The sequence below is a fragment of the Magallana gigas genome, chromosome 2 (assembly GCF_963853765.1).
Source record: "Magallana gigas chromosome 2, xbMagGiga1.1, whole genome shotgun sequence".
Classification (NCBI taxonomy): Eukaryota; Metazoa; Mollusca; class Bivalvia; order Ostreida; family Ostreidae; genus Magallana; species Magallana gigas.
This window is the reverse complement of record NC_088854.1, coordinates 10,380,577-10,668,934: the sequence shown is the minus strand read 5'-3', so window position 1 is coordinate 10,668,934 and position 288,358 is coordinate 10,380,577. Positions and strand designations below refer to the sequence as shown.

At 33.8% G+C, this 288,358-nt stretch overlaps 13 protein-coding genes across 53 annotated transcripts in view; 8 read left to right on the top strand and 5 right to left on the bottom strand.

Annotated features, from left to right (window-relative positions):
- Window positions 1-34,604, top strand: part of LOC105327750 (formin-J) — a 52,462-nt gene extending 17,858 nt beyond the window's left edge. For 3 of the 4 annotated variants that reach the window (XM_066074978.1, XM_034444829.2, XM_034444827.2), the window contains exons 2-17: window positions 4,678-5,169; window positions 11,643-11,758; window positions 18,125-18,284; window positions 20,683-20,716; window positions 22,996-23,140; window positions 24,465-25,214; window positions 27,407-27,571; window positions 27,704-27,789; window positions 27,929-28,029; window positions 28,249-28,319; window positions 28,781-28,891; window positions 29,043-29,113; window positions 29,214-29,334; window positions 29,451-29,615; window positions 29,720-29,804; window positions 29,911-34,604. In XM_066074978.1, the coding sequence (XP_065931050.1) occupies window positions 4,678-5,169; window positions 11,643-11,758; window positions 18,125-18,284; window positions 20,683-20,716; window positions 22,996-23,140; window positions 24,465-25,214; window positions 27,407-27,571; window positions 27,704-27,789; window positions 27,929-28,029; window positions 28,249-28,319; window positions 28,781-28,891; window positions 29,043-29,113; window positions 29,214-29,334; window positions 29,451-29,615; window positions 29,720-29,804; window positions 29,911-33,944 (6,707 nt within the window). In that variant the 3' untranslated portion in view covers window positions 33,945-34,604. Of the gene's footprint in view, window positions 1-4,677; window positions 5,170-11,642; window positions 11,759-18,124; window positions 18,285-20,682; window positions 20,717-22,995; window positions 23,141-24,237; window positions 24,375-24,464; window positions 25,215-27,406; window positions 27,572-27,703; window positions 27,790-27,928; window positions 28,030-28,248; window positions 28,320-28,780; window positions 28,892-29,042; window positions 29,114-29,213; window positions 29,335-29,450; window positions 29,616-29,719; window positions 29,805-29,910 lie in introns of those variants that run through there. The other variant, XM_066074979.1, reaches the window with a different exon arrangement.
- Window positions 34,605-40,471: 5,867 nt separating this feature from the next.
- On the bottom strand, window positions 40,472-52,197 carry LOC105327751 (protein cramped-like). Its single transcript, XM_011428369.4, has 20 exons — window positions 51,984-52,197; window positions 51,453-51,691; window positions 51,183-51,286; window positions 50,481-50,634; window positions 49,554-49,625; window positions 49,398-49,446; window positions 49,143-49,178; window positions 48,973-49,022; window positions 48,614-48,810; window positions 48,243-48,390; window positions 47,416-48,041; window positions 47,105-47,269; window positions 46,744-46,869; window positions 46,089-46,287; window positions 45,640-45,716; window positions 45,254-45,413; window positions 44,383-44,451; window positions 41,916-42,028; window positions 41,491-41,643; window positions 40,472-41,224 (listed from the first exon to the last, which is right to left on the bottom strand). The coding sequence occupies exons 1-20, from the start codon at window positions 52,049-52,051 to the stop codon at window positions 41,093-41,095; spliced, it is 2,937 nt and encodes a 978-aa protein (XP_011426671.3). The 5' UTR covers window positions 52,052-52,197; the 3' UTR covers window positions 40,472-41,092.
- Window positions 52,198-54,046: 1,849 nt separating this feature from the next.
- LOC105327752 (jupiter microtubule associated homolog 1) lies at window positions 54,047-60,329 on the top strand. Of its 14 annotated transcripts, none has more exons than XM_011428372.4 (8): window positions 54,047-54,207; window positions 54,591-54,835; window positions 55,651-55,668; window positions 56,645-56,668; window positions 57,404-57,478; window positions 57,652-57,753; window positions 59,092-59,186; window positions 59,525-60,329. In XM_011428372.4, the coding sequence occupies exons 1-8, from the start codon at window positions 54,152-54,154 to the stop codon at window positions 59,630-59,632; spliced, it is 723 nt and encodes a 240-aa protein (XP_011426674.3). In that variant the 5' UTR covers window positions 54,047-54,151; the 3' UTR covers window positions 59,633-60,329. The 14 variants fall into 14 exon arrangements, with proteins under 14 accessions (XP_011426674.3, XP_011426672.3, XP_011426673.3 ...); XM_011428370.4 differs by having other exon boundaries at window positions 57,652-57,771; XM_011428371.4 differs by lacking the exon at window positions 55,651-55,668 and having other exon boundaries at window positions 57,652-57,771.
- Window positions 60,330-62,717: 2,388 nt separating this feature from the next.
- Window positions 62,718-67,159, top strand: LOC105327754 (dentin matrix acidic phosphoprotein 1). Of its 3 annotated transcripts, none has more exons than XM_011428377.4 (9): window positions 62,718-62,864; window positions 63,147-63,966; window positions 64,130-64,223; window positions 64,429-64,570; window positions 64,988-65,065; window positions 65,431-65,567; window positions 66,213-66,259; window positions 66,346-66,463; window positions 66,689-67,159. In XM_011428377.4, exons 2-9 carry the CDS (start codon window positions 63,185-63,187, stop codon window positions 66,824-66,826), a joined length of 1,536 nt encoding a protein of 511 aa, XP_011426679.3. In that variant the 5' UTR covers window positions 62,718-62,864; window positions 63,147-63,184; the 3' UTR covers window positions 66,827-67,159. The 3 variants fall into 3 exon arrangements, with proteins under 3 accessions (XP_011426679.3, XP_065931041.1, XP_065931042.1); XM_066074969.1 differs by having other exon boundaries at window positions 64,130-64,227; window positions 64,433-64,570; XM_066074970.1 differs by lacking the exons at window positions 66,213-66,259; window positions 66,346-66,463.
- A 319-nt stretch (window positions 67,160-67,478) lies between these two features.
- LOC136272706 (syntaxin-binding protein 4-like) lies at window positions 67,479-72,672 on the bottom strand. The gene is made up of 6 exons (XM_066074973.1): window positions 72,515-72,672; window positions 71,261-71,383; window positions 71,126-71,172; window positions 70,561-70,691; window positions 70,324-70,381; window positions 67,479-70,106 (listed from the first exon to the last, which is right to left on the bottom strand). The coding sequence occupies exons 1-6, from the start codon at window positions 72,635-72,637 to the stop codon at window positions 70,001-70,003; spliced, it is 588 nt and encodes a 195-aa protein (XP_065931045.1). The 5' UTR covers window positions 72,638-72,672; the 3' UTR covers window positions 67,479-70,000.
- Window positions 72,673-72,682: 10 nt separating this feature from the next.
- On the bottom strand, window positions 72,683-78,755 carry LOC105327755 (syntaxin-binding protein 4). 2 transcript variants are annotated; one of them, XM_066074972.1, is made up of 14 exons: window positions 78,631-78,755; window positions 77,587-77,667; window positions 77,112-77,170; window positions 76,751-76,846; window positions 75,930-75,999; window positions 75,665-75,739; window positions 75,384-75,460; window positions 74,941-75,059; window positions 74,419-74,563; window positions 74,047-74,237; window positions 73,691-73,787; window positions 73,181-73,308; window positions 72,947-73,033; window positions 72,683-72,820 (listed from the first exon to the last, which is right to left on the bottom strand). In XM_066074972.1, exons 2-14 carry the CDS (start codon window positions 77,646-77,648, stop codon window positions 72,710-72,712), a joined length of 1,317 nt encoding a protein of 438 aa, XP_065931044.1. In that variant the 5' UTR covers window positions 77,649-77,667; window positions 78,631-78,755; the 3' UTR covers window positions 72,683-72,709. The 2 variants fall into 2 exon arrangements, with proteins under 2 accessions (XP_065931044.1, XP_065931043.1); XM_066074971.1 differs by having other exon boundaries at window positions 72,684-72,820; window positions 74,047-74,240.
- A 13-nt stretch (window positions 78,756-78,768) lies between these two features.
- On the top strand, window positions 78,769-94,331 carry LOC105327756 (ubiquitin-like protein 3). The gene is made up of 5 exons (XM_011428380.4): window positions 78,769-79,090; window positions 84,452-84,560; window positions 87,755-87,841; window positions 90,515-90,592; window positions 91,087-94,331. Exons 1-5 carry the CDS (start codon window positions 79,034-79,036, stop codon window positions 91,146-91,148), a joined length of 393 nt encoding a protein of 130 aa, XP_011426682.3. The 5' UTR covers window positions 78,769-79,033; the 3' UTR covers window positions 91,149-94,331.
- A 4,991-nt stretch (window positions 94,332-99,322) lies between these two features.
- LOC105327743 (ELMO domain-containing protein 2) lies at window positions 99,323-104,563 on the bottom strand. Its single transcript, XM_066074968.1, is given in 9 exon segments — window positions 99,323-99,502; window positions 100,250-100,364; window positions 100,366-100,384; window positions 100,752-100,820; window positions 101,401-101,534; window positions 101,932-102,061; window positions 102,209-102,335; window positions 103,905-104,089; window positions 104,443-104,563. Coding segments are annotated over 8 exon segments (909 nt in total). The 5' UTR covers window positions 104,062-104,089; window positions 104,443-104,563; the 3' UTR covers window positions 99,323-99,344.
- Window positions 104,564-104,675: 112 nt separating this feature from the next.
- Window positions 104,676-132,093, top strand: LOC105327758 (transmembrane protein 131). Of its 3 annotated transcripts, XM_034444806.2 has the most exons (39): window positions 104,676-104,833; window positions 107,535-107,605; window positions 108,004-108,029; window positions 108,145-108,210; window positions 109,414-109,537; window positions 109,878-109,991; window positions 110,145-110,267; window positions 110,483-110,563; window positions 110,738-110,888; window positions 112,124-112,242; window positions 112,600-112,708; window positions 112,870-112,975; window positions 114,834-114,984; window positions 115,498-115,668; window positions 116,514-116,624; window positions 116,748-116,870; window positions 118,212-118,403; window positions 119,062-119,214; window positions 119,336-119,411; window positions 119,640-119,757; window positions 120,162-120,297; window positions 120,424-120,533; window positions 120,722-120,806; window positions 121,061-121,233; window positions 121,610-121,749; window positions 122,151-122,349; window positions 122,456-123,375; window positions 123,499-123,626; window positions 124,309-124,511; window positions 124,776-124,861; window positions 125,000-125,017; window positions 125,705-125,782; window positions 127,390-127,602; window positions 128,283-128,376; window positions 128,750-128,898; window positions 129,082-129,198; window positions 129,525-129,643; window positions 129,995-130,144; window positions 130,453-132,093. In XM_034444806.2, the coding sequence occupies exons 1-39, from the start codon at window positions 104,710-104,712 to the stop codon at window positions 130,567-130,569; spliced, it is 5,544 nt and encodes a 1,847-aa protein (XP_034300697.2). In that variant the 5' UTR covers window positions 104,676-104,709; the 3' UTR covers window positions 130,570-132,093. The 3 variants fall into 3 exon arrangements, with proteins under 3 accessions (XP_034300697.2, XP_034300698.2, XP_034300699.2); XM_034444807.2 differs by lacking the exon at window positions 125,000-125,017; XM_034444808.2 differs by lacking the exons at window positions 125,000-125,017; window positions 125,705-125,782.
- A 284-nt stretch (window positions 132,094-132,377) lies between these two features.
- On the top strand, window positions 132,378-199,833 carry LOC105327757 (gem-associated protein 5). 2 transcript variants are annotated; one of them, XM_066074967.1, is made up of 27 exons: window positions 132,378-132,763; window positions 133,358-133,539; window positions 134,985-135,145; window positions 135,655-135,883; window positions 136,052-136,208; window positions 136,650-136,746; window positions 137,151-137,266; window positions 137,435-137,520; window positions 137,695-137,774; window positions 137,882-138,012; window positions 138,181-138,254; window positions 138,713-138,903; window positions 139,494-139,642; window positions 140,027-140,198; window positions 143,605-143,859; window positions 144,151-144,276; window positions 152,805-152,939; window positions 164,864-164,983; window positions 185,126-185,263; window positions 185,968-186,115; window positions 190,672-190,791; window positions 191,042-191,255; window positions 194,373-194,502; window positions 194,803-195,005; window positions 196,434-196,596; window positions 196,911-198,388; window positions 198,551-199,833. In XM_066074967.1, the coding sequence occupies exons 1-27, from the start codon at window positions 132,476-132,478 to the stop codon at window positions 198,731-198,733; spliced, it is 5,526 nt and encodes a 1,841-aa protein (XP_065931039.1). In that variant the 5' UTR covers window positions 132,378-132,475; the 3' UTR covers window positions 198,734-199,833. The 2 variants fall into 2 exon arrangements, with proteins under 2 accessions (XP_065931039.1, XP_065931038.1); XM_066074966.1 differs by having other exon boundaries at window positions 134,985-135,160.
- Window positions 199,834-201,024: 1,191 nt separating this feature from the next.
- LOC105333393 (amidophosphoribosyltransferase) lies at window positions 201,025-207,337 on the bottom strand. 3 transcript variants are annotated; one of them, XM_066074965.1, is made up of 13 exons: window positions 207,269-207,337; window positions 206,849-206,881; window positions 205,863-206,007; window positions 205,623-205,759; window positions 204,666-204,799; window positions 204,466-204,578; window positions 203,896-204,035; window positions 203,681-203,782; window positions 203,266-203,394; window positions 202,997-203,124; window positions 202,549-202,770; window positions 202,151-202,271; window positions 201,025-201,675 (listed from the first exon to the last, which is right to left on the bottom strand). In XM_066074965.1, the coding sequence occupies exons 3-13, from the start codon at window positions 206,003-206,005 to the stop codon at window positions 201,536-201,538; spliced, it is 1,509 nt and encodes a 502-aa protein (XP_065931037.1). In that variant the 5' UTR covers window positions 206,006-206,007; window positions 206,849-206,881; window positions 207,269-207,337; the 3' UTR covers window positions 201,025-201,535. The 3 variants fall into 3 exon arrangements, with proteins under 3 accessions (XP_065931037.1, XP_011434633.3, XP_019924927.3); XM_011436331.4 differs by lacking the exon at window positions 207,269-207,337 and adding an exon at window positions 207,034-207,140; XM_020069368.3 differs by lacking the exons at window positions 206,849-206,881; window positions 207,269-207,337 and adding an exon at window positions 206,703-206,727.
- On the top strand, window positions 207,126-211,524 carry LOC105333392 (multifunctional protein ADE2). The gene is made up of 8 exons (XM_011436330.4): window positions 207,126-207,231; window positions 207,990-208,187; window positions 208,478-208,656; window positions 208,855-209,062; window positions 209,573-209,742; window positions 209,952-210,129; window positions 210,323-210,481; window positions 210,807-211,524. The coding sequence occupies exons 1-8, from the start codon at window positions 207,219-207,221 to the stop codon at window positions 210,968-210,970; spliced, it is 1,269 nt and encodes a 422-aa protein (XP_011434632.2). The 5' UTR covers window positions 207,126-207,218; the 3' UTR covers window positions 210,971-211,524.
- Window positions 211,525-216,383: 4,859 nt separating this feature from the next.
- Window positions 216,384-286,458, top strand: LOC105333397 (transient receptor potential-gamma protein). 17 transcript variants are annotated; one of them, XM_066074953.1, is made up of 14 exons: window positions 216,384-216,439; window positions 218,436-218,514; window positions 264,159-264,644; window positions 268,467-268,484; window positions 271,013-271,552; window positions 275,995-276,229; window positions 276,476-276,622; window positions 278,201-278,340; window positions 278,859-279,211; window positions 280,116-280,311; window positions 281,878-282,072; window positions 282,253-282,294; window positions 282,510-282,699; window positions 285,011-286,458. In XM_066074953.1, exons 2-14 carry the CDS (start codon window positions 218,479-218,481, stop codon window positions 285,466-285,468), a joined length of 3,036 nt encoding a protein of 1,011 aa, XP_065931025.1. In that variant the 5' UTR covers window positions 216,384-216,439; window positions 218,436-218,478; the 3' UTR covers window positions 285,469-286,458. The 17 variants fall into 17 exon arrangements, 15 of the variants coding, with proteins under 15 accessions (XP_065931025.1, XP_065931023.1, XP_065931026.1 ...); XM_066074951.1 differs by lacking the exon at window positions 216,384-216,439 and adding an exon at window positions 216,842-216,901; XM_066074954.1 differs by lacking the exon at window positions 216,384-216,439 and adding an exon at window positions 216,872-216,889.
- Window positions 286,459-288,358: the final 1,900 nt, after the last annotated feature.

Below are 288,358 nucleotides of genomic sequence, written 5' to 3'. Positions count from 1 at the left end.
AAATAATTATAACCAGTGTATTTTGACAGATTACAGTCACCTTTTCGATCTTTTCGTCGACCCGTGCTTCCTGCGTACACACAAGCGTTGCCGGGTGGTGTACTGGCCCAAAGATGCATTGGTGACGCAAGCAGTTCAATTAGGTTATTGTCCACTCACAAAACTATTGGGTGGGAGGGGTAATCAACTTTCATATCCCCATTGTCTCCCTACAGACTCTTCGGCGCAATACAGTTATATGCTTTGTAATTTTGATAATTTCCGGAGGTCATTCGGTTTAGTTGAGCAGCATTGGTCCTTTGTGTTGCACCCTTTGATGCAAGGTTATATCGAAGATAAAAAGCCAAATACTTGTAATATCACATTAAAACGATCGGTATTTTTCAATTGACTTAAAATTACGAATTCTATCTAGTTTATTACAATGTATTTTGAATTATTTTATCAATGTCACACTTTAACAAGGTGTAATATTACAAAGTGAATTTTACTGGCTGGAATTTATATTGTATAATGGGCTCCATACTAAGATATCAATCACAACGCAAGAAGAACATCTTGACCCGCGTGAACTTTCACCGATTGTAATACACCTTTAGAACCATTGTGTATTTCGGAGAGATGATGGAGAAATAATGTCGTGCGATTTCTTGTTTTTGTCCACCCCCGGGGTTGTTAGACAACGCCTACTTATCTAATAAAGGTCATGACCTGTAGTCCGGTGTAGGTTGGAATGTGTTGACAATGCGTTTTAACGATGGTGGACAATATATCCCTGATTTTATCTTTTAATTAAGATACATGTACTAATGAAGACATAATGGTGAATAAATTTAATTATTTAAAATTCGGGGTCAGCCGTACAGTGAGGTAAGATTATCGAAATGCTGTCGTCACGGCCTTCTGTTGTCGTTGTTGAGGTTGTTTTGTTGTTTACTTTTCAACATAACTGTCTAGGTAATTACATACGTATGACGGCATCAGGAATATATTGTTCAGCCAACGTTTAATGACATTAGGACGGGAGGGCTCAAACTGATGATAATGGAAATGGCGACATACTTTTGTTTTATTCATCCACTTTATGAAACATTCGTTTGCTACTAATGGATTGTTAGTTTGTAACGTACATTGTCGATAAACAAAAAGATGAAAAGATCTTACGGTTGATGTTTTTATGTGAATGAATATTGTCCCCGAAATAGGTGTGTCCTTTTAAATAAAAACGTTCGATATACATATGAAATATGATTTCCTTGGCACGGTTTTCAATAATTACATCTTAAATTAAGTTTAAGTTTTTGCAAATGAATGAATTTTTTGGCATCATAATGATTGGTCTATTATTTTAATATTTACGAATCAGCTGAAAAACTAGCAAACTCCCATGTTTCGTTCCTTTCGAAACTTTCAAATGCTGAAGGCAAATTTCAAAAATATTTTCGGAATCCATTCATAAAAACTTAACACATGAATGAAATATCTCGATAATAGGTGTACCGGAATTCACACTTTGCTTACTGAATGCGTAAAATGATTTGTTAGGATTGTTTGTGGTGAGATGGTTTTTAGCTTACGATGTCAAAAGCTATCTTGTCCTGCGACGGAAGGTTGCAGGTTAACAGATTCCCTATGCTTGATTACACATGGATGTTCTGTTTTAACGGAGAGTTGAACATTGTAGTTTACGAGTAGGGTGACAAGACATTAAGTTCTCCTGTCAGGTATTACGATTTGGGGTCAGTCCGTGCTTTTGTAACAATCTTAACTCAAATCATCTTTTTTTCTGCACACAAGCTATGAAAATTATTGTTCTGCAATTTTTTTTTTTGGAATTGCATGGATTCATAGCAGTTACCTACATTGTAGCTATGCAAAATCATTCCCATTACCTATCTATGCAAAATCATTCCCAAATATCTCTTAAACGAATTTCATTAAATCGTTTGATGTTTCTTTTATTTATTATTTTTCTTTGCATTCAGAACAATATAAACGTAGATTCCTAATCTTGCATAAAAGTAGTTTTCATTTACCTCAGAAATTTTTATACACATGAAGTAATATTATTCTAACAATACAGTCTTGTTGACTTTATAACTATGAGTGAAAAATTCTTCAGAAATTTTAATTTGCGCTGCCTTTAAGCTTTCAAATTGACACAGATATTACAATCCATCATTCCAAGCATTGATGCATTAATTACAATTAATATAAAGACATAAAATTAATTAAGACTAAGGATGACAAAAGTGTAAATATATAATTAATCAGAAAAATAATAAGTATACACTTCATTCTACATAATTGGGTAAATATATATATATATATATATATATGTGGGAGGTTTTTGTGGGTAGTGTAACAGTTCACCAACGATTTACAACAGTTAGCTGGAATTAAGCACCGTTATTTGTTAAATAAAAAATGGCCACCTTTACACTCAATGGCACAAAAAGTATAGTAAAGCCCACCTTAGATGTCATCAGATCACTGTTTGAAATAATGATACGTAAAATTACTTTTATTCAAAGATCGTTTCATTATTTCAAAGCAGCGATCTCTTCTCCAAAAAGTGGCCCTCGGTCGCTCTTTAGATCAAATTATAATGCACAAACCGTGTAATTGAAAGGTGTGTACAGCTATTTTTCCATCAAAAAATTCTATTATTGGAGCTATTTCACGTATCTAAACAATGCATAAGAATAGCAGACTTCACGCATTAAGACAGAATGCTTGCATACTGACAATGCTAATGCTTTAATTGGTAGTTTCATTGTGGAAACTGAATTCAATAAACATTATTAAATCAGGGTGAAATTTGTGAGTTGCACTTTTATAAAGGGTATAATTATCCGTATGATTCACGTCTGTTGAGAACTTCTTTTAAATTAAAGGTAACTTCTGATGGAAAGTGCTCAAAACGCGTAGTAACGTCGACAACTGGAAGGTCAAATGTCCATGCGGAAATACTTCCTTTCAAATTTAGAGCACGTAAGTTTCTAATAATTATGTTTATTTAGCCGTTGTAAAGACAGACAAATAATCACAGTCAAACAAAACAGATAAGTCAGATCTTTGTCATTACGAAATAAAAAAAACTACAAACGGTTATTTAATTCAATTTCTGTGCTTTAAAGTTCCAAGGCCTTGCAATGCTCTACCGCAAAGATTGCTCAAAGTGCATATAAATAAAGGGAGGAATATATATTTTGAACATCAGTTTATGTTGTCATCACAAAAAGTTGTTTCCTTATTACAAACTATCGTCTACAACCACAACCTGTTTCAATTTATAGGCTAACTTACGGATAAGAACTACATGATTAAATTTTGTTTTCTAAAAAAACCTAGACTTTTAAACTGTAAAATTACCAAATTAAAACACGATTTGAACACTTTGATTTCACGGGTACCTCGTCAGATATCAAAATAAAATTAGTCTCCAGAAATATACCCCTAATTCGGGTGTGTCTGTTAATCTCTTTGTTTTAAGTGTGTTTATTTTTGTCATGGAAACAGACGTATAAAATTCGATCAGTTTTACCAGTTTCTAGTTTGTCAACGTCCTGTAATCAAAACGTGCTTTATTTCAGTTTATTATTACCTGACTGTTTAAAATACCTTTATGAGTTGGTTTCCAGTAAATAAAATTAACCAAATATACCTTAAAACTTTCACTTTATCTACCCACACGGAAAAGACTTAAACAAAACTGTAATAAATTGTTCTTAAAGTTTTAAATTTCAAATACCCATTTCGGATTTAATCAGATCCACTTTTGAATTTTTCCTGTTACAATTACATAACAAAATGTCTTTCTATAATTAGACTTTCGGAGTCAACGTATTCCTGACAACTGATTGTCATTTGCCGTGTTTAAAATTTTTCTTCTTCTAACGGAAATGTCATTAAATATATAAGATAATGCAAATGATGCATCATTAAACTGTTTATGGTCATCTCTTATAAACCAAATTCTTTATTTGACCCATTTTCGACATTTTTCTTTTTTCTCCATATATATTGGTTTTTGTTATGAGTAAAAATGTATTCACTGTATTAGCATATTATTTTAATAATAAAAATGCAATACTGCATTAATATGACGGCAACGATTTTTTCCAGCTCAATTGCATTATTATGCAGAAAGAAGAAAAACGTGTTCGTAGAGTAAAGCAGAAGATCATTTATTTTTAGCATCAATTCAATGCGTGTTATTCAATAATCACGATAATTAGGGCATAGATGGTCTCACCATCGAATATGGTAATAAGATTACCAGAGCATGGCGGTTCGAGATCGCACCTGTCTTCCAAACCATCTTTATTATTTTTTTAAAATATGCATTGAACTTGAGAAAGCAAAGTCTCTATAACGCATTTCTTGTTACTGAGACGTTTTTTTTTCCGTAGTTTACTTTTTTCATTCTCAAATATAAATTCTCAATCGTCTGTCAATACCCCTTTACTTTGAATGGTCTTTTTTACACACTTTTAAATTTGTTAAAAAGATGGAATGCATGTACTAGCATTAAATTATGACACTGCAATTTGTTGCACGGCACATGTGAACATAAATTCAATTTTTACCTCTAATACCGTTTAAATTTTCAAAAGCATTACGGAAATAAATTTGATACCTTGTAACAATAAAATTTGTTGTCTATTTTGACAGAGGTAGGACCTCGTTTTTCAAGGATGGAGGAAAGTGTGTCGGACAGCGAAGTTGATTTTGGTTCATGTAAAGAAGATCGGTTCCCAAAAGTAGGCAATAAACGATGGCCCTACGCTGTAAGACGAGTTTCCATTGGCTGGTCACCTGTTAGGGAGGCGGGGCTTAGCAGTAACACTGACACCGCGTCCATTCATCCAAAGAGACTAGTTGAACTGTTAAGAATTCCCTCAGTAAATACATATTCTACACTGAAAAGGAAACTTATTAAATCGAAATCCAATCCGGAATGGATTTTGGAATTTTTACAACAATATGGGCTAGAGATTCTGTTCGAAAGTTTGGATCAACTTGCTAATCAGAAATCTTCCACTTTTTTGGACAGCGTTTTATTAATTTCTTGTGCGGAATGTATTAAAACCGTCATGGATTCGTCCCTGGGATTGGATTATATAGTGGAAAATAAGGAACAACTTATACGGAAATTTGCATCAGGTACGTATTTTCTTAGCCAGTTTTCTACTATTACCTTTATTTGCTTCCCTCTGTTAATTTTCAGGTAGAATAGGTCAATATTCTACACAGGTGAATTGGGCCGCGCTCTCCGATACTTTAACCGTCTGCAGGTGTATATATTAACGCAATCATTTTAAATAACAAACCACTACATATCGTATAACACCTGTCCATTTTGTCCCCAAAATCTTTGGAATTATACAATATTTTAATCCATTTCTTTAAAAACCTGTTTCAGATTAACTAATACGTCCGATTTTTGAAAATTTTAAAATGTAGTTAAAAGTCTTGAAAAGGATGATTGGTTAATTAGGACATTCTCCTTGTACTTTGTTACATGTTAAGGACATTTCCAACAAATTGATATAAAGTAGTCATTTCTTAAAATCAGAGAAAGCTTACTGAAATTTTTAAAGTTCTTTTAACTTCTTAACAGTTACTCTCCATTATATGATCATGGTCCCCCCCCCCCCCCCCCCTTCGACCCCCATCTTCCATTTTTGAGATCGTTTAGTCTTGCTCCCCTCTAAAACCATAACCGTGTAATTCCTCTATGGTGACATGACAAGTTGGTTTTGCTTTTAACACATTATGTACCAAAAACATCTTGTAGCAATGCGCGCCCAAAGAGTTGTACTTATCCAGTAATGGCCGATATTAGGGCCCGTTGTTGGACCCTTGTGGGCAAAAGAAGACAGTGAAGATATGCTAGTGTGGAAGAAGGAAAAAAGCAAGCTAGTTGTGTGGCAATCTAGCCAAACCAACGACGGGAACTTGAAAAGTTTTCACACATTCAATTTTTCTTCCCTACGTGAGCAGAATAGGTAGATTTTTCCCGCTTGAATGTATATATGGAAATTATATAATATGCTTTTCTGTGCGGTGTGTGCGACGTCTCAAATGCAGCGAGGCATGTGATGAATTAATAAAAAGAAGAGGGGAACCTGCGTGAAAGCGACTTCCACATAACAGTCAAGATATAGACTGCAAGAAATTCTTAACTTTAAAGAATATCTTTACAGGCGTACGTCGTCAGTGCAAGAAAAGAAAGGTTAATAGCAGCAAGAATCTTCATGTCGTTTTTGAATGACAGATGCATTTAATTTTTTCTCTTTTACAACCTCAGAAGTTTAATATCCTGATAATAGCCAATCCATCTGGTTTGGCTGTAGGCCAGAGAGGTTTGGAGCTAGATACACAGTTTAAAATCTTCTGCCTTATTTCGCCGGACATTGGGTTAGTTTCGCTTTCTCCTATCTCATTCTCTGACGACACAAGGATTACTCGGCCCGGGAATGGTACACATTGACTGTTTACTGTGGTAGCCCTACCCGATATTGAGAACTGCGATATCTAACTTCTCTCTTGGACATTCTCCAGCTCAAAGCTTAGCCAATGGATTCAAAACAACAGAAGAATGACTGCTTTATCAACCAACAACCCTAATTAAAAGTTCACTAATAAACCCTTCATGCATTGACATAATTGCAAGATATATCGTCGTTGGCTTACTATAACGTACATGTCAGCCAAATGGACGGAATACAGTACAATATACTGTGTCAGTTTCACTCAATGCATTGTCTGCTCTGACAATTGATCAGACATTGTCTGCGCTTTCGTCACCTATAATTTATGTCTACTTTGCAGAAATACACTTCTTGCGTAATTCTCAATATGTATTCGGAACAGTCCTCCACAACTCTCCGCCCCTAAATCAAAAACAACATGCATTCAGTTTCAAGGTTTCTAAAGATGGAAGCAATTTCAAATTGTTGCCGAATCAGTAGATCTTTGATATCAAGCTAGACTCTTTTCAGGACACTGTCATTCCCCCTCGCTGCGTGGATATGCTTTGTTGAGATTTTGGCAGATCGCAGATGACACTCTACCAACAGAAACTTATTAGTTTCTTTCCATTTTTTTCCCGCCACCCACTCAGTCGTCTGCTGCTTCGATACACTACGTTCCCGCCACGCTCCTTAGTAAATTAACTTCCGCGTGGCGACGGTATCCACTGATAAAAGTACAATGATAATTGTATATTCATAGTGTCGAACTGTTATTTTTGTGGCCTTTTTGTTACCATTTTCTCTCTCGTCTACGAGAAGCGACGGGTTTATTAAATCTTTGTGCTACTTTACTGTCAGCTCTGACCATTAAGACGCGTTGAGGGCCGTCGTCCATGGAATGAGTAAGACTTGAACCAGTCTTGTATTATGTCCCATTAACTAACACTATTAATGTGTCTATTGGGCGTTAATTCGCTATCAGACCTAGGGTCATTTTTAGAAGAGAAAAAAAATCTTGCATCGTCATGGACCCCTTCTTGTCCGAAATCTTTCTCCGTCAAGCAATTGTCAGTGCGCCACGGGCGTTTTGTCAAACCTATAACTGATAATTGGTTTACCATGGCAAAAAATACAAGCATGAATTACAGTTCCTTGTTCTGTGTATTGAATTCGGTGGTCCCTGGGTACGGTCCGTAGCAAAAGCATGCCAAACACAGCTTGGTGCCCTCTCTCACGTATTGCTAGAGTGGTGTTCTGTGTACCATCATTATGTTTTACCTGAACAGGAACAATCCCGTGTGGTTACAATGAACTTCTGGACTTGATCTATTCATTTATGTGTCCCAACTCCTGACCTTGTCAGTATACATAATAGATCTACACCCCCTCCCCTCTCTCTCACTTCATTCCAAAAAGTACATCTTCTACACATACCCTCTAAACGCTCGCGTACATATAGAAACTGAGTCCATATCGACATTCATTGCTTTCTTAACGAGATCCGTAACGCATAACCCATTGGTAAATCGTTAACGATGTCAAATTGGACAGATATGAAGGAACGAATTTAGGCTGCCAATTCATCAGAAAATCTCGATATTGTCATGTAAACAACTTGTTTAGAAAAAGAGTATGTGTAAAAACATCCATAACCTCCTGGTTTTATTAAATGTTTATGCACTCTTTATTATAAGGTGACAGTCCTGTTCCAATCATGGATGCGTCAATCTAGAAACCCCTGTTCGTCTTCAGAGTTGGTGGTCGAACCTTTGACGATTCACCTCTCTGTTCAGTGCATGTTTGGTCAAAACAGACAAAATGTGTACCGCACATGACTAAATCGTCAGTCAGGGTTTGATTTTTAGAGTTTTGGGCCCATGTCCTCCCTAGCTTGCGTGGAGAGAGGGTAAATTGATACCACCTACAGGTATAAAACTTCTCAGCGGACACCGGACTTGGGGTCAATATGTCACTGGTGTTCGATGTCCTCTTAATACTGTGTGGTGGAAAACACAATATTCATGCATTTCATTTGTTTTATTCAAAATCCTACATGGTATCCCCAAGGGCTTGTTTTCAGTGTGCTGTGGGGCAAACTATTTCTATGTTAAGTGCCCTTACTCTGCCTGCGATGATATTTTTTTCCCTCCGCCTTCTCAATCTTTTTATTTTACATTTTAAACTTTATTGTCGCCTACGCATAAACAAAACAATTAGCATTGTTGTACTGTTCTTTGCAAGCGATCATTGACCAGCTACATAAAAAGACTAATCAGATTCGCTTAGTCCTGCTGTAGATAGAACCTGCTTCCCGGGAATTATACCCCCCTCCAAGGTCGCTCAACTCGTAAATGACAATCGTTCGCACATCAAAGAAGTCAATTTCATTTCTTCAAATGGCTTCCCTTTACACGAAATTGTCTTCTAATTTGAAGCATTTTAATTCAAACCTAACGTATGAGCCAGCTTCGTTTAACGACCAACAGCAATAAGATTAACTTCTCACAAATAACTTTAAATATTCAATTACAGACCTATTGAATTCTATCGGCAAGTGTGACAAAGCAATGGCGATTTATATACATCATTAGAATTCAACGGCATTTGTCCGCAAACTGAAATAATGTTGAACTTTGGCAAAGCGGAGACGGGGGAAAATATCCCGGATGATAGGGACTAAATGCCCGGATAATGATGTCGTCTGGACTTCATTCCAATCAAACCCTCTTGGACATTCCTCAACAGTACCAACATCACCATGAAGAGAAAGTAGGTTGCCATTGATGGGCGTGAGGAGTGTTTGTCTGAAGGCATTAAACAAAGTCCTTAATTGTAGAGCTGATAAGCAGCAAAACAAGCAAACGGATCAACCGTGAGTCACTGGTCTACCGGCAGGTTGGACCTGGAAAACGAGATCTCAAATGCCCGCTCTGCTACTACTGACCAAGGCCCCGGGCAAACTTTGCAGTGTATTGCAGTTCATTTGAATAATGACCGTATCAACATTTCATCTAAGACGCATGAATACTTACTAAACAACGGTCTCTACCCCTGTGGCCCTATGTATATGAATTGTTGTTTCATTTTTCTTGTTTCACCAAAACGTTGCGGCGGAAATTAATCTCACCTTAAGATGACCTTAGTCAAAAAGTTATGAATGAAATACAACTTCAGACAAGTTTACTCAAAATGTTGCAACTTGACGCCTTTTTTGTATAAACAGATGTGGAATCTCTCACATTACAATACAGTTATTCATAAATATCCAGTAACGTCTTCAAACAACCAGACGTCCTTTCCCAAGGTCATTCTCTGTATCGACTTTATTATCCGAGACATATTTTTGCATTCCAATCTATCTTTAAACAATGCACTCAACAATCATGTTAAGGTGCCCATATTAAGCCACGTTCGGATTTATTGAAAACGCTTTATCGAAAAGCTTAGAAATAATGATTTATATGACTAAATCGAAGTTCTGGTAGATAAAAAAGCTAAAACCGTAAATCTTGCAAACTCATAATCTGTCAAAATCAAAAGACGTCTTTCATAGTCGCGGCCATTTTGATTTCGCTTCATTAAAATTAGGAGTCGGAGATCTTCCCCAGCAGCAAATCCGGTCGTCTTCTTAATTCACTTTACAATGACTCACATTCACGTGTGTCTCCATGTCTGAAACAAATATGACAATATTCATATCCAGGATATTTATGAAACAAGGACTAGGTCGAGAGTTTACGTGAACCCATGCGGAATGATGGGGGTACAATTTATAAGGGCAGGTCGCGTGGTCAAACACACAGTTAAGACTCGGGCTAAATATTTTGATGTCGGTCGATCATTTTGTGTGTACATATATAAAGGTAGAGATCATGAGAAGTAATAAAATATCCATTAGTTCACATGTCCGATATAAAAGGATCACGGATTTATTAATCCGTTAATATCAGTAGCCTCGATCAGACATTCCCTCATAAATCTTTTTTCTATTAACATAACCATTTCCGCCATAGTATAGAAATCGAAACTGTTCTCAAGCCTTTAAGGTTGATTTAAACGCTCTTTACTTCATCAACTTTTATGATATTAAGTTGTTTGGATAAGCTTATAAAAGATAAACATGAATAAGAAAAGGCTTAGACCTTCTCCCTGTGTAACCCCATCACACAAAATTATACTGCATTGTTGAAGCATGTAGTCCGAGACACATAAATCTTTTTCCTCTATCACACATATTAACTGTATATCCCCGGGATGTCATTTTTCCGGACCATAAATAACAAGCGAGATTTTGGCCCTTGTTCACCTGCATGCATTCGGCGTGAGGCGGGGGCCAGCTAAAGATCACTGTGTGAATGAATCGTCTGCGTACAGAGGGATGGCCGACACATAGCAACAGTGGCTGGCAAGAGATGCGTAAAGGGGGGCAGTGTTTGCTTTAGTTTTTATCTAAGCCAACTGAAAGAATCATTAAACGTATAATTAGTTAATAGTTAAGTTTACGAACAGTGAGGAGGCTTTGATCATACAAATGAAAGTGTGCCTTGAAGGATTGACCCCATGTCGTCTGCTTGTGGTATACAAGGGAAACAATCCCTGAATATGATTACGTTACCCCGAGTTCCTGAGATATTAAAGGGTCTCTCAGTTTTTTGAACGACTCTGTCCCGACAGTGGCTAAATGATTCACTGATTGTCTTCGTAAACATCAAGAAGCCGAAATTCATGTCCTATTGCTAGTTACTTTTACACCAACACTTTATCATTAGTGTGATTTCTCAATCACATGAAAATACGATGTAAACAAATGAAAGAGATAAAATAAACTAATTTATCACTTAACACCAACAAGGAATGCTTTGTTCTAGAAAAAAAATGTTTTTACATGGATTGAAATGTTTTAATACAGTACGTGATGTACATGTTAAATTAACCTTTGATAGGTATTTAGGCGTCATACACTGAAAAGTTCTTCTTACACACAGAAGAGTTCTTCTTACAGACACGTGATTCATCACCGCAGTAAATTCAGAAACAGAGCAAATATTTATAGTAACTGCTCGAATTAGTTTCGTACATAAGTCTTAAATGATCTCTACACTACAGTTTGTGATATGTTTTTACATGTTGAACATTAATCACTTGTACTCTGTTTTGCAGCATTGGACACCGATAATGTTACCGTCAAGAAACAGATTCTGGAGCTTCTGTCCGCTCTCTGTGTCTACTCCAAAGATGGCTACGCATGCACTCTGGACGCTTTAGAGCATTACAGGGTAAGATCTATATTCAGAAAAGCCTCCCAAGTACAAAGATTTACCAGGCACGCCGCTGTCCTATTGCGCGCCAATGAAATCCACTTAAATCTCTTTTTTGGCGTGAACATATAAAAGGATCGACAATATATTCAGTGACTTTAATTTCAGTTCGTTTGATTCGCGGTATTGAAGATGAACCATTTTTTTTAAACAAGTTTATTTTTCACACCTTAAATGTTGATACATAAAATTTGAGCTTGGCGTTGCCTGTATATAGTGTGCGTCAAATGATTTTATTTATTCAGATTGAATTCGATAGGCATCTATCATGTCTCCTGTTTAATCACTTATATTGGCAAATTTTCAATTGGCATCCTCTGTTTTCCTGTATTCGATAAACTTCTAAGAAGCCATGAAATTTAGAATTCAGTCATACACGTCAACTACTTTCAAAATGTACAAAATTAAAAGAAATGATAAAATGTACGTTTTAATGTCTAGAAATAGTTTTCTATATGTGAGAAAAAATTCAAATAAACCAAGATTGACCTATACAGAAGGAGGTCATTAACTAGGATTCAGACTTGCAGCATAATGCAGCCGAGGGGACAAACACAGATACCCGCTAATATTTCACTTGGGCACGTTTCTGTTGTAAAAAAAATCATTTCAAAATAGCATATTTACCATTCGAATTATTTTCAAATGCCTTGTCGTTTTCGGCCTATTGGAATTGTGGCGGTGTGTACACAAGCTTGTACACAAAGCAAGGGGCTCTTGTTCCGGTTGCTAAAACACTTGTTCGCAACTCTCTGCTGTTTTGTGACGTCAGAGGCCACATCTGCTTGGTGGCTATTCTCAGAAGCTAAATGATGACCGACATGTTTGCTTGGTTTCTCGGTCTACATTTTTGGTTGTGATCGGTAAATACCATTACAACACCGTATACAATATTCAAATAGGGACATTCACTCGATTTGTGTATCTTATCAATTCTCAAAGTGAATATATAAACAAACGTAAACTAGAAGATTAGAAAATCAACAAGAACCAGTGCGTCGGTTTGTATGAGGGCCGAGGATTTCTGTGTAAGCTGGACATAGTGCTAAAAACCACATCAAAGATAGAATAGTCGATCGTTGCAGCAAACGTTTGTAACCAATACACAATGATTATATATGTGTGTCAAATGTTGACCTTCATATAAGACTACCAATACTAATAAACGACGAGACACGAGTCTTAGGCATTTTTTTGGCCTGCATTCCCAAAAGAGGACCGATTGTAACCTTGCATATATCATGTATTTAACATTTATCAACTGGAGATAATATTTTTATCATCTTTGCAGATCAAGTTTCCATTTATTATTTTTCCTTGCCAGGTTTAAATTGTCTTTTGCACAATTTTCGAAACACTTGATATTTATTTGGCTTTGAGGACCTCCTGGCTGGAGATTTGTTTTGTATGAAGAGCCGATAAAGTTAAGATACACAAAATTATCTTTAAAAAAAATCTCGTCCTCTTTGCACGCGAGGTCTGATACGAAGTAACGAAAGACGAACAAGGCTTGTGCTCATTTTTCCTTCAAAAGAGGTTAATATTTTTTGTATCTCCATTGACGTCACAGTTAAGCATAGTTGTCCTCTCGTCTTTATCAATTTATATTCTGTTGTTTACCTAATCAGATTTATTGAAACATTTCTGGCAAATCCCTGTACAAATTAAGAAATCATACATAAGTCGCGTGGTATCTTAATTAAAAACCGAGAAAGCCTTTACGAAAATTGCAACATTCCAGAAGAAAATGTCATAGCCGGTGGCAATGTCTTAAAGTTTTGTTTTAACCCTGCATAAATTGAACGAAGACTAGAAAAATTGCTTTAACATTAGAATTTCAAATGTGGTCCCTCTAACCTGTTTTGTACGGACTATTCGACACACTGTTATGTCAGAAGGTATTCTTCCATATAATTTGAATATCTAATGAGGCGCGGCTGAAAGAAAGTTCTTTCAACCGTTTCCAGTATTTTCCCAAAAATGCAATATGGCGTAAAATTTTGAATATGAACTACCATTCTTAACGCTTTTTAAAACAATTTTATATTCGACAAATTACAATAGATGAAAGGAACGATCTTTTCTTGTCAATTTTGGGGGAACTCTTTGCTCAACAAAATTTTCCAGAAATATTGCTAAATACGAATCATAAGTTTCATTGAAATTGTTAGGAGTAGTTCCACTTCGATGAAAAAAAAAATTTGAATCATCTGTTTGAAATGCAGATACCATGACTTTAGCAGGCTGAATATATGGCAATTTTTTACATTATGCATGGACCGGTTTTTAAATTTATCAACATGTATATTGTAAATATGCGCAACCAAACTGGTTTATGGCTCACAAATACATGCTCTACGGTAGATTAAAAAGCTGGAACATTCCTAATTTGCATACTTATGTATCTCCATAAACGTACACCATGAAAAAAATAAATCTTATATCTTTGAGATGAAAGCTGTATAGAAATAAGTTATAAAACTGCGCGTGCAGAGTGCAATTAGTTACACTACTTGAAAACAGGAAGTTCAAGATGCCAAAAACCCGAAAACAGATTTTTGTTTTCAAATATTCGTGAGCTTAATTTTGAATCTCCCAATAAAGGTAATGATGTAATTACATGTGACATATACTGAGTAGATGTGGCATGGACATACTGTCTTTTCGTTTGCAGACGACAGTCAGTCCCGAATTTGTCCTTTAAAGGGTAAAAAGCCTTCAGGTGGCGTCTAGTTTGGCGTCCCAGAATGCCCCCTTTCGAAGATATCATCATTTAGACTTGGGAGTCTTATAAAACATCATGTGTTTCGCCATTGATCGACAGTCAAAATAAATTGACATGTTCCGAAAAGAGACGACCTTAATTAACGTTAAAATCTAATGTATATATAGATGGATTGAATTACATTACCTTAAAGTATAAAAAACCCTAAATTTTTGCGTTAAAGAAGTCATATGGACCAAATAACCGTTTAAACCACTGCGGATTTTGCAAATACGGGTTCCTTTGTAAACATTTCACTTAAATAAAGCCTCCCTGATCTTCTTTTATCACACAAATTGCTACTAGCAAACCGTGGTCTGCATTCGGCAGATAAACCAAAGCTTAACAACTCTTACGCCCCATTTTATTCACAGTGAAATTTCACAACTTTAAACATAGATTTTTTTTATGTTTTACTTGAAATCGAGTCAAATGGCTGGACTACTCGACCATGTTTTAACACCCATAAAACGAGTTGATATCAACGAGGTTCCCATACATTAATGTGTTAATTGAACCGTAGTAATAGATACACAAACTGCTTATAAGGCGTTGCTATGATTTCATATCGAAATTGTTGTCCTGTTTTCTATTGAAGTCGAATCCACAGGTCGTAGAATACCCCGATATTGCTTGTTTTGGTGCTAACTTTTGGATGTAGAGGCTTATTACTAAATGAGTATCGCCGCACTAGGCTTTGTCCGCGCAAATCCCACGCGTTTTGAGTTTATCTTCGGAAACCGAGGCGATAAGATTTGTACCTCCGCTGAAATTTTAATTTTGTTTGAATTAAAACCCTCTCAAAATTTGGTTATTACCTCTTCCACTGATGTGTTTGCTGATTTGTGTAAATTATTCGCCATGTTATAGAAATGGCTGAGGACCTCAGATATCGGGGTTTACGTCTCGGATAAGGAAATCGTGCTAATACAGCGGTTTGTATTGCGGTAATCGAGGGTTCTTAAAAATTTTAAGCATTAATAGTTATACCCGTTCACAGAACCCGTTTGTAGAAAGTTGTGTTTGACCCTCGCGGTACCAAGAGCACACTTTATCACGATATCTGTGTAATCTCGACCCTTAACACAAAACACACTCTCCTGAGTGGGAAACATGGGGAATTGTCGTTTAGTCCCCATTTCAAATCCGTCGTGGATTTGTGAAAAAGTTCTCGGAATGCTTTGAAATGGTAAACCATCCAATTGATTCCAATTAATCAAATAAAAACTAGGGCACGCCGTCATTTGTTTGTAAAAGATTTGAAGGTTGATAGTTTTTGACTCATTTGACAAACCAATAATTGAATTATGTAAAAAGCCAAAGATTTTCATTTTTCAAACGAATTATTTTCTTATACAATTTAAAAGTGAGAAGGATTTAGTAGTTTAATCTTCGTGGACTGCTGTGAAACCAATCGAAAACAGCTTTATATTTCAAATGGCCCTTTTTAGATCGGAGACACTTTGATATGCGATTACTGAGTAAGTTTTACAAATCGAATTGAAAACAAAGTGAAATTCTGAAGAATCTGTCCCATAACAATCCAAATCAATACATACAACTATAGCTGTTTGTGCCGAGCCTTGGTTTTGGCGTTAAGAGGCGATCCATCACTTGAGGTTATGGTTATTTTGACCTGACACAAAGCGCCATGACGCCTGCATGATACTAAATCTTTTAGCAAACTTCCCCGTGTCATAATATTTAATCCCCGTTACATCTTTCTGATGGAGAAGGGGTAAAAATCTGCAACTAGGATCCAGCAATCGCGAATAACTATCATAGATATTTGATCAACTCAAAGATTTCATTCTGTATTTTATTATAAACAGATAATTTGAAGAATGTTAATTAGTACACATCTTTATGCATGCGTGAAGGTATACAATGCATCAAGGTACGACTCGAGAGATAGATCATTTGTCTCTCTAGCTTTTTTTAACCGCATCACGGGCTCATCAGGTGACAAAAACAAATTCATACAGTATTCCGTCTATTTATGTGTATTGAATTTATCTTCAAGAAAGGCCCTATTTTTAAAATTAGCAATGGTCTTTGTTGCTGGTGTTTGTAAACAGTCATCGTTTCGATCGAGTACCATAATATTTGTGTAACAGACGGATTAATAGATACCGTACTCTCGCAATGGTTCGACTAGGGACCGGCTATATTTACCCTGGTCTTACGTAAAATCATTCCTATTGTACCTTTAACAATTACATATAGTCTTCTTACAGTCATGTAACTGTTTGAGAGAACTTGGATTGGTTTTCCGTCGGTAAGAGTCCTTCTATTCATTTGTCCCGGGTTGCCTTTTTGACCGATGACTCTGTTTGGCAAGCAATTACAAAGGATCAACAATCACTTTCGCAACATCATGCATTTCTTTCAAGCCATTGTATCGAAACACACTCTAATTTCTTAATTAAACAACCGTAAACGAAATAATGAATTCTTGAATTATCAGACATTGGTTCGTCAATTCTTGACTTTTTGATGAAAAAATCCTCTTCATTACGTCGGGTTTTTTTTACTCAGTTTTAGCTGTTACCTAAATTAATTCTGAAGTCTTGATCTTGAAACATTAATACAAGTGAATGTTAGTTTATTTAAACTTGTCTATTGTGAGGTTTTTGAGGACAAATAAGTCATGGAATACAAACGCATGAAAAAGGAGATTGTGAATAAGCAGAGTGATGGCATGGACATGTACGGCCGACGACAATCTGCGGTTAAAACAACCTCGCCCTCCTCGTCTTTGTAACTTCCCCATACATGTCTTTCTGAAATTCGACTCGTAATGGCAATATCAATAGAAACACGAATCGGAATCCTTCCAAAAACCCTTCAAGAATATCATTTTTCAAATATTAAAGGATTAGGTTTTAAGCCGTTGAAGACAATTGGCCCGTACGATCGCGGACAAGTCTACAGTCTTTTATTGTTTCTTAGTCTAACAGATTTCCATGTATATGTGTAGCTGGTCCCAGCTTTAATGGGTAAATGTGTCATAAACAGTACTGAAGTCAAAATTCTTTTAAAAGATATAGAATTCTGTTTTAAACATGTCACATGCCTTTTAAGCAGGTTAAGTGATATCTTTCTTTTTCATAAGATATGAATAAAAGTGTGTTAGCCTTCAGTAAAAGTGCAACTGGCCGGATTGCAAGTCATGCGCAAAGATCTGATTCGATGAAAAACTTGCTCTTTTGAAATAATAGAACCGAGATTATCAGCCATAACACGCGACGGTGGACTTTTGTTATTTTCTCACTTGCATGTTTATAAATGTGTTTTGTGGTAGCATAAACATTCGTTTTGAACAAAACAATTAGCATAAGACATCCATCTGTGCTTGTACTTATCAAATATCCATTGTTTGCTTTTGAAAAAGAAACCATGACTAGTTTTGCTTCATCATTCTTCGACTTTAAAGCAAGATTACGACAAGTTTTAAAATACACAGATGTTTACAACTATCTTTTAAAAAAATTACTCCCATATTTTAACCCCCCATACTTTATGCCGTTTTTAAAGTGTGACATAATTTTACATTGCAGAAGGCAAAGAAACAAAGATATCGATTCGCAACATTGGTGGAGGAACTGCGCAACACAGACAATGTGGAATACACGACGAACCTGCTGGAGCTCATCAACTGCATCATTGTCTACGCGGAGAAAATACAAGATCGTGTTCGAATTAGAAACGAGTTTTTCGGTGAGCCTAGTTTTTAACATTACATTTGTGTGCTTTATTTTTTCATCAAAGAGTCATTAAATAACATTAAATTTGAAAAAAAACCAAAAAATTTAAACACTCAGTATCCAAAGTTAACCAATGCTATCATGTACGGACAAGAAATTCGAGGGACAGACGTTGTACCATAGTAAAATACATATCCTAAGATAAATTTCTTCAAGCCCTAAACGTTTTTTTTTTAATCTAAAACTGGACCTTGTCCCACATTTCCGTTTTGTTGACATCCAGATGACCCGGTTTCTTTGATAAACATTTCAGATTGATACCTTTAACGATAATCGGTTTGGGTATTAGAGGAGTTCCCGCAATATACGATAAGAACCTTTGTTTATTTAGAACACATCCCAATTTTCCATTCAGTAGGAAAAGAAAAAGTAATGTGTGAACTGCATTATTTCTTCTGCTAAATCCTAAAACGAGTTTTCATGTCCTTTTCTCCTTTAAGAGGGATCAGAAATATCGAGTCTCGCCATGGGGCTATGGTATCGGTTGTCTGTAACTGATATGGGTCAAGATTTGAAAAGAAAGAGAAGAAGGATTGGTCTGCGATAATAAAGTACACGTTTAAGTTGCGGAGTCCCTTCCAGCGTGTTTTAATTACCACATATAAATGTTTAGTCGAGAGTGCCTTCAACACAAAGGAGAGTGGATATGTACAATGACAAACATTTTAACAAGAGATACGAATGCAATGCAAATCTGTACCAAATCAATAAGTGAAATTGAATGAAGGTGTGCACCCGGGAAAATTGAACTTTTTTTATAAAGACTTTATGAGTTAAATACATGTACTTGCTTCAGTTTACATATTTTGTTTAGCATAATTAAACAACGAACTCTGATTACACTTGAAGACAAGCAACAAGTTTTAATATGGTAATAGAAGCCCACAAATCCTTCTTTTGTCACTCGTATGTCAAAACAACTCGGGTCAAAGGTACTAATGCTACGCCCAGACCCAATTAAGACAAGGGGCTTATTAGAAAAAAAAGGGAACATGCAAGAGGTACGGTCTTTGGTGCACTTCAAGCATCCTGAGAATGAGCTATAGACAATGGGGCTCTTTTTACATAGATACCCCAAAAATGCATATTGTTACTGGCTGGCATCAAAAGGGTTCCTTGTTCTCGACAAGTGAGTCTGTAAGGGTGCAAACACAGCACTTGGACTGTTCTCCTCAAAGGTCAGGCTGTATACTCGATAGGCTGCTGAATGACTCACGCAGTCCGCTGTGTTTCTGAACAAGGACCCCTCACCTGCAGTTTATATAAACATTTGGGCTGTGTATTCTTTCTCTGCTTCTTCAACTCGGTCCCAGACTTCCAATAGGTCAACAAGCTTCAAGTCTACGCAGCGAACTTCTCGCCCTTCAACCATTTTAACTACATTTCGTGACTTCTCACACCCGTAGCTGGTGTCGGGCTTGTGTTTAGGGTATCGCTCTTCTTTCTTTGTTCGGTTTTAATGAAGTTCTCAACTAAGATAGTTTCCAACATAAATGAAGAAAGGTATCGTTGTACGATATCAATAGAGAACTGCCTAAATTGAGTGGGGAAATCTGTTGTTCGACTTAATACCATTAAACATCTTGAATCTCAACCAGTTTACGTATTCAATTAATTTTGGCGTTTAAAGCTAGTTTAAAGCCAACTTACCACATACCACAAGACGAAAAACATTCCAAAAATGAAATTAACACGATGATATTAATCTACTTATCAGGGGATTAACGATATGTAAACACTTACATGGGATTGTCGTCTGCAAAAACTTTTCAAATATTTAGAAATTCAAAACTTACATGCAAACCAAATGAATTTATACGCCCCCAGAAACTGAAAATACAAATACTCATTTGATTTCATGCTTTTATTGATATCCGATGCAAAATCCAAACAAAAAAATGCATACATCATGCGTATGGTATCATGGGGGCTTACGATGTGCCATAGCTTTATTGTCGAGACAAAATAAAGATGTCAATTTCTCTTCCGTTTTATATTTTCCTCGTTAACACTTTACGTTGACATGCGCAGAAAAAACTCCTAGAGTAAACATGCTCAACGTCAATCAGAAAATGAATCAGGAAATAAGACAGAAATCCCTGGCTTTTGACTTGTTGTTTTCTTGGGATGAATTCATCTTCTCCTCAAAAATCATATTTCTCATTTGGACAGCTTTCATGTTCTAAGATAATTGAGTTTTCTGTACAAAATGAAGCTGTCTGTTCTTGTCCGTTTTACTTCCTTGTTAAAAGAAAGGGTTTATTCTGCAATAATATTATGCTCTTATTTTTCAAATAAAATTTATAGTATATTGTTTTTACTGTATTATGTTTTTTTTTCATCCATTCCAGGTTTAAGACTGCAAGAGATTTTGAACCGATTACGGTAAGTGTTTCTGATTTTTTAAATACATGTGGTCCACATACACGAAACAAATGGGGGAAACAAAATCATGCTAATTATGCAATTCTGAGAACATCTTCGTCTTTACATAATACCACCGCGTTGTTTCTCAAACTCGTCTGCTCACAAGCTAAATGAGCAAATACACCTCCTGCCGACTAATCACCAATGACACAAAATACTGATCGACGTCTGCTACAAGACATTGCTTTTCCTAGAAGCTGCTTTTTGCAAATTTGCTATATTTGCATTTTCGTGTCTTACAAAACTTCTTTTTCGACCATAAGATTTAAGCTTGTTAAAAGTTTGGTAAGGTAGTTCTCAATGACGTCATCAATGGATTTAAGCGACCGGTTACTGTGGTACCGATCCGAGTTGTTCCGAATGTGTCCTTCAAGGTATGCGCTCATTAGTTAGAGATATTTAGGGGGTGACTAAATGTTTATCGTGGGAGGGTTCCGTTCGAGCTGCTTTAAAAAACCTTGTTTGTTTTTCTTGTTGGCCAGTCCTCAAAGGGTCTTGACGGCAATATTGACTTAAATATGGCTAAAATAGAAATATAATTGATCTGTTAAGGGCGAGCGCTGGCCGGTGTGGTATTTCTGTTATGAAGATGATAATCAAGTTCATGTGTTTACCATTGTATTTTATTTTCTCTTGTGGTAACGTGACAAGCCTGGTCCTGTGGTCGTTATTTTAAACTCTTTATCTGCATCACTTATCGTGCTTTAAAAATCAAAACGCAGACAGATTTCTAGGGGAAGAAAGTAACACAAAATTATGAATGGACGAAATTAGATACGGGTAAAAAGGGGTTTGCAACGTGTTCAGTGATTGTCCGTAACAAAACCCGCATGACAGGCCGGGGCATACACAATCCCGTCCCTCTTTGTATTCGGTTCTAGTTTCCTTGTCACGGTTTGCATTTTGTCAAGGCCATAAGCAACCCTAGTAAGGAATGTGGATACATGCTTACTTATGAAAGATTTTTTTTTCTAATGAGTTGTCAATTTCTGCGCGCAAGTTTTGATTTTATTTTTTTTTTGTGTTAATATCTTTTAATACATGCAATTATCTATTCAAATGTTCTCTTTATTATGCATTCATTAGATATTGCTCTGACAAAACCATATATTGTAGCCATCAGTAAAAATAGCTATCATTCCATCTGCATTGTCTTTAATCATCTAGACTTGTTGAAATGAATAAAATATCTATTTCAGTGCAAGAAACTAGCGGCAAGTTTAAAAATAGGATGCATATTTTCAATAAGAAAACCTAGTTAATTTTGTGCTGATTAAACAAATGTGTTAGAAGATAGTTTTTCACCCGGATATTTGAGAAGATAGTCGATCAAACAAATGTAGCGTATGAACAAGCATATAAAAAGATCACGTTAAAACTCGGCGTTATCTCGTGATCTCCGCGAGAATAAAGCGTTTACGTCACATCGACTTTTCACAATGCGCCCCTCATTACATATCTTGTACAGATATTTTACTTCTGTTCAATTTAGTATATTTCCTGTGATCAGTCGAACAAAAGAAAAGGTCTTAGTATGGTTAATTTATTACCTTGGCTCATATTTATAGCAATACTCTAACCTATTGCGTATCGAATAGTTACGTTCCTATTCGACCTTCTCATTGCACCCCTATTATTTTTTTGGGTGGGGGTGGGAGTGGGGGGGGGGGGCTGTCCAGTACAATAAACCAGGGAGAATACTCTCCATCAAATTTAATCACTGCAGACAACAGCTCCTGTTGGGGAATTGATATTGTTTCTTTTGCAAATAAACGGAGTATTAATGCTTGACAACTTGGACAACTGATAGCATTATATTTCAAGACCGACAGCGGACCTCGTTGTTATTTGGTCTACAATTATTACTCAAATAAAAACGCTGTTCTATCTGCCCCCTCAGAAATAGGTATATGTTTTCTTGATTTACATAGTTCAAATCAGATATATGAAAAATCGTGAAGAAAGTATGTACAAGGAAGAATGAAAATTAAAATAGAAGTAACCATAACGCCCGTGTTATGATAAATTGATATAGAGTGCCTGTCGTGGGAGGGGGTGTATTCACACTGTTCTCTGATCTTTGACTGTTTCTGCGTGGTAAACCTGACATTAACATCTATACCGCCTCGTATCAAAAACCCTAACTACTTTATTCCATTAGAGATGTTTTCTTAGAGGTTTTTGTCGAACCTTGACAGCTAACCCGATGACTAATTCTTCTTTCATTCCTCCTGCAGCCGGAAGGACGATGAAAATGACTGCGTGGCAATGCAGCTGGAGGTGTTTGACCGGCACCGTGAGGAGGACGAGGAGACTCTGCCCGGGGCCAAGGGCGTGGACCTCAACAGCCCCCTCGACGTCTTCCACGCCATATTCAACCAGGTGCGACAATTGTCAAAGCAATGTAGCGAATAGCATAATATCGTTTCTTAGCCACTGATTAAGGAGGCTAGATGGTCAACAAATTGCCCAGTAGATCTATCTAAAATTCTTACAAAATGATTTGTTTCACTATAAGCTATTATTTAGTAAAGAAAAATAACATATATTTTATCTTTAGATATATATATTTGTTTAAGTATATCAGTAAGCATGTTACCAGTAATGCTTTACAAGGAATCGAACAAAAAGGTATATTTGCGTGGGATGGTAGAGGGGAGGGGGTACCAATTTTATTTTAATAGAGAATTAAGTATATATATTAGTAAGACTGTTTGTTTGACCCTTGTCTAGCACCTTCCGGAGACCTTTCAATGAAGTTTCTGGGGAGTCAAAAAGGTGTTTGAAAAATTAGCAGGCTTATAACAGTCCTACTGAGACTGGATTACATGACAAATAGGGGGTATCTTTTCTTATAAGTCTAATTATTACAGAATGTTTTAATATCGACACGATCGCAGCACGCTTCATCTCCATTGTTTGTGTTGTTTTGTCTCACGCGCTAGGAAGACAACCATTGGCTGTTTGCGCTGACTTTCGTTGGCGCGAATTGTGTGAACGTCTGCTTGTTTCCCGCTGATAAATATTTGAGGAAGAAATTAGATTTATGACAGTTTTTTTCCCTCCCAAACGATTCAACTTCCTACCTTTTTTACTTTAAAGTGAAGTTTCTCTCACGAAACTCTCGGGAACTTGTGTTTTTTGTTGTTTCATGTTGATAGACACTTGGATTGATGTTGATACGGGGGATGTAAACGTAGACCGAATGAAACGTAGTGTAAACAAAACATAAAACGTGGACACCTGTCCGTGAGGACAGCAAACAAACACAAAGACAGCGTAGATAGTTCGTAATATTGGAGTTATGGCGATAGCTAGTCGGAAAGAAGTTGTCAAACAAAACACCTACTTTGAAATGTGTTTACTATAATCAAATGTTTGCACAAGTAATATATCATCGTTTAATTGGCTTAAGATAGATTTTTCTGCGCACTCCTTTGGACTAATAATGGTCGTAATCTGTGCCAGGTCGGGATTGACAGAAAAATGGGACTGACCACTGGGCTGCGCGTTAATCCACGATTACTGCCAAATGTAGACCACCATATAAGAGTTGTTTTTGGTTAATAAGATTTATTAGTCTACCGATATGCCAACAGCAAGGATTATGGATATGGTAATAAGAAAGAAAATATGCTTAAATTAGAGAGAAAAAAATAGAAAATGCAAGAAATAGTTTATAATGCAATTTTTTGGTTATTTTCAGGTCAGCGATTCTCCACAGGAACTTAGCTTTTTGACATCTCTTCAGCACATGCTAAAGATTGACCCTTCAGATTCCAATAGTGAATTAATATGGCAAACAGTTGAAAAACTTTTGTGCAAAGCCACCTTAATAGAATCCACAGAAGATGCTCAAAAACTACTCATGGCGTCGCAACGGAAGCGGGAAAAATCTGTTGACGGACCGTGCACGTGTTCTTGCCATCACGGAGAGAGAGCACGGGTGTTATCACCAAGACGGACTAATAACACTCCTCTCCCAGAACTTACCTCAAATGAAAGTGTTTCAACCAAAGATGCACCTCCTCCCCCTCCCCCGCCACCCCCACCCCCGGGTATGGCTCCTCCACCCCCGCCTCCCCCTCCCCCGGCTCCTGGTATACCTCCACCCCCTCCCCCACCGGGAGGACCCGCTGGAATACCTCCTCCTCCGCCTCCCCCGGGAGGTGCACGATTTCCTAGTGCTACACCTCAGGTAAAACTACCTCAGCAAAATGTTCCGAAGCCAAAAGCTAAAATGAGAACATTACAGTGGAGCAAAATATCGGCCAGTAAAGTCATGTCAGGAAAACCCAACATCTGGCAGTCCGTCGGAAAACGGTTGAATGGACTAGCTAAAGAAATGGACTTTAATCAAATGGAGGACCTGTTCAGTATCAGTGCACCACCTGACAACTCTGAGAAGGTGATTGGTGGAAACCTATCCGAGCGACGGAAACGAGAAATGACCGAGGTAAAACAAAGATTTTTTGGATCATTTTTACGTTATGAAAGCCAACAATAGCTTTTGTTAAGAGTACAACATATGAGTTGTGAGACGAGTGGGTCACATTGTAGGGTAGTTTCGTTTGAAAAGAATGCAATATATCAATTGTGGGATGGGAGGGTCTTATTGTAGGGAAGTTTCGTTTACAGTCAGGGTTGTCTTAGTTTATATGGTTAACCTTGCACTTGGATGACAAGATCTCTGCCAGAATTTTGTGTGTCATGTTCGGGTGTCGTGCGCACAACTGTGCGCGCATCTTCATTGTATTTGTTAACTTGACAGATTTAACAATTAGTCACCTGCACAAATTGCAACAAAAAATACTCGTGATAAAACTTTGATGCTATCGGAGACAATAGCATTCCTAAATGACAATGCAGCACATGTAGAGCCTTTAATCACAGGCAATATCATAATGTTATCACCACATCATTCTTTATCCACTTATCACAGATCCTGTAGCATTGTTTTGGGGTATTTAGCCCGACCCGAGGGGAGGTCTTGTTGTAGTAAGGTCACCTTTGGGAATAAGGAATTATCCCTTCTTGCTGACGAAGAAAGATGGGTTGACCGAGAAACTCGTGTACCGGCCGACACATCTGTTTCTTACTTGTCTTTTATACTCTATATGAACATACGACCGAGTTGTATTTCAAATTTGTTCGCTGGCATGTTTTTGTTGTCTAAGCCATTAACCCCCAATGAAGACTTGAGAAATCTTATCTACAATCTCCTTGGCCATAAACTTCAGTTAAATATTTTGCTTTAATTTTTAAGGCCATCTATTAGAAAATTGAAATACTTTGCAATGAGGAATACGAAATAGCGGTCAGTGACGTTATTTGCCTTATGATTTATTTGGTCAAATTTGGTTAATAGATTCAGAGCTCGCGTGTTTACAAAACGACAAGGGGCCAAAGATGTTAAAAAGCCGCAGTTATTTTTCTAAAAAATGAGCTGTTTTTGTTCCATTTTATTTACAAAGTACCAAAGTAAATATTAAGTGCGACACTACAAACAAAACCACTGTCGGCCGATTTCCTATGATTAATATAAGAATTAACAAACCAGAAAACCCATATATTTTATAACAATGAATTTTGCATGCCCCCTGTTATCTTGGACGATAGATCCCTCTTTTAAAATTAGAGAAAAATAAAGAAAACTTTCTTTCTCTTTCTCTCTTTCCCTCTCTCTTGTTTAAATATAATTTTAAGGGGGGTTTATTAACACAAACGTAATAACCCCTCCCTTGGAGTGTACGAGACTGACCAAGTGTATACAAACACAGCCAGGGACAGCTGTGAGGATTTGCTATTCACCGTGTTCTTAAACAATCTGTAACATCAACAATCTGCAGGCACAGAAAAGATACACTATTTATAGGTAGACAACCAATCAGTGGTTTAAACAATGTCACAAATTAACACATACTTGACTATATTTCTTATGTATACTAAATGAAGTCAGCAGAATTTTCAAGTGTTTAAAGATCGCTTATGCCGTAAAGGTATGAAAAATATTATCATAAGAATTTACCAGTCAATTTGCTAATTTTATACTTGATTTGTTAATTGTGTCAACCGTCCATTGTCCAAAATGAAGGATCATCGTTGTGGTGGGAAGTGAAGTGATCGGCCGATATCAGTCCCTATTAAAACCGCCCTTAAATGAACCCACAAGAAGACTTTGAAAGTATTATCTAACTGTCATAAATTGGTCAAAATCACTTTTTGCCTTCATGTTTGAAATTCCTGATCTTGAAATTTAGAAATTAATGTTAAACAGCGTTAATTGCCATCATATTCAATTCCAAATAAGAAGAGTTGTCAAAGATTCTAATGCTCATACATTTCCTTGTAGATTAAATTTAAAAAAAAGAAATAAAAACTTGTTTGAGCGTGTTTTATTAATGGATATGGACATGTTGAAACAATATTCTTGTTTGTCTCAGTATGCAAATTATATCAAAATTTCATATTGAACAACTTATATTTCATTGGTACACTTAAGCTGACAACGAAATAAGAAGGTTGATTTTTGTAATCCTTATACTTGAGGCATTAGATATCACTTATCGTTGGTAGATGGAAAATTAAGAAAAAATCTTTGATCTTTTTTTTTGCTATTACTAATATTTTTCTTTGCATATTTATCAGATCAATTTGTTGGAGGGAAAACGGAGTCTGAATATCAACATCTCCTTGAGACAATTCCGAATGTCTAACGAGGAAATCATCCAACTTCTCCGAGAGGGTCCGAGCGAAAAGATAGGTGCAGAAAAACTCCGAGGCCTTCTGAAGATAATGCCATATTCCGACGAGGTGAATGTTAATTATATTCATTAAAGAGGAGTAAACATGAATTGATTGTTTTCCTTTGATATGAATTTCTTTGATCAGTCAAGTTTAATGTTACGCTAAATATTCCATTAATTTTTGTTCCCTGTCATATAGATTGAGTTACTAAGAAGTTACGAGGGCGACAGAGAGAAGCTTGGAAGCGCCGAGAAATTCATGCTATGCTTAATGGATCTTCCCCAGTATGTAAAGCATTTCTCTGTACATGTGTATGATTTCCTTACTGATAAAGAGGGTTTGAGAAACTATAAACTAGTTCAATTTTATTTTTAAATTCCTTATATGTTTTTAATTTTAATTTTATTTGTTGCTGTATGACAGCTATAGGATACGAATTGAAGGAATGTTGATCAAGGAAGAATTCACCAATGATATGGAATGGGTCCGCCCAGCAATTGAAGCAGTTATCACTTCCGCCAAAGGTACAATTTCTGGACAACATTTTCATCCATGAGCACCTGCTATTTTTAAATGTGCATTGTCTATACATGGAGAATAAAAATAGTTAAACCCAACCATGCACTGTCATTTTGCATGGTTATTGTGAAAATTAAAAAAAATATATGTCGGTACGCTAACTAACACTTATGTTTTAATTGTGTAATTTTCATTTTATGTATTGTGTTGGGTTTTTTTTACAGATATTAAAGGAAATACAAATCTCCACGAAGTCCTATACTTAGTGCTTTTGGCAGGGAACTATTTAAACGCGGTAAGCTGCAACACCAATATTTCTGTCGACCATTTCACGGTCAATTCCTCCGCCTCAAAAGTTAAGCCCCCATCTACTAAATGTTTTCATATTTACTCTGGAGAGTTAATCCTATTTTGATAAAAATCAAAGTTTTGTGATTCTTTGATATAAATGCTGGGAAAATTTTCACTCTGTTTTTCCTCTAACAATGAAATGTGCATTTTTGAAGTTACTTATTTTAATTCCTTTCAACAATATATTTTTTAATGTTTAAGCTTAGCAGGAAAATCTCCAACGAAAATTATCTTTAAAAAACCAAGCATTGATATCTTTTGGCATGACATCTATTTGAAATTGTGTTTTAGTTTAAAAAAAAAATAATCAAATACGCCGTGAGGAATTAAATATGTCTTAAAGAAAACCATTTTGCAACTTTTTCTTGCCGCCTCTGATGTTTTACATTTGAATATACTTTACAGGCAAATTCCAGCATAGGCGATGCTGCCGGATTCAAACTTTCCTCTCTGATTAAACTGACAGACACACGGGCAAACAAACCAAGAATGAATCTCATGCATTATGTTGTGATGGTAAATACTAAACTTCGCCGCGCTCATTGTAGTTTAAAGATTTCCAAAAAATATCTTTGTCGCCTCCAAAATCATGTTTGTATTTGAATATTTAGACTTCGATATGAATAAATAGATTCTGTTTATAGACAAATCAATCTTCTGTTCACAGCAAGCTGAGGAAAAGAACCCCAAATGCTTAGAGTTTGCAAATGAGATGAAGTACCTTAAAGACGCCTCTTTGTAAGTAGACTGCTTAAATCCAATCAATCAAAACGTGATCGATACATAATTGTTCAATGGTAATACATGTACATGTTGGAATTTTTCTGAATCTTTTTAGAGCTTCCGTGGACAATTTGACAACTGACATCAATAGTCTCGCCAATAAACTGAAGAATCTGTCTGATCAAATGACGAACGTGAATCAAGAATTCAGGGACCAGATGGCCGAATTCTTGCAGGTAACAGTCAACTAAATTCAATGAAAACAAACAAACAAACAAGCAAATAAACAAACAAAACACTGCTAGAAGCTTTTTCTTATAATGACTTCACATTTGATATCTATTTTTATAAGGATGCGAAATCTGAAATTGAGGACCTTCAAGAAGATTTGAAAGACATTGAAGGCCTTCGGTGCGAACTGGCCGATTTCTTCTGCGAGGATGTCAAAACTTTCAAATTGGAAGAGGCTTTCAGAACCATGCAAACGTTTTGTGAACGATTCAAGAAAGCTATGGAGGTATTGAATATATGAAAAACTTGGTTACTTATTTTATAAGATTCTGCATATTTGATTACAACATTTATAGAACTGTTATATAAATATTGATTTTTTTAATTCAGGAAAATAAACAGAGAAAGAAAAATGAAGAAAAGGCAATTAAACGTGAAAAACAAAAACAAGAAGAACGAAACAGGAAGAATTCCGGTATGTACCCATATTTTACCATCCTCCGGATGGTCTTTTTGATTTGTTATGTTTTGCTACAATTGGCGATAGCTATACTCAAAGTCTATACTGTCTTGAATTACAGCTGAGATGCGTGCTAACCCTGATCAACAAAACCAAGGCAACGGCAGCAGCAATGATGGATCCATTGTCGATATGCTTCTCGCAGACGTTCGTAGTGGATTTGCAAATCGAAAATATGGAGACAGTAACTTTTCCGTGACAAAAGTGAAGAAAGTGAATCTTGATGGAAATGACAATGTTACCGACACAAAGCCTGGTTTTGTTAGAGGCGGATATGGCAGAAGGAGCATGCGCAGCAAAAAGAAACAAGAAGAGGAGGATTTTGCTGATTCAGAAAGTACTTGCAGTAGTCTCGAAGATGCAACGGATTTCAAGAAATCTGAAGGTGTGAATAAAAACGAGTCTTTAATGAACATCCTCACACAGCCCGACGATAAACCAGACCAGCCTCAATTTGAGCGATATGGATCCTTGCGTCGGCGGCGTCAAGAACGGAAAGAGAATAGAAATCTTTTGGATGTTTTTCAACGCGAACGCGCACCTTCTCCAAACGTTGAAACTTCCAAACCACTCAATGAGACTAAACGTGCTGTAACCCCTTCTGCTGAAAAATCTGTGGTAAATGAGTTTGACATGAGTGATACACCGTTCAGAAGGACAAAAAGCATGTATGATCGATCGACTCGAAATTCAGCAAAAGCTTCCAGCGAGTCAAAGGATAGCGAGATTGTAGATAGACTAAGAAGAAAGCTTGGAAAACGGGATTCTTCTGTTTCTCCTACACCGGAAACACCAGCAAATCTTTCTTTAAATACAACAAAAGAAGACAATACAGAAGACCATCGAGCACGTTGGAGGAGTGGCATCACACCAGTAGAGGGGAATCGAAATCTTCCAATCATTGACGAAAAGGTGCGACTTGAGACCCCGACAAAAGAGCTGGAAAAAGCATCGCAACAAGAAGTGACTCAAGAATCAGAAAATGCTGTAGAGCGTACGCGATCACAGATGGCTCGGCGGCTGAGCAAGAGAAATACCATGGATCCGTCTGAAATTAAACATCTCCTAGAAATAGCAGAAAAGAATAACAAAAACGAAGGCACGCCTCAGACTGCTGATGACCAAAAAGTTTCCGTGTCTGTAAAAACACAGTTAAATCGTCGGTGGATGAGTGACTTGGACAGAAAAGACATTGACCAAGTACTGAAAGCTATAGAGGATTCAGAAACAAAGAAAGAGACAATAGATAATAAAAAGGCTACTGATGAAACTGCTCTGGAAAGACAGGTGTCATCAACGAGTAAACAGGAAGAATCAAATACTGGTGGAGAGAGTGAAGCATTAAAAGCAAAACGCAAGATTCGTAAACAGCGGTCCAATTTGTCATTAGAAGATGTGAAACAGGCTTTGCATTCCACTAAAATAACAGAAGTGAATAATATTAAAAACTCGCAAACCCAAGAACATACAAATACCAACCGTGATTCTACACCTCCTCCCGAACTGCCTCCCCGTCGATCAAAACAGAATGAAGTATCGGAGGAGAATAAAGTCGAACATGAAAAGAAACCAAAGAGAGAGTCCTCTAACTTAAGCAAAGCTGCTAAAATGGCTGCTAATCGCAAATTTCGAAGTAAGCGTTTCGGTGATAAAGATCGATCATCTGACGGCCGTTGGAAAAGTGATGTACAAAAGGATAGCGTTGACGAAGCCTTAAAGGAACATGGAATGAGTCGATCGAAATCGTATGATGAATCAGTCGCTCGTAAAGCATTGGGTGAGAAGGGAGGATTTTCACTTGTTAACCTGCAAATCGTTAACGGTGAGAAGATGAAATTCAGACGAAGTGCTGGACGACTTGATTCAGAAAGTAAAAGAGGAGCCAAGTATTTTCCAAGCAGTGATAGCGAAACGGATAACATTCCGGACGGAACATCATCTCCTAGAAGACCTTCCAGCTCCAAAAGTGACAGTCCCAAAAGTTCTAGTCGACTATCGATCAAATCTACAAGCACGTCAACAGAGACACTCAGATGCGATACACCTTATAGTGAAGCAGATGCTTCATCGCCAGAACAGAAGCGCAGAAACTCCTCGCTGCAAGACACGCCTATAGACAATTCAGCAGATGCGCCAGTTCCTCCACAGCGTTCAAAACGAACCATGGCTTTCGAGGAAGACGGTTCCGAGACTGCACCACAATCAGATAAACAAAACCCTTCTGTACCGGTGGATGAATTTGACAATTCTCCAATGGCGATCATGTCAAAATGGAAACAGAGACGCTCAACACAACGTAAAAGTGTATATGACAATCTTTCTGATCACGAAAATCCTATCTCACCCAGATTTACAAAAACAAACGATTCTTTCACATTTGATACCAACACTCATGGTAGCCCCCGTTCGCACCCGGGCATAACTGTAGTACACAAATCGGAGAGTAGTGGAGATTCTACATCAATTCGATACGATGTTGGATCCCGCTGTAGTTATGCCAGCAGTAGTGACAGTGCTCGGGACGAAGGATTTGAAACCATGTCTGGAACTGTGTCTCAAAGAACGTCTTTAAGTAGTACGCTCGAGTCGGAACTGACTCCCACCTTCCCACGAAAACTGTTGAACCTTAAGGCTGCAAAAAGCGTGTCGCATGAGGATATAAGTGTGCCACCTAAACAGGAAATTATAGACCCAACTGTACAGAAGCAATCGGAGCTTGATGCACGTAAACAGAGAACGGAATCATGGACAGAAGCAGTGGTGGCTACTACAACAAACCTAAACAAAGAGTCGTCACTTGACTCCTCTATAGAATATTCAACTTTGTCGCCAGATAGTGGGCACGGTACATCGAAAGAAGACGTCTGGAGTGAGAATATAGACCTTGAAAACACGGTTAAGAGCAAATCGCCTTCAAGCCCTCGTTCATCAACAAAAATGGCACCTTTAGCAACTCCAGAAGATGCTCAACAAATTTCTCCAAGAGAAAAGAGGAACCTTCCTAGTTACATGCGAGGCACCGCAAGCAGCTCCACTAAAAATCGCCCGAGTTCTGCTGGATCAGATTCAAATCGGAGCAAAACAACACGAAAAAGTTTAACAAATCTTAATAAATCTAGGACGAGCGAATCGAATACAAGCATTGCGTCCTCTGTAAGTGGTGTCTCTGAAAGTGGAATTCATTCTAAACCAACTCCAAAGAGGAAGTCAACTTCCAACGTCAGTCAACCTAATTCACGATCCACAACGCCACATCCGCTATCTCGACCGACGACGCCAGCTTCTCATGGAACTTCAAGGCCGACAACTCCTGCAAATAATACTTCCCCATCTAAAACAGCCTCAAAGTTGACGACACGCCACTCTGCCTCATCTTCACCCGGAAAAGGATTTTCTAGAACCCAGTCATTGCGTCTACCAAGATCTTCACGGCCTTCTCTTGGGGATTCGCCAACAGTCGCACAGAAAACAACAACGAAATCGCCATTGCCGACTTACTTGTCTCCGACAGCTTCGTCCAAAGCCCGAAAAGAAAACGAAACGCCTCCACCAGTAGCGCCTCCGAGAACTACGTCTGCAAATAAACCAGCAATTAAGCCCGCTTCAGTGGTAACATCTTTAAAACCAACTCAAAAGAGCACGGATTCTAAACCGAAATCTACGAAAAGTACCGCTGCTCCTAAGACCCCAACTTCTAGAAAACCATCTACGCCTGAAACGGAAAGTACCAAATCAGCTGGTGCGACTAAATCTAAAGTCACATCTCCTCTAACGCGACACGGCAGTCTAAGACTACCACAACGATCAGCAAATAAACTAGTGTATCACGAGGATCCCATTCCCGAAAAGGAAACTTTAAAGGCAGAAAGCAAACCAAAAACTTTAAAAAGTAGACTTGTAGGAAGCAAAGTGAAACCAGAACCAACCGTCAAATCGCCGAATTCTCGAGGTAGCCTTCCTACCGTTGTGGAGCAAACAAGCGAGGAATCGGTCACGACAAACAGCAAAGGGTCAATAATCAAACGCCTCGTTACCAAAACATCGCCAAAAAAATCGACCGAAAAAACTCCTGATAAAAAGACAACAAAAAAGTGAAAACCACAGACTGGGCATGACTTTAAAATCTGTGATAGGTTGTCTTAACGACCGTTAAGTGCCAAACTCGCCGTGAACCTGCCCACGGGTTCACAAAACAGTCGCTGGCCAGAGCGCATGGGCATCGTCTTTCTTCCGGTGGAAATATGAAGACACTTTGGCTGGACCGGAGCGGAATAAATGATAGTGCTACAAAAATCAGTTTTGAAATACATATCAATACAATAAACTGTTGATATTATATTTAATTAGTTGCTACGACACAATATATCTAGAACTACTGACAAACAAAGAATTATTTTCCCAGTATGCTGTAGATCATCTGTAACGATCAACAGCAGCTATTCAGTTCAACATGCGAAGAAATGTTGAGGAGTCTCAAAGTGCATTTACCATGATATTTATTTCCATTTGTGAAGTTCAACTTCATCGACAAAACTTAGTACAATGTGCTTCCATTACTACACAGATTGCTCATTTCCATAGACAATCCATATGCGTCTTATACTTTCATCTCATCCTAGAATAGTGGATGTTTTTGTTATTCGTGTAATACTTATATTAACTCTATTTTGTCAAAAATACTACACATGCATCAATCATAATTTGTTGCCTTTTTGTTACATAATGTTATTATCAATTAAACCTGTACAAAAATTATCGAATGAATTGCTCGTCTTTCCTTATTGATGAGATTGATCAAATGCAAGTAATTGGAAAAACCAAACACATCTGTTTGTTAAATAATTAATTGATAAACATGAAATATTATGCTTTAGATGTCACTTCGAGAGCCTTTAGAAAAAAATTTGCATACAACTTCCTCCAGATCAAGCTCGTATGTATACACCGGAAGAATAAATAGAACTGAGGTGTCGTTTTCAATGTGTCAATAGCACCTGTTAGAAAGAAGATGCCGTCTGTCAAGGTTCTATAATCTGATTACCAAGGTCATGACAAAAAATGCATGTTTGTTTATGAGGAAGAGAAACTTTTGTGTCATTGTGTTTGATGGGAAGCCAAAAACCGGACCGTAGTCATCTGCTGAATGGAGGGTTATTTTTGTGTGAGAAGATGACTCAAGGCTTTCACATGATAATGCGCCTCCTATGGTTCTGATTTCGACAAGTCATCGTTGCTTCAATAGCGGGTCATTAAATTTTTATCGCAGATGTAAACGATGTTAGTTTGATTTCTTTCCTCACTCAGTGAAATTTTTGTCAGGAACAAAGAGATGTATATCCTGTTTATAGATCTTCCTTTACCAAGTTTTGAAGAAGAAAAACTGTGTGCATAAATACCGTCATAATACCATTTAATTGATATCTCAATGGTTTTGAGCGAGTGATTTTCAACACACACATGAATATGATAATTAAATTTAAAAATTGATTCAGAACTAGTACTGACATGAATTAAGACTGTTTATAAAAAGGACACCATTTTCAATCGGAATTGTTTCACAGTCTGAGATCATTGAATATTTTTTAGTACGTTACTGCATAAAACTCAAATTGATAGACTAAAAGTCTACACCAGATTCCATCTTGATTGGTAGCCAGGCGGGATATGTTTGAATACACCTGAATTACAACTGGTACAAATCACAGAACGTTTGCCTCCTGTACATGTGTAATGGTCATTGGCTTCTTCTTAATAAATGGTTATGTACTTTTCTACAATGCACGCTACCTTCATGCAACGTATAAACATCTTATTGTTTAGGTTTTAATTTCATGCTTTGAAAAATTTAAATTGACATGAAAATATGAACAATAATTAATCACACCCCTCCCAGCCTTTCCTAAAGAAAGAAAGTTCGATGCAGGCTTTTATTAAAAGTGGATTGCGGGTTTGTTGACATTCATTTAACACTTTGTAATCTATCAGTATTAATATTATAACTCAGTAGTTTTATCTTCTCTTATGTACTTTAAAATTGTGGGGAAACCGGCATAATTTAGGTCATTAACCCTAACGGCAATAGGAGTAAATAAAAAAAAATCTTAAATTTTAAATTTGGTAATGAAGACGAAAACGAGATTTATCTTTATTAACACTGACCTATAAAATCAAGGCAATAAATGGGAAGTCATTAGTGGGTAGTGATGTACCGGATTTTCTTAAAACGTTTTATAGGAAATAAAACTGACTTCGATACCCTGATAAGCATCGGCTTATTTTTTTAAAATCACTTGCACTATATAGTTTTAAGTCGTTAAATTTGAGTTCAATAGAGGATTGTGATAATATTGTCCTCGGTCATCTTACCATGTACGCTCGCCATTTCCTGATGACGCAGACGATGTTTCATTACATTACTTTTATTATCACTACAATAATTTCCATTCAATAGATGTTATAGCGCTCTCGCTCTCTCTCTCTCTCTCTCTCTCTCTCTCTCTCTCTACCGTCAGTCAGATATATTTGTATTTATCTCAAAATGTCTGTTTTCAAAGCTTATCAATATTCCTTGTAGACTATTGGTAAATGGCATTGGTTACGAACAATGTGTTTACTAGACACTCGAAGTTTTTTTTCAATATCACAGCAAATTGCTCGATCAAACACCCTTTCCATCATATAAATGACTTTTTAATAAATCATGTTATTATTAACTCTTTTTAATAAACCAACGCCCTTGATCATTTTAGGATATGAAATATAGCATATCTGCGATAATCTAGAGGTTGACAACTTCGTATACACATGACGCTCTTGTGTTCAGCACACAAGCAGGTTTACTTATTCCAAATATTTTTAAACAGATTCCGTAGGGTGTTTAAATAAAAAAGAACATGTATACCTTTTGAACAGGTTAAAGGACTTTTTGAAATGTAACTGAAAAATTTGTTTATTTTGGTGGGTGTAAAGTTTAAAGCATCGAACAGATTTAGATAAGCAGGAGTGAGTTGGACATGTTTTAAACGAAATTAGGAGTTCACAAATGGGCGAGGTTAACATTATATTTGAAAATATTGGATACAAAAAATCCAATTTATCAAACCGCTGATTGTCCCCCTTAAATATATTTTACACTACCCCCCTCCTTAACTACCTCAGATCTTCGTTGCAAACCATGCACCGATTCCTTTCAGAGCATTTAAATCGACATAATGGTCGTCGTGAATTTCCTGTATTTCTATGAAATATAAATATACACAAATCACTTTTTATTCATTATCATACTTGATCAGAGCAGTTTTTATGGGCATTTTGTAAAGTAATCCGCGCGTAAGTAACTGTATTAAAACCTTGTTAATACAGTGTCACACAGTATTACATTAATTGCAATTTAATGTGTATAACTGAAATTGACACATCAAAAACAAATTAATTTTCAAATAAAAAGGAATTAATACCATTGCCCATTAAGAGCCTTTCATCCTTTTTAACGGTTGTCGCCAAAGCTCTGCACATAACAAATATTTTTTTAACCAATTATTGACTACAATGTTGCTTACGACTGAACTTTAGGAAAGGAATGGATTTTAAAGTTCCTTACTATTTATTTCTTTAATATTTTGGATGATGGGTATATTTCTATTTAAGTACACAATCTTGATAGATTGCGCGAAATATAATCTTAAACAATATAAGGGGTTCATGTCCCTTTCGTCCAAAAGTCCACCCAAGGGGCAACGAACAGGGCTGAATAAGGGGGTAAGGACATGAAAGAACGAGCTGAAAAGCCAACTAGAAACACATATAATTCTATTACTCTTGTAGGTGTGTAAATATTTCCACAGTTTGTAATGAGATTCGCTTTCAATAAGTTGTCTTCTCACCGTCAAATACTCTACTGGGAAATTATCAGAAGGACAATGTTTTTAATAATTTGGGGTCAAATATCGCAATACTTAGAAACTCCCTTCTTTGAAACAGAAAAAGAGTTCACGGTAATTTACCAGACATTAACCTTCTTTTAAACAAATATTGGAACTAGAGATGAATCGATGGCGATATAGGGGGCTTTATTTTTTTACCTGGACCTCCGTGTTCTGTATTGCACCGAATAGCAAAAGAGCCGTAAAACCCGCGGGGGTCCGCTCATAAATATTCATACATATATTGTGTGGAGGTTTGAGAATTGAGTTTTTATGTTGTAGATAAGCGAAAAATGCCTTTGTAGTTGTTAATCGATCTATCCATAGCCTAAACAACATCCTGTGACAAGACTACAATAATTCTTCTTCCCTTTTTTAACCTAAAAAGACACAATCTGAAAGTGGGGTGTATATGCCAACCCACGGAGAAACATAAGACATTCGTTCTTTTCAAAATTTCTCTCGCCCTCGCCAATCCATTCCTCTTTCTATCTCTGCAACCAAATTCACCCCAAATAGACTATACGGTTGCCGGGTTCAAAACAATGCCTTGCAAGGATCAGTAACACATCATCACATATACATGCAATAAAGGAGTAACCAAGATGAGGGGATCACATAGATGAAGTTTCCCCAACCTTCTCAGAGCAACCAACACAGTGGCCTACGGCGGAGCTAGATATATAGCTCTAAAGAGAGCAAGCTAAAGCTCTGTCATGTTGTAAATTTGTATAAATTTACTGCCACCTGGTAAATTCAAAATTTACAACATGACAGCTCCGACATTGGCTTCTTACAGCGTAATAGACAAACTCGACGTACACAATATTAAAGAAGGACTCCGATTTCACAAAAAAAAAAATCATATCTTTGAGAAAAAACTCAGACTTACTTTTTTTTGTGAAATCGGAGCCAGGAACTGTACATATTTGAAATGACGCCATCATTATCAGCATAAAGAGCTGGTCAGTCTGAGCCATGTTCCCTCTATCATTATACTGCGTCTTGCACGAAACTAGAAACAGTTGACATATTTGGTTCTGTGTATATTTTTTTTTTGGTCTCCATACGCTACCTAAGCGATGTTACGTTTAGGAACGGTTTCATTGTGTGTAAAAAAAAAAGTGTTCCTTGTTGCACTACGTACACCCTAGATTAGGGTATATTCGAAACAGACCCCAGATTTGTTTGAGTCCTTATAATAAAAGTTTACCCTGTAGTATAATTGTACTTTATCACAAAACTTCTAATAGCTTCTGTATATACAGATCTATTATAAGTGGACTAACATCACTTTCTGTGAACAAAAAGCGATCTCTCGATCAGACGCTTTTGCTGTATTTACAGAAATCCCTAAAATAAATTCACAAACAAACCATGTTCAGTGAACGCCCCTTTTCGTTACTTTTTAGATGTTTGAGCAAGACTGTTTACCCATCGCCGGGCAATATAAGGCTAAATACTAACTATTTGTATATTGGTCGCAGCGCCATACTGAAAGTAAAGCAGAACACCCAGACTGTGCAGACAAAAAACATGGTATGTGTACAAAGGATAGAAAGGGGTTTAACCGTGGAGATAAATCCAGCGTTTACAATCTTGTTTGGAAGGGACACACAATGGTAAGAAATGTGTACCATGGACCACCGTATTGGTATGGTCTGCAATTAGACATGGGGTGAGAATTAAGCGCTGGGAACTAACGTCTTACATGTGACTGTGGTTAACTGGCCCAGTGTCAGGAGATTCACACCACTTTTTGTTGTTTTTGTTTTGTAGTAATAGGGCGTACTTCCTTCTTTATATATTTGCACGTGATGGGAGATCGATCAATAGTAATTTATGTACATGTAATTGATTGTATACGCAGCTTTGGTTGGTTTTTCCACAGAGAGAAGGGCAAAGGGGGGGGGGGGCAGAGAGAGAGAGAGAGAGAGATTTGAAAAATGCAAAAAATGTTAATTGCGTCTCTCGGCATCAAAGACCTCCATTTACAGATATCGACCTTATAAATTTAACCACCTTGAGATGCTCATGATGGAGTATAAATCAGTGCGCACGCACCTGGTTCCTCATCTTCAGAAAATTCAGTGACACAGCATTAAATCTGTCAACAAAGATAGTCCTGTAACACATCTTAGTCTTAATTACACTACGTCGTGAAGTATAAAATGCTCTTTGTGCCGGTAAAAAGCTTAATTGATTCCAAAGAATTTTAGGTACGTGTAGATTACTTATATCTAGGACAGTAAAACAGGTGCTTGCAATATCTTACAATAAGTCTTCTTGTGCGAGAAATGATTGATCACATTAAGCAGTATCGTGTCAAACAAAGAAAGCTAACTCTGACAGAATCAACCCTTATAAAATGACTGCTGATATAAACCCATTAAAGGGAAACAAAAATCCATTTACCGAAATCAAATAAATCATCTACTGCGTTATTCTTTTTCATTATTTCCTAATAGCACAGTGTCAATGTGCAAAACACTGAAAAGCAATACCATAAAATTCATTTAACACTGAAGCTCCAGTTAACCACACTGTATCTATCTTCTCCCCAAATAATATGTAAAATTGACAAAGTTCTGTTCAAAAAATTGTTAATAATATTGCCCATATTAAAACAAAATACAAAGGTAAAATTCCTTCTGGTTTTCAATACCAACAATCCCCGTAATGAAGAACTAAACCATCAAATAGGATAAATCCAGCAATTAATATTTTTTAATCACAGTAATAAAAGAAGATTGCTGCTACAAATTCATAACAAATAATAACAAGCTAAGAAGGCAGTAACACATAGGCCTCTCTAATTGGAGAAATGCTTCCAGTAAATAAATAACAACTTGTCTTGTGGCCGTCTGTTTTTTCCATCCAAATGGGATTTCTCAGGAGGAAAACACATGAATAAAATACAAATTGCATCCAAATTATCTGCATAAGTTTTTGACACATCTGTCTGTTCCATCTGTCGATAATGGTATTCTCTGTTGGCAGGCACGAGTTTCCATGGAAATTGGCTTCTTTAAGTTGTGTTTAAAGTAAATGCAACATGTATTTATATATTTTTTTCTTCAATTCCCTAAACATGCAAAATTTTGTGAATTAAAAATGTTCTGCACTCATGAAAATGTACATCCTGAGGCCAGTATGGCTACTCAATGCATCTACATGTTTCAATATAAAACATAGGGTTGTCCTCATTGTCAAATTTAAAGAGAGATGACAGAAGATGAAGAGAGTCCAGAAAAGGCAAATCATTAGACTTGTACATAGAGTTAAACAATGATGTGACATAAAGTGGCATCATGGGATGTCTCAACCACTGGAATCTGTTTTCCGTAGAAGAGAAGAATCCGAATTTCCACTGATGTGAGCTGCAAGATCCTGGAATTTCACTGCATAATCAATACTGTTATCATACAACACACTCTGTATGGTTCCGTCCACCTGGAAAACAAATAAGGAACATATTAAAAAATAATTTTAAAAAATATCAAATTACATTATTCTTCTAAAATTAAACAAAAACCATGTCAAATTTTCTTTCATGATAACAATTAAGTTGCATGATTTTCATTGAGCATTAAAATTGTTTAATACATAACATTCTTAATCTTTCAAAGTTAAAAAAATAAATATCAGTTGCATCTTTAAGTGATGAAATGCCGTTATTTCATGTTTTAATTTCATCAAGATTTGTTACCGGTACTTACGTCTAAACGTCCCATTATGGAGTCTCGTGAACTTTCACTAAACAAAGGTGTGGTTTGTATGGCTGGGTTAGGGGCTGTGGACACATGGTATGTGTGGGGAGGCTTCAGGGGGGAGTCAGTTAAAAGATTCATAAAAGTCAGGTCTCCTCCATCCTACAAAACAACGCCACACATCTTAACATCTTTAGTCATACCCATTAATTTAACAGAATGAATACTCAACAAATCTAAGACAATTTGGATAAACGAATCAGAAAGTAGACACTTTCACTCTAAAAAAATTCCCATCAAACAATAGCATACACAGATTGAATACATTTACTAAAGAGTAAGTTTTGAATCATACATGGATGAAATGTGTATAATGTGTGTGCTTATAGGAAAAATTATTAATATTCCATATCAGACTCATTTGACACACTTACCTCCCCTGAGTTTAGCCATGGGTTGCGGGTGGGGCTGCCAGGAGGTGATGAGTATTTGGAGGGATTCTTTTTGGGGGTATTTAAAACATCACGGTTCTGCGACTCTAATAGTGCTGGTAAGTAAAAAATATACTGTTTAATATCTAAGCTATAATGACAGGTAGCAGGCATGGGGTAATCGTAATCGAGTAATCGTAATCGATTGTAATGATTACTCTTTTTCAAGTAATCGACAGTAATCTGTAATCGAAGATATTTTCGATTACTTGTAATCGTAATTTAATCGATTACAGCTAAAAAGGTCAGTGTAATTATAATTACTTTTTCGATTACTTTCGATTACTCTTTACATAAACATATTGTGAAGCACTTATTGTATGAAAAAATACTCTTCAAGTGTTTATAATACAATTCATTGAATAAAATTGTTTATATTAATTTTTATAATTTTCCACTTTCACTTAAAATATAAATATTCGTTGACATGTCATTGACTACATAATCAGATAATCAGTTTACTCTGTGTTTCACACTTCTTTGCAGAATTTTTTAACATAGTGTGGCTCTGAAAAACAACTAAGCTACTGACAATTATCAGAGAGAGAGAGAAAGAGAGAGAGAGAGAGAGAGAGAGAGAGAGTTATATTTTGTGTCTATTTTGCCAGAGAAAGATACAAAATGGTGTGTAAGTGTCACTAAGTGTGTTTGTCCTTGTCAGGTAAGGAATCCACAAAGCAGTTAATGAGGTGTGACCACCCTAATCATGTTTAGATACATGTAACAATTAAAATAGCCCCATTAAGGATCTATTTTAAAAATCAAAACAATTACAAGCTCCAAACACAATTCATTCAAATCATGAAGCAAGGCTGCCTAAAAGTTCTTTACATATTTCCGATGATATTTTTAAAAATTATAAAATTTCAATCAAATTGAATTCTCGTATTACCAATAAAAATCGAATAATTATGATGGCTAAAGGTGCAAGGTCAAGATTTCATCTAAACTCGTTAACCCCCAAGAAAAAAAAACTTGTTTGTATGACAGAGCTTTATATAATTGCTTATAATTTGACATTTGAATAAGCAGTAGAAATTATAAAATGTTATTTTATGAAGATTGAAATATGAAGTCTCAAATTTTCATATGATTCATAATGAAAATACCCCCTTAACTCTAAAATCAAATTAACTTGAATAGTTTTTATATGATATGTACCATGCACATTTTAATGAAATTTTTTCTAAAGTATTCGATTAATAATCGATTACATGTTATAAAGTAATCGATTACAATCGATTACTGGACAAAAATAAGTGTAATCGATTAATAATCGATTACACAAAATTCCCCTAAGTAATCGATTATTAATTGATTACATTTTTGAGTAATCGTGCCCATGCCTGACAGGTAGATAAACATAGGTAAAGTCATTTTAAATGATAATGTACTGTGTTTTGTTATGTTGATACAAAATATATTGATCTTTCTTTAATTCAAAATTGCTTTTTTCTTTTAAAAAGGAACATTCTCAAGTGGAAGTTAAAAAATCCCCAAAACTAAGTATTTCTGAACTAATGAATAAATGATAACTTTAATCATAATGTATGTACTAATTGTTCATGATAAATCTGCATTTTGAAGTACTTTAGGCTGAAACCTGTTTCTGGTTACTAGTATATTAGCAAGGCTTATCATACAAAGATAAAATATAATGCATTTTGTTGAAATGCTGAACAATCAATAATAAACAAATCAAAAATTTCTGCATACAATTTTTACTCTGCAAGCATTAAACAGGTACAAAAACTACACGTTTAAAGGGGAAAAGTAACGATTTCAGTCAAGATTGTTTTTCTATTTTTATGTTGGAAATTAAATTAGAGTAGTTACAGTTAAACACTGTTATAGCGAACACACTTACAATGAGATGACGCTTACAGCAAAGTGACTTTAATTCACCGCGACTTTCTTTCATGTAAACTTGACGGATATAACAAATCATGCTTATAACAAAGTAAAATCGCACGTCCCTAACACTTTGTTATAAGCATTTTACTGTATAAGCAAGATACAGAGCTCACAATTCTTTGTTATGTAAACAAGGCTTATGGCATGTGTTTGTTTACATTGGTCTAATATATATTTGTTAAAGTTCTTTTTTAAGGTGATTTTTTTATCAGCTAATTTGTTTTAAAATAAAATAACAATTCCTAGCATTAGTCATATTCATTTAGGTCTATTAAAACCTGGAATTTTCTTTTCATCATTCAAAATGTCAACAAAAACATGACCTGACCTTCATTAAGATAACAAAGAATTATTGGCTCTGTATCTTGCTTATAATTCATCAAATGACACTCAAATTTTGGTTCACTTTAAGAAATGCCTAACTGTAGCTTTGTTTATAATAGTGAAAAAATGAAAAAAATTGTGATTATGCCACCTTTAAAAAACTTTAACTTACTTGAAAATGTTGTATTTGAACTGGAGTTGCCAATTGCTAGGTCTATCAGTTTATCACTATTTTCAGCACCTAAAAACAAATACACAATGTCATGATCATCAAGATTATGTACACATAGTTTAAGCCATGTAGTATGATATATGAGTAACATCTGAACTGACCAAAGATGTTGACATAATTTACAATATCTAAGGCTGGAAACATTAGTGGGTGAAATGAAATCTCCGGTGAGCTAATTAATACTTATTAATAGGTTACTTCAGACTCTACCAACTTTTCCACACTATGTTACTATTCCCCAGATGACACCAGTTTGAACACATGGCAGGGAAGTGAACTTGATCATAAATAAACAATCTAAGTTAATTATCAATGAAACAATCCGTACTGGATAAAGGAGGGTTGAAATTATGGTGCAAATATTCAGAAATTTTATTACGATGTGTAAATTTCAGAAATGCATTTCATTTACCTTTTGTTTAAAACTGTAAACCATTCAGATAAAAAGCTACTATGATAACGTTATTTAAACCACTGTTATTTGTATTCATTCAAACTAGCAGTAAATTTCTTTATTAATTCTTAGAAGTCACTCTATTTATACTTTTCTAAAAATGGGCTCTATCACCCTATAAATGGGATCGACCTAAAATCCCCAAAATACTGTTATTTGGATTATTTCCTCAAAATTTTATCAATCAATTTTTTTTTAAATGTGTTCAGATATACATAGTTTGCATAAAATTAAAACCATTATAATTGATTTTTAAAAAAAAAACTAAGAAAAAATATGATAATAAAATTAATAGTATTCCAACCTATTAAGTTTGTGATTATCATGTATACAATAAATCTTTTGAAATATACATACTTCCAGTGGGTAGGTTTGAGAGTGACATATCCAACAGTGTTGAAATATTAGGCGGAGAGAGAGTATTGCGGGAAATTGTTACATCCTTTTGAGTAATATTTTCTGATGATGATGCTGCTGCTGAACTCTGGGAAAGGTCAATGTCAATTCCTCTTAGTAACTGTAACAGTACAATAGCGTTATAACAGCATGCTAATTGAAAACAGAATTTGTAGCACTAGTGGGCACAGAACTCAGGAACCAGATATGAAAAACTGAAAATGTATATCAGCAATTATCTCTGTTTTAGCTTTCAAAATTCTCTTTTTGCCTTCAAATGATGCATTTCAAGCAAAGAAAACAAATTATTTCTGAGAACAAGGCTTCTGTGAACTCCTAGGACTTACATGGGCAATATTATTGTTGTTGTTCCCCGGTGACTGTGGTTGAACATTAAGCTGCACCGGAGTTCCACCAGGTGTACCTAAAAGAAAACAGGTTATATAAGATATTTCAAGGTATAATAATATCTATATAACTTTACAGCCAACATTTCAATTCATTGAATACAAAATATTTATAAAAACAATAGATTTCATCATTGAATACTGTAGATTCCTTATTTTACGCGAGTACTTAATTCCACAATTCAACTAGTTTTTATCAAATTACGAGAATATAAAATTGCGAACACCGAATTGTTAGCATAGTTTCATTTAATTTACACATGTCTGAAAATAAAGCAAGATTTTAAATTCTGCAAGGTGTGCTTCTCTCGATTTTACGCGGATATTAATTCCTCGCGTTTAATTAGGAATATACAGTATTCAAGATAATGACTGGGTAGAGTGCTGACCTGTTGTGGTGATGGTTTTTGGTTGTAGTCGCACATTATTTGGGACACTGACCAGGCCCATCTGCGGACACACAGGAATGGAGAGAGGCTGCTGACCAGAGGGGCGAAGAACTGTCATCATCGGCTGTTTGGGTAAAATATTACGCTGTATCGACAACTGCTTCCGATTTGTTCGAATCTTTTTCATTCCCCTTTGTGGCTAAAAACAAAAATTTAAGAATAATCAATTTTTTCCCAAAAACTTTTTTCTGATGCCTACCAGTGAATTAGTTTGTCAAGTCATGAACCTGAAAAATACTGACCATATACCTTTCATGCACATATATGAATATGCAGCACTTAGCTTCTACATAAGTTAGCATACAGAGATTAAAGTCTTTATCTAGAACTTCAGTCATGCTTTATAATAATGCATTATCATCAATTTCCCCTTGATCTTAAACATAAACATTAAACAGAGTATACATGTACAGTAAAACACGGTTATTGCGAACACGCTTATAATGAATTGACGCTTACAGCGAAGTGAATTTTATTCCCCAAGTCTCGATTTCATGTTGTAAACTTGACGGATATAACGTATTACGCTTATAACGAAGTTAAATTGGCCATCCCTGGGACTTCGTTATAAGCGTGTTTTACAGTAGATACTTACAGGCAAGAAATGTGTGTTTGCAGTGACCTGGCTGGGTTTACTGGTCACTGTACCACTGAGATTTCTTTGTAAGAATGCGGGGCTACACACTGGGACACGGAATACTGCCTCCTTTGGAACCGAGTTCTACATAGTAAAACATGACATACGTTTTAAAGATAAGATATTACAGCAATTTTTTTTCAGATATATATACATTTAATTATAATGTGGTGAGTATTTCCCTTTGTATATCAGTAGTGTGGCATCATTAAAATGTCAAGTTTCAATTATAATACATGTTAGAATAACCAAAATACCATTTAAACACATTCATATCCCGAGTCAAGCCCTCTGTATCAGAATTCTTATCTATACTTACATCAACCTTTTTGTTGGCAGTGGTCTGAGTGCTTGCATCAGAATAACCTTCTCCATACTTGGAGGTCAAAGGACATCTGCTTTTCTGACCACGAGAGTTGCTCACTCGAGATTTACTTTTCACCATTCCACATGCATGACATGGTGAATTAGAAGTATTGGGACTCTGGAATGAAGAAATAAAATTATTACACACCATACTAATCTCTCAACTTGGCCATTCAGCAGAATGCATTCTTGAACAACCAGGACACATATTATATGTAATTTTCTTGATTCACTAACCAAAGCAATGTGAGCACAAGAACAAACCTTAGTATTAATGTCTGTGAATTGAATGGTAGCTAAATTGACCAGTCTTCTCAACATATTACACAAATGTTCAGGAATTACTTCTTCTTTACACCACTCATACTCCATTCGAAGCTTGCCCTCCTTGCCAAACATTAGGTATAGTTCTGCTAAAGTCATATCTGCTTTGTCCACACTTAAACCCCCTTCTAGGGCCTCTTTTAATCGACGAGATTCTATGGCTGCTAGTTCTTCTGCTGTGGGGTCAGCTTTCTTATCACTATCACAACCAATCACTTTATCCTGCAAGACTTCCATTTCCATGGGAACACAACCATCTGTATCTTCCACAGAAGAGAGTTCTATTGTGTTACTAATTCCCTCTTTGTTCAAACCATTGTCTTTCTTCTGGGTAAGTGATAAAAGTGTGTCAGGGAACATGGCATTGTCCCCATCTACAATAGCACCCACATCTACACTATACGAGGAGCCACTGTCAGTTTTACTTGTAGAGTCTTTGCCACTCTTGGTTGACTTTGGCGAGTCAAAGGTCCCAGTAACTAATGATTCTCCAGCGTCAACTGAAGAACTATCACAGGTGGGAGCTACAGCTTCCATCTTCTTACCCTTTGAAACGGTCACCAAGTCTGGATGAATAAAAGTACACATGTACATTAAAAATTTAAAACTTGTTAGAACTTTTGACACAATTGAATCAAAGCTAAAGGCCCATAAAAAGGATTGGTTGATTATAGCAGTACCAGAACCAACCATTTAGTCAAATGTACGGAATATCAAGTCAGAAAATGCTCTTTTAACAATGGCCTAATGTGTGGCAAAGAACTCACTCTTGGTATTCTCTTTGTAGTGATTGAATGCCAAGTTGACTTTAGTCTCCTTGATTGAATGAAGTGACACGGGTGTAACCTCACAGTCACGGTGGGGATACACCATCAATACAGTGTTCATGTCATTCTCCCCATCCAAACTCTCTTTCTGAAGCTAGTCAAGGAAAACGGTTGTTGTTATACTTTTTATAAATTGTGTATATTTGATAATAAGGTGCTCTACCCCTTGAATTTCTGCAATGCAAGAACACGCATCAAATACAATCAAACTCTCAAATTTTGATACCCCCTCCCCAAATAATCCCAATTAAAATTTCATATCAACCACATGTCAGAATTTCAATGACAAGACAGTGACACAGAGAGGATACAAGTTTGACTCTGTGTGGCTTCCACTTGCTGCTCATGTAGTTCATCACAGAGGACAGCTTCCTGTCCCCCTTCAGCAGCATCCTGACCCGGGGATTCGTGGCCAGCTCCTGGACGAAGGACCAAGCGGCGTTAGTCTTGGGGGTCATCTCTACACAGATCTTGTCCGGGACTTTCTCTGAGGACTCAGATTTATTGTCTGGAAGAAATTTCTTTTGTAATAATTGAACACTCATTATGATTTAATGTATTTATTAATATAAAGGTGTGATAATTTGATAAATTAAATCATACATGTATCAAAAATGATATTCTTTTCAAATCACAAATGTGTGTAAGGCAGACTATTAAGTCAACTTACCATCGATATTGTTCAGTTTCTTCAAAGCATTGCACATCGGAGTTTTTATCCTGAAGAGATAAAAAAAAAACCAAATAATTGAAAACTTCTCACTCGTTTTATTTTCCTTCCCATAATATTCATATATCACTTCTTTCTAAACTTTTAAAAAGACAAGATTTTGTCCTTACCGTACATTCTTTCCTCTGACTTTTACAGCTGTACATCTAAGATATTAAAAAAAAAACTATTTTATACATTTTCATAAATGTCATAACACTTTTTTATATACTTTTACTGTTTTCCTTCAGATAAAATATTGTTTTCCATTTAAAAAAATCATTGTGAAGAAATACTTGATAGAAAATACTAATGTTTGTATCAATTGAATTTTTACGACATATCCATGTAATTATTATCGATACAACATACATGTATTTACATACCCTGTATAAACAAGATCATTCAACTTGGCTCCAACTTTTTCATTTAGAACTGGAATATAAAATCAATGGAATTAAAATCTAGGGATATTGCTGCCTATTTGAGAAAGCATGATAACCTTAACAAATTTCAATCATAAATTGTTTCTCTGTATTCACCTCCTTTGATTTTCTTCCTCAGAACTCCATAATTTATGAGACCATATAATTCCTGGATTTCTTTTTTAACCTCTACAAGAATATTTCAACAATTACAATATTTATCTATCTTTAAGATATATATGATTTTTACAATAGTAAGCTAGAACAACAATTTGTATCAATAATTTTTGAAATTCATTTTTTTTTTATAAGTTTTCTTATTTCTGATACAAGGTGAATAAAATATTTTAAAAAAGGAAAACAATCAATTTCTGGGGTCAAATCTTGATTATGTTGTTAATTTTATCAATATAATTATCAACAATCTAGTTAAGGTGGCTCACTTCAACTTGAAAGTTTCTCAAATCCACCTAAAATTACTTACCATAGATAGCACGACACATACGAAGCATGTAAGTCAAATAGGTGAAAACATTTTAACAAAGCAATTAACGATCTCTGATCCTCAGCAATGTTCAATAACTCTAAAATAATCGAAATTTTTTTATCCTTACCATAAATCTGCCTTTTAAAAAGACAAATTTAATTAGTCTTATAATGTTTATATTACGCTAAACCAATCAATGAACTGCTTGGCTAAGTGGCTCCACGGAGACCTACTACCTAGATATAGAGGGGTGGAAGTCACCGATGCATCAGTACTACCTTTTTTTTCTAAGTTGATTTCAACTTGTTTATGCTATTTATTCCATTATATTCATCTAAGCCAAAATTGTAATAACTTCATAAAATGCCTGAATACCATCAAAAAATTTCTTCTTATTTTATTTCATTTATAAAGTTTGAAGGATGAATAACATTTTTGGATGAAGAAAAATAATACTATGATGCTGAAGATCAGATAACCTTAAATTGCCATTTTGTGACGTAGTGTCATAAAAAATATGTTTTGATGTACTGAGGTACCTTGATGCAAGTGTTTACCTGTATCGACATCGATGAACTTTGAAATCTTATGCCAGGTACGATAGTATAAATGTCGCACCTGGTCCTTGTTTTTAATGAGCCCCGGATTTACATTTTTTCTCCTACATTTGGTGGCAATCCAGTTCTGAATGGCATCAAAATCTTTTCCATGCTTTTTAAAGAGAAAGACATTTTGATAATGATAAACATGAAAACATTTTAACGATATTCACTAAGAGAGACAGAACAAACATGTAATTCAGATTATAAAGTTATAGGATCTTCAATAAGTTGTGATAGGATGAAGTCTTTATTCATCTCATTGTGTTTTCCATTCATTAACCATGGTAAGAAAACACAAACGTTGGATAAAAACAATATTCAATTACAAATATTTGAAGATTTCCTTGACTTGTTTTTACCATGTTGTGAGCAATGAATCTTTTTTTGTTTGTCTTTAAAATAAAAAGTAAGTAATTACATATTAACAGTTTTCATTGTGACTTTCAAAAATAATTTTTCCAGGTCAAGATTTGTGAGAAGTACTTGATTACATGGGACAAAGTACAGTCAATATTCTTGCGTCTTCTTGGCAAAATATTGATATAACAATTTCATGATGTTTCCTAGTCAGTGCCAGACACAGTGCCATATTGTTTAAAAATGCCCTCCAATAAAGCATATCATTATAGTATGATGTTAGGATTTTGGAATGCAAACCTCAAACAACGCCTCAAAGAATGCATCCTTATCGTCCGAGCTCCAAAGTTCCCACTGTCTCTTTGTTTTTGTTTCAGGTGTACTGATCTTAGTTTCCTTTGGCGCTGTATAAACAACAACATTAAACACATTTAAGCTAATAAGTTATTGTTAAACTACATCATACATGCATTGTTTTATAAAGCAAGAAAACAGTTTTGTTATTCATTACTGATTTACAAGTAATGTGAAACAAATTCAAATAAATAAAATTTTTTGTTCTACACTGACTTTGTTTTTTCACCGGGGACTCGGGAGGGCTGAAGTCTCTTCGGGGTTTCTTCACGATCCTTGATCGGGTGAAAGCGCCGACGCGAGCTTCCCCGTTGTTTCGGTTGCTACTCGTTGATGGGGTCGATTTGACGTTCGCCGACTTCGATGCCTTTTCTTGTTGGGCGACTGTGTCCTCCTTCCTAACACATGATTTGGACGTTTTATCGTTTGCTATTCCGGTGCTATCAACACCAATACTACAAAAAGAAAAAAATACTGATGTGAGAAAAAAGCAGAAAAATCAAAAACAAATTCAAGATGGCTGACGCTTATCGATACAAATTCCCAATTAATATCTTTATTTTAATCGCACACCAGTACTTATTAAATGGTTTTATTATATCTTTGCAATTCTAACATTTGAGCAGACGTTTCCTCCTATATTTTGCAATTGTATATGCGTACAATAAGCCGTTTTATCATTGCATTATGCTGAAAAAATATACAAAATGGCGGTTAAACTTTTCTGTTTTGTCTGATTTCTCTTACCTATTACTCTTGATTTCTCGATCATTTCCATCACCATGTCCAGAATTTCTTCTTCTTTTAAGAGGCATAGATGTGCAAACAATGTTTACATCATTAATCGGTAAATCTTCCCCAAAATGTCCCCTCCGTAGCAAACTTCTTTCCGCTAAGCGATCTTGCGTTCCATACACAAACAAATCAAGCTGCACGTCAGCCGCTGGGCGCTCTTCTTTCTTTCTATTCCAAAATCCTAAATCTATTTGTAGCCCAAAGGAATAACTTGGGTTGTAATATTTTAATTAGAATTGATCATACAATATTATGATATTTTTTTATCTATTCAATCTTTTAAAAAAATAAATCTATTATCTTATTCAAGAAATTAACAGGACGAAATTGTTCAAGTCATGTGACTTTACACGATCCAGTAAAATCAAGCATAATATAATAAATAACTATTCAACATAAGTTTTGGGAAAATGCTTAAATTTTTAAAAAAATATGTTGTTTCATTGTTCATCATTTATCAAAAATATACAGAATTATTACTGCACAAGATTTTCCTACGAGAATAATCTGCCAAAATAAGCTAGAAATACAGCATTTCAAATATTATATATATATGTATGCCATTATATATACGACTTAATTTTTACTAGCATAAATTTTAACTTTTTAACCGAATAAAAACTTCCAAAAAATGTTAATTAAATGAAACAATTCAACAATTCAATTTAGTTTTTAAAAAGTTTAATTCTTCATTGGTTTTCATATAAATTGATTCCTTTAATTATATCATCGTTTTAAGCAGTAATTTTAAGTCAACCCAAGATAAAAAGGGTTTGACATTTTTAAAGAAATTTTATTTTTGATAGAATTTAAATATAAGTGAAATATAATTCGACACAATGCTTTGCACAACACGCTGTTACTTTTTTGATGTGATTTCTAATTAGATTTAATATATTTTATCTGTTGTGTGCTGCACTATGATAAAACGATTTGGTATTGATTCTTTTCATTCATATTCGGTAATTGACTGATATATGGATCCACTATTAAGAAATTCTTTACAAAACATTAAGCTTTTGTAAAATTGTGCGCTCATGTTGGCATATATACGCAAGTTAAATCATCAAAGCAGAGATATATAGTAGATAAATTAATTCCGGCAGTACTTTTGAAGTCAATGCAATAACGATTTATTTTAGAATGAAAGCTAGCGGGCTATCATTTCAGTCAACTTGAAAGCCTTTAATTAACCCATTGAGGTACCTTATGCCAAGTTTTGTTGGAATCGGCTAGTAATAGGACCGCGCATGTTTAATTGTAAATGTCATGATAATTCGGCATCAGTCGAAACTTAGATTTTGTTCGGTACCGTACGCAGCTTGTCCAACAATGTCACATGCCAGTGTGGCCCAGTAAACATGGGACATTGTTTCTATTGAGAATTTTTAGAAAATGTTCATAATATGATATATATAGATTAATCAAATATTTGTTTTGGTGTCGCAAAAAGCAAATTACATATAATTATGACGCATTAATGATATATACTTTAATTGCAATATAAATATGCAGTTTCAGTGTGTACTTAACCAATTTGATGTTAAGATATTACAGTTAGAAACCTTAATGTTAAATCATATTGAAAAAAAACACGTCTTTTTATTTATAATTTTTTGTTTGAAATGGATATTCAAAACTCCAAAACTCTGAGATATATTTTGAAAAATAGCATATACAAATGTTTTTTTTAAAATAATAACATTGACAACGGTATTTTCCTTATTAAATGTATCTTTTATCTTTCTTTTTAGCCAAGAAACTAATAGATTAGAAAGTCTTTGAAAATGTAAACAAATCCTCGTGTTATTGTTGACAGGAAAAGTCACGGCGGGAATTCGAATCAATTTCATTGGACGCTATTTTTGAACATGAACCGACCCATTAGATTTGAATATCGTTTAATTTTATCAATTTTAGTTCAGCATTTGGTTAAATGTGAAACATATTCTTTTAATGTAATTACAATTATAAATAAATAAATAACACAATACCTGCGAATTTATGCGAATTCTTACGTCATTACCTCTGAAGGCGCATGCCCTTACGTCACTTCCCACAGTTGACTGTTCGAGCGACAACATTTTGCCGGTGCAACATTCCATTCTAGCTGTTCAAAAATGACTACCACAAGTACTTTTTCGGGTATGGAGAAAGACACAAAACCATCCTCAAGGTAAATGCCAGATTTAGAAGAAACTTGAACTCTTACTCTTTATAATTTATGATGTTCTCTTGTCTAACTATAATTTTAAGTAGCTTGCTTGTCTAGACATACATTTTTTTTTAATGCTAACTCATAAACTGTATGTTGTATTTCATTCGAACAACGTTGAATTTTGATAACATTGATATTGTACAAATATGTATTATATGATGATTTCACATCTAAACAGAATTTTGTGCAACTGTTTTATTTGATACAAACAATGCAATGAAACTTCGGTGATAAACTTGTAAGCATGGCAACAACAAACAGAAAAAATGAAAATAATAAAAACACCCCATTATTAAATCAACAGTTTTTCACGAGGAATTTATTTTCATGTGCATTCACAGGGTGCTCAGACCACCTGGAGGAGGATCAAGCAATATATTTGGGGGTGAACCAGTACAAAGAGGCAATGGCAGTAGACCTAAATCTAATGACATCTTTGGTACTGGACCTGTGGAACCAACAGATGAACACAGAGGCAAGAGGAGAGGAGGTCCTTCAGATAATTCCCGTGATAATGTGTTCGGTGGTTCCACTGTTCAGGACAGTGGTTCTAACACAAGAGCTGAAAACAAAAGGCGTGGACAAGGTAATGAATAAATGATAAATGTGTTTCATTGTAGAACTTTTCTCAGATTAGCCTGTGTTCTGTTGAACTGTCGGTAATATTAATTACCTTGCTGTGCAGATTCAATGCTATTATAAAATCCTTTAATTCTCAAAGGTGACTGTTTACTAACTGATTGTAAAGTTAAATTTGACAGCTTTTGGTAGAATTTTTAATTATAAACATGATAGTTTAAAATTAGAGAGAGTTGTGTGTGTTAAGTACCTTTGAGTTTCACAAAGTGAATAATGTTGGGGATTAATATGTTATTCGTGCTCACACATGACTTTAATAAATTGCTCTATTTATTGTTCAATGAGATAATATCAAATACCCTTATCTAAGTTATCTTTAAATCCCCAGTAAAATTTCTTGTTCAATATTATATTAAAAAATATTCAGGTGTTTTAAAATCAACTATTTTTTCATAAAAGTTTCCTTATCACCTAAGACGTTTTAGTGTATTTATTATGAACAATCATGAAATTCAACTCACTAACCCCTTTCAAACATTGGTTTTGTTTATAAAGTTTATGTACTGCTAATTGTTTTACCGTTGTATTCATATGAGGCTATAAAATGTTTTTGCTTTCACAAGATGTGTGCTGACATATGCATTGTTTATTTTATGCACTACATCAACACACTTGCTGAATGAGCACATTAAAATTCATAGATCAACTCAATTACTACTAAACAATGCTGGGGGATGAACATTTTCTGATTCATTACTCTCTTCAAATTCTAAAAAGACTAGGTGTGTTTAGTAGTTAACATAAAATGCTCTTGCATTTCAGACCCAGGTCGAAATAGAAGTAAGATTGCATCCTGTTTTGTTGCATAGACTAGATAAATGTCAAATTAATTGTACATTCAAGACATCTCACATTTAGAAGAACTTTTTATGCACTTGGCAACTTTGGTTTTGTTTAATGTTCATGATAATTGGCAATATACATTAACACTTGATTTCTTTTCAAACAAGCACAATAAAATTCTAAATGTGAGGTTTCCTTCCCACGTACCCAGAACCCTTCTTGACAAATAATCTTCTTTACGGATTTCTTTAGACTTTTTTTGCTAGCTTGCAAATGTTATAATTTATCAGAGTTGGAAACAACGACTAAGCACACACACATTGTATTCAATTTAACATTTCTTTAGTTTTTGTTATAATAACAAGGAAGATTATTTAACTTATTAGCAAGGCTTTGGGATTTATATTTTGTGTTGTAGTCAGTTTTAGAAATATATAAAACTTTTCTACTTTCTATTTCTCTTTATATCCACTCTATAAGATTACAAGGTGTTTTTTTTAATATCTTGATTAGAATAGACACTGCACAGGTTACTGGTATTGGGTTGGTTATACAATGCATAGACCAGAGACGTGATGAACCCTAGCTCTCTGTTCTGAGTTTAAATCTACATGGATTACAGAATGTCATATAGTATTGTGCATGAAAATTATGTTTGTTTGTCTTTCATTCTTTCAAGATTGTAGCGCAGGATTTGAGATGTTTATTTTTGTTTGCAGTCTCTTGCCAGATGGGTTAGAGAGAAAACTTATGTTTTATTTTTTATGAATAGGAAATTTTTTAGAGTTTATCTATTCTGCTGCCTTCTTGCAAGATGTTGCTTAATGCCTGTGTGTATACTGTATAGAAGATTCACAAATAAAAAAAAACAAACAACTAGCAAAGTCCCTACACACTGAGGGAGGTTCAAGGGTATCCTTCAATTTTTGTGTTTTCCTTTATTAGGTCTACACCTTATTTTATTTCATTTAAGGAGTGGTTACCGTTAAAACAAAAGGTAGTATACTTTGTGTAGTCAACTTACAAAGTTGAGTTTACTCTCATTATTATGTTAAGCATCTTTATTTACTTCAAGTTCTTTGTTGTGGCATATTTGAGCTACTTTTAAATGGCTGCTAAAAAGATATTAAGATTGCTATTTACAATCTTGATTTTGGCTAGCATTGTCTGTTTATAATATATTCATAAGGCATTGAATGTTTTGTTTACATCATTTATGGCTTTGAAGTTCATAGTATATGTATTGCTGTATAGCATTTTCATTTTGATTTGTGTTCTTGGGATGACAGGATTTTTGATTGTGTTTGAACACTTGATCCATTTAAACACTTAATCATTTCTAACCTAAACACAACAAAATCTAAGAATGAATACACCAGGCATTAAAGCTATTGATAAAAGTCAATATATATGAATTTCCTTTTTCTCATGTTTAGTTACAATGTTTTTGCCCTAAATGTTAAAAAAACAAAAACCAAAGCAATCTATTTTTATTGACTGTTCATTAATTATGCAATTTATATTCAGGATAGGGTCAATTGACCTTCATTATTTATTCCAAAAACAATGGTGTTCAGTTGCATTGGCTTAGAAATTCTATTTACCTTTATGCAGTTAAATAATGCATGAATTATAGTGAAATGTGTAGATTTGTTGATTGTGCTTTTATTTCTTGTGAATGATTTATTTAGATGCAAGGTTTTAAAAAGCATGTAACATTGTTTTGTATAAGGTGAAGAATTCCCTGAATATGATCCATCTGTCTATGCAGCCCATCGTAATCCCCAGAGAAGGAACATCAAACAAGGTAGCCAAGATGGCTGAAATCCCCACAATCTTTTGTTGATTAAGATTCTGTTGAAAACAAAAATTCAAAAGAAACAAAATCGATACAGATTGATATATCCAAAAAAATACATGTATTTTTTTGGTTAATTTTCTTCAGTGAGTTTTTGCATGTTGAACCCTTGTACAATTCAGTCTCTACCTATAACCCCATCACTGGCCAGATGTATGCTGGCTTTGAAGATACATCCGATGAGATTCCATTCAAAGGAAAGCGTGCCCAACTAACCAGCATGGGTAATGGAGGACAAACAAGTATAATTGATTGACTCAGTGTGGACTGCTTTCTATTGTAGCACCTTTGTAGGTCTGTCTGTTGCTGTTTCAACTTCATGACAAGACAAAAAATAGATCACAGAGGGTTCAGTCAGGGCTTTTTTCTGGAAGGAAAAATACACCTGTAGTCCTGTCGTTGAACAGCTTCAATGACTCACACCTGACCATCTGAACTTGTACAGTCAAGTTTATGAAATCAACACCCATGTTTATATCTGTTTAGATATTTTAAAGGTTAAATTACTAACAGGCATGTGACCATCAAGAAGTGGTGAATCTTTTTATTTCATAAAATGGGAGGCAAGGGAGGGAACTGAATTTTTAATTGGATTTATTTTCTTGACTGTATCTTGTGTCTTGATGTAGTTTTTCAAAAACCTCTAAACAAACTAAACAAGTCACAATACATGTATCCTTGGAGTGTCTATTTTCTGTCTTTTAGTTTGCTAGAAAACCATTAACTTTTAAATATATAGTTTTGTTTTTTATTATAATTTCACATCTTCTTTTTTGTGACTGTATTGCATGAATGACATATTAATGAGTTGTTTTCTATAGTTTGTAGTGTAGTATTTACTGTTTTGATCTTTGGGCAAGAAGAGATTCCATTGTATATTACCACCAGATGCCAGTTTTAAAGAATGTAGAGGGAAAAGCAACTATAGAGAAACCCTCTAAAGTTTTAGAGGGAAAATTCTTGAACAATTGGTATATTGGTAATCTAAAATTTGTCAATAAAGACATTAGTGACTAACATTGATAAATTTAGGATAAAATATGTTATTTTGTTTGGGAATTTTTCCTCGTGTTTTCTGTTGCAAATCCTAGAAAACTGATTAACAAAACTGAGCGAGTTAGACTGAAAGGCTAAGATCACCAATCCAGCTGTTTATATTGCAATATTATGTTGCTTTTTGCTCTCATTTATCATAAACATAGCTGATTATAGCAATCACCAAGCTTGCGTAAAATTATTCATTTTCTATATTAAAAATCGGAGAAGTTTTAATTTGTATTTTAAACCTACAGGGAGTGAGAATATGCACCCTGTAGGTTTGCCATAGCATCATTTAAATCTATAAGTTGCTTTTACAATTATTTATTTTTTAAAAATGGAAATTCTTATCCATTGTATCTTCATTGGTTGTTGCAGAGGTTTTATGGTCGTGGAGTTGAGTTAATTTACCTTCCTTTTTGGCATTTTACTCTGAAATTTTTTATTTTACAAATTATCAAAGTTAATATAAAGTATGGCATTGTTTAATGATTTTCATGAAATAGAATAATGTGTGATTTCAGGTGCCTATAATCCCATTACTGGTGAGCCAATAGAATCTCCTCAGAAGACAATGGAAGAGGAGGAAGAGGAGAGAAGAAGACGCGAAGCACAGAGGGTATATCCACAGAAAATACTCTGTATTTTATTTATTATGCAAATCAGTGGTCAAACAGATTTATTTTTTGGTAAAATGTATGTACATGAATCTACCTTTTTGTAAATCAGGTGGTAGATTGATGATAATTATTCTGTATATAAATATACTTTCTTCTGATATTGCTGTATGAAATTCCAATGCATGTACAGACTTAAAAACTATGTTTGCACAGCTTTAAAGAAATTTGTAATTAAGTTGATTTATAAATGAGCAAATACTCTTTTTTAGTTTATGTGTTTTTATTTAAATGATAGATGTCATATTACTTATATTAATTTCTGGTGAATTGATTGCAGGCACAAGAACGAGGAGATGGGGGTAATCAGCCACCTCAACAAGCTACCCATACTTCCTCCCGAGTGCTAGCACCCCCAGGTGGCAAGTCGAGTGGACCACTGTGGTGAAGAGAGATAGCGAGAAAACTAGTCCGAACCGGCCCAATCCAGTACTCCGAGCAGGGGTCCGGATCGTTGGTTTTACCGTGACTGGGTAACCAGAGCTGGGGAATCTCGTCTCTGAATATTGTCAGAATTTTTTTTTTCAATATATTGTGTATACAAAGAGCTGTAAAAATTTTGTGATAACAATTAATTCTGAAGTATATTTGTCATTTATAACAACCCTAGCATGTATAATTATTATTTTTGAGCGGTTAATGAGATTGTATGTTGGTATCTTGAATTAACACTGCCATACATTGTAAGTTATTAATTTCAAGCAATATAAACTTGTGGAGTGTTGATATTAACCATTAATAAATAGATTTTTACCAGTTATTTTTGCCAGAAATGTTGCATGAACAAAAACCATTTTTTGTGCTTCAAACACAGTGCTTTAATTTTATAGAATTATTTCATGGTCATTAGCTGCTCTTCTCTGCCATGTGGACCAAATATTTTCCTAGATTATATGTTTATTATTTTGCTCCTGATTTGTTTTATTTCTATGGTGATCAGGTGAAAGTTTACTTTTTTTTTTAATGGTAAAAAAGTCACTGGCCCAATGGATTTTGTTTGTATAGTCCATTTAAACACAAAGTTGTAAATTTTAAATAATAAGTTGTATTATATGTGAGCTTGAATAAAGAAATATCTCCATTTATTGGTCTTGATTATCCACCACAGTGCCAAGTGCATATAAAAAGATCTGTTCTACAATATGCAGTTGCAGTGCAATTTCGAGGATGGAAGTTTCATTTGGATTTTGGAGGGCAAATTATAGTTTAATTTGATTATGAAATATTATGCAATATAACAGGATGCTGTATTATTTTCCAGGAAATTGAGTAATTTATGCATGTGAAAAAAAGTTCGAACATGAAAATTACTGAAATAGGAGGAAATCCTGAAACGTTAGTAGATGCTATGATAAAAGCAGATCAAACAAATTTCAAGTGGCAGTTCTTCGGATGTCATATATAATTGTCCATTTTCTTGAATTACACAAGTAACTAAATGTGCGGAACACTTGTGTTTGAACACGGAATTCTGGAAACGGACAATTTATGAATTATTTGCGCTTTGTGTCTGAAAACACAAAGTTGTCGAATAAGTGAAATTTTTAAAACTATTTTTTGTTGACCTTGATGCCTTCAACTGAAGCAGTGAAAATTCGGTATTATATTACGCACATAAACAGTATCCTGGTCATTCATAGTATGCGATTCTGGTATAACACATCAGTTGGTGAACTTCTCTAGCCAAGGGTGATGATAGCTCGCGTGACCAATCATGCCCACACTAACTAACTTTTAAACTTGCTAATTAGTTCATAAATTTTTACGTCTGCCTTGTGTTAGTCTCCCTATTTCTAATGAAACGCAATTTTGTTCATAAAGCTACGATCGATCCATATTAGATCTAAGTTTGTCCACGTCTGATCAAATGCCTTCAAACTGAGGAGACAGCGTTTATTTATTTAAATACCTACAATCAATAATTAATATTTACAGTCTTGTGTATGAATGGAAATAAAAAAAAAGAAACTTAAAAAACGTCCTGACCAGAGTTGGCCACTCTCTCTATCGAATGTACTAATGTAGACTATAACGATTATAAACGCAGTTTTCATTAAAGAAGGGGCCAGTGAGAGGCGTAAATAGAAGCAATGAAAAGCTTTATTTAATATTTTTATTACTACATGTAGTATATTTAGAAATATTATATTCATTGCATACACAAGTTTAAATACAATGAACATTCATCGAACAATAGACATTCCATCATGTACGTATTTGTAGCCTTTCAAAGACCCTATATTTCCAAACTTTACATAACTAAATGTTAGACGAAATTAATCTTGATTAAATCTTCAGCGTTAATATTTTTTTTAAATACAAAATCCGCGTTTGAATGTAATGTATTTTTCCTCCCTGCAATGGTCGCTACCTTCACAGCCCGTTTATATACATAAATCATTTTTTTCCCATTTAATTAATAATAAAAAGTAAGTAAATTTAATTTATTGTTAATGCTTAAATTTTCAGAACGTTGGATAGAAGAACTATTGCCATTTCTTCTTATATAGAGGTAAATGGGAATTTTAGCTTGATATCATCATGATCATATTTCGTGCAATCTGCGATATCTTTTAGGTTTCGGAAGGTTTCGACCAACCAATAAATTGGTTAGAACTGGATCATGTAGATTTTAGCCGTGTCAGTTTATATATGATTACAAATAATTTCAGAAACAGGAGGACATCGGTATTTAATTCATTCTCTTGATCTTTTCTTTTAAATTTTTGGTCACGAAATATATCCTATAAAATGATGTTAAATTCGTATAAACCTAGCTGAACAAAACATTTCCAAGAAATATAGAATTTGTTCAAACGAAATGTCATTTTCATGGATTTGGGTGCTATACATACATGTGTACTATCCTTGAAATATACTCAAGATAATGCACACCATGTTTGTATAGCACCCAAATCCATGAAAATGATATTTCGTTTGAACAAATTCTATATTTCTTGGAAATGTTTTTTTCAGCTAGGTTTATAGCCTACGAATTTAACATCATTTTATATAATTCGTGACCAAAAATTTCAAAGAAAAGATATGAAGTGTTTTGTCATCAGACAATTTGTTTGATGGTACCACAGCTTTATAAAAATAAAAAAAATACAAACTATCGAAGACATCCAAAACATGAGCAATAAACAGACACATACGTAGCGTCGATCGTTTTCAGAAAAGGGTGGGGGGGGGGGGGGGGGAGAGAAAAAAATCAAACCCTACAAAAACAAAAAAACTTTAAAAAAACTTAATTCATGGTTCATTTTTTTTTTAATACAATATTTTTGTTATTTTCTCTTAAAGAGTGGTAGGGGGGTCCTTCGAAATTTAATTTCAATATGAAAAGTGGATGCGTTATGCCACTTATGGCATTTCGTGTCAGACGGATAGACAGTAGAGATATTCACAAAGTTATATATTGCACAATTTTATTGTATATCAATTTTGGCAAATAATTATAGATAAGATATTTTAGGAGTACGGCTGGCGCCGACGCGCTGAACGCCGGGGTCATGTTATTTCGAATTATTCAATGACCGAGTTATTTTATTACTGTGGCGCAGGTGCGTCATAACAACGAAATGGAAAGTATGGGCTTCGTCGCTGGTTGGGGACAGGTACGTGCGTTATTTGGGTATATTTAGGCAGACACAACAACAGGGTGCAATGCGTTTGTTTTAAATTGTCTATCAAAGCACATTGAAAGATAGTGGATGTAGGCTATGCCTGTCCACTTCTCAAAAGAGAATACAGTTCATTTGTGGTTGCGTGACTAGGAAATTCAAATATTTATTTATTTGTGATACACTGTAAACACTGGTAAAAGTTGACCTTTCTTGAACTCACCTTTCTGCATTCAAGTACCTGGTAATCCTATCTAGATCACTCTAATCTTTCAGATTTACAAGGAACCACTGTATTAGTGAAACCATCAACCATGTATCTATCTCACCCAAAAATACCATCAAAGCCTGTAAAGAGTGCTCTGCCAGTTTTTGGGAGCATTAGCAGAAGTCCGAGAACACCTGCCTCCTCCTCGCTATACTCCGAGTCCAGTGATGGGGGCTCACAGGGAGTGCAGTATTCAGACACTTTTGTAAGTGAATCTGGGATTCCAAGTGTGGGTTATCAAAGGAAAAAGACCCCAAGAAAAACCATGATTAGCTTCAAAGAAAATGATGTGACAGAAACAATAGAAACGGAAATTCCTTTTACAGGGCGATCAGTTACGGAAATGCCTTTCACGGAGAGGAATGGCAAGTCCCACACAGAGAGAGCTACGACAGAAATTGAGACTTGCATATCAGAGAACGAAAGCGAGAAGTTTGTTACAGTGACAGAGAGAATTCCTTCCCTGTCGGAGACAAAATCTAGTCAGTCATTGTATTCCAACACGTTTGAAAGTGACCAATCTAATCTGGAGGATGAGAAATCACCAGTCGTATCATCAAAGAGTGACCAAGAACAGACAAAATATGATTATTCAGACACTTTCCATTCCACAGAGAACTCTAGTGGCCAACTTTTCTCTTCCAAGAGGGATAGTAGATCTTTCCAGGCAGAGACAGATGAATCAGATGACAGCCATTACTCTACATTTACGGAGGAATCATTGACTGAGTCCAGTACATTTAGATCGTTGGAGGAGAGTGTTGCCTCGGCTTCTCCAACACCAGAATCCTATACACTCACATTCGAAGAAGAGTCAGAACTGGACAGGTATCGTATCTCAATTAAAGAAACACAAACAAATCTCTTGCATAGTTACCTGGTATTGACAAATTTAGAATGGCTTAGATAATTTACTTGCTCTTTTAAGCTTAGACTCTTGCAAGTTGAACAGTGAAAAAGGTCAATATAAAAGTGTTGGTATATGTTTTAGGGAATACAGTACAGATTTTGAGAAAAGTAGCTCTTTGAAAACAGACTACACTGACACGTTCCTCCCCACAGACAGTCTAGAGGACTCAGAAAAGGTAACTTGTAAAAAAATGTTACGGTAAATAATTTGTTGCACTCTTTTCCATTAATATTTCAAAGATATAACAGTACTGCACATATTAAAGATCAGGCTAAGCAGAGAAAGTCAGATTAACAAATTGCCAGTGTTTGTTTTCACTAAGAGGAAAGTGTGCCAATGATACCTTTGCGCAAATGACAATTTACTGCAATAATTTGTAGATACGGAAAGAAGCAGAGATCAAGAAAATCAGCCAGGAGGCGGAGGAGAACTTTGTGGCTACCATGATTACCCACATAAAACAACAGCCAATGAGAGAGACTGATATATCTGTGCTGATTGACAAAGAGTTGGAGGGACCAGGTACATGTAGTTAACTGTCTTTTTTGCACCATTATTTCTGATGACTCCTTCGTCTATGGCTCTAATGCACATATTCACCTTCTTTGTTTATTAGATTTTCTTGATTTCTTTCTTTTTATTCTTGGTACCAATTTAATTCACCTGTGTCTTTGATTGTACAACTGCATTATCTCCTATCCTTCCTACCGGTTCATATATTTTTACTTATACATACTGTTTTCACCCTCTTGAATCTATTTACAGCAAAACTGTCTGTGCTCTGTCTCTGATTTAGGTTTCCATTCACTACAGCAGCTACTAATTTTCTTTCGCCACTCCTTGCAAAATTTTTGTATGTCTTCTGTTGTTGTTTTCTACAGTATATTCTGTTGTTGAATACCAATACTATATTGATTGTAATAACTTTTTTAAAAACAGAGTATGAAGAACTAGACAAACATGCCAGAAAATATATCCACAAAAAGATGAAGGTACTGAAAAAGAAACTCTACACAGGTATATATTTTTCTCAGTATTTTTTTTTTATGTAAAAAGAACTTCAATTGAATTGTTAGTGTAATTAATATTTGTTATCCCAGTGAACACCCCCACTTATAATTTAATTCCAAATCTTATCAGTGTAAATTTCTGGCACATGATATGTACTATTTTTTGAAAAACATAGAACAGTAAAACATGGTTGGAGCAAACTTGCTTTTAAAGAATTCACAGTTAAAGCGAAGTCTATTTATTTTTCCTAATCTGATAAATGAGTTATAAACTTTTCAGATATACCAAATTACAATTATAACAAATCAAAATATCTTGTACCTGGCACTTTGCTCTGTGTTTTACTGTAAGTGTGCTGTCTTATTTTGCAGGAGACCAAGACACGCCTTCCCCAGAGAATGTTAACCAGTGGGAGAGTAAGAAAACTTGGAGTATCTCAGACTATGGAGTCCATCCCTGTATACTGGACAAACTCAGGCTTCATAACTTCATACAGGATATGGAAAAGGTTAGAAGCTTATTTCAGTTGGCTTGGAATTTCCTAATTACTCGGCATTGAAGTAAAAAAGAGAATGCTTGAATCTCAAGGACCCTCTTAGATAAATGAAAAATAGTTTTTTGACTTTCAGTAAACTTTATAGCATATATATGTGTACATATTGAGTTTATCGTCATCATTTTCAACACAGCATATGTGACATTTTTAAATGTGTAAATTTGGATTGACAACAAAGTACTGATGAAAAATGATCATCTTTGCTTGCTAAAGTAGATGATGTACAAGTATACAAAATATAAATGCTTGATTTTATAGCAAAAAATAATACTAGTATACTAGGTTCTCTTTAGATCTTAATTCTATTCTATTTTGCACCAAATAGTATATCTCGCTCTTAGTACATTAAAGTACCCGTACCCAAGGATTGTGTAAAGAAGGTCTCTATTAAAGTGAAAGAGCATCATTGGAATCCCATTGCCAGTTGTGCAAACGAGACTAACTGTGGGTTTCTGACATTTGTTAAAGATTTCATGCTGATTATTTTGATAATTAAGAAAAAGAGGTGGGAGGAGGGGGCACAAAAACAAATATTTAATGATCATTAACATGTTCAGTATAAATGTACGGTAGACATTTTCTTTCTGTATTTCACAGGCAGCTAATACAGAAATCCATGATCCTAAGAAGTGCAGAGAATGCAGGTATTAATTAGTAAACTTATAATTCCTATCATGATATAATTGACTGGGAGTACCAGTGATAATGAGTTTTATAAATTCAATTTTAGGGCCCATCAATCTTCCTTGGATGCTGCAGCTGCTGAGAGGAACTTCATTCGATTAAAAACACGAGAAGTTAGACAAAGGGAGATGGAGGATGCTTATCATAAACATCTAGTCAAAATGGTAAGTTCTGATTTGAAAAGCAAAATAGTGATCACCTAGTGACTCTTAGTTGGGACATATGAGAAGAATTCTGAAAAAATCTCTTACCAAACTTTAATTTATTTTTGTCAATCCCTGAGAGCCATGTTGCAGCCACAATGTGAATTAAGTTTCATAAGAAAGTATCTGATGGGAGCCTTTTTCTGCTCATGTACCTTTGTAATTTTGTTATGATCAATTTTGTAGGATTCAATCAACTTGATAGCAGACATTGCCCGCTCCCTACCTAGGCCAACTGACGATCCAGAAAATATTGAGGACCAGTTATTCAAGGGACTTAACTTGTCTAAATCAATCTGTAACAACAGACTGTCTGCTACTTGATGGTCTCATAGCGAAATGTTCTATGTTAATCATCCCTGCTAGCCCAGCAGAACAGATTTTCAACAAGAAGACAAGTTGCAACTTCAAGAGAATGCTCTGTATTTATTATATACCTGTAAATAATGTATTGGCAGAAATGACAGGTGTGTACATTTATATCAGATAGCAAATGAGATAGACTGTGAAAGATGGAACCCATTTTAAGATCATCACTTTACAGTGGAAAAGTTGTGGTTTATAGAAAATATGAAATGATGTGATAAAGACTTTGCCAAAATACATTGTTTAGAATCGATGATTTGAAAGTGATATCAATAGATAATGAGTCAAAATGGTTGGTCTTATATTTTTAGCTCATCACAATGAAGGTGGGGGGAACCTTGTGTTGGTTAAAAGATTGCAGTGACCTTGAACAATTGTTTATGTCTAAGGTTAATGTCATATCATACTTGTGTGTAAAATCCTTATCCTGACCATAACATATATAAGTTCAAGGTTACAAAAATTATTGTATTAACATATTCTCTCCCCTTCGCCCTATCTGGTTCATTCTTCATACAATGCACTTTTAATATAGGGTTATAGTGACCTTGAACCTAATGCATTTCTAGGTAAAAGGTAGACATCATAAGAGATATTTTTAAAATCCAGATTTTTGTCATAAATTCTTGCTGATTCTTTACCAAAAGATTATCTATAGGTAGGAGAGTTGCATTGACCTTGCATTATGTATCTATGTCAAGGTCATAGTAGGCCCTTGTTTAAAATCCTTGTCTTGACCCTACTACCCCCCCCCCTTTCATTATTGCAGTATATTACAAAATAAAGTGCTGTTGGATGAAGGATGTGCAATGACCTTGAACTAAAAAGTAAAAGAATCAGAGATCAAAGCAAAGATCTCTTATATGCTTTTGATCCTAATGTCCTTCTGAAAGCAGGGTCATATGATAAGGTCACCTTCTCAAGATGTCTAGTTTTTTTTTAATAAGTTACACAGATCATTTTTAATCAGAACTTGAACAACTCTGGATCTTGAAAATGTGTGCATGCAGATTATATCTCATTTGAAAATATAAAACCTTTCGACATTTTTTCCTGCTCTACTTTGTTCTTCTGACATTGGCCTGCATATCTGTATATAAGTAGATACGGGAAAAAATTAGGTTGACAAGTCAAAGGCGGCCTTCGATCAGTTCTTACATACAAAAACCTTGCAATTTATAGTGCATAAAAACTCCACTAATTTTGAAACAATTATCCTTTCTTATTACTGTAAAAATTTCTTCATAAAAATTTGTAACTGCTCTAAAATTAAATACTTATCCAAGCATGAAGGCGCAAAGGACCTGTGCTTTATCTTGGTGTTTATGGTGCTAAGGCTAAGCAGGTGGGAGTCATTACACCAGTCCATTGCAGGTTAACCCTCAGAGTAAGCCTGTGCCCAATTTCAGCTAAGTGGACCAAGACAATGCAGGTAAAGTTTCTTTTTCAAGGACACGACACACAAGTGATACAACATGAAGTGACCACAGCTGGGCTTGAACCAGCAACCTTTAAATTACTGGCCTAACTGATGAGCCCTTGAGTTACAGATTTGCAGCTTCGCAATTTTCTGCCCTCAAATCCTAAAAGCAATACCATTATACAAAATAAATAAAGGCAACCACTTTAAATATGTGATAAGCATTTATTCTTTTTCAATTTTGAAAATTGAATCCAGTGGGACGGAGGAAAATCTCAGAGACAGGATAAGATCATTATAAAATAGGCATAGTATGTAAACTAACTACTTAGGAATATCACAAGTATCGGTAGATTTGTTGTAATTTAGAGTACACAAGATTGTTAATATACTACCATAATTTACTATCTAACTTCTAATTTGTTTAAACTAAAGTATAAACTCCGATTCAAAGTCCACATATTAATTCACATATTGAAAGGATGCTGCATTCTTGTTTTTAATTTGCAGTTTGCAATCAGTTTTGCATAATCCAAATTTATGGAAACAGGAAGAAAAGTTAATATAAATTTACAAAATTGCTAGCAGTTAAATGTACCAGTCCAACCATTTCATGATTAAATTTGACTTTTACACTTTAACATCCAAATAAGGAAAAGTCCTTTATATCTCATTTCAAATGCATAAATTCCAAGGAACAATCACTTCCAAAAATACTTATTAAAAAAAGAACAACATATTTTTGCATAACTATTTCCACAAATACATTTTCACTGATGAATCAGCATTGTAGCAGGCAAATCAGTTGGGGCAGATATAGTTTAATCTGTCAGAAAAATTGAGGTACAACCTGTTTATGACTAGACTTCGTATCACAACTCTAAAATCTATCAGATCCTTAACAGACTAAGAATTTCTGACTCGGACAATGGTAAAAAAAAAACCAAAAGAAGTAAAAATGATTTCACATCTACATTAAAAGCTGCAACATTTCAATATGTTTACAACATTCCACAACCAATCATTGTTATTCTTTGAAAGTGCTTTTAAAAGTTGTTGGGACATGGGATATATAAAAATATATGCATTAAAAAATCTAATTTGGTCATTTTTAACCAGAAAAATACCCCAAAATAGATGTATATGTTCTGTAGTTAAAAAAATGGATCCATTATACATCTTCTGTATCTGTAATTATGCATTATTTGATATGGAGATTCTTGAAATTTAACTATGTTTCTAATGACTATTAGCAGTTGAAGTCAATTTAGCTGTCTCCACTAAAATATTTTCAACATTTACAAACTTGTAAATTGAACAAATAGAAGTTGAAAAACAGGGATCATAAACATCATTGACTGATGTTACAAAAGTCATTTTTCCAGATCTTTGGACCATCATAATAAATGTATATGCCCTACACACAATAGAAAAAAAAATGGAAGACTTGCAGAAAATTAGAGTAGAAATGTCCATTGTACAAAAACATTGTTATCATTATCAAAAATAAAGCAACCAACTCACCGAGGTGCACAATACACTATTGCATAGTTTAAAGGAGGCTACATACCCCATAAATATATGTAAATATGTTTGTTCAAGTTGACACAGAAATAATGTCATCAGACAGATATGATTAAAAGTAAAACAAGCCAAGGCTTCTATGTTCCTTGATTTGTGGAGACTCATTAGGTAAGAACATAATGGCACAGTTAGGCTGAGAGTTTCCTGGGAGCCGCTGACTTGGGCTCGAGAGAAGACATCATGTGCTGGACGCCTGTTTTGGGATGTGACCAGGTAGTAGTTTTTGTAACATGGCTGCAAAATTTGGAAGAAATTTCAAGTTAAATCTTTTATTTATGGGATATTATGTTGTAAAAAAGCTAAAAATAATTTACAATTTGCAGCAACTTTAACTTCAATAAAGGAAGAAGTCATGGTGTACGTTACTTTTATGTACCATTCTTTTGAAAACTTTAAGTTAAACCAGCACATCTTTATACATACAGTAAAAATGTATGTCTTGGCGACTTACTTTATGTAATATCTCAAGCCATCTGCTGTATATGCCTCTTCCCATCCATATGGTAGAGCTACATTGTATATGAAAAAATATGAATAAACACCATTCAAAAAAATTCTAAAAAATCATCCATCTATTTTTACAGAATAATACCAGGAAATTCATTTATCGTAAGTAAATCTAACATAAACAAACTTTGCCTTTGATCTATGTTCAAACACCATTTCTATCTAAAAGATGACAACTTACGATCTTTCTCAATGATGGCCCTAACAGCAGTCACAACTTCCTTAGCCTTGGCTGCGATGGTTTTAGGGTTGGTTTGTTTGTGTCTGCCCAGGTACGCTGGTGGACGATTCCCTCTAGCTGGGTCTCCTTTCCTGTATTAAAATGTGGGATCACAAATGAGTGTCACTGATCATCAATTTAAGATACGGTACCTTACCAAGTATACGACAATGACCTAACCAAATACTGAAAATTATGAAATTAAGAAATAAACCTTACAAATGCATAATTTTCTATTTCATTACAAAATAAGTACAACTATACCGGTATGATATTTTACAACTTTTCAAATGAAATATTCCAAAGATCGAAAAATAAAGTAAGTTTGTTTTCTGAATGCTTTTCTATCAAAAGACAAGCGATAAGTGCGTGCTATGATCATTGTGACGTTATGAAAAAGTTCATAAAGAATTGAAAGTTTTCGCTATTCTATAGGTTCATATAAGGAAACATATTTGCAAATGTAAATATTTTAGATTGTACAATGAATGTGTGCTTGTACATGAATATTCTAAAAAAAACTTACGTTGCCCCTAAATTGTTCCCTTGTGACACCATGGCTTCATGTACATTCTGAAGAATGAAAAGAAAACGTACCAATTTACTAATTCGAAGATACAATGTAGATACTTGGTCAAAGAAAGTGACGAAACTGTTGTACCTCTGCAAACTGTAACAATTTTTCAGTTGCTACTTCATAAGTCTTCTTTTCTGCTTCTAATTTTTTCAATTGACAGGAAAATACTGCCATTTGTTGTTGAGTCTCTGCATTACTTGGAACATTCTATTAATAGAAAAACAAAGTTTCAATTATGCAACAAAATTACATTTTTTCTCTGTCTGGAAAAAAAATGAAATCCCACATTATTTATAGGACATAAACAGTTAGTGTATTCTTTCAGTTTTGTTGGGTTCTCTACTGTTTCAGTTTACAGTTATATTGGCCCTTTTTCAGTTTACATTACTCACCGTTTTGCTCTTTTCAGTTTAAGTACTTACTGTTTTGTGGTCCTCTTTTAGTTTACAGCGCTTATAGTTTTGCGGTCCTCTTTTAGTTTACAGTGCTTACTGTTTTGTGGTCCTCATTTGAATTACAGTACTTACTGTTTTGTGGTTCTCTTTTAGTTTACAGTGCTTACTGTTTTGTGGTCCTCTTTTAGTTTACAGCGCTTACTGTTTTGTGGTTCTCTTTTAGTTTACAGTACTTACTGTTTTGTGGTCCTCATGTAAATTACAGTATTTACTGTTTTGTGGTCCCCTTTTAGTTTTCAGTGCTTACTGTTTTGCAGTCCTCTTCTTGTTTACAGTGCTAAATGATTTGCAGTCCACTTTCATTTCAAAGTATTTTGTGTTTTGCTGTCCACATTCCATTTTCAGTAATTACCTTTTGACAGTCGTCTTTCGGTTTACAGTACTTACTGTTATGCAGTCTTTTAGTGTTAAAATTCCTACTGATTTAGAGTCCTCTTTTAGTTTACAGTACTTTTTGTTTTGTAGTCTGCTTTCAGTTTCAGTTTCTAATAATTTGCAGTCCTCTTTAATTTTATAATACTTTCTGTCTTGTGGTCCACTTTAAATTTTTAGTACTTCTGTATTGTGGTCCTTTTTCATTTACAGTTATTACCTTTCTGCTGTCCTCTTTCAGTTTAAAGCAATACTTTTTTGCGGACACAGTTCAGTAATTAATGTTTATGGTCCTTTTTTATTTTACAGAACTTACTGTTTTGCAGCATAACAGTACTTACTGGAATGGGGTCCTCTTTAGTTTACAGTACTAACTGTTTTGCTGTCTTCTTTCAGTTTACAGTACTTACTATTTTGCTGTCTTCTTTCAATTTACAGCACTGTTTTGATGTCTCCTTTCAGTTTACAGTACTAACTGTTTTGCTGTCTTCTCTTAGTTTACAGTACTTACTATTTTGCGGTCATCTTTTAACTTGACCACCTCAGCCTCCAGAAGTTGCACCACCTCTTCATAGTCCTTCTCCACATTACTAGCTTCTCTTTGGGCTCGCTCTGCAATCTCCACCTTTTTCATTGCACTCTCAGCTTTCTGCAGAATAAATATGCATAGTCAAAAAGTTGATTTCCAGGTTAGGTATACATGAAATTAACTTTTCAAATTAAGAATTTCAACAAAAATTTTAACACTTGCCAGTCTTATATTGTTAAGCTCCCCTTCTGCTCTACATCTGGCAAATTCACTTTCTTGAAGTTTCAACTGCAATAGATCAATGGTTATGAAAATCTATAGATTTAACCAGGTGATTATATGATATCAATATGAAAAAATAATATTAGTCAATGACCACTGAGCTAGGTACTCTAGATTACAACTCCTGCTTACCCTCAATCTCTGAACTTCTAGCTGTAACCTGTCCCTGTCCTGTCGAATCTCACTGTACTCATCACCAGAACTATGGAAGTGGCTGACCTTCAGGCAAGACACAAAATCATTTTGTTATTATCAATTGAAAAAAATCAAGTTAAATGTCAGATGTTAAATTTCCACAGCGAAGTACATTGTATGGATATTTTAAAATGGATTAAATAAACATATACATGTATTAAATATTTTTACAGAGTGTTTAAAAGATGGTGGCTCCACAAAATCTGTAATATCATTGGCTGCAAACAACATGGCACGAGGATCTATTTTCTTCCTTTGTAGCTCTTCTTTAAACACATCTCGAACTACAGCCACGAAATCTGAAATAAATGATGTAAATTTTCAAGTCCACAAAGACACTTGTCAACTACATGTATATAGTGCAAGTACAAATTCATGTAGCTTAAAATATTAAAGCAAAATGTCATTAACATTGATGAATTGGAAAACAAAGAATTGGATGGAGCCTCTGAAACCAAATTTCTTTTTACCAACAATATACAGTTGAACTTCGATATCTCAAACACTTATATCTCGAATACAATGGATATGTCGGAGTTATTTATGTCCAAACCACCTATTTTTTACCCTGTTATCTTGAATACTTGGATATCTCAATGTTTTTAAACAGTCCCATCTAGTTCAAGATAACAAAGTTTGACTGTATATTAATAATTCAGCTAAGTAATCTAATTGACAAACCTCCGTAATTGACAGTTCCGGCAGAGTCCACTGTCAGCTGATCCTTCAGGCACACTTCCTGTTCCTCAGTTGGCTCCAGGCCAAGATATCGCAGAGCCTGGCAAAAAAGAACATAATCAAAGCAATGTCCATAATACAACAACAGAGGGTCTGAAAATATTCTTTGAACAAATAATATTATGTTAAACAGATCCAAACAAATCTATATCCTTATCTAATCAAACCCCTTTAATCCCCCTCCTCCCTTAAAAAATTTCTTATTTATAAAATTTGTAAATGGAATGAAAAAAGAAAACATTATTTTTATGTTTTGATTACAATCACAACTTAACCCAGGACTTTAATCATCTACATACCACTTGTAATTTTTCAATCTTGAGTCTCACAGTGGGGTCTAGAGACAATTTCCGTGATTTTGACATGTGTCTGTGCCTGGACGATTCATTAGATGTCACAGATGTGAAGGGGTCAGAGGTTGATGTCATGCTTCCATGAACAGGTGATGGATCCACAGAATATAAAGATGATATGTTGCTGCTCATCTTTCCTGCTATTAAAATACATCAGATTTAAATTTAATTAGGTACTGTTAATTAAGTATTACAAGCTTCACTTTTTAAAGTGAATGTCTACATTAAAAATAAATCAACTATGTAGTATGGGCAGTGTTTAGGATGGTTTAGAAATTAAACACTGCAGAGCTAGGGAAGAAAATCTTAGCAGTTTACCGTTGTTATGAGGTGTAGAAGCCATGCTGGGAATCATGTGTCTGCTGTTAGGAACAAAATGGTGGAGAGGCTGGTGTTGTTCCCGCGTGGAAGAGAAGCTATCTGGCACAATGTGGTCCTGGTTGTTCTGGTGGAAATGTAAAATCTAAGAGAGAGAGTGAATTGATCTTGTAATTCTTCATATTCTTGTAATTCTGACCTTAACTCCAACGGCAATGTACTGAGGTATTTGATAGTAACAGTTTCTGTAAAAAAAGCTTGGCAGATGCAGATAGTGTTTGAAATCTCCAAGAAAATTTCAAATCCTGGAGCAATGGATCCATGGTTCCCAATTAAATAGTTTAATTCATTTCAATCCTCATTTTGCCACATGGGTATATTGGTAAAGATCAAATTTACAGTTCAAACACAAAAGGACAGAAAAAACATGGTTATCTGCAACCTTGAAAAATGGATCTGAATGAAAATAATAATAGATGATAGAAGATGAACAAAGAGGGAACCTCAAACCCGATAACTGACCTCTTCTCTCGGTGAGTGTTGAGGACTGCTTTCCATTAGATAGCGCGGAGAACTACAGGAACTTCGGTCATGCTCTGATGTACCATTCATCATGACATTCTTCGAAATTTCTTTCTTTCCTAAAAACATGTACCGGTATTATGATACTCTTATAAAAGTTTTTTTTTTCTTTCCTAAAAGCATGTTCTATGATATATTGTATTTCTTTCTTTTGTTTCCACAAACATACATAGTGATATCCCTATCCTTCCTATACACATGCATTACGATATTCACAGAAACTCTTTATTTCTTAAATTCATGCTTCATGCATTGATATTCTTAGAAATTTCTTTCTTTCAAAAATAAAAACTATCATGAGGAGTAACATCATGAATTAAAATGATAAATAATTTTTTTTAAAATTAATCAAATGAAATTTTCAGATTTTCCAATGTTGTTACCTTGGGTCTCCATTGGAACTGGAGTGCAGGGGAAACTAAGACCATTTTGCTTCTCTAGAATTTCCAAAAATTCAGATCTGCAGGAAAAATAAGTTTGAATAAAATACAATACACATTTTCATCTAGTATTCATAATTCTATCCACGTAAAATATCAAAGCTTGTATTATATGCACAAAATATAAATGCATCTGTATATTAACCCTTTAACCTCCATATAATTAACATATAAGGATAGAAAAAGCACTCATTGAATTTGACCGGAGTCATTGGCACACATACTTTGACTGGTCATCTCGGGCTACGGCCATTTCCACATGGTTAGATGCAGAAGCTTGCCGTAAAATTGCTACTGCTCTGTAAGACAAAATATTTTTAAAAACATTATTAAAAGTTCATGTAGCCTTATATGTGTATTCCTCATATAAGCTTGTAGATAAGCTTAGATAATATCTATGTAAGTAATTTTATTGTTTTTGCTTACATGTAAACCCATTTACACCTCTGATATTCATCTATGATCAATGAACAAAATCAAATATTGCACCTGTCATTTGTAATTCCTTGGAAACTTTCACTATTGACAGATAAGATTTCATCTCCTTGCTGCAGTCTTCCTGATAAACAATATGTATATAATAAATCAGTCAATGTTTCTTGAAATTGAAATCCTAGTAAACTCTGGCAGTGACTATACTTACCGGTAAATCGTGAGTAATAATACATATTCAAGTCATTTGTTTTTTTAGGTTTCTTATCTGTATCATTATAATAACAGATTAAAAACACAAGAAAATATTAAATGGAGACAAAATGTAACATCCAGATAAAAAATATGTATCGATACAAAATCATTCCAATGGCCTATTTCACAAAACCTTCTGGGGTTGGTATGAGGGGGATCCCATTTCCATATCTTGGTGATGGTTTTATGTTAATAATTGTAGATGGTTCTCAACCATGTTCCTCTTGACAAGAAAACTAAGTCAAAAAACTTTGACAATTCAATAATAATTCTTTAATGTGGTGGTATTGTGGGGGTGGGGTTTGGATTCCCATCCTTATATTTTAGAACAAGTCTATTACATCATAGGAATTTTTTTTTCCCTTTTTCTTCTTTTTATATAATAAACTGATAAAACTGGTAAAATTTGTGCGAAAGATGTTTTGGCTCTATTTCCCCTACGATGCCTAACTATCAAAACATGTACTGTACTCAAATTAAGACTGGGCAATTCATATCTACAAAATAACTATTCCTTAAATGTTGAAGGTGACAATGAAATGGATTGCTCAAACAGACAAATAAACATAATATCTACAGTAAACCAAAACTTGATTTGACATTTGGAATTGAAAAAAAGTTACCATCTTGATCTGCAAGTCCTCCAGGTAAAATTCTCTTGATGAAAATACCATTAACCTCTCTACCATCCCGACTACACCCACCACAAATTTTAATGCCTGAAAAAAAAGAAAGAAAATATGTCAAAACATAATCTGCAAGTTTGTATTGCATGTAAGAGAACTCCTGTCCTAATATTTGAAGAGTGTTTGAAAACAAGAATTCATAACTAAGTTGAATTTTGATAACATTTAAAATAAATGTACTGGATGATTCTCACATTTTTGGGGTATGTGTATTAGGAACAAAGGTTATTAAAATTGTAGGTTTTCATATCGTTTGCTAAAATCTAATACCTGTATATATTTGTTTACTAAATTATACCTATTCCTTTAGAGCAGCTATCAAAGACAATTAAATCTGCTTCTCTGTATTCTTCAGACCTAAAAATAAGAAAAGTAATCATTAATGATTGAATCTCCAATGTGATATAATAACCTCTGCCAGAGAACTTTACTCAGTTGGAAAATACAAGCAATTAATTAGCTTTCCTCAAAGATTTCTTAATAATTTCCCAAAATATCAACTTCCTATCAATGTTGCGTTGTACAGTTTACAGTGATTTTTAATATTTGTAACATAAATCAACATTATAGAATTACACATAGCAATTTTTTCTTAAATCTGCATCAATTTGTGTTGTGCAACAACACAATAATTCTGAGTTCTGAAACTGTTTTGTTTTGTTTTTTGCTTGTTTATTGAGATAAATCAAACTATAAGGTTATTAATATTTCCATTAAAGTTAGATGTCACTTTCACTTTTTTTTCTGAAATAATAAATTATTGGAAAACTTACTCATTATCATCAAGGCAATCAGCCTGATGCTCAATTTGAGTTAAAACCACTGTAGACGACATTGAAAAAACCTAGATCATTCTGAAATAAAATAAAAAAGTGATTCATACCAAGTCAGGTGAATTGTTTTAAAACTATGTATAACTTAACAGGGTTTAACTTAGTCTCAGGGTTGTCTCTAAGACCCGGGAGGCGGGGAATTTCCCCGCCTATAATACCTTAATTACCCGACTATAATTGCATTTCAAACACAATGTAGCTATAAGCAAGACCCCCAGACCCCCTGCTACTTTTTCCTTTCCTCCTTCTACTTCAATTTTTAGAGACAACCCTGTAGTCTAGATAATAAACAAATTTCGTGTTTTAAATTGTCTCAGTTAATTTCATCAGATACATTGTGGACTTTTGAACATGCTTTATCTGCGGAAAAATTTTTATTTGTGAGAAAAGTTTTATTTGCCGATATAATTTGACAACCTTCTTTGCACTCATCCTGAAGTTTGTGCATGAACACCTTGTGGAAAATCGCGGAAAAAAATGGGAATCCTATTTTTTGTAACATACCACGATACAACGGAACCAGCGTTATAATGAGAAGAGAGTATACATATGCATGCTCAAAAAGGTTTGTAGTGTATAAAAATGTGTTTTTTCCCTGCAGATTATTTTTAACAGACTTAAAATCGACGCGAAGCAATTCCGCTTTGTGGCTGCTACATTGCAAGTATATGGGACGAATTCTTGCTGTGACCTGAGAGTAGCCTGGAGTGGGGTAAAAGTCAGGACTAATTTCTGGCCATATATGGGAATTGGATTGGCCCCATTTGGGTAAATCGACGCACCTATGCAGATTACAGTCATTAGCAAAATATAACACTACATTGACAGTTCGTATACTTTTGCCTGTTACATTAATGACCATGTTAAAATTTATAGTATATTATTTACCAAAATATAAGTCCTACAAGATAAACATGTTTAAAAATATTATCTTACATTTAAGCAATTCCGTGTAAGTTTGTCAATTTAACACACAATATTTACCTCGTTAAAATTTCATTTAAACACAAAACATTGTTTTCAATTTTCTTCTAACTGCTGTAGTTCATTTGTGTTTATAAAATTTTCTTATCCACAAAACAACCGGAAACGGAAACCAGTTTCACGCATGCACTGAAAAATCAGAAGAAAAAAAATATTACCCAAAATCCCTTGCTTGCACTAAACTTTTTTCTTCGTCGCTTTAGAAGCTAAGATTAAGGATTTTTAATAGTTTGCCAAATGTTTTGATGCTCTTTGTTCGGACGAATACCATATAATGTAAATTAATAATAATCGTTATTGTCCAACTGTTTACTTGACCACCAAAACAAACGGAAGTGATGATGATGGGACCGGGTAATCGAATTTAATGTATATCTTGGTTTCTTGAACTTTTTTCTCTGATATGTCAACAACTAACGGAGTTAATGGTATGGGATCTCGAGGAATACCACATGATAAGGTATGCTTTCTTTTGCATCAGTTATTTCTTTCAAATTTTTGTTTACAATGTATTTTTCTAATCAGCTGATCAGTAGCCATGCAGGTATAGTTGTAAACAAAGCAGTTAGCTAACAAGGGTTTCCTTTATAGTACATGGACCTCAAACATCTTATACATATTTATTTAAAATGTGATTTGTTTGCTGTATGTTGTATGATTATTGATGTTATTCAAACAGATTTTGAATGAAATAAAGATCTGCACATAAAGCCATTGTATTATATGTTGCACTGTTATAATCAAGTACAATACTGTTGCACATTATTAAGTACTGTAGTAAGATGATGAAAGTTAAGTCTCAATCTTGTTTAATGTTGTTGACAGAAAAAATTGTCATGATTTTACAAACCATCCTTTCAGCATACTGGAGATAAAATATTACTTTATTATTAAACCAATCTAAGGAATGTGAGAATGTCCATCAAAATTTAGGTTAATTTTGGAAACAATATACTTGGTTTCATATTGAACTCTTCAGAATACAAAAGAAACATTTAATTTTAAATAGAAATAGCATTTCATTGATATTGTTGTGTTTACATCAAACTTTTCATAATTTTTATTGTTGAAAGTTAGATACTTGAATATATTAAAAGTAGATCAAATGTTGAATATGTAGGGCTATGAACATGTCGATTGACCGATTAAAGTTACATTGTGCAGTTAATTATTGAAATAAACAACATACTACATTCACCATGATTACATGATTTAAGAATGACATTATATATCTATGCTGCAATTTCTAAGACCAGAATACAGCTATAATTGTTTTTTGATGGTTAAAGTTTAGATAGAATTTTGTCTATGAGCTGTATGGCTGTTGACCAAAAAACAATACAGAATTGGAGATTAATCAATGTGTATAAAGAGCATGGATTAGGAAAATAAATTTGCTTAGCTGTCATATCCAAATTGGCCTTTGAATATTTTCAAAGCTGTTGATTTATTTAAAATGGATTAGGAAAAATTCAATGTTTTTTTGTTTTTGCTTGTCTCAACATGTATTTAGATACCATACAACGATACTGCTAATTATGTATGCTGTGAAATTAATTTGTTTAACAATATCATTTGAAAAAACAACACCCAAGCTTGATTCCAAGACAATGACATGTTTAGTGTGACATGACATTGTTACTTGCCTCAGGGATTTTAAAATAAAACTGATGTAATTATGTCAACATCTCTTGGGTGATCTTATGATCATATATTGTTACTTATGAACTGGTATTACTATTGTCAAAACCATGTTATACATGTAGCAAAAAGGAGAGGAGGGTTTTAAAAATTGCATTATTATTGAGATTGATAGTACTAGTTATAAACTAGAATAATCTGGGCAGGTGAAGGTGGGAAAATGAGTTCAGGCTCTTTCTAAAGAACTTCTGGATCTGATGCAGCATCTTGGCACCAGCTTGTTGACAAGTGCTTTGTTGAGATTTGAGAATTGATTAGTTGTGTAACACATGTCAGGACTTGACCACAGTGGGCCCTCTCTGTAAACATTTCTCATCAGGAAGTCTTGCCGTATCCTATTTCCACTGTGTGTTTATGAAAAATTGCATTTATGAACATCATAACTCAATAACATCTGAACCTGCAATGATGTCATGATCAAATCAAGTTTGCCAGAATTGTTGTTATTTATGCCTGTAACCCCCACCCCCAATACCAAGGAAAATTGGCCTGTCATTAAACAGAAATAATTTATTAGTCTTATGATGGTTCATTGAAAATGTTGATTTACTTTGTTGATGAATTGTGCAAAAATTAGATGTTTTCATCAAGCTATATTGGATATAACCAGTGATATCATTACTTTTATATTGAAAAGTGTCTCCTAGAAATCCACTCAAGCTGGACCCATCGTAATTTGTTGAAACCAGATTTCTGTAAAACTAATTGGTTTATAACCATTAATAATCAAGTACCATTATTATTTGCACATTGCACATTTTACTGTGTAATTTACTTATCATATATTGGTTACAAAGCTTCCTTTACAACTGTCAGATAATCTTAATTTGATATTCACTAGGGTAGAACATTTTATTATTAAACCTTTGCTGTAGTTGTACCCTGAAGGGAGTTGTGTAAATGTGAAAGGGTTTTTTTTCCCAACCACCTCTAGGACTGTATTATTTTGTGAAGTGAGGTTACTCATTAGAGAGATTTATAGAGTGTACAGAGAGTGGACCCCCTGCAGCTTGATGGTCTAAGTCTGTAGAACACTGGTGTGTTCCTGATATTAAGCTGAATTAAATTATCACCCTTTATATAAATCTTCATTTCCTAAATTATCATCCCTCATGGTTGAGAGGAGGTGGGGTGGGTGGGTTCAGACCAAGGTGTGGTTAGATGATTTGTATGTTATATCAATTCTAACATCAGAGGTTGATCTTGATGTAACCTTTAGTTACATTGAACACACATTATTGATAGCTGGCGCAATCACACTGTTTAAATGGGTTTTAAGAAAATGTCACAGATCAAATGTGAATTCAATATTTGATTAAGCAGCCATCAGTAGGAGAAAGCTATAAACAGACTCCAGACCATGTTTTGAGATAACAACGTTTCCATGTATAGCCATATTGCCCATAAGCAGTGGTATTTTTAAATTTTGGTTGTTCATAAAGTATTAAGGGTGTTGTTTACTCAGGGTTTGAGTTCTCAAATTCCGATTGTTATAAAGTTCAATGTAATGAGTAAAATTTGTTCTAAACACAAAAAGTATTTATGAAATGAATAATTATTGACAAAACATTCAATAGTTTTACATTATTATGGAATTAGGCTCAAACAAAAATTGACTTTTAGCCAAACAGAGGATATTCGGACTAAATTTTGCAGATTTTGTTTTCTGCTAAAAGTTTTTTGGCACTAGTCTAATATTCAAAGTTAGGATTTTATATTTAAGTCTATGTAATTTTGCATATTTTTCGTTGGTTTTACCTTACTTATTCATTAAAATAATCTTATGGCACGAATAATAAAAATATTGAAAAATTCTTAAAAACAATAAAAGACACCATATCTCAAAATTTTGATCATTGACCTCATATAAATTTTATGGCAACAAAATAAGGTCAATATAAGTAGTTCAATATCATAAATGTGTTTGTATTATCATCATTCAATTTTTTGTAAAATTGGATCAAATATGGGTAGGGATTTGAAAACTGATAGAGAAAATTCGGACTGAATTATTTTTTAAAATTGCCGCTGGAATCTTAATGCTGTGTACTTATTTAGTGCCACTACCATTCATAAACTGTATCTTATTTTTTAAAGTGTTTAATTATTTGTAATATTTTTATAATTAAGAAAATCTCAATCATAGTATAAAATTTTATGGGATTTTTCTTGATTTTTCAATATATATTTAATGGCCATTAACTCAAAAAGTAGGTCATTGACCTACTTTTCTGAAAGTGAAAAATAACAATACAAGCCAAGGTCTATAACACACAATAGATGGTTTTCCATTATCATCAGTGGATTTTTTTTTCATTCTGAGTAAACGTCATCCTTAAGGAATGTATTTAGATATTAGATTTACACTGAGTGATAAACAAGACTTCCCTGTGATGGATCTCGTTAGAAAGTGTTCATGTTTATCTAACATTATGTCACTGATATAGATGAACTGATCAAGGCTTCTAAAACATTTTCTATTGATTTTCTCTGCATCTCCAAGTATCAGCACAATCATCTTAATTACAGTATTGTCAATTTTGAACTAATTATTCATATTTATCCCCTGTCTGTTGGATGCTAAGATGGCCTTGTTTTGACTGTCTTAGTTGTTGGGTGCTGACTTTGATGTAGACGTTCTGTGTGATGTTTAAAAAAAAAAGATAATGAAAAAATGTTAAGCAGGAAGTATTTAACATAAATGTATATATTTTTAACAGATTTTAAGGAAGAAAAAAGCTACAATGTATCCATTTTTTAAAGTGATCCACATAAATCATGAAAGATTTTCTTATTGATGCTGTAATAAAGTAGAAATAAAAATAAATATGAAGTGCAAATAAGAAAAAATGGAAGCCCTATAGATCAGCCACACTTGATAAATGTTTTGCTAGCTGTTGTGTCTGAGTTTATGATATATTATATGCCATAATACTCTCCTATATAAATATGCTAACATTTAAAACTCTTAAGCCTCTCTTCACTCATCTTGCCCTCTTTCTTCCCATATTGTTCAATCCGAGGAACGGTGACCTTGGAAACAAACCCAATTTGTTTTTGAGTGCCAGATCAAGAGTATTCATTTTTTCTCAAAATATTTACTTTCTGTATTGGAAAGATGCAGGGATAAATTTAGAGCAATGCACCAGTGAGGAAAGTAAACACGTTTCTCAACAACATAAAGCCTCAGATCTTGTGTGTCGTGCATATTTGGGAGGCTTGTAAAAATAATCAGCAGATATATTCTAAATGTGTACGGCATACAGCTTTCATTAAGGGTATGTTTGTAATAAATTGCTAACAAGCTAACTATGGTACAGCATTGCAGCTGAACAATTTTACAACTAGCCAAGGGTGACCTTCTGTAAGGAAAAAAGAAATATGTGACATCTTTTTATACCCAGATACAATTTGCTGATCTAGCTATTTTGAAAGCTTTGGGAAGAATGATAATGGTCTGACAAACTGTCCACAAGTACTGAAAAAGTACTTCTGGTTTATTGTTTTATAGTCCTTCAAGTACGAGTTTTATCTTGACACACTTGCTAATTTTCACAAAGTCTGTAAATTTATCAGTTCCAACAATATAGGTGATGTGTTACAAGATGTCACATTTACCTTAAACCTTAATGCCAACTTGTGTGAGGGGCAGGAGTTAAGCACCCTACCTCTCCTCTAAAAAGTTAAAAGATGAACTTCTACCTATCTGTACACTGGAAATATCAAATAGGAATTGGAACAGTTATTGAGTTAATGTTTTCTAGGTTCAGTAGATTCTAATTGAATGAAGCTTGAATCATACAACTAGGTCAGACCATTAAATTTTCTGATTTGAAAACATTATTTTTTTTTCTGCAATTTTAACTCAAGTTCAAAACAATTTGTTAGATGTTAGATATTCTCTCTCAAGGGTAAAGTTATATGTTTCCAATCAAAATACACATATACCGGTATTACTCTTATTCTATTTTGTTTTGTAATGTACTACTTGCAGAACATTGAGAAAATGACAAGATGATACACAGCATATGATTTTTGTATTGCTACATGTTTTTCGTATTTAATGGCACTTTATTGAAGCCATGATTATTCAACATGTGCATGTTGCTTTAATTTACAGGTAAATTTACGCCTGATTCTGGTCAGCGGGAAGACGAAAGAGTTCTTGTTCTACCCCAACGACTCAGTGGCAGATGTAACAGACTTTGTCTATAGAAACTGGCCACGAGGTAACATTAAACCTTTTTTTCCCAGATGTAACTTATTTAAAAGAAGATGTGCTAAATTATGGAAAATGTGTCATGTGACTGAAACACCACCCTTTCCCCCATTAAATTAACCCCCTGCTCCCTTGTAAAAAAAAAAATCAAAACAAAAAAAACAAACATACAGATCAAGCAACATCAAGCCATTTATCAAACATTCTATCAAAACCAATAACATTGCTATGGGTTTCCAATTGACTTTTTGTCATTTATCCATTTTTATACCAAAACTGGCCAGAGCTTGTTGCAAATTTTTAATATGTTTTTGAAAATTTAGAAAATAGCTTTTAATTATAGGCATTAATTATATGTATTAAAATACCAGTACTTAAAATCCTCATGTCCTTTCCTGAAGCTGGGTTAACATCTAATATTGATGTCTAGTTGCTATAACATTGCTTGTACAGAAAATGCAATGAAGTTTATTCACAACATGTAATGGTTTTGCATCCGAATAGAATTAGTCCAGTAGACATAACGGAACACATTTTACAACTTATTTTCATGTATCAGACGTATTGAAGATTTATGGACAACCACAAAGAAATTGAGCATTACTTCTGCCATTTAAAGAACATAAATGTTTCAAAGAGTTGTTCTGCTGCTTTTGATAGAAAGAAACATAAAAATTACATATGTGGATGGTGATCACTCGGGGAAGAAATCACCATTTACAGGGATAATAAGTATTCTATATTCCAACAAGAAAGATAAGGTCGGGTACAGATGAAATATGACTCTGCTTGTCATAATTACATCTCTAAAAACTGCTGATCAAGTGGGTGGGTCTTCTTGTAGTATTTTCTGTGGAGTTGTAGGTAAATTTCTTCTCATCTTTGGAATCTTTTTTCCCTCTCTTGTTAATTTAGGTGCCTTTTGAAAGAAGAAGGATAGATCAAGTAATATGGGGACTTGGAATGATTAAATGCTGGGCAGATTAAAGTAGAAGCTTATATAATTAATTTTCCTGGTATCCTTGGGGTCATATAATGTCAGCACACCACGTACAATTGGTTTACAAGAGGCAATATCCAGCGGAGGCTAGGAAATGTAATATAATATAGACCCCTTTTTGCTTCAACATTTGTTAATGTATTGTGAGGTATTGATCTCAGAGACTATGGCAGTGCCATGCTGCTTCTGCCTTGTCATTCAGCAACCAAGGTTTGTCAAGTGATTGAGAAAGGATTACAGAAGTTCAGACTGGGTTTTGTAAGGGAATAAGATGGATATCAAATCAGATGATGACAGATAAACAGCCAAGAAACATGATCTCCTGGGTTGGGTTTCCCTGGGGAGAAGTGTGAATCTGTGAGCAACATGGCAGTTAATACATTCATCTCAAAATGGTGACAAGTGAAGGATAGAGGGGTGAAGTTACCCAGTACAGTAAAAAAAGCTGTGAAACAAAGAGTATTGTACACAAAGAACAAGATAAGGGTAGTGACCGTAATATTAAACCTAACTACTGCATCTACCAGTACTTATCAGCTTCAATTTTATAGATACAAGTATTTGGTGCAACACCTAAAACTGTTACAATTTTTGCCCTCTAAGTTTTGCCGTACATGTTGAGTGATGAATATAAATGTCACTTATGCAAGCTTGTTTGTTAGAGCAATTTTTACCAGTGCAGAAAGTTTATTGGAACAAACCATAGACAACCACTTTTCCTTGAAAAGTGCTTAGTGTGGAAAAAAGAAAGTATTGAATGTAGACATTGGCACATTCTTTACCCCCCTCTCTTCCTATCTCTTCTCATATTGTGGACAGGACTCTTAGAAAATGGGGGAAAAAGAGGCAATTAGATGGAATTCTTGAGAGATTTATTTTTATGGGGACAAAATGAATTATGGAATTTTGATTAAGATTACAATGCTTCAGTATAAACCAATCTTAGATATCTCTGTTCAATACTTTGATGTAACATTCTCATTCTTTTTCATGAAACCCTTAAGACGCATAATGATGACCAACTTAAATATTAGCATGGAAGAAAATTTCAGCAGAGTCTTGTTATTATGAATGGCTTGTGTAACATTCTTTTCTATAAAAAAAAACTTGAGATCAGATATGAAACCATAAGTTGATTTTTTCAAATACACTATGTTAAACAAGATAAACATAAATAAGATTATGAACGAAAGGCTTTTTTTTTTTTTTTTTAACAAATGAAGATAATCAAGAGATAATTTAAAGAGGTAAAAGCACTAATACAGAAATGCAGTATGTGTTGTATTGTCTTGTGGATCTGAACAGGGAAGGGAGAGTTGGGCAAATCTAAAACCTTTTTCTTATGTATCAAGAATTGTGAATTGTACATTGTAACCAATCATCAATTACTGTGCCATTTCAATTTTTCTTAAACATGACCCTCCTTTGAAATTAAATTTGGAGCATTTTATGAACCTGTTTAGTGACAATGAATTTAATTAATCTAAAATTAATAAACCATTACCAAATGTGAAAAGTGTAACCATTGTAATATCAACAATTAAAGAACTACTCAAGGATCATAAGTTGATTAGATATTTGAAATCTAGAAATCCAAAGATTGAACAGACAAATTTGCAGTAATACATGTACTACTGTATAGAACCATTTTAACAAGACCTTGGACTTTCAGTAGGATGTAAAGATCTATTTCTTGCATCAAAACAAGTAAAAATGACACTGGTTGAAAGCAAAATATACACCGATGCGATTGCGATTGCATGCTCAAAAGCCAGACAAATCCTGTTAATTTCAAAGAGTCGTGACTGAGTGGCCTACAATGAAATAGACAGGCCTACGTCACATTGTTGTTTGACTCAACTACCCAAAGTCCAAGCTCTTGTTAAAATGGTTCTAAAGAGCAAAGATCTGTAAACTGTGGATGTGAAACCTACAAGCCCTCTATAATTGTATAATTCTACACTTTTATTACTAAGAGACATTCATCAGTTCGATTGACAAGTTGAACTTCATTGCTGTGTAACTCATCTAAAATTCATAGTCTGAATTATCAATTTCTATATCTAAATTGTATTTTATAATATGTATGCGAGTTGTTGAATTATGTAAAAGGATACACCAAGTTAACAAATGTTAAGGGTGCATGCTATGTTCTTTTTATCCTGGTGTTTTTTGTGTTACAAAACTGATCCTTTCCTTTGTAGAATGGTCTGATGAAAATCCACCTGCCAGTAATATTTTACGCCTTATATATCAAGGACGTTTTCTACATGGAAATGTAACATTAGGAGGTAACAATTCTCATTATTTATTGCCTTGATGACTGATTTCTTTTCGATATGTTGAAAGAGCCGCTAAGATATTGATGCAGTCTGTACTGTTAAGACGTACTGCCCATTTTTTAGTACTTAGTTGTAAAGAGAGAAATCTGTGAGAGATATAGATAGGTTTAAGAGGATTAGCACATTTTTTCTTTCATTATGTCAATTGTTAATGCAATGTACTTGTGATCTTATTAAAAGTTTAGATGACATAAGATTTCAGAGTGTAAATTTATCTCAGCTAAGTTAAGCCTGTATTTTTTTTCTCAGTTGTTTTTTGCAAGGTTTTGACCGTTATTTTTTGGTAAATGGCAGTAATTCTGTTTCTATGACTTACATAAATACAGCAGTCAAAATAAGAATTCATGAGGACTCTATTTTTCATGGATTAGGTGGGTACATTCCTCACCAAAAATTAGCATCCATAGCAAATGATAAAGCACAGTCATTATTTATTACATGCAAGTGAATCCACAGAATTACATCCCAAAGAACCTCTCAGCATTTGTTAATCCTTGATCATGAATTTTAATGTTAATGATTTCACGGAAAATCAAACACATGAAGTAGACTTTGAGGTTTTAAACTACCTGGTATTCAGTTTTTGAAAAACATATAGGTATATATTTATAGGTTGTTTTTGGAAGTCAATAGTTTGAGGGTGAGACCAAATCATGTGTGAAATTTTGAACTAGTATTAATGATATTCCCAGAGGTCATCTTTCGTGCAAAAAAAGGAAGAGAAAAAATAGTAACTAGCTGGGGCTGTATCCGTGTAAGACTATTGATTGCGTTGTAGTGTGCATTCAACGGGGGTATTGATCTGGTGGTTACAGCAGGGTAATGCTTGCGTCAAGCCAGAGCAGTTTGTAATCACAAAGTAAAATCAGATGTCAGCTTTCACCCAGGGGGCATGTAATGGCAAAGTCACCAGAACTCTTTATAGGTTCCAATAAAAGACAATATCAGAAACAAGCTTCTGTCTTAATGACAGACACTCTCATTCTGTGCCAGAGCCTACTCAATCTTTTGGCTGGTCCCACTGGAAGAAAGTGGTTAGTTGTGGTGCTAAAATGATCTTCAAAGATCTTAATTTGGTTTGCTGAAGATTCATCGAGTCTTTCATCAGATATATTTTTTTTGCCTGTCATTTACTTGTATGATGATAATTAAATTTCTGTATAAATCTATCATAATTTGGACAGTGAAATCAAGCCAGGGATTGATTTAATAAATCTTTGTTGCATATCTGTATTGGAATGTTTTTCGTAAGGGATTTTATAAGTAGTTATTTTTCCATTAAAAAGGCATTGTGACAATGCCTTTTACAGTCATGATTTTGGTCAAATTTCATTTTTCAGGTTTTAGTTTTTACAATGCTTTAATTAGCAATACGTTTCTAATGATCAACCAAAATTTGAGTGGGAGTCGTAGAGTTGTAAGCGAAGATACAGCTCACAATTCTTTGTTATGTAAACAAGGCTCGTGCCATGTTTTTGCTTTCATTGGTTCAATATACCGGTAAATCTTCTCATTTTTCAACCTGATTTTTTCGATTTGCTAAGTCATTTTGAACATATAATTAAACAGTTTCTAGCATTTGTCACATTCATTTGTGGTCTTAAACCTGGAATTTACCTGCCAACATTCAGTATGTAAACAAAAACATGGCATGAGATTTGTATACATATATTTACATTCCACATATTTTTTGCTTGTAAAGTGTGTTGAAAGCTACGGCAATTATAACACTGTAATGCACACAGGGTACTCAAAGGTTAAAATGACGAGTTTTATTATGACGTCACAAACGTTGAACGCTGTTAACTGCAACGTCACAAGCGAAAATCAAAGTTCACGTTTGCGGCTGTTACTTTGGCTCTTCCATTAATATGAACTTACCCTTAGGATAAGATAGGAATTTTAAGGTATAAATTACATTTGCAGACAAGGCATGAAGTTAAAATAATATAAATATAAGCATTAAATCATGATTTTTTGAAGTATACAGTATCATAACTGCAGCGATGTTTGCATACAAATTTTCTAACGTACGTTACTCAATTTGTATGCACACAACGCTGCAGTTATGAGACTGTATACTTCAAAAAATCATGATTCAGTGCTATAAACAAGAAATTGTGAGCCCTGTATCTCACTTGACGACTGACACTCAAATTTTGGTTGAATATTAGAAATGACGTAAATCACGTAATGAGGCATTGTACACATTTAAAACAGAAAAAAAATTTTGACCAAAAACATGACCTTGCTCCTTTAATATAAGGATCTGGTACAAATAAAGTTGAGTCTGTTGTCAATCTATTCTACCATTGCTTTGAGTTGAGTTCATGACATTGAATAAATTGATTTAAATTAAGTCAAAGGCAAGGTCAATCAAGGTCATGACCTTTCATTTTATATTGGATGATGGAATTCTAATGAGGGAACCTGATAACATTTCAGGGGCTTAGTATTTAACTACTGCTACAAAGTCTCCATACAAGACAATCAGCATCAACATCACTCAAATTGCTAGTAATATGTGAAATGTCTCAGTTGAAGGAATATAAATTCAAAATGAGAAAATTATCGCTGAAAATAGGATTTTTTGAAAAATCTGATTTTGGGTTTCGTTTTCAGCTTTACAACTTCCGCAGGGGAAGACAACTGTCATGCACTTGGTGCCCCGAGAAAATTTACCTGAATCAAACAATCAAGGTATAGTGTATATTTTTGATAAAGGTAATCTAAAAGCAGTACATGTACAACATTTCTCACAGAACGGAGCAGCATATAGTATATATTTGATTTCAAACAAGTTAAACAGTTTTGCCATTAAAAAGTGTTTCAAATAAGAAAAGTTTATGTATATAATGTCAAAGTATTGGATCAGGTTGTTTACATTGCAGGTGTCCTTGACATGCTAGAGTTTTTTTAGTGCTTAGTGTTTTTGATAAGATTGATGCTATATCAACTAATGTCCTTGTGCTATTTCTTAAGTATGTCAAGGTATAAAAAGATTGGAATACATGTAATTGCACTCTTTTGGGGATATTCTTTAAATTATAAAACAAGGGTGAAAAACAAGTGAGATTTGTGTATATTTTTAAAAAGAATGCATGATTTGAAATTGTTTGCATCACATTCCCCTCATTGCTTGTAATATTTATTTTATCTTATGCACATTTTAATTCAATCCTCTTGTTTTCCAGGACAGTTAAAAAAGGACAAAAGTGGTGAAAGCAATTGCAGTAATTGCTGTGTCATAGTGTGACATCTCATTCTTCATCATTTCGTATTTTTTATCCAAACGTTGAGGTAGAGGCATGGGCAGTGATTCGGCCCCCACATGGTCGTTTTCACCAGCTGGGCTGTTCTCCGCGGAAAGGACTCTAGCATCTACATATTGACTTTTTACTAAAGCTAGTCTGTGATACCAATATATAGAGGGATTTTAGGGAGGATTTTCAGGGAACATCTGCAGACATTTTTTTTTTTGCAATGCTATAAATTTGCAATTTACAAGGAAGAAAAAGGGAGGGTTTTGACAGATTACAAATATTTGTAAATTTTTCATTAGACTCAAATTTTTGCTATGTTTTATTAAAAAGAAATTCTGGAAATAGCAGTTGCATCATGGTACTTTTAACCCATATTTTTCTTCTGTGCTTTTCTTCAGGTCCTTATCATGCATAGTGTTAGAATTTGTGAATCTTTTGCTTATTAGCTATATTTGACTTAAAAAGGCATTTAAAATGTTTTAGATGAACAGTTTTTGTTCTTGTCTTGTTGATTTTATTAATTCATTTTGACTGAACAGAAACAAATCAAACATACAAACCCAAATTGGTGTGTCCACATAAACTAATTTGTGAAATAGATATATTAATGTTATATTCTGGAGGCAGACACAATTGCATTAATACAGAAAATCTACTAGCTTGAAATTGGCCACATAGACATGGCAGACAGTTATAAGTCAATACAACACTGATTTTCTTAATGTAAGATGATAGTGGAGCCTGGAATTTGTCAGTTGTTCACCGTTATTGGCAAAAGAATTCTCCAATATCAGGCCTCCAAGGTCAGCTACACAAAGATGGATACATCTCAATCTGTCTTATATTTTACATTTTGTTTGAAGGGAAAAAAGCCAGCAGCCAAAGGCCTTATAATCAGTGAAGATTTACAAGAGTTACACATATTATAGCACATTGACTACCATATTTCCCATAATGCACTTTTCTTGTTTTCATACCATTTCTCATGATGCACTTCTATTGTTTTCATATAAATATATATATTGTAAGTGTTATTGTGTGAAATTTTTAAGTTTTAATTAATTTATTCATCTGATTAAAACATTTCAAACTGCTCAAAATTTAGAGCATTTTTTTCATCTTTCATCGTATTTTTTATAGGATGATTATCAACGTCTATTGTTATACACGTATATTGAATAAATATGCTGCCTTGGTAGTTGTGAAATTTAAAAGATGCTTCAATATTTAAACATATGCAATGTTAAAATTATTCATTCTGAATGCAAAATTAACTTGATATCAAAATAACAGTAGGAAAGGTTTGTTATATTTAAATCATTACATGCGCTCAATTGAGTTTTATATAACCAATTCTTAAGGTTTAATCAAAAGATGTTTAGTGCATATAAAGTCTTTGTTTTTATATACAAACATTGATTTTGAAAATTTTCATTTTTCTCTTTAGTAAAACTATATATAATTGTGATTAAATCCTTGATCAATCCATGGAAACATAAACATGAGCTGTCCGTGTTTTAACATAAATCTACATGAAAAATCAACAGGTTATATATAAACACCATGGCAGTGGACATTGTGCTTGTTATTCTAGATAGCATCCTAGTCTGTTTAGAAATGTGATACTCTCATAACTTAGAAATTTAATAATTTTAACATGAAAATTAATTACTTATATATCTTGATATTGTTGTAACAGCTATCTGAATATAAAATGCTTGTTCAAATGAATTTCCTAATGGTTTGAAATTCTGTATATGTTTAATCCAAATTACTGTTTACAATATCCCTTTGTCCCTGTTTTCTTTTTCAGTTTAAATAAATTTGAAATTTTGGCCTTATTTTTCACACAACCTTGGCAGCATTGTTCTATGCAGTTTTATGAAACACAATGTGGAGATGTACACAATACAATCTTCAATCAAGGCATATATCCAGCAACACTTATGTTACCAAAGGAGTACACCATGTTATGAGTTCCAATCAGATGCTGTGATTTAGCTATTTGATGTTATCAAAAATTAAAGACTGTCTCAGAATTTGTTTCAGAGAGTCATTGATTTGGTCTTTGTTTCAATAGACTTACATTACTATCATATATGATAGGACCAAATTATGTTGATTTTTTTTCCTCTTTTTCTAAATGAAGTAAAGTCAGCTTAGTTTAGCTAATCATATTAGTTTGAATACCATGTTTTATACTATGGTATGCTAGATTTACACTTCATTTGATCAAGATTGAGGGCTTATTGTAAACTTTTTGTCATGGCCACTTTACATGTTAAAATTCATGTTTCTCAAAGCTATAGCTGTTCTTGAAATTTAAGAAAAAAATCAATATTTTTTAAATTGGGTTACATGGTATATATATTTACATTAACTTGAAATATTGCCTCTTTTTAGGGGGAATCAGAATCGTTTAACATCCCTTCATGTTTTCTTAAATCAACTATTGGAATTTTTTATATTTAACAGTCTTGTTTTTTGATCGATTCACACCAGTCACCTCTAGTCTTGAAAAATTACTTGTAAGAAAGCATGATTTAAAAATGCACAGTTCATTTCAATAGCTGAATAAATGTTGATATCTTTAATAATTTATAAAAAAAAAAATGTGCTTGTAATATATATCTGGAAAGTTTGACCTGTACATGTGCACAATGACAAAGTCATCATTTGAACAAGCCAACCAGTCATGATGCCGAAGTTGGTGCTTCTCAAATTTTGAATGTAGTACCTTGTTTTATATATATATCTTATGTATATCTGTAAATTTCTGACTCTGTATGTATATCTGGTTAATTTCTCTCTTGACTATTGTGTACTTTATAAATCCAATTTTCTTTCTTACCCCTCTTCCTAAGAATGTTTTATTAATATCTAGCTGTGAAGTGCAATACATGAAAGGCGAACATTTTTCTAAAAAATAGCTGCCATGTATGAGAATGCAGAGTATTATTACTGAGTATATATAGAAGAAAACTGTAAGGTTTGAGTGTTGAGGAAGTGGAGTTTGTGATATCTAGTTATTATGTTACAGACTGAGATGTTCCTGTCACATGGCTGTCCTGGATAGCCTCGTTTTCATCTGCTTAGTAAGGGCAGGTCAGTCAATGATACTTGTTGTGGAATCTGTCAGATTTAAAAAAAACATGAAAATTAAAAACTACAATGAAGATTTTAGTTCCTTATTTTTTAAGACTATTAAATTTATTTAACAGTTTTTAATGCTAGAAACTGGTCATGGAAAAAAAATGTGGTTTTTTTGCAAAACAACCTACCCCTACCAACCCTACATGTCATAGTACCGCTGATTGTCCCCTGTATTGACCCAATAACCTGAATATTTGGAGTCATTGACCCCACTTGATTTACAATCTGAAGTGTGTACAAATGTTTCATAGTCTCGTCATATGATAACAATCTTATCAGAGTAGTTTGAAACCTGGGTAGATGGAAAACGGCAGTCGACCAAAGTTTTTACTGCAAAGTGTACTAGTGATATTATTTAGGACATATGTGAATTGTTCAATTACAGGCTTTGGCAATTCACCAGAAATTAGGTGTAATTCAAAAAACCATATTAATTTTTCTGGTCCATTGTATATTCAGAGTCAAGATTAGAAAGATGCACATAAAGCTCATTTGTACAGTAGTTATAGCTCAGGGTCCTGATCAAACAAAGGAAATAATACAAAAAGCATTTTAGAGGATGTTGCTTTAACCTTAATCTCTGACTTGGAGGTTTAGGTCAAGATCATATCTCATTCTTTATCCAACAAGCACTCTGAGAATCAAGTATGAGGCAATTAGGGCAAGTAAATGCTGTCTGGAAAAAGAGTACAAGTAAAGGTCTGCTTTGACCTTGACATTTGATCTAAAAATTAAAATCCAGTTATGTTCTTGCATCATATTTTCATGCACTCTGGTGGTAAAATCTGATTCAGATTGGTCAAGGAAAGGGAAAATATGGCATGGACAAGGCTTTATCACAATGGTCTGCTATGAACTTGAGTTTTTATTTAGATATTGGTTCAAGGTCACTACACACCCCTTACTCACAAGCCCTCTTATGTGAAGGCATGGCTCAGATGGAACTGGGGAAAAAAATATAGTCTGGACAAGATTATTCATAGATGTCTGCTATGACCTTGATCTTTGACCTAGAAACTTGATTTTAAGGTCACATTACACCCTTAACCCAAAGGTACACTTTGGGTGTTACAAGTACCAGTATGCATATGAATCAAATTTGGTGAAGGGGAAAGATTACATGGTCCTTACAAAGATATTACACATTAATTCATTATGACCTTTACCTTTGACCAAGAAAGTAGGTCAAAGGCCACTGTTCACCATTCACCCAAAGGTACTCATCGGATGAAGTATGAGCCAGACAAAGGGGGAGAATTAATGCTGTTGACAAATGATATGGGGCAGATGAAAGGACAAACAGACTGATCACTATAGCTAGGGCATTTGGAGAACCTGGCTTAGTTACAGTTTATTTTGTTTAGAGAGTCATGTACATTTTTCCACTTGTATTTATACTGAATAAACAATTCAAGTTCAATATACCTATTAAAAGTACTTTGTTAAATTACCAGTATAAATTTCTATTACATTACATTGTCAATTGTTTAATGTGTTGTGATACAATATTTCATTAACAAAAAAGAAAAAGTGAGCAAGCTTACAGAATTCGAGAATTTATGCTCCCCTCTTTCTGGACATGCAATGATACACATAATGATCAAATAGCAAGGTATGCAATAAACACACAAAATAATTTGATAAAGAGCATAACTTGCAAAAGACTTCCTGCAAAAATGCACATCTATACCAATGTCTTTAACAATTAAAAAAATTCTAAGTTCAAAAGGGCTGAAATTTCCAGAAAAATGATGAAATCAGAATTTCCTGGTAATATGCCCATCTACACATTGTGTCCTTAATGCCTACAAAGTTTCACAAAATTCTATGCTGCGGTATAAGAGGATATGCACTTACAAACCATTTATTATTAAATTCAATATATGGCCAAAATTCAAAAGGGCAGAAATTCCCAGAAACATTATAATCGAATCGGAATTTCCTGGTAATATGCATAGCTGCAGATTATTCATAAATACCTACAAAGTTTCACTAAATTCCATGCAGTGGTTTAAGAAGAGTTGTGCTTACAAAAAACCAGACTGACGGACCAGTCAAAAACATTACACCCCAAATTGCAACCTCATTGCGTGGGGTATAATAGGGTAAAATTAGTATGAATTCATCTGGAATATCAGTAGAAAAAAATCAATAACAAGATGTTTGTGAAACACTTATGCCCCCCCTCCCTTGGAAACATCCACAAAGAAAATGAACGTATTTAAACTGCAAATATTTGGAATTTTTCTAAGTCCAAGGGGCATAACTCTGTCGGAAATTGCTCTATCATACCCAAAATCAAACTTGACCTAGATATTATTTAGATAAACCAGCATACCAAATTTCATATTAATATGTGCACCCTCCGCGAAGAAAATGAGCAGAAACTGCAAATAACTCAAATTTTTCTAAGTCCAAGGGCCATAACTCTGTCGAAAATTGCTTGATCGTACCCAATATCGAACTTGACCTAGATATTATCATGATAAACCTGCATACCAAATTTCATTTCAATATGTTAAAATTCATCCTCTGCAAAAAAAATAAGCGGAAACTGCAAATAACTCGAATTTTTCTAAGTCCAAGGGCCATAACTCTGTCGAAAATTGCTTGATCGAACCCAATATCAATCTTGACCTACATATTATCAAGATAAACCTGTATACCAAATTTCATTTAATATGTTTATCCAATGCGAAGAAAATGAGCAGAAACTGCAAATAACTGGAATTTTTTAAGTCCAAGGGATATAACTCTGTTGAAAATTGCTCGATCGTACCCAATATCGAACTTGACCTAGATATTATTATGATTAACCTGTATACCAAATTTCATTTCAATATGAACGGAAACTGTTGGTGGACCGACAGACAGCAGCAAAGCAATATATGCCCTCCCTTCTTCGAAGGGGGGCATAAAAAGAGTGATGATACCATTTTTCAATTTGCCAATGGTTATTATCAAGAGATGGTACATGCATTATGCCAAATTTTGCCTTAATTTGAGTTTCATTGATTGATTTATGCACTGTTATTACTAGATTATCTAATGTGCCACTAAGTAAGGCGAGATAAATAATTTATGAAATCACCAGGATTCTATGAAATCATCATTCCAATAAGTACCATTAATCCTTTATATGCTATTTATATGATGTTAGGGTTTTTCATACCAACTTCATACCACATAGACCTTTATTATCTTGACCCCATGTTCATGATTATGAAAATTCTTTATTCCCTCCCCCTGAAAATAATATGATTTGAATTTGAACATATTTTTATTGTACAAAAATACAATTGGGATTGGGCTCAAGTTCCATAACTAATAGACCGCCCTCTCCCAAGACTAATAAATAATTAGCCATATTGCTTATAAATTACTTATAAAAGTGACCTTGACCTTTGACATAATACATAAAAATCTTCCTCTTGTTGTGATCATCATTCTGAAGGAAGCATATTCACATACCTTAATTGTAAACAATATACAATTGGTCTATCTTTCCTACAAGGTGTAGAGAGGTGTATAAAAATTACAATTCTAGTTTCAGTCTCTTTTCATACTTTATTTCTCAATGCACACATCTTTGAAGAGTGCTGCTAAAACATTCATAAAAAAGAAAACAAAAAACAAAAACAACTTAATTGTTGTCTACTCTAAAATGTTTTGATATTTGGACCTAAATATCTCCACCAAGATATCTTTTTGAATACAATGAATTCAGAGAAAAATTAACACTCCTTGCATGTAAAATTTTAATTATGGTATGGAGTTGGATTTAATGTATACATAAAAAAGTATCAATATATCTTTGCTAAAATTGATTATCAAGGATTCCCTAGAAATCATTAAAGAAATGTGTACAATCCTTAACATGATGTTTTGGACCAGTCTTTGCTGTTTTCAGCAAACAAGCTTGCTGAAGAGAGCAATTAGTTTGTCTTACTTGAAGATTTATGATTTCACTTTGTCACTGAATCACATAAGATCATTGAGATGGTGACCATCTCAAAGGGCCCCCAATTTCAGCCAAAGAGATTAGGAAGAAAGGTAGTTTTAGAAGACCCATGAAGACTCTTTGGATAAAATATGATCCTGACAGGATCAAGGGGAGAGAAAAAAGACTGCTACTGCTGACCTTTTATCTATGTAAAAAAACTTGGTTCAAGGTTACTGTACATTTACCCATGAACACTCTTTTGGTAAATCATGGGCTAAATTGGGCCATTGAAGAGAAGATATGCTTACCAAGATGAAAATTATTCACCAAGATCAACACTGACCTTATACATAGAAACTTATGTTAAGGTCACTGCATTATTTACCAAGTTCAACAACACTAACCCTATACAAAGAAGCTTGTGTAAGGATCATTGCATATCCTTTACATCGGAGCACACTTTGGGTGAAATATGGGCCAAAAGGAGAGAAATTTTGCTGATATCAGTAAACAGACCGACTGATCACTATGGGGGTGTAACTGCAGAGAAGAGCCCTAACAAATATTGCTGTTTTGGTGGTTATGGTGGGTGGAGGTGAGTGGGTTTAAACACAATAATTGAGCTAGCCTTGAAGTACTATATTCACCATGCTCTTCTAAAGATATTGTACCTCTAGCATCACTGAATTACTGAACAAGCTGATCCAAACAAAATCGACTGTTAAAGTATAGATATATAGTAGCTTCTCTTGCTCTGGAATAAGACCCATAGTCCTCTGCGTTTCCAACACACAGAGTTGGTTTGATACAAATAAACTCTGGTGGAAGTATGTTGCTCTTGTCAATTTATATGACATGGATTAGTTGAAATAAAAATACCAATATTGCTGTATTATAAGATTGATTTTCTAATCTTCATGACCTAACTGTAACATAGAGTAATGATGTTGTTCAGATTTTTTATATCAAAAGTAACCTTATTCTTTAAGGTCTATTCAATATAAGGCTTCTTCCTATACTTAAACACAAGGCAGGAACACACGCTTCACATTTGAAACCACAAGCTAAGAATTATGCGCAAATGAACACAATTTTATTCCTTTTTTTGAAATTCAGACTGTAGAATGGTCTGACTTTTGGACAGTTTATGTAACAGTTTTCGGTTAAATTTGTCCCTCATTGGCCCAAACTGCATGATGTCAACTGGCTCTTCGTCAAACCAAAACTTGTCAAATTCCCAGAACACATGACCTGTAAGTAGAAGCATATTAAAAGTTGAATATTATTGAGCATTGTAATCCTTCCTTTTGTCTTGATGTCTGAGTAGGTATGTCAGCTAGTCACAATGAATTTCAAATATTGTATACAGGATCATTTTTGCCCTTCCACTTGCGAACAGTTTCGCCTGGTCTTGAATTCACCCAGACACAGTTGTGTTTAAAGAAAGATAACATTGGCATTTGCCCAGTCTTAAATTTGCCCGCTGGCAATGAGGGTGAAAGGGGCAAAAATAAAATGGAGGCAAATATTTCCATATATAAAATATTCATATCAGCAATATTAAAATTGATAATGTGGAACATTAATAACATGTATTGATTTCAAGTTTGTAGAGAGTCTTAAAATGTGCTTGTAAGTGATGTTATACAAATAAAGGCTTTTATGTTAAAATTTTTGTTTGTTTTGTTCAACTTATCTTTTTATCAAGAAGTTTAAAAATACTTAATATATGGCTTTAATTGATCTCTTACAAATCTGAATCTCGGAAGATTTCAGATTTCATCTAAAAATGTGTGTAAAGTCCAATCAATTGGCCATTCTTTTATGAATGTAAACAATAAAAGTGAAAACTACCATCATCATATTCCTAAATAGCATACACTTTGCCATGCATTTGTTACCTAAATATGAAACACATTATGGTTTCGGTTCATCCATGATATTTTGAATGATATGAAATGACCAAGAATAATTAAAAGTTTAATTTGGTATACTTACAATAAACCTCATGGAAATCTTGGATTCTTGGTGCTTTTTCTGCTATATTGTAGAAGTGAGTGCGTAGCGGTCCATTCACTAATGCTTGGTAAATCATATTGGTTAAATTGATACCCAACAATTGCCAAGGAGTATCTGGGAGAAAAAACCCAAATCATATACAAAAACATATGTATTAACAAATAAGACAGACAATTTATTTAAATTTTATTTCAATATTGTGATGCATAACCCTAACAATAAAGAACAATCCATTTACTTTAAATAAGATATATAAATTTTAAATCTTAATTTGAAACTGTGTAGTTATACTGAAAAATTTTAAATGCTTTAGCTTCAGGGTCAGTGTCTTTGTGTTGAAAGTCAAATAATAACATACACAACAATGATTCCAAGACCTCCATCTGATTAAAATCAGATCCTCGATCCACGCCTTGTTTTTCTATCATTGCTACATGAGGATATAAAGAAACCCCGCAATTTGTCCAAAGCCTATACTTACCCATATTTAGGATGATGAGATCGAGAGAGAAGATGTTTTAACTGATCAGAATATTGTATGGCAAAATACCTGTAATTAAAAAATCTTAATATTAATTTGAGAAACATTTTTTGCATTTCTGCAGCATTTCCTTTATTGAATCATTTAATGGTATAGCACTGCCAGCTATAACTATAGCGCTTTTCAAAGAATATATCTGTCAGTGGTGTATTTTTTTTTTTTTAATTCTAGTTTTTCATTCTAGTGAATGAGTATAGTTTGACACAGAGATTTTTATATAAGATATTTAAACATTTAAGGTTATATTGATGCAGACAACACTTGTGATAGAGCATAAGGAGTTGTTTAATAAACTTTACAATTTTAAAATAGCTTTCTACAAGAACCATGTGGGGCATTTAATGACATGTTCTCAGCTAATCTACATGCAGCTGTCTGTCAGGTAGACAGGGTGAATTTTACACCCCTTCCACCCCAATCCCCAGTTTGATTTTGGGGAAATGCAATGAAAAATAAGATTGTTATTCTAGGAGCATATTAAAACTTGGAATATTTAAATAAGGTTCATGCATATATCCATCAGGTATCAAATTTTATGAGCATTGAATAAGAATACTAGCTTATAATAAAATGTAACATTGACACTTACAAAAGTTGATTGAGGCCTAAAATACCCATGCCTCTGAAATCTGTCATTGGATCCTCCCCTTGAAATCCTATAATAGACCACTGTTTGGATTTTCTGGATTCCAACTTCTCATCTGGCATTAAGATTTCCCAAAGCTGAAACGAAGACATGGATTATATGAGGAACTTGTGAGCCCACATGTTGTGTTCCCAACAAGTCTTATTGTTATACTTTCACGTCAATTAGTGGGTTAGTATATGATTTAATGAATAACACTGTTATCCCACTGCATGCTATATAATGTAGTATAAGTACATGTATTTGAAACATGACTGTTATAATAAAACATTAAATGCATCATCCGTGCAAAGCTGGTCCATTTAGGGCACATTTTGTAGTTAATATTAGACCTGCTTCAAAAACTTCAGCATGGGATTATTTTTACAGACTTATGACTGAGATGACTGAGAATATCACTCAACATCTCATCTGAGGTGAGCTAAATTATAAGGCATTTGATTACATTTACCAGATACTGTTATATACCGTTACCTTCATTAATTTTTCTTCATGTTCTGGATTTTCTTGGGAATATGGTGTCTTCCTCATCATTTCCACTTCTCTTGTTAATCTTTTGTATCCACATATTTGACACAGGCAATTTTGAAAATCTCCCCTAAATCTGAAGTTATTTAAGTTAAATACATTACATGTAAACAAAGCAATGTAATATTTAACAGATTTGTTTGCAGTTATTTCTAGAACATTATCAAACACTGTGCAACTCTTATGTCATGGAAGTAGATTTAACCTTACACTTAAGCCTTACTTCATGTGAACCTCTGGCACAATCTGCTTAATTCTCATAACCTCTTCAGCGGCTACAAGAATATCCACATCCTCTTCCTTGCTGAGCTGATGAAGATATGGAACATTCGAAAGTTTAAGACTTCTCTCTGTAAGACAAGAAAGAAAAACACAGTAGAATGTTACATTTTTATTTGTTGTGACAAAATTATAAACACAACTGAAATTCCATGCACTTGAGGTCTGAAGTGGGCTAGCTGCAGATCTGCATGTAGCTCACTGGTCTGATAAAAAAAATTGGATGGACGACCAGAGAGCTAAAGGGCCACCCACTGAAAAAAGTGTATATTTATTTCATACAAAAATGTGTGCTGTTTCTTGATTTATTTCTCCATATATTCAAACTGCCATTTAAAAATACCACATACTATGTGTTCTTAATATATTCTTTTACTACTTACAAAACAACACATTCCCTACTGTTAATAGCCCTCCTAGCAGTCCTATGCCTGAAATTAAGAACATAAAAATTTTGACCTATCTATACTGTCAGGGCCAAGAAAATTCAGTCCAACGAACTTTGCACATGCATATGACTTGTACAAGCATTTTGTTTTGGAAGTAATATTAAAAAGGTTATGTTTGGAACACATGGTTAGTAATATTTTGAAATACACAGAGAAATAAATCAAGAAACAGCATTTTTTTTTTTTACATGCAAGAAATATACTTTTCTTTAATGGGTAGCATTTGCCATTTTACCTCTCTGGTCATCTATGCATTTTTTTTTTTTATTTTAGATAAGTGAGCTACAAATTGGCAACTAAAAGTGGGCCTGTCCAACAGAGGATGATTAAACAGGCCCTTTAGCCTAAAACCACCACGACAATGTCTGAACTACATAACTATAGTTGAACTTCTGTATCTCAAACACTGATATCTTGAATACAAGGGATATGTCAAAGTGTTAAAGTGTAAGTCTCAACCACTTATACATTAACTATTTTACTCATGATAACTCAAATACTAAGATATCTTAAAGTTTTTTAAACAGTCCCATCTAGCCAAAGATAACGAGGTTTGACTGTATTTGATACTTGTCTGATGATGGATACTATTGGGGTGCTGCAATTGCAACGATTGAAAGACGGACAGGTACACTCCTGCCAGGGGAAAGAATCTGCATAGGGATGTTCACTATCAATGGCAAAGATCAATTTAAGGATGGGAGATATGTGACAGTCAGACCACTTGACCGTTTATGCCATGGTGTCATGGTTTCAACTGCAGATATGCAGCAAAATATGTCAAATAAACCTCGTTTGAGGTGCAAATTGTGATATTATGTTGCAGGATAAACAAAATACATGATAACTGTCTTGAAATATGAGCGATATTTGGGCTCAGGTCGAAAAGGGCTCAACAAGCCTCGATCATCCTCTGTCACGTTTTCTTACCCTCGCCAAAATATAGCTTATATTTCAAGACAGTAACCATGTATTTTATATGTATGGTCCGTCATTATTTCTCCCATCCTGAACATTTCAATATAACTATAAATATTAATAAAGGGTTACCTATAACTTTTAAGGGGGAAATAAATGCAGACTGGTCATGAACATGATCAAATCTCAGAGAGCCTAAAGGTCTCTATAAGGAGAAATAGATCACAGATCAATATACAGAGTCAAGTTGCATGAAAAATCACACTTTTATACCTATTTTGAGAGTTCTTTTAGCCCCCTTTCTTTCTTCATAAGTAATACGCAGAAGTTCACATTTTCCTGTTGCTCTTCGTAGAACCCACTTCCACATGGGACGTATCAGATAGAAGAACAGGGTAGTCCAAGCATTTTGCAACCAATCACTCAACATGGGTACTACTTATATAAATAATGTCTAACTGAAAAGATAATTATAAAATAGAATGAATTCATTTAACCTGCATATATCTGTAATATATGTAACAAGGTTTACATATACTTTGTTTATTAATATTATAACTAACAATTCGAGAAGAAATCCTGTTATTAATCATCGGATACAGTGGCTGATGAAAACATAATGAAATTTGTCACATTTTCATTGGTTGTTAATTACTGCTGTTGTCATAAGCTGCAATTTGACTATGACAGGTGCTCGCATCTATATTTTCTTTAAATCGAAACCAAACAATTCATTTATATTTCAAACAATGGCTGTCATTACGTGTACAAAGTTTACACATTCAGAAATGATGAAAACAACTGTAAATACCGGAAATGAAATAAAAAGGGTAACCAAGTTACATCCAATCATCATTCTTCTATTTTTGCCCACATCAACAAAGCTACCTGCACTGTTTCGTATAATCATAATCTGCATTATCATGCAGATAATATCCCTAAAAAATAAATTGACATGGAGTAAGCAGATAAAAATATTATAAAAATGATGCCCTTAGTTTATTTTATAAAGCTTTAGCCTTAGTAAGATCTCAAATTTAGGTAAATACGAACATCGTATGAATAGTGGAGAAACAATATGGCGCGAGTGAAATGTCATGATCGAAGAAAGATGTCAGGAGAATGTTTACATTTTCTGTTATTAATTCAAAGTTTCACACAATGTTTTCTTCACACGTTAGCTGTTGAAAGCCATAGTCAAGGTGAGACCTGTTTAATAATATGTATAATCGTTTAATCCATGATCAAACTGTGATCTCTTTGGTCTCGTGTTTACTGTCTATTGTACCCCAATGTTTACATGATTTATCAACAAAACTTTTACACCTACAACATCATAGCTTTATTCGTGAGATTTTTAACTTCTTATGCACCACAATAAACTGTGACATATTTTAAAGGAAATCATATTAAGATTTTTTGTTCCAAAAATGTTGAACAGTTACTGTTAAAATAACAAAAGCACATTTTCATGCCTTGAAGATGTCATGGTTTTTTTCCCATGCTGATACATAAATAAAATAATATTGCAAGTATAACAGATTTTAAAAAGTAGTATTTATTTTGTTTGATATTGTGCTGTTGTACATATTAATTTAGGATGTGATCAATCTTTTAATTTAGCTATTTGTTACAGTCTGTGCCAAGACATTTATAATGTACCTTATTTGGACATATTTCACATACCTGTGAAAGATATGTAATTGAAATTGATGAAAGGGAAAATATCCAAGATGTCTTCATTGATACATTATCATTTTTCATTCGTAAAAGTTCACAGTAACTAAAACAGATTTTGTACCGAGATTTATAATGGAAAATGTTGATATCTTTTCTCCATTCCGAAATCCCTTTGAATACCTCACACAATTTTTCAATGCTATCATCTGGGTACTTTCATTCAGCTTAAAATGCAAAATACTCGAAGAATTTTTATTTTTACCTTTGTATCTCGAACCTGACATGCTAGAGGAGGCATTTCAAAGAAGAAATCTTGGGATTTTTTCATACAATTGAATGAGCATCACTTTAACCCTGAAGTATTTATACTGTAAATATCCAATAATGTAAGAAAATGTGCTGCATGTTTATCTTGGACCAGAGTACAAGAAGAGCAGTACGGCTTTACACAGCCCTCTTAAATCATAAACTGTAGTTTCTTAATTATAAGCTTTATGCTTGTTGAGGCAAGCACAGCATCTGATGCAGTCCGTTTATGAAGCATATTCTTCTGAGATCCGTTTTTTTGTGACTTTTCTTTGATTTTTTAATGATTATAAATACGTATCAGTGAAGGATGAGCAAGTAAAATTGTAGCTATACATATTAAAAAAAGGCCAAGATTTTCTCTTTGATAGGTTCTTCTTTTACTTGCTGAAATGGGAAATAATTAAACAAATTTATTGTGGGGGTTATATAATTTAAAAAAAACTGACATTTGGAACATTATGGTAAACATGCAGATACTAACCAACCAATTTATCTTGTTACCATTATCATTTTATGTTGGAACTCTCATAATCAATGTATATTTGTTTATGGTTTCATTAATAATCTTTCTAGAATTATGTTTTTACACTTTTTTTTTCAATGTAGAAGGATGGTGTTCTAGTGCATTTATGTATGAGCCTCCTTGGGGAATATATATTTCTGAAGTCCTTAAATAATATTGATACATCACTATATCAAGCTTTGGGATTTGTGTCCCTTCTACTTCCACAAACTTTTTGGAAGTAGAATGGAGATATAAACCTGTGGCTTTGGGTGAATATAATACACAGAAGATAATTATTTAATCTTTGTCCTCCACATTATACACATGTGGCCACTTAACTGTCAAACTGAAAATGAATTTCATTCTAATTCTATTCTGTATTCACTATGTAAACAATAGATGCAAGATAAAATGATCTGTGTTTTAATCATGTGCATTTTTTATGACATATGCAGCTGAGAAATGTCAATGCATTGTTAGATAAAACAAATGATGAAATAATTAAAGTTAACCACCTTATGCGATGTACAACATGTATTAATATGACTGCCATACTTCTTGACGATCATCACATCAATTTTAAAATGAAGACGAAATTAAAAAATGATGTGAGATTCAAGTTATTATCACAAATACTAGTACATGTATTTTATTTGGCAAAATAGAATTGGTTTAAAAGATTCTTCAAAGTTGGGAACAATTCACTCCCTTCCCTTATATACATATCTATATTTAAATAATATGTACCAGTGCTTAAATTAACACCTCCAACCCCATTCATATCATATATGTCAGATTATATTTTTACCTACTGAGTACTCTTCATGTGCATAAACACAAACTGACGGCCTCATATCACAATCTATTGAAGTGGTTTGATATTCAGTTGATCATTGGCCAAGTCAGTTTTGTTATAGATATTAAGTGTTTGATAGATGCAATTTATACAAGAGTATAATTTCATTTCACCCCCCATATTGAAGATTAACATGCGTAAATTCTGACCATGTACAATCAGTATTCATCTTGCCTTACTGGACATCTTAGTGTAGATAACAATGTTTTTCATACAACTGTACAATTGTAATGTTGTTAAGATTTTCCTACATATTTTTTTTGTCAAAAGAAATTTGATTTCTTAGTAAAATTTACCAAGTAGACCATCATTTGAATTTGAAACACAAAACAGAATTCTCAGCAAATATTGAAATACTGCAGTATTTCAGATGTTTATAAATATCAATTAATACATTTGCATTGCTACTATCTACTACAGCTTAAAAAGAAAATATTCTTTGGCACAATCAACCCTTTTTAATCAATCCATTTTTACTGCTGTTAGCCGACCTTTGATCTTGAGAGTTAGAAAAATACAGATAATGTATTTAATTTTCTCCTTTTTCCTGTAGCCTTTGTACAGACAGATAACCACCTTACGTACATAGGAGATGGAAGAGATATTAATGGAATACCTTTAGAAGTAAGTTAGAAGCTATATATACCTGTAATTCCCTTTGTAAGCTCAAGAAAATCAAATTATTTAGAAATCTCCTCAAAAAGATGAAATCTTAAAAGCAAGGAAAGGTTTGTATTGAAAAAAAGAAACAATGTGTTTGTAATGTTAAAAGAGTTTAAACTCTTTTTTAATTTTTTTTTTTTTTTTAGGTATTTTATATTTATTTTAAATATAGTTGTTGATCATTTTGCTGAACATGATAAATATGTGAACTAGTATGTTATTTCCCTGTTTGCATTTTTGTTGTTTGGAGTATCGATATTTCTGCTTTTCTAGTACATATATAGAAATACAAGTATGTCATGCCTAAATTCATAAATTTGTATTTTTGATTTTCACATTTGTATTTCTCTTTTCAAAAGGTTAACCCAGGTCATACATATACTAGGTAAGTTGAAGAATTAAATAGCATCAATTTTTTTTAAATCATAGAGATATGGAGCTTTAATGAAATTTTTAAAAAATGGACCAGAATGTTAATTTCTTTGTTTTCTCTTTTACAGTGCTGAAAATATTATTTATAAAAATTCTGTAAGACTAGACCCGCCATGGCTAGATTTCCAAGAAAGGTGAGTGTTTTATTTCCTCTTGTCATGGATCCTCAATCAGTTTCCAATTACACATCTCCCTTAATAGAATATCAGTAATCAGACAACCACAAAGAAACACAAATGATTATGCAATCATTTATAAAGAAACACATGTGTCTATCTTTTGGGTATGGATGGAAAGTTACCTATAGTATTGACTGATACAACACAAATGTACAGCGATGCTGGGTTGGAGAGAGAATACATGTGAAGCTTACTAAACGATACATTGATAACATGTTGCAGTGAAATTAGATGCCATTGTTTGGATGGTAGCAGTCTTTCTTTCTGTACAATGTACATATATGATTAACAGTGATGAATTAATAACAATGTTCATTTGTTCATTAAGTAAACTTTGTTTTAAAAATGTCCTGTATGTTAAAAAAAAAAAACCTTAAAAAATTAAATGTTGCTGTACACAATTGTTTTCCATTATGACAGTTGTAAAAAATAAAGAATATGTTATTTTATGTCCCTGGAGGTTTCAATCTAAATTAGTTTAAGCTGAGTAGTATTTAACTGCGAAGGAAGTTAGCTACCAAAGGCTATATCATATCACACTGTGTAGCTAGATCAATGAGATAGATTCACACCTCAGTGACGGCATACATTGTAACTAACCTGAGACTTTATTGGTAATCTGATGTAAGACTAGAACTGTTTGTATTAAAAATTAATGTGAGAGGAGTTGCAGTTTTAGTTAATTGATTAACAGCAATAGATAGCAGTAAAATGTATGAAATGGATTGGATTCTGAGCAGATTAGTGGCTGTCAGCCTCTGTCACATTATGTGTAAACAGAGAGGCCTCAGTGTTTAATGTTATAAGTGTCGGGAAATATGAGGTTGAGTGTTGAAAATAAAAGATGAAGTGAGTTCCCTTTTATAAGGCAGAAAAAAAACATGTCCTTTATCTATTACGATCATAAATTTTTTTAAGTATTTAAATTTTCACAATGTGCACTGGAACATTGAAAAAAGTATCACAGGAAGTCTATTTTGCTTTGAAATGTTATAAATCTTAAAAGTAATTGAATTTGGTCGGATGTTCTTTTTCATGAAAAGATTGTGGCAATATTAAGTGATGACAATTAGAAATTTCTGAAAAGCTGATTTTGCATAGAAATTTCCATTGAGTGTATAGAGTGTTTCAACCATCTATTTGTCATGTTGTTTTCAGACCAGTTGGAATGCCATTCCTGGAACAAGTTGTAGTTCACAATACAGACAGTAGAAATGATTTACATCTGCTATCAATATCAGGCAGCACAGTACATTTCCACTGCTCATTTTTTCAAGAAAAAGTAAGTCCTTTAAATTCAAAGAAGGTTATAAATAGTGTTTGATCTAAAAATAGACTCGGTCACTCAAAGTGGATTTGATCTCAATATAGAATTATTGCATGTACATGTTTAGGGATAAAGAATCTACTTATAAACTCTGTAGCACTGACTGAAACAGATATCGCATGAACCATCTAAAATAATTAAATACTTGTATTCTTGTTTCCTGTATACCGGTAAGGAGTTGACATTGCATTGATATCTAAACAATATTGTAGTTTATGGAATGCTGCATAATTTAATCTTAACCTTAATTCATGTTACACTTTATGTTTCATTGAATCTATTTTTTTCATGACAGGTTGTTCCACCCGGTGGCAATACAACATTTGATGTAGTATTTTTAGCCCGCGAGGAGGGAAATGTAGAAAATACTTTATATATTCATACCTCTGTGGGGTCTTTTTCTTATAATGTAAGTACATTGTAGTAAAGACTAATTAGTGCATTAATTCAAGCTAATCTATTAATTATGATTTATATATGTAATTATGTAATGTCTATTAAGATCAAATGTGAGTGAATGGAATATTGCTATATGCATAGTCACTGATTGTTTATTTCGCAGGTTTTTGGAGTGGGAATACCTAATCCATATAGGTTAAGGCCATATTTAGGAGCTAAAGTTCCACTGAATAGCAGTTTTACTCCCATAATAAAAATACATAATCCCTTCAGCTCAACATTGCAGGTAAGACCATATATTTATACCTACAAGTATGTACAATTAAGACAAAGTTAATTGATATCGTAGGATAAACAGCCTTACAATAAGATTCTTGTACTGTGTTTTTCTGTTGAATTTCAAAGTACTGTTAATATCAGAAAAGTAGGAATGGTTCCCTGGTCTCATTTAAATCATGTATATATAGTTCACAAATGAATTCAGGAACATTATATTTGTAGGTAACTGAAATGTTTTCCAGTGAAGGAGATTTACATTTAGAACTACCATCAGGGGATATAGAAGCCCCGAGGAGTTTATGGGTATGTTGAGGCAATTTCCATTCTGCTGGCTACTGTACACAAATAGTTCACCCATATGTGTGAAGTGTCTTAGAAATGGATTCACATGTAAAATTATGTTAAAAATACTCTTAATTGTTAAAGATGAAAGAGCAATATGGTCTGAAGTCCGCAACATTCTCTTTTCCATTTCAGGAGATCCCTCCCTATGAGACAAAGACTGTTATGAAGGCGAATTTTGTAGGGAGGGTGGAAAATAACCATACTGCCTTCATTCGAATAAAAACAAACCAAGAGCAAATGAACAATGTAGTTATTTTACCTGTCGAAGTGGAAGTTAGTTCAGGTAAGAGAATTGATCATATGTCTTACTGGTGGAAAAGAATTCAGGATGCTTTTTCTGGTGGAAATTGAAAACAAACCGTTTATGAGAATGCCAAAAAGAAAAAAAAACCTATCTTTGCTAAAACTTCTGTAGAATAATGGAATACAATTTACAAATATTTTTTTTTTTATGTTCATAATTTTTCATCAGTTTCTGAAAGCTTAACATATATAATGTAAAGTGGACATCAATGATAACCAGAGCTTCAGAATGCATGTATTGTCTAGTTATTATTTTTTTTATAGTTATGTTAAATGTGTATGTGACATCTTCCTTCATTTCTCCTAATCTGATCCAAAGCAGTATTTGCATTTAAGAAAAAAATGCATCAGCAAGGTTTATCCCAACATTTGAAATTTTTACTGCAAGAATAATTTCTGTATTTGCTTGACAAATATTTAAAAAAAAAACATGATGTAGCTTTTGACCAAAAAAAATGCACCCATATGGTTTATCCCAGCATTTTTCATTTTTGATACAAGAATGATCTCTATATATGCTCGACAAATACAGATACTTTTATGATAGACCTCAAACAGCAGGATAAAAGTGCTTCAAACCCTTGACTCCCAGTGGTATTCACATTTGACATTCTCAGAGCACCTGTTTAAGGTTTTAAATGAATAATATGCAATGGCGGTTTAACGATTTAAGTGAATGTGAATATTTATGGAGGAGTTATTTAAAACAAGTGCAAGAATTTTAACAAAGAATTTAATATTGTATAAAAGAATTGAGAATTGGCCATATGATTGTGGGACACAATAGATGAGTGTTAAGTGTTTTGTCATCAGATAACATGGGATATGCAACATTTCAGAAAAATTTAAACTACAAGTGGCTTTTATAAATTTGCTGTAAAAGTTATTTTTCTCGGAAATTATTATGCAAGCGTTAAAGGATAAGGGTGACCAAAAGAGCATTTTGTTGAGCCTTATGAAAATATGGTGTGCATAGGCCTCCCCGGGGGAGCAGGTATATAACAGATACCCTCTGCTCCCCTCCCCACTTTTCACATTTCTTCTGTTAACTTACTGATTCCCAACAGACAGGAAGTCTAAAGTCTCTCACCTATCGTTTTTACAATTTTAGGAAACAAGTACTTGACATACATGTATGGGAGTTGTCAGAACCTCCAATCTGGTGATCATGTTTGAGTGGATGAACTCAAGACTTTTTTTTTTTTTACTTTTCAGTTCCTGGTCTATATTCCCCGGCAGAGATGATAGATTTTGGTATCATACGAACACTTGACGACCCAGTGACTGTCAGCCTCAATCTTGTCAACACAGGATACAAGCCAGTCCACATTTCAGTAAGACAGCTAGCCTCCTTTATTGGTTCAATGGAAATCTTAGCAAGCACTTGCTTCTCTGGAATAAAAACCTGCAATATTCCATAAACCTGCATGATAAAGAATACCAGTAACCTTGTTGGGACGTTGGTGTTTGAACATGGGTGGTTGGGGAGGGGTGGGGTGGGGAGCATAATTCCATTCATTTGGTCCTTTCTGTGTGATAACTTTTTTCTTAGCCTTTAAGTTAATATACTTGTAAATATCAAAAAGCGTTGTTGTTAAAAGCAAAAGATCGTGTAACATAATAAAAAGAACCTTGTAATATAGTACATAATAACATGAAGTTGAAAATTCAATATTTTAAATCTTTCTCAGGGTGTTTCTGTCTCTCCGCCCAATGAAGCTATAAGCATTGATTTTCGTCCAACCAAACTACAGCCAGATATTTTAAGACACACCTCTGTGGCTAGAATTACTTTCAATGGTAAGGATTTGTCACTAGGATTTCAATGGTTTTACAATGAATTAATGCTGTGAAATAATCTCAGTTTTATTTGTTTATATCTTTACCTATGATTGAAGTTGTTGAAGATTTGCATTGCTTTTAATATTTATGATCTGACAAATGACTTTCATAATATTTAGCTGAGAAAGCCCTGCATAGGAAACAGTGGTCAGGAAAAATCATAGTGAAATCAAAAAATGGCCAGCACAAGATTATAATTCCTTATAAGGCAACAGTACTCCATGGGTAAGTTTTTATTATTCAATAATCAATTTACAAAAGCTGCTTCCATGGGCAGCCCAATATTTACCCCAAGTCCTGACAACTTTCACTTGCATGTGGATAGCTTGACAATGAAACTATTGAAAACAAAATAAGTACCTTTTAAATTTCCATACTGTAAATTCCTTATCTTATGTTAGTACTAAATTCCGCATTTCTGCTGTTTTGCATCTAATCACGAGAATATAAAATCGCGAGCATAATTTTTTTGTTATGATTTCTCATAGCTCAAAACTGAAAAAGAAGAGCGAGATTTTAAAATCCACGAGGACTGCTTATCGCTATTTTACACGGAAATTAATTCCATGCGTTTAATAAGGAATTGACAATATATGCCATTGAAGTTCGGGTTAAAAAATTTTAACTCATAACCCACTGGTACCTATAATGAATAAATACATTTGGGAGGTGGGGTTGTAGTGGAGGAATCTATGGGGGCTATTTCTTGTGAGCTTCTGCAGTCAAACTATAGCATCTACTATACAAAGAGGAGCATTGTATGGGTTATAGCTATTTTAAGTGTTTCTGTAATAATAGGTCAACAAGTAGAAGCGGCAATGATTATGTTTTAAATGCTTGAAAGTGATGTGAGTCAGTGTTTACTTTCATTGGAAATTGAATGCAGGGTTTTCCTGACTTGTCAAACAGGGTACTTGGTTCATAGAAGTAAGAGTTCTGATGCATATAATGTCCCGAGTGGGGAATTCTGAAATTGCAACAAATATCTCTCCACTTCAATTTTAACTCTTTTTAAAAATATACGGTAAGTACAAATACCTGGATATAATTTTGGTCTTTAGGTGCCAGGTATATGTTTGAGACCAGGATGTAAAGTAGTTTGTGATTGAGACCAGGATGTAAAGTAGTTTGTGAGAGACCAGGATGTAAAGTAGTTTGTGATTGAGACCAGGATGTAAAGTAGTTTGTGAGAGACCAGGATGTAAAGTAGTTTGTGAACAAACTGGGCTCTCCTACTGAAACGAAGGACAGTATCTCTCCATAGTATAGTATTATTTGACTAGGAAAAATACTGTTAGTGCTAAAATTGGGCAAATATTAATAGATGATTTTTGATTGGGAATGAGGTCATTTTACCAGGTAAAGAAAGTATGTATCTGTAGAATTAAGCAAATAACAGTTAAAAAATCAATTGAATATTCATTGGTAATGCATCATTTATTGGTGTTGTGAAGAATAGGTGTTGGAAAATATTAGAATTTGATGGCAAATAACATTGATTTAGTTCTGACCAAACAAGAACATAAATTTGTGATGACTGGTAATAAATTTTTGAAGTTATGTAACCATTACAATGAAAGCACAGAAATTGTATAGAACCCATTAAATATGACGTGGAAGATAATGTTGTGTTGAATGACTGGTTGTGTGAAAATTAATAGAAATTATGTATTTTGTCTGAAAAAAAGAATTGAGAAAGAGCTTTTGAGCTGTATATAATTTACATGCATTTATATGAATTGATTAATCCCACGAATTTACCAGCAAAGTAATTTAGACAAGTGGATAAAGCTGTTTCAATGACTAATTAAAATATTTCTGGAAAATGCATCAAACTAGATGACAGTTCTAAAGAATTTCTTGTGGTATCCTATAAACAGCAGCTTATAATTATATGTTAGTTACCATAAATAAAGATCCAGGACATGGATTCAGTCTTGTCCCAGTGGTACAAACGACCCACAGAAGACAGTATTAATTAAAATCTAATGAATTGTGCTGGGAAATATTGATTGGTTTTGTATGAATAAATTTGGTTATGTATGTCATTAATAATTTAACCCTTGTCTTCTCTCTTTGACAGGTCTTTAGTTCACACCTTCAACAACACCTACTTTTTTAGCGCCCGAGAGATCTGGAACATCACTCGAGCGATGACTTTTACCAATACCTTTAACTTCTCTGTTGTTCTTTACAACATTTCTATTCCTTCTCAGTACCGCCATTTCTTCTCAGTAAGTACCCTAAACGCTAAATTTACATGTATTTGTGCCCCTTTTAACAGAATGCTCTTTACTATCTTTACAAGGGGGGGGGGGGGGGGGGGAGAGAAGGGGGAGGGCTGACACTTATCTAAGGCTCGAACCAAACCAAACCAAATTTCAATAATAATTCTTTTAATGTCAATGGAATTTTTTTTTTGGGGGGGGTACCATTTCCAATTTTAAAAAATGCTTTTGGGTAAACAAATGCTTAGTTTGTGGGGATGTACATTTTTTTAAGTAAGAAGTATCCTCAAATTTCATGAACAAAGATTGAGCCAGCCAGTACCAACAATGATGATTTTATGGGAGAACTTTGTTTTTTTTTTTGCAATTTTGATTGAAATCAGCTTTAGAATGTTAAATCATGCAGATTTAATAGATATTACTTCATCTTAAGTTTACATTTATTAAGTAATTTATTTTCTCTGATGGTATGATGAGAGTATGTCTTGCATCAAATAACAACCCTTCATTCTCTTGCAGATTCAAAATTTTACTGTTCCTTTTACTCTGAAGCCAAGGAGGACTTCAACACCTTTTTACCTTCAGTTTCATCCGAATGAAACACAACTTCATTTTACTACATATTTAACTCTGCATACCAACGCCTCAACTTTTACAATTCCAATTGTAGTTTACAATGGTCTTCTAAAGGTACATATAACCATAGTCATAGTTTTTGCTCTTTAGTTTTTATTAGCCATAATTTATTTTAACAATTATCAAACATAAATGAAATGTTCTATAGTGCCTACTTGTTTCAGTATTTGGATTTTAAATGATTTTATTGAATTAATTTGTCATTGTAATTTTTGATTCACATTTCAGAAGTGATAAACACTTAATATGTTTTAATTTTGCGCACAATTTTGCAGAGCAAGCACTTATTTATGTAATTGATGAAGTGTATCAGAATGTCCAATGATTCTACATACAATTTACATGTATATAAATATGCCAAAGCAAAACTCTTGAATTGACAGGAAAAGCAAAATTGAAATGATGATTGTTTCCTTATATTGTATTTGGCACTGAATGCCAAAGTCAGACAAGTTTTAAAGAATTTTAGCTCACCTGGGGCTTGTATTTTTTTTTTTATGCAAAAGCTTTTGATCTAAACAAGAATATTTGAAATAAGTTTTATCAGAATCTTTTATGAAAAAGCAAAAATATTTTTAATGCTGAGCTATCTCTTTTTTTTAATTAAATGATTTCTTTGATATTTTTTTTTGAGAGGGTAAATAAATGACAAAAATGATAATTATAAAAACTTGATTGTATTAAAATAAATTGAAATTCCATCATAAAATGGGGTGCTGATTTTCCCTTTGTCTGTATTAAAGTAAGTAAGAAAATAATTGTTTATTTAAGTGTCACATGTATTAGATGACTGACTGCAAAAATCCCTGACAAATGGTTTGTTGTACCTTAACTGCTTTGTTTATGACATATTTTTCAGTGAGTTCTGTATTTATTCAGAGTTCATGCTTTTATTTCAGGTTATTCCACATAGACCTGAAAAGTTCAAAGGTCAATTTGATTTTGGCACTATGGGGGTGAAAGAAAAAAGAAGTATGATATTTACTTTACGGAATGATAACCCAATAGACGTAAGTCTTCAGTTATGGTTTTCTCAGTTTTGTTAAAGTTGAAGATACCAAGTGTATCATAGATGTGAATGAAAAAAGAGAAAAAAGAATTTCTATAATACTATAATATTGTATTATTTTCAGGTTCATATAGGGGAAGTAACTCCTGATATGAATGGTACTAAGGTGTTTTTTCTGGGTATGGAGAAAGGGAATGGGACTATGTTAACTCAGAAACATAACATCACAGAGGTGGATTACAATTTTGTAAGTAGATCAATAAACCTATCAATAATTGTTTAATGTTCATTTTAAAATTCGAGGAAATGTTGAAAACAACAGTTATAATGGTTTTTTTTTAAAACTGTTTTTGGCAAGTCATGATGTTAATTGCAGTGCATGTTTGAATTGTGTACATCATATTTGTGAATATCAAAAGCTCCTTTGGCAAGTGCATCAAGAACTTTAAATATTGATTACATGATCGACATGAAATGCAATATGAGACATGACAACATTTAATAGGTTACATGTTTCTTGTTGATTTTAATATTTCAGTGATTTTTTTTTTTCACAAGCGCTAGTTCTATTCAATTTTGTATTCATATTAATGGTTCTCAATCCCAGACTTACAGCTGTTCTAAAGATACTGTTGATAAGGATTAATAATGATGCATTGAGCCTGGCATAGTAGTATAATGATCTCTTTGATGAAGGGTTTACATTTTGTCGTTTGAATAATCAAACTTCCCTATTTGTTACACTTGAAATGCTTTTAATTATAGATGTACATTGTATGTTTCCTGCTGGAGAGCAATGTTTTTACTGTTGATTTCGCACTTTTGGAATATTTAGTTTCGTTGACTACATAGATCTATAGTTCTCCAGTGTTCAGCATCATGTATTCTACGACTTTTTTCTGTATCTCTCTGCTTCTCTCTGTGTATGGATATGAATCAATGGAGGATTCTTTTGCCCCAAGTGAAATCTGGGCTGTGCTGTGTCTCAAAATTATGCAGTTCATTTTTAAGGTGGAATATTGTGCTTTATAAATTTATAATGCAGACATTTCTTTTAACAAAAAGTTGATGAGAAACATGTTTATTTATTTATTTATTTTTTGAATATGCATGAAAAGAGAAAATTGCCCTCTCTGGAAATCAGAATTGTCAAAAGGTTTTTTCTATATGAGATAACTTCTAAGACTATGGATTCTGTAATTTGTGAAAGAATTTGTGTTATTGTGTAGACCACAGAAGATGTGGAATTACTCTACATTTACATTCAGATAAGAAAGTTTTACTGCATGTGTTTTTATTATCCAAATTTGCTGTATTTTTTTAAGGTTAGATAAAGTGTTTATTCCGTTAAGTATGTACAAACTGATATGACTGGCTATTCTTTTTGAAATATCGCTATAATTATGCAGTTCTAGAGGCATGAAAAAAAAAGGTTAAGTAGGATATTATTATATCGGCTAAGATTTAAGTCCTTATTAAATTCCTTCCTTCCTCTTCATTCCAAGCCTTACATCCTTACTTTAAGTTTCTTAACATTACATCTTTCCAAATGAATAAACTCTTCATAGTCTGGTCTTTTTCCTTTCAGTTGAAGATCAAGCCATACCATTTTGCAGTGTTTAGATTGAATTTAACAGCGCCGGACCATGAGGGAATGTTTGCGTCAGACATGCTGATAACGACCCAGTTTGAGGACATCTGGATTCCTATAGCTGTCCGTACAGCTGATGGGAGTCTCATAGCCATACCAGAGTCCCTGCACTTTGATAAAATGTATCCTGTAAGTAAAACAAGGAAATAGGGCAGACAAGATTCCAAGGACATTTGGTGCCCCTATTATTGGGCTATAATTTTTAGATTAGATTTTGTAGCTGTAATCAGGAAGTTGTTCTGCCAACAATGTCAGGATATCGGAAACCCAGTTATAGAACACAGATACAAATTAAATGCAATAGTATTATGATTTTATGATATTGACATGGTTTTAATTATAGAAACTAAATACTTTCAAAATGATGTTCTAAAATTGAAACCTGTAATAATCATCATTTAAAATTTATTGAACTCTGTCTTTTTCTACATATTGTTTAATAAAAAAACACCTATTTCATCTCACCCATCTGACACACTTGTGTATTTTGACAGTAGTTGGCAATGCTATCTTTCACACTGTACAATGAAATTTGTCAATTCAGATATATGTGTTCTCTTACACTCATACACACTAGTCTATTCTTACAACTTATGAACTACTGTATAGGAAAATAAACTACTCTGACACTTGTCATCTGACATATTCTACAGTGAAGCTTGTCTATTCTGACACCTGTTTAATCCGATCAACTTGTCTTTTCTGCCATTGTCTTTTTACTCCCAATGAAATGAAATTGATCTATTAAGACCATAAAAAATGTGAATGATTTGATGTTGTATTTCAGGGTATGGTGGATTTCCGAGTTTTACAGATTCATTCCACATTCCGCGATAAGATGGAGGTAATAGGTGTAACATTCCAACCACCAGACAGTAGATTTTATTATCAGCCTCCCAACACAGACAAAATACTCCTGTTTCCAGATAAACACACTAATGTAAGTTCAGGAATCTACCTCCTCTCTTCTTTTGTTAGCACAAATTGTGACAGTACCGGTATATGAAATGCAGTCATTTTTATGCTGAACTAATAGTATTTTTCTCAACTTTAAATTTCAGGTTGGAAAAATATATTTTGATGCCAAAAGAGAGTGTAAAGATGATTGTTATGTTGGCTTAGCAACAAATACACCTGGTAAGTATAGTTTATATTTGCTTCAATATTTCTTCTGTGATGAACAAAGAACCGCTAACTAGCATTTACTTATGAATTTCTGATTTCAAAGATAGCTTAGTTAATTCTGTAAACCATATATTCTAGAGTAGGAAGGTTAAATCACTCCATGAACTTCTGAGAATGAAATCATTTAAAAAATGGGTTAATTCTTTTAAACCTGCTAAAAACATAATTTTTTTTCCATAGCTGGTCAGCAGTGGTTGATAGGCCTAGCATTATTTCAAGATGCCGTAGAAACAGACAGATACTTATACTCCAAGCTGCAACAAAAGTGGCGGACAATTCATAGGTCCAGTTTAAATACGTGAGTATATCTTGGTGATTTGGTATTATAACCAGTACACAAACCTATAGGACTCCTGTATGTAGATAGATGCTGTATTTTGATCTTTTTACCGAAAACGAGTCTCGAAATGGTTTGTACAGATATCACTTATTTGTAACGAATACTGTATTTGGATCTTCCTATAGTGTATGCTTTAGTAGTATTGAAACCTTTTGTAGTGCAGGCTTTATGTATTGACCCTAGATTTGTCAGCTATTCCAATGTTGTGTTCATATCGTTTACTTGTTAAAGAGTTTAAAGGTGGAGATGCATGTTGTAATATTTTGATTTGGATAAAAACATATCAATGATGATATAACTTTTCTTATTTCATACACGAAGTGTAATGTAATGTTGCTGAATTGTGTCTTGTGCTGTTGCAGTGCTAATGTTACCATAGAAATGGATACTGATGAAGTTCGAGGATTTCTCTACTCTGCTCAAGCTCATCTTCATTGGCCATCCCTTGTCAGAAAGTGCCACATTAAGTTTCCACTGACTCAAATAGGCAACATTTCAGTAAGTTTTTCTTTCAACTTATTAATGGGTTAATTTTTTCATTATTAGAAAAGAGGATGAAAAATGATTATATTTGGGACAAACTTTTTACTTGGCAATACACTGGCTTGTTTGTTTTCATTTCAGATATCTGATTTTATTGTTGAAAATCCTGGAGATATTCCTGTTTTAATCCAAATTTTACCATTACCACTTTATCCCAACCCACAGATTATCACAGATCTCTTATACAGAAAGTGAGTGCAAAATTATTGTGTTTCTATATTTTGTTAAATGATTATATGGATTTTTTTTTTATTGAACAGGATATTACCTAATTAAGCTCTAAATAAAATACATGTATTGTAAGTAGGATGTATGGCGAAGCTGTTTTTTTTAGAATTTAGAAACTGACTACAGATAAAACTTTTACAACAAATTGTAGTTTTAGATTTTCTACGGATCCAGGCGATACCATAGAAATGGATGACATGGACATTTTTACTTTACCTGATTTAGAACAATACAATGTAAGAATTATGTTCACAGGGAAAGAAAACTTTAAAAAAAAAAATAAAGAATAATCCACTGCTGTTTTAGAATTTTGGGGGGATAACAATTTTAAAAAAAGAGAGCATTTAATGCTTGTTTTAAAGATTAAAGAGAATCCTATAAAAATTTGGCAACAGACCTTCTCTGTCTTAAAGTTAATTGTATTAACATTATTTTCACACTTATTAGGTATGAAATTGCAATATCTATACGTCTTTCTTGTTAATCACAGCCAAGTCGACAGAACCCTGTTCCAGGTTTTAGGAGACACATAGAAACTTCATTAGGAGTCAAGCCCCACAAACAGAGCATAGCCACCATACTGCAGCCAGGGGTGAAGGTCAAGGTCAGAGTGGGGTTCCAGCCCAGGGACGATATTTCTAGAACTTCTATAATACTCATCAGGTACGTTTATTTATCTCCGAGTTTTGTAAGGGTACTGATATATACTGTACATGTCTATCAGTGGAAAGTTAGCTAGGGAAAGTGGGAGGTCATTCAGGCTTTATAGGTTTAATACTGGATTCTTTATCTCTATTTGGAATGATTTTGTTTGATATCCTTTCTGTCAGCTGTAATGTTATGCTGATGCATTGACTGAAAGAGCACTTTATATTGATAAATGCATACAAACATTTATTGCTTCAAGTTTTTATGGACATTAACAAGTGTATTTCGAGAAAGGAAATGATAGAAGTGTGGGAATTGATTTTGTAATATGTTTGTAATATGTATTTCTGAAAATGAAATATTGAAATGCTTGAATTTTTATTCTTTTTAGGAATAATTTAACAATAATAGATGCAATAGTTGTACAAGGTCAAGGAGGTAGAGGCGAGATGAAGCTCAGCAACAAGAGACCGGGCTCTGCCATTCCATTACAGTTTGATATCACCGAGAAACACCTCAAAAACTGTGATAGTAAGTGGCACAAGTGTCGCACACGTGTACGAGCCCTCCACATGTCTTGTCAGTGGAAGGGATCAAAAATATGGATCAGCATATACGATCCTGAAAAATTGGCATGTGCATCTAGTTTGATCCTAAAAACAGAAAATTTATTGAGATTGTACATGAGAAATGATCTGTAATTCTATCATCATGAAAAAGTGAAGTAACTTAACAGTTGTTTGGTTTGAATGCAATGGATGAATAGAATTTTTCATAATTAGTCAATAAATACATGTATAACAAGATTTAGTGCAAATTTTCATATCAACATCAGAATTTTATTATTCAATGTTAAAAGAATATGAAAACCTGATGTGTCTCTTCCTTTTTGTATGATGTGTTTAAGAATAACATTAATGTTTGCTTTGCAGAAAAGAAGCAAGCAAAGAATACAATGGTACCCAATTTTACAGTCAGAAGATCTTTTACTCTCAAAAACACAGGGGAACTCCCTTTCTTTATACACAGCTATAGCATAAATGGATCGCCCTGTGAGGGTTATGGTTTCCGAGTTTTAGATTGCGAGGGATACGAGATGCTACCCAACACCAGTCGAAAAATAGACATAGCGTAAGTCTGATAGGTGTTTAAAGAACCATGAGTTTGTAGTTAATATTTTGAGTTTAGACTGACATGTCTAGCAGTGAAAAGTCTAATGAATGTTTTTGCTTTTCAGGTTTACCCCCGATTTTACAATGTCAAGAATAAGAAGAATTTTAACAATACACAGCAGCTTAGGACCTGTAGCTAACTATACCTTACAGGCTACTATCCCCCCACACACTCTCTCTCGTTGTTCCTCCGCTCTCCCCCGCCCTAATTGGGAACCAGTTTTATACTACTCAATAACCTGTGTCATGGCTTTTCTACTATTCTGCATTCTTGTGGCAGCATATTTTGAAGCTGATAGAATATTCGTGGCAGATATTATTCGAAGGAAGATCAAGTATAGTAATGCGACACAAACTTTTGACAAAAGTAAAATATTTGATCTCAAACAAGTGGCAGGAATTACATCAACACAAACTCCATCCCTTCCCATGAAAGTTACGCAAGTACCACCCTCTCTCTCTCAAAATAATAATGTGACTACCAAAGCAGTGATCAACTTAAGCAATGGTCATGTGGAACACAGAAGTCAGAAGGAATCCTTTGGTAGTACTCTTCTCAAAATTTTTAAGAGGTTATTTGCTTCTAAACCATCAAGATCCAGCAATAATAAGAAATCTAAGGTAGAGAAGACAGAACCAGTCAAAGAAGAACCAGTTCAGTCCCAGCAGGTGCCGAAGAACAAATCGGCTGATGAGCGAGTATCCGCCAACCAGGAATCCGAGAAATCCAACATTACACAGAAAACTAGGAACAAAAAGGCAGCACGCAGACAACACTCGACCGAGTTTGTAGCCTCTCAAGGTGAAGGTTACAATGGAGGTCACCCCGAGACCAAGCAGAACGATACCAGTCTCTCACAGTACAGTCGTCAGACAAGCAGTGATACCAGTGATAAGGTGTACAAAAACTCCCACAAGACCACCACTTCTTCAGGATTGGACGATTTAATCCTTTTGGAGGATGCAAAATCAGAAATGAATGAAGGTATGTATTGCTTTTCTGCAATTTTTTAAATGAACAGAAATCGTGAAAAGAATAGTGGGTTGGCTCCCAGAAATTGATCATTCATGTTTTTTCCCTAAATTAATGTCTGAACTTATTTTACAGCTAAGATGAAGAATCGTAAGAAGAACAGAAACAGACCAGAACTCCCCCGATACATGACTCAAGCAAGTGTTGATGATGAAACATCGTCCACTTCCACTGAATCTTCTGTTGGAGAAATTGAGGAGAAGGTATCATCTATTTCTAGATTTGGGTATTGCCAGCGAAAACCATATTGTGATATTCTGCAATATATTGCAAATATACAAGAGCACAGCTAAGCGGAGCATCCCCTAGCGAAATAAATTATATTGTGGGAGATGCATTATTTAGTAATAAACAGTCATGTTAATGCAATTGAGGAGACCAAAATGTTTTGTGGTAAGACAGGGCATAAATTAAGCATACATTAAGCATATATGCCTATAACTTAGATTAGAAAAAAAATAAAATGAAATATGACACAAGTATTCTTCTTCTTATAACTGGACTAGTTCCATTTTTAGTAATACAGGAAAAACTGCCCAAAATTCGATGTAAATCGAATGAATTTAATTTCTTGCCACTTAACAAACTGAAGTAGATATAACACACACGCACAGCAGCAATGCTATATCTCCTTTGCAACAAGTTGCGCAATGGGATAAGAACAGAACAATTATTTACTTTTTAGTTAATTTTACTAAAAAAAAACCTGTCGAAATAAACAAATAAAGAAAAATTTCCATGTCATTGAGTATTTGTACACAATTCACATAATTGTTTCAAACATATTTTAATGAATACCTTGTGGTATTAAATTAAACCCTGTTTAGCAATTCTGGATATTTGTGTCAAAGACTGATTCTGTTGAATGTGTTTTTTTTTATTCAGAGCTCCAGTGCACGAGACTCCACTCCCGAACCCCAGCACCAACCCAAACCCAAAAAATCTAAACCACGAGTCGTCAAAACCACCGGACATTATGACAGCACCATAGATGATGCCGACTTTGAGTTGACCTCCAAATCCAAAGGTCACAAACGCATCAAGAGCAAGTCGAAGGATGTTTACGGAGGAGACATATTCCACCCTGAGTAAAATATTTTTACTATTAGGGCAGAGTCTGAAGGAAGCATGGGGGACTTATTATTAAGATAGTCCAACAATGATGTTCTGTGGTGTTTTCTTTTAAATAACAGTAATGTTGTTCTCTAAAAAATAGAAGGAGATTTTATGTTTATTGAGACACTTTGCATAAATAAAATAAATCAGACATAAAGAAATTATATTCTTTTAGTTTCAGCATATATCTCCTAAATGAATTGTACTTATTTTGACACATGCTTTGTTTTACACAGTTCTTTGGAATTGCCGTATGATATGGAAAAACTAGAGAAGAAGGAAAAATCCAAGAAAAAGGCCCTGAAACTTCAGTCCTTGAAAGGTAAATGGACCACTATATCAGCTTACAGAATTAAACATCAATTTTCAGCTTTCTGTCATTGTTGTTTGTTTTTGTTTCTGTCACTCTGATTTTCTACCACAGTGTTTTAATTTTTATCACCTATTTGTTTCCTTTTAGATTCTAGTAGTTATTTTGGTATGAGTTTCCAATGTATGTAGATTTTTCATTGCCCTTAGTACCCATCTCCTGATGATATATATTAAAACTTCTCTGTTTAGACCCCCTCCCCCTTCCAAAACATAATAAACAGAGATCCTTTTCCCAGAAATGTGGATATCATACATACACCATGCATTTCACAGCAGAAATAAATATTAATGTTAATTCTATTGTTGCACATTTCTTTGGAAAATTGTCATATTGTTATTGTATTTTTAATGTCAATTTTAAAAGGGACTTTGACATAATATTTAACATTTTTTTTTAAATAATTTAATGTCACATTGTTTTTTGTTTGTATTGATGCTTGCTTCTATAATAAGGTAAATCAAAAAGGAAATAACAACAGCCACAAAAGTTATGTTAAAGTTCCTTTTTGTCATAGTTTGATATGATCTCTGCCTTTTGCAGAAATAAACAGTATGTGAATTCCAGGGACATCACATTTTTATTTTAACTTTACTGCTGTTTCTGTCTTCAAATTCTTCTGTTTCATGCCATTTTGCGTGATTTGTCATCAGTAGTTTAGTAGCTTTATTTCCATTATAAAAAAATTAACCTCATTTTCACAGATAACTTATTGTGCTGAGTACTCTATTGTTGTTGTCAGTTGTTGTTGCAAGAAGTTGCATGTTGTCACTGCATGTTTTCGTTGTTGTCTAGGTGACTCGGAAAGTTCTGACAGCCGCGGTAGCCAGGATGAGCCGATTCCTAACTGGGACATGCCTGTCAACTCCCCTGGTTAGCTCTCATAGTTGTTTTACTCTAGTGACCTTTCAACTGCACACCCCATATTGCTATCTGAAGTCTCTGTTAATTCCAATACATAAACTTACAGAATTTGATTGATTAAAAATTGGCATGGGCTGGTACATCAATGGAAACACACCCCCACCTCCCCTTCTCCCCTTTTTCTTTCTGTATTATTTTTTCCTTGCTGTAAAAGCATCAATGTAAATGGGGATATTATTGAATTTATTAATTTCTGTTCCCAGGGATTTTCTTTGCCACCACAAATCAGGAATGGCATATTATACTGAAAAATGTTCAAATGATCTAAACCATGAAATCAGAACCTTACCAATTGCTCTGTCCTTTTCTTCTAACATCAAAAAAGCTAGATTAATTATTTTATGGTTTTCAATTACTTTAAATTTTGTTATATGTGATTAAAGATGGTTTAAAGTTGGGATTAATTTTTCCTTCTGAAATATAAGCATCAACAGACATGTTAAAATACATGTATAAAATTTCATAGGGGATTTGGTTGATAAATGTTAAGATAAGAATTAAAAATCAATTGTACATTACCTGGTACAAGTATTAACCCCCCCCCCCTCCCCCAATCAGCTTAAGAGAAAATCAAATGATGAGCCTTTCAAAATTTGTGATTTTAAAAAACAAATGAATATTATTAACCAATTTAATTTCGGTCAGTTTTTAATCTTTTACTTTATTGAAATAAAAGAATTCAGCATAGACTTCAGTGTTAGAATTATTTGAACAGGAGGGTTCTTTTGCTTACTCACTAGCTAGCTTCCTCTCTGAAATATCTTTATTTCTCTGGAATATGAAATAGTCATATGATTGGTAAGTAACCACTTCTAAGCCAGTATTAATCCACTTGTATAAACGCTCTCTGTTTTCCCTCTCTGACGGGGCTTTCATGGCTAGCTGAATGATCTTTTCCCTTCTTTTTCTTGCAGTGAATAATGTACTCATTTTTTTTAGTGTTTTGAATGTATGCTTTTATATTTGAATTGGCTTTGTCAAATTTTTTTTTGCTTTTTAAGGAATCTTTTTGCAGTTGCTCATGTAAATGCATGCGGCAAGCTGCATGTTTTTAAAGCAACATGAAATATTCTATACATTCTTAAAACTTGGTCTAATAAATGATGTTCAAGTATTATGCAGTCAGTTTATCTTTACTTTCACTTTGCATGTAAATTTATGCCTCTGTTTTCATTCTTTACTCCATGTGGTAAAGGGATTGAGTATTTGGTTTCACTGCCCACATATACCTGATACCTACAACATTTAGATGTTGTTTCCACGGTACACACCTGCTTTGGCTAAAGACATTTCCATTGCCCACTGGACTATACCATCTTTTGAATTAGCTTCAGATTTTAAATAAGACTGGTTAATCAAACAAATAGTTGCATAAGAATATCTTTTTTTTTATCTATAGCATTAATCATTAAATTCTGTAAGATGTCTGTGTACTAAATTCTCAATTTATTTTGAGAAAAAATAATTTTGGAAAATAGAAGAATGATAAGGTTTGAAAAAAATCCATAAGAACAAAAGTGACAAGTCCATATTTTCAGTGTAAATTTCTTTTCCAGATGAAGACTTGAGTGAACTTGCCCAACAGACAGCCCGATTTGCCCAGAAACATGGAAAGAACATTACCCCGAACGGAACTGGCCCAGATCTCCTCTCCGGAAGTTCTCGGTCCAGCAGTTACAGCGATATCGTGAATAGCAATGAGAATGGAAAAAGCAAAGAGCCTCGTCGTAGCCATACCTTCCCAGGAGTCACCCCAGAAAATCTTCCAGGTAAAGGCTTATCATTGTGGCCACTTTAAGTTTATTTCATTGTAAGAAAGAGGATTAAAAAAAGTTTCTATTTAAACATTCAATGCTTATTTCCTGATATCAACGGTCTTATAACACACTAGGGTGTGCAGACAAATTGAATACCATACATTAGCATGTCATGATATTTGTCTGCACAGCATGGTGTGTTACAGGACGGATATTGAAAAACAAGTATTCAGTGCTTATATTTATTTCAATGTTTAATTTTATGAATTAATTTTGTATTTTCGCTTTAAAGCCATTATATATGCTCTTTGTGAGGGATATGAATAATAGAAAAAACAGCCAAAAAAACATGATATTTAGCCCACTTTTGTGGGTAAAAATATACCGGTAGTGCCAGAAACTGTGAGGCAAGGAAAACTCTTTTTTGAGATAGAATAGTTATGATTTAATAATTATTTATCAAATGGTGAAGTTAGTTTGTAGGTTTCATTAAATCTATCTATAATGATCTATTCAAAATTTGTGATGACATTTATGTGTGCCCATACACTGTTATCAGGTTTGACTTGTGTTATTAGAACATCACAGATCTTCAAATCAATAATAAGGAGAAATATCCACTGAATGTAAATACATGTATAACCTTTTTCTTCCATGTGAGGAATTAAGTGGTAATGATATTTCTATGACAGGTGCGATTGGAACCAAGGCTAGAGCTGCCCCAGTGGGATCTGGAAAAGGACGCAATGTTTGGAATGCCACCCCACCCACCACCCCAGACTCAGTGTAAGATTGCCGAACAGTAATGAACCATCTGTAAAAATCTCAATGGTGTCAAACACATCCAATTATGAAAATGCATGTATTCTTTGCATAAGGTACAGCACTTTAAGAAATTTTTAGAAATATGATTTTAAATACCTGGTACACTGATTTGATCTGTAAATAGAGATATATTTAAAATGAATATGAGGAGTAATAGTTAAAGTCTCCTGCAATGTAAAATAACAGCATTATAACTCTACGAATGAACAGTTTACCTGTATTTCTAGTCAACAATTGTTTAACCAATCTTTTCATTAGTTTTATTTGATCAGAGTATAAAATTATTATCTGTAACAACCCAGTGATTGAACAAATGATCTTTATTCTTAAACAGGCTTGGAAGCTTTGGACTTCAGACTATTCAGGAAACCAATCGTGTGTCTACATCTGAGACCATCCTGCCCACATCCACCCCGAGCAGCCCCCATGTAGCCCCGGACGTGCCCGCTGATCCATTTGCCCCCGCTGATGGTCCTTTCTCTGGTAACAAGCTTTATTATGCTCTTTATAGATCAGAGTTTTTGTGATTTTTGTTTTGTTAAAGAGTTTGAGGGTTTATTCTTTATTTCTAAGCTTCATTAATTTTCAAAACCAATTTTTAAACTACACAACTAGCCCTGTGTGATGTAGTATAGGGGTTTATTCTTTATTTATCAATTTTTACAGGTAACTTCATGAACTACACAAGTGCCCCTAGTTATGAGGCCCCTCAGACCATGATGCAGAGACTCCAACAAGAGAGAAGAACCAGGCTGCAGGAACACAGACGAAGGGTGATGCAAGGTATGTGGGTGGTACTTCCCTAGATAAAAGTTATTCTAAATCAATTCCAAATTTTAAGAAATTGAGATACGGTTTAAATATGGCAATTCCACTTTTTAGAAAATTTATAAGAGCAATTTAATAGTGTTATGACAGCTTATGTATTCCATTTATCAATAGAAGAACATTACATGTATTGTCAATTTTACTATAAAGAATTTCTGTCTTCACATATGTTTTGGGAGTGAACATTTTAGGATTACTGGTTTGACTGAAATTGTATGCTAATAGGAGAATTGTGTGACATTTCCATAAATACTGAAGTCAGACATGTTGTCTCTTTGTAGGTGAGGAGTGGCCAGGCTTTGACGTCCCCCCAGTGGGCAGTGAGAGTCTGTGGGACAATGAATACAACCCCATGTCAGCTAAATGGCCTGCTGGACCTGATACCCCTGCATCACTACAGGTAAGTTACTTGTACTCAGTATAACATTGGCTAGTTAGGGTGCACTGAAATATAACATATATTGCACTTGTATAATTATCTGTTGTTTTTCTGTTTATAATGATTTTATTATCTCCTTGGGCAAATTGGTCGGGGAGGGATATAACATTGCCTTGTTTATATATCTATGGGTCTGCTAATGTTTTCAAGCTTGTGTGTAAGATTGAAAAAGAACATTAGTACTTAAAATCATTAAATTTTGCATACCTGATACTTCTTTAGTTACCATCATGTAATTAGTCAAACTCTATTTTTTTTTAAAGGCCCCCCTGTATTACATACATTACTGTTTTCTCTCTGTCTGTACCTCAGGGCCCAAACAGTCTGTGGAGCACACTGACCAACAGTGCCAACAACAGCTGGAACTCTCTGATGAGCTTCACCTCTGGCTGGGGAGGACCTCAGGCGAGCACAGGTGCTGAGACCACCACCACAGACTCGGCCCCACCCAGAACTCTGCAGGTACTGGACTCAAGTTTTATACATAATTTGTGAAAAGAAATTGCATGCATACACCATATACATGACAAAATTTCACTTAATGTACCTGTTCATTAATATGCCATCTGAATTATAATGTTGGGTTGTGGGAGAGAAATCTTTGATTTTCTTCTTATCAAATGCATAAGAATAATGCTCAACTGATGTTTCAGTACTGTTACAAATTAGTCATGTCCGACATATGCGTTTTTGAAAGATTGGTACTCTGGTGCATGTCTATATGTCAAGTATATTTGAAATTTCACCTTGGTTACACTGTACTGTTTCAGGAAATGGACGCTGGCCAGGCCTTTAATCCGTTTAACACCATGTCAGACATCTGGGGACCAAACGCCCCCACCACCACTTCTGGTTGGAACATCCCCCCCAAGACTGAAGAACAGTGAATGGCCTGCCCCACAAAGCAACCTTCTCTCTTAACCCCTGTGTTCTCTGTTTTGTTGAAATAATTTCAGAATCTTTTAAAATGAAAATACATAAAGTTAAATTAAATTATTGGGATTTTTTTTATTTCATTATGAGCTAGATATTTCTTGAATCAATGAATATGAAAAGAATTAAACATACATTGTATCTTCAGTTTATTACTGTATGTTGAGTTATATGTTAATAGTAAATATTTACGAGTTTTTCATTATAATCATATTTCCAAGTTTTTTGAAAAAGAAAGCAAATATGTCATAGTTAAAATGTAATAATGTTTGTTAAGTCTGATATATTAATTAAAGGAATTTATTTTAAAATCATTCTCAAAATCTATATGAAAGTTATATCACAATTTTTTTTTTAGTAGTTTGGATTTACGTGTAATTCAGATAATGCAATTTCAAATTTTTAAAAAAATTTGATGATTCAAATATGAATTGCTTTGTATAACCAAATAAGATGAGAAGGTTGCTTAGACATAAAGACCCGGAATGGAAAATGGACTTTGATTTCTGAATGTGATTGTATATTAACAGGAAAATAAACAAAATTTGACGAATTTGGGATGCAAATTAGCATTGCAGCACACCGGATATGACTTTATTAAACCCCGAACCAGACTTGACAGATAACCCCGAGTATTCTGGGGTATTATATTACTGGATTTGACAATTTAAACTCAACAGGGTATCATTATTTGATATTACTGGTCTTGTGAATTTTGGTAGAACTTTGTACCATCCCGTCTACCAAGGAACTGTTAGTGATGATGTATACCTATGGTCTATTACTGCTTGTAATATAAATCTAACACATGTATTAGTGAAATCAGGTACAAACATTAAGATAACAAAAGAAAGAGTACACTTTATAGATATGTATATCTGGCTTCACATTTGACACAATATCTAGAGAGGTGAAACTAAACTTTTTTTCAAAATATATTTTAAAATGTAAGATTGGAGACAGGTTCTCTTTAAAATTGAACTAAAAAGGGTAATGTTAGAGTTGGTATTTTTTTTAAAAAACCTTTTTTCATTTCAATTTGTATATTTCTATGAAAATATATATACATTTTTTTTGGTTTACTCAAAAATATTTTTTTAACGTATTTTTGGTAAATGTGTAATATTTTTCCAACAAGTTAGTAGTTAGAAAATTTTTGTAACGATGCAAAATTTTCAGTCGTGTGTTATTAATTTTTCTTTTTTGTTAATTCTTTGATTTTACTGCTGTTTTTCTTTTTTGTGTCAGATTTCTTGTTATGTTTTAATAATTTCACAATAGTATGTAGTAGTCATCTAATACAGGTATAGACAATACCTTTTTTGTACCAAGTTCTCTGCGAGACAGTCGGAGACTGAGTATCGTTGTTTCTTTATCTCTTGGCGACTTCCAATGTTGAGTCACTTTGAGGAGCTCACTTGAGAAATGTGTGTCTGTTAACAATCATAAAAAGTAAAGCAATTTTATAAAAAGCATCAGTATGGTTTATTGTTTGTTATAGCATCTTGTTTGGGGGGGGGGGCATGAGCCTTGAGGACAAACAGTAAAATGGCTTTTTGTCTATTGGTGTGTAATTTTATTTTTCTGTAGAAGGATATAAAGAAAGATACATTTTTTCCCCTTGAAATTGGGTAGGTTCTGCCAATTTCCACCTCGAAATAGCAAAAAAAAAAAAAAAAGAACGTGCATAGTATTCCGGAAACTATATTTCCTATCATGATAGTTCTCTATTTAGCGTTACTATTATATTTCCAGTTTTAAAAACTTGGAAAACGTGCAATCGACGTGCTGTTTGATATGACTTTTTTCTAATTTGAAAGAGGTTATAAGGAAAAATTATTAATTTTCTTAATTGCCAGAATGTGTGATTTAATTTTGCCTCCCTCGCCTCAATGGTACTGTAGCAAAATCATCGATTTCAACACGAAAGGCGTTGTTGTATTTGGAGCAAGACACGATGTTTTCGTTTTGGATGCATCTATCATCCCACCGATCTATAAAGCACAATGTTGTCTTCACAAAGAGCGTATTTCATCCCTGGCTCTCAATGAGTCGAATGTTTGTTGTAGTGCATCTGAAGACGGGAAAGTGAAAGTATGGAGTATTGACAACCCCATGGAGGCCATCGCTGATCACAATACGCACAGAGTTAGTATTACTGGTATCGTTTAAGGGTTAAAAAAATTTCATTTACTTTGGAGTATTTTTAAAGTTCTAAATAAAAATTTTGAAGGTTCTGTATTAATTTGGCGGATATATGATTTATGACATGATAGTAATTTACTCAGTAGACAGCAATGGGTTATTGAAAATAACACTATTTTATCATATATTGTATCCATCACCCCCAAATGACATTCCCACATTTTTCATCTTGAAATTATATTTCCCTGCTAATGAGAACTTATGATTTTCTCAACCTGAAGCCCAATACTACATTGGATTCAAAATGATGACCATGTCACTGGTTTTCCAGAGTTTTTTTTTCTTAAAGGCTGAAGTATAAATGAATACTATGAGCCACATGCTTCATTGTATATTATACAGTGACAAGTTGTTCATAATTTAAACATATTGTAAATGGTATTGATGCATTTCCTATTCATGAAGTGAAGTTGAGAAATCAGGTTACACGTGTAAAATACTAAAAATAATTAAAGGTTTTTGTAGAATGTTGCAAATAGATTTCATATTATAGTAATGTTATAGATTTTAAATGATGATCACAAATATGTCTTTCAGGGTAAAATTAGTTGTATTACTTGGTCATCTGAGAACTCAGATGTTGTGGTCAGTGGAGATGATGGGGGTCAGATTATTGGATGGCAGTATCATGAAAACAGGACTGTATGTTACTGTCCTGAGTCAGCACCCATAGTCTACCTGGCATGCTCCAACCTCATAGAAACACAGGTGGCTATTGGGTTAGTATGTCAATATATATCAGTGTAGTAGGAAATGCTTTTTTAGCTCACCTGAACTGAAGGTTCAAGTTAGCTTTTCTGATCACCCATTGTCCATCATAATTCTGTAAACTTTTCACAGTTTTTACTTCTTTTCTTTAACCCCTAGGTCAAATTTTACCAAACTTGGAACAAAGCACTCTTATGGAAAGGGAACTCTAAACTATTAATATGGAGGGCAAAACCCTTTTCAAAAGGGAGATATTTGCAAAACAGTAAAAATAGGACATGGGTCTTTAAAAATCTTCTTCATAAGGACCACTGCATCAGAAATGCAAATGTTTACACCAAAGCTTGTATATTTAGTGAAGATTCTAAATTGTTAAAACAGTGACACCAGGACTAATACTGGGGCCCCAATAGGGGTTCAAAGTTTAATGTAGAAATACAAAGGGAAATTGTTTAAAAATCTTCTTCTCAAGAACTGCAATTCTACAGTTTGTGAGATTACTATGCAAGCATCCTCAAATAATGTTGATTCTAAATTGTAAAATTCCTCAAATAAATTCCTGAACCCCCCCCCCTCCCAAACTAATACTGGGATCCAAAAAGGGGGTTCAAAGTTTAACAGAAATATTAGACAAAATGTTTAAAAAAAATTTTCTCAAGAATTGCAATACTACAATTTGTGAGATAACTATGCAAGTATCCTCAAATAATGTAGATTCTAAATTGTTAAAATCATGACCCCCAACTAATACAGGAGATTACTATGCAAGCATCCTCAGAAAACATAAGTTGTAAAAATTGTGACCAATGGACTAATACTAGTGCCATCTTCAAATAATGTAGTTTCTAAATTGTTAAAATGATGACCCCCGAATTGATATGGGAGCCCCAAGAGGGGTTCAAGTTTAACATAGAAATTTATAGGGAAAATGTTTAGAAATCTTCTTAAGAACAACGATGCTACAGTTTGTGAGATTATTATGCAAGCATTCCAAGAAAGGGTAGATTTTAAATTGGTTTTATTGAATCCAGACTATTACTGGGGCCCCAAGAGAGGTTCACATTTCAAGTTAGAAATATATATGTGGAAATATTTAAAAACTGCAATAAAATAACACAAGGAACTGTTGTTCAGGTGAGCAGTGTTGCCAATGGGCCTCTTGCATTGATTAAAAAAAATATGTATTGAATAATGTTTGTCAATTATTTTTGCTTAATGCTGCTTTATTTTCTCTACCAAAGTACATTATGTGAAATTTCTTAAAGATGAAGTACTGGTATTCTTTCATTTCTATGAAGTCATAATTCCTGAAATGACATAAATGTTACAGTATTTCTTATTTATTTATCACCCAATGCATATACAATATAACTAGTTAACACGCAAACACACACACGTGCACACATACATGTATATCTCTATATATAAAGCGAACCATTGCTCCTTTTTTTCACAGATACAAGACTGGAGTTATTTTGATTATAGAGATGAAGGATTGGAGAGAGGGGCGTGTCCTACAGAGACTGAGGGGACACGACGAGGATGTCTTATGTGTGGCCTGGTGTCCCGTTCCTGGGGAAAATTTCAAAACATACCAAGATCTGGATAATCCCAACAGTCAGTCACCCAATGGTAATATATTGTCTGTGGAAAATATTAAAAATTCAGTGCAATATTAATTCATGGAAGCACTCACAAAACAGTAATATCCATTTGCCAATAACTTATGGTTTCATCAATTTTTGTTGAGCACCAATTTTTGTTTGGGTCTTTTGTTAAGATGATCAATAAAATTCAGTGGGCATTGAAGAAAGCAATATGATAACAATTTGTATTTTTAGAGCCATTGTCAAGAAATTGATATATCCTGGAAAAAAATGATGGCCATGAATATTAATGAAAAGTACAGTTTGTGTATTTATTCTAAAAAAATAATGTATGGGGGAAATTGTAACTATATATGATACATGTACTGGTAAATAGATTGTTTTGAAAGAAATCTATTTGTTTCAAATGAATGAAACATATTCATCTACAATGTACAACAATGAATGTACATGTATTTATAAAAATAAAATAACTATTTATTGTAAACATTTTGTTACTCTTATACATGTACTTTTCAGCTGAAGCAGATGCTGTGACACCCATGGATTTTGGATCAGAAGGACATCTGTTGGCCTCCAGCAGTAAAGATAAAACTGTGAGGATTTGGAGCTCGCTCAGAGGGAGACAAATCGCAGTGTTCAAGTCTCCTAAGTCCAATCAGTTTGCCCGTGAGGATAAAACTAAATCGTGGTCAACTTTGTTATGGAATCCAAACAATGCAAACCATGTCTATGTCAGCTCCTCTGGGTAATTACCAAAATTTTAATATGAAATTAGAGTTTTTTGAAAGGTGGAAGGTTAACAAATAGAAACATAAATGATAATGATATGAAGATGGATGAAAATAATTTATATCAAGACAATGAAAACCTTATCATTGTGTATTATAATTCTCAGTTGTTTATCAATTTGAAGGGGTGAGATTTTAAAGTGGAATCTTGATTCGGGTCCCTCACAGAAGCCAGCCTCCATAAGCTCTGCCAAGGTGCTTAGCCACAACCGCCCCGTCTTCTGTATGTGTGCAGGGGGACTCAACAACTCGCTCATGTGTACAGTGTCTATGGACAGACAGGTATGCTTGATTGATGATGGAGTATCAACACTTCACAGCATTTAGATGTATATTTTATATTGATATAGTTTTTTCCCACAAATTTTTAAAAAGAATTGAATTTAATGTAATTTTGCCATATCTAATATTTAAAGGTGATGTGAATATGTGCAAATGAAAGGTACCGTAATAGTAAATTTAGTATAAATAATTTTGTTCATGTATTTAAATTCTCTGATGTTTAATTACATGTACTGTTATCGCAGATCTCGCTTGTATGTATACACTTTGGCCGATATAGCGATGCGTTGAGTGATGGCACTTTTTGATCAGTGTGTATTTCATTTGCGATACGCAACAAAGATTCTGAGTGGTGTATTTTATAGATCCGCCCATTTATCAAATGCATGTTGCAATAAATAAATTCATATTTATTGATATATATTGATGTTTATGTTACAGATGATATTCTGGAATCTGCCCCAGTGTGTGCCAGTTTGTGCAGTGCCCACTTTAGGAGGATTTGTGTATGCTGTCAAGACATCTCCCATTGATCCAGGTAGGTGAAGAACAGCTCTGACCCTCATATAAAAGTTGTATGTGATGGGTTAAAAGCAAGATAATCTGTGTTTGTTGAACATAGTGCCTCTGAAATAGCCAAAGTAAATAGAACTATCATATCAGATAATGTTTACCTTGACTTTAATCACTTTGAACTTTGCCTATTGTTTACCTTTGACCTTGATATTAAAGGTCGTGTCTTCATCTTGAATTGTTGCAAGCAAGCATCAAAATATTTCATCCATTTACCTAAGTTCAAGAGAAGGACAGAATTGGTCAAAGATTTTATGGGTCGAAAATTGATTGTTATATAATGTGTCGCAAATTGACTGCAATTTTATGCAAAATGGTATCTTCAGAAACATTATCTTTCACGGACCTGTTTTCATTGGGTGATTTTAGGGAGACTTGCCATCGGTGTTGGAGACAGTATGATACGGCTGTGGAATATGAACAACTCGGTCAACCCGTTCGATGTCACGGTTCTCTGGCAGGGCATAAAGTCCAAGGTCACAGCAGTAAGTCAGTACACATCATGGCACTTCAATTAAAATGAACTATTGTTTGTGTCTTCCTTTTCTTGCTGTCTGTAACCCTACTTTTGGTATCTGTCAGCGATTGCAGTAGAGAGATCTCATCGGTGTTATGATTGATATGGTCTCCATTATGTTGTTCTTGGTTTACAGCTTGCCTGGCATCCAGTGAAGGAGGGACGTCTAGGATTCGGTACGGATGATGGCAGAGTGGGCGTTTTTGATACCTTGTCTAATAAGTAGGTTGTATAGAGTATTGAATTTCACTTTTCTGTCACTTTTATCTATCCCAACATACTTTATGAGTATGACAAAAAAATTGAACTGTCAATTTTGTTTCTATCAACATCTCAGTTCACATATGATAATTTATATTATAATGTGTACATGAAAACTCTCGTTTGCTTTTACAGACCCCCCAGTATATCTTCCCACTATCACAGAAGAACGGTCTATGTTGTTGCTTGGGGTCCAGCATGTTCAACAGTGTCTGGTACGGTATTTTTCCACTTTTTAATTGTCATCATATTGAAATTACTATTGTAGTGTTTTTATGTTCTTTTATTATTATATATCTATTTGTTTTTTTTATGCTTTCAGAGGAAGAAAATGAGACTTTGTTTGTAATATACAGTGTGGGAGATGGTATCATCCTGTCACATGACCCCAAAAAATTTCAGAATGAGGCCCAGGACATAAATTCAGTCATTTTCAAAATGAATGGGCCAAAGGTTTGAAGTGTAACTGATTCAAGAACGAAGAAATAAACACACTTATGAAAAAGTATTAGAATTGTATGATAGATATTTTTAGGGTTTTTTTTTCACTAGTTAGTGTTTAGAATGATAAATTATAAAAACTTGTTTATATCAAAATTTGATAGCTTGATATTTTTACAGCAAAGAGTTCCAATTCGAAGTGAAGTAAGCTGGAATCCAGACTTTTCCTTGGTTGCCATTGGCAATGATGATGGGTGAGAATTCAAGTTACTTTTTATGAAACACTGGAGACCCACTGGTAGCATATTATGAAGTTTTATGTAGTGTCGCCTGTTTTATGAGGAACAAAGTTTGACACAGATTTTAGAAAAACGTCATTCTTTCTCTATTTTATAGTGTATGGAGCGTAGAAAAAGAAAAAGCAATTATTTGAAATTGTTTTTATTTTTATAAAACAAATTTAGGAACATTAGATCGTACAAACCAATTTCAATTGTCTGTAAAAGTTGTACTCAGATACGGCATATAAAATAAGTAAAGGAATCCCTTGATTTTGACAAATGAAATTAACAATGGGAAGGGGGTGTAAATGGGGCCTGGGGACAGTAACAGGGGATTATGAAAATTATGAAATCATAGTGCCTCTCCAGAGAGATAAATGAACAGAATCAACAAGAACTCTAATATTTTGCTTCTTGTGAATTTTCCACAGCTCTGTTGAAATCTACAAGTCTGGATCCTTCAAACTATTATGTGTGGTTCATATTCATCGAAAACTAGTGAACAGCATTCAGTGGCACCCCATCCACAATGTGGAGACCTCATCCAGTCAGAAATATTACATAGCCACTGGTTCTAATGAGGCCACAATACAGATAGTGGACTTGTCTTCAGTACTAGGTGGTATGTCAAACAATTTTAAATGTCACAGCATTTAATCTGCCACCATAATGAATGTAATTATTTTGCCAAAATTGTCCTGTGGGGAATGCTATTTATTACCAAATGGTTAATGTGGAATAAGATATTTATTATCACAAGGGTTTTGTGGAGTGTTAATTATTACAAAAAGGGTACTGGATTTAGTCTTAGTACTGCTCCTAAGTCTTGTGTATGAACTGAAACTAATATTTTAAGAAAGACAAATTATTGGTATTCATTAATCACTCTTTCAGTACCTTTATTTGTTCAGAATCTGCTTTGTGCAGTAGGCTATCTGATGACAGGCGGACTCTTCCAATTTGTAAATCAAACCAAACCTTTTACATTGACTGTGTGGTTTCTGACCTTTTACATTGACTGTGTGGTTCTTGACCTCTACTTTGACTTTGTGGTTCCTGACATTTTACATTGACTGTTTGGTTCCTGACATTTTATATTTGACTGACGTGTGGTTCCTGAAATTTTACATTGACTGTGTGGTTCCAGACATTTTACATTGACTTTGTGGTTCCAGACATTTTACATTGACTTTGTGGTTCTTGACATTGCAGGGAAGCTGCATGAGGCTGTAGATGAGGTGGTGCTGATTTCGGAGGCTAAGACTACATTGTTTGGACACAATAACAGGATTGTGGGTCTGCAGTGGAGCCCTCATGATGACAACACACTGGCCTCTGTGTCTTTTGATGGCACTGCTCGGGTAAACGACACCTACTTAAACTCCAACCTTTCTAAGAAAATTATTGGTGAACCAGTCATGTGAAGATCTGTAAATTCCATACTGTCAGTACAAAGTTTACTTTTTTCAGTATTTTGATGTCAGCTTTTGTATACCTTTCCAGTTTTATGGCATTTAAACAAAGGTAGGGAGTTAGTCACTCTAACCCCCATTACTGACCTTTATATAAGGTCAACATCAAACATGTAACTAATAGTATCACTTTACTTAAAATAAGATTAAGAGATAAAATGAAAGTTGCTCTGTAGGTTGTAGATTTTCCGATTTTACCTGATATAGACACATATTGTCTATATCATAGACATATATGTCATAGTCTTGACGTGAAGGTATATATAATTGCAGGTTTGGGATGCGAGTAAAGGTCAGACAATTGCCAGTTACCATGGACACCGAGGTCGTCTGCTTTGTGTGCAGTGGAGCGGATCTGATCCAGATGTAGTATTCACAGGTGGTGAAGACTTTACGTTCCATAAGTGGAGAGTTTCAAGGAATCCATACTCTGCAGAAGATGATGGTAAGGTTATTTCATTCTTATAAACTAAGGTTTACTGAGTATTTTTTAATCAAAATGTGTTTTGGTCCTTAAGTGCATCTGTCTGTCCATCAATTATCTCAAGTCCAGATCAAAGCAGATCTATGTAAAAAAAAATCCTTATTATTCCCTTTATTTTTCCCAATTAAGATTGTATATGAATCATATCAGACATCTGTGAAAATTCCTTGTTAGGTCATAGCAGTGAATTTACATTCCACATATTTTTTGCATGTAAAATGTGCGGAAATCTACTGCCAACATAATGTCATAACACAGATAGGGTACCTACAGGTTTACTTATATGTATTATTATGATGTCACAAACGATGAATGCTGTTAAAATATAACATCAGAAGCAATAATTATAGTTCACACTTTTGGCTGTTACAGTGGCTCTTACATAAAATTAAAGGTTCTGTGACCTTGAATCAAGTTTCTAGGTCTAGGGTGAAAATCTTTTTGAAATCCAGATTTAGACCTTATACTCTCTTTCCTTTACCCAATCTTGCTCAGACTTAACAAAAGATTGCAATGAAGTATTTTGTGTGCAATGGCATTGAGCCAAGTTTCTTTGTTCAGTGTCAAGGTCATTGCAAACCTCTGTCTAAAATATTTGTTCTGACCTTATTTTCTGAGCTCTTGGCCTTATTTGCATATACTTTTCTCATGGAGTGGTAGTTAGAGAAAGGATGTTGAAATGATGTATTTATTATCATACTTGCCAGTCAGTTCAGTTTAATTTGTGAGAGTACTAGACATTTGCATGTGATGAATCACATCACGTTTACAAAGCAATTTTTAAATTGAATTTGAATAAAGAAGACATTTGTTATGGCCATGCTTTATTCACTTACTAATTTGCTTTGACACATCTAGTACATCACATCAGTAATTAAAAACAAATTCATATATATTGTCCACCTACACTATCCCAAGTACAGCAGGGTTGTAAACTATTGACATTTCTCTAGACATGTAAATTGGGAAAATTCAATTTTATCAGTCTCTTGGGGTCTCTGCAGCTGTAATTAATTATGACATTGGGATCACCCAAGGCCGGCATTTTTAAATAAATAAGTTAATGACACATAATTCATTAGCAGGAAACCCAATTTTTTGAGGTTTTGTTTTATCAGTGGAATATTCAGTAAAAGTGATCGAGAACAGCACTCATAGAAAATAATACAGATTATTGTACTATTGGCTGGAAGTTAATCAAGAAGGAAAATTGGCAATGGCAAAGAATGTAGTTGGCTGCAATATTCAATTAATTCTAATCATTGCTATAGATTGTCTATAGAGATATTTTAATGTTTAATGAAGAAGACAGATTTGTCTTTTTGATCTTTGTGTTCTTTATATATGTCATTGTTTGCACTTAAGTAGAGAACTTATTGAAATGAGTTGATGTGTCTCTGACCTGATGCATTTCATGAGCTTCATATCACCCATCAATGTCGTCTGCCCAGTCTGCCGTGTTGAAACTAGCACTGAATCCAAGTCCAAAAGAGTCAATGCACTCTCATTGCTTTATTTTTTTTTGCAATAAATTTAGAAGAAAGGTTTAAGTATTTCTAATGATTAAATGCTAAGATACAATGCTCAATGAACTATATATGAAAAGAGTTAAATTTGGCCCCCATTATTCTTCATTTTTTAAAGTGTTTCGGGTACAATAAAGTGTTATGTTATATTTTAGATGAGTTGATGTAAAATATATTTTTCACCTATTTATTTGATTTATTTGCACTCACTGGCAGTATATGACACCAGAAGTGACGCTATTTCTATAATTCAATCAAAATCAGTCAAAAATTGACATTTTTCTTACCTTTTTATGAATAGGAAATATAGAGCGCATGCTTGAACAAGGAAAAAAAATTTGTCACTTATTAGCCTTGGATAGATACATTTCTGATTAAAAATATTTTGTTTGTTCAAACATGCGCTCTATGTTTCAGATAGAAAAACTGCTTGAAAACAAGCTGTTTTGTGCTAAAAATGCAAAAATGGCGGGAAAAGGTTGTCTTTACGATGTCATATTTCTAAATTGTGGGCAGTTGAATCAAAATGAACATAATGTAAAAGCATTACATATATATCTGTACAAAGAAAACAAAGAATTACATAAAAATGACGATGTTCATTTTAGGGGGCCATTTTAGGCCCATATCATATATAGTCCTTTATAATCAATTAGATAATATCTGGAGAATCAATCTTGCTATGTTACAAGGTCCTGTGATTTTATAGAGCATATGTTACTATGATGTTAAAATCTGATGCAAACCTCAGTAACCTTGACCTTCACTGTGACCTTAAATGATTTATTTTGGCTAGAGGTCAAGGTCATGACAAATATCTATTAAAAATCATTGTTCGGAGCTGATTTTCTCTCCCCTTGGTCCCATAGTTTTGTCCGAAAACTAAAAATGTGAAAAAGGGTCAAAGTAAAAGCAGTTCTTTATAAAATCCCACTCGAGGCACTTGAGAGATTGACATCCATGCCCCATTTTGAATTTTTTAAATAAAAACAATCTGAGGCTGACACTCACTTTCTTTCTATGAAAACAATCTAATTTGAATTCTATTATTAGAAAGTGAACACATTTCGACTGAACTATTTAAAAAAAAAATCATAGTTTTTGAGTGACAGTGAAGTTTCCGTGAAGTCTGTCTTCCTTGTATTAATTTCCTGGGATTGTATATTGAAAGCATTACAGAATATGAAACATATCAGCATCAATAAATTTGTTAGATTTTCTCCTTTCCTCCTGTTCTTGTTTTCTTTATTTTTATGAGATACTGACTAGGAAATATATCAATTAAATCACTCACAACTCAGTAAATCTAGTTTCATTGCATCAGTTCGTTTGGAAGTAAAGGAAAGCTAACTCCTGTTAATGTTCTTTGCTCTGTATTTATGCCTTTAATGATGTTTTTTAATCTTAAAATTTGTTAAAAATGATATAGTTATTAATATAAAAGTATGTTTGGGTTGCATGATAATTTTTTTTTTCTGGTGATTTTTTGATGTGTAGGATTTCAATATTTGAATATTAGTGCCAAAAACTTTCTGGGCTGTTGCATACAGGTTGCATGCCTTCTCTCTTTTACCGGTAATTGTAAGTAAAAAAAATGCTCTTTTCAAAAACAAGATTAAAAAAGAGAAATAAGTTACAATATCAATAAAGTATTGTGCATATAAAACTATATATACACAAAATGATACTTAATTTGAAGATACCAAAATCTTGTACAACTAAAGGGAAATAATAAATTGAATGAAATCTACCTTGGTAACTTATTTTTTTCTTTTAAATGAAAGCAAAACATTATTTAATCACATTTTTTATCTGATCAAAATATGTATGTTATATTAAAGCTCAAAGAAAGAAAAAGACAAAATCCAGAGGAAGAAAGAAAACTCTAAAAGATGCAGATGACAAAAACACTTCCAGAGAGGTCAAGGGGTCAAAGACGGATCATCCAGAAGAGGATAAAGGGTCAACTCAGCATAACGAGGTGAAGGTTACAGAGCCATCAGTTACCTTGGATACCAGAACTCAGGCCAGTTTGGATGAGTTGCTACTGAAGAAAAAGGCGGAGCTGGAAGGAACAGAATATATGCCTAGTGAAGGTTATAGTTCTTGTTTGGTTTGTGAATTGAGGAATTGATAAATCTCAAAAAGTGGGGTTTTGTTCCATGTTTATTTTTATGAAAAAGTAACCTTACCTAAGACATAGTGTAATTATATTAAAATTCTGAAAGAAATGTTAAAGATGGTAAACAGAGAATGTTAATATTTTTCTAGATCTCTGATCTAAAAAAAAAAAAGATGAGATGTAGACTTTTGATTCAATAAGAATGAAGATAGAAGATAGGATTGGTTGATACATTGACTTTTAAATGGCATCTTGTTTTTCATAGACATTGAAGCACTACAGGTTCCTAGGGAGACTACCATAGAAAAACAACAGCAGAATGCAGCTATTGTGCAGCCTTCAAAGAATCTGATGGACACTGATTCATCCACAAAGAGCAACGAAAATAAAAGTAAGAGAATCTTTGTATCATTGAGATTGCAGAATGAATAAGTTCATCTCAAAAAATTGATTGCTTTGTAAGCAGAACAGTCATATTCGATATTGAATAATGTGATCAACACTACAATTAAGGAACAAGAGTTATGCAGGTTATCGGAGAAAAGGGAGCATGAAGTTCATCAATGTTGCTGAGCAAGCAAAAAAGTCATAAAAAAGATGGAGTCTTGACAATAACTCCAGCATGAATCCATCGGGGAAATTAACTTTTATAGTCTATAGCCCGGTTGCTTCTGACCCTATCTGGGAGTTGGAAACTGGACTCCCAGTCGGAATGTTATAATGGGAGCACTTGAGGCTGCGTAAATAGAAGTGGAGGTTCTTTTGTTGTAATTTTAGCGCCCTAAGAGGTCTATCACAGTTGCACAAGACCTTTTTGAACTGATTGGGTTACCATACTTTTCTTTGCACACTGAATTGCTTGTGCAAATTACAGAAATGATGAAGCATCATTTGGGGCCATAAAGAATCATTAAGGGGGATAGAATATCTTTGATTACAATCTAATGGATGCAGTAAATTATCAAGTGTGTATAAGAAACCTCGATAAAATATAAGTGTTTCAAATTACAGGTATGGTGCAGAGATGAATAAGATATTGCTATTTTAATAAAAACGGTATATTGAATCTGTTGGCAGAGATAAATTGGATCTTTGATAAGTTGAGGGCATAAGTACCAGGTTCTAGTAAGTACTGACATACAGGATACTGAGTGACACTTATCCATCATATATGTGATGACAGTCAATACTGATATCAGCACATAGTTGGTGTGCATCTAATATTTCATGATTCCTGTTTCCAACACATTTTAGCTGTATGCAAAGTTATATCTTACATAAGGGGTTAAATCTAGGGTGTGAAGATCTTTAACCCAATATTTGCTCTTAATTTACTTTTTCACAAAAATGTGGTGGCTGGTTAGTAGATAAAGATTTTTGAACTTCAGGGTTTTTGTTCTTGCTAATTAAAGGAAAAGGTGTGTTCATCTAAAAAATTCTTATGTGAATTTTCTTGGTGTGACTGCAGATGCCAAGTAAAGCTTATTTCATTTTTTTTTCCTTTTATTCCTCTGTTGAGGATAAATGCCAGAATTTGATTTATAAAAACAGTGAAGATTTTTACATGTAGTAACAATCAAAATACCATAATTGTATCCACAATTTTTTTTTTTTTTTAAATGAATACTTGTGTGTCAAATGCATTAAGCTTTAGTTTAGAGTCTAGGGTTGTAAAGAAAATTTTTTTTTAATTAGTCTCCTACTTTCTCTGTCGTGTTGCAGACCCTCCCCCATCCCCCCCCCCCCCCCCTTCAAGCTCAGTGAGGTGACTGACAATATCAATAAAACGCATCTTATGGTACTGAGTTTTTCATTTACTCTAGATTCCTAATTAAACAAGAAGAAATAATTAACATCGATGTGAATTTGTGAGAAGCTCCCCTTGCTGATTTTAAAATGAGGGCAGTCTTGCACTTTTGTGTCCTTAGAAACTTTTCCTTTGACATTCTCTTCACAACCATGTCAAGAAAACAAAAGCAGCACTATGATAACACTGTATTCTGTTTGTATTTCAGTTTGTCCTAGTATTTTCTGAACTCACCCTTTGATTTTTAGATACTTCAGTTTTGAATGTCTGTGGAGCATTGATATTGTCATGCTGATCAATGCATCTTGTTTTAAGAATCAAACAGAGATAACTGATTGGTTATAGTGTCAGAGAGATCACTTCAGTGTCATTTACAAAATAAATTCATCTGTTATTCAGTATACGATAAATTTTTTCAAATTTTATCATTGTTTTTTAAAGAAAGATTTATGCTAGAATCTACCATTTATTAGCTTCCTGAGACGTCTCCAGGCATGACTCTATCATTAGTTTGCTGAAATTCCCAGGACTCTGCTTAATCTTATCCAAAAAACATTATCAAATGTTAAGGAGACAACTTGTCTTGCTGCTTTAGCCGTAAGTCACGTGGATTTTTCTCTGTATTCACATTGTGCAGAAAGTTAAAAAAAAATCATACCATTTCTTTGAACAGTAAAATGTTTTCCTTGATTATTTAATGCTGCTAAGAAGGTGGGTTTATAATAGGCCTAAAGTTTGTAAATAAGAAATATCGTTAGCAAATTGTACATATGTATGAGCTAGAGATTCACTTCATAAACAGAACACGTCTAAGTGTTATAAGGAACATTTTAAAAGTTCAGAGAATGTGTATATATACTTTTGTTTTAGATTTGGAAGTGAAAATATGAGTAATGATACACTTTAAGTATAATATAATTAGCTTGATTCTGATTCCCCGTAATTTTTACCAAGAGAGAACAGGGATTGGATCTCATGACTTTATGCTCGGCAAAATGGGTACTTGGTATTTTTCCTTTCACAGCAAATTCAAGGGAAAGCAATACCTCTTTAAAATCTAATGTTATGTTGAGAAAAATGAATAGATGTTTAAATACTCATGTATAAAAAATTGTTACTTCTAAGGTTTAACTTTTAAAGCATTTGCATGGTGACAAATTTGCAAATCTTTGCATTGCCTTTAAAGTTTGCATATATTTCTACCATGCAAACATACAATGTATCCATTGCAGGCTTTCTGTTGGATTAGGGTATACTTTCCTATCATCAGGCCCCTAGCTGTAGTAATTAACTTTTATTAACAATATCCAGTAATAAGAAATTCAGCAATATTTGAAAGTTGTATGTTTTAGGAAATGTCCATTTATTTAAAGTCAAATTAACATAAAAACGTATGTGTACATATTATATATGTACTAAGTACAAAATACATATTACAGACCATTCAACCCTATTCGCACTGTTTGTTACTATTTTATTTTGTAATCATCAAGTAATTTAAAAGTTTCACAAAAGTGCAGAAAACCTTGTAAGATTTGTGTGACCTGGTTTCACATAGTTCATAATTGATTCAGGAAGACAATTTCTAACAACGCACTAGATGCAAAACCCAAATCCAACTACTGAATGCCCTAATCAATAGATACTGCTTAGGACTAGCAGCCTCTAATATCCTGCCTTTACATTTTTTTCTATCATGACCTACATCATTTTCTTGGTTTTAGTGGCTAGAATTCGCTTAGATCAGCATTTTTTCTCTTTGATATCTGTTGACCTTGGATGCCATGGCAACAGAGTTGACTGTCTGTTGGTTCAGTTGTTGGCTGCGGAAGTCAAGAGTTCAATTTCTGTTTTATATAAAATCAATGAAGACCTCATCTATGATTTATTGGAACCATAAGTGGCCTAACTACTGACCAGGAAAGCTATTTTTTTTCCTAATTCAGAACTGGGGCTGTGTTATCACATCTATTATAATCTCAATTGACGTTCATTTGGCAATTTGTGCTGGTCCTCCACAAGAAAGAAGGAATAATTTGTTCAGTTTCCTCAGAAAAGTAAAAGTACAAAGCCTCCTGAGTAATGGTCCAAAAAGTGAATGTTGTTTACGAATGGATGATTAAAGTTGGTTTACTTATGATTTAAAAGGACTTCTGCAGGGCTTCATCATTAACCTGGATAGACTCAATTTCCTCTAGCCCATAAACTTGGATTATTGAATGAATTTTTACAATGAGAACTCAGTATATATATATTGCAGGTTAAATTACCAGTCTGAGATATTGTATTTAGGTCTGATGATTCATTTGTAGCTCACTGTTAAAAACATAGTTAAATCACAGAGATTTTGTTGTTAAACAATGTAACTTTCAGCTATTACAATCAGACTTAAATTTTAATAGCATTACTAAAAACAGTGGTTGCAATATACAGCAAAACTCGAATATAACAAACACAGATATAACGAATTTACATATATAACGAAATCATTTCCTGGCACAGTTCTTATATAAACCTGTAGAAGAATGCAGTATATAATGAACACTGCTATAATTAATTTACAACTGTACCGAAGTAATTTCAAGACCCTTGCTTGCAAAATTTTAAAGTATTTCATCGTTTATTTATTCCAGTATTTTCCATTACAAATTTTTTCGAGGATTCATGAAATTTTAAGATGCATATACAAAATGCTCAAATTCAAATATTCAAAAAAAAATTTTTTTGGATTGAAGTGAAAGTGCTATATTGACTTTTTTGTAAATGACGGTAATATTGATTTTATAACTTACAATAGATTGAAGTTGACAGTCAGCGGAGTATTTTATAATGAATTTGCTCTAAGATGTAGATCTAATGAATTTGTTATAAGTGTATATTAATAAAATACAGCTTTTTTCTATGGTCTCCTGAAATTGTCTCTAAATGAGTTTTGCAGTACAACTTTTAAGTCTATTGATAGAAATTTTTGTATCTATAGTAAAAGCTAATATAAAAACAAGATGAACTATAAAAATACAGACATGTAAGCATAATTTAACTTTACTCTTTTGAAGCTCTTTATCAAGTATAGCTTGGGTTAAGATCAAACACCAAAGATATTAGAAACTGATATTCAAATGCTAAAAACATAAATCGGTCAGTAAAAGATCATTTGAACCTAGTCACTCATATTCAGGTTAGCTAAATTCAGATGCACCTTTGCACACCGTAGTAAAACAAAGTGGTGTACTTTTACTCTAACAGAGGTTTCCATGTCAATCAATGTGATGTTAAGAGTTCTGAAACATAAAAATCGTGGAGACGTTAAATGAATTTTGTTTGAGTTGCTCGGTGCAGTTTGAATTTGACAGCAGATTGTTGATGCGATGATAACAGAGCTACGTCTATCCTGGTCCGCTTCAATGGTGATCAGAATAAGTAATGATAGTCAAAATACCTCTCAATAATGCAGAGGCTTGTGACCATAAACTTCAGGGTAAAAAAATGAAACGACCAATAAAAAAGACATAGGTATTAATCTTTAATAAGGAGTATTTTTCCATCAGCGTTTTTTAATGGTTTGTATATCGTGGAACACTGGTTATCATAATTAGTATTTATGCATTTTTGTAAAGGATTTAATTCTGTCTTCAGAATTTTGTGCATTTTTTCCCTTCAAAACAAGTAAATAGAAAGCTGCAGGTTGCACTACAGTATTAAATTTTACTATATATTCTTACCAAAATTGCACAACTTTAGATACAGATTATAAATTCAAACCGAACTTCTGGAAAAAATCCTCTTGACATCTTTTTAAACAACGCTTCATTTACAATTTTCTAGCAAAATACACACGTGCATCCAGCAAGGCGTGAGACTTTGTTTACCTCGAAGTTACACATGTGCTTGAAAATCAAGCCCGGGCCTTTTCACCCCCCTCCGGAAACAACACGCATCAAAAATTCAAATGACCTCGCATTATTACAAAAATGGGATAGTTAGGCCTCTTACACATTGTTTTTCAGCTCATAAAAAAAATCAGCTCCTGTCGCGTGCGGAAACGCCCCGAATTCAAAGGAAAATTCGGGAATTATTTTGGCTCAGCCATGTTTTGACGTGAACCTTCAGTGAAATACTGTTATGACACCTGCAATATAACTCATTTTTTGTTATCGCAAAATCAACATTAATAAATTGATTAATACTTATTGTGTTGTGTGACTAAAAAAAAATTATGAAGATATCTACTCATTTCAGAAAGTTATGAGCGATTTTTTAACACCACAGTATACACGGTGGCCACTGATTTATGAAAATATGATCAAAGTTATACTGTATGCATTTACACGGTGTTTTGATATTCAGTGATTTTTTGGTTTTAACTTGACAAGTGATGTATGAAAATGTATAAAATGACGCAAATTAATTAATATCATGTGGACCCTAGAAATTATGTCAGCAAAAAATTCAATGACCCTGCCTCTGGGGGGTGGGGTAGAGAAAACGTCATTATTTCAAACAATTTATGAAAATGGTGAGAACCTTTGTCCAAAATAGCATGGTCTTGTTCTAATCTAACTAACATGAGTGATACATCTCAGCTGTTTACCGCTTTCGTACCAATATTTCTCAATTTTGGACATAAATTGAGCATTTCTTACTGTAACACAAGGGCCTAAACAACCGATTTTATTTGAAATTCACACCCCGTAGAAGATTTTGTTGTTTACGACGATGAATACTACATCGTATTTGATCTGCTGAAAATTTTCCGGGCAGTTCAGACGGTCCGATCTATTATAAATGGGTCATTGTTTTGAGGCAGTAGAACATTTCAGAGGAAATGTGGGCTAATTTTGTATGCATCATTAAAAACAAAATAAGCGTGCTGCTGGCTACAAAACCCCTTTGTTTGTCATTTTTCGTCTAAACACGCTGATTTAATACCTAAAACACAGGTATAACATTTTTTAACATAGCAAACCCGTTTTCCTGCAGGTTGCACTACAGTATTAAATTTTACTATATATTCTTACCAAAATTGCACAACTTTAGATACAGATTATAAATTCAAACCGAACTTCTGGAAAAAATCCTCTTGACATCTTTTTAAACAACGCTTCATTTACAATTTTCTAGCAAAATACACACGTGCATCCAGCAAGGCGTGAGACTTTGTTTACCTCGAAGTTACACATGTGCTTGAAAATCAAGCCCGGGCCTTTTCACCCCCCTCCGGAAACAACACGCATCAAAAATTCAAATGACCTCGCATTATTACAAAAATGGGATAGTTAGGCCTCTTACACATTGTTTTTCAGCTCATAAAAAAAATCAGCTCCTGTCGCGTGCGGAAACGCCCCGAATTCAAAGGAAAATTCGGGAATTATTTTGGCTCAGCCATGTTTTGACGTGAACCTTCAGTGAAATACTGTTATGACACCTGCAATATAACTCATTTTTTGTTATCGCAAAATCAACATTAATAAATTGATTAATACTTATTGTGTTGTGTGACTAAAAAAAAATTATGAAGATATCTACTCATTTCAGAAAGTTATGAGCGATTTTTTAACACCACAGTATACACGGTGGCCACTGGTTTATGAAAATATGATCAAAGTTATACTGTATGCATTTACACGGTGTTTTGATATTCAGTGATTTTTTGGTTTTAACTTGACAAGTGATGTATGAAAATGTATAAAATGACGCAAATTAATTAATATCATGTGGACCCTAGAAATTATGTCAGCAAAAAATTCAATGACCCTGCCTCTGGGGGGTGGGGTAGAGAAAACGTCATTATTTCAAACAATTTATGAAAATGGTGAGAACCTTTGTCCAAAATAGCATGGTCTTGTTCTAATCTAACTAACATGAGTGATACATCTCAGCTGTTTACCGCTTTCGTACCAATATTTCTCAATTTTGGACATAAATTGAGCATTTCTTACTGTAACACAAGGGCCTAAACAACCGATTTTATTTGAAATTCACACCCCGTAGAAGATTTTGTTGTTTACGACGATGAATACTACATCGTATTTGATCTGCTGAAAATTTTCCGGGCAGTTCAGACGGTCCGATCTATTATAAATGGGTCATTGTTTTGAGGCAGTAGAACATTTCAGAGGAAATGTGGGCTAATTTTGTATGCATCATTAAAAACAAAATAAGCGTGCTGCTGGCTACAAAACCCCTTTGTTTGTCATTTTTCGTCTAAACACGCTGATTTAATACCTAAAACACAGGTATAACATTTTTTAACATAGCAAACCCGTTTTCCTGCAGGTTGCACTACAGTATTAAATTTTACTATATATTCTTACCAAAATTGCACAACTTTAGATACAGATTATAAATTCAAACCGAACTTCTGGAAAAAATCCTCTTGACATCTTTTTAAACAACGCTTCATTTACAATTTTCTAGCAAAATACACACGTGCATCCAGCAAGGCGTGAGACTTTGTTTACCTCGAAGTTACACATGTGCTTGAAAATCAAGCCCGGGCCTTTTCACCCCCCTCCGGAAACAACACGCATCAAAAATTCAAATGACCTCGCATTATTACAAAAATGGGATAGTTAGGCCTCTTACACATTGTTTTTCAGCTCATAAAAAAAATCAGCTCCTGTCGCGTGCGGAAACGCCCCGAATTCAAAGGAAAATTCGGGAATTATTTTGGCTCAGCCATGTTTTGACGTGAACCTTCAGTGAAATACTGTTATGACACCTGCAGGTAGACTTCTGATGAATAACTTTTCTTATTCAAAATGTTGGTGTTGAATTTTCAATTTTGTCAGTACTACCAGGGTTTCAGCTATGAATGCATGAATAATCAATGTATCATGGATGCCATTGCTAAAACCATTATTTTGAAGATAACATCTTAATTATAGGATAAAAGAATTGGGTTCATGACCAGTATTGATAAGTTATACATGTATGTTGTATTCCACCCGCTAACTTGAAATTTATGGTTTTATATGCAAAGGACTTAACCATCATATTGAACAACAATTGGAACAGGAAAGTTAGAGCTTGTTTGGAATAAATACACAGTTGGTTTATGGCTCAGCCATTTGAATAAGATACATTTTTATTCGTAATACATTCAATTTTAGATCATTTGACAAAGGATGCAAAGAAACGAAGATTATCCAAGCCAAAATCTCTATTTCCCTTGTGTGGTCGTCACGAAAATCGTGGAAGGGAATTGGTTTTGGAAGACATAGTTGTACTGGCCCAAATCATTTATGGTAAGTTGTATGAGATGTATTAAAAATGTAGAAAAAAAATTGAATTAATTCTCTTTATTTATTTATCTGATCTGTCCCTTTTGAATGTATCAATTAAGTTAGATTTGCAAAACTTATTTCCCTAGGAATCCATAGAATAGAAATATATTTGATTACAATTCAACCTAATACTCTAGAGTTTAAAAAAAAGAAAAAAAGAAATAGACGCTTCTGTATATTTTCAGGAAATAGATTAGCAGATTTGAACGCTTCAAATTTTTTAATATTGCGGGATACTGTGAACCAAGAAAATTTCGCAAGATTTGCAAGAGCCTCATTGTAACAAAAGTTTATCACCGCTAACCAGCTTTTTTTGTATATTTGTTATAACAACAAGAAATTTAATTGCAAAATCAGTTTATCGCCTGAAAAATTGCAAAATAATGTCGCGAATAAAAGTTTGTTTACAGTAATTGATTTTTCAAGAAATAACTGATTTATGAGCAACACAAATGATTAATCTTGTTTTTTTAAAATCCTTTTTATTCTAAACCATTGTTTGGGGTTATATTTTGGTTTTTGTCAATTACTGAGTTCTCGTTTGTTTAAGCTATCATCAGTGGTGATTTACCTCAGCTGTTGTTTAATTGATTGGATTTTATCAGATCTGTTTTGAAGGTTGTTAAAAAGAAATTTCCTGCATTTAAGAACACTTTTATAACAATCAACACTGGTACACAACACATGCAGATTGTAATTTGATTTAGATAAAGAGTTTTTTTTTATGTGCCATGCAAATTGTCAAAAAAGTGTCACATTTACTAGTTACACTATTCATTACACAAACTGTATGTAGGGTGTCTGCAACACTTATAAATGTGATTACAGTTGTAAAAATAATGTCAGTTTCGTATTATTTACAGTTATATCATTAATAAGGACCAACACACAATTTGTCAGACAGTGTCAGCCAATGTAAATACAATTAATATCAATAAGTAATCAGCATTATTGATTACTGTAATCACTGCTTTAGCATAAGTGTATAAGAGGATTTAATCAATGCTGGTAAATAAGTTGTCACTGTCATTAGCAATATTGTCAGTATTCAGGTGGATAATGTGTAGAGTAAGTGTGTTGTCACTGTTGTTTTCAAAATTGTCAGATAGTTGTCAGCAACATAAGTAATTGTAATCTGAGTCATTACACACATTGTCAGTAGTTGTCAGCAACATAAGTAATTGTGTCCTGAGTCATTACACACATTGTCAGTAGATGTCACCAACATAAGTAATTGTAATCTGAGTCATTACACACATTCTCAGTAGAGGTCAGCAACATTGGCTCCTGACATCACTGTCATTTTGTAACTAGGATGTATCCTACACTGAATACTGCAGTCATTTTGTCATTAGACATCTTGTCAGTGGTGACACTTACACTGTTGAGCATTGAATCCTTATTTTTTTTAAGATATGGTCTCATAATGCAATAATGGTGTGTGCATACAAAGTGAGGTGTTAGTGCATAATGAAATTTTGTGATTTTAAATTAATGCTTATATTTACATTTTTTAAATTAACATTTCTTGCCTTGTCTACAAATAGGAGTTATACCTTGAAATTACTGTATTATCCTATGGGAAAGCTGAAACTATTAATGCAGAAACTACTGTAGCAGCCACAAGTGTGTTCTTTGGTTTTTGCCTGTGAATTTGCCCTTTAACAGCATTCAATGTTTGTGACATCACAATAAATCTTATCATTTAACCTTTAAGAACACTGGTTGTGATATGGGGTTATATCTGTATCTGCGGTAACTTTCCAAACACTTTACATGCCAAAAAATAAGGAATGTAAATATTAATACTTGTCTCCAATGCAACCCATCAGTGGTGAAACCAACACTAATATTTGTAATCCTTGTCTTAATACACAATTTACTTGTGGTGAACTAACACTAGTCAATGTATTCCTTGTCTCTAGTGTACCTGTCAGTGTTGACACCAACACTAGGTAATTGTAATCCTTGTCAGGAGTACACAACCTATCTGTGGTGGCATCAACACTAGTAACTGCAATCTTTGTATCATTACACATGTCAGTGGTGGCACCAACACTAGTAAATGTAATCATTGTATCATTACACAACATGTCTATGGTGGCACCAACACCAGTAACTGTAATCTTTGTATCATTACACAACATGTCTGTGGTGGCATTAACACTAGTAAATGTAATCTTTGTATCATTACACAACATGTCTGTGGTGACACCAACTCTAGTAACTCTAATCTTTGTCAGGAGTATACAAACTGGCTGTGGTGGCTCCAATACTAGTAACTGTAATCTTTGTGTCATTACACAACCTGTCTATGGTGGCATTAACACTAGTAAATGTAATCTTTGTATCATTACACAACATGTCTGTGGTGACACCAACTCTAGTAACTGTAATCTTTGTATCATTACACAACATGTCTGTGGTGACATCAACTCTAGTAACTGTAATCTTTGTATCATTACACAACATGTCTGTGGTGACACCAACTCTAGTAACTGTAATCTTTGTATCATTACACAACATGTCTGTGGTGACACCACAGGAGTCAGGAGTATACAAACTGGCTGTGGTGGCTCCAATACTAGTAACTGTAATCTTTGTGTCATTACACAACCTGTCTATGGTGGCATTAACACTAGTAAATGTAATCTTTGTATCATTACACAACATGTTGGTGGTGACACCAACTCTAGTAACTGTAATCTTTGTCAGGAGTACACAACCTGGCTGAAGAGGCATCAACACTAGTAACTACAATCATTGTATCATTACACAACATGTCAGTGGTGACACCACCACTAGTAATTGTAATCGTTCTATCACAACACATTTCAGTGGTGGCACCAGCACTAGTAACTGTAATCTTCGATCATTACACAACATGTCAGTGGTGGCACCAACACTAGTAAGTGTAATCTTTGTATCATTACACAACATGTCAGTGGTGACACCAACACTAGTAACTGTAATCTTTGTTAGGAGTATACAACCTGGCTGTGGTGGCTCCAATACTAGTAACTTTAATCTTTGTATCATTACAGATGTCAGTGGTGGCACCAGCACTTATAACTGTAATCTTTGTAACATTACACAATATGTCAGTGATGACACCAACACCAGTAACTGTAATCTTTGTATCATTACACAACATGAACACTAGTAAGTGTAATCTTTGTCAGGAGTACACAACCTGTCTGTGGTGGCACCAACACCAGTAACTGTAATATTTTTATCATTACACAATATGTCAGTGGTGACACCAACACTAGTAACTGTAATCTTTGTATCAATACACAATATGTCAGTGGTTGCACCAACACTAGTAACTATAATCTTTGTATCAATACACAATATGTCAGAGGTTGCACCAACACTAGTAGCTATAATCTTTGTATCATTACACATGTCAGTGGTGGCACCAACACTAGTAACTGTAATCTTTGGATCATTACACAACCTGTCTATGGTGACACCAACACTAGTAAATGTAATCTTTGTATCATTACACAACATGTTGGTGGTGACACCAACTCTAGTAACTGTAATCTTTGTCAGCAGTACACAACCTGGCTGTAGTGGCATCAACACTAGTAACTACAATCATTGTATCATTACACAACATGTCAGTGGTGACACTGAAACAAGTAACTGTAATTGTTGTATCATAACACATTTCAGTGGTGGCACCGGCACTAGTAACTGTAATCTTTGTATCATTACACAACATGTCAGTGGTGACACCAACACTAGTAAATGTAATTGTTGTATTATAACACATTTCAGTGGTGGCATCAGCACTAGTAACTGTAATCTTTGTATCATTACACAACATGTCAGTGGTGACACCAACACTAGTAACTGTAATCTTTGTTAGGAGAATACAACCTGGCTGTGGTGGCTCCAATACTAGTAACTGTAAACTTTGTGTCATTACAGATGTCAGTGGTGGCACCAGCACTTTTAACTGTAATCTTTGTATCATTACACAACATGTCAGTGGTGACACCAACACTAGTAAGTGTAATCTTTGTCAGGAGTACACAACCTGTCTGTGGTGGCACCAACACCAGTAACTGTAATCTTTTTATCATTACACAATATGTCAGTGGTGACACCAACACTAGAAACTGTAATCTTTGTATCAATACACAATATGTCAGTGGTTGCACCAACACTAGTAACTATAATCTTTGTATCAATACACAATATGTCAGTGGTTGCACCAACACTAGTAGCTATAATCTTCGTATCATTACACATGTCAGTGGTTGCACCAACACTAGTAACTGTAATCTTTGTATAATTACACAACATGTGTATGGTGGCACCAACATTAGGAAATGTAATCTTTGTATCATTACACATGTTGGTGGTGACACCAGCACTAGTAACTGTTATCTTTGTCAGGGGTAAACAACCTGTCTGTGGTTTCACCAACACTAGTAACTGTAATCTTTTTATCATTACACAATATGTCAGTGGTGACACCAACACTAGTAACTGTAATCTATGTATCAATACACAATATGACAGTGGTTGCACCAACACTAGTAACTGTAATCTTTGTATCATTACACAGTATGTCAGTGGTGGCACCAACAATAGTAACTGTAATCTTCGTATCATTGAACAACATGGTGCTGGTGACACCAGCACTAGTAACTGTTATTTTTGTCAGGGGTACACAACCTGTCTGTGGTGGCACAACACCAGTAACTGTTATCTTTTTATCATTACACAATATGTCAGTGGTGACACCAACACTAGTAACTGTAATCTTTGTATCATTACACAACATGTCAGTGGTGACACCAGCACTGATAACTGTAATCTTTGTATCATCACACAACATGTCAGTGGTGGCACCAACACTAGTAACTGTTATCTTTGTCAGGGGTACACAACCTGTCTGTGGCAACACCAACACTAGTAACTATAATCTTTGTATCATCACACAACATGTCAGTGGTGACACCAACACTAGTAACTGTTATTTTTGTCAGGGGTACACAACCTGTCTGTGGTGGCACAACACCAGTAACTGTAATCTTTGTATCATTACACAACATGTCAGTGGTGACACCAGCACTGATAACTGTAATCTTTGTATCATCACACAACATGTCAGTGGTGGCACCAACACTAGTAACTGTTATCTTTGTCAGGGGTACACAACCTGTCTGTGGCAACACCAACACTAGTAACTATAATCTTTGTATCATCACACAACATGTCAGTGGTGACACCAACACTAGTAACTGTTATTTTTGTCAGGGGTACACAACCTGTCTGTGGTGGCACAACACCAGTAACTGTAATCTTTGTATCATTACACAATATGTCAGTGGTGACACCATCAATTGTAACTATAATCTTTGTATCATTACACAATATGTCAGTGGTGACACCAGTACTTGGAACTGTAATCTTTTTCTTATTACACAATATGACAGTGGTGACACCAGCACTTGTAAAAGTAATCTTTGTATCATTGCACAATATGTCATTGGTGACACCAGTACTTGGAACTGTAATCTTTTTCTTATTACACAATATGACAGTGGTGACACCAGCACTTGTAACTGTAAACTTTGTCTTGTTGAAGAACATGTCAGCAGTGGCACCAACACCAGTGGTTTCACCAACACTAGTAACTGTAATCTTTGTATCATTACACAACATGTCAGTGGTGACACCAGCACTTGTAACTGTAAACTTTGTCTTGTTGCACAATATGCCATTGGTGACACCAACACTAGTAACTGTTATCTTTGTCAGGGGTACACAACCTGTCTGTGGTGGCACAAACACATAACTTTAATCCTTGTTTTGGGTCCACAACCAGAGTGTCAGCAGCATTGCTGATTACTTTAATCAATGTTGTTACACAGACTTTAAATAGATTAAGATTCATTGACCCCCTTTTTAGAATAATGTTCTATCAAAATGTTAATAACAATGTATAGTACTATTGTATATATTTTAAACAATCTCAAAGGTGACATCATATCTTTGGTGGGTGTATATATATGTGTTTTGAGTCAATGCTATAAGTATTGGTTTCATAGGAAAATTTGTTCCAGTTTTGTCATGATACTTAATATATAACCTTTACTGTAGATAAAAAGAAAAACCAAGGAAATCTACATATGATAGCATACATGATTATTGCTTTTTAGTCAAACAAAAGATTATGAACCTTGACCCTAGCAATTAACACAAGGTCACTGCTGTTATTGTCAGAAGCCATTCAAGTATGATTGGTACAGATTTTTAAGTAGAATACCAACCAATCATTAAGAACCAGACAAGATTTGAACACAATATTAATGAGAAGCAGTATTTAAGGAGTTTGATATCAAGGATCCTTTGTCTTCTCCGTACAACTATTATGATACAAGTACACATGATCAGCAAGTGTGTCAGAAACCTGATCAAAGATACTCTAATAGGTTCTGTTTTTTATTTTCCAGATATTTGATATAGCTGTAGTAGAAAGTATGTCAACTTGCCCACACACAGTTATAGTTCAAAATTTATGGTCGTGTACTTTAGGTCTCCATTTGTTGGTTTATTATCGTGTAAGTTCTTAGATGTTGAATGGAGTGAGCTGATCTGCTCTGCTCTCTGATTGGCTGGTATTGAGTTCTATAATGTTACTCCTTGGAAATAAAATCATACTGTAGGTGTTCAGTGATATCAAATTATAACAAATTAAAGTAAAAATTCTGCTAGATATACTGATAACTATTCCTCTGAAAGGTTGCAAGGATGACATCTTGTTGGAATGTAGCAGAAAGTATCTGTTGAATGCACTGTGCATTTACTGGAAACGTAGAGGGTTGATATTTTAGTATGTTTTATTACATGTTGAAATCATGCATCATAAAATGTTCATCTGGACACCTTTTAAAATTCATTTAGTGCCACTGATCTCTGGTGATGTAGCATCCAGATAAATGAATTATTTTACATCATTTAAAAGATGGTTCCTAGCATGCTTTACTCTGGGTTCTAAAGTCCAGTTTGTTGGAAGCTGGGTAATTAAGGCCCTACTGTATGTGAATGATACAAGTTAGGAAGTCAAAGATTCAGATTTAGCTAATTTTTGCCCTTGTTTTTAGATAAATATTGAATGTTATAAAAAAAAATATTGACATTGAACAAAAAACTATTCTGGAGAAAAATGATAAACAATGATGTTCGCAAAATATTTACGTATTAATCAAAGCTGTCAGGGTCTGTCAAAAAAAAATAGAAACCACATCTCTTGTAGCTGATTGATAACAGTTCTGAAGAGCAAAGGGGGGTTGCATCCTCGTGCTGGAATAAAGTATTTAGTTAGCCCACACACAGAGTGATTGAGACAATTAACCCTGAATGTCTTCATACAAAGGACTGCAAACCCTTCTCTGGTAGCAGCTTATATAAAAAACCTTTTGAAAAGGAAATCTTTTTATCTTGCACCCAGTGTCATAGGGCATGATCAGCAACACATGATAAATATTGCAGTAGGTTTTCGTTTCATGTGTGTACTGAGAACCATGCTAATAGGTTTAATTGTCCTGTGGCTATTAATTTTTTAAAAGAACTAGCAAATTTACAGATTTTTTTGCATTTATACTGCTCTTTCACTTTTTTTGGTCTCAATTTTTAGTTCCATCATAATATTTTTCTGCATACACTTTGCTGCAGTATTTTTATGATTTAAGTTCCATGTTCCTTTACACAAAAATGTATCAGAAACATGGTTTACGAGTGGTAGTTGCATCCCTAGATATCTCTAATACTGTGGAATCATTGAATTTGATGGGGGCCAATTTTCATGAATTGCTTAAATTTTACCGGTTTGTTGGGACGTGATTTCGTGCATTCTCTTATTCCTACCAAAGGAAATATGACTTAATAACCCTAATTTATTAATTTGTGGAGGGTGTTAATTCGTGGCAAAGAGGTACCCACAAATTCCACGAAAATTGAGCCACCACAATATCTAATGACTCCACAGTATCCTATAATTTAGAAAATATGTCTTACATGTTTTATAGGTTATAGGATTATGTGTGAACAATGACTTCCTGTAAAAGTAATGTCTATAATAAAGTAACCCTGACAATGGTTTAAACTTTACCATCTGCCATCTCATTGCAGAAACAGGTTTCAGTGGCTGCAAAAATAACCGTTTTTCACTTCCTCATTTGATGTGAAGGAGAAATTAACTTATTGGCATGCTAGCTGTATTGAATGGGTGACTGGGCTCAAATAAACACAACTAAAAGACAACAGATGCAAATTGTTTTTAAAAAAAATTGGGGATTAAGTGGGGATGTTTCGGTGGGAGAATTAGATGAGTATTAATTTATTAGACCTTTCTGTCATTTTTTTCTTCCATGAGTTCATTTTCAACCAGTCAAATTTTGTGGTAATTTTTTTTTAGAAACATTTGAAATTGACCCTAGAGAATTGAATATTACTCATGATTTAATCTGTTTTAATATTGTTTGATAAAAAAGAAGAAGGGGTTGGGGTAGGGTCAAATGGGGTAAAAATTGGGGTAAAAAAAATTCTGTATGTTCAAATTAAGTAAAAAGTATTCAGAATAGAACTTTTGATTTTACAAAACCTTTTATGTTTGATTCAGTTTACATCAATATCTATACTTACCTGCATCAACTTTTTTTTGCATTTTCCCCGAGCTGCCTACGATCATGCCTGAACTTTTGAGACCACCCCTGTGGTATCATCTAGTGTTTACCCATAATGCACAAGCATACTTCCGTTTCAGTTTTGTTCGGGCATTCGAGAAGAAAAGCCGCGTGTTTTTCTTCGATTAAAATTTCTTAAGCCTGCGGTCTTAAAATGTCTGATTCATTTAAAATTTGCGTAAAATGTAATAGAGAAATGACCGTTTAGTCGTGTGTTCTTCTCCTCATCGCTCCGTTTTCACCAAGACAGTCATGGTTTCCAGACCTACTACATCTATTGGTCGACATTCCAAGGGAACTTCCAATAATAAGAGACATGTTGACTCAAAGAAGAGGGCAGTTCATTCATCCAAGTCCAGAAAGTCTGCATCTGGCGGTTTGGAAAATTTCAAACAACAAAGAACAGAGAATAGATTTTCTGAGAAAGCTAAGTCATTTATCTTCAACTCACGAAGACAGTCAACAAGAAAAATGTATGATGCTAGAATACGAATCTACAAGGAATGGTGTGCCAAGAACCAAAAGGATTCAGTTGAGGCCACTGTAGCTGATTTAGCAGACTTCTTCATCTATTTGCATGAAGAACGTAGTTGTAAGCCAAATACTTTAATGGGTTATAGGTCAGCGATAGCATCTATGCATAAGGGTTGGAGCAATAGTTCTGTCAGTAACAACACTGATCTGTCAAAGTTAATAAAAGGAATATACAATTCTGAACCTAATGTACGACCATTACTTCCAAATTGGGATTTGCCGACTGTTCTTTGGAAGTTGTGTGACTCCCCATTTGAACCGATGAATTCATGCGATATGAAGTACCTTACATGGAAGACAGTGTTCCTTGTGGCTCTGGCAACAGCATCAAGAGTAAGCGAAATTCAAGCTCTTTCAATTGGAGAGTCACATTTACGTCTTGAGCAGAATGGAATACGTTTATTACCAAATATACAGTTTTTAGCCAAAACTCAGAGATTAGGAAAGCCATGGAAACCAATATTCATACCAGAGTTTAATAGCTTTGCAACAGACAGTAGAGACTTGCTTTTGTGTCCTTGTAGAGCACTTAAAATGTACCTAAAAAGGACAGAGTCTTCTCGTGGTGATGAAAAGTGTTTATTCTTGACTTACAAATCGGACTCGCAAAAACCAGCATCCAAGAATTCAATTTCAAGATGGATTGTGTCACTAGTAAAGTTTGTGTATGAACATAACAGTGAGACCTTATCTCATGTGCGTGCACATGATACAAGACGATTGGCAACTTCATGGGCCCTTTTCAATGGTGCAACTCTAGAAGAAATTCTACAGACAGCTCATTGGGCAACAGAAAACACCTTTACTTCATTCTATATGAGAGATGTTCCTCAAGGAGAAGCTCGCTTTGCCAAGTCATCAGTTCTTGATACATCGAGATGGGCAAAAGAAAAAGAACAAAAATAGAATATCTTTTTGGGTGAGTGTATTCTTTATTTTACTATTATATGATAGTGATTGTAATCCCGCCCAATATTTCTGCTACAAATTCTGCAAAAAGTTGATGCAGGTAAGTATAGATATTGATGTAAACTGGAGGTTTTTAAAGGTAAAACCCCTGTTTACGAGATATCTATACTTACCTGCATCACCCACCCCTGTTAATTGGGTCCTAGTTGTGTAGGCCCTCACAAAACTGAAACGGAAGTATGCTTGTGCATTATGGGTAAACACTAGATGATACCACAGGGGTGGTCTCAAAAGTTCAGGCATGATCGTAGGCAGCTCGGGGAAAATGCAAAAAAAAGTTGATGCAGGTAAGTATAGATATCTCGTAAACAGGGGTTTTACCTTTAAAAACCTCCATATTCTTATTACTGACAGTTGTAGAGAAAGTAAGGGCTTTTGAGAATAGACTGTAGGATTAGATTTAGAGATTTATTTGATTAGATATATTCACAAAGTGCTTTATGGTTCATCATAAAGCTCACTTATGCTTCTACTCAAGGATTTTTTTTCATCTTAAAGTGCATCTAGCTTTGTTACCATGCTTTACTTAGATTTAGGTCATTTATATTGTCAAGATTTTTTATTTCCCCATTTAATCTTTCTCTTCATCATGTGTAATGGGATTTTAATTCAAAAAGGAAATATGTTTATATAATGCACAGTACTTTATAACCGAGAGCATCAAATTAGAAGCGCCCATTTTCTGAAGTCAATAGAACGACTCTGAAGCTCCCCTAATTCTCTTTAAGTTTTGTCATAAAGAGAATAAGATGGCCTATTGTAAATGAATTGGAAGTTTTTTTAATGTTCAAAGTCATTATTTTGGCCTTGTGAGATTTCTAAGGTATCTGCAATTAGAGATTATGATTAGTAACACTGACATCCCAAGTCTGCAGTCCTTTACAAGGAAGGGATTACTAATCTCTCTCTCTCTCTCTCTCTCTCTCTCTCTCTCTCTCTCTCTCTCTCTCTCTCTCTTGTTATTTCTTGTTTGTTTGTTTTTCCTTATATGACATCCTCATTCTCTGAAAATTAATCACCATCACATGAATTATTATGTACAAGGTTATACTTTGCATGGGAGTTCAAAGCCCTGAATACTTACATAAGACACAAGGTATTTGATACATCAGTCATAAATCTAGTGCTTTTCTCCTTTTTTGTATAAAAATAGAGAGATTTCAAATTAATATCAATTGAAATGATTTTAGAAGTTTTTTTTATACAGAATGATTTATTGAAATACATGTATAATGAATTAATTAAATTAAAAAACTTTTGGAAAAGATTGAAAACCTAGCTATCTTTAAAAAAAAAAAACACCCAAAGATTTCTGCTTATTGGAATATTTAGTTTGATTGTAGTCTGCTGTTAAAAAGTAAATGGATATATAAGTAGATTAATGTCGACAGTCAGATGTCAGCCTCAACAGGTAATGGTGAATGGGATTTGTATATGTCAGGGGAGCAGCAGCAGATGATCCCAGATTGTATCTGGTGGCCAGATCCTACCACAAGGTTATCCTGTGTGCTGGAAAGGCATTCTGTGACATGCTTTTGATGGATATGATAAGACTGCATGATTGACAAGTTCTATGTCTTCACAGTGAGCGGGTTTTATGTTTTTGTAGGTGAGATTACGGCGGAAACCAGCCAGGTGTGAAATGTGTATACATTTGTGTACTTTCTATTTCAGAGAGGGCACAGGTTGAGAAATTGACCGCTAATACAGTGGAGTTTGATGCAGAAGAACATATAAGTCTTGGATTTTACCTGCCTGGCAGGAGAGCTATTCTGCAATGCTTGACTCTAGAAGGTAATTTGTTAGTTAGGACCATCAATGTAAATCTTATATTAATTGTAATTGTAAATTTATGTATGACAGCTGAAGGTAAAAGCATGGAAAATTTGAAAATTTCGCATGGGATGAAAAATATTATGTAATGGAATAAGTGAAACTGACTTCCTGACATATGGTTCATCTTGGGAGGAAAACTCAATTTCCACTGTTCTAAAAAAAATTGATTTGATCTCAATCTTAAAAGTGCACATGTGGTTGGTAAGGCAGGTTGCTAGACCCATTCTCCACAATTACCGCATTAAAGCTGCTGCTCCAGAGTCAGCATGTCAAAATCTATATATATACTATTTCTCATTTGATATAATTAAGTTCAGAAAACTTGCCACTAATTTGATAACCAACATGGTGGGAAAAAAAGAAGCTGGCTGTATATAAACTGATGTAGTGTAATCATGTGATCCTGGAGGCGATCACTGGAGTATTGCTATATCCAAGAAATAAATATTGGCTCTACTCCATGACTTCTTTCTTGGGGAAAGAGGGCAATGCAGGTTACTGGCTTGTGCAGATCTTGAATTCAGATCTTGAATAAACTTATGTTTGATTTCTCTCTTACTGACAGACAGGGCTAATAGGACTTCAGTTGTCTCATTCTTATTTGTTTGATTGGGACATTGGCCTTTTTTTCCATTCTTTTTTTTTTTTCGTATGATATTTTCAAGCTGTTATTTTCATGTTGGACTGAAAAAGATATCAAGCTTACAGCTCATTGGTTGACGTCTTTTGACATTTGGCAGAGAAAGAAAAAAAAGTATGATGGTATGGTTTATATTTCACGCATAGATGGCCAGAACGTCGAGGTCTTCACGAGACATGCAACGTACCAATGACATGATTTCGCTCTCCCCCGAAAATTTATTCATTTAGAAGAAACAAGGTCATTGCACATCAAGCACTGCATACAAATTAAATTCCCGTTCCAGTGAAATTGTTGTCAGTGCACACTGCGTTGTATGCAGATTGAGTCCATATTGTGAGATGAAACGAGTGAGTAGCAAATATTGTGTTCAGTTTTGTTAAACATGGCAACTGTTTCTTGTTTCATGAAGATTTTTGAATCGTGAGAAATATTGGAATCCTATTCATGGTGTGTCTTTGAATTTTAATTTATTGCATTTTCTGTTAGATTTAAGATTTGAATTGTGAGCAGGTATTAAGGAAACTTGCATTTATTACAGCTTATGCTATGTTAAAAAACGGTAAAATACTAAATCTTTTGTGTTTTCCAGCATAGAACATCTTGGTAAATTTAATATGGATTTTATTCACTAAAAATATTGCTTATAATAATGAGTACCTGTAATTGGCCAATTCTTTTTAAGAAACTTTATGACAAATTTGTTGATTTGGAAGTATCATTCTAGCAAAGAAAAAGAAATGATAGGAAAAATGTAGCATGTATCTTGTGTTCAAACATTGCATATGTATTGGAGCACTGTCAAACTGCAAATATGTTCAGTAATTCTCTGTGGCATAGTTATTGTTCTCAGATATGTCAATTTATGAGTACTATTTCTAGCTTCTAGTTCTGCTATTAAAGCACAACTGAACGGGGGTGTGTCGCCATATTAAAGATCAGGCAATGTAAATGACCAAGGACCTCTGGTAGACATTGAGCCATTAATTACTGGGCTACCTTTCTAGAACAGTGACATTGTAATCGTAATGCTCAGGCACTTTTACTGTAAGACAGAAACCAATGATAAATGAGACAGTTTAGGTCAGGTCATAATTAGAAGGGAAAATGAAAAGATTTGATGTCTCTCGCACCTTTAACTTGGCTTTAAGTCATATATATATACATATATTGGAGTGATTTATGAGATAGAAAAACGCTCAAGTTGAATATGACATTATGATTTCTAGAGGACTTTCAGTTATTGTAATTTTTTGTATATGACTGATTTGTAATTTCTCTGGGTAAATTGTTTTTGTCATGACCCGTATTAGGGTTCAAAAGATTGCAATTGACAATTCCAAAAGGTGGACTTAAATATTCTTATTGATTTAGACTCAATTTTGGCCATTTTGACTGAATATTTTTAATGTAATCATTTATATTAGAGAGATTAGGTGGAAGGATTTATTCTGCAGGTATTAATGGTTAAAATATAGCAGAGAACATATATAGGCATTGTGCCTGCTGTACGATCCAATTCATGTATTCTTATATACTTGAATAAAATACTTATTAAGTTAGATTAAACTATAGTGTATGTGAGGAAAATCTATAAACAGATAGTTATATCAGAGTATCTGTAGAACTGATGTTTATTGGAATAATTCATCAGAATATATAATCTCTTAACAGTGGGATCTGTTGACTCTTGTTACACAAAGCATTAGATGTCATAGACATATATAGGTGTCATAACCACAGAGAAACCCCGAAAACCCAAGAATAAATGCCAAGTCATGTGAAGATCATATTGATTATCTAACATTCACCATTTTTTGTCTTGATTTCACAAGCTGTATGAACATTAAAAAAAAAAGACCTGTGGAAGATGAAAATATGCTGGAGAAGTATACTGGAGATTTTCACAGATTATGTGCTCTATAGGTGATCTCAAGGAAAATTGGTTTATTTTGAGAACAAATTATCTTGAGATATAATCATATTGTTTTAAGTTTTTAGTGTAAGAGTGAGGAGAAAAGGATAAAGCTTAGAAATTCATTTTATTTAAAAGGCATCATATAAGGTTTGATCTTAAAACAAATACCGGTACACATGTACCGAATGTCAATACCGTGCTGGAGTCTGATTGAAATTTGAATACTCATATACTGTAATACGGAAAACTCTTTATTCATAGACACAATTTGTTATCTACAATAATGTGTAGAAAGAATAATCTGACACTGACAGGCTAAGCCCCTGGGTACTCTAGGGTTGTAGAAAATAATCATTTAACAAAAGAACATTCTTTTTACCAAATTAGATACAGAGACAGCTTAGATCCAACAAAGTAATATGTCTTGTATTTATTGCTGGCTACATATCTTTGTTAGCCAAAACTTTCTGGTCTATGACGGTTCCCAAATACCATTTTATTCTTGTAGAGATTAAGAAGGTTTTAAGGTGTTACACATATATATAGAATTTTTGTACATTACCCAGTGCACCTTTTGTATTGTATTGTATTGTTTGCAATGTAAAAAACAGTTACTATGAAAATTGCAGTCGGCATCAAGTTCTTCAAACAAATAGTGCATAGAATGTGTGACATTGTTTGCTAAAAGTTACACCTGCATTCACTTTGGTTAAAGCTAATATATATCAGAAATATTGCAGTTTTTATAATTTTTCCCCATCAATGCAGGAAATCCACTTGATTTATGACCGACCTATTTGCATTCATTATTTCAGATGTTGATCAGAATTTTATGCTAATAATCCTGAGTATAAAATGTAGAATTGTATTTTAACATGAGGAATTAATATTTGTGTAAAAACAAGAGAAGCATTATTGCAGAAATTTTAGTTTTTGCTACTGTTACTTTTTTGAAGTTCTGAACTACATGCAATTGTGTTTGGTGTGCAAAGTTTTACTTTCTTGGGATTTGATACAAAACAGTGAAATTGCAGAATTTAACACATAAAATAAGAAATCTACAGTACTATCTATAGCCTTGTATAGTCTAGAGCTTGGAGCTTGTCAAAGAAAAACAGGAAGTGTTGTACATAGGAACTATAAATTTCAAATATATTTTTGACCACTCTTCAAACCATGATTCAAATCTTTAACTTGATAATCATCATTAAATAGAGTGTAGTTCATCTAGTCAAATTAGGATTTCTTCAGATCATGACTGCATGTATAAGATATTGATTTCTATGGTAAATCATAGCAAGACAACCCTGCAATATGCTTTGCATGCCATTTTGAGTTTAGCCCCTAGTCCCTTCCAAGTAGTGCATGATTTTGATGAAATAATCCCATCCCGATGTATATATAGATATAACTTTACAAATTTAACCTTCATTAGATATCTAAGGCATGTCTACTGACTCATTTCAATCAATTTCTTTTTCTCCAAAAGCAGTTTGAAAATCTCCCGTTGCATTGCATTGTTAAGGTTTAAGGAGAGGTTTAGATATGTACTTGCTGTATAAAGGGAAATATTCACTCCCATTTTATTTTTGCTCCGTTTGCCCTCATTGTCAGCGGGCAAATTTAAAATTGGGCAAACTCAAGACAATTTTTTAATATTTTAAAGTTAATTTGAAAGATAATCTATTTCAAACTGTGTCTTGGCGAATTCAAGGTGGGGCGAAACTGTTGGCAAGGAGAAAAAAAGCGGGGCCAAAATAACCCGGTATTCAGTATATTTTTACTTTGAAGAAATAGCTTCAAGTGATATTTTGTCTGTTATGGGTACAATGAGTCAAATTTTGTTATCATTTGGGTGCGTAATGCATATGATACAAAGGGACAGTGTTTTTAGCTCACCTGAGCCAAAGGCTCAAGTGAGCTTTTCTGAACACAATTTGTCTGTTGTCTGTCGTTGTTGTCGTCGTCAGCGTTGTAAACTTTTCACATTTTCATCTTCTTCTCAAGAACCACTGGGCAGATTTCAACCAAATTTGGCACAAAGCAAAAACTATTAAATAGGCCAGGAAAGCTCAAATTAAAATGGGAGCATCCTCAGATAGTGTAGATTCAAGTTAGTTCAAATCATACTCCCAGGGGGTAGGGTGGGGCCACAATGGGGGGATCAAGTTTTACATAGGAATTTATAGAGAAAATCTTTAAAAATCTTCTTCTCAAAAACTATTTGGCCAGAAAAGCTCAAATTAAAATGGAAGCATCCTCAGGTAGTGTAGATTCAAGTTTGTTCAAATCATAGTCCCTGGGGGTAGGGTGGGGCCACAATGGGGGAATGGATTTTTACATAGGAATATATAGAGAAAATCTTTAAAAATCTTCTTCCCAAAAACTATTAGGCCAGGAAAGCTCAAATTTGAGTGGAAGCATCCTCAGATAGTGTAGATTCAAGTTTGTTCAAATCATAGTCCCCGGGGGTAGGGTGGGGCCACAACGGGGGGAACAAGTTTTACATAGGAATATATAGAGAAAATCTTTATAAAAATTTCTTTTAAAAACCATTTGGCCAAGAAAGCTCAAATTGGCATGTAACCATCCTCATATAATGTTGATTCAAGTTTGTTCAAATCATGGTCACTGGGGGTAGGGTGGGGCCACAATGGGGGATATATTTTTATATATAGAGAAAAATCTTTAAAATCTTCTTCTCAAAACCATTAGGCCAGGAAAGCCCAAATTTGAGTGGAAGCATTCCCAGATCGTATAGATTCAAGTTTGTTTAAATAATAGTCCAGGGGTAGGGTGAGGCCACAATGGGGAATGAATTTTTACTTAGGAATATATAGAGAAAATCTTTAAAAATCTTCTTTTTAAAGACTATTTGGCCAGAAAAAAGCTTAAAATTGTGTAGAGGCATCCTCGGGTAGTGTAAATTCAAGTTTGCAAGATAGTCCCTAGTGATAGGGCGGGGCCGTGATGGCGGTTTGAATTTTTACATAGGAATATATAGAGAAAATCTTTAAAAATATTCTGTGAAAGTTTTCGGTCCAAAACTCAGTACTTAGTGTGAAAGCATAGGTTATGCAGATTTAAGTTTGATGAAACCATGATTCCCAAGAGAAAAGTGGGGCCACGAAATGGGGGGGGGGGGTATATAGGAATAGAGAAAAATCTTCTTACAGGTACAACAACAAAAAGGGCTTGGTATTTACCAAAAAAGTGGTGGATAAAAATTAGCAGATTTTCAGTTTTTTTTAGCAAGATCTATTGCACTTAGTTGTCAAGATATTTTGATACTGTAATGCTAATTTGATCAGAATTAAGGCAATTGTTGCTCAGGTGAGCGATGTGGCCCCTGGGCCGCTTGTTTATTAAGGACTTAAATTGATTGACCCTTTAGAGATGCATACTCTGACATTATATATGTATTTAATATATACATGTAATCAAAACAAATTGCTTATTACCCAATAGTCCATCTAAGAATATATGAATTGACTTTGATATAAGGTGCTAAAGATGTTGAACCATTGATACACAGACCATATACTTATTATGAGTTCTTAGAGGTGATGTATATTCTTAGATAGTTAATGACCCAAAATATTCACTGAGAGAAGGACTGTATGAAGACATGATAGCATGAACCAGGTTAATATAGGTCATACATTACCATAAGGAGGTCAGATCAACATTTATCTTCTGATTCTCCCTATACAAGTACTTATCAGAGTAAGTGAAGTTATGAATGTTTTTTTAGGCATCAAATGCAAGCAGTACTAATATTTGAAAAAAATGCATCATCTTCAAGATTTTATGATTTGAAAGTTGATCTCGCAAGGCTGCATATGAAATAATACATGTACTATTTTTGATTTATTCTTCAAAAATTGTATAATATCAAAAGTAATATAATTCTGTTTATCTGCATAAATTTCATGCACTACTGTTATATCGTGAATGTGTGTATTATAGGAGGTCATAATGACCTAGTTACATCCTTCGTAGGTATAATCAGTGACCTAGATACCCCTATTGATAGGCTGGTAAATGTGCCCTAGTTGTCAGTTTCATGTCTAAAAATGTCTTTTTGTCATATTTAAATTGTGATTCATGAATGTATTGTGGTTTTGTTCTTTAAATTTCTTCCCGAAAAAAAGGCTGAATTACTTCTTTTTAATAGTTTTTTCTCTTAGATTTGATGTGACGGCAATTAATGTTGAATGTTCTTTAATTTTACAAATGAAACATGCTTCCTGTTTTAATTTTACTTTGCTATTTATGTCCTAAAGGGGAAGGGAATAGAAATATCATATTGGGGACATATTGATCAAGTTGTTGACTGCATCATGATCAATTTGTGTTTTATTTTATAAGCTCAATTTTTTAGAACTCATATGTCTATAATTATCTTTTAAAATATCTGTCTAGTGTTTTATTTGGCTGCAAAAAGTTGTCAATTGTCCAAACTATCCGACTGCTGAGAGTCTGAGAGTACTATTTAATTCAAGTTCTTTGTAATTTTTAAACTCTAAAAACTACAAATGGTTTCAGCCCGCAAAAAATTGCATGCATGTGTGACCTGCGTTCTCCAGTTATAGGTATATATATCTATAATGCGTTTTAATAGTAATAGTTGTATACATGCATTCGTATTTTGTGATCATATTGCATAAGATGTATACCAGGGTACATGTACTTATGTAGTGGTAATTGCAATAAATGTACTGGTATTTATATTGCTTTATGGTATCAGTAGGTATACTCGATATTATGTAATGATACCAATAGGTGTGTATTTATGTTGTAGATTGTAGCAACATGTTGATTAAAAAAATCATGGAGTGATCATTTTAAAGTGATTAATACCAGGGTAACTAGAAATAGAGACTTAACATCTGGTGGTGAATGCTGACTGATTGATCACAATCTGTCATCTTGGATTATGCAAGGTTTTCAGGTTAAAGTTGTAATTCATAGCAGGGAGCCTGTTGCAGGCTAGGAGAGACCTGGCAGTCTGAATCTCTAATTAATTTATTGCTGAGGGTTGGGAATAATTCCTTACATTTTCTTGTCATTATTTTTGAATGTTGGCTATAGTTAAGTTTTTAAGGAGAATTGGTTTGTACTCACTCTTGCTCTGTCACCTGGCATGCATAAGGGTTGCCATGTTCAATTTCAGTAACATTTTTGTGCCAAACGAATTAACCAACATCCTGTAATTTGGAGCTTTTTTTTTTAAAGAATGCATGAAAAAGAAAAGTGTTTATGGCCATGACACACTATTTTGGTGGGTGAAACAATTATCTTCTGCACTCAGAAGAGAAGCATGTATTAGGAGCTAAGCATTTATGTCTGACTACTGACATGATACAAAAAAAAAATTTCAAGATAATTTGAGTGTGTGCCCAGAAATCCCTGATACCTGGCACATCTTTCAGAGATTTCTTTGAATGAATAGGGGGAGTCTTTGCAGATAAGAGATGCATAGGTTATCTGAAAATAAACAAAGGGGGAGTTGTTTGATTGTGATAATCTAGTGAATATACACACATTTTGATGACTCTGCTTTTTTGTTGTTGTGAAAAGTGTTCTGCTCTGAATTCAAGGACGTAATATTCATAGCAACTGACAAGGTAATTTCTCTCCGCCTTTTTATGACAGAAATATTCTGCAAAAGAAATAGATTCTTTGTTAAACTAGGTCATTTAGCTAAATAATGAGCTTTGTTTCATTTTATTTGACCTAGAATTTTTTTTTAATTAAGAGAATCTGGTCAAGATCGTGTTTGCAAAATGTTGGATGATGGAGTTTTTTCTCTTACCCTTTTTTGAGGTAGTTAATTCTGGATAAAGCAAGACTCACATAGGAACTTTTTATTTGTAAATTCTTAATCTTGTAATCTCAATAATGTTCAATTTTTCATTTCCTTCTATAATACAAGTTATGAAGAGTCTAATGATGAATCATTTGCAATTGAATTGCTATATTCAAAATCCATTAGTAAACTGCACAACTCTAGCTAAAATTTAATTTTTATCTGATGCACTGGGAATATGAAAACCCTTTTCATGCTCCAAACAAACAGACATTATGGTATTGATGATTTTATTTCATGATGCCATGACTTGCAAAATTATTAATTTTTAATAAACGCATTGTTAAATATTTGACTTTAAACAATTTATTTGTTTTACACTAAAAAAAATTAATCAACCTATTTAATTCATGTTGCCCTGCATCTCCTGAACAATTAAACTGTTAAAAAACTTCCAAGGAGATTTATTTTTTGCCTCTGAAGTAAAAGTATTGGCTGAAACATGATGTAGTCATTTTTGATGGAATACTTTAAAACTGCTGCTTCAGATTTTCAACTAATCTGTTAATCTTATAAGGTACAAGTAACCATAAATCCAGGTTAAAGGGGTGGGGGGTGGGGGTGTTTAATAAATACAAGATACTAAAGAGTTGCAGAGAATAGTATTGTAGTATTTATCATTAAACCTGTAAAATGATAACAAATGTTTTGTTGTAACTTATTTTTAAAGCATAAAAATTCAAGAATTTCTCCAAAATTCCTGTGTGCTAGAGTGGATTTTCTACTACACAAAGTCAAAAGCATTTTCCTGATTTGATTAGGACCATGTTCTGTGGAGGCCCAAGTGTTCTGTGGAGGCCCTATTGTGATCAGTCTGTCCATGAAATGTCCATCCATCGGTCTGTCCTGATTTCATTTGTTTTGAGTATGCATGTAATTCCTTTTCGTTTCGCCAAATTGGACTAAAGTTGACTATCAGTGATTGAGGATAGAGGGTATGCAGTGACCTTGAATCCAATTGTATGGATCAAAGGTCAAATTAAGTTGAACTCTCTGTAAAATTCCTGTCTGAAACATCAACATCTGTGACCTGTAGAGTGCGTTTGTGTACTTAGGATATGCATTGATCCTGAGCCAGTTTCCTAGACTAAAGGACAGCTTTAAATAACCTCTCTGTGTAAAATCCTTGTCTTCAGCATTCATATTTGATATCTCAATACCAACTTCACATATTCTGTAACCGTGAGTAGTGGGTATGTAATGACCTTGGACCAAACTGGATTAAATGTCAAGGTCAGATACTATTACTTCTCTGTGTATTATCCTTGTCTGGAGCATATCTTCTCTTTGCATACTCTATATCTGAATTACAGGAGTGAACTTTATCAAAGTGTTAGGTATTCAAATTCTTCTTGTTAAATCAAGACAACCTCTTTCAAACTGTCATTTGTATAATTTTCCAAGACAAACTGTTGTTTATTCTGCATTTAAATTGAGAAAATTATCATTTAGTGTTATCTGACTTAAAGGTCCAACGGTGTTTGATTAATATAAATGTATATATTCTTTCTTGTAAATGATACACAGGTCTCTATAACAAATAATTTACTTACTTAGGTACTTACATAAAGCGCCCTTGATTAGAAGGTTTGCGGTGACCTTAAAACAAAGAAAAAGATAACTACATTTATTCCATTACTTTTAGACAAAACTTTCCTTGGAACTAAATGGTCCTCTTCAAAATAAGCCCTTTGATCAAAATTCTCCTTTGAAGATCATAATTTATGAATCATTTAGTATTTCCTTTAAATCATTATTATCATACGATATGGAAATACATCAACAAGCCAGAAAATTTTCTTATATATATTTCTATACCTTCTTCCATTTTTTCACTGGTTGAAACTGTATAACCTTATGCATCCAAAGACCAAAAGGCAGGCCTCCTGATTTTTCTTGCATCGATAATGAAAGACAATGTGTTGTGAATATGGGATATATTTTTTGTTGGGGGAAATTTTAATGAATTTGTTATTACATTTGTACTAGTTCATTAAAACTCAAGAGAAATCAAATATTAGTACATATATTCAGTTACTGGGACAAAGTAGACTTTTACTGGCTTAGCAATCCAGTCATGGCACACAATGTAGGTTAATTAATTAAGGCAGTGATGTAACTGCTAAGATGTATGGCTTGGGGTGTAGAGATCCGTTCATCTGGAGATTTATTGTGGCATTCGGCTTCTAACCTGCAGTTCTCTTAATAGATAAATTGTTCTTTTCTGTGGTTCAAAAGTCAAAGGAGAACCCCGACTAGGTTCAATCAAGGTCAGAGTCGTAACTATTTTGAACACATCTTGAGGGTTTTTATTTTCATGTTGTTCTCTTGATGCTATTTCAGGTGGGGGAAGAAATTGATTAAAAAAAATCAGATGTCATTTGATATAATGACTTATGGAAATAGTTAAATCTTTTATGCTAGATCTCTCGCATCAAATGATAAGAAAAGTCTTCATATAGATTTTGATTTTAGTTATTTATTTGGTTTTCATACAACAATTATTATCATAGAGTTGGATAACTGAGATTAAGCTCTGAGTATTTTGGTAAAATAATCTTACTGCCCAAGGACAGCTTCATTGGTTTTCCAAGGGGCAAAATATCGATGAACTGTTTTCTCAGCATAAATGGATTCTCTGTCCTGTTTAATGCAATTGAGAGGAAATAGGTCATCTGTAAATAACGTGGGTATCTTTTCCCAGCTTCCCCTAGCTCGTTCATGTAGTAGAAAGTTTCAGCAGCAGCTACTAGCAAGCTGCAACAAAATGAACGTGTGATGTTACCAGGTTAAAACATTCTTGTTCTTAAATGGCTAGGCGAGGGATTATAACAGCAACAATCTCTAGTGTCACTTTGTCAATGCTGTTATTGTGTAATGCAAGCTTGAACTCAGTTCTGTGGGTCTTTATAAGTGAGTTAATCAAGCAAAGTTAAAGTAAAGGAAAACTCGGTTAGCTTTACAGATAATTTCTCCGGGAATTTCTGGTGTGTTTATAAGGCATGTATGTGCTGTGGTATTGAACATGAGCGGAGTCTTTTGACTGTGTCATTTTGACGGTGTTGCCACAAAGAACAATCATCCGATGTCGCATTTCATTTACCGGTAGGTGTTTAAATTTGTTTTTCATGTGCTTAATTAAAATGCAGTTGTCATTTGATAATTCATTGACAGTTGTTGGGTCATTTTGATGCAATTTCTTAAAGTGTATGTCGAATGTTCTCTAAATTAGTGTCTGCCTTTCAGAGATATGATCAGTATGGTTGTCAGTGGTTTTGTTAAATTGATTTTATTATCAAAATAATTGTAATGAGTTATTTGTAAATCTTTAATTAGTCAATATTTGTTTTGAATGAAAAAAAGGGGTTTTTTTTGCTACTCTGATATTGATTTATCGTTGTTGAAGATGCATTTTAATTTATTGCCTATTTAATTAGTCTATTTTATTATATTAACTTTTGTGCACATTAAATTACTGTCTGAAATTATATTATGAAAATTTGACATTAACATATTATATATATCATACATTAACATATTGTGCACATATTTACACAAATATTTACCTTAGATGTTGCATACCATATATTTGCATTGAAATGAGGACTTGCATACATGCATTTTTAATATTAAGATAAAGTAAATAATTCAAAAACCTTATCTAACTGAGATATTTGCAGCAGGTTTTATGTGGTCAAAAGAAGGATATTTTTAAAAAATATTATATTCAGCATGAAAGCAAATTGAAAGTCTGATCAAACTGTGCACATCAGTTACGGTAATTTGAAAAATTGTGAGAAAGTGCTGTAGATATAGGGTCTTGACTGTAAAATTTGTAATTTTACAAAGCTGAAAGGCTTTGGAGTTCATGTTTGGAATGAAGTACCTACTCTCTCTCTCTCTCTCTCTCTCTCTCTCTCAAAATAGATGTTTCCTAAAAAAAGATGTTTCCTAAAAAATCATTGTGATATAACAAAAATGCATGCAGATAAAAATGTGCATCCTATAAAATGCCTAGAACTCAAGGAAGCATGTATGATAAAGGTAGCCTAAATTTTTCTGCATAATAGAAGAAATATTCCCTTTTTCAAAATTTATGGTCACTGCACTCAAACTAAATTGAGAATGTTATTATATGGTCTTTGGGTGCTTTAAATCAAAGGTAGAAAATTTGACCATCTGGAAAAGGTCATGAAATGACCTCATAAAGTCAATGGTGCATCATCTTATGTCAATCAGGCATGGTAACATACTTCTTGAGGGAGAAAAGAGCATGAACATGCCCATTTTTCCTGAAAGCTAAACCTGTAAGCTTGCATGGCCCCAGTGCATAAATCACATTAACCTCTAGAGCTATAGCCAGTCATCCAGTCCTATTATGTTCAAAGCAGCTAACACAAATCCTCCTGAGGTTTTCTTCTGTTTTCATTGGGACACTGAAATAGGTCATTAGATGAAACCATTGAGTTCAACAGAAAAAAGCTGGGTTAATTTTGGTTACTGCTGCCTGATTGCTTTACTTTGTGTGTGTAGTATGCTGTCTCTGGAACAGGAAGGCTTTAAAATCCCTGATTATGAACGCTATAGTTAACCCTAACTACATGCTCATTATTCCAGTTGTTTGCAAAGATATTTGAAATATTGTACTGCTTTTTTTTTTTTAAATACATGTACTGATATTCAAACCCAATTTTACGCCATGAATATTCATTGATTTTTCTTTAGGGTAGAGTTAGTACATAATATTAAGAATGACCTGTTAGTAAGTCCTGGGGAACCTACCTCTGACAGTAGGTTACAATGACGGGGCCAGACGACCGCCGTCTTATCAGAGGCCCACGGTGTTTGTACAGGAAATGGTCAGGTACACTGTGACACAGCTATCGACTGTATGGACACTGGTGACAAGATTCCTAGCGCTGGGACGCAATATATTTTTTTTCTAGGGCAGGTTAATTTAATGGGCATCAAGTTCAGATTCAGGAATTTTTTACATGTACCGGTACATTATAGCTTTTGAATAGCACATCTCACATGGATTTTTAAAATTTGATATACCAGTTAAGTGGTGTAAATAGCTCTGATGCTGTGTTTTATAATTTAAGCTAACATGCAATTTTAGAAAAAAAATATAATGATCTGTAGTTTTAACACTTAGCATTCTGTAGTGTTTATACCGGTCAAGAGAGAACAACTTTCATTGGTTTTCAATTTTTCAATTTTTTTGTTATGTTGTTGTGTTTGTGAAATTTTATGGATTTCATAAAATTAAAGTTCAGTTAGTTCAAAGGATTGAAATAATATATTCATTGTCATGATAAATCTTTCCAGTGATATGCAGATTGAAAAGTGATTTTCAAATATGTTGGTAAAGGGTATTGTAGACTCCGTATTTTTGCGAGTACTTCTTTCTGTAATTCAACAACTTGTTATATTGTTTTGTGTCATATCGTTTCAAATATAAAACAGCGAATGCCAAACTTTCATTTTAAATTTTTGTAGATCACAATTGTCAGAAAAATAATACAGTAAAACTCGTTTAGTACGAACACGGATATAGCAAATTTTCAGATATAGTGAAGTTTTCGTGAGTCCCCGGTAAAATTCTTAACAAATCTTTTCAAATCTGACGGTTTTAACAAAATTGGATGTAACGAATTTACGGATATAGCGAACTGATTTTGAGTCCCGTAGAGGTGAATAATAACGAAATTTGACACTACCATTTAACATAATAGTATGAATGAATTTAATTTCATACAAATTATTCAATTCACAATCCGATTATTAATGTTATCAAAGTAATGTATTTTTATTTTAAGCCTAATATAATAATTATCAAAAAAATATACTCTTGTAAAAGATGAAATGTATATAATGAATTCGTTATAGTTATTATTGCGAATTCGTTTCAACGGATATAATGAATAACGGATATAATGAAGTAAATCCACTGGTCCCTAGGATTTTGCTATAACCGAGTTTTACTGTAACAAGATTTTAAAATCTGTGAAGGATGTTTCTCAGGATTTTATGCAGATATTAATTCCTTGCATTTGATTAGTAATCCGAAGAATCCATGAGATCTACAAAAATTGAGCACAATTATTTATGGTGATTCTACAGTGCTCAACAATAAATCACAATGTATTTTATAATGAAATTCACACCTTTGCAATTGAGTCAATTTTCCTTTTCATAAATCATTATACATGTCATTGGTTTCCGCAGGATCTGGTCCTGAGTGAACTTTTCCATAAAACTGGTATTTTCATATTGCTTCAGTTGTATTTTAATTTGATCCATGTTGTTTTAAAATGTTAAACTTGTGTAAAATGTTCAGTTTGATTTATAACAGAATGAATCAACTAGATAGTAGTCAGATTATCTTTCTGTATTGGAAAGCAACCTGGTTATTATTAGGCTTGTATAAAAATGATTTGTTTTCTGTTTCAATTTTGGGATAAAAATATTTTTCTATAGTTTCTATTTCAGTTTCAGCATTTCTTTTTTAATGCTTAATAGAGAACTCAGATAATTGTACAATCAGGGCATTCCGCTCATCTTAAATCTATACAACTATTACAGTAAAGTTTGATAACAATGAAAGTCTCAACTTTTTATCAGTTGAATCAATTGTTTCTTTTTTAAAGTTTTAACATTCTTTGTCCATTTTGGATAAAAATATTCCATTTTTCTTGGCAGAACTACAGTTTGTAAATTTGATATACATACATTTACAAGATGTATATTTAACTTTGTTGAAAAGGTTATTTAAATAGCAGCCATGTAAAATTTGTCTATGCTCTCGCAAAGGGACGATCAGCTGATAAGTATTAAAGGTACGATCCAGTGACCTTGCTTAGGTGATATTTAATGCGTTTTATGCCGGGACTAATCCTGGTCTTGACCTAATTCGCTGTCTCGGACACATGCCACTTGATTTGGATTACCAGTGTAATATGGAACTTGGAGTTCAATTAACGTGCCGATCACGTAATGAGTTTTTGATTCAAGCAGTGCCAGGCAGAATTAGCTAGTGTATCAGAAATAGTGTAAACTGTTTGAAATTGTGGAGGGTCTGCTTCTTGTGGTCTTGGACATTTTATTTATTGACTTAATTCAAGGTCTTCAGCTGTTTCTGTGGGAGCTTGTTCATGGAATGAGGTAACCACTGTTGTGTAACATTATCTTTATATACATATATTGTGCAATCATTTTTATTCGTGGGGGTCAGTGTTCGGGGATAGCCAAAATTTTCCAGGTTCTATGGGACATAATTTCGTTGGTTGAAAGTTTGGGTTAATTTTAATAGATATTAAACAAATTCTTGTATGTATGTCCGTGGGGATGTAAATTCATGGGCAAAGGTTACCCACAAAAGCCACGAACATTGGTCCCTCACGAACAGTGATGATTCCACAGTAGTTTACAAATAAGAAATTTTTTGCTGTAACCAACACATTTACTCAGAAGAATAACAAACTGTCAATTTATATTTAAAAAACTAATTTTGAGTATTCAAGCTTCCAAATGTCATGTCATTTTCATACCTTGATTTGACAGTTTTATGTTCCATAAGACATGTTATTAATCCCTGCTTTTAGAATGATTGTGGTTTGATTAACCAGGAAATTATCATGCAGGAAATGTATGCAGTATATGAAATATGACAATTTAGCTAACACAATGGCCACACTTTGGGAAGCAGTAAAGAAGATGGCAGACTACCATTAGTCCAAGGTTTACAAGTTCAAACCATTACCAGTAATATCTGACTTCAAATGGCTGCATGTATATCTGAAGTTGTTCAGGATAGATCTCTGATATGATCTTTCTTGAACTTTATTGTGGGACTATATTTATCCATGCACACGTCTGCAGATCTTTTATGATTATGTTCGTATTTCTGTGTTCGGGAAGTGTCTCTTTAAATTGAATGCCATTATTGCTATTGGCGTTAAGGAAAACCTGAGGCTTTAAGACTGAAAGCTTTTATGGGACCATTTCTTGTGAATTAAATTGCTGAGTAAAGACTTTTTTTGTATTTTGGCATTTTAGCGTTAAACTGCAAGTTATTTGAAGTTCATGAATGCTAATTGAAGATGTGTTAATAGGTTCAACAACACCAATATCCACCAAAGGTCATTTTCTGATGGATTGTTACACTCAATTTCTCCACTTTTATTGACAAGTAAGAATTAAGACCAGCAACCTTAAAATGATAATCAGGCCAATCTAGGGAATGACCTTTTTGCTATACTGATGACCAATTTTTTTCTGTGTACTTGCGTATTTAGAACACCTAGGTTTTGCTATAACTAAATCATCACTTACTTGCTGCTTTTAATGATATATGTAATGTGCTCTCTGCAGTTCTTATTGTATATCAAGACTCCTTTGGTCCATCTTTTAACATTAAAATTGAGTAGATGAGTGTAGACTGTGTTATGGTGCTAGAGTTGGACCAACATATATGTATAAGAGAGGGGTTTTACCTCGACAATGTGACATTTTTTTTCTTTCTATCTTCCCTAGTGTACTGCATTATGTTTGTAGGCTAATATGTTGTAAATATTGTACTGTTTCATTCTACCGATTACTGTATATCCATTTTTTTTCGTGTGTCACAAAATTTACAAAAATGGGGAAAATCTGTAACATTTTTAATTTGCGTCAGTCATTTTTTGCGATTTAAAAAGTTTTTTTTTTTTATAGAAATTGATACAGGATATAGTATCTGTGTATTCAACTATTTGCGATTTAAAAGAGATCGCCAAAAAAGCGAAAATTAGGTCATCACAAAAATTACTGGATATACGGTATTTTTTTCTGTCTTCCTTCTTGTGTCCCATATGTTTGCAAATCAGATAAATTCTGTTCCATACCAGATAATAAGCTAGGAGTTTTCTGAATGAAGAAGACGCCATCCCAGTGCTAGAAATATGATATTGCAAAACATTGGTCTTTGGTATGACTGTCTTCCCTTCCTTTTAAAACCTGTCAGAGGGACAGGATATTGCAGCCTTAACTTCTGCTGATTCCTCTCTCTCGCCGTTCACACGTCCATGATGAATCGCTCCAGGATTGCCTGTTTGTTCTTTTTCTACATTCATTTTGCTCTTGTCTGTTTTTATATGGTTTCTGCATCCTGTCTTCCTTCTAAAGACTCAGACATTTTGAACAACTGTGGGGTCTGATAAACCTCCTTGAACTTTCTGACCTTCAGTGTCATAGAAAGTGCACGAAGGTGCTAAATATTATTTTTCACAACATTCACAGCTTCATATTTCACCATCATAATATTTATCTCCATTGTGATTTGATTAAGGGTCTTGAGGAAACTATATTTTAGTTTCTGAAATTACAAGGATATTTTTCCTCCTTTTAGAGCTGATGTTTGCTGTGCAAACTTGTGTCAGTTGAATCTACTTTCTTATTTGTTTTTTGTATGACCCTTGAGTTCGTGAATCAATAAGAACAATAAGTCCATTATGCAATGTAAAAATGTTAACAAGACAAGATTTACTCTTGATTAGATCAGATTGACCATCTAGCTTCAATCACAATAGAAATGCAGTAAAAGTAACAAGTAAGCCATGGCAAATTGGTATCTAGTATTTAAAAGACTCTTTTCTATTGGTCATTGTCCAGCACAAAAGTTATATGTAACATTAGTTAATTGAATTATCATACAATAAAATGATCTGCAAGCCATTACAAAAGTAAAATCTATCAAGTAAGTTATATGACTCATTGTATAAGTCACAACAATAATGATAAAACAAGTCATTGCAATAGTGATATGTAACAAGTTACATGTATATGACTCATTCTACAAGTCATTGCAATAGTGATAGGTAACAAGTTAATGTGACTCATTCTACAAGTCATTACTATAGTGATAGGTAACAAGTTAATGTGACTCATTCTACAAGTCATTGCAATAGTGATATGCAACAAGTCAGTTATATGACTCATTCTGCAATGCAATACAATGGACAAATAGATAAAGTTCTTCAAGTTCTTTATTCCAAGAGACAAATGTCTCATAGGTTATACATATGAACATATACATATTAAATAAACAGTAAGAAAAACAAAGTGCACATAATCAATTTGGATAATTCACATGGAGAGTTCGTTGCTTGTTTGCATAATATAAATATTTATCTAAATTACACAGTTCTTTAGTATTAGATGTAGATAATAACTGAATAACTTTATAGACACTTGGTTTTCGGGAGTAGTATTTTTTAATATACTTATCTCTTAAACTACGAAGTGATGGACAAATAAGTAAAAAATGGAACTCATCTTCAATTACATTTAAGTTGTAAGATTCACATTTTCGACAATCACCTGTTAAATTATCATACCTCCCTGTTTCAATCTTTAAGTCATGTGAGGACAACCGTAAGCGTGTAATTAATTTACAATATTTTACATGAATTGGTTTCTTAAGATAAACTTGTAAACAAAAATGATCAACAACATGTTTATATAATATACATTTTGATGCATTGCTTATATTGTTAACGACTTTTTGTTTAAAGACATCACACATTCTATTAAATATAATATCTAAAATAACAGATTCTTTCATAGTACTTTGATACAAATCGGCTAAGCCTAAGGTGGACAATTCTTTCCTAATATTTGAAATCCATATGTCATTATTTTTCACCATGTCTTCGTAGCATGCTTTTAAAATACAGTTTTTACTGTTTCTTAATTTAAACCAGTATTTAAAAATTTTTTGTTTCCTGAAAATCTCTAATGGAAATCTACCTACTTCATAATAAACTGCACTGTTGCAAGTATTTTTTCTGACACCCAAAACCTTCTTACAAAAATTTATATGGACTTTTTCTACATCATGACCTTTATGGAATCCCCAAATTTCAGCACCATAACTAAGTACACTTTTTACATAAGTATCAAAAACATTAAATTGAATTTCAACATTAAAATTCAAATCTTTCATTTTACTAGATATGCTGCACAGTGCTTTTGTGTAGATAAAAATTTACCATTGTAGTTAAACAACATACCAAGATAGTTAAATTGATTCACTACTTCTACGTATTTGCTATTGTATTCCCATTTTTCACTATCTTTAACACATTTTTCTTATATGACTGGTCAATAAAATGGGTAAATGTATGAACAAGTAATTGTAATGACTTATTAATACAATTAAGTCATTTCAACATGTATTTAAAACAAGTACGCTAATATGACTTTCTCTTGCAGGTCACTTACACTTTTTTGGTAATGCTGGCCATTTTCTTGGCTTGACCTTAAGAATCTTTTGACAATTTTTATGTCCAGTGAAGATGGCCAATGGCTACTTCCACTAGGTGTTATTTGTTCAAGTGGTTTCATAAGCTTCTTGAACTCCATAAAGATAAAAAGATTTGTGTATCACCTTGAGATCCCACTTATAATATTTTATTATACATGTATCTACACCTGTCATATACATTCTCTTTTTGGACTTTGTACAAATGCTAATGTCTCAGTATTGGATGATTTACTATAACATGTTATGTAAATCACCAGGGTTTTTTTGTGGTGAAGTTGAGGAGGTGGGCTAACGTTCTGTTATATTCAGCTATAGTGTTGGACCATTGCTTTTGAACATGTCTATATTTTTGTCTTTGACAGGTTTGAGCCACAAAGACAATGACAACATGGATTACTACTACCAACTGGAGATTTGGAAAGGAAATATAAATGGAGTCCTCCGGCAGGCCCGCGAGAGGGAGGAGCTCTCCGACTGGCTGGTTGCTATGGCACCAATGGGTAAAAGCAGTTCTCGATTTCTTTTTTAATTTTAACAAATTAGCAAAATACAAATGTGTTAGTAAAACAGGTGTTCGGCTATACAGTGCCCAAAAATGACAATTTTTTTTTTTAATAAAAGGAAAGAAGTGCATATATATAAAATTACAATTAAATTGTACTTATTTATTTACATTTCCCTTAAGATCTATCAATTGAGGGGCATATTTGTTCACCTTGATTAAAAATTCAAAGTTAGAGTTGCACATGTCTAGATGCATAAAATGATACATTAAGGATTCTTGAGAATACATTGCATCAACCCTTAAAACTTAAACCCTTAGGGAAAATATGCACAGAATCTTCCAAACGCTGATCAGTTTTGACATAGAATTGTTCCCCAGGAATACCATTTGATAAATAATAGCTCTTCAAACTTGAGCAGGCTCTTCCAAAGCTTGTGTAACACATTAAGAATAAGAAAGGTATGCAGAGAAGAGATAGCAATAAAAGAGGAGAAAAACTTGAATGTGGAAATTGGGAACATACAGATTAACAAAGGTTGTGTTTGGCAACATGGGGTTTTCTGCCGGGGCCCTTGTGCAAAACTACACAAAAGATTCCAAAATACTTTGTCAAGAATCATTCTCATGGGTGTTCTATTTCTTCCTTTCCATGCTTGTCAAAGCTCTTAACACCTTTTTTTTCCCTTGTAAATGTTGCAGCTGCCTTTGATACCTGGACGACCGTGTGTGAGGATTACGCCACCCAGCTAGAGCAGGAGGGACAGTACCACAAAGCTGCCACCTACCTGCTGGCGGCCCACAAAGTCTACAGTGCCATCGACCTCTTCAAAAGGCACCGCCTCTTTAAGTAGGTGCAGTTAACAGATAGGGGTTTTTTTCTTGCGGTGGTCATTAGAGTTAATAGATAATGGCCCTTAATTTCAAGAACCAGAGGTCATTGACTGTAGCTGTTAGGTAAATGGAGAGAGAAAAATCAATGGCAGATTTGGATGTGACCGGGCTAGTGTCCTATTTTTCAAGATGGTTCTTTTTTTGGTGTCATAAAGATATGATACAAATTGTCGCGGGTCATCATTGTTCAAGTTGTGTAAAGCACCATTATAGATAAGGTTTTAAAGATAGGCTTGATTTTATTTTTAGAATTTCATTGTTATGGAGATTTTAATTACCAGTAGAGTTTTTTTATTCTGGATCTGACAGAGATGTGTCCCTCTTGATAAACGATCCTTCATTGTCTGGTATACATACTAACATCATGTGCACTTCTGTACAAAACTTAATTGTTTTAGAAAATAAGGACAAGGGCGATGTCATATAAGGATCATAACTTGCATGCATGTAAATTGTATGGCAAGTTTGAAATAAAATATGTGTCGCATATCTCATTTGGCGTAAACTTTTGATGAACTTTAATAACATAGACCCATTGATTTTCTCCTTTTTTCTGACATCCTGTCGTGAACTCAAATGAGACTTGAGCACAATGGGTGCGGCTCTGAATTGAATGCCATGAAAAAATAAACAATAGCTTTGACATTTTATCATTACTTTAAAGGACTATATGATCAATAATATAGTCCTTGTATGGGAACTATAAGCATTCGTGCCTATTGCCAGTATTGAGAAAAAATAAGTGTGGTAATTGTTTCTTTGGTCATGTTTTGTATTGAGGTGTCCTGTTTCAAGGTCCTGAACTTTGACCTCTTTTGTGAGGAAACCAAACCTCTGTATATACCAACACAGTCCTGGTGTAATTTCTCTCCTTCATTAAGTATTTATTGGTCATAATACTTGGTGTTTTGGGGGTTTCCCTTCAATGATTTGTGAGGCTATACCTATCTTTGCAAGGTCCTTCACTTCAAGTTCATGGACCTTTTATCCCAAGTATAACTGTTATAAATGTTGACAGGTTTATTCAATATCATCTGAGCTCACAGGAATAAAGCAATAATTGAGCTTCCCCCCAAAGTTGTTGAAGAAATTTTCACTTTCCCTTGAACTCGATTTTAACCGATTGTCTTTCTTAAGAATTGACAAGCCCATTTGTTACTCCAGTACCTAAGTTACATTATATCTCCTTAAGTTTCTCTTTACTGCTGAAATGGGAATTTATTTTTACAGAGGAAATAATGACATGAGAGCAAATTTCAATTTTTTTCATTTAATTGAAGCTTTTAAGAGATATCATGAGTGCATTGAACTCTACTCTCAAAAGTTGTATAGGTATTCATCTTCGAAGTTTTTTTTTTCCCCCAGATTTATTTTTTGTGTCATGAAGGGGGGGGGGGATAATTAATTTGAAAATATTGAAGATATGAAATTACTCTTATTTTATCATAGTTATTATAACATCTTTCCTTTAAAAAAATTTAATTCTTCAGTTAATCTGGTTGGCATTTATAAGAGTAGCTCAGAGTCCGACACAGGGTGATATATATTTCTAATCCTTTCCATTTATTGTTTGATTTTGCAAAGTAAAGGTACATTTAACCAAAGACTGGATTGTCATAAAAAATCAAAAATAGGTTTGTTATTGATTGATTGTATGGCAGAATGACCTAATTCCTTGTCTTGAACAGTGCATTACATTTGTCATTACACAACCTCTACAAAAGATTGTTGAACAACTCTCATGTCGTGTGTCATTTATTCTGATTGTCGAGGAAAACCAGACCAATCTATATAAATGAGTTGAAGAGATTTACTCCTCCATTTTATTGTAAGACTTAGGAGAATGTACTGGTAATCCTTTTATAAAACTTTGTTCAAGACAAGGAGAATAAAGCTGCAATTAGGACAGATTACAGCGAATCTTCATAGACACATGAAGACATATGTTCCACTTCTCCTGAAGCTGTCTGAAACTGGTATACATTAATATAGGGATAATATCAATTGTTCCATAATTTTTTTTTTTGCAGTTCACTTTCTTGTCAAAATTACGGTACTTTAATTATTTGGCTAGCCAAAGTGTTATCATACGATAATATATTTTGATAGAAATTCTTTTCATATCAACCATTCGCTGAACACTTGTTAAAAAATTTACACGACACTTTATAACATTACATTACATTACACTTTATTCCAAGGCAAACACGCTATGATCAACTTAGTGATTCTGCTCAGTTTCAAATTTTCAACTGCATGTAATTTCTTTCATTTTCGTGTGGAGGCTGTATTAAGATTGATGGGAGGAAATTCAATATCCTATGCTATTACTATTTCCAGTTTGTTTGATAATATCCAGAAATATGCAATCTTTTTGAGAGTATTTTCCATCTGAATGTTAAAGAGATAAATTGACTATTATAGTGGGAGGAAAAGATGCGACTTGCTCAACCAAATGCTGCACAGGTGCAGCAACTGATGCATTGATCATTTTATACCATTAAATGAAGTCTGAGGAAGATTTGCTACTGAATGCTTGGCTTGTTATGATATGTTGTAATGAATATGAAAGTAGGGAATATTTTATTACATATATATATATATACATACATGTAATACTTAAACTAGTGGAGTGGAATAATTGAATTAATCTTGATGATGATCTGACCAGCATTAACACAAGGCATACACCTTCTCCCACAAATAACACTAGAGAATGTTGAAGTCTCCACAATGCAATCATTTCTTTAAAAATGACAAAATAAATTACTTGTTTTCTGAGTGGAGCAGTCAGTTTTACTTTTGTACTTGTCTTGAAATGCAGTGAGCGTCATTTGTTATTTAACTAAAATTGACAGTGCGAATCACTATTCATACAATTGGTATGCATGATTTCGGAGAATTGATTGCATATTTTGACATTGATATTTTCTCAGTTTTGACAACCAATGTGTTGGTTGATTTCTTTTGTCTGCACCCCTATATGAGTGAAATTAAACCAGACATGCTCACTTCATGAAAACTGAAGTGATAGGACAGAATACTGCCGGTACTCTAGATTTTTGGGTATCTTTTTCTTTAAAAGGTTAGGTGGTCAACAACTTTACCATCAGATTTATCGTAAAATGATTTGTTTAGCTACGAACTGTTATTTAGAAAAAAGAAAAAAAAATCTGTTGCTTTTGATTTTAAATTTTTAATGTTTTCATACATCTTCATTCAGAGCCCTTCTTCTGAAGGAGATTTATAAAGTCTTAAAAATGGCCATGACTATCCAGCTCTCTTAAAGAAAATAGTACTGTGGCTCAGAATTTAGATACTGTACTTGCTTAGACAGCTTGGTGAGCTTGCCATGGTATGATGCAACATAATACAGTGTATTTTCATGTCATCACATGGATCAAAGAAAAACTCTATCAGAGAGGACTGAGAGAGAGGGTACTGTATACAGGGTTATTTTTGACAGCTGTGTTTTGATTTTTGGGCCCTCCTAGACTTGCAAACGCTTTCACCACATTTTGTAATTCGTTCAGACACAGTTAAACATGATACTCTTTCTAATCAACACAGTTCTGAAAAAAATGTTTTGAATTCGCCAAGGCGAAAAGGCGAAAATAAAATGGGAGTGAATATTTCCCTTTACACAGTATTTATATTCAGTCAGCCCAAAATAACTGACATTTAAGTGGGATTTTGTTTTAATTCCCCTCATTATTGCACTCGCCACTATCTGAAGAACAATATGTACCAGTTTAATCATTTAGACAATTATGAATTTGACTACAACTTTGATGGTTTTTTAATGAGATAAACCAGTAAATCGTCTTTCAGGAAACTGATTATGTTTGAAAGAACACCTTTATGCATATTAGGAGACTAACTCAGGCATACACATGTACCTGTATTATTCAAAGTTAACCTAGATTTACAACCGATTTATGTCCTGTTTTAAAACCTTTTATGGATATAAAGCAAGCTACATTGCTCCAGGTGCCAACAGAAATCTAGGTTATTGTGCCAAAAAAATGCAACAACATAAAACGATTTTTGGTAGGAATATATGCTAAGTTCATATGGCATGGTGTGCTAAAGAGCCAAGATTGCCTTTGATCACAATAACCGATTCAGCGGAACTTCCCTGAATGTTATAGGTTCCATATTTCTTTGTTTATTATGCATTGTGAGTCACAAATTAAGTTTTTTGTTTAAAAATATGTCATATCTGTCAATCTCTTTAACATACAAGGTAATCAGACTTTTGAAGCCAGAAAATGCCAAAGTTTATGATTTTGCATACATCAAAAGGCCTTTTTTTGGAGTTTATTAATCATACATTACTGCTGATAATGACGTTTATCCTGCGTATTGATGCCACTACATCTTTTTTATTTCTATTATGCATCCTAATTGCCCGAGGCTGGAGTGCGGATTTTTCTGATTGCATTTTCAGCCTGATTTTCCTTTGATTGCGCAGTTACTTGTGATATTGACTAATGACATTTTCTGCATCAGGGAAGCCATTGCTCTAGCCAAGGTCCGTCTATCTCCGATTGACCCAGTTCTGGAGGATCTATATACATTGTGGGCGCACCAACTTACAAAAGACGGAAACTTTGAGCAAGCAGCTAAATGGTTGGTGTGATTCCAAGGAATACAGATCTCTTAAGCCTTATCAAATATTAACTTTGAATCTTTGGAATAAAAAACAGCTTTTATAATCAAAGTCTACATCTTTTTTTTTCAACAATAAAAAAATGTTTTCATTTATATCTAAAAATACTGCTACATGTTTTTTGCATCATATTAAAAGTGCATGCAAACTTGCCATTTGAATACTGTTGCATGGATATTTCAATTTTATCTTATTACTTTTCACTTCCAGCCATCTTGCCATGCAGCAGGTTCAGAATGCGGCAGTCCTGTTGGCGCGGCGATACAACTGCACTACAAGCCTTCAGACCGCTGCCCGAGTTTCCATGATCGGCAATGAAAAGCAGTCAGGAATGGCATATGCCCACAAGTTGCTGCAACAGTTTTTGCTAAAATGGGAATGGAGTCAGGCCTATGCATATCTGAAAGAGCAAAAAGCATTTCAGGTGGGATATTTGCTGTCATTTACGGTCCTTTTATGAATATTTGATTAAAAGGCTTCATCTATTCTTAGTGAGTAGTCATTAGCCATACAAAAAAACACATGCTATATCAATTTGCATGTGGTGATGGAAAAGTAAGACTATAGAAATTCAGTTGAACATCGTTAACTCAAATGTCATGCATATATTAAGCCCGATTTTGTAGTCCATATTGCTGTTTCATTAAGTATGTAAAATACCTATATATATCAAGGTTTTACTTGGTGCCCTATTGAGTTCAAGATAAACAAGGTTTGACTGTACCCAGTGATAAATAAAAAAATGCAAGCATTTTTCCATTTTAAGTAAAATGATACTATAGATTCCTTATTTTACATGAGTACTCAATTCTGCAACTTATCTTTTATCAAATGGCAAGAATATAGAATCGCAAACACGGAAGTTTTATTCTAATTTTTTATAGTTCTCGACTCTCAGAAAATATTAGTAAGATTTTAAAAACCACGAGATGCTTTTCATGATTTTACACCAATATTAATTCCTTGCGTTTTATTAGGAACTTTTCTTTTTGTAAAATTAAGTGTGACATTATCAAGAAAAATTTTCTCCTTTTAAGTTTCATAAACTAGTAGAATAGATTAAGATAAAACAGGGATAAAGTAACATAATCTGTCACATTTTGTAAGGAGCTGTGATAAATGTTCTAAGGTATTTGTAATTGGAAACCTCAGTATATCTATATTTTATGTGCTAAAACACATTATTTTTAATGATGTTGAACCTGGAATTCAATTTGATGCAATAGGTTGTAATTTTGTGTGTAATTTCAAACACTATAATATATATGCACTACATAAATATTTAAACTGATATGTATTATTTATGAGAAGAGCCCCCTGAGTTGAAGGAAAATTAGGGCGCTGAGGCAACAATAGCGTGAAGGTTACCTGCATGTTTATTGGATTAAAATGATAAGTTTTCCCCCAGTCTGATTGAGAATAAGGATAAATGACAGATTGCAGGAAGAGGAATCTTAAAAAAAATTATGGTAATGCTGAATTTTCCTGTTTCAATTTATCTTCTTGCAGTAACAATGAAGGATGGGCTATACCATAATACAAAAAGCTTCAGAAATTTGTCATTTATGGTTAAATGTTGCTATTCATTTTGGGTTCAACATTGAACCTGCACCTAATACTCTGATTTTGCATTTTATCTATTAACAAAAAAAAATAAAATCCTTGTAACTGTTATGGAACTATTGTAAAGAATTTATTTGTTTGAATTGATGGTCGATCCATTCTATTCAGAATTAGCATAAAGAAAGAATCCCACCATCTCAGCCTGCCTTTGATTGACAGACGGGGTAACACAATAGATTTAAGCCCTCCCCTGGGTACAATACTTAGTCAGGGTGCAGTAGTCCTTGTAAGGTATCCATGGTATCATTCACATTAGATTACTCATATTAATAGACGAGGCCAATGAAAAAGTGGTTTTAAAATGGAGAAATATGACAACAAAGGGATTTGTGGTACCCATTTTGAATGGTTTCAACTGGTTCTTGTTTGATTTTTGTAGCTGCATTTTGCATCAGATGGTTTAAATTCTTTCTGCATCTTTTGCCCCCTCACTCTAACCTTTTTTATTTGCAATTCTATTTTTAAAGTTAAGGTGATCTAATGGTTAGACAGAATGTTGCCTTCTTTCATACATTAAAACTTACCCACTCTGATTTAAAAGTTGGCATAGTTTGTATGCCAGGAGCAAACACTACAGATGTAAACTGAGACACCATTTTTTCCCCAAGTCTTCTTGTCAGGGAATGTACACTATGATATAACAATAGGGCTCTGAACTCTGAACCTCTTCTGCTACCTATACGAGTATAGGTAATGGGGGAATGCAAATATTCATCTTCTGTGCATTATATTGGAACGCAATTAGGTATTCAAGGAAAGGAATTGCTTGAGAACTTGAGATGACATATACAGTGTTTGTACTATGTAGTGACAGATATCATATTGGGTTCAAATTTGGGTCTTTGGGTCAAGTTGAAGAAATGACAATTAGATACTATTGTGAATTCACTCTTGGGTCAGCAAAATTAAGTTGCTTCATTCACTTCAATAAAAAAAAACCTTTGTTCGGAGTTTATACATTTTATTATTGAACATGTTTTAAAAGAAAGGCAGGTAAAAATAATGTTTTTCTTATTCTATCTAAAATGTTGTAATATACTTTGAAAATTTGCTTCTTTGCATATTTACTACCAGAATTAGGTAATTTTCTGTTGTTTCTTCAGTATGAAGCAATCTACCAGTAAATACTTTGAGTGTCTGTAAAATTATTTTTTTAAAATATGAAATACATGCATGCGCGGATCTAGAGGGGGGGTCGGGGGGGTCCCGACCCCCCCTGGAAAATGAAAATTTATTAAATTTACATAGTAAAATATGCCTCGGACCCCCCCTGGCAAACACAATTATCCTTCGGACCCCCCCTGGAAAAATTTTCTGGATCCGCGCATGACATGTGATATTAAAAAGGCTCGATCAGACTCTAGGCTCTGGGGCCATATACCGTTAACTGAAATGAGCTCACTGCATGGATCTCAAACTACCAGTACATCAAGGAATATATTGTGATACTGAGTACTTTTGATCTCAGTCTCACTTTCTGAAAGGAATAAGAAGTTAGCTAGTCCACCAAGGAAAGTTGTATGGCCACAGGAACCAGATGAATTTTTAAGTTTAGAGAAAAAATTCAAATCATTACATGAATTGAAAATTTGATACATGTATCATGAAAAAATCATTGTGAAGTTTAGAGTCTTTGATGAGACATGAAATAGTCATGCATGGTACTGTATGTGCTATACTCATGTGTAAGTAGCGCAAGAACTATAAGGAAGGTTACCTTTATGAATAACAAATTAAACTTTTTTGTGAACTTTTACAACATCCCCATTGACATTGAACAACTTGGATTATCTTTGTATAAGGATATTTTTGAATTTAATGTGAAAAATTAATTGCTTTTGGAAGCAGTAAAGAGAATATATTGCCCTAAAGCATTGAAACATTGTGTCATATTCTTTCTTCCTGGTTTTTTCAATAGGCAATGATTGCAGTTAGCGGAATGCATGAATTGGTAGTCAAGGAGATTCAAAATCACAACCCAGAAATCTTAGCTGTGGAGGGCGATAAATTCTCAAAATGGCAGAGCAATTCCAAATTGTTCCTACCAGGTATTGAAAAAGAAAACTGGATAAAAAAATATTTAAGCTTGTAATGAAATATGGATGGATAACATGATAGATTTTGTAGCATTTGATACATGAAATATGAAACAATAAATCTGTGTTATGTGTATTTAAAAATAGGATGTCAACTCCAATTTATGGACATCAAATATTGTTAATTAATTTTAAGGTTCTGTTAATATTTTGCATGTACACATAAAATTTAGTAAGAATTAATTGAATAATTCTTTAATGTTAAATTTTAAATATTGGGTTTTAGAAGTACATTTATTATTTTCATTTCAGATTTCATCCTTGACAACAAGGATAGAGATACTTTATCACCATGGAAACCCTGGTTGATTGATGGTTTGACCTTTCCTCATCATGCTTTGAGAATATTCTACAGTAACCTAGGAATTGTCATGGATACGGAAAGTTTGGAGGAGATGTACAAATCCCTCAGTATCCTACAGGCTGGGAAACAAAGCCAAGAGGAAATTCATCAGGTACCCAAGGAAGTCAAAGAAAAGCTATTTTATTGATCAGATATAGTCCATGTATCACTTTTTTTTGCAATGATATTTTATTCATTTATATTATGCCCAAAAAAAATGCAAATGTTAAATGTTTTTATGTACTTTGATTTTTTTTAGTAGCATATATTTAGCAATGCAGGGTGTATATATACATGTATGCAGATCTAGGTCTCTATGCAAGAAATACCGGTAATACAAATTTAATCTATAGTAGTAATTTGTGGATCTTAATTGACATAAATCTAGGACTATATAGATATAAGAATTGCAGAGGGATTAAAGATAATTGGATTCTTTAATCAGATGAATTAGATGATGTAGCCTTGACCTCAATTTGGACCTTCTGATAAGTGTGATTTTACACAAAAACTCAGATTGATTTTCAAAAAGTTAGTTTCATACACACAACATATATGAATCTTACACTGAACAAGCATATATCATTTTTGGGAAAAATTGGTTAATACAAAAATTTGTTTTGATTTGCATGACTTAATATCCTATTTGCAGATAACCTAATTTTTCCCATTTTGAGATAGATATAATATTTATGGCTTATAATTTCCTATTTCTAAGATACCTCATTAGCTGGATTTCAATAATCTGAACAAAAAATGTAACAATTTCAATTTGTGATTAAGATACATGTAAGTGGTAGTTGTTTACGAAGCGAATGTGTGATATTTAAACTGATAGCCAGCCATGGAGGATTATGGGATTACCGTATGTGACAGTGGTGACAGACCCAATGACTAGGTAGATTACAATCTCTGGCTCGATCAAGTATACGTAATTCAGCATCAATTTTTTGTAGACACTAGCTATTAAAGAAAATGACATGGCATACAGGGATTATAATTTCCTCTTTGTATTTTTATGAATATTTGTTTTATTGCGATGAAAATTTTTGATAGTGACATGAATTGCAACAGGAACTTCTTGGGAGGTTGGAATCCACTCGAAATATAACTATGCTCGTTCATTTATACACCTAAAACAGGCACCATTTATTAAGTTCTTATTTTGATGAGAAATATGGAAAACAATATCTAGTACACAAGTACTAAAACCTTAGTGTGGTTGACAGCAGAATTAAGACATGGGGTTCTGACAGTTGTTGAAAGGATTTGCTCTAGAGAGCAATTAAAAACTTTCTGAAATTGAGTCTTTCTTGTCAAGGACAGATTTAGTCTTTTAATTAATGATCATCTTGCAAGTTCAAATGCTGAAATTAAAATTAAGCATTACTGCATACACATAGAAGAAATGTGAATTGATCTATAAAGAATTTTAAGGAGGATAGTATGAATGCCAGTCCATCTTGATACAGTGTCTCAAATACCCCTGCGCACTCCCAGTTTTGAATATCTATGTACAACATTTTGTCTTTCCTTTTAGCTATTGATTCAGATTAGTGTGGACTTGGTTCTTTGCATGCTGTCGTTCTTGATGTCCGAGACTCCAACCGCTATATCTCATCTCATCCATGCCATCAGCAGTCTCCAAGAGGCCGGACATTATGTTGTCATGGAAACTATCATCAGATTGTTTCTGCCATTAGGTATCATATTTTAATTTCAATGTTGTTTTTCCATTCCAATGTAAATCACTTTTAATAGTTACAAATGTTTCATCTGTGCTTAATCCTTGACTTGAATGATGGCCATTTTTTCTATGTAATGATGTTATATAGGATTTTTGAATGTTAATGGCAGAAGTGATCCAAAATAATTCTTTAGTACTCTAATAAATTGAAGAAAAGTGAAAGAGTTAAGGTTTTTTAAGACATCATATGACTGCCAGAGGTCAGGATTGATTTGTGCTGACTGGAAATAGAGCCGGATATTAAGTACAGATTGATGCTTTTTATTGCAGGACCTAAGTACATGTTGAAGCTCCAACAAGAAATCACCGCCGTAAGAGTTGTTATCAGTATGGAACGCAAAAGTAATTATGACGGGGCTGCAAAAGTGCATACCATCAAACGCTACTTGACAGAGATCAAGGACGAGGACTCTGTGTCGTGCGGAGGCTTGAGGTGTCGGGAGCTGGATTGTCTAAGGGCCTACTATTATCTGGCAATCCTGAACTCTCTGAATCATCAGCCAACTGCTGAAACAATGGAAAAATCCAGCAGCAGGGAACAAACTGTAGGTAAAGCTGTTAATCCTTCAGTACCAGAAGGAACATCAGTTGATTCCACAGAAACTGTGAAGCTTGAGGCAAGTGGGAAGGAATCAGAAAGTGAATGTACAGTACAGAAAAATGATAATGATTCCAAAGAAACTGCGAGTGAAAATAAAGAAGAGGCATCTCCAACCACTGTGTCTGAGCAGAAAACCTCTCCCATTGAAAATGAGGAGTATTCTGCTGCTGGCTCTGAGAGCAATGTAGTTGTAGATAGTGACATCAAAACAGAGCCTACAGCTGCCTCAGCCTCAAACGACCAATACAAAGCAAGTGAAACATCTACAAACAATGACAAAGAAGAGAATAAGATAAAAAAGACTGATCTACCAAGTGGACCAGAAGTGGAGAGCCCAAGAAGTGTGAGAGCGAGTGACTTTCAGAGACAGTGTAGTGACAGCGAAAGGACAGATCTATCTCAGCTAACTTTATCCCAGCTCTGCCATTTATCCAGGGGTCTTCTGTGGGATGTTCAAGGAAAACGATACGCATTGATGGAAACACTGGGCTACATTCACAAGGCCATATCTCAACTTCTCTTGGCTCAGAAGCCCAACTCTCTTTCCTCTAGTCAAACAGATATTCACAGTGAGACAAAAGCTGAGAGAGACTATGGGCATGGACATGTATCTTTGCTGGAGGAAGAGAGGGACGGGTTGCCGGGAATATTCCCAAGACAGCCTCACTTTCATAGTGCTGTGATGAAAAAGAGACACAACAGTGAACCTCTCTATGATCTTCCAGGAGTCTCGGAGGACATTCTATCTCATTTTCACCATCATAATCACCATCAGCCCCATTTCTCCAGGTCTTTTTCATCAGATTCCCAGGCCTTGGAGTCTAACACTAGAGAGCACCTTTGCCCAACTCATAGTGCCCAGGACATGAACTCTGAAAACTCTTTTGACATCTGTGTATCGTGTGAGATGTTGAACAAATCTCGCAGGGTATTGTGGGAAGATGAGCCCCATCTCGGAACAGAACATTCTGGGAAAGCCAACCTTACCAACCTCATCAATCCTGCCAAATACATAAATGTACCGGACGAGTGGTACAATATGTCAGCTGATCAAAAATACTCAATGCCTTACGTTACCATGGCGATTCTCAAGGACGAGCAGGAGTACATGATGCATGAGCTTAGAAGGGGCCCAGACAATTTACAGGTATGAAAACGTGTATCACTGCATTATTAGTCTGCATTAATCTTGTGATCATCTTTCAACTCTTTGATCAAGAACAGAGAGCCTCTTGCAACTTAAATGAGTATTTGAAATCTTGTGTACTACACACAATAACTGCATGTTCTGGTTTTTTTCTTGTTGCAGGTTCCTTTTCCAAACCCTTTGGACTCGGTGAAACTTCTGCTGAACATTTGTCACTCACAGCTGAAGCAGGAGGATGCCAACTGGTTTGCTGAACGGGTGGTGGCCTGGTCTCTCAAGTTCTCTGTGTCCGCCCAACAGAAAGAGACAGTAATGGAGCTTCTCCACAGAACACTCACTCACTGAGTAAGTGGCCCAAAGGAAACTCACTGAGTATGTGGTCCAAAAGGAAACTCACTGAGTATGTGATCAATAAGACACCCATCGAGTATGTGATCCATAGGACACTCACTGAGTCTGTGACCCAGAGGAAACTTACTCACCGAGTCTTTGGCCCATACTCACTGAGTTTGCAACCCATAGGATGCTCACTCATGGAGTCCGTGACCAGTCAAGGATCATCATGAAGGGATACGCATCTGTAGGGGGTTTTCTTGGAAATGTTATATGTACATTGCCCTGATTGTGATACATTAGGTTGTCTGTTTGTTAATCAGTGATTAACAGTTTGAAAGTTTGTTCATTTTCTTAAAAAATGGTCAAAAATTGTTGTCATGAGTCAGGTTTAGAAAAACCTGATTTTTATCAAAATAACCTGTATTGATCAGTTATTAGAGTAAGCCCAAGACCCTTGAATTTCGAGATCAAATTACGAAATCCTGTGGAATAATGAGAATTTCTGGAGTACCAAGTAATATTGAAAGAGAATAGCAGGTTTCACCTAGACCATTGTTAATGTATTGAGTTCCTGGTTAAAGCACAAAATTCCCTTGGCACTGTTAAAATGGCAAGATTAGTTTTAGAAACAGAATTGTGTTAAACATTATTTTTACCCTTGGGCATTACATGTACATTGGTGTTCCATGTTTGTTTTTGTCAGATTTTACTTCTGCAAAAACATTTGCCATGTTCAATATTTTGCCATTTGTAGGAACCCCCCTCCCCCTTCCCTTAAAAACAGATCTACACCTTAATACTTTCAATATTGTCTTAAAATCAAACTTTAACCTTTATATGATATTGAATGCTTGATCTATTTGTTTTGCCAGAGAGAGAGAGGGAGAGAGAGAGAGAAATGTGGAAAACATTTGTTCAATCAAACTGTGCATATATTACTTTATTTGTATATAACCAACATGGTAAATGTGCACAACATGCTGCTATCAATGTGCTACATATGCTAGAGCTTGAGATGAAATAACAAGGTACTCAACTGTTTCTGTTGCTCAACTGTTTACTGCATATAGTTGTGGTTTTCATCCTGAATAAATGGAGAAATAACTGAACTTAGTGTCTTTTTTAATCATTCTTGTGAGAGATTGTGCTTATTATTTTTTTTGTACATCTGGAATGTATGTGAAGTTATCTTGTGACATTTTGACTTACAGGTACATCTCAATCTTAATTATGAAAATTTTTGTTCGTGTACATGTTTATGTGACCATATAATGGTGGGTTATGGAATATGGTATTTCCTTCTAATGATTTACCATTCCATCAAATGTTAACATGAAACCACTCTGAGCTTATAGAATAACACACAACTGTCACTGTCTCAAATGTTAGTTTGTGATGTTAACATAGCATCATAGCTTCTAGCTACCTAAATTTTTATTCATCAGCAAGGGACTCCTTGAATGAAAGCTCATTAAAATCTCTTCCCCCTGTGAAAATCCTGTTGTGGGACGTTGCAATCATTTTAGCAAATGTCTGAATGCGTAGAGCATGTCATGAAGTGTATAAACTATTTTGATAAGCTATCAACCATAGAGGCTATATATTGGTCAGCCTTGCACTGTGAAGCTGTTCTATTGTACAACTTTTATATATTAAACTTTCTCAAAATTTTATTCATTATGGTAGATATTTTATATAATTTCCCCTATGCTAGATATTATCAAGATGGAAACAGTGAGCACATCATTATTATTGAGCATATTTCTCTACTGATCTGTATATTTCATAGATATTTTAAATGGCAGAAACTATAACTAATAACCACCCCCCCCCCCTCCCCCAAAAAAAGGAAAAAAAAAAACCAATGCATAACAAGTGTGCAGGTAAAGAGGATTCCTACTTAATGTCTGAAAAATTGAAATGGATCAATCCAATGTCATTTTGAAACCCCAAAAATACACAAGCTTTTGAATTTGAATTTATTGAAACTTTAAAAATTATTTTACAAATGTAGTCCAGTAAATTTAACATAAAAATTGGAAAATGCAAACAAATTTTGAGCACTTTTCCAATATAAATAATATTGTATCCACATGACCATCATTAAAATTTATGTACATAAAGTGAGTATTTATTTACAGAGATTCATAAGTCTCCCTAGCAAACAATTATACAGTTTGGAATTGATCTGTGCTTTAAATTAACACGTATGAAGATGTTGATTTAATCACAGAAGATTTAATTACGGAAAGTGGATCAAATTCAATGAGCTTAATTATATTAAACTGTCAATTTTGTAAAAAAAATTGTGAACATCAAATTATGGTTTCATGGGAGATTATTAAAATATGAAGCATGAAATATGAAGTTGAGTTTTGCATCTCAACCATACACACTAATGAAACTTGTACATTGCAATTGTTTTCAACACAATTTAAAGAAAATTCAAATGAGAACATAGCTAAACACAAATGTACACTATACATACAAACACGTACCAGTAATAAATTTGGTGTCATGCATTTCAACTTTGTTCTGATAGTAAGAAAGCCCTGAATCTTTGAGCTGGATATTGTAATATCATTCAAGGGACCTCGGACTAAGTGTCCACAATACATGTACATGAATGGAATTCACTACATAAATAAGATTGGCACAATTATGTGTGTTCATAGCAGATATTTTGAGACAACTGTTCAGAAATTGGCACCCCATTTCATCAGCACTTAATTTTTTTTAAATCACAGCCACAAAAAAAAAAAATGAATATTTCGTCTTCAATCCACCTCCACAAATGGTTGGATCCACTCCTCACCAGTCTAGATCTGTTGGGTAGTTTCCAGTGAGACAGGCCACACAGTGCCCGGTGTTTTCCAGCCCGTCCCCTTTGATCCCCTCCACTACTGCTTGTTGGAGCCCCTCTACCGTCAGATAGTGCAGACTGTCTGCTCCTGTACAAACAAGGGAAAGTAAAATTCATCAGGCACATTAAAGATTGATTACCAGGGTAATCATTTCATTCCATCGAAAATGGTGAACTATAACATTTGAATAAAATATTATATGTAAAAGGATGCTGCTTTTTAAATTCACTCTGTAGGAGCCTGAGTTTCTTTGATTTTATACAAAGCTAAATGGGCATGGCTACTCTTATTATATGTGCATGTATTTAGTTCCATGAAGATTCAGGAGTGCATGCCAATGTACAATGCAAATTTTGGTGAAGAGATAAAGGAAATAAAACATTTCTCCTTGCATAACCCCCACCCCCCCCCCCCCCCAAAAAAAAACCACCCCATACAGTCCATATACATGTATTTCGATTTGATATTTTCAATTTTGAGACAAAAGATAACCCTTTTGAACAGCAAACATAGGCAGCAGAGCAATAAATATATATTTTTTACATTTGACCTGCCTACCTACCAAAGTATTCGGCAAATTTGTCCTGTTGAATGTTGTTGGCCACCAGCTCCTTTCGTGTTGGGATGTTGATCCCCATGTAGCAAGGGTATTTGATAGGGGGAGAGGCTATTCTAATATGCACCTACAAACAGGGAAAATACTAATTATTAGACTATAGCTAAAAATAATACAATTTTTTCTTTAAAAATCCTATAACACATTTCAGTGACTGAACATGTGTGTACAATTTTTGATTTGGAAGAAAACACATTAGATCTATGATATTATACCAAAAAATGCACAATTATATTGACAAGAGATATATTCTTGTAGTAACTAGAGAAATGGCTGATGAGGTTGGCAACACAAGGGAAATAATTGGAGTACAACTACTGTAGTCAATGACAAAGGTATCTTACCTCCTTAGCACCTTCTGCCCTCAGTAGATTGACAATAGGGGTCATGGTTACCCCCCTGACGATGGAGTCATCAACCAGAACAATCCTTCGCCCTCTGATATTCTCACTCAAGGGCCCAAACTTTTTGGTGACTCCCATTTTCCTTAGTCTCATGTTTGGTTGGATGAAGGTTCTCCCAACATAACGGTTCTTGCAAAAAACCTCTCCATATGGAATTCCCAGCTATTAAATGTATTCCAGAAAATATAAACTCACAAAGTATATCTAAATGATATTGTACTCTTTTTTCTCTCAAATAATTAAATCCATATCACAAATATCTTTTCTCTGATAAAGTTTATGATATCTTATTTAAAAATAGATACATGAAGTCTTGAAAAACAAAATAAAACTTCAATAAATACATATGGGTATTTTCTTCGTGTTTTTGTTAATTAAGTCTCGTTACCTGAGCAGCGTATGCAAGGGCAGCGGGTGTGGCTGAATCTGGTACGGTACTGACCAGATCCACATCCACAGGGGCCTCCTTGGCTAACTGTCGCCCACACCTCTGTCGGACACTGTACACCATCTGACCTAGATACAAAATACAAATGTTACCCACAATTCAATGTCAGTAGAACATTGTTCATTTTCAAGCAGATTTGTATTAAACGTAAAATGTAGAACTTTGATTTGTTTTTAAAATGCATGTAATTTTAACAGAAGATTTCCCACCTTCCATGATACTATCTGGCCTGGCAAAGTACACATATTCAAATATACATGTGGCTGGAGGCTTGTTGTTCGGTCGCGGAGCGATGTAGACCGATTTTATGCCTGTCTTACTTAGTTCAACTACTTCACCTGAAAAAAAATCAACATAGGCCAAGTTACTGAATGCTCTAAATAATAATTCTTAGTATATATGAGATAGCTGGAATAGTGACAATATTTGTTTATAAATATGTAGTCTTCAATTGTTAGTATGAGATGTCTTGTAGGGCTTTTGGTGATATCACAGTATTTTTTATCAACATTCTGCTCTACATGTCTTTACGTCACAAAAATTTCATCTCTCAAAATCAACCAAACTATGTGGTGATGATTTAAAGCACAACATGACCTCATGAGTATTGGTATGAAAAGTTACCTGGTAACACCTCGCGGTAGTATTTAGCACCGATGCTGTTAAAGGAGCAGGACTCTGAGGACACCACCCATCCATCAACCACCTGATCTTTCACAGAATTGTCTACAAAAACAAATCAAAAGGTTGTTATATATAGTTCTGTGTCACATTGCATTTCCATTCTTCTGAAACTTAATTCTTATTCTGGATTTTAATCAGAGTCATCCTTTACCTACCTTTGATTGAGCCCACAGACAGAAGTTTCCCAAGACAGAGAGGTCTGTTTCCAAACGGGTCCCTGAGAGCGTAGATCTTGTCGTCATGCATGATGACAAGCGAGTATGAAATAACAGTCTCGTTCATTATGCGCTTGATTCTGTATCAAAAATAAAAATTTCATTAATATTTGAACATGGATGGTAGAGTTGCTATTTCCCAGTAAGTTCATACAGCACATTACCCATAAATTTTGTTTTATTATGTAATCATGTCAGTCTTTTACAACTACATGTATATACACTCAAACTTTGTTATCTCGAAATAGATGGGACTGTTTAAATAGTTTGAGATATCCGAGTATTCGAGATATCGAGGGTGAAATACTTAAAAAATAAGTGGTTGGGACTTACAAATCACTTGGACATATCCATTGTATTCGAGATATCAGTGTTCGGGATATCGAAGTTTAAGTGTAAAAATATGATTTTGCATAAAATCTTCATACAATGTGTCAACAAAAATCATAGAGTGCATTACCAAACTTTTTGACACATTAATCATATACAGCAAAGTCCATTTTCTGTTACCTTCCAATCCAATTAGCCCCATGGGGCTCCCCGCACTCTGGGGTATGTGTCAAAAGCTGCGTTATCAACTCACTGTCGGTTCCTGTTGACAGTCCAACCCCATGTTTGAGTAACTGAAACAATGAAAAAACATTATTTTAAACATACCCATGTCTCATTAAAAAATTTAGGACTGCAAAGGATTATTAGTCTTAACATACCTTTTGCTTCAGTTTCTTGGCATTCACAAGTTCTCCATTATGAGCCACAGCAATAAGTCCGTGGATGGTTTCCACCACGAATGGCTGCACATTGATGGTGTCCGAATCGCCCTGGGTGGAGTAGCGAGTGTGACCTATCAAATGAAATTAACAATTTCAAGCCTGGACATTAATTCATATTTCTAAACACAAGAAGTCATTGTAAACTTTCTACATGACTCTTGATTTCAATACTTGATTGTCTCTGTGTATTAAGTGTGCACTTGAGTTCTATAAAATGTCAAATTGTTGGAGGTTTAAATTTGTCCTCGAGTTTTACTTCTTTCTAATTCCCCAACAAACTCGAAGTTCTTTATTGCGGTAGTGTAAACAATTAGTGTTTTCTGTATCTCTGGGGGATATTGCATGATGTTATAATTGTATGAATTTTGTCCTCCTTATCTTAATTCTTTATAAATATAAACCAAAAATTCCATATCCTAACTTGCCTCTCTCATGTCTGGTCCTAGCAAGACTTACCTATGCCAATGCTTCCTTTAAGTTTATGGAGGTCCTAGAAAGACTTACCTATGCCAATATTTCCTTTGAGTTTATGAAAATTCCTGCATGACTTGCCTGTGCTTATGTTTCCTTTGAGTTTATGGAAGTCCTAGCATGACTGAACTATGCCAATGTTTTCTTTGAGTTTATAAAGATTCTTGCATGAATTACCTATGCCAATGTTTCCTTTGAGTTTATGGAGGTCCTTAATTAAGCAAGACTTATCTATGCCAATGTTTCCCTTAAGTTTATAAAGATTCTTGCATGACTTGCCTATGCCAATGTTTCCCTTGAGTTAATGAAGATTCTTGCATGACTTGCCTATACCAATGTTTCCTTTGAGTTTATGGACATTCTAGCAAAACTTACCTATGCCGATGTTTCCTTTGAGTTTATGGAGGTCCTAGCAAGACTTACCTATGCCAATATTTCCCTTGAGTTTATGGAGATCCTCCTCTGAAAACACATTGCTGACCAGCCCCATGCCTTTCTTGACCCGGTACCTACAATCGTTGGTCCCCATACTGGTCACTATACCTGCACTCTCTTGTCCTCTGTAAAATCAAATCAAATATAAAGTATTTTTGACCTGACATACATTCAAATTTAACATCTACAAATCTATGCTGCCTGGTTGGCCTTGTGACACCCTCTTACCTGTGCTGTAGTCCAACCAACCCTAGGTAGATTGTATGGGCTATATCCAGCTGGGTGGGCCATTCCCCCTGGGCTACACACCCAAACACCCCACATGCCTCCCTAAGCCCAACGTCCTCTTGACTGCCAACAGAATCAACCATACCTGTGAAAGAGAAAACTAAAGGCTGCATGGACAAACATTTTAAATGTGGACAAGAGCATGGAATAATGAATAACTAAACAGCTGTGACTGCCTTTTTCCATAGGTGGTTAGATTTGTATATACAGTGAAACACACTTATAATGAATTGCCAAAGACGGGCTTAATAATTTGCTTTGTTATAAGCATAATTCAAGTTTACAACATGAAATAAAGTCACAGATAATAAAAATCAATTTTGTTCAATTCATTACAAGCATGTTTGCTGTAACCCTGTTTACTTGCATGCATTTACCTTAAATGAAAACTTGTTCAATTTGTCCATGTGACTTGACTTTATACAGGTAATAATTATTTTATTTTTACCAGTTATCATTAACAGAATAAAGTAGAGCTAATATAAACAAACTAATGTCAAATTTTTATTTTAGTGACCTTGACCTTGGTTGCAGAACAACCGTGACCTCTGAAATAGGCTATAATATGCAACACCGATGATGAAATAAATATTGATACAAGTGATAAAAGACGATAAATTCTCAATTGTTTATATTTTTTAAATGAAATATGCAAAAAGGTAGATTTTCAAGGTTCTGTGCCAAAAAATCATTTTGGGCTTTTCTTCATTTGTAAAAATAAACAAATTCATAACGGCCATGGGTATGTCAAAACTATAAGTAATAATATAAGGTCCGCACCTGATTTCATCACAACAGTTCCACGTGGTTATCATGCGTGACAGATTCTGAGGATAATTTCTCATTCATTTTTACAACGTCATTTATAAAAGTACGTATACATGGTTGAACCAATGTTTGTTTATTAAAACAAATTTTAAACTTACCTGTTTTTAATCGATTTCAGTGATGCTTTGTGTCTGAAAGCAGACCAAAAAAAAATCATCAAGTCAACAACACAACTGAACCATGAAGTTCAAATTCATAAAGCGAATAAAAGAATTTGAAAGAAAAAAATAAAGATGAATAGAAAGCTCAAAGTTTCTTAAGAACATAAGCAGGCAGAGAAAACCTTGATTTTAAAGTAATGCAGATCTATTATCGAAATCACAAATCATTTCCACCGAAAACAAGTTCATTTTTTCCAATCGAATCTAAAAATAGGTAAACACGTGTTCATCAGCAGTGAAAAAAGTAGCCTGCCGGAGTCATACAGCACGTGGGGTTTGAAGCGATAAAGACCGAACCTAAACTATCATGGCAGAAACAGGTAGGGGTTTGGAATATTAGGTATACTTTAAACTTACCTTTTGTAAATGAAAAAAAGTTTGGGGTGTTGCATTTTATAAGGTGTTTAATTAACCTAATTAGTGAAGCGGTAAGTTCATTCAGTGTCATATCTCTAGAGTTACATGTTCATGAGTTTCTCATAATTGCATGCTGAGCGTTTCATTGTGTAAATTTATGTCATTATAATTAAATAATTGTGTTAAGGTTTCAAGTTGAACAATAGTTCATGCTGACACAACACAGCATGCCCTTGACCTACGGTCCCAGGTTATATTATTTCCAGAGAGGGTGTGCCCCTGGACATTAAAAAAAATTGTTTGTTTGAAAAAATACTCACTCAAGATACTATAGCTGAGCATAATTTCTGTTTTAAGAATTCAGATTTATTTCTATTTTTGCACCATGTTGAAAAAAAAAATATAATTTCCCTTTTTACCAACCCTAAACTTAACTTAATCACTGGGTAAGCAGATGGTAGTTAAACTAAACAATTTTTAAAAGCTTGCCAAAAGTTTCAGATGCTGACACAACACAGTATGTCCTTGACCCAGGTCATCCTGGAAGGTCGCAGTTTTTTTATGGGAAAGAGTTACAATAGATTCTCATATTTATGTGACGTATAGATGTTCTTTCATTCAATTTGCATTGATCAAAATCACTTGTGATTGAGGTAAATGTTATAATGACATAGTTTCTAGTGAGACATTTGAGGTTTGTTGAATATATATATACCTACAGAGGTAAAGTTGGGGCCAGTGATTATCGAGGGCAAGACAAAAGTTGTGTACCAGGTAGCAGACGATCCAGAACTTGTCTTGTTGAAATCAAAGGACCGCATTACTGCAGGAGATGGGGACCGCTCACACGAACTGAAAGGGAAGGCAGCAATCTCCACGGATACCACAACAGCCATTTTCCAGTTACTCAACAGTGCAGGTATTATCATGTTTTCTTATCAACTATTCAAATAGGCTAAGGTCAAACAAGATAAATGTATTGGTTCTTGGGCACTGTCACATCAGGTAAAAAGATTTTTATTGCCATTTTGAAAAGGGCCATAATTCAATTTTCAATCTGAAGTTATAGTCTGAAAAATAAGTTATTCCCCTTCTTTCCCTTCACAAATCTTGAAATAAAAATAAAATACCTGCCCGCTACATGATATTTTGAAGTTTGTTTGTCAAAATAATTATTACAATTTGCACTTATATTTATCATTTTTCAAGGGATAAAAACACACTTTGTGAGGCGATGTGATGATACATCTTTCATTGGCTACAAGTGTGACATGATTCCCATTGAGTGGGTCACAAGGAGGGTTGCCACGGGGTCATTTTTGAAGAGGAACCCAGGGGTTAAGGAAGGCTACAGGTTCTGTCCCCCCAAGCAGGAGACATTCTTCAAGGTGAACAACCAAATAATATCTAAGTTTGTGAGCCGTGGGTTTTAGAGCTTTTTGTATTTAAATAAATGCGTTCTTTCTTTATTTCCTTGGTAAGTGGTTTTCTGATTAGCGGTGTTGATGTTGTGCGGGATTTGTTTTGATGCACCATTGATATTTCGTTTTTTTCAGTTTTAATGTGCAATATTTTTGTCCATGTAGGATGATGCGAACCATGATCCCCAGTGGTCCTATGAGCAGTGCCTGGCCGCTAACATAACTGTAGGGGGAGTTCTGATTGGACGAGATGAACTGGACATCATGAGCAGAACAACGGTCACAGTGTTTGAAATCCTGGAGAGAAGCTGGGCCTCCCTTGACTGTAGCCTCATTGACATGAAGATCGAGTTTGGAGTCAAGCCCAGCACAGGTTGTAACAGTGTCCCGTTGATATCTGCTTTTCCATTCAAATTCATTTCAAGGTGAACAATATGTCTAAATTAAGGTGAAGATACTTGGGAGATTGTATTATCTTTATTTCAAAATCCAGGCTTAAATCATATATTAGTAGTGAGACAAAGAAGCACTTCTTAATAATTCTCAAGCTCACAGTCTAGATCCCTAATGTGATATATCTACTTCTCTGCAAAAGGGGAAAAAAAGCAAAAAGCAGCATCCACCCCCAGCTAATAATTTTTCAGTAAAGATAATACAATTTTCATCATCATCTTTTTAAAATACATGCAGGCTTAAAACTAGTTCAGTGGCATGTTACATTAAAAAGACCAGACATCTGCTTTTAGAGGTGCCTTGTTTTATTTTACATGGTGCAATACACTTTGGGTGGCATACATAAAGCTGCAGCTACTCAGAATGGGTCAGTAATAACAATTAATGAAATATTTTGCATGGCTAATTTCCTCTTTTGCTCCTGATACAGGAGAGATTGTGCTGGCTGATGTGATAGACAGCGACTCCTGGAGACTGTGGCCATCAGGGGACAAGCGACTCATGAAGGACAAGCAGGTGTACCGGGAGCTAAGGGAGGTAACTCAGGAAGCACTGGACACTGTCAAAAGGAACTTTGAATGGGTGGCAGAAAGAGTCAAGGTAAAAGTTTGATGTACATATAGCAATTATGAAGGAGTGAGCTAAGATGACGAAACAGCTAATGATTGCCTATAAATTCTAATTTTATTGATGAAAATACAAAGGAAAGAAAGGGTCAATGTCCTACACAAATGTATATTAGATGCCTTACAATAAATGGTTTTTGGTGGTGTTTTTTTTTTTCCAATTTCTTTGATTAACCATTGCAGCTGCTTATCCCTAAGCCAAATGCTCGAGCTGTGGTATTCATGGGGTCTGCTTCAGACATGCCGCATTGTGAGAAAATCCGAACAAGCTGTCAACAACTGGGTGTGCCTTGTGAGCTACGGGTGTCGTCTGCTCATAAAGGGACTGAGGAAACCATGAAAATCTTAGCAGAGTATGAAGGTACATAATAAGATAAATCTCAGATAAAGAGTACACTCTAGTTAATGTCAGAAAATTAAAAACCCTATGAAATTTTGCAATGACTCCACATCACTCAAGTTATAATAACAACAAATAATTGTAGTTGCATGGCTTTGAAACTCTTTGCAAGCACATACCCTGTACATGTTGAAGCATTCGTTTGATTTTTCAGGTGAGGGAATACCCACTGTGTTTATAGCAGTAGCTGGCAGAAGCAATGGCCTGGGCCCAGTTCTCTCAGGAAACGCCACTTGGCCCGTTATCAACTGTCCACCTCTGTCCGGAGACTGGGGGTCACATGACATCTGGTCATCCATGAGACTGCCTTCAGGTAAGACTTGGAGAATTTTATTCCATAAACTAAATGTTGCTTTTTTGAGCAGACAAGGACCTCACCAGTCTCTCATCATACTAGGCATGATGGACCACCCACTGAAAAACTAGGATCTTCAATATCTATAATGAAATATATCAGTCAATAAATCCTATTTCATTTCTGCATGTGGTAATTGCTTTTCAGCAAAAGCGCAGACTGATACATTCCACATACACTGTACAGTTTAGAATACTTAACACTACAAACAAATACCATTTATTATCTGTAGTTTACACTCTTCCCCACTTCCCATGTATTAAAGATGACCTTGATTTAACAGGTCTGGGCTGTGCCACAGTCATGTTCCCAGAGGCGGCAGCATTGTGTGCTGCCCAGATCCTGGCCCTCAATGACCACGTTATCTGGGGCAACGTCCGGGCCAAACAACTCAACACTTGGATAGGCCTGAAAGAAGCTGACAAGAAATCAAGAAATGACAAGTGATTGTTCATTGGAAATTTGATTTTCATCATCTTTGTGTTACATTTGTTTTGTTTCAACCTGTTGTTGAACTACATTTATGACATAGGAGTCATTGAATCTGAATCATGGTTTTACTGTAAAACACGTCATTAATCATACAGTTACATCTGAATACTCATACTTATTGGTTACGACAATGTATTAAATATTTTGAGAGTGATTATGCATGTTTCTGGCTTTTTATTCACTAAAACTACTCTTCTTAATTCATTGAATTTATTTCACTTTTACCATCCTCATGTTCAAATGGGAAAAATACCATTTAATGTGTTCTCAGCTAAATAGTGACTTTAGATTATAAAGATACAGTGGAGCCTCTTTCATCAGACCCGTTCTTGAATTTTCATCAGTCAGAACGATGTGGATGTATAAATATGCTTTCATATTTTATAGCATATACTTCTTTAAATTATTACACTTCCAAAAAATTTGGGAACATGGGGTAAATATGTACCCTTTTGTATTTGTGTCAGTCTTTTTTTTCAATTTTATTATAAACATTTTCTAATAGCAAACATAGTGAAAGTGATCGCGAAAAAATAAGATCATAGGGAAAATAAATGGATCTTTTATATGATTGATTAATTCCTAGCTCTCTGATTGGCTGATATCCAACAATCAAGAAAAAATAGAACGTTGTATTCAGCTGCACTTGACCTCCTACATTTGATTTTCTTTACATTTGACTAAAAACTAGTTTGTCAAATGAAAAATCGTGTTTTTCAATTTGTTCGACTATAGCTTCAAACTAAAACCTTCTCTTGATTACACTCAATTTGATATGTCTGTATCAATTTAGCGCTGAATCATTTAATAAAACTATTATTGCTGTTTTTTTGATGAACATGTTGATTTGAATTACCTGAGAAGTACATGTACAATATTCACCAAGCCAAAGTGAATATTGTACTTCGAGGATAGCTAAAATCATTGTATTGACCTCAAAAACAGCAATAATTGATATATTATACATGTTATTTCGTATTAATCCCAAGAATATGATTGTTTGATTTCTGTCGCATGATCATTCTAAAAATTGTTATAAACCTTACTATACTAAAAATAGAAAATTTATAAACCTCACCATACTAAAAATGGTTTTCAAGACAAAATGCTGGTTTTGACATTTGTGACGTCACAATAGCGAAATCAACGCCTACACATTATGAACAAAATATTTCATATTCTTGAGGAGACTGAAGAGAATTAGTTTTTGATTTATTTTAATAAAGCCCTCTGGGCTGCGTTCAAGATCGTAGCAGCTAGCCTAGCTGCTAGGTCATAGATATCTAGGTCTATTGAACGGACTGCTAGGTTAGCCCCTAGGTCTCAGATTTGAAGTGGGAAATATTCAACAAAAGACTATTACATCGACATAATTTGTGTTAATTTCAAACGGAAATATACATGTTTAAATTCATTACAACTGAAAAAATGAACAAAATATCATTAAGTAAATATATTTCATGTCTTTTACAAAGTGGTAACTAAGGTGGCCATTTTAGATTTGATGCTTAGCATAAAATATTTAGCTACGAATATCTACGTAGCGGTTAGGCTAGCTTATCGTTCAACTATGTAGCCGTACGTAGCAGCTACGATCTTGAACGCAGCCCTGGTATCGGTCAAAGACCTGATGAGAGTACATTAACCCAAGACTTCATACTCGGTTGATATACTCTCATTAGGTCTATAAACCATGTATTGACCTCATCAAAAGAATCATAATTGTTTACAGGTAATACGTCATTATTGAATAACTTTTGTTCAGTTTTCTGTTTAAAATATTTCCAAGTGGAGTATAGTGTCAATAGATTGTAAAATAATTTCCTATGCTTATGCATAAAAAGTAAATAGCTATTCTTGCAATCCCAAATTATACATGCACAAAATAAAATTTCAGTTTTATAGTGGCACACTAGCTAGATCGTAGAAAAATAACATATGGCTTAAAAATATGGTTCAAGAAATACCACCCAACCAACAGCTCAAGACTTGCAACTCCTGATTAATATTTATTCATATGCTACTTATTTGCAACTGTTTTGCCTGATGATGGTTTTTATATAATATAAGACTGTTAAATACATGTAGGAACCAATGTTTTGTATGGTATTAAAGATTCAAACTTGACATGGTAAAATTCCTTAGACATCTAGATATTCATCCCCAATAAAAGAGTATTTCAATATATTATAGAACCTAAAAAGGATAAATCTCGCTTGGTTCTTGGCTGCTGTCAACCCTCAGCATCCCTCAGTGACAATTTTTTTCGAATTATCATATTAGGAACACTAATTTGACTAATAAATGGCCACCCGAATATTTCAACTTATTTGATCCTAACAGTTTATATTTGTAAACCAAAGTATTTACATTTTCCAGTGTCATTGCCTGTGATAACACTACATATTGATTTTGTACCATACAACCCGTAACTTCAAATGACGCCAAATTGAGGCGCCAGCGACGTTTGCTTATTTATATTTGAAAATTTAATCGTACGATGGCTTAAAATTATATAAATATAAGTACCGTAATAAGGAATCATTTTTTGAATATTATAAGGTCGGGCGTGATCAAATCTATCATAAAGCCCTTTGGGCTTTATTGGATTTGATCACGCCTCAACCAAAATCATCACCTCATAATACTCAAAGAATGATTCCTAAATAAATAAGTCAATTAATTAATAAATAATGACATATATATCATAGCAAGCCAAGGAACAGAGCCTTACAGAGGAGAGATTGTTTCCCATGGCTTTCAAAGTCTGGAGCTAATTCAATATTCCACCAGACAAAAAAAGGATAAAACTACAGGATAAAAGCCTTGTTTTGATGTAATAAATTCACAAATTACATACTGTACATTTTTGACTGAGTAAGGGAGCAACATTTGATTTGTTTGACCCAAATACAGAAATATTGCTGAAGGCCAAGGACCAAATTTGGCAAAAATTCTTAACAAATTATTTGTTGCCCAGATCCCAGTCAACAACTGCTTTGTTATGTACCCTCTATACTTTAGATGCAAGTATAATTTCAAGTAGCAACCCACCATGCAAACGACCTTTTGCAATTGGCTATTTATGTTCCGCCAAAATGAAATGAATATTATGACATGGCATCCAAACAATGTTTATATTCAACGAGCATATGGATTAACATCAAATTTGTTAAACTGGTTGAATTAACATTCATTGTTTGAACTTTTTGTATGTAAGAACTATTAAAAAGGAATATCTATACAGGTATAACATTATGGATACAGTATTGATGTAAAAAATAATAAGAAAATGTGTGTTTTATACATTACTTATAATTTAATACATGTACAAATGTTCTGTAAAATACAATGTACATATGTACCATGTTAAGACATTTTCAAGAAAAAGTTTAGTTTAAGAATAGAATGTTGTATAATATGGCTTAAAAAGAAGAAAACTAAACAATCAAAATAGCTAAATGAGAGCCTTGAACAAAACAAAATATTCCGTAAATAATTATCTAAATAATTTTCAAACTAAAATAACTAAAAGAGAGAGAGAAAGCAAGAAAAGATATATATAATATAAACAAATACAGTAAATGAATACAGTTCAAAGTATACACTTGTATACAATACAATATGGTTAACATTAAAACAAATGTAAAAACTTCAATTGAAATAATCAAATGTCTTTTGAAGAAGAAAAAATAAAGCTTTAGTAATGAAATAACAAACAAAATATATGTACATACTTTAAAGTGGTCTTTGGAAGCAGAACATTCAGAGCATGCAATGAACTAGTTACTCTTGTTATTTTTAATTTTGGTAAGAGCATATTTGTTCACAGTATTAAGTTTCAATATTTCACTATTGACTACTTTTTATCACAAAAATGTAGTTCAAGTTGTGATCTTTTTCGACAATTTAAATGCATATTATGACTTCTGCGATAGTGACGATTAAGATCCTTCCTCATACCAAACATAGAACCACACACTGAGCATTTGAATTGCTTACAATGCACACGTTTAGTGTGATCTTCCACTTGTTGCTTTTTGGAGGAAACAAACTTGCAAGCCAGACACTGAAATTGCACCCCATCTTTTGTTTTCACTTGTTCAAAGAGACCTGAACTTGATTCCACAGGCTCAAACTTTATCTTTGCAAAATGCAGCGGTTTATCTGTTACCTGCGCTGCCGTTGAAGAAGGTATTTTAGATGTTGCAGTGGCCATGTCATCACTAGCACTCCTTAAACTAGCATCTTTGCTTTTTTCATGGGAAGTTTGCTCCTGTTCTGAATGGACATTAGATTCCGATTGATCTTGAGAGGCTGAAGGTTTAGATTGTTTAATTCTAGAAACTAACATTTCATTTTCTTGAACATTTGAAGACTGATCAGCTTCCATTAAAGTTGACTGATTTTGTTGATTTGTGTTATTTTCTTTTCCATTTGCAATACCAATGCTATCTTTGTTTACACTGTCTTTCAAATGAACTGTGTCTGGTTGACTTGTTTCTTCTATTTTCAGTAAGTGGAAATCGGACAATCTTGATCTCCCTTCACAATGTTGTTTGTATTCTCTGCCATAAGTCACGCAATTTCGTTTGTTTTTATGGTGTCGTCGGAGATCTTTGCGCAATCCAAAACCTCTGCTGCATTTTCTGCATTTGTATGGACGTATGTGTGATCGTATCTTGTGTACAACAAGATTGTGTCTTTTATGTCCTACATAGCTACATATGTCACAAACATAGACAGTGCGGCCATCTAAATCTAATTGAGGTTTCACTTTGCAGAGTTCTGACTTGTAATGAAAGTCCAAGTCAAATGATTCATCATCGTCCTCAATAATACCGTGGACAACAATGTCAGTGTCCATTGCCAAAGATGGAGTTTCTCTTAAGTTTCTTTCGATATTTGTACTTGAACTGCTTTCATTCATAGGAGAAAAAATCTGCTCTTTCGCCTCACTAGTTCCTTCTATAAATGGTACATCACTAGGGCCTCCAGCAGACCCATTAGTTCCCGGCATCGGTGTGTTTAATGATCTAAAAAAGAGAAAGGCTGTCAGCATGTCATGCGCTTTTTTCACGGATTCCCAGGAACCGAGCAATTTATCGCTGCCCCCGTCGTGAACGTGCACCACACCGACGCAATCACAAATTTTTTGAAACATGGCATTTTTTCGAAAATCGTGAAACTCCTCCATAAACTGAGAAGAGAATACTGCGTATGTTTGATCGAATATTGTCATATTTTGACCGTATCAGTCCGTATCTGTAAAATGAACTTCGAAGGGAGTGAAAGGTGCTGGACAAGTCGTACTCGGTTTAGTTGATGAATAAAAGCAAGTCGAACTGATAATATTCGGAGCTGAGAGAAGTTTCATCACTTCAAGATTTATTTCCAGACAGTGGCACATGTTTTCATTCGACGGTATGTTGTGTCACTTTAAAAATTTAAAACATTATCATCAGGTTTATCAAAAACAACATATTGATTTTACAATAGATTAATTCTATTCTCGGACAGGCATAACCTATGTATAGACTATAGCTATGCATGTCCACCTCTTAAAAGAGAATACTGTTGAGAAACATGCATATATATTATCTTGAACATGTGCATGATTGTTTCCCCCCCGCAATAATGGTGATAATCTTAAATTTAATATAAAAACTGTTTAACATATATATATATATATATATATATATATATATATATATATATATATATATATATATATATATATATATATATATATATATATATATAAAATATATATATATATATGTATAGCTTTATCATGATGAGACTATAATTAATTTAGTTTTACAGCTAGACCTGACAAGAGGGAGTAAATCGACCAAGGATGAAGTGCTAATGGTACCATTCTGGGTACAGATGATGAGATCGGAGTTTTACAATCATGCCAACTGTATTTCCTTTGGGAATTTGCCTTTAATTAGTTTGAAATCAATTTTAATGAGTTTATATATGTAGTAATTAACATGCAACTGAACAGATACATACTAAATAAAGCATTCATTATAACCCTAACTTTAAATGAAAAAATCCCAGAGTTCTCCAGGGTTCTCTAGAGTTCTCTGTTTAGTAGGACCAGGGTATGTATACTATATATAAGGGGGAAAAACCATTCAAAGGGATGGAATAATTGTGATGATCAGAAAGGTTTAATTGCTGGTGTCATATCTTTATGCAGATTGGAATAGCACCTAGTGACTTAGATTCAGGGGGTCAAGGTTCGAAGCACGGTCTGCTTGATCTGTCATATTATATCTCCAACCTGTTACACATTCAAGTTTGGCAGTTAACAATTAATTAGATGTAACCAAAAAAAATATCCACAGAGTTGTTCTCAGTGGCAAATCTTTGCTCTTAAAATTGAGTTGATATTTGTCTATTATATTAAGTCCCTAGTTATTGTTTTTGTTACATTTAGACAATTTCAATAAAATCACACCTGTGAAAGGGGTGATACAATTTTCAGGATCAACACACTAATGAAATGATTAACTCATAAAGAATACCATTTCTTTATTAAATACACTTGTAATGTAAAATGTCGAGATAAGTATAGACAAAGCTTTGTCCATTTTGCCAAAATAAATTCTTACTAGTAGGACATAGAAATATATCTGGCAGTCATGTGCGATGTTTAAACCAATGAAAGTATAATATGTCAGTCAGAAGGAAAACAATTGAAAATGTATGTAATATATTGGCTTATAAATCTAATTATAGGCTATAGAAGATATATATGCATTGCCACAGAATTAAAATTTAATGGAATGAACTTTTAACCTTTGATTTACTTCTACTATTCTAAATGGTGACCATTTATTAATGTCAATTTAGTGGATGCAAATTTCCGCGGTCCTGATTTTTATCAGTGTGTTGATCATGTTGCGAGATCATTCCTCGTTGGTTATTGATCCCAAGAAATGTCCATGTTTCTTTTGACAGTAATGATGCACTTATTTAAATAAGTCGATCTATCACTGTTAAAGTGGTTACAATATAAAACGATACATTTCCTAGATTGTGTAGCCAATTTCTCAACATACTTGATCTTTGTATTTTGTGTCGTAGGCTATTCCCTTTGGAAGAATCAACCTTTGGCTAAGTGTGATTGAAACAGGGACCTTGGGATTTTTTTTCTCTATGAAACTCTCAGAAAGGCTTATTCCTCTTGCAAGAATCTTAAACCAAATTTATACTCCTCCTGTCAGATATTCATGGACTCTGAGATTGTTGAGGTTGAGTTTATTTGTTTCTGATATTGGTGATGATAAAGATATCAATCTCTGACTCCCTCTGATTGAAACATTTAAATGCCTTCATATGATTCTCTACCCATTAAAATCTAATTTTTGATGACTGTTGCCTCGCTGCTGTTTTATTGCTACAGGTTTTAATCAGACTGATGGAGTGATCGCAAACAACGGGATCGAATGAAGCGTCGCAACCAGATTTTTTCCTCGGCCATGGTGAGTACTTTCATATTCATATTTCTGGTCATCAACAAATGTAATTATTAATATAATCAATTGTTCTTGATTTTTCACTCACTTTAATGCTGATAAATTGAATTTACATGCATCCCTATTATTTGATTAGTATATTGATTAAAACTCATCAAAACAAGTTAACAAACTGGCAGATTTTGAGAATATGACCAGCCCCCTGTAAAATTATGCATTCATCTTAAAAAAAAATTAAGTCCAGATTTTACAGTTTCTAAAAAAAGAACAGTTACAGTATTTTGCTTATCAGTATAACAGATATCTCATATAATACTAAGATTTAATATGATATACAACATATTAATGTATTTTCCCCAAATGGTCAATTTAAGGGAAAAAATATGCGTGGTTTTATTGATCTCAATTTGAATTCAAAATGACTCTTTTATACATGGGTGTAATTAAAGCTGAGGTCATGCATGCAACCATCAAAATGGGCAGAATCTTTGGTCACCTTTTGCCTTTTGAAATTTTTCCTTGTTAATATAATTATTTCATTTAAATATATGTGCAAATAAACAGATTCTTGCATATAAGGTCCATTTTGGCATTTTTTTGCTATATTTCGTAATTAGCTGTAAATTGATATTAAATTACATTGTAATTTTGTATTGATTGATGACTTCATTCCTGCATGGGCATAGCATCCAAATATTCTGGCTGGTAATTACAATTCAGCTCTTGATAAAGTGATATAGTGAAATCTTTTTTGAGTTGGTGTACGTGGGCCAAACCCGTTTTAACATTGATTTCAATGTAACCATAAATAAAGAAAGGTCTTTATTTATGGTTGCATTAAAATTAATGTTAAAACGGGCTTGGCCCCTGTGGTACTATCTTTAAAGTTGGCTGACTTTAGTTTTCATTGTGCACACTTTTGCAAATTCCTGTTAAATATCATGTATTTACACTTTTTTGAAATTGCCTTTAAATTAACATTGTTTTTTGAAATTGAACACTATAAAGCAATATACAGATAAAAAAAATTTTTTAGATTTTTTAAAGATTTTTTTTTCTAAACTTGATTTTTCTATCATTTGGTGAATGAAAGTTGCCATTGTGCTGCTTTTATGATGTCATGATAAAATGAAGCTTTGTACGAGTACATTTATTTATAAGAATTAATGACATAAAAGAAAATGTTTTGGTTTCATTCTTAACTTTGGTATCTGCCATTTAATTTTTTCATGTAGTAAGAATGTAAATAAATATTATTCATCTTATGAGCAAGTCCCCCAAATGAACTTTTGAGACCAATAGTTGTATGCAATAAGTAAGATTTTAGAAATTCTTGAAGTTCTTTCTCACAGACCATCTCTTATTTTAAGCCCATTGATTGATATGATGTAACAATTAAAATTTGCCAAAAAGTGTATTGAAATAAGAAGATAAGATATCATATCTTGTTTTGCACCTAGCTTTCATTTTTGCATTGGATGCTGTGAACATTTCTTTCATTTCAATAGACAGTGAAAATGGCTTAAAAATGGTCATAGAGCTTTGATATTGGATCTTCAGAAACTCATACCTTTGGTACCACGTGTTTGTGGTACATTAAACTGGACGTCACCCCTGGGGTCATGCTCATCATTTTTAGCTCACCCGAGCTAAAAGCTTAAGTGAGCTTTTCAATCACTCTTTGTCCAGCATCCATCTGTCTCTCAGTCCATTTGTTTGTCATCTGGGCCACAACTTTTACGTAAGAATAAGTAGAGAAAAATCTAATGAGGTGCTCACTCAATGTGTATAACAATAAACAGGTGAGTAAATGAGGTCTTTATAAAAAAAAAAAAGACAGGTTAATCTGATGTAAGTTATTAAGTTCCTTAACCAATGTATAACAAAGTGAAAAGGGAAAGCAGATAAAATGAGATCCTAATTAAAAAAAAGTTAAATTTTAGTCATTGACGTGAGTGGCAGTATGTTTAAGCTGATACAATGGGGGGGGGGGGGCTTTTGAAAATGACAATATTTTTCTTCAAAATGAAATTAGTTTACAATAAGTCTTTCGGAGAGTCAACGTTTTAATCCACAGAATTACCAGAAATGTTGATAATTGATTACATTCATCCATAGTTTTCATTCTCTGATGATATGCATGTATTCATCAATGTATGTCAAGTTATGCGCATTATTTATAAATGCTCTTAGAGATGGCTTTGATAACAGAAATCAAAAGAAAGAACAGAATAAATTGCAGATATTTGTAAGAATATCTGGGGACAAGCTCGGATTAGGGTCTTTTGAACGAGTTACAAGATACCTAGCACTTTTTGTTCTTGAGCGTGAGATCTGAACATTTCCTAAATGTGCCTCAAATATAAATTTGCATGCAGACAAAATCTCAGACACTGAGAATTATACAGGTTAGTGTTGCAAATAGATTTCAATCAGGAAAAAATGTAGTTCCAACAATATTCTGTTTCTATTGGAGAACAAACTAAGTTGAAATTCCATGCAAACTTTATGGAATGTATTTTTAATTCAAAGCAAGGTACAGGTATTTAATATTAATTTCACAAAAGAAATGCATTATAGAAATCAGACAAAAATTCTAAAATGCAAAATTTGATATATTTTCTTGTGATACCAGATATAAAATGAACAAACACAATTAATGATGTGGATATTTCCACATGTTGATTAATACGGGGAAAACCAATACAATTATTATTTCCACATTATAGATAAGTTTCTCTTGGAAATGGTACAAGGTAATTTAGTGTGCAGGTAAATGTTAATGACACAAAATCTTTCTTCATTCATATTTGATGTAGATATAAATGTAGATTACTCCTTTTGTGAGAAGATGTTTTGTTAAAACTTTTTACATATATGGTGGAAATTAGTAAAATGTGCTCAGTTTTTCCATTTTCCTTATAACTACAATGTTATAAGTGTACCATCTCCTAAAGCCTGATCCGGACCATAAAGCTCTCTCATTATGCTTTTGAAGGGCAGTCTGACATGCCCTACCCTACCCACCCTCCCCCATAGATCTGCACATGCAACTATTGAGTTAATGCCAGATGCCAGGTTTGACAAATGACCTCTCGGCATTCTAGGTGTTGGTCTGTGAAGTTTATCTGTAGTTATTGGGAGACTGACAACAGTTACCTCTCTTCTTCTAGAGTCATTGATCAAAATAAAGAGGAACTGTCCAGTTGTGTATTGACTTTCTATGACTGTAACAATTGCTATAGATCTTGAATCCAGAACATAGATGGAAGCAATGGATGCCGGAGCTGTCAATATTTGACATAAACTGATTCCCTTGTGAATGGTCTCATTATCTCCTTACAGTTTGATAGTTTTAACTTGATTGCCTTTTGTGGCGACCTGAGAGTGGTGGTCATTTGCCGTCAAAGTGTGCCAATAAATTCAGATTAATCGATACTGCACACATCCAAATTAAAGCTTTTTGTCAAGTGTGCAATAAATGTAGTCTTAAATACTTTATCTCTTTACAAGCTTTCAGAAGTAAGAACAATTCTAATTTTGTCTATATATAGAGACGCTTTTCATGTTAGACAAGAGTTTCTGCACTAATATGCCTATTTCAGCTTAAATTTATATGTGCTGTACATACCATATAGGATATATATTTTATGTTTTCTTTATGCTCCTAACCATTTCAGAAAGTCTTTTCTTTAAGTACCAGTAATCAGATGCTAAAGAGGGGTTCAAATACTGGTACTGTGGTTTCATTATTATTCAAGGGTATCAATTTTCGTGGATAAAGTAAAAATCGCAGTTTCAAGGATATGTAAATTTGTGGCCAAATGACCCTACCAATACAAAATGTTAATAGAAATTGCACTTCAGTGAACACGTAATTTCGTTGATCAGCTCAAAAACGAAATCAACAAAAATTGGTATTCAACAAATATTGATGAAACCACAGTACTCAAAAGGTGTTTCAGTTATTGAGATCTTTAATTAGAGGGGTGAAAACCACTGGCTATTGAAAATGATAAGACATTGGATCCTGATTGACCAGTTAAGGGAAAACTGTTAACTTGGTGATTTTAATGTTTATTTTTAAAGTACTGGAACATTGAAATATGACTGAGGCAGATTAAATTTGTGGGGAAAATATCATAATTACTTCCCTGTAACCATCTGTTCCTAATATCTTCTAAATGAATTATTTTTTGTTGTGTGTTAATTACACAATGTATTAATATATAAAGATAAAGTTGACAAATTAATGATTAAAGCTACCAATAAATTCATGGTTTTATCTGTAAAGAGTAAAAAAAAAACATCAATTTTGTTATCACCAGAACATTTGAGATTAAGATTATCATGACCTAAATTTAACCCCAAAGTAAATTTTTTTCTCAAATGATAATCAATGCAGTTAGTTGCCTGGCTATCTTTGCTGTCAGAGAGGAAGTTGTAACACATGATTAAGGAATTTGTCTGAGAACGAAATCAATTTGTTGTTGTGAATTTGACAGATTTTGATATCATTTGGCAGTTTTCCTTATTTGGGGCGAGCTCTTTGTTTGATCAAACTAGATCATCCATAGGAAAAAAAACCATATACATTTACCAGTAGTTACAGATGAAAGATGACATGTGTCTGCATTTTTGTCAAGGGAGTAAAAAAAAGGATAATGTTAAACAACCACTTATGCAGGAAAATTTCCAAGAAAAGCAAGAATTTTTTTTTCTTTATCAAATACTTGATCTAAATCAATTGTTCTTTTAAAGATGAGGGTTTTGAGAACAGATCCTGTACATAGTTCGATCAGTATGGCTCTGTAATCCTATTTAAATTGATACTTCCTTGAAGATCCTTTCATCATCATATAGCTGCATGATGCTGATTTATAGAAAAGAAATAAAAAAAATGAAAATTACTGCTGGTTGTTATAGACTTACAGCTCAAATATCAGGGAATAATTGGTGGGGATCATTATATTTTAAGCTCACCTAGAAGACTGTTTGTCCTTGTGTCTTCCTGTCCTCTGTAAACTTTTTATATTTTCCAATTCTCCTTAATCATGTAACTGAACCAATTTAAACTAAACTTGACATAAAGCATCTTTGGATGAGAAGGATAAATTCATCCCTATGAAGGATTACTCTCTTTTCAAAGGATAGTCAAAATGGGGGAGGCATTTGAAAATGCTTCTAGAAGGATGAAAGATAAGGTTCTTAAACTCAATCAGTGTATTTTTTATTCTGATACACAATTCTGATAAAAGAAAATTGAAGAAAGGAGGATATGAACTGACAGTGTACAAAGCTGTCAACATCTTTGCACATTTGTTTAGAACGTGCATGAAAAATATAGTGAACTTGCTGTTTTCCATCACCCAGGATATATTACGCAGTAGGTCGTATGAAAACTGATTAATCAGGGTAAGATTTTATAGCCCTTCTGGTTTATAAAATCCTGTTTGATCCCAGGTCCCCTGGAGTTTTAACAAAGGGAAATTTGCCATCCTTAATTTCATAGGAAGTGAGCTCAACCAAGTGCTTTGTTCAGGATAAAATATGATCATCTCTACTTGCATTTTATTTATATTAGGAAAGCCAGACAGTGGTATAAAGGAAAGGATGCTATCACCATGGATAGATGCTAATGTAGAATTGATAAATAAAAATCATTAATCAGGCATGGAAATAGTGGACAGACGACCGCAATAATCAAGGGACGACTGTCAAATGATTTCAGTCCAAGGAATCAAATCCCAAATAAAGCCAAGTTTAAATAACCCCAAATCTCATTTCAGAGGATGTATCTTCTCGGTAAAATGGCTTCTGAATGGAAGTGTTTTCCCATCTCTGTCTTTCCTGTCACACAATATCAGGGTGTCTGACAGCCGGAGAAAATGAAATTGTACTAGCCTGAGAGTCTACTAAAATGACTTGGAAAATCTCTCTCTCTCTCTCTCTCCCTCTCTCCTGTATTTTCAAATCTATACTACTATATTAATTAAAATAATAGACTTGAATTTTTGGGCTTTAATACCGATAAATCGGAAGAGTACTGTCGTCTTTTGTTTTATTTATTTTTAACATCATTGGTACTTGAAGATTACCAATTTGTTTTCTTTTTTTCTCAATTAAGCTTCGCTAATTAATAATCAACAAAAATTCCTCAAAAGATCCTGGAATTCCTCTGGATTTGTCGGATTTTACAATCTTGCGCGTGCGCAATACATTCATGCTAACAGGATCTTTAGTTTATGTTTCCACAATACAATATTTCCATGAATGAACTCAGAAACAATACACAAATGTGTACAGTTTCATCGGAAATTTGCTTTATATTCTGTTCATATATATTTATGATTTCTTATGAGAGAAATTATAAGATAACAATTATACATATCAGCTTAGTACTTACTTTTGTCTTCGTGATGGCGAAAAAAATATTTGATATCATGCAAAAAAATTCACATTGTATTTCTTAGGAGAGTGAAGAAAGAATTTTTATCGTTAAAATGATAAATGTCCAACGGACCTGGTTTTACGATAGAATGTGTTCCGTGTATTGTGTCTGTAGCAAAGAAAATATGTGTATGTTGGTGAAAAGGTGTTGAATTCATCAATTATATAGATTAAATTTTAGATGAAAGGCATTTACAGTCTCAAAAAGGTTTATTAGGATAAATTTGACTGCTATTTTCAATGCAACTTCAATTTTCTGTTACATTACGGGTATATGGGAACAGAGACATGTTTATGTCTCTGATTGGAGGCATTCTAACTATGGCGAGGGCCTTTTTCGAGACAAAGTAAGATTATTCTTACTAAAAAAAGTGTAGTGAAATTAATAGCATTATTGTAGGTTTATAGCTTTGTTATGTAGATGTCAATAATACGGTGTGTCAATGTATCTATTTCATAATTGTCCGATATGCATTGTCAACCCGTGCACGCACGGGTCAAAGTCTAGTATATTATAAAATGAAAGATAAATTTGTTCATTTGTTTTAAACAATCTTTTGATGGTTGACTTTGCTTAAGGTATGGTTTGTTTCACTCATGCCACAGCCAAACTCCAGGAGGAGTTGGATCTAGGCTTATATAATCTTACTCTCCTCCCTCCCTCAATAGCTACGTCAAACTACTGTATACTTAAGGTGGTGTGGGACATCTGTCGATATTAATGTGGATTAAAGTACATTATGATTAAAATACTTTCACCAGTTTAGAACTTTAAAATTTTACAATATTTAACCCAAAAATGTGTTTTAAAAATTTTTGGAAAGTTAAAAACTTTAAAATCCTCAACAAGATTCAAACTCATGACTTCGAGATTCTTAGCGAACCCACTGGGCTATGCTGTTGTGTTCGTGACAATTATGGGAAAGAAACTATTTATAAAATTACATTTGATTTTATTGTTAATTTAAATAAATAGTACGCCACAACATGGATTCTAGGTTTCCGAACCACCTTAACTCGTATATGCCTGTCTTAATTCTTACAAAATTATCAATGTATCAGTCAGGTTCATGTTTCACAAGGAAGGTACAAAGTAATTTGTTTCTCAAAATTTTATTTCTAAAGTAATAACTTTTATTACTTTACTATGTTCATGGCTTTTTTTTACGAACTCTGCAAATTCCAGATAGGGGGGGGGGGGGGGGGAGGGGGCTCTGGACCCACCTCTAGAGCCATGCATGCACCACTGTATAATTAAGAAATATTCTCAATATACTACTGTAGTAATGGTTGCCCAATGCAACCATTAAGTTTTTCAGAAGAATTGAAAAAGCAGCTTTCCCTGAGGGATTGAATTCTACTTGATTGCTCGCTTTAATTATAATGTAACGTAATACATATGAGGAATTCATATCCAGTAATCCAGATTTACTCAAGCTTGATTGATGTGATTATATCACCAAGAAATTGTTTACAGATCTTAGTGTTTCTGTATAACAATGGCACAGACATTGATTTTATTTCCCTCTGTTGTCTCCCAAAAGATTTATTGTAATGAAGTTTGATCAAATGTCCTTGTTGAATTTGGATACCTGTGAGTATGGAAAAGCAATTACTGTTCAAATGAATCCAATCCCAAGTGAAGTATACAGCAGGTTCTTTAAGCTAATGTTTTGCAGTTGTCATTTAAAACCAAAAAAAATGTAAAAAAATCTCTTAATGAGAATGAGATTGATCGCCGAGTTCCATCTTGCATCAAACTCTCTCTCTGGTGCTATTAATGGAAGAATTATCCCTAAGCTTATGCAAAAATGTTCCCATTTGACATCAAGAAATCACTTCAATGGGACGGAATATTTTCCATTAGTCAAGATTCTTTTAACCGATCTGATGTCTTGTTCAAGCAAAAATCAGCTGCATTCTGCTCTGTGTGCTGGTTTACCATTCCTGGTTTTAATTTCTCCGATGTTGTGGTGTACACAGAAAATGATGTGTTTTTTGCCTGACAATGGCGCTTTATCCCAAAAAGCAACACTTTACTAAACAGTCATGCAATTCTACAATACACTTTACATGTGTCTAAACATGACAATGTTGGAAATGGAACATGTTAACATGTTCTCTTTCAAACAGAGAAACATTGTTACGGAAAAAGTAACCATTGAATTTGGAAGTGTCAAAAAAGGAAAATATCGGAAAAAAATAATATTGAATCAGCTAAGCCTTGTGATCTCTAACCCATTTAGACCAATTTAAGTAAAAATTTAGAGAAATCCAAGAATTAAAATAAAGAGATTAAAATTTATGAAGAATCAGGGATTGTAGGAACTGCCTATTCACTTTGAAATATCAATGGTATTCGAGAAATGAATGACTGAGAAACTAAAGTTCAACTGTTTCACTGAAACTATATTCTGTCTCATAATACATAAATTTGAACATTCAAGTGATATTTTTAAAAAATTACTGTGTAAATCTACTGGTACTCATTTTCTCTGCCTCTTATAGGTTACACATGTGCAATAAAGACATTATAGGATTGCATTGGGTTTGGGCAAGTGACTTTTTAGTAGATGCCGATTACTGTTACCAATTTCAAACTACCATCGCAAATCAAGTTTCATTTCTTTTACAGATTAGTCAAATTTTTACCATTTTTAGACCTAAATTGCATTAATATGGTACAAATATACTATGAAATCCATTAAATATCAAATAGGACACAATGAATATAATTCATGTGACATTTGACACCTGATTAACTATGTTGATTGTGTAAATTCTCTCAGGACAGCTGTAGATACTTGCATGTATAAATGGAGGTAAAGCACAAAAACACTCGAACAGGAACAAAATGACACATATACTGTGCAATGTATTAGTCAATTCTCCATGCAATTTTATGGAAGTCATCACAATTTTATGTGCAAAACTATTAAGAATATCCAAATGTAAATTGTGGATTCCAGTATATATATAAGATTGAGACAAATCTGATTAACTCGAGATTCAAGAATACTGGTAATTAGCAGCGCCAATTTGAAAACATAAATCTATTCATCTATAGGTGTTGCAATGTAACAAGGAGATACACAGCAAATCTTTTCACATCCAATTTTCACAATTTGATTAAAAATTTAATCCCCAAAAAATCATTCCTTTCATCTCCCTTTGTTTTTATGAAAAAATATAGATTATTCTTGGGGATTTGAACCAATTATAACAGTCGTTGCTAATTTTGATCACTGCAAAGCAGTCCTCAAATGTCTCCATTATATTATTTTGTGGTAAACTGCATCTTGATCATGAAAATTAGTCTTCATGAACCAGTTTATCTCTGGTAATTCACGAAATGAAGTCTTTGCAAGTAAAATTTGGTTGACAGTTTATTCCAATCCACACTTTACAAAAGTTGTTTCCCTTTGCAGGGTCAACCCAAAGGTCAAAAGGAAAAAAACAATTTTCCCTTCTTTATGCTACCAAATATTTGGGCGTCCTGTGATGAAATCTCTCTTAATTAAATTTATTCCTTCGGTGTGTGGGTTGCTCCATCCTTAGCTGCAGGTCTGTAGCTCCCGGTCTGAAAAATTTGGATGGACGACCTGGGAGCTACAGTGCCTCCCATAGTAAAAATCTGCAATTTACGGCGCATAAAAAATTCAGCTGGTTTTGGACTGATTAACCTAATTTCCGAACACATTCTATACAAATATTTGATTCCAAAAAATTCTTAAGACATTTTACTACAGACATCATCACTTTACTTGCCTCTGATATTCTTTTAAACTCCATCACCAGCCCTGTAAAGTGAAGCGGTGCAGTTTGCTTACATTTAAAAATGGCGACTCTCGAGCTCGACGTGAATTTAACATACTTCAATTTCCGAGGTCGGTTTGCGTGTTAAAGAGAAAGTTTGAGGCAAGTAAAGTATCAATATCAACAGTAAATTGAATGAAGAATTTAATGGTGTTAATTGTTTTCAAAGAATAAGTTCGGAAATAAGGTTAATCAGTCCAAAACTAGTGCAAATTTTTTTTTACTATGGGGGGCACTGTAGCTCCCAGGTCGTCCATCCGAATTTTTCAGACCGGTGTCATATAATATTTTGAACCCCGCGATATATTGAACCCGGGTTCAAAATATCGCTGCGATATATTGAACCCCCCCATAAAATATTGAACCCAGGTTCAATATTTTATGGCCGCGATATTTTGAACCCCCCTCTATTTTTCATTGGTATTGGAGAGGGGGTTCAAAATATTATGGCTGCGATATATTGAACCCCCTACCTTTTTCCCATTCCCATTGGATAGGGGGTTCAAAATATTATGGCCGCGATATTTTGAACCCCCCTCTATTTTTCATTGCTATTGGAGAGGGGGTTCAAAATATTATGGCCGCGATATATTGAACCCCCTACCTTTTTCCAATTCTCATTGGAGAGGGGGTTCAAAATATTATGGCCGCGATATTTTGAACCCCCCTCTATTTTTCATTGGTATTGGAGAGGGGGTTTAAAATATTATGGCCGCGATATATTGAACCCCCTACCTTTTTCCAATTCCTATTGGAGAGGGGGTTCAAAATATTATGGCCGCGATATATTGAACCTCCTACCTTTTTCCAATTTCTATTGGAGAGGGGGTTCAAAATATTATGGCCGCGATATTTTGAACCCCCCTCTATTTTTCATTGGTATTGGAGAGGGGGTTCAAAATATTATGGCTGCGATATATTGAACCCCCTACCTTTTTCAAATTCCTATTGGAGAGGGGGTTCAAAATATTATGGCTGCGATATATTGAACCCCCTACCTATTTCCAATTCCCATTGGAGAGGGGGTTCAAAATATTATGGCTGCGATATATTGAACCCCCTACTGTTTCCAATTTCCTTTGGAGAGGGGGTTCAAAATATTATGGCTGTGATATTTTGAACCCCCCTCAATGTTTCATTGCTATTGGAGAAGGGGTTCAAATATTCCCTTTGGAGAGGGGTTCAAAATATTATGGCTGCAATATATTGAACCCCATACCTATTTCCAATTCCTATTGGAGAGGGGGTTCAAAATATTATGGCCGCGATATATTGAATCCCCTACCTATTTCCAATTCCCATTGGAGAGGGGGTTCATAATATTATAGCTGCGATATATTGAAAACCCTTCTTATCATGGTACTCTTCCAAGTCCATGGCAGATGCGGTCACAAATGAATTGATCAGTAGAAACTCACAATTCCCAAATTGTATTACATAACAGGGATATTATACAGGCTGATGTCAGCTATGAAGGGAGCTACTGTTTACCTAGCTACTACCAGTGTGTATACACAGTACACAGGCGTTAGCCCCCTTTTCTCCCACCTGGGGACTACCATTTAGAGTAACCTCCAAGGATACCCTATTTTCTAGGGGGTTCAATATATCACAGCCATAATATTTTGAACCCCCTTTCCAAAACCAATGAAAAATAGAGGGGGGTTCAAAATATCGCTGCCATAATATTTTGAACCCCCTCTCCAATGGGAATTGGAACAAGAGGCCAATTGGCCTTAACGGTCACCTGAGTAGCATATATCCCATACACAAACTTGTCATGGAGTCTCATATATGCATCTAATTAATTAGGTTTCATACTGGAGTAGAAAAATTGTAAATTTGTAATGACAACCACATTTAATTAAAAAAGAACTGTGAAACCTATAATTTTTGTGAAAAACTAAAAGATACGGGCTGCGTTTTACAAAAGAACTTACGACCAAATTAATGAATGTTTATTAATCACAAACTAATCAATATTTTATTGTAATAGTTGTAAAATATAATTATGAAAATCAAAATAGGTGTAAATAAATGGTTTGATATAAATTTTGTTCATCAAAGACCGTTCCATGAGACTGAAAATATTTACGACTCTGTCGTAAGTTCTTTTGTGAAACGCAGCCCTGGTCTACAAAATTTCCTTTCAGGTGTGTGGGAGTAAAGAAGTTAATTTTTTAACTTTATATGCATTAACATCTATACATCCATTTTGGCCCTGCCCTAGAGTCAAAACCCATACCCCAGGGGACATGAAAATTAAAATTTCAGTAGAGGACTTCCTGGTAAACATAATTATTAGTCGTTTTTTTTTTATATAGATGTGTGAGAATATAGAAAAAGATTTTTAAACATTATATGCATTAACACTGTATTGCCATATTGCCCCCCCCCCCCTCATGTCCTGAACCCCTGACCCAGAGGCCATGAATTTCACAATTTAGGTAAAGGAGATAGTGGATATCATAACCATGTATTCAGTTTTTTGCCCACATGTGTGGGAGTAAAGAAGAAGATTTTTTAAGATTTAAAACATTTTACTATATGGCCATATTGGCCCCACCCTAGAGCCTAAACACCTAACAAAGGGGTCATGAATTTCACAATTTTAGTAGAGGGCCTCATGGACATCATAATCATGCATTTAGTTTTTAACAAATATATATGGGAGTAGAGAAGAAGATTTTCTAAGATTTAATTCATTTTTACTATTTGGACATATTGGCCCCACCCTAGAGCCTGAACCCCTGACCCAGGGGTCATGAATTTCACAATTTAGGTAGAGGGCTTCATGGACAACATAATCATGCATTTAGTATTTAACAAATATATATGAGAGTAGAGAAGAAGATTTTCTAAGATTTAATACATTTTTACTATATGGCCATATGGGCCCCACCCAAGAGCCTGAACCCCTGACCCAGGGTTCATGAATTTCACAATTTAGGTAGAGGGCTTCATGGGCATCATAATCATGCATTTAGTTTTTAACAAATATATGTGATAGTAGAGAAGAAGATTTTCTAAGATTTAATACATTTTTACTATTTGGCCATATTGGCCCCACCCTAGAGCCTGAACCCCTGACCGAGGGGTCATGAATTTCACAATTAAGGTAGAGGGCTTCATGGACATCATAACCATGCATTTAGTTTTTAACAAATATATATGGTAGTAGAGAAGAAGATTTTCTAAGATTTAATACATTTTTACTATTTGGCCATATTGGCCCCACCCTAGAGCCTGAACCCCTCACCGAGGGGTCATGAATTTCACAATTAAGGTAGAGGGCTTCATTGACATCATAACCATGCATTTAGTTTTTAACAAATATATATGGTAGTAGAGAAGAAGATTTTCTAAGATTTAATACATTTTTACTATATGGCCATATTGGCCCCACCCTAGAGCCAGAACCCCTGACCCAGGGGCCATAAATTTCACAATTTTGGTAGAGGGCCTCATGGACATCATAACCATGCAACCAGTTTTTTCCTCACAGGGGGAGTAGAGAAGAAGATTTTTGAAAATTTGGCTTTTTTTGCATATTTGGCCCCGCCCGTGGCACCCCAGGGGTGGTAGAGCCATAAATTTCACAATTTAGACTCTTCTTACCATAGAGATGCTTCACACCAAAAATGGTAACAATTGGCCTAGTAGTTTTCAAGAAGAAGTTAAAAATGTAAAATTGTTAACGCACGACGCACAACGCACGACGACGGACGAAGACCAATTGCAATAGGTCACCTGAGTGACTCAGGTGACCTAAAAAGGTAGGGGGTTCAACATATCGCAGCCATAATATTTTGAACCCCCTCTCCAATACCAATAAAAAATAGAGGGGGGTTCAAAATATCGCGACCATAAGATTTTGAACCCCCTCTCAAATGGGAATTGTAAAAAAAATAGGGGGTTCAATATATCACAGCCATAATATTTTGAACCCCCTCTCCAATACCAATGAAAAATAGAGGGGGGTTCAAAATATCTCAGCCATAATATTTTGAACCCCCTCTGCAAAGGGAATTGGAAACAATAATATTTTGAACCCAGACCGGCCCTCTCCAATAGCAAAAAAAATAGAGGGGGATTCAAAATATCGCGGCCATAATATTTTGAACCCCCTCTCCAATGGGAATTGGAAACAGTAGGGGGTTCAAAATGTCGCAGCCATAATATTTTGAACCCCCTCTCCAAAGGGAATATTTGAACCCCCTCTCCAATAGCAATAGAAAATGGAGGGGGGTTCAAAATATCGCAGCCATAATATTTTGAACCCCCTCTCCAAAGGAAATTGGAAACAGTAGGGGGTTCAATATATCGCGGCCATAATATTTTGAACCCCCTCGCCAATGGGAATTGGAAATAGGTAGGGGGTTCAATATATCGCAACCATAATATTTTGAACCCCCTCTCCAATAGCAATAAAAAATGGAGGGGGGTTCAAAATATCGCAGCCATAATATTTTGAACCCCCTCTCCAATGGGAATTGGAAATAGGTAGGAGGTTCAATATATCGCAGCCATAATATTTTGAACCCCCTCTCCAAAGGGAATTGGAAGCAATAATATTTTTAACCCCCTCTCCAATAGCAAAAAAAATAGAGGGGGATTCAAAATATCGCGGCCATAATATTTTGAACCCCCTCTCCAATGGGAATTGGAAACAGTAGGGGGTTCAAAATGTCGCAGCCATAATATTTTGAACCCCCTCTCCAAAGGGAATTGGAAATAGGTAGGGGGTTCAATATATCGCGGCCATAATATTTTGAACCCCTCTCCAAGAGCAATGAAAATTCGAGAGGGTTTCAAAATATCGCGGCCATAATATTTTGAACCCGGGGTTCAATATTTTATGGGGGGGTTCAATATATCGCAGCGATATTTTGAACCTGGGTTCATAATATCGCATAATATATTGAACCCGGGTTCAATATTTCACGGTATCAAAATATTATATGACACCGGGAGCTACAGACCTGCAGCTACTCCATCCTCAGGGGCAATTATAATATATGAAGGAAACTGACTTTTAACTTCTAGATTACAAATGCTAATGTGAAAAATGGTTTTTCCCAAAAGATGGTGGCCAAGGGACATAACTTTTGGAAAGTGTAGATTGGTCTATATCCCCCAAACTGCCGTACATGTAAAATAGTGTACAGTCCTCGACACAAACACACTCCAGTCTCTCTAATATCTGACATAATGGACAGATTTCAGCTTATAACCATAATAACTCACAAATGTTCTCACGTGTCAATTTGGTTTGTATAAATTAATACTGTATTTATAAGCCAAATCTGTAGATTGATCATAATCATACAGCCATATACATCATTGACTGTTTCTAGGAATTATTTATTCATTAATATTCAATCCTACTAATAATGTATCGTTCCCCAAAAGAGGCTAGAGTTATCTTTAGATATATCATCCAAATTATCTTTTCTTAAACTGAACTTTTTTTTAACGATAAGCGAAAGATTTAATGTTCATCCAGCTCTAAATTTTATTAACTTTTTGTTCTTTTCCATAAGTGTTTTAGTTACTGGTCACAGACCTCACACATTGAGTATCAACATCTGGTAGGGCTTGGTGATTAACAACAATAAACATGAAATTGTCTGTCTAAATAGATCCAATAGACAATCTTGGGTCCTTGTTGCCTATATGCTCCATCATGGACCAAACCTCTTGACTTGTTCAGGAGTTAATGTGAACGCTGTCTTTTAATTAAAAGCCCTTTCTTATTGCATCACAATCCAACAGCCTCAGCAGTGAATATTGACAGTTAATGGATTTTAACTCAACCGGAAGGCTGGTGATCTTTTTTCTAACATTGGAAAAAGCTTTTTCTGTTTTGTCAATTTGAAGGAAAAAATGGAGTTTTTTGACCCTCTGAAGATCTGATCAAGTGAGCAATGTTTTTTTATGCCTTCCTCTTTGACATTTCGTTGATTGCATCTATTTCATCTTCAGTTCGGACCCTAGCCTGTTGATTGAGGGTCGGTGCTCAATGTTGTTTGCTGGCAAAGGGTTGCTGTTCCCTGCAATTGCTGTACGGCTTTGGAATGATTTGTACCCAACATCAACCTGTGTTGATAATAGCTCTATTTTTTGTCAATAATAGACTGTGATTGACAGGTGTTAAACACTCCACACTCACAAAGAGCACTCAAATAGCAGATTAAAAGCCAAAAGGCTCAATCAATAGCCACTATCCTCGAATCTTGAAGGTTTAGAACTCGACCTATCATAGACACTTTGCAAGTGCATGGTCAAGGAAATTGTGCAATTTTGTCTAGTAAGCAATTTCCAGACCTAGAAAAGTAGTAGTTATTTATAGTCTGAGGATGCACGACAGCCACCATTTACAGTCGAGCATTAAAGAATTTTATTGTTGGCTGTAATAGAACTTTAAGGACAATGTTTCTTCTATGTTTGTAATGGCAGGAAGATGTAGAAGATTCTTAAATTTTGCATGTCTTGTCTATCGAAAAAATTTTGAAAGCAATTTTGTTGTAAACAGTATATGTAGTTACAGGTTGATATTAAAATCACCATAATTGAAAAACATGTACTTGTATATGTTCTAACCATTCAGATTATATCACAGTTGAAATTATGAAGTTTTTCACACTTTGCAAATGAAGATGGATGGGAGGGGAACTATATATCGGAATCTCCATGTTCGGCCGTCTGTAGATGTGATTTAAAGTAAGATTAAGTTTTGAAAAAGAGAAAAATGGAATCATTAAGTCCATCTGTCTATCTCTGAGTCTGTCCATCCATCTGTTTACCCTCCAACAGTTCCTCTGAGTTTTATGTCTGGTCTTTAACTTTTATGAGAAGAAAAATTAGATGCTAATATTTGGCAGGAAGGTTGCCTGTGACCAGAGGATATGTTATATGATCCTGATCGGAGATCGTATGCAAAGGTCAAAGTCATATCTTCATCATCATTATTATAAGCATTCAATTAAAAAAGAGGACCTTCCCCCAAACCAGGGGATCTGTTCTTTTGTGACAGTATGAACCCCCCCCCCACACACACACACACACACACACACACACACATTGGAATCTGTTCTTTTGTGGCATGTCTAGGAAAGTTTCAATCTTTTCTATGGTGAACTAGGAGAGATGGAAAACTGATTGCAATTAATTGGCTTAACCTGAGCAAAGATATGTCTGTGTCTTTCTGTCTGTCTATCTGTCTGTTGTTCTACTTTTGTCTTAAATAAAACGGGTATAAAGATGAAAAGGAGTCAGAGGATAGGCCCTTTTTTTGTTCATTTTTAAAATGTGTAAATGTTAAATGAAAACAGTTTTATTTACTTGCTCTTACGTATTATTTTAATCAATAATTGTACGATTGTAAAAGAGCTTGAGATGAACTTTGCTGATGTTTATTGTGAACTATGAATCACTTTGAGCTGTGTGGGTAACTGTTTCAGCCGTCATCAAAGGGAGGATGTGGTAAGTGTATTTGTTCTCGGTGGTCACCGGTTTAACAACTACAAACTGAATCTTTATAAGTACAAGTATTTTTATGTGAATTACACATAGGTGGTAGAGCATTGGTTCAAAAAGTGAGTACATTCTGTCATATTTATCAATGTAGTTGTGCATGATGTAAAAGGATGCCCAGAGGGGTTTTTCTGTACTAATACTTCAGTCATAATTTATCTACACAATTTGTGTTATCTATGGGAGCCAAGCCTTCCAATTATCTACACAGTATGCAGATTTTGGTACATTATGATCCTCATGCACTGGAGTTCAAAGCTCATTGAAAAGAAAAAGTGCATAAAAATAGTGCATAATGTTACTTTTTTGTTGTGTGTGTGGGGGGGGGGGGGTATCGTTTTGGCAAATGGGGTTATAAAACAGATAAATTAATGTTATTTTTGCAGGAAACGAAGATTTAATGCTAGTATGTGTGTTGGTATCCAGGACTATTGCATCCTACCGTCCCATTCTTCTGTTTCATTCATCCCCCCAAAGATAAAGTTGATGTTAATACCATATGATGCCTTAATAGATTTCATCTCCGCATTCATTAAACAATCTTTATAGTTTATACGTGTTCATTCATTTAAATGCAAATTCAACAACTGAACAGTCCCAGAATAAGACAGTAGGATAGAATGATCAAAGATTTTTATGAAGGCTTACCAAAGAATAAATTATAATCTCTGAAGACAGAGTGAGAGATAAACGTCTATATTTATTGATATCCAGACTATAAGGACAATTTGCCTGATGCATCACTGCTTAATTTACACATATATAACTGATGTATTCGAAGCTGTCACATTCAAGTTGTCAATATATAAGATATATATATGATAAGCAATTCAACCAGGTCTACAGTGGATTAAAAGGGTTTAAGTGGGGACATATTTTTTTGGAGGATATATAGTACATCTGAATCACTGGATGACATTCTCCTATTGCTACTTTAAACATATAATTAATGTGTACAAAGTTTGGCGGATATTTTGCCGAAGCTGATTTTTCAACAAGTGTAAGTCTGGATTTGAGTTGGGAGTATTTCTGAATGTGCCTATTCTAATACGTATGCGAATGGCATATGATGTTGTACTTGATTTAGGGAAAGCTGCAGCTTATCGCCAAAAATGTCAAAAAGAATACACAGCCAAATGAAATACATTATCTAAATCTGAATTTTTCTACATAATCAAAAAAGGAGGTAGCATTTGAATGGTGAAGAAGAAACAGAGATGGTTAACTTCATGACTCCCAACAACATAACACAACTCTGATCTGACCTCCACAAGAACCATAAAACTAGAGAATTTTTGGGGTATCTACATCAGACAACCAAATACTATGTAGTAATTATCAAGGGTACCTCTACCAAAGTGAAATTCATTTCTTATGGGGGGGGGGGGGGGATTGCATGTTTATTAATGACTGGACAGTGACCCTGGGTCATAGACTCTAAAATTACCCCCAAGAAATAGATTTAACTCTTTAATAGAAAGAATTAAACAGTTTAAAGTTCATCAAATCCAGTTTTCTTTTACTTCTATTTTCTTGACAGTTTGTCTACCTGTCCCTTTTTTGAGCAATAAATCACTTTCTTATAGGTCTGTTTTAATCATACTGATTTCGACTAGCCATAGTATTAGTATATTATTTTCGGGTGATCCTTAAGGTCCATGGGTATCTTGTATTTTTTCATAGACTTGCATCATAGGCACACAACATTGAAAATATTAGATGATTCCCTGTACTATAATAGCAGCATACATGTAGTAGAGGAAATTATCTTACTAAAAAAAAAATTCTTAACACCATGTGCATGTAATGTACATAGCATTATTTTGTTTAATTCAAGTACTAGTAATTCTGCCCACTCATTCTGAAAAATAATGTTATCTTATCGTTATATAATAAGATAAAAAGCTGTTGTCATGGTCAAAATAAGACTGTACATGTTCACTTTTTCTCAAGAAATTATGTACTAAGAGTTCAAATGTTTTATACAGAATTTGGTACCATAATGTTTACAGATAGTGGTCAGTGTATAGGGAATCATGTATATCAGGTCACCCTGATCAATGCTGACCTAAAATATTAGTAACTGTGAATACAACACAGGAGACGAGAGCTTATTGCTGCTTAATTGTCATGAAGTAATTTCACTGATATGGAATACATCAGTGTATTAACTTTTTCAGTTATGTAGGGATCTATATTTTATTTTTTTCCTCACATTTTTAGCTCACTTGATCCACTAGTTCTGATTATGTATTACTATATTCTATCTAAAATGGGTACATGTACGTACATACATGTAGAACTAATAGAAGTTACAAATTGAAAAGAGGCCACTTGGGTCCTTATTGACATTGTTGCCCAGGTGAGTGTTGTGGTCCATGGATCCCTTGACCATGAATAAGTTCCTAATGACTCTAAAGGATGACCGTTTTTGTTTCTTGGTTGATGGAAGGTGTAGGAAATGGTATCCTGGCAACATTTATGTATATAGTTAATGGAACATTTGTGTCCAAACAATATGTAAAGATATTGAGGCAAATTACTCATGATTTAAGAATGACCAAATATATTGATTTTTAGTTCAAAAGTTGAAAGGTTATGGTCTAATTATTTCTAATTAGAGTATCTGCAATCATCAAGGTAATGCTGGTGCCTTTTATGCAATTTTTTTCCAGCTGATCCAATTTTTGCTTTAAACTTTGCTGGAACTTTCCTCATAACAAATATTGCTATGGGCATGTTCCAGAATGGTTTCCTAACAAAATGTCAAGCAGCCTTTGAGGTCAGGGCCCTCTTGTTTTTTTGTTGTTTTTTGTTGTTATTTTTTTTTCTTGTTGGGGGGGGGGGAGAGAGAGAGAGAGGAGACAAGCATATGGGTTAAACAGGGTCATACTTTCATTTTAATGGTTATGAATACACACAATTTTCCAGTAATAGTCTAATTTTTTTTATCATTTATCATGAACTTCATGATAGGCAAGGTTTTTGTGTAAACTCCCCTTTTTTTCATATGCCATAAAACTTAATACTATAAAATTTATATGCTCTGAAGATACTTTAACATAAGAAGACTTTCATACAAACAAAGAAATAAATAAACAAGCAATTTGTTATGAATAATGTTGTCATTATAGAATTTGTCATCTTTCTTAGTTCATGTCTTTATGAGAGAATATGGCAATTCACTTGCACAACCATTCATCTACATATCAAGCCATATTCTTATATCCCAGAACTACGTGGTCCCCGCGTACTGCAGACCTAATTACTTAGATAAGCAAAGAACACAGCTGTGGCATCCTTGAGTCTAGATTTTGATGGAACATTTGCATGATCTGGAGAAATTAGAGGATATCTTTTGGTTTGTTCAGATTTTTGTTGTGTAAGCTAACATTGTAGGAAATTATATAATTACATTAAAAGGAATAGCAGTTTTCTGAGTCAGATTTTCTTCCATATATATCTATTAAAATTTGTTTACTGTTTTCAACTTTTATTTTCAAAGAGGAGGTATTTTATTTCAATTTGATTATAAGCTGAGTTTGTTCATCTTTGAGTATTAACCATTTGTGGTAAAGTTGGGGTGTTGAAGGGGTGGTCTTGTACCTAGTTCCTGCTTGGTTGGTGGGTGAGGAAGTTTAAGAAGCATTTGCAGGTAATCAGCTATTGACTGATGTGAACTGACATGTAATTACTGTTTATCTAAATAACTAATTAGCTTCTTTTTTCAGAATCAGGCAAAATTTACTGTGTAAAATTAAGGTGGTAATTGGGACACCTGTTGATATTAATGAGGATAAAAGAACCTTGCAATCATAATATACATTTATAGGTAAGAATTTTGAAATTTTACAATATTTGACCAAAAACTATGTTTTAAAATTTTTTGGAAAGGTAAAAATGATAAAAGCCCCATGCAGCAGTTAGGATTTGAACTCATGACTTACAGATTTGTAGTTAACACCTTAATTTATTGCACTGTTCTGTTAGGTAACAATTTTGGGAAAGAAAAGATTAATTTTATAAAATAATTTTTGATTTTGTTGTTCATTTTGGTAGAAAGTACATAACAATATGGGGCGTCCCATAGAACCTTAAGACACATCTTTTAGGGTCTGATTTAATGATACGTACAGCTTCCAAAACTGGAGTTTTCTTAGTACTCTGTAGTATAACTGCTGACATAAATTTGGGAAACCAATTCATTACTGTGACTTTTTTATGAACTTGCACATAGAATATTAGAAGTTTGGATTGCATTCAATTCTATTTCAAGATGCATTTAATGGGTATGGGGGTGGCAAATGGAGACATTTCAAAGTTAATTAGATTGTTTCAAAATCGAAGCCCTTTGAATAGGAGTTTATTGTCTTGAATTTTTGGTTATTGTTGTCCTCCATTGATTTGAACCTCAGTTGTGTGATATCAATAAGGCTTTAGATTTTGTAGTGTTCAGTTTTCAGAGCATTATTTAGGTGATGCTTTTAGTCGTAGCCCCAGACACCCATAGTGATTTGGATCATAATCTGGTATTCACGGCAGACACACACCTGAGAGTTTGGTTAACTACTTGGTTCTCTCATTCCGGCAGCGAGAGCACCATAGAGTGGAAGTCGTCAATAGCTACAGGTAGCATCCCGACATTGTGTCCTGGGTTTTCTTAATGAAGGGGAATATTGATCAGATCTAATGAACTACTGCCAGGTTTTAAACTATCTGCATCACAGTTCTAGATGAACCATACCAGAGCATCGCATATCAGACTGAGGGATTAAACAATTTTTTTTTACACTTGCTAGCATCACATGGACAAGTTTTCACAGGGAGTAAAAAATCTCTTTTGATTGCATGGATAAAATATGGAAGATTTGACTGACAGTTATTATAGTACGGTACTAAGTTTTTACTAAACATGTTCATGTACAACTTGATTAACAAACAGATTTTATTTTGCATCTGTTGCTTAAATTCTCAAATAATGGAGGAAAAAACTTTACTGTGTCTGGGAGACAACAATTACTGTTATTTCGAGATCAATTGGATTTGCTGACAAGTTGACAAATTGAATGCTGGGAGTTGCAATCAGATGGATATTTTAGGAGAGTGTTGGGAATTTTAAGTTCAGTATTCACAGGTAAGGGATTAAGAGACTTGGTATTAACAATTCCTTTTAATGAATACTAAATGTTGGTATAGCACTAAAGTTGAAATACGAGTATTGTAATCTGTTAATTAAGAAATGAATTTTTAGTTTGGTTTTGGTTTGACAATATTTTAAAACAATCTTTTTATTTTCCTTTGTTAATCACACGCAGTATTATTTTTCTCTTCAAAAAGCTTTATTTGGGTTCATTTTTACTTCAATTAGATATTTACCATTAACTTATATCTTAATATCTTGGTTTTAAAGACCTTTTTTTTTATTACAGAAGGAATATAATTTTATCCAATTTAGCAATTTAATAAATAGTACATGTTTTCAATTCCAAAATATTTTCCATTATCATTTTGACGCCATTGTCAATGCAGATGATCTTACATGCAATATACAGCAATTTTTATGGGGCAACATGATATTATGTTATTCAACTGACCTTTATGAAATAAGATATACCACTAAACATGTACTGTGGAATTATTTAAATTCGTGGGAGCCAATTTTTGTGGATGTTGGTTTTTTACTTATTCGTGGGGATTTAATTTCGTGGGTGCGTCAGTTTTCACTTTTAGTAAAAAAGAATACTCTTTCTAAATTTTTTCGTTGAGGATGTAAATTCGTGGGGAAGGGCTACCCACAAATACCATGAAAATTGAGCCACCACGAATTCTAATGATTCCACAGTATATGTATATTAAAATTTTACCTGTAAAAAAGCAAGGACATTACCAACAAAATAAGAAATTCAGTGCTATAATGCCTACAACAATGAAAAAAATATGATAGCTAGCATAAAATTACTTATTTGTATACTGTGAATGTGGGATATTTCTAAAGGAATACGGTATATAAGGAATCATTCATATTATTAGGTGATCAAATACGGCCGGGATGATCAAATCTAATAAAGCCCGAAGGTCTTTAGGATAGATTTGATCAAGCCCGGCCATATTTGATCAGCTCATAATATTCAAAGAGTGATAACATTCTACTTATAATTATGTTACTTTCAGCTATAATGTCCATTTAATATTTAAATAGTTATTGATGAAATCTGTACTTTACTTTGACTGATTCACAAATTATGTTAGACTTATTATGTTGCTATATAATACCTCTCAATCTTTTCAAATCTTTCACTGATAATTTTACAAAACTTAAGTAAAAGAAAAAAATTGCAGTTATTTCGTATCCCCTTGCATAGACATTTTGCATGGAGCATTTTAGATTATACAAACAGTTTATATTGGTCTCAAAAGATTCTCCCTATATTCCTTAAAAAATGTTGCTTCTTTAAATTGGTTCTGAAGTCTTGAAATATTTATGTTATAACAACTTCAAAATATAAACTGTAACAGAATTTTAAAATGTCAAGGGCTCATTGAAACAACAATTGAACATAATTGATAAGAGTGTTGAAATTTAAATTCTCTCTGTTCATATTGTTTGTTGTACATAACGTAGAAGAAAGGGCTTCATTTCACATAAGATGTTGCTCCATTTTTATGAAATTTTTTAAGATACATGTACATATTTTAACTTAAGCTTGTTCATAGAGTTCTTAATTGATACAGCAAAGATTTATTTGTTATATATTGAATATAGTAAGACTTTACATGATTTCAGATTCCTTTATAATAAATTTAATTTTCTGAATAAATATACAGCTCAGAACACAGGGGCATCGTATCCGCTTATACGTGTATATATATAAACAATACACAAGGTGTATTCTTTATATATATCACAGAGTGTAGAGCGGATACGATGCCCCTGTGCTCAGAACTTAGTTACTGAAGTTCTATAGTAATATGACATTAATTACTGCATATGTAATACCTATATTCATGTAGATATAAAATTCAAGTATTATTTGTCAGATTCAGTTCCATAAAATCATTGCAAATTTATGAGTATGTAACAACTTTATACTGCAGTTTTCTTTTCATTTGATTCAAATCATATTCAAATCTATACATTATTATCCGAAATACCGGAAAATATGGAACATTTCTATAAGTAGGAATGAACAAATTGATTATGATTAAGTCTGCGTGGTTTTTATTGTCCTCGCGTTACACTTTTGCTCGTAACTTTTCCACAATAAGCAGTATACAAGTCGAACGGCAAGTGACATCTGGTGAATATTGATTATACATTCTTTTCTAAACATTGCAGGTTTAACCTGAAGTTACGAACTCAATTGTCTGTGAAATGCAATATTAAGAAGAGAATAGCTTGATATGTATCCACATGGCCTGAGGGATTGTAATTTTAACTAATCGTTCTCTTTTTATTATCCTATTCCCCTTTGCATTTAAAGGTGGATAAATTGTGAGGATTAAAAAAGGATAATGTTTTTAGAATGAAGTGCTTTGATTTTGATGGTTTGAAATAGGAAATTCTTCAGGTTAAAAATCAAAATCATTGTCTCCAGTGACTATCAGAAAATTCAAAATATTTAGAATGTTGTTACCTTGGTCAAATTTTTGTTGTTACAGTAATCTAGTTCAATATGATCCTGCATTTTTACTTGATGTCATACAATTGCTTATATATAAGAAAGAGGTTAATGCAAAAGAAATAACCAAAAATAAAAGATTGGAAAGAGAGTGGGAAGAACATTATGTCATGTAAAGATCTCAACATAAATAACAAGAAAAGCATAAGAACTGATAACCAAGAGATATCAATGTGAAAGGGAAGATTCACAGCAGATAGTCTACCAAGTCAAAGCTAAATGTCAGAAAATGATTTAAAGTGTTGTGATTGCACTTTCAAACAATTTTATGAATAAAGTTCTGAGATACTATTGATGAAAATTGAAGGCTTTTTTATTATGAAATATGTGTCTGAAATATGAATTGCATAAGATTTGGCACTTTTTGTAAAAGCAAACTTTTCTTCAGGAAATTTTTACTGTTGTTCAATCATTCTGAAAAAGTTTTGTTAAGAGAACTTTTAAAATCATTGCAAAACCCAGGCGTTCGCAATATGATATACATGTACCGGTACATAGTACCTCTGAATTTATTGCGCAATAAAATGAAGGAACCAGTAGAGTGCCATTTTTATCACGTGAATCTAATTTCAATAATCGTACACATCAAAGAGCAGGGACACTGGTGTTAAGCCGATATGCGTACCATTTGGTACGCATATCATAAGATGGCGACGACCTCTGCAGGTTCGTAAGTTTACACAACTCTTTTCATTTATTCACATCGTATTTCAGCGGGTAAAACATAAGTGTCTGAAGGGCTACCGAGTCTTCACATGTAGCAACTTGTAAAATAAACCAAAACTGCATATTAATTGATATTTTCTTCATTAATGAAAATCCCGATGATATGCGTACCTACAAAAACAGATATACGTACCATAAAACAAAAAAGAATTTCTGGATATGCGTACCATCGGTAAGATTTCAAATTTTGAAAAATGAGTTTGTTTATAAATATAACATTAGAAATACGAACGAATGAAACAATAAACAAATAAAAGAATACTTTGTTCAGAATTTTACCATTTAATGATGAATTCTGTTCAAATGATAAAGCATGAAACAATTAATACTCGGCGTATTTATCATTTTAAAACAACTGACATTAAATAGATACGATAACTTCTTGACAACTATTTGAATATTATCTACTTACATGAGATTCATCCATTATCGTTTCTGAATTCTCTGATAAAAAGTATTGCCAGAATCGAGGTTCAGTATTAAGCGTATACCGATTGAACCGACCGACCGAAAACAAGAGATCAATTAGTATGATATATTGAAAGTCTGAATGTTTATTCCCCGCTACTATAAAGTAATAATATATGTCCAAGTTCTCAACATAATGACGCTCTGGGGATAACGATAATAAAACAATGCAATACAAATGCATTCAACGTCTCAAAACCGCACAGTTCAAAGAAAATAAGAAAACACAATATATAATAGGAAAGTAGCTGGTACCCATATCATCAAAATATGGTACGCATATCCAAAAACATAAACATGCCGTAGGTACGCATATCATCGGGATTTTCATTAATGAAGAAAATATCAATTAATATGCAGTTTTGGTTTATTTTACAAGTTGCTACATGTGAAGACTCGGTAGCCCTTCAGACACTTATGTTTTACCCGCTGAAATACGATGTGAATAAATGAAAAGAGTTGTGTAAACTTACGAACCTGCAGAGGTCGTCGCCATCTTATGATATGCGTACCAAATGGTACGCATATCGGCTTAACACCAGTGAGGGAGGGATAAAGTTACTGATACTGGTACTAAATACAGGGCAAATTTAGCTGGCAAACAGACGGTTGACCTCTCAATTGAAGGATGGCTGTCACACAAAGATAATATTTGTATTTATATGATGATCAATGATTACCATTGTTAAAGTCTAAATAGTTCAGAAGGGTTTCTGCAGTCTCAGTGTCAGAACCCCCTTGTCCACAAGTAAAGCTGTTGTCCACTTAGATAAAGCTTCAATTCAGTACAATCAATTTTTTCATTATTTCTTTATTAAGGTACCTCACTACACCCAGACTCATACTTATTAAGACACTACGTCACAAGATGGCGATTTAAATATTTTGTAAAACTGTTTATATCATTCAATTCGGTTGTATATCATCGTAGCTCAGTAGCTAAAGTATTGGGCTTCTGAACCGCAGATCATGAGTTCGAATCTGCTTGGAGCTTTTGTTCATGTTTACTAACCTTAAATTTTTGAAAATGTCATTTTCATCTTAACTTGCACATTTTTTGCCTATTTGACTTAAATAATTGTTATCCATTATGATGTTTATCATAATCAAGTAATTTTCTGCTGATTTGAGGAAATATTTCAAGGTGTAGTGAGCCACCTTAAACGTTTTTTTTTCGTAAGTTCTCATTTTATCTGTTTCCATCTAGAGGATAGCCTATTCTTATAGCACAAAATAACCAAAGCAAACCTTTGTTCTTGCTCTTGCATGTTTTTACAGCTAGGTTAAAGAATGATATCCAAACTGTTTGGATTACTGGTACACATTTAAAAAATCCATGTTTTATGAGTGTGTTATATCTGGCCTTTATATGGTGTATATTTGTAATATGAGCAAAACTATTTTCTAAAAAGAAATAAATTTAATATAACAAATACATTCTACTTTCCTTATATACTTATTAATACCTGATCGATATGAACTCCTTTGGTAGAGGATTTAAATAGGCAATGCCTGCTTTCCCATCCCTTTATGTGATATATTGCATAATAAAACATTGTTTAAATAAATTAATTTACCGGTAGTATAAATAGATGAAAGCTTAAATCATAGCCTTTAGCATGCAAGAAAAGAAAATTTCAGGAAAACTATTTTTATCCTTAAAAAATTAAATGTATCGTCATAATAAATACATGTAACAAATTATTAATAATTAAAAATAGAAAGCATAATTCATTGAATATGGAATTCCTATTTAGTAAATGCCTGTTAAAGAGAAAATGTGGAATGTTATGAAGGGATGTTTAGTGTTTATACAATTCTGTGACTGGTTTTCATTAAGATAAGTGCATTTAGAGGCAATTATTTTTGTTATAAGATTCAATATTGATTTACTGTCGGAGTTATGATGGACTTTCTCATTTACGTGTTCTCTGAACTTTGATGGAACGCTCATTTTAGAACCTGTCAGATTTTTACCAAAGATTTCAGCGTACAGAGTTTCTGAAACGTAATAAGCTGTCTTTCATAATTGTACAGCTGATGAAGCAAGGTAATGGAAAGTTGCAGAGGGAGGTTAATATTTCCAAAGAAGAAGTTTTATGTGGTCTCTGAGCTATAAGAAACAGTTGCAGCAGTATTTCTAGTAACATGGTCTTCAGGGAATTTCAGAAAATGTGTTCATCAGGCTTTTCCTTTTAACACCTAATTCCTCTATCTGTTGCACAAACAAGGTTTCATGCTGTCTAGTTAGCTTATATTGGATTCTAGAATTGGCCAACTGATTTTTTTTTTCATAGATGTTGAAAATTACTTGAATTTAAATGGAAATGATGTTAAATTTAGATGCTTACTATACATGCTGTATGTGATATATCTTGATGACAACAATGTATATATCCCAGTTGATATGGAGTTAAAAATTACTTGAGTAACAGCTGAATTTGTTAACATGGATTTAAATTTAACCAACAATGATGAATTGTTCACAAAGGACTGTTGCAATGGTGAAAAAAATGAAGAATTGAAAAGTGCCTTTTTAAAACATTACAAAGATCCAAGTCTCTGATTAATAACTGAGGACTCTATACATCATGCAGTTGATTACCTGAAAACCCACTATTTACCTTATTTGATACTAAAGGGATTGGTGAATCATAGTAATTAGACTCCTGTACCAATTTGATGCATAGAGAGACTTTGGCATTAAAGAGAGCATTGGAAATATTTGAATTCATCCATTCTCAGAAGCCCTAGAAACATGGACAATCAGAATAGAGGTAATTAGAAGCATTCTGTAACAAATTTTCTTCGATAAGTTAGATGTGTGAATGGTCAGTGACCCCTTATAGAGAGCTGGCAATGGAGAAAATAAGGTAATTACAAGGTAACTTGATTGCCAGTGGTGTGACTCAGAAACCAGGCGAAACTTCAAATTCGTACATTTCAAGAATATTTCATTCTTGTGCATACAAGCAAATGCAAATCTACCGGTACATTTACTTTAAAAATATGAAGATATAAGAACTTTGGTTTATATATGTACATGTATATGCATTTTGAAAAAGTGATGATCGAATGAATGCATGCATGTTCACTATATGCAGGTCTCAGTGTATTTACTAGAAAAGGTATGACATGCATATTATCATTCAGTCCACTTACTCTCATTGTCAGATGAATAAATAATAAATAAACTGTCATAGACTATCAGTGTTGGTTTGGGGATACCATGTAATTTATATTGTGCACCATATTGGAGGGGGATCGAGATGTTTATCTTAATAAAGAAATACGGTTTTATGCATCGATCATTTACTGGTTTATGATTTTAAAGCTCAAAATCTGTCATCAGAATTCCATTAAAGTCAAATTAAGAGTTGGATGAAACTGGGGGAATTCTGTGGAAAAAATCCATTCTGAGACTTACAAAGCCAATGAAATCAGAAAATCAGTGATGCTGCAATTGTCATGATGGGGAAACCCCCATGAGTATTTAGAACCATACTCTCTGGGTTATTGATAGCAAATGAATTAATGACTGTAATAATCCGTTACAATAACTGGTATCTACGGAGTGTTTACACAGGCTTTATCTCTGCCCTGCAGATGCTTGTTTTTATTACAAATTGCTGCACTGCTGAGTTTGGAGGTAGCCATTAAGCAAGGGAGATAAGTCAGGTAATGTAAGGTCAGAGGTGAGGCATGTACATGCAGTAGGGGAGTGTTAATGTCCAGATATCCCATGATGTCCATCAGAGACCATCCATACATGTGTACCGCGGTACTTAATTCTGTCACCAGCAGGATGTTTAATATGCAATGTGTACATTTGGTTGAACAGTTTCACCAATTTCTCTCCTCCTGGGTTTAAATAGGAGGTGATAGACAGAGAACAATTAGTTTCCGTCCAGGGATGGTCATTAAGTTTTATATTCAGTGGCATCCATTTATCATTGCATATAGGCACTTCAACTTCTGTTCAATGGAATGTTTTGGGGATTTATCCTCCAGCTTATAGACTTTTCTTTTTTCTTTGCCAATTCGAGCTTGATGCGAAATCATTGAAAGTGCAGCTGACTAGAATTTTTATGTATATCTGTTACATCTGTTTGATGTACTTTTTTAGGGATGTTGAAAGATCTCTATTGTTATGACCAGCATCACATATACAATCATAAATACTGAAATTGATGGGGAGAATCCGTTCAAATAGTATGTGATAATCTGCGGTCCTAAGGGATGAGCTTGGCTTTTGATGCCTAATCATTATTGGAGTGAAAAGTTTTTGATGTGATTTGAACAGGACTAAAACACTTGAAGTATGCTCTGCAATGTTTCGTCCCAGCACTTTACAGAGGCTGAAAATTCAATCAATGAAGAGAGTTTGCCTGTTTTTTTTTTGTTTTTTTTTGTTACTTGAATTTCCTCTGGGATAGAACAGTTTATTGTTTCCTGTGTGGCGGTTTTAGTTAATACAGTGATTATTTTTTTGTGTTTGTGTGTTTTTCCTCCCCTGCACATTAAGTACCTGGGTGTACCTGTGAACCAGGTGTTATAATTAATCTCTGTGTGTCTGAAGCTTTGACTGACTGCTGTGTTATGACACCTGAGCCTCTCTATCGTTTATCTTGACATGGATCATTAAGCTTTTAACTGACAGGGAAAATCGGGATGGACAGCTCTGATGATGTGAAGGTGTGTATATGAATCAATTCTGACTATCGCTGCCCTTTTCAGATCCATCTGTGCACATAATTGATTTGGGGTGGGATAATGACGCATGATTATGTATTAGAGGGACAGACTTTGGTTGATCCGATGAATTGTTACAATATACAGCATTTGCTTTTCAATATTTTACCTGCAAAAACAAAGAAAAAACAAGAAGTTAAAAATAATTAAAATTTTGTTTTTTAATGATTAATGTCTTGTCCTTTTTAAAAGGCTTTTTTGAGTGGCAATGCACTCAATATTTCTAAAATACAAGTAAATACATTAAGAAAAAAGATTTTAATTGAAAAAAGATAAACTTCTCTGTCATTAAGTTTACTAAAATTTATCTATTATCAAAATATGAAAATATTCAGTAAAACTTGGTTATAGCAAATTCCTAGGAACCATTGGATTTTCTTTGCTGTATATCCATAATTTTTTTAATAACTGTGTAACGAATTTTTAAAAATTGCCCAGTAGGTAAATTCATAGCTAGTTCCTTTTACCTGGCCTGGTGACCATTGACATAATGTTAATTTAGGAATTAAATAAGAAAACATTTTGAGGAAAGTTATAAAAAAGAAAACATTTTTAGGAAAGTTATAAAAATTGGATTGAGAATTAAAGAATACACTTGAAAATAAAGTATTACTTACGTTTACTTACATTTAACACCTCTAAATTCATTGTAATTGGCTTTGATATAACAATCTGTACAATTTTACAATTATTTGTTAAGAATTTTTCCCAAGAATCCACAAGACTTTGCTATATCTGAGAGTTTGCTATTACACCCATATAGTTACAAATTTGAGAGCTATGATGACATTTGATCGACTGTATTTATATAGACTGAACAAATATATTGTTTTGAGAATACTGCAGCTTTCTTATTTTATGCAAGACTGAGTACTAATTCAGCAATTTCACTGTTTTGTATCAAATAGTAATAATATAAAATAGCAAGCATCAAACTTTTGTTTAATGACTTCATTTAGCTCACAACTGTCAGAGAAATATAAGCACGATTTTTAAATCGGCAAGAGATGCTTCTTGCGATTTATCACGAATGTTAACTCCTTGTGATTAATAAGGAATCTATTGTAATTTGGACCATGACTTATTGACTTACTCCTATCCATGGCCTTGGATTTGTATTAACCAATGCACTACTGTAAGGATGAAATCAATACAATGAAAAATGAATCAAGGAGAAATTTGTTCACATTATTTATTTAAGCAATTACTGTAGAAGTACATATTTTTGTTGGGTTAAATTTCGTTGTTTTTAAACCAAATACAATTTCATTGGCATTTAATTTCCTCATATTGTAATCCCTAAAATGTACAGGTACTTGAAAAGTGCGAAACGAAATAGAAACGAAATGAAACGAAACAAAATATACCAAAACGAAACGAAGTCTACCGAAATGAAATATAACAAAATAAAATCGAGCTAAATGATATCGAAATATATATAAATAATGTATATTTTAGAAGCGACAAGTCTCTAAGTCTTAAGAATCGCAGCGAGGGAAAAAAAACTAATTGTGTGCATTTGTAAATATAATGGATTACCCTTTTAAATAGATATTGCTCATTATAGTTCAAAACAGCACTTTAGACTGTGCCTTCATATTTAACTTAAATTATCAGTTTCGGGTTCTTGTTAATATAATCCATTGGTATGTATACTTGTATAAACAAAATTGGATTTTACTGGTGATTCCTGGTCTGCGTTTGGTCCAACACCAAACTATGTTATAGATCATTATTTTTCAAGAAGAATGATATTGACAATTTTTTTCAGTCAAAGCCTTAAAGTGATCAGGCTTTTTTTAGGTGCATTCAATTGTTTCTTTCAAACAAGTTAAGTAAATTTTACTTGATTAAGAAGGGGCGAAGTGAGCGCGGTACCCCTTCCTAATTAGTTAATCGTGTAAATTTTATTTGATATGATCTAACTTACTTAATGCATAAACAACTTTCATTGGCTGATCAAAAGTTCTGTGCCAATCAAATATTATCTCACTTTTGTTTAGGGCTCTCTAAGCTGTCAATCGGGTACCGTCAAATAATAATGATAATATTTATATATCGCAGCACTATTCATGAAGTGAATTCAGTTTTACTACATGTGAGTTTTTGGCTTATTCTAATATTGAATTTTAGAATAAATCTTTTTCAATTACTTTCTCATAATATTTTTTAATTTTTCGTTATTTATGTTATTAATGTTTACATATTACATTGATTTTTCTTCATTTTCCCAATCTCATTATTTTTATCTGTGTTATTAACTAATTATTATTCTGCTTTTTTACCACCACTTCACAGTTAAGGCGAAATGGGAACACACCTTTGAAAGAGGGGGGGGGGGGGGCAGACTGATAAAAAAAATCTTGGCAAGCAAAAAAAAACCCATGGAGAATGGCTCCGTCTTTATTCACTTTTTAATATGTAAATCTAAGAAAAATGCTTGCTGCAAGAAAAAGTGGTGGGGGGAGGGGGGAGCATTTTTTACCCCCTTATATATAAATAATATATATATAAAACATATGCCTTGAAAAGGGAAGGGTGTCCTACTTCTCAAAAGGCTGGACTCGACAATGATCTAAATTATGATAAATGGGCTTTGTATAATTGATCAGGTGTCGCTTCTCACCTCTGCGACCCAAGTTTGATCTCCATGATCAGTGGTTGTAAGTGATAGGGTACAGCAGTCGCCCGCTTGGACACGTGGGTTCTCTCCGTGTACTCCGGCTTCTTCCCACACAATGACCCCCCTGCGCTAACATCCAGGCCAACATTCGTGCCAACGAGAGATATTAATATAAGTTGTAGAACTTGTTTATCAATCGTTGTAAAATAAATAAAGTTCAGTTTTTAATTGATAACATAATAACATGTATGAATAACCAAATGTGTACAGTTATTTGGTTTTTTTTTCGCAAATTATGTTTACATACATTTACAGTACAACAGTATATAGTAACTTTATTTCGCATAGCAACACCATTTCGATCCGTAAATAAACGAGCTTTTACATGTAACATCAATTTTGAGAAATTTGTTGTATTTAGATGATTAAGAGCTAAAAATAAGAGTAAGACAAAATAAAAGAGATTACTACGCATATTTTGAAATAAGTATTTTGAAAATAAATAGTATGCACGAGCATATTTGTAGCTTGCTTCTGATTTACAGTATGCACGTATAAATGAAATACCTGAATAGAGAAGGGAGCCTTTATAGGTGACAAATTTTATATAACAAGTGCTTGAATTATTTAATTTTATATGAAGTAAAGAATAATCCTCACACATTATATATATAATTACATACCTTTAATGATTTCGTTTCGTTTTGTTTTCGTAGGTTTTGTTTAGTTTCGGTAGATTTTGTTTCGTTTCATTTCGTTTCGTTTCTATTTCATTTCGCACTTTACAGGTACCCAAAATGTACAGCATATCAACTCTATATTTATTAATACTTGGGTTAAAAATTTGTCATGGATTTAATTTTGTTGATTTAACGAAAATAACGAAATTAAATCCTCAACGAATATTTCTGCTTCTACTGTAAGTTGCAACTTAAATTATAGTTTCTAAGCAGGTTTAAATGTCATACAGGTTTACATAATATGTATTGCACCCTTACTTTGTATATATAATTACCAAGCTAACTTATCCATGCAATGCATTTAGGTCCATGCACAGCAATTAAACCTGTCGGTAGCTAAGAAACAGGACATATTACGTAAATCTTGTAAATATTTTTAATACAAGTATAAGTACAGTTGTGCAGTAAAACCATTTTGTTTTTGAACAATATTACAATTATAAGATTTCATATTCTTCCATTAATTAATAATGAACAATTTATAATAAACGTAGTAAATTTACCATTTATTTGAACAAGTAAAGAACTTCAAATCCAAACAATAAGTAGTAGACAGCATATGATTCGATTTATAAGGAATTGAAATTGATTTGCTCTGACTATATTTTATGATATCCATTACCAGCAAAGCAATATCATTGTAGTGTATGATGTTATGTTCACAAAAATAGTGCTTTTAGTGAATGAATTCCGCTCTTTGAAAGCCTTTCAAGAAAATGATGGCACTCTACTTAAAAAGTCATTCATATTTTTGCTTCATTTAAGGTACTTTTGACCCATTCAAGAACATTTGTAATATGTAATTTGAAGGTCAATATTTTACTCTATGTCAATCAAAAACTTGAAATTTAAGGTTGAAAAAGTTCACTAATTTTTTACATCGATAATTGTATTTAGTCATATTCACTAAGGATGCCTGCAAATATTTGTAGCCTGTGCTAAGTTTTTTATTGTATTCTTTGAGTCAACCATATTTGTAAAATTTCAAAACCTACGGTAACTGTAGGGTATCATTGCTTTAATAAGTAACCAACACTTAATGTATACCAGTTTATTCTGGCTAGGCATTGATGAAGCCATTACATTCACTGTAATTCAGACTAATGCTGCACCTTCTCCCCCCCCAGACAACTCTTTAATGCTCTTGCTAACGTTTCCTCTGATTTGTGGACAATCTATTTTAGGTGGTATAAATTGTATTAAGATGATTTTTCCCTGAACAATAAAATGACCTAAGAATAGGTCAGTCATTGCCATGGTAACTAATGCTGCATTCTCCCTCCCCAGGAATAATGTTTCCAATTATAGGGGGCAATTGTTTCCAAATCAATATTTTTTATCCCCCTAAAAACACTCCTATATATACCATTATTTATCATTCTTAACCGTGATTTGGATTGTAGAGTATTGTGATACTTTGGCTCTCATCTGTACATTTTGAGTCAGTCTCTGAGAAGAGATAGAACCTTTTTTCTACAGTTTTCTTCAAAAGGGTTTGGGTAATGAAAAAATTCAATAAAAAAATTAGCTAACTTGATATACCGGTACTTAATGTCAAGATGAATCTGCAACAAAAATAAGGTTTAACTGCAAACAAATATACAGATTGGACTTTCATTTTTATGACACTAAGTCTTAATTAGAGTATTGTATGGGTGCCCTTAAAAGTGGAACTTAAAACTCAAGCGCCTGCTTGTGGCCTTTTTTAAGAGTCTACTAAATTTGACAATGAAGTTGGAGATTTTTAATTTTACTGCAGATTGTGAACACCATTCTTTCATGATCTTTATCAAATTGTACATAATAACCACTCCTTTGGTCCAGCCCATGGACTCAGATACTGTGGAATCATTAGATTTCGTGGTGGCTCAATTTTCATGGAATTCGTGGGTAGCTAAAAGACTCATCCACGAATTAACATCCTCCACGAATTGATAAATAAGGGTGATAAAGTCATATTTCTTTTTGTTTGTATAAAGGAATACACAAAATTACATACCCACAAACCTGTAAAATTTAAGTCACCCACGAAAATTGGCCCCCACAAATTTTAATGATTCCACAGTATTCAGTTTTTGGGCAATTAATTCATGTTTGATATGCTGTGATTGTAAAAAAACTATCCAAGCAGTCTAGTATTCTTTTACTCCAACAAGAGGGTTCCTTATGTCCTAGTCAAGTAGATGTACGTGTATTTATTCAGCAAGCAGAGTGAGGTGATTATCTATTTAGATCAAATGTCTCCAAGTCTTAAATATTACCAAATTGGGAATTTTGCCGAGTATTCCATCCAGTGACTCTCATCATTGAGAATCTGCTTTGGAGACAAGAAGAGAAGTTCTGTCCTTGCCTAAACAGATGCCATACCAATGTTAGCCCCGTGAGTTCCCTTACCAGGGTAATCAGCTTAGTGTTGAACTGTTCAATCAGATAATCTGTCTACTCGCTCAAACACTTTGCAAGCTCTGCAGATGAGCAGTCCTTACTGATTCTGGTTTGGTTCGGAATCAATGTTTACTTTTTATGGGTTATGTTGGGTAAAATGTCCACTGAAAAAGATATAGAATACATAATTCAGGTATATTTGCTGTTTTAATTTGAGATCTTTTTTTTGGTCATCCTTGAAATATTTAAAGTTGCTATTTGTGGTATACCCCATGAGAGTTCTCCACCGAGGCCAAAATCGCACTCCATCAACTGAATTCTTTCTGTTGATCCAGTAGTGTCCTAATCGAGTTATTGATACTTCACAGATTCATTATTTGTTTCAATTGGTTTGTTCAGAAGGCATGATAAAAGATCAGCTTCCTCTTGAATGCTCACAGTGCAAAAGGTGGACATTTCCTAATTGATTTCTGACTGCTATCAAGACGCTCCCTAAGAAAGCTTCTCCAAGCCATCCACTGGAAGCACAGTTAGATGCTATGATTTCCTTCAGAAGATATATTAGTACCAGAACAAGAGGTGATCACATTTCATACAAAGGATCACCCTTGCTTATTTCTGCTTGTAATGCTAGGATTTATTAAAGGAATTACTTATCTGTCTGCTTTGTCTATATTTGAGAGCTAGATATGAAAATTGATCTGATTTTATAGCCATAAGATGTGATACCAGACATGCATCCAGGGGAGAAAAACACTTATGAATTGACATTTTCAGCATTTTACTCCAGGTTTTTTAATCTTCATCAATTAAGTCAATGTGACATCAATGCAAATGCTTGCATGATTAAATCATATTGAAAACCGCACACCACACAGTGTGTGTCCTGATCACCACAATTAACCCTTAAATTCTATGTTTGGGTTTTGAAAATGTCAAATATTTCATAAATAATGTTTGTAAGAAAGGAGGCTGAGAAACATTTATATAATTATTATGGTTTTATAAAAATCATTCATTACAATGAATTTAAGTGACTGATTATTTTTCGATATATGACAAATATGTTCAGAATTTGAACCATAGTCAATTTGATCCATGTAATTTTTCTGTTCTTCCACAATGAACCACATTTTTTTTCTTTCTTTTTTTTTAAGTACATTAATTAAAAAAAGAGTAGCAAAGGCCTTTGGCTTTATTCATCTATTAGAAATTTAAAGTACAGACCCTTTCTATAATGAAAACTCCTTACTGTAGCTAGAAATGTTCACCTGAGAGTCAAAGAAGTACAATGCTTATTGGGGACAGAGTGTCATACTTTTAATACAATCATATTCTGTAAGTACAAGAATAAAAAAAAGACTAGAGCAAAGCTCGTTGCAAAGCAACGAGTGGGTCTTCCGTTAATGTCGGAAGTAAAGCCGGAAGTTCCTGTAAGAAGCAGAGCTCTTAAACCAACAACAAGAGTAACTAAAATAAAAATATGAAAAAATCGAATTATTCCTGGTACGACTTAACAAAATCCAAATGATTTTAAGTACGAATTAACAAAAACCTTTCTGCTTTCAAGAACGACTTGACCAAAAAAAAAATCCGAATGTGTTCAAGTACGACTTAACAATTATTTTTGGTACGAATTAATTTTACTTTAAACATTATGCTATTTTTTAAACCAAGGACGCGGAATCAAAATTTCCGGAAAAATCAATTTTTAAACCCCGATATCTCTGTAATGCATCGTCCGATTTTCAAACGGATTTCAGATTTGAATTCACCATGGCAAGTTCTATAAGACTGGTGTATTGTCTTATTTTGTTCAAAAAAATGAAAATTTCCAAAAATTGGAACTGTTTCCGGTTTTGAGCAAAATTGATGAACAAAATTTTAAACCCCCCAGTACATTATAGAATTGATACATCTATCATCAGTTAAAAATTTCAAAGCGATATCTTTAAAGTTTACGGAGATTTCTTCCGGACAAAATCACTTTTTTTAAATTTAAAAATGGCCGCCAAATTTGAACGGAAGTGACGTAAATGCTGAAACTTTAACATCTTGTAGGCACGGTAACTTTACAAAAGCTCTGAAAATTTCATTGAAATCGGATGAAAACTTTTTGAGATATAAAGCCGAGAAGGAGTCAGAAAAAAAATAAAAAATAAAATAATAATAAAAAGAAACCGAAGAAAAACAAGAGGGTCTTCCGTTGGAAACGGAAGACCCTAATGAGCAGAGAATTTGGACTTGCAGCTATTGAAAGAAGGTGAGGCAATTGCAGTAAAGCAGACATGAACTCTACACTGTATTCATTCTTTAATTAGTTTGAAATATCCCTACCAGGATCCACACTGGCTCAGAAGTAGGGAAAGGTCTGAGCACTGATACATATTGAAAAGGAGTTAGATTTTGTGAAAAAATTATAAGAACTGTAACTGTAGTAGATAAAGCACAAACTACTAATGCAGATGAAAACCATTATAGTACCAGTATGAAGTGTATCAGGGTTAGACCACTGATAGAGAGATAGGAGACTCTACAGAAAAGGATTCATTTATAGAGACAGGGTGGTAAAAGTATAGCGTATGTTAAGGTGTATGGGACAAGGGAAAGAAAATTATTTCTTTTTATTTTTCAGTGAACATGTTTTTGTTTAATAGAAGTCAGCTAGTTTATTCTCCCAGTATTTCAACTCTGTGCATGATTTAGGTATTGATGCAATATTATGTTGCATTAATAAATACCTAGTATGTGTTTATGTTTCTATGTATATTAATTGTCTGAGGAAGTCAATTTTAAATAAACAGTCACTTTGTACTATACAAAGGTCACACCTACAACATAAAATTGGCCATGATAAAAGGCTTTTTTAAAACACTACATACATGATTTCCTGTTGTTTGAAAGGATGTGAAAAACCCAAGAAAACATGAGGATGCTTACCTCAGTAATTGTTCCTGTGTTTGCATCATCTGATAAAATAAGTTTTACTTTTTGTTGCCTGTTTTATTCATCATCTTGTGATGCTACTGATATGTAATCAGAAACTGATAAACATTATACTGTTCAGTTATGAGAACCTCCAATCGCTATATTGATAATTCCCAATACTCCGATTAAGTTTTATGATGATTTTAGTCTTATCTTCCAATGGAAACAATTTAATTTTTGCTTGGGCGTCAATGGGGAAATTGATATATTGGTATATGCTTACTGCTGTCAATTTTAACGGGTTCGTAAATCGCTATTATGTAAGGTAATAGTCATGAACTTTGCATTTAAGAGTTCTAGAGTTTTTATGAACTAGATAAATATGTGGTTTAACTGATGCATAAAAGTTGTACTGTATGCCTTAATGATTGACTGAAGAGTTATAAAAATTGTCTGTCTGAAATCTGGAGGAAACCTGACATTTATGGTAAACATAAAAAGTGTTCAGAGTTTGGTTATACTAGAACAAGTCAACTTAAGGACAATTACAGCTGAAGTAATAAAGTTTAACAAATACTAGTAAATGAAAACTTCAGACCACATAGTTTGGGGTTTTGTGCAATCATGTGGTACATACACTTAATAAGGTGGTAGGATAGACAAATTTCTGGAAGTTTAAGATGAAGTTGGACTGATTCTCTTTTGTTTATGTGATCATGCACAAAACTATGTATTCTGACATAAATACAGAAATACATGTAGTTAAAAGAAAGACTTCTAAGCAAATTCAAATTTTAGTTCTTTTGCATTGCATTTCAATATGAATATGAAAGTATAGATATTTGAGTATATGCAAACAAGGGTTGGCATTGAAGGAAAACTTCATGATAAATACCTGTTATATATTTTAGCATGAATTTATGTAATTTAAAGATCAGTCCTGGTGGTCAACAAATTAGCCATCAGATCTTCCTCAAATTTCTAGATATTATGTCTTGAGCTACAAACTATAATAATTATTCAGTAAAGAAAAGGATCATCTATTTAACCTTTTAAATTTTGGTATTTTCCTATATTCTTATCTAGGGCTCTCCTTTTAAAGGAGATCAATACAGACTAAAAATGGCCTTGACCATCGAGCCTCTTAAGGGTATGTACAAGCTGTTGCAAAAAAATTTAAGTCAGTTTTATAAATTAGTAGCTAAAATTGACAAATGCCATGTCTTTCAGTCTGTTAAGGAAGAGTTTTTTAGGGTGCATAAAATGATGCATAATTGTTGCAAAAATTCAAGATTTTTTGGCTCATTAGCGGAATTTCTTTCTTGCTACATGCAGTCAAATTCACAATTAATTTGGAAATGTACTGAAAAAGGCATTTCTTGGCTTCTGTTCACTCCCATTATTGTGGTACATTTCTTTGGCCTGCTCCATTTATCTCATCACTCCTCTTTATGACAGAGAGCACCTCGGCACCGTCTGGCCATTGTAGTTCTCCAATTCAATCAAAAAATAAATTATTTATATTATCTTTCCACAGTTACACTAAGACAGATGGAACCAATTCAGTTTTGCAATTCTTATATTGACCACCAAAGTGGAACCTAATGGTCTTTACATAGCATCACTTAGTTCTTCTGAAAGTACAGCATGATGCAATTAGGTTTACAATTGTTTTTCCTTGACATGTGTAGTTGTTTTATTTAAGGTTATATATTTTTTTTTTATACCCCCTTGACTTTATTTCATTGATAGTACATAACATGGCCATTTGAATGCAATATTTATAATAAGTGTTTGAAGTCTTTGATTTGTTTGCTCATTGATTATGTTCATGGACCAAAGAACTTCTGATCAACTAGTTCATGAGTTTCAAAATATTTCATTGAAATCATTTTTATTAATTTTATCATCCCGAAAATATTGATTGTCTTTGTCTTTTAAATTCTTGCCATTTTTCACTGATCTGAAGAAAATTGTGATCATGTTTAGCCCTTTTTAGATGGTTGGGTTTTTGGAATGTTGAATTGATAATTATATTGTAGTATAAGTTTTTGATTTCAGTTTCAGAATTATTTAGATGAATATAAATTTCTGTTGTATGATTTTATCATACATGCACCTTAAGTAATTGTTAAATCAATGTTGTAATGTCATTCCTTTGGTACAGCAGTCTAAAATTTTACTTGTGACTGTCCGATATTAGTGAGCTTATTAATATCAGACCGTTACTAGTGGTTATAGCACTGAAATCCTTAAAAATTGGACTGCCTCAGGTAAATCAAAAATGAAATTCAATGGCAGTGTTGTAAGCATGCTGATCAATACCTCAAACACTTCTATATGAAAAAATATCAGACGTACAGTTCTAGGCCCTAACAGGCCTCAAAACTCTCTGATTTTTTTTTCATACGGAACTGTTTTTTGCTTATATCATTTATATTTCAGTTTTCACAAAGACTCAAAAAAAAACATTCCCATTGGCTTCCTATATCTAAACCTCTTCTGTGTTTTTTTCTTGACTTGAGTGACCATCAGTTAGGAAAGAGAAGCAGAGCCGTGATACATGAGTTAGTAGACAGCCTAAGAGCCTTTAGACAAACAGTCTAGCCATTAGTTACCCAGTAACAGCTACCTATCGGATGCCATGCCATTGACCAATTATTAGATAATAAATGTTGTCTAGAAAGTAAATGGTGGCTCTACATGTGGGTGGGTATAATGGTAGTGTGTTTCTTCACCCTAAAGCTACAAGAAAAAACTGAGCTGGATATTGAATGGTGGAAGAGTCAAAACATTGACAAATTAATATATACAGTGAAAACTGAAAATTGAAAAAAAAAGTATGGTTAATCTGTAGTAGCATGCATTTTGATTGGAATACAATGATAGCAAAAATACAATATCTGATCAGGTGATGTTTCAATCAGGCAAAGTTCATAAAGTTGATATATCAGTATCTCCAACTCACGGGCACCTTTATTATTTCATGTTTTTGGAGTCCTCATTGACCAGACTCATTCTTTCTCAAAAGTCTGTTTCTCTATGATTTAGAATAATCTTAATATGAGGAATTTTTAATGGTATATTTTAGTCCCAGAGAGTTCAAGACACTAGCTGAGATTCGACTATTTAACTTATGTTATAGGAAGGTCAAAGTAGTAATAAAGGAGGCAATTGGTCTCATCCAATATCCTCCCCATATAGTTTTCGAATAAAGAACTCATGGATAGTTCTTTTGAAAGAAATAAATGGAAAAAGAAAGAGAATATTTTTGATTTGATTTCAATTTTGGTCAACAGATTTCCAGTAATGTGTCAATCTTATACATCATGCCCCCCCCCCCCCCCCCCCCCAAAAAAAAATGTAAAAAATGAAGGTATATATAAATTTTAGACTTTGCCTAATGTTCTTTCACATTGTGCTACCAGGTACTTGCTGATTTTTACAATCAGCACCGGAACAGATTGTCTGACATTGAGTTATGCTAAAAAAGGGATCTGATTGTTAAATTGTCTTTATAAACTCAGTATAGCTTTTGAGGGCTGGAGTCCAAGGCTTCATAATTTCACAAGGCTGTGAAGTACATATCCTCTTATTCTCATGATGAAAAATATCTAAAAGGTCTTCATTGAAAACCTAAAAAGAAAGTAGCTCCCAGATTCTTTGCTCCATGGACCCCTTAAGGTTTCAGCCATACTTGCGAGTTGGCTTCAATTCAGCACCAAGACCCCCTGCATAACGATGCTCCTCCCTGGGCTTCAGGTTCAAATCCTGTATTCACTGCTTTGTCAAGTTGATAGTTTTAGTTCAGTACAGTTATTATAGATTAAAATAAATGGTATCTTTTAAATGGACATTGGTAAGCTAATCATGTTATTTTTTAGCTCACCTGAACCGAAGGTTCACGTGAGGTTTTCTGATCACATGTTGTCTGTCGTCCATCTGTCTGTCTGTAAACTTTTCAATTTTTTACTTCTTCTCTAAAACTACTGGGCCAAATTTAACCAAAGCAATTTATGGAAAGAAGTTTCTAAATTGTGAAAATAAAGGGCACAACTCTTTTTTAAAGGGAAGATAATTGTGAAACAGATAGGGTGCATATCATAAAAAATCTTCCTCTCAAGAACCACTGCACCAGAAATGCTAATATTTACACCAAAGTTTATAAATATAGACTTAAAAGACTTAAAAATGCTACAATTTTTGAGATTACTATTCAAGCTTACTACTGTAATGTAGATTCTAAATTTTTAAAATTGTGACCCATAGACTAATATTGATGCCCTAAGAGGGGTTCAAAGTTTAACTTTGAAATATATTTAAAAACTAAAGAAAAATTATATGATGAATTGTTGTTCAGGTGAGCGATGTGGCCCATTGGCCTCTTGTTTAGTTTTGAATATGAAACCATATTGTCATACAATTTGATATAGAGTAATTTGATACCAATGAACAGTGATAATTCATTGTTGTTGGACCAGATGGTGCTGACATTGCCTATCATGATTTTATACATAAAATCAGTCATGCCTGTTATGAAAAATTTGTCACTTTAAAATGAATACAAACATTTGATGATCATTTAAATGTAATCATTATACCATTGAAAGTTACAGTTTCTGTGAAAATCAAAATTGCCTGTGCACTGTAAAATTTAGTCAATAGTTTTCAATTTATTTTAAAATTGTGGTGTATGCCTTATATATTATATGAGCAAGGTGCTATTTTTTTTTATATAGATCACTCCAATTTTTGTAAAAATAGTCAAAATATCACAGCTCAAGATGTTTTGTAAACTGCATCATTAATGGTATTTGTGTCATTCTCTAAAGTCTCGAGTACAATAGAAATGATTATCTGTTCTTTACAGCAAAAAGCTGTTCAGTATATTCATACAGTTGACTTATTACTATTGGGGTGTCAAGATGGACCTTTTGAGCAAAGTGGCTTGCCTCCTGTCCAGGCTCTCTTTTACAAGTGCTTTGTTACATTTAAGTTTTTAAAGGTAAAGGTTAAATTGCAGCATCATCAGACTTCTAAGTTTAGATACGGGAAGTTTCGTGCACATAAAAAGCCAAAAAACTGTCTGGTGCATTCAAAACCTGTGGTTTGTTCAACATCACTATCAGATGTAGATGTATTGAGAGAGAGACAGGGAGATTGACCATGACTTTTCATAGCTGCGTAATTATGTGGGTGGATTATCGTTAATTGTGTTAATTAGTCTATCATACGCAAATACAAATGCCTTTGTATTAGTAATTTGATAATCTAAGTGCACCTTGTGTACAACAGTAGGAGCAAGCATCTAGTGCAGTACAGTTAAGGTACTTACTATTGATACAATATTCATTCTCTCTGTTTGAGAGTGGTAACTTTTTGTACACAAGATACATTTTCTTGTGGGAAGATTTCAATAGGTGTAACTTAAACAACTAAATGCTGTTGTTGAAGTGAAGGATTTAATTATTGATATTGAATAAGAAAATTTTGAAAAATTTTGTTCACTTTAAAAGATTTTAATTATGATGATCCTTTATATTGTAGGAGTCTGTCTCTGGCACAGGGCCAGGAACCAATGCAGACGCCAGACAGCTTGATCCAAACTCGGAAACCAAAAAGATGGACAAGGTCTACTATCAGTACCGAGAGAAACTCATGAACCAAGGGCGGTTCATTGACCCAGACACTGACCTGGAAGGGGACAGTTTTGGAATGGGGGTGGTTCGTAAAGAAATGGACCTTACAAATGATGAGAAACAGTACCTTTTGGCAGTCGAGCGGGGGGATGTTCCCTCAACTCGACAATATCTGAGTATGGGAGTACAAACGGGACTCAATGTGAACTGTGTGGACCCTCTGGGGCGCTCAGCACTGCTCATTGCAATTGAAAACGAGAATATTGAAATGATTGAAGTTTTGTTGAATTATAATGTGGAGGTCGGTGACTCACTTTTACATGCTATAAATGAAGAGAATGTGGAAGCAGTGGAATTAATTCTTAACCATGAGGTGGCCACCAAGGGAGAAGAGGTAATGCTTACTTTCAGAACAGAAGTGTTTTTCTCTATATAAGGAGATAAAAATTTAATAATTATGCTAGCTTGGTTTATTTGTATCTTGACTTCCACCGTAAAACTAACAGCAAGATACCTGTGATAGATGGTAACAATTAATACAATGTATATTGAAAATACATTTTTTTATGCACTTAACACTTATAAACAGCTGTTTGATCCACTTTTTCTTTAAAAGCTGAAAATTCTCCAAAGTTCTGAATTTAACAAAATTGGAAATATAGTAAATCTCCCCAAAGTATGGATTGCAAAATATTTTGACAATAGTTGAATTTTTTAAAGATATTTTCATAATGAAAAGATGAATTATTTCATAATAAGGCTAATTGTGCTAGCTACATCAGTTAATCAGTGGTTGTTCTTAAACACAATTAGAGAGGCACTTCATTAAAATAAAAACAAGTTTCAGTAAAAACCTGAAAGATGTGTCAGAAGCATTGTTAAAACATAATTTGGTAGTCTGTCAGTTTTTCTAACATCCTATTAACTGCATTATTGTACAATGTCGCCTCAATTAACCTGAACAACTCAAAGCATGTACGGTTCAATTTTATGCTGTCAGTAGCATTCTTTCTGGCTTGATCTTGGATTTATGTAAAGTCAAGCATCCAGAGTCGATCAACACTTTACTTTCATTGGCTGCCTTCCAGTGACCAAACCACAAAGCCTGGGTGTTCGATGTCATCTTGCCGACTGGCTGTTTTCTGCTTCATTTGTTATTGCAGTAGAAATATTTTCAAACAGTGTCAATTTTCAGAATATGGGTGCACTTTGGTTCTTCAAATCACCAAAGATTCTTTATTCTCAAAGCAATGTCTCTCAGAAATGGGACAGATGCTTGTAGAGGTTGAATTCAAGGTTTTTTATTCTGTCAGAAAAAAGTTTGTGAGAAGCGTTATTTGCAAAGAGGTTAGTTACTTCTTCAAAATTTAAAGGGCCCTTTTCTCTGTGTTAACAATATTGTAAAAAGAAAATGTTCAAATGGCAGCTAGTTGAAGCTGTTTTTGATACAGTGTGGTATTTCCGTTATACATCTTTCATTTCATCTCAAACTATCAGAAGAGGTTGAAATAATGCAATCTCTCTATTCTTTGATGTAAATTTGAGAGAAATCACCATGTATTGTGTACTTTGTAAAATCTCTGTACCAGCATTGGTTCCAGGCAATCTCCCTGAATTGCTTTGACATTTCCCTGTTTACACTATTTCATTCTCCATTGATGTAAAGGTAAACATCATCAAGGGATGTGAAGAAAGAATCCAATAGCATAGCTGATTTATGTAACTTCATTTAGCATTCTTCACCTATCACATCTGGTAGAATTCAGTTCACTTCTTTAAGAAAAAGACCGAATTGCTTCTTATTTCAATGAAAATCAAAGGTCTGAAAGTACTTATAACTATAACTGATACCCTAGTACACATTTATAGAAGTGTTTAAGGATTCACCTTCAAGATGTTTTGATTGCTTTAATTCTGTTTCCAAGAGAGAGAGAGAGAGAGAGAGAGAGAGAGAGAGAGAGAGAGAGAGAGAGAGAGAGAGAGAATTTTAATCTATCATATCATGTCTGGTCATTTCATCATACCAGGTACCAGGTTTGTTTGTTCTAAGTCTAATTCCAAAGCAGTTACTCCATTTCCATGTGTTAAAAATCTGGAAGATAAAACATTAAAACAAGTGTCTTCCACATAAATCTGTGATATGTTTTGTCTGCAACTTCTATTAGGCCTGCTGGGTTATGTCATAACCTGTCTCACCAGTTTAAGACCATTTTATAAACCTTTGCCACGAAAGTAACCTAGTTCACAATGAATTATCAGTTGGCTTATTTTATCGGATCTTCTGATCTGACAAAAGAATGGGTTTAGCAGCAGGTCATTTTAATGTTTATTACAATGGAGAGAACACCCTAACAGCTGTTTATTTTTGTAAAAGAGCAAAAAATTCCCTAAATTGCACTCCAAAGTCTTGCGTACTCTGTGATGCTCAGTGGGTAAATCATAAACAATACAGTAAGTCATGGAAGAAGCCTACAGTTATGCATCTGATAACATCACACCTTGGGAGCGGAATATCGTGATGTAAACAGAATGTAATTAATCTGACAAGGCTTCTCATTTACTGATTGTAAGAACAACACCTTATGTCCATTAAATTATGGAGCCAGTACTGCTAAGGTATCTAGACATTGAAAAAACAGCTTTCTTGCTGGATTTGGAATTCTGTCAACTCAAACATTTTTGTGCGCTGTTGATGATTTTGCAAAATGAATACAATGTGCTTATTATTGGAAAGAAGAGAGAAGCATCTTGAATACCTGAAAAACCACCTGTTATGAATAGATTTATTCAAATTAGGATCAAGTCTTACAATCAAATTTGCCCTACATTGTATATCTAGAAATGAAACTATGTTTCACTTGCAATTGGAAATTTAATGGTACATTTAAACCTCAGATGAACATCTATCCTGCATTATCTTGCTGTAATGAATGGTCATTTTCAGCCAGCTAGCATGGCCATTGGACCAGTGAAAATCTACTTGTGATTTTCTTACAAAAAGTGATTCTTGTTCGTAACAGGATGCAAACAGTTTTATTAGATCCATGCAGTTATAACTTCTTAATACTGGATAAAATCAATAATTCAGATGTATTACATGACCAATTTTGTATACAATATACTGAGGTAATATCTCTATGTAACATACTGATTGCTAACATATAGTCCCTATTCTATGCACTTTTATTAACATCCTCTACTTGTGAATGCATTAAAGAAAGAAGTGAAGATAAACAATTAAATAATTTCCTTGTTGATTCATGGGGATCATATATTTTAGTTTTAATCACTGCCAAAAAAATTCAATAATGTAAAACTCTATCATAGGGTTTGTGTATTATCTTTTGGCAATGCTCACCCCAATTATACCCATATGAACCAAACAAAAAAAAATCATTTAATTGTTAATATATTATTTAGTTGATAAAAATATGTGTTTTTTCATATACACAGTAATAAACCAAAACTAACTGAAGTCTTGTCAACTTAAATGTAAGAGTTATCTAACTTGAATTAGAATCAACAAAATGAGTTGTTTAAGTTGGAATTAGTTGCTTAATTTAACATGTCGACTGCTTGTTCTTTCATTATTCTCACCAGCTTAATTACAGCCAGCTCTGTGTTTTTCTTAATCCATCACCTTAGAACAGTTAACACTCGCCACATTGTGTACTTCTGTTGCCCTCGGCAGCTGCTTCTTTTTTGTTTTTCCTTAATCTCACTACTACACCTTTTTCTTCAGGTTAATTAGATATGTGTATTGTATGTGCAATAATCTTTTATGCTTGTATGTTTAAACATCTGTTTCCTCTGATGAATTTCTAAATTAGATGTTGTCTTTGATTGTAACACCTAGCTCTCACATATCAAGTGCATTATATGCATCATCAGTTATGGCATTTTTTTACAGGTGTCATGATAAGATATATTCTTTAATTTCTTTCTCTTAATTTCTTTTCTCCACAAAATATTTTTCAGAGAAGTGGGGTAAAACATCTTTGTCACCAATTGTGAACACTTTGAACTGCTTGAACTTGTACAATCTATTAGCAAATCCAAGAATTAATTTCTTTATGCAATCAAAGCACTGCTGTAAGTGGTTTAGATCATGCAATTGATTTTTACAAAGAAAAAACAAACTTGTTACACTTTGATATGTGGGAGTTAGAAGATGGCACATGCTCTCGCTTTAGAATACTTTGTTGCTCTATTGCAGTCACGTCGTCATGAAAGGGTAAGTAGTCTCCCTTGAAATCAACCATGCTGCCACATTAAACATACACTGTATTTCTGAATAACTATTATAATTATCATTTTTCTTTTTGATTCTCAAACAACTTTCTATAGGAAAACCCCCCACAGTATTTCAAAGTTATAGTTTAATTTTTAAGGGTGTTAATTTGTATTTGAAATGATGATCATTATTTATTGTTCTTATATAACAGGGATTTACATGTATTTATCTATTACATGTATCTCTTTCTCTCTCTCCTCAATTAAATTTCCCTCAAATTCCCTATTGGAAAATATTAAGGTGGTATGGGACATCTGTTAAGTATGGATTAAAGTACATATATAAGTAAAATGCTTCAACCGGTTTAGAATTTTCACATTTTACAATATTAACCAAAAAACATGATTTAAAAATGTTTGGAAAGGTAAAAATTTCAAATCCCCAACAGAATTCAAACTCATATATGACTTACATACAGATTCGTAGAGAATTAAACCACACCACTACGCTGTTAGGTGATAATGTTGGGAAAGAAACTTATGATTTACAAAAATATACTTGATTTTATTGTTTATTTCGATAAATAGTTCGTTTAATATAGAGGTGTCCCATACCACATTAATTTCTTTTCTTTTTTTATATATTTTAGAACAAAAATCATTGAAATCAACATTTTAATTTTTTATTGTTACTTTAATGTTATAGCCTAATATTTATCATAGGGAGTTATCAGGAATCATTGATGCTTCCATCCCTCTCCATGAATTTATTGGATACTCCGGCATTCCCTAATTTTTTAATGTTTGGTCTAGCTTTTGATTTTATGATTCATTTGCATGATTTATTTTCTTAGAATGTAACATGTTCATATACATTTCTGCCCCCATTGCAATAATTGTAAAAGCAGAAAAAAATGAATAAATTTAGTTTGATAACATTTATCAATGAAACTGAATCCCATATATGGTAACAGTATATTGTGAGTACCTGTATGGTTATTTTTGAAACCATATGTAATAGTATCCCTAAGAAACCAATCACATATCTATGAATCATTGTATCCACACAAAAATTTCTGCTTTTTCAGTATATACCACAATGTGTATAATGCTTATACATCGTTTACATGTTCAGAGTAACTGTAAAAGCTGTTGTATGCTTTTAGTGCTTTTTATGTAATTTATAGCTTTTCAATTTGATGTTCATGTCTGATTTTTTTTTTAATGCATCTGATATATTTTTATAAGCTTAATATATTTTAATGAGGATTATGATTCAGCTAGGGATTTAAATTACATGCATTAATCTTTTGAAGCCATATTTTTTATTTATTCATCCCTATAAACGTAATATAAAGATGTGATGTTAAGAAGTTGAGAAAGATCACAACAAGAAAATGTTTTGATTTTGTTTTCCAGTGTATTCTATTAAGTTAATTTAAGTAAGTAAAAAGTCAAAATTATCTATAAAATTAATATAAAAAAGAATTAAGAAGAGAATTTGAACCACAGTTAATTACACGTGTTATCATAAATGGAATTTGGATCAAATTTTAATTCTATTAATCTGCAGGTGCAGTTTTATACAAATCCCAAGGACTTATTTATTATCTACAATATACATTGTAAACTGTGCATTGAGTATTATAATTTGAACCCTGGAACAATGATAGTGCCTCTTGCTCTTCTTTTCTTATAACTATGAACACATTGGAAGGTCTAAAACCATTAGAAAACAAGACAAAAGTCTCAATCCCCACATTCTCGGCTGTTTATTATCACCAATATTTTGAATATGATTAGGGGCAGTTGCCCTCCATTGTCACAAAATATAGCCCTCAAAGTGATGCATGAATTTGTACTTGAAGCAGATGTGGACAGAAGTCAGAAATTTTATGCAGATTAAGTTAGTCATTCTGCCTCCATCATTTTTCTGAATCTAAAGATCTATACATATGCGCATTGCCCTTGAGTTAACCTTCATCAGTTTTCTTCAGTTGAGTGGCAGTTTTATAATGACATTGATAAACATAAATATTAGGGGGGCTGTGTGGTCACCAAATTAACCATCAGATCTACCTTAAATTTTAAAATATGAATTTTTTAGTTATGAACTATCTTTTAGTAAAGAGAAACACCATATTAAATAACCTTTTTTGATTTGGGTATTTTCTATATTTTTTTATAGATCGAGCTCTTCTTCGAAAAGAGATCAATACAGTCTAAAAATGGCCACAACCATCCAGCCCCCTTAAGCAGTGATTTTCTTTAAAAATTATAAAGGCGCATGTAATTGATACAGCAATGAAATTTTATGATGAGTATGATAGTTAAACTATACATGTATTTAAAACTATTGATTTATATTGTTCTTGACGCAGATTCTTAATATTTTCCCATTTGCAAAACAAACCTGACTTTGATAACATTTTTATCAAACATAACAATAATGTAGCTTTGATTTTTATTCTATAATAAGATGGTGGGGTTTTTACATTTTTGACCACACAACCTGTTTGTCTTTTTCAGTCTCTACACCAGAGTGTTCCTTCAAGCTCATTCACTCCAGATATAACCCCAATTATTCTGGCAGCTCATCGGGACAACTATGAAATCATCAAACTACTCTTAGACAGGGGCTACCGAATTCCAAAACCCCACAACATCAAGTGTCACTGTAAGTCATGCATCAATGAAAGTACTGATGACAGCCTCCGTCACAGTCGGTCACGCATCAATGCCTACCGGGCATTGGCAAGCCCCTCACTCATAGCTTTATCCAGTAAAGACCCGATTCTGACTTCTTTTGAATTGAGCTGGGAACTTCGGAGACTTAGCAAACTTGAGAATGAGTTCAAGTTGGATTATGAAAAATTAGCCAAAAAGTGCCAAGAATTTGCGGTGGATTTACTGGATCAGATCCGCGGATCCAAGGAGCTGGAGGTGATTCTGAACCATGACACGACCAATCCGGCCTACTCTGAGGGGGAACAGGAAATTGAGCCCAAACCCACAGACAAGATGAAGCTCAGTCGGCTAAAACTGGCCATCAAGTTCAAACAGAAAAAGGTATTTACATTATTCAATACATCATTGTGTGATGGTGTGTACCTTTTCTGATACATGTATCTAAATAATCATTGTTTTTGAAGGGTATATATGTTTAACAGTATATATAATTAGCAAGTCATTGAACGTGTGAGTATGGAAAGCCAAAGGATTCAGTATGTAAAAGGAGAAATGTTAATTTTTAACTTTGTTACTTAGTCTTCGATTAACACCATTTGTAAATTGGGTTTCAGTAAATTGTTGATTCATGATCAGTTTGATGCAAGTTTGACATTTGTATTTGCATCATTTGATTTTTATTTCGAGATTTGTATGATAATGTACTATTATAAAACTGTTGTACATGCTGAGAGGATACCTTGGTTCTATAGTCTGTTTCCAAAAATTAGACGTAGCATGCGCCCCCTGTCGTCATAATGATACATTACCTTACAAATCTAAAAATAAGAATCACAAATGACCGAGTACAAATGTCAAACTTGCATCAAACGGATTATGAATCAACAATTTACCAAAATCTGAAAAATCTTACAAATGATGTTTTACAGATCCTTATATACAATATTCGAAGAATGAATAACAGATTTAAAAATCAACATTTCTCCATCCATATGATTTGGGAACTAGAGGAAGGGGGGGGCTTAGCCTCCCCAGTTTTTTTGCAAAGTAAGAAATATAGTCTTGACCTTTTTCTTCTTTTTGTTTTTTTGCTTGTCAAGATTTCTGATAAGTAAACCCCCCCCCCCCCCACTTTCAATTTGCTTCCAACGCCATTGCCATTTACATTGAATGAATAACACAACGAAAACACAGGTACATAATTACATAGATAGAATATTGAACCCTTTGGCTTTCCAAATGTAAGGAAGTTGGTCAAGTTCAGTGGACTACTTATATCAGAAATGTTTTATTTTTATATCACAGGTCTCCTTTTTTTAAACACAGATGTCACTGCAGTAATCTCAGTATAATTAAGCCACAATATGTATTTAGAGGTTTTTTGAAAGAAAACATAAGAATAATTAGCTCAACATAATGTCTCCATTTTCTCATTCACATATTACATGGTTCGTTTCCCATACTCACACAATCATTGTAGTGCGGGATTGTTTTTCTGCACATTCATTCATCATTTTCTCTCTAATACTTCTGTCCTTATCAGTACTGCCAATACATATCTTGCCTGACTCATCCTCATCTGAGTGCTAAATCTCTTTAGAATTGTTCTTTTTCATAATTTTGCTCCTTCACAGATCATATAGGACACATTGGTATTATTGTCATTGGCTTGTAGCTGCTAATGACCCACTCTCATACAAAGAATAAGAGGGCTCATTTATTAAAAGATATAAGCAATTTTTCTCTAAGCAAGTTATTACTACATCTTCGAAAAGAGATGCCATATTCTCCGAGATGTGAAAAATCATTACATTCTATTTGCTGAACTGCAGGAATGGCTTTCTTTATTCTTGCTTGCTATTCCAACCCCACATGAAATCAGACAGTGTTGTAAAGACTGTCATTGCTACCTCGGGTCCTTAAATTGAATTTTCCGCTTCCTGTATTCAATCCCTCCCAATCTGATTCACTTGAACACACTGGGAGTCCACAAGGGAAATCTGTAGTCGGATTTAAGACTTATCCAACTTACTTTTTTCAATGCTGGTGTTCGCAATGGCAAATAATATAGGGATGACAGATTTTTCTTTTAAAACATGAGCCGTCTGTATTAACATCCCAAGAGACTGACTATATTGGGATAAATAGCTATAGTAGTCTGAGACAAAACATATGAAAATTTAGGCATTTATGGACTTGTTTGGGTTGACGTTAAACAAGTGGATGAAATTACCTAATTGCAGTTGTCATGAAACATCAGGCCCTGAGACCTAGCTATTCTATTCAGTCAGTTATAATTATGAAACATTCTGTCTAAAGACGAATACAATCTGTTTAATAGAATAGAGCGCTTTTATAGATACAATAACATATGTTTTATTACTACTGTTACCTGTAATATACTTGTACTTCGTAGTATGTCAAAATATTTGAAACTGATTCAACCGACCTATTCCGGACGGTATATGGCAAGCAAAATGTTCTTTCAGAATTTAAAGTGACCGTTTTCCATTAGGAGACACTATAGATTTATGTATTCCCTTTGAAGTTTGCAATTGCTATGCAAAAATGAATTAATCAATTTCTGAGAAAAAGAGCTAATTTTTTCTATCAATTATTAATAGGAATAAACTATTAAATAGTTGACATTTTTTAAAATGTATAAATTTTATCCATTAATAGTGTCATGGGATTTTTTGCTCTTCATCAGTACATGCATTATTAAGTCTTAACTGCCTCAAATATTGGATATATTAATCAGTTCTTATCTGAAAAAAAAAATGTTATATTTGGTTTGAATACTGTGAATTTTTCCATTTTATCTAAATACCTTTGTATAATTGTCTGTTTAACAAATAATTCATAATCAAAGTACTGAAAGTACTGATCGACATGCATTATTAATCACATACTTCTATATTACTAGTATATAATTACAGATATGCACTAGCTGTTTATTGCTTATGCTCCTATATACTGAGTACTAATGTTCAACGTTCAATGTTCAATGTTCATGTGATCACATGCTCCTATATTCTGGAAATACTCAAGGCATCATTGTTTACCTCATGTTCAAAAAGCTTTAACAGTGTTTTTTGTTTTAATCAAATTGCCTCCAAAAAAGTTTTAATAAAAACTTGAAAATCTGCTATGAACCATTTTAATTTAACGTATAATAAACTTATTTAATGAGCAAAATAACTATCAACACTAATTTTTCTGAAAATAAGTGCAAATATCCATTTGAAGCTTTTTAACTGGAATTCATTGTCTTCATACTAATCTCTAGACTTGCATCAAAACTTAAGTTTCTGTTGAAGTTAAGTTATCTTTATTGGTGGAAGTTCATTTGGTCCTAAATTCAAGGTCTTGTAGCCACACCTCTTATCTTTTCAAGATTCATGTGTTGCACAACATTTGCTAATGACCTTGGGATAGTACCGGTACATGTCTTTTAATTTAAAAATCAATTTGTTAATGGCAAGGTCAAGGGACTGTAATGGATGTTTGATAATTATGTAGGAGAAAGATCAATACAGAAGCTCTACACAGAGTGTACAGTAAGTGGCTTATTTCTGATCTGAAGATACGATGTTACGCGACATTGAATTAAGAAGTTGTTTGTTGTCAACATCCCTTTAGGAAACTTGTATATATAGTTATCAGATTAAATAATTCTAAATAATATCTTCAATGACTAATTTTTTTTCAATGTACTTTTATACCGAGGTAAATTTTAGGCTTGCTGTATACTTTTGTAAGTTTTTATGGCAAATGATATACCGGTAAGACATTTTTATAATGAAAATTTAGACCATTGTACTGTTGCTATCACTTTGGATTTTATTTCCACTACAAAAATATGATTCTCAAAAATAGCTCAGCTGTAGTGTTCTCTCCATGGCTTCAGTAATTTTTTCCTTTATTTTTCAGAACCAGACCAATATTATTTCATTCCATCAATCTGTAAAAAATTATTCAGTAGTGTTTTATTGAAGTGCATTTAAAAAATTGCACTTGCATTTATTTATGATTTGCATCAATTAATTACAAAAATTAACCAGTTTTCTTGAATAACTTATTTTTCGAAGCAATACACTTCAGAATTAATATTTCAAAGATATTCATTTGTGCATGATCATCTATGCTCTCATTAAATATTTGTTGTGATTAAATTAGCACCTGAATGTTTTGTTCGGTGTTTATTCAGTTGTATATTTAGCCGCCTGGTAGTCTGGGATTCAGGGACAAGTACTGAGGCAGTTCTTTTTTTAGTCCTCAATCAATCAGCTACACTGTCAATAAAGTGCATCTCTGAAGGTTGGAATCCAAGTCCTAATGACAAACAAGTTTTGCATCTTTTGAAAACAGATATCAGCTCTCCTTTTCATTAAGCAAAAAAACAGTGGAACTACATGTATTTTTAATGTGACATAAAAAAATAATACAGTTGGTTAGGCATGAAAAATAAAATTGTGAGCAACATTTCAGAACTCATGAGAAAGACATTGAAATCCAATACATAAACAAGTGTATATGTTACTATTATTTTTTTAAAATAAAAATGGCAAATAAAATGAAGAAAAGGTTGAATGAGTAAAAATATTGAAATTAAATGGCTGCATCAGGGATCAAACTCAGGACATCTGCATGCTAGTCAGGAGCTCTACCATGAGGCAAATATCAACAGTCTATATAGCCCCAATTGGTACACATGCATTAAACTACCCTAGAAGATTTTTATTTCTGCACATCTATACAGCATAGCACTTAATACATCCTATAATAAAAGAAAGATAACTGTACATTTCTTGTCTTTTCAGTTTGTGTCTCATCCCAACTGCCAGCAGTTGTTAGCGTCCCTGTGGTATGAAGGCTTGCCGGGTTTCCGTCGTCATAATATTGTGTCCAGACTGTTGATCACGTTCATGATAGGATTTACCTTCCCATTACTCTCCTTGTTCTATCTGATCGCACCCAAGAGTCGCTTCGGAAAACTTATACGAAAGCCCTTTATAAAATTTATATGTCACAGTGCTTCTTATATAACATTCCTGGGTAAGTTGTTTTTTAGTTTCTGGATATATTTATTAAAATTATACAAAGATTTTTATGATTTTATAATCAATATTATTAAAATCAGAAATGTTAATTGCCAAATTGATATGTATTCTGACTTTTTGATAAATTTCAGAGCTGATTCTACCAAATTATTGACTAAGTTTATAGATAAATTTAGATTTCCAGGTTATCCAACATTTATTCCTCAAATGTTTAATTTATTTTGATTTCCTTCTGTAACAGTTTTACTAATTCTGGTGTCCCAGCGGGTGGAGATTCCTATACCAGGCCTGTGGGACAAAGTGGCGACTGACCTGGATAAGATACAGCTAGAGCAGAGGGGGGCACCTGCCACCATGGTGGAGTGGATGATCCTGGCCTATGTCGCTGGTAAGGATTAAATCAAAGCTTTGAGTGCAGCTTTACTTCTATAACCAGTGTATTTGAAGGATTCTTTTTTATATAAACCTTTTAAATTGATTCATGAAGTTTTCTTATTTTTCAATGATATGGATATTTTGAGCTAAAAGTTTGTTCTTACATGTAGACAACACTCGATCCACAAGTTTAGAGTACATGTAGAATGTTGTCACAAATACTGATGACTTAATTCGCAAAGAATTTAGGTGATTCCCCTAGTACACTAACCCTTACACGTTTGAAATCTCAACCTTTCTATTTTGTACTAATTCACTTATACATGTATATGTAAGCATTAATGCTCACGTAGTAAATTATCAGATCGTTAATTATCCTCAGTGTTTCTGACTTCATTCAACTGACATAAATTTAGATATTATGAATGAACAATATATCAATTATCATGGCCCTGAATTCAAAATAAGAACTAATATGTAATTGTTTTTTTAATTAAAAGAATTTAAAACATATACACTGTATTTTACTAGAATACACGAAACATGTGCAACGAAAACTAAAGTCAACCTCCTTAAGTTGCTTAGTGTAGATAATACAAAAGAACTCAATAATTTAGGTAAATTTACACTACAAGCTTTAAATTGAGAAGTGAGACATTGTAATATTTTGTAAAACATTCACTGTTATTTCACACATCTTCTCTGTCCAATCACCAATGGTACCTCATTATTAGAATGTTCATATGATGCCATGTACTCTGATAAGTTTTTTCGATTCACAGAATGCCTTTGGGTAAAGGGTGTGCAGTGACCTTAAACCATGTTTCTAGGTCTAAGGTTAAGGTCATAGCAGAATTATATGTAAAATCTTTGTCCGGGGCATATCTTCTCTCCCTTTGGTCTAATCTGGCTTATTCTTCTTTCAGAGAGTGTATGTCTATGGTCATAAGAGAATTAAATGAAAAATTCTTGTCCAAAGTATATATTCTCTCCCATTGCGCCAATTTGGCTCATACTTAACCCATGTGGTGCCTTTGATCAAAGGATATGCAGTGACCTTGAATGATGTTTATAGGTCAAGTCTCAAGGTCATATTAGACTGCAAAAATCCATTACTTTAAGAGCATTGTATATATTGTCCAATTAGCCTAATTGGCTAATACTGTATTTAAATAGAGATGTTTGGTTAATGGTGCACAGTGACCTTAAACCAAGTCAATGTGAAGGTCACAGCAGATCTTTTTATAAACAGTTTTAGACCCTAGATTATTTCCCATTTGCTTAATCTTGCTCAGATTGAACGAAAATGCCTGTGTGAAAAGGGTAATAAGATTTAATTAGAAGTTCGATGCCAGCAAAGAAATTAAAGGTCAAGGTCAAAGCAAAATTCTCTGAAATTCTTACCATCCTATTGTCCATTATCTAAGCTGGGCCCTTTGAGATGGTCACCAATTCAATGTTGCCTAGTTTCAGGTCTGATATTGTACACTGTTTATATGTTATAATGACAGTCTTTATTTTATCATTACAGGTCTGATATTGTACACTGTTCATATGTTATGACTACAATATCTGTATTTTATGATTATAGGACTGATATGGGCAGAGATCAAGCAGCTGTGGGATGAGGGAGCCCATGACTACGTCCATGATATGTGGAACATTCTGGACTTTGTCACCAATTCTTTGTACATAGCCACATTCACACTTAGATTAATAGCTTACTTACAGGTAGGAACCAACAAAACGTAGGTAATTCAAGATTGCAGGGCTCACCGAGACGAAGTATCACCTTTATAAATCCACCATTATTTTATTATACAAAAATCAGCTACTCTCCTCATAAACAATGAGTAGCAGATCAGAAATCCTTGGCAGGCGAAAGATGACCAGGTCTGGAAGTCTGCACTAAGGGTATAGCATAAGCTCAACACCCCATCCCCCCCCCCCCCCCACTTTGTCTCAATGAGCTAAAAATGCTGATAAATAAACTTTTTTAATATCACTTTGTTCTCTATCTTGTGTCTTTCTTGTTTTAAACTGTCTGATAAGTATCATTTTATCATTCATGTAGTTCTAGATCTATACCAAATTTAATGTGGATGAGTAATTTAATCATTTAAATTTGTGAATTTTAAAACTTAAAAATGTGTTCAAGTTGTAAATATCTCTCATGCTTAGAGTTACCATCGAAGTCAAGCTTTAAAATTCTACAAGAGTTGCACTTACTGTATTTTATTATTTCATAGGTACAGAAAGAAATACAAGAAAATAAAGCAAGTGCACAACTAGAAAGAAAAGACTGGAATGCATACGACCCGAATCTCATAGCGGAGTCATTGTTTGCTGCAGCCAATATATTTAGTTCTTTAAAACTTATATACATATTTACAGTTAATCCCCATTTGGGGCCCCTGCAGATTTCACTGGGTCGAATGATCCTGGACATTATGAAATTTGCGGTGTTATACGGGTTGGTGCTTTTTTCGTTCGCTTGTGGACTGAACCATTTGTATTGGTACTATGCAACATTAAGGGAGAGAGAATGTAAGGTGCAGAATATTGAGGAGTCATGTGATAGAAGATATAAGAGGTTTGCCAAGTAAGTCATCAAAAATTGATACCTGCTTATTTCATATTGTATTTTAATATGGTGGATTCTTTATTTTATGCAAGTACTTAATTCTGGCATTACATCGTTTTGCATCAAATAATGAATATATAAATGCCAAGTATTTATAATAGTTTATGTGTTTTGCATATCTGCTGGATGCAAAAATAAAAACAAGATTTAAAAATTGAAGAGATGTTATGGCATTTTTAAGGGTAAGCAAAGGGGAATTGCTGTTACTTTAACTAATACTGGTAGAAATGCATGCAGCCAAAAACTTTTCCTTCTATTTTGTCAGACTATATAGGAAGAAATAAATTTTCAAACTGAATACCTGTAAAAGTATTACATTGGCTCTAGGTATTTGTCTCAAAACACTTCTGCTTAATTGATGGAATAAATTGCTAAAGGTCATGCTTATATGCATAAAATAGGCACATTCTGAATTGCATGAAATCAAATATTTAAAATTCTAATTGTTGAAAAAAAAATAATTTTCGTAAGATTGTGGACACTAAATAATACACTTCATAGTAACTCTCACTTTGTCTCTCTATTACATATGTTTACCCATGTTTATTAGAACCATTTAAACAAGACCTTGGAATTTCGGTTGGGCTTAACTTTATATCTATTTCTTGCATCAAAATGAGTTAAAATAATGCTGTTTTGAGTGAAATATGCATAGATTGCATAGTCTTGGCTCAAAAACCAAACAAATCTTGATGATTTCAAAGAGCCATGGCTGAGTAGCCAGCATTAATGAAATAAACAGGCCTACACCACATTGCTGTTTGACACAACTACTCAATTGAAAGTCCAAGCTCTTGTTAAAATGGTTCCATTTTGATTCAGAGTTTTTCATAATAAAAAAGTGTCTGTTTTACTTTGGCAGCTTATTTCAGATTCTGCAGACTCTTTACTGGTCGATTTATGGTTTGATCGATTTAAACAATGCAGAGCTTCTGGAGAATCACATATTTACGGAGTTTATCGGCAAGCTGATGTTTGGGTCGTACAGCTGGATAGCCCTGGTTGTCCTCCTTAACCTGCTCATTGCCATGATGAGTAACTCCTACCACAATACCTCAGTAAGTTCTTAGAGTGCAAAGTATTTTAAGGACCCTTTATACACTATGAGACTTTTTGAGAACATCTATGCAGTAAGGAAATTAATTTTGGACTCTGAAAACATTACATTACATTACATGAAGATGTACATATTTGATTTGTCTAGTTCAAAAATGGGCCATTTTCTCTACCAAAAAATTATCTGAAACAATGAAAAAATGTAATAGAGAAACTTAATGGTAAAAAAAGGGAAATGCATATATTGTTAAATAAAGCACTTTATATACTGTATGTATTTTATGTACCAGTGTATTTTCTTTAGCATCTTTGCCAGAAGACAGTTTCCACAATAGCTGAATGTCATGCACATTTAAAATCAAACAAATATTAAATTAGAAATGTGTAAAATGAAATTGCCTATTACTACATACATTGTAGAAGATAGTTAATTTTATCTTTATTCAATATTCAAAGAGCAAAAAATTCTAATTTAACAAGTACTATAGAAAAAAAATCCTTCAGTGTGCAGAGGAACTCTTTCAGAAGTGTTCTGTGAAATTTCTAGTTATTCTTCATAGAGAGTTGATTGTTTATTAATGGTTAAAGGTGTTTTATGAATTAAATACAATGTATTATATATATTGACAATAAATATGCTCTGTGAAATGGTTTAAATAAACTCACTTTTCACAGAGTACATCTCATCAGAAAATATGAGGGAGGTGATGCAATTAAATTCTGGTTGCTGACATTTTGAAAAATTTTAAACACCATCTGATCATGGTATCTTTTTTGTGATCGGCTTCGGCCGATCACTGTTGTGTCCATATGAGGCATCCGGCAAATGCTTCCACGTGCGCACACATTCTTCTTGCATAAGTAGTTCTTATAAAAATATGAAGTTTGGTTTAGTATTTATATAACATTTTGCTCAGTTTTATTTCAATTCATTTACCTTAAGAGATGCAAACATACATAAAATACAGTTCGACCTGTTAATTCAAGAATGCACATTTTGTCTCACGCGTAAGAATTTCGATCGAAAGATTCATTCAGTAATGCAGTTGACCTCGATGAACTGACCTCAATCATTTAAGAAGATGCTCCATGAACTGACCTCGATCTATTGATGTTGCATAATAGTAGCTAGGAAGACGGCTTGATTTATAAACGTTACGTTATAATGCGACCTCAATAGCAAGTTATGATGAGCATTCAATGTTTTAAATTATTTTAATACAACACTTTCTTTGTATACGTGTTAATGCTCTTTGAAGAGCCCTTCTCAGTTCTAGTATTCTGAGGAAGAAGAAGATACATTAACATTTAATGATTACGTTAAAATTATAAAACTAGACAAGGAGTTTACGAACGGCTTTCCCCAAATTATTTCAAAATTAAATTTGTTGACAGTTTATAATGATGAAATTATGGTGTACATATTCAAAATATTCTATATTTTGTAAAAATACAGTACTTTTTAAATTATTTTACATCAAACTGATCATGTTGATTGCTTCTAGCTATCAATATATCATTATTGCCGATCATTCCTTTAAAAGGAATACTTGTTTTTTTTGCTTCAGAGCCAGGCAGATGAGGAGTGGAAGTTTGCGCGATCCAAGCTGTGGATGAGTTACTTTGAGGACAGCGGGACTCTGCCTGCTCCATTCAACATCATACCTAGTCCCAAGTCCTGCATCTATCTCCTACTGTGGTTCAAACGTAACGTGTTCTCATGTTCTCTCCACCAGAAGAGAAACAGATGGCAGAGTATACGAGTGGGTGCTCAAATGGTTGCAAAGAACTTTGTTTGATAACACTTTTTCATAATTCAAACTCTTGTTTTAAAAGTATGATATTTGAAATGGTTCCAAATGTTTTCTATTTCCTAAACTGTTTGCCATTTGTTTTTATGACTGTGTATTGCAAACTGCAATGAAACTATTTTTTATCTTCAGAAAATTGTCAAGAAAATTAATGAAAAGGAAATTAGATATCAGGTATGTAGATCATTAGTATATATATGTACATTCTAACTGACCATGTTTTAGAAATGATAATTTTATATCCATCAAATATGTACTACAGTATCAGCATTTATCATAACTCTCCAATTCAGGATATATTTCTCAATATTGAAGACATTCTTTATCGTTAGGGATATTTGTTCACATTCTAAATGGATCAGACTTTATTTTTCTCTTCTTTTCTTCAGCGTGTCATGAGAGACTTGATAAAAAGATATATTATGCAAAAACAGCGAGGTCCGCTACGAGGCGAAGGTGTGACCGAGGACGACGTGCAAGAAATAAAACAGGACATATCCTCGTTTAGATACGAACTGCTTGAAATTTTACGTAATAATGGAATGAAAACTCCAAACCCCAATCAGCCAAAACCGACCAGTAAGAAGATGCGCTACTGGAAGCAGCTCTGTGGAGGGCTTTCAGAGAGTTTTGATTCCACTCAGAGTCAAAATGGCTTCCCAATGGAATAGAGCACTTTTCCCTTTTTCACTGTTTATCAAAGCAATCCAATGCTTTGCTTGTTTGTTCCTCTCTAGCCTTTTGGGGCTACCATATGGATGCAAAAAAAAATCAAATTGTCACTTGTCAGAGAGAAAAAATGAGTTCTTCCATGGTTGTTTTTGTGAAACAACATTGTTTGTTTTGAACATATTCACATGGTAGTCCAGTTTTTACTCACACACAAGATCTCATGTTTAGAGTCTGTGTTTATGTAACATGTTATCTGGCATAGTCCTAAACATTCAATCTTCTCTTAATCCATGTTTGTTTCTTGTGTATGGGGACAATCGGCCAGATGGCATTACATTGTATTATTTATTTTTCCACTATTTCTTTTACTTATAGTGATGTTGTTGCTATAGGAACCACTGCTGTGCTTGAATGTTACTGTTGTCTTCCAAATTTTTAAGAGTTCTGTAGTTTATGCAGTTTCCTCTTTATTTTTTCTCTGTGATTTAAAATACTATTAAAAGTACTGTAGTTAAAAGTACCCCTAACCACTTGGATGATGGCAGATGGGAAGTTGGTCATGGGACAAGAAGGCAGGCCATTCATGTTGCAGGTATAAGTTTAATACACCATAGACGATTGGCTATCAAAGTATACTCTATCTTCGTTTGTTCCTGCAAAGCATTTCACAGGAAAATTCTATTTTTTTGTTAATAGTTCTACAAAAAATGAAAAATTTTGTATCATAAAACCTCCTAGAATTTTCTTGTGAAAGGTGTCATTTGATATAACAAATACTAATAATCACTATAATGGCTTGCCTTTTACTAACAACAATTAACAGCTATTTTAGTGCTGGTACAGTTTGTCTATATATTTTACATATTAATATATTATACATATATTTTCTAGATTCTACTCTTGAAGTGAACAAACTTCCGCTTTATTCTAACTTAAAACTTACATGAAAGAAATTATGTTCTTTCATATATTATTTTGTCTAAATATGAATGAACATTGAAGATTTAGTCTAGCATTTGCTTTTGTGACTATTATTATAGGAAAAGCATATTTTCTTATATGTTAGTGTACAATAAGGCATGGTGATGTTGGATTTATTTGATGAAACCAATTTCATCAAGATGGAAAGATTTCAGTAGAGGCTGGTACTCAATAAACTTACCAAAGTTATATCTCAGATATATACTCCTAAAATAATACAACACAAATTCACAATATCTTATAATTTTTTTATTTACCTTTTTTTAATTTCCTAACTACATAATGAATGGCTTTCTCAGTATAAACAAGACTCACTTGTCTATACGTATTTTTTTTCTTCATTTTAAAACTTAGCAACAATGTTCCTTTGCAACACCACAATTAAAAATAGATGAAAAGTTATAAATATTTAAAAGAGCCAATATAATTTGTATGTGAGGGAACACATGGTTTTATTTCTCGGCGTTTTGCATAATTTACATAGTATCGAATTAATTTTTATTTCAACAATTTGAATAAATGTATGTCATTGTAATTGGTAAGATCTTCCATAGCTTTCTCTGGCCTATTTATTGAATTTCTATTTCCTTGTATATATCTATATTCCTGTAGTGCTACACAATTTTTGTTGCTTATAGCTATTAGACAATAGCTCTAAATATATAAATGGGGTTTTTTCTTTATAAAAGAGCTCTTTTTGTTGTAGTTTAAAATATACATGTTCTCTTTATTATTTTGCTTCATTTATAACAACAGCTCTTTCTCAGTGTTGTACAAATTTTTCTCCTTCACAATCATCTGTAAAATATCTTAAATTCTACTTGAATTTATTAAAATCTGTAGCAAGTTAAAAGAACCTTACCAATAATTACTCCCAAGAAATGTGTCTTCTTGGACTTCATATTGGCTTAATTGAACTTTGAAGGGAAAATATGTAAATTTTGTAGAACTTGGATTGCCTAAACTAACATTATATCAAAATTCAAACCAATATTGGTACTCTTTATTCTCCTTAGCAAAAAATTTCTTGAATATTTCCTATACTTAAAATAATTGTTAGTTGTCTGTGTAAAATTTACAAGGAGAATCTTACAAAATTTTAATGTTTGCCACACAAATATTACTAGAAACCTGGTGGAGGCTATAAAATTAAATGACTTTGATGCAACGATGTATGTAACTGATTATTTATTGTTTGGCTAAAGATATCGTAAGAATACAAAATTTTATTTTCTAGATCGAAGATCCTACAGACGCCGTAACCAAGTCAACTTGGAAAGACTGAAAAGAACCATGACCATGGGAACCATAAAAGAGTCCAACAACAAAAATGGCAATCCAGACCAAGTCCTACCAGACAAAAATCCACAGGGTACTGCTGCTGGTGAAAAAAAAGACAAGGAGGGTACTGCGTCCTTCACTTTCCTGGAAAAACCAGACAACCTTCGCAGGCGTAGTCCACGGAGGGGCATAGGTTCTCTACGCACTGATGAGGGACTTGGGGAATCCCTGGACCTCAATATAGAAAACGAAAACAGCCCCAAGATGGACCATCATTCCATTGTGGGGGATGCTGGAGGGGTGAAAGAGGGTTTGGCGGCCTGTTTGAGCCCCAGTATGGCCTGCAACCCAGAGATATATGACGCCTACAGTGGCGTACCCAAATCACCGGCCAGGAGGGTGACTTTTCTGTGATTGCAGTTCATGTGACTCAAATACTTGTAATGATCTGATTTGTTCTGATATAAAAAATATCAGAAATTTTATTTGAAAACACACTTGTGATATGATATAAACATTTTTGATACATGGATATTCTTTTATCATTTTATATTTGTTTTTATAATGGTTTTGTTGTCAATTTTGTTGTTTTTATTGATTTCAAATTTTGTGGTGTTAAGAGTGTATAGTGCTCTAGTATTATAATATGCTAATTCATCAAAGGGGTTTAACTATTAAATGTGAGGGTATAGATTTTATTCATTAGTCAATGAATGTCATTGTTGACTATTCCCATATTTCAGTCCTCTCAGAACATGTCACGTTTTGTGATAAAGTCTGTTCTGTTAAATCATGTTTTTATGACTATGAAATGATCATGTTTTCAAACGTTAGAACATTAAATCCAGGTGGGCATAATTATGTGAAAGTGTTTAATTTTTATCTGTTTCCATACTATCACAATACCATGCTTATCAAAACTTCTAGTTACATGATCTTAACATTTGAATTTTTCATCAAACAGAAAAAAGTTTACATGTTCTTCACATCTTTAACTTTAAGGTTCTTTATATTTACATCAAAACATGATGTCTTTAAAACAATCTTATTATTTTATATTTGATTTCTTCATTTAACAAGGAATTTTACATGTTTTCCACAAACTTCTTTTACTGTCATATTATTTTCATTTGCATTTAATCTCAACTCCTTGTGCTTTTTGAAATAATTTTTAGAATGGCATCGATACATGAACTGTAGAACACATATTGTTATCCAGTTGACCAATATCATTGTTACTTAAGGCTTTTCATATATCCCATTGTTGTATTGACTATATTGTTTTGGGTGCTAATTCTTCTGTCATAGTTTTGTTGTATCATGAAATGATAATGATGTCCTTTCACTGATGTTTAGATATGCTCAACTTGATGGTGTTTTTGAAGTAATAGATTGTTAATTCCTGGTGTCTCTTCTCAATTTTTTTCCTTAGCTAGTCACCAGAAATAGAATGTTTTCATACAGATGGACTTATGGAAAATAATGCGTCATTGTCATAAAAATCATAGAAGTCCTACATACTTTATATGCTCTATAATCATTCTCAGATGTAATTTTGTTAGCTCACTTAAACCGAAGGTTAAAGTGAGCTTTTCCTTATCACCTGTTGTCCGCCATTGGTCCGCCCATCCGTCTGTCTCTAAATTACTTCTCACATTTTTGGCTTCTTCTATAGAACTACTAGGTTCTTTATCAAACTTGGTACAAATCATCCATACGGTAAGGGGGTTGAAATTTTTTTTTAAATAAAGGACATAACTCTAGAATACTATTCCAATTATATCGGTATTATCCGATATTTACTATTTTCACCAGGCTACCTATACTTGTTAACGGTCGTGTAAACTCAGTTCCTTCTGATGGACAACGGGTCTTTCCCGGGGCCCCATTCTAACCAAAGATGTAGGTTTAAATATGGGGTTTTGGATGTAAGTTTGCCCCTTGAATAAAATTCCCATTATAAATGTATTGTATAAATTTTGATGTTTTCACCAGGTTAGCTGTACCTGTTGATGGTCGTTTAAATCTAATTCCTTTTGAGGGTCAACTTGTCTGTCCCGAGGCCCCATTCTTACCAAATATGAAGACTTAAATTGTTAGGTAGTCCCTTGTATCTTGTACCCAGCAGTATACAATAGATAACGCCCGCCAGGCTAGCGAAATATGTCACTGGTCAGCTCATTTCTGAAAGAAGATGGGGGAACGAGATAGCGCAAATGCCCATTTGGTTTAGTTGGAAAATACAATTTTAATTTTTTTTTCAGTTAAGTATATTTGATATGTTATAGTACAAGTTAACAAAAGGAATGCTTCTAACTATATTCAGTTTAGAATTTTTAACAAAAGATAAGTAAATTACAAAGGTTTAGTGGTATCGAACCCAAAACCTAAAGACCCTAGTTCTAATAAGTTACCTAAAGTCTAGTTAATCTTTTTCCAAAGTCTGGTGCTTTAACCACTGAGCCATTTCAGTCACAACAAAGACTGTTGTTTAAATGCTATATGAGACTATGGTCACGAATTTACGGACTTGTATTATTTATCTATGATGTTCAATTGTTGGGATACAAAATGACATTTAAAAGTATAGTGGGTCATCTCTCCACGTCTTTGTTGATAGAAATATGTTTGATTACCATTAAACCTTATTTAGACTATGACAAAAATGTGGAGCCCAGACTCGCACTTTAAAAGAAGAAGCATTGAAGATATTTTAATTTTGCAGTATCTTATCTCTCCTCATATAGGCATTTTACACGCCTTATTCACCCATCTTTTTACAATTTTTACTATTTTACTGGGTTTTTGTTTTCGATAATAGAAGAAAGTTAATGTGGGATTTGCATTTATCAGAAAACATATGGCACTAGTAATTGATCACAGAATACTGTCTTGTTGTAAATTTCAAATTTACTGCGTGGGCGTAAATATGAAAACTAGTTGTCATATTAGACATTTTGTTTTTACACCCACCCAGTATATGGAGGGTAATCGTGTTCAAAAATCCAGACATGTAAACTTGTAAATCCGAATATGTAATCGTGTTGGTGTGTGAGTCTGAGTATGAATATGTGTAATTCTGACCGTGTAACCTATAAAACTCGGGCATAAACATGCACGTGTAAGATTTGACTCAGTTCCTTCGCATGATGCACAATTCGCAGCTTTATTGCTTTCATCAGTTAATTAAACCTTCAACTTTGCACACTTTCAACCCGTAGTTTCTGCATTTGTATCTTCAGACTCGGCAATAGCACATCTGACATAATACAAATTGACAAATGTAAAGTCTACAAGTTTGTCG

Coding starts and splice junctions, on each gene's coding strand:
- LOC105327751 (XM_011428369.4), bottom strand. CDS start 52,051: ATGCCTCTTAAAAGAAGAAGAAATTCTGGACATGGTGATGGAAATGAT. Junction 50,635..51,182: donor TCTTTGAGGCGTTGTTTGAG/GTTTGCATTCCA, acceptor CTCTTTAAAAAG/CATGGAAAAGATTTTGATGC. Junction 46,288..46,743: donor CAAACACACATTTCTTGCCT/GTAAGTATCTAC, acceptor TTTTGTTTTTAG/CCACAAAGGGGAATGAAAAA.
- LOC105327752 (XM_011428370.4), top strand. CDS start 54,152: ATGACTACCACAAGTACTTTTTCGGGTATGGAGAAAGACACAAAACCA. Junction 56,669..57,403: donor GGTTACCGTTAAAACAAAAG/GTAGTATACTTT, acceptor GTTTTGTATAAG/GTGAAGAATTCCCTGAATAT. Junction 57,479..57,651: donor GAGAAGGAACATCAAACAAG/GTAGCCAAGATG, acceptor TGTACAATTCAG/TCTCTACCTATAACCCCATC.
- LOC105327754 (XM_011428377.4), top strand. CDS start 63,185: ATGTATCTATCTCACCCAAAAATACCATCAAAGCCTGTAAAGAGTGCT. Junction 64,224..64,428: donor GTCTAGAGGACTCAGAAAAG/GTAACTTGTAAA, acceptor AATAATTTGTAG/ATACGGAAAGAAGCAGAGAT. Junction 66,464..66,688: donor ATAAACATCTAGTCAAAATG/GTAAGTTCTGAT, acceptor TCAATTTTGTAG/GATTCAATCAACTTGATAGC.
- LOC136272706 (XM_066074973.1), bottom strand. CDS start 72,637: ATGAAAAAGGTGGAGATTGCAGAGCGAGCCCAAAGAGAAGCTAGTAAT. Junction 71,173..71,260: donor AATTGTTACAGTTTGCAGAG/GTACAACAGTTT, acceptor TTCATTCTTCAG/AATGTACATGAAGCCATGGT. Junction 70,107..70,323: donor GGCTTGAGATATTACATAAA/GTAAGTCGCCAA, acceptor CAAATTTTGCAG/CCATGTTACAAAAACTACTA.
- LOC105327755 (XM_066074971.1), bottom strand. CDS start 77,648: ATGTCGTCTACAGTGGTTTTAACTCAAATTGAGCATCAGGCTGATTGC. Junction 75,461..75,664: donor GCCCGAGATGACCAGTCAAA/GTATGTGTGCCA, acceptor TTTTTCCTGCAG/ATCTGAATTTTTGGAAATTC. Junction 73,309..73,690: donor CGGAACTGTCAATTACGGAG/GTTTGTCAATTA, acceptor CATTTATTTCAG/ATTTCGTGGCTGTAGTTCGA.
- LOC105327756 (XM_011428380.4), top strand. CDS start 79,034: ATGTCAACAACTAACGGAGTTAATGGTATGGGATCTCGAGGAATACCA. Junction 79,091..84,451: donor GAGGAATACCACATGATAAG/GTATGCTTTCTT, acceptor TTTAATTTACAG/GTAAATTTACGCCTGATTCT. Junction 84,561..87,754: donor CTATAGAAACTGGCCACGAG/GTAACATTAAAC, acceptor TTTCCTTTGTAG/AATGGTCTGATGAAAATCCA.
- LOC105327758 (XM_034444806.2), top strand. CDS start 104,710: ATGGCGCGAGTGAAATGTCATGATCGAAGAAAGATGTCAGGAGAATGT. Junction 122,350..122,455: donor AGTCGAAAAATAGACATAGC/GTAAGTCTGATA, acceptor TTTGCTTTTCAG/GTTTACCCCCGATTTTACAA. Junction 123,376..123,498: donor AAAATCAGAAATGAATGAAG/GTATGTATTGCT, acceptor CTTATTTTACAG/CTAAGATGAAGAATCGTAAG.
- LOC105327757 (XM_066074966.1), top strand. CDS start 132,476: ATGTGTGATTTAATTTTGCCTCCCTCGCCTCAATGGTACTGTAGCAAA. Junction 144,277..152,804: donor AAAGAGCAACGAAAATAAAA/GTAAGAGAATCT, acceptor ATTCAATTTTAG/ATCATTTGACAAAGGATGCA. Junction 185,264..185,967: donor GGTTGCTATGGCACCAATGG/GTAAAAGCAGTT, acceptor TAAATGTTGCAG/CTGCCTTTGATACCTGGACG.
- LOC105333393 (XM_020069368.3), bottom strand. Junction 202,771..202,996: donor CCCTTGCATACGCTGCTCAG/GTAACGAGACTT, acceptor TACATTTAATAG/CTGGGAATTCCATATGGAGA. Junction 201,676..202,150: donor CAAATTTGCCGAATACTTTG/GTAGGTAGGCAG, acceptor TTGTTTGTACAG/GAGCAGACAGTCTGCACTAT.
- LOC105333392 (XM_011436330.4), top strand. Junction 208,188..208,477: donor CCAGTTACTCAACAGTGCAG/GTATTATCATGT, acceptor TCATTTTTCAAG/GGATAAAAACACACTTTGTG. Junction 208,657..208,854: donor AGCAGGAGACATTCTTCAAG/GTGAACAACCAA, acceptor TTGTCCATGTAG/GATGATGCGAACCATGATCC.
- LOC105333397 (XM_066074953.1), top strand. CDS start 218,479: ATGAAGCGTCGCAACCAGATTTTTTCCTCGGCCATG. Junction 271,553..275,994: donor TCAAGTTCAAACAGAAAAAG/GTATTTACATTA, acceptor TTGTCTTTTCAG/TTTGTGTCTCATCCCAACTG. Junction 282,073..282,252: donor ACAGATGGCAGAGTATACGA/GTGGGTGCTCAA, acceptor TTTTATCTTCAG/AAAATTGTCAAGAAAATTAA.